Here is a 243,793-nt window from a genome sequence, read left to right as displayed (position 1 = left end):
ACTTGTGATTTATGGTAAAGCCACTAAAATACATACTGTCAATACCAAGTGTGGACGAGAATGTAGAGCACTGGAACTACTGTATGCTAGTGGGAGTGTAAGTTGCTATGAAGGGGGAAAGGATGGCACTGGCAACCGTACCTACAGAAGGGAGGACCTTGACCTCTAATTCAAGCCACACACAAAGATGTATTTCAGATGGATTGCAGCTCTAAACTTAAAGAAAAACAATAGTCCCTAAGACATAATACATGAGAATACTTTCATGATTCTGGTGTGAGCAAAGCACTAACAATAAAGTGGACTAGATTACACTTAAGATTTCTATTCCTCACATGACAGCAGTAGAACAGTAAAATGGTAAGCCACAGACCAGAAGAAAACACTTGCATTAGACATGTCTGTCAAGATACTCATACCCAGGATGTATAAAGAACTCACACCTGCATTTTCTCCATGGGAGAAACACAGACAACCCAAGAGAAAAATAGGTAACAGGCTCGAATGGGTATTTCGTAAAAGAAAATATCCAAATAGCCAAGAAACATATGAAAAGGCAGTCAACAAAATCAGTCACTGGGGAAATCTAAATCAAAACCATAATGAAGTACTAATATACACCCATCAGAATGGCTAAAGCTATTAAAAGATATACTGGCAACACCAAGTGTGGACAAGGATGTGGGGCAATGGAACTATCGTGCACTATCAGCGGGAGTGCGAATTGGTATGCCCACTTTGGAAAACTCACTGGTGCTATCTAATAAAGCTGAACAAATGCACATCCCGTGACCCAGCAATTACACTCCCAGGACTCAGTGGAAGTGACTGTCCAACAATGTAGAGAACAACGTTCCTAGCAGCATCACTTGTGTTGGTGAAACTACTCAAATGTCCATCAACAAAACAATAGATCCATAAATTAGGGCGTGCTCATATGATATAACTTATACAGCAACTCAAAAAAGAAAAGAAAAAACAAAACAAAACTGCTGCTCCATGCAATGGCGACATGGATAAATCTCACAAGAATAATTTTATGCAAAAGAAGCCAGATACAAAGTACTGTATGATTCCATTTATACGAGGTTCTAAACCAGGCAAAACTCATCGCCTTTCCTCAGAATGCAAGTTCTCTTGACCGTAATACATTTTCTTAGAGTCAGAGATCCTTCCCCTCAGTGCATCCCATTGGCCCACCCTAGTTCAGATCTAATCAAAAAAACAAACAAACAAAAAAACCCCCAAAAAACTACATTAGCTCCTTTCCTAGTCTTCTCTCTCCACTTACTTTCTAGCCAATTGATTGTGCAACGTTAACTCAGTGTAAGAGTTGGCCCCAGGGACAGTGCATACATACAGGAAACTATGACTCACAATTCAGTACCTATTGGTAAATGCTAAATTAGTGATACAGACGAAGGGGCAGGAGTTGAGAGGAAACATAGTAGGTGCCCAATAAATTCTCCCCCACTTACAAGGTAAGTTCCATGAGGACATGGCAGCAGCGTTTTGCTTTGTTTTGCTTTGTTTCGTCTGTTGCTGTGTTTCCAGTGCCTCCTAGCACAATACCTGAAACGTAGTAAGTGAACAATGACTTGTTGAATGAATACATTAACGACCTAATAGTGGCCATTATGATTATTTCCACTGCTCTGTAACACTTCAAAAGTTTCTCCAAAACAGAAGTTCATGTATACATTTGCTCATTAACTCAACCAACATCAGCGTCTATTGATGGAAAGCTAAGTATGCACAGGATATGATTTGTGCCCCAGGGAATTTGCAACCTGTCGGGTAAAACAAAAATAGCCATGACTACTGTGGTAGTGCCCAGAACAGTGGCCGCTGACCCACATTCTTTTTTTTTTTTTAATTGAAGTATAGTTGATTTACAATGTTGTGTTAGTTTCAGGTGTACAGCAAAGTGATTCAGTTATATATATGCATGTGTGTGTGTGTATTCCTTTTCAGATTCTTTTCCATTATAGGTTATTACCAGATATTGAATATAGTTCCTTGTGCTGTACCGCAGGTCCTTGTTTGTTTATTTTCTATATAGTAGTCTGTATCCGTTAATCCCAGACTCCTAATTTATCCCTCCCCCTACCCCTTTCCACTTTGGTCACCATTAGTTTGTTTTCTATGAGCTGACCCTCATTCTGATCTTCCTCTGCCCCATCTGGTTCAACTACAGATCCCAGGGAGGCCTCCTGGCCTCCATGCCTTGTTAAATAAAATAAATAAAAACCCTGTTAAAGAATATGATTTCATTTAACATTTCCCTATTTGAGGACCCTGGGGTTGTTCCCAGCTTTTCACTGGGATAAAGACACTTCTATGGGTTGCCTTGTGTACCTGGTTATTTCCTTAGGATAAAATCCTAGAAGAACAGAGATGGGTCAAAGAGTTTATACTTTTAAAGATTTTTTCATAGGTATTGCCAAACTTCAGAAATGTTACACAAGGGCGTGCCCAGCAGCTGTGTGTTCTCAGCACAGGGGCCAATGCTGGGTGTCGCTCTTTTCTGCCTTTGCCAATCTGATAGGTGGGAAAAGGTATCTCTGTGCTGTTTCCGTTTGCATTTCTTCGAGGTTGATAGGTGTGGTAGGTTGATAATGGCTCACTCCCAAAGACACGTCCATAAACTAACCCCTGGAAACTGTGAATGCTCCCTTATAAGGAAAAGGGGTCTTTGCAAGTGTGATTAAAGATCCTGATGGGGAGATTGTCCAAGATGATCTGGGTGGGCCCTAAGTGACATCATAGTGTCCTTCCCTGTAAGCAGAAGGCAGAGAGAGATTTGACAAAGACAAGCAAGAAGACAACGTGATGACGGAGGCAGAAATTGGAGTGATGCAATCACAAGAGCGCTGGCAGCTTCCAGAAGCTGGAAGAGACGAGGAGTTTATTCTCCCTGGAGCCTCGGAGGGAACAGGGCCCTGCCAACACCTTGATTTTGATTTAGTGAAACTCATTTCGGACTTCCGGCCTCCAGAACAGCGAGAGAATGCACTGTTGGTGTTTTAAGCCACCAAGTCTGCAGTGCTTTGTTACAGCAACCATGGGAAACTAATATGATAGGTTTTTCATATGTTTATGGACCACGTGAAAAACCTTTTGACTTTTAAATACTTATAAAAATGAAATATCCTGCAATCATATGAACAGTATAATTCTGTTTACGTGAAAGTAAATCTGAACATTTGTATCTGTGTTTACATGCGTATGTAACTGCCTAAAAAATGTCTGGGAGAATATATGCCAAACGAGTAACAGTAAGTACCTGGAGGGAGGTGTGGGAGGGAGGTGGGGAGAGAGGAGCTTCTACTTTTCACTCAAGATGCCACTCAAGATACATCTATATTATTTGAAGAAGTTTTATGAGACTATATTCCTATACTAATTGTGTGAAAATATAGATAAAGCATATCTGCTTGTTGTAAACAATAAAATATGTAGAAAGTAGGGGGAGGGTTTAGCTCAGTATAGAGTAGAGTGCATGTTTAGCATGCATGGGGTCTTGGGTTCAATCCCCAGTGCCTCCTCCAAAAATAAACAGATAAACCTAATTACCTCCCTCCCCCTCCAAAAAATTTAAAAAAAATTGTAGAAAGTAGAAAAGAAAACTGCCCCTCTCCTCTTACCTGTCCCTTTGCCCAGAAACATTTATTCATAATAATTTGGTGTGCGTCTTCTCAGACTTCCTTCCTAAGAAGAAACAAATGCAGGTATGTGACTTTTAGAGAACAAAAATGAAGAGCCAGCACCATATGCACTTTCGCTGAAAGGTGTGTTCCTCCAGAATTATTCTAGGATCTGTGTGTGCAGGGGCCTCATTCTGCTGAGCTGGTTGCTGCACAATCTGTCACTTTAAGAAAGACCCGGAATACCTTTTACCAACCTCCCATCTGCGTTCAGCTTTCTCATATCTGTGACTTTGACCACATGTGGACACATCGCTGTAGAAAACGTCTGCCAGCTGCGTTCAAAATAGTTTCCTAGTTCTGCCTTCCAGACTGCTTTTAAAACGGACGCACTCACCTACGGTTCTCCGCCGTGGATGACACAAGATGCATTTTTTCAAACTTTCCCGAACTGGTTGAAGAGATGATACCTTAATGTGATCACAGGAGGCATTTCTTTAAGCGTGAGGCAGGTTGGGCATTTTTCATACGCCCATCGGCTACCGAGGCAGCTTTGTGAAAGCTTCTGAGGTCACTGGGCTGACAATTTTCCTTTGCAACGAACCAAATCCGAATTCTTTTGAACCCAAGACCGTGAGTTACTCGCTTAAAAATCTATGCATCCGGAACTGTGGGGTGAAGGTGCTCTTTGGGATTTTGGCCGGGGTGACTCTCGACACCTGAGTAAAGTCGAAAACCTGGACTAGAGCGGGGTGCGCGTTGGAACCCCACGGGAAAGAGGGGTGGAAGGCCGCTTGGCATATTCCGGGGTGCCATACATTTCCCTAATTCTCTGCCTTACGCACCCGGCGAGGGCGACCAGGCCGGGCGGGATCCTCCGCTCGGAGAACTCCAGGCACCAAGTGGCCCGGGGGGTCTGTGGGTCCGAAACGTTCCCGCAGGGGGCAGTGCCGCCCGCCAGCGCGCGGATACGGTGGGAGGGGGTGCGGCCGCGGTGCGGAGTTCTGGGGGTTCTGGCGAAGAAAGTTAGGGGATGCCTGGGGTGGGGGCGGGACTCGAGCGGGCGGGCGGAGAGTGGGGGCAGGGCCGCCGGGGTGTGGGGCGGGGCGCGGGGAGGGGGTCGCGGCGAGTCCAGGGGCGAGGGCGGTGCGCGCTGCGGGGAGGCGCAGCCTCGGAAGGTGTGAGCGAGCGGCGTGCGAGTGTGAATGCGAGAGTGTGTGCGCGCCGGAGCGCTCCGGGTTCCGCGAGGCGCGCGGGTGTCAGCTTGCAGCCGGGGCTCCTCCCTCCAGCCCCCCTGCCCCGCGCGCCGGTCCCTCCTTCCTTCCCCGCTCGCCCCTCCCCGGCGGGCCAGGCTCTGGGACGCCCCGGCCGAGCAGGCGGTGGCGGCGAGTTGGGGAGCCCTGGGCTCCGCGCAGTCGGAGGGGCCCGAGCCGAGCCGCCCCCGCCCCGGCCCGGCCGCGCCAGCCCCGCTTCCCGCCGGGCCACGCCCTGTCAAACTTGGTTGCTGCGGCCGCCGCGGCGGCGAGCGGAGCGGGCCGGCGAGCGGGAGGGAAGGAGGGAGGGGCGCGCGCCGGGCCGGGCCGGGCCGGGCGCGGGCGGCGAGGGGCTCGAGAGCAGCGGCCCCGGCCCGCGGCCCCACCATGCCCCAGCTCGGCGGTGGCGGCGGCGGCGGCAGCGGGGGAGGCGGCGGCGGCGGCGGCGGCGGCTCGGGCGCCGGGGCGGCCGGCGGAGGGGACGACCTCGGGGCCAACGACGAGCTGATCCCCTTCCAGGATGAGGGGGGCGAGGAGCAGGAGCCGAGCAGCGACAGCGCCTCGGCGCAGCGGGACCTGGACGAGGTGAAGTCGTCCCTGGTCAACGAGTCGGAGAACCAGAGCAGCAGCTCGGACTCGGAGGTGAGGAGGCTCCCGCGGCCGATCCCCGGGGGCCCCGGCCCCGCGCTCGCTCACCGCCCTCCTCGCCTTTGTGTCTCCTCCGCAGGCGGAGAGGCGCCCGCAGCCCGCCCGGGACGCTTTCCAGAAGCCGCGGGACTATTTCGCCGAAGGTACGTGCCGGCTCGGGCAGCCCCCACTCCCGGCCCCGCGGCGTTCGGCGCCCCAGCCCGGCCCGCCCGCGGTCCCCGTCGCCCCCGTGGCCATGCCCCTGCTCCCTGCCCCTGTCTGCCGCAGTCGTCCTGGGGCGCGTTCGGGTCCCCTGCCGCGGCGCCGTCCCGGGGGCCTCAGCCTCACCCCCGCCTTGGTCTTGCCCGCAGTGAGAAGGCCCCAGGACGGCGCGTTCTTTAAGGGCCCCCCTTACCCTGGGTACCCGTTTCTGATGATCCCGGACCTGAGCAGCCCGTACCTCCCCAACGGACCCCTGTCTCCCGGAGGAGCGCGCACGGTGAGTGCCCGTCCGGCCGCTCCGGGGCGGGTGGGCGGCCGGGGCCGGCGAGATGCGCCCCCGGGCTCGGCGGCGAGGTGGGGGATGGGGCCGTCCCGTGCGGATCCTGGGCAAAACTTGCTTACGGAGTTGAACTACTCCGGCGGTCGAGCGTTAGGCTGCGCTGGGCAGTGCTTGGATGAAAGAAAGTTCCTTTACATTCTCCCCTTTTGCTGGGGAGCGGCTTTGGGGCCACTTCTGGAGTCTTCGTCGGTCTCCAAAATCCTTTGCTCGCACTAAAGGAAAACTTGGATTTGTGCCGGGTTTTTTTTGGGGGGGGGGGGAGGTGTTGCTTTCTTCCTGGAAATCGGTCAACTTTCCCTGGCAATTGGGCAGTGGGGCTGGGGGAGCTGGGTTGGCGACGTTGCCCCACGACTCCAATTTCGCTGGGCGGCTGCTAGTTGGTTCCTAAGAAACCCAGTATTCGTGGTGGGTTGTTCGCACACACACCCTCGCCACCCCCATCCCTCGCGCGGGGGCCTCAACTTTTCTGTAGAGCTCGGGATTTTAAACGCGCCGAATGATTTCGAGGGCGAATCGAGGCATTCTTCAAGTTGAGGAACTTGGCTTTTTCCCCCTTTGTTGCAGGCTTTTCTCATTTAAAGCAAGCGCTGCGACACTTTAAACCTGTTAATGGGCGCGCATTGTGTGCTGCGCGCTGGCATTTAGAGCCGTGATTAAGCAAATTGACCGGGCCCCAGACGACGTGCAAATGAGGGCGGATTCCATCGCCCCCCTTCCCGGCTCTAAACTCCCGTTCCCCCGCGTCGCGAAGGGCGCAACCCCGGGCTGGCCAGGCTTTTTTGTCCCCTGAGCTGCCACCCCACCCCAGGACCCCCTGTCCAGGTGCTAGATCGGATGGCAGATCTTGGATGAACGCCTACCTACTATGCGCCAGGCTCTTGCGCACTGCTGCTTGGGCGCCCCGCGCATCGGAGTAGTTCTCTGCTTCCTGCCCAGCTTCCCAGTGTCTGCCAGTTCCTGCTTGCTTCGAGGTAGGAGGTGTTTGGTGCCTTAGGAGCCGGCCCAACAAACTCAATTTATGCTCAAGCTGTCCTTAAATAATGATCATAATTAAAGTGCTGCCCGGGAAACCGGTGCTGAGTGCAGGATCCCCGCTGTCGCGGTACAGCGGTCGGTGGAGAGCCGAGGCCGCTGCTGCGGGTTCAGTGGGGGCGCTCCCCTGGCCAGCTGGGGTGTGGGAGTGAAGGTGTGACCAACCGAGAGGGGAGTAGGACCACACAGCCTTCACCATTCAATCAGGGCCGACGCTGCACCTTTGGCCCTGCTTTGGAGCATCTCAGGAAGTCCCAAATATAAGTCCTGAACAGGAGCTGGAGTTGGGCACCTGGCTGTTGCTTTTTCTCATTCATATTGAAAGAAAAAAGGTGTGAGTAGAAGTTGAGCAAACGAGTTGCAGCCACTTTGTTCAGATTTTCACAGATTCTCTTCCATGTCTGCAAATGCAGCTTAGTTCTGAAAGTTTTAGTAGGGTTCCTACAACTGTGTGTGAGACTGTTACACCATCAGAGTCCCCTTTTTCCATTTTACCTTTAGATGCCTGGGAAGAGGGGTTTGGCATTTCTGTGAGTCAGCACTGATCCATGTCCTGCTGCAGATAAAGTCACCAGAAATGTTCCAAATATGACCAGTTATTTCACCCAAGCTGGCTGTGCCTTTCCCCTGCCCGTTTCACATGAGGGCACTTTGATTCTTCCTCGTTGATAACAACTGCCTGTCTTCACATGCTGCTCTTCTTCCCCCTTCCCAGGAGCACACGTGGCACAGATTTTGTTTGTGTCAGTCCCCTCCCTCCTCCTGCCATCTTTCACCACCTTTTCTCCAATCACGTGTTCTTTAGCCTAAGGGCTTCCGAACGTTGATTTCTTGCTGGTACTGGGGATTCCTGATTACTAAATCCAGGCCTGCGTGGGGTGTTTGTAGCCCTCCTGGAGCAAGCTGACCTTTCCCCTCTGCATGCTTCTGACTATCCCTGCTCATCCCTGCAGCTGCTCCCTTCCCTGGGCCCTTGTCACCATCCTCCTTTTTGAGCCTCCAAGGACACTCACCCTCTCGCTGTCGATCCTTCGAACAGGACTTAGTATGTCCCGTCCCACTCTTACACTTCCATCTTATCCCCTTGGTGAACTGCCCTTGCCGAAGTCAGTTCAAGACCCACATTGTTCCTGCCCCTTATGTGCCTGTCATTGTGTTTTGACCTGCCTGGTTGCAAAGTTCAGTGAAGTTTCCTGCGGTTAGCTCGGCTCAGTGGAACCTGCTAATCTGACCCTTTCCTTGGGCGTCAGTGACTGTTAGGAAAGCGAGTGAGGAAACACTTAAGCACTTGATTGTCTGGACTGGAGGACTGAGATGGTGCTTTTCCTCTGGATGATTATATTGATGTAATTAATGTGATTCTCACTGTAGGCAAACTATAGGTGCAGATGACCTGGCCCTCTGTGGGGGTCCTGGCCTGCTAAAAATGAATGTAGATAGATATGGTTGTGGGGGGAGGAATGGGAGGAAGGTGACGGAAGGCTGAGAAGGGGTGGTGCCTGGAATATATGCTCTGGCCTCTCTTTGGCAGCCGAGGTATTTTTTTTTTTTCGTTTGACCTCTAAATTTCACAACCATAGGTCTTGCTGTTCTAAGGCCTGTAAGTGGTATAAAATTGGGTGACCTCAGTTCTCTTCTGCTAGAACACTTCCTGGAAATACCAAGCCAGAGGCAAAAGTGAGGTTTGGCTGGAGTGTTTTCAGGGTGTTAATTGACCCTAGGAATAGCACGCGGCAGGGTTGCAGCATCCTCACCCACTGGCAAAATTCCTCTGGGACAACTGGGGGCGGCCAGTCCTGCAGTCCGGCCGTCTCCTCCCCCCACTGGAATACCTTTGTCCTCCACTCTGCTTTGGCTGGGAGGCTGGGAAGTGGCCTCTTCCTGAAGCTCTTTAGAGAAGAGGTCCCCTTAACCTGGGGTGTGTGCCAAGCCTCCGAGCCATGATTCATTGTCAGCTGGAGCCCTGGGGACCCTGTGGCCAGTGAGGAGAGGACTGACCACCACAAGCCATCTTTCACTCCTCCCGAGGGTCACCCGAAATTCTGCCGTCATTCATGACCAGGCTGCGCCCGTGACCGAACCACCTCGGTGCTGTTGACTAGAATTTTGTTAGGAAAATGTCAGTTAACACAGAAGAAAGTGGATGTTGAAAAATAGTTGGACTAATCAGAGCCAGAAAGAAAATGTTGCCCGTGGCTCAGCGAGCGAGCTGCAGGGGTGACAGAGAGGTGTTCGCTGTGGCCGCAGCGTGAGTGCTGAGGACGGTCTGGAGGAAGATGCTTCCAGGCGGCGCTGCTGAGGGAATCTGTGGTTCTGGGGTCCAGCGAGTAGATTTGAGAGCTGCTGCTGTGCAGCTCAAACACCAAGCTAATCACATGTTTCTCAGCCCATCTTAACTCAGATTTCTGTCTGAAATTATTCTGTTCTCCAGACGTGGGCCGGTTTTTCCGTCCTTCGTGTCCCACTGCTTCCCGTGAGCATCTTGCCGGGCATGAAGGCCCCCGGCAGAAACCTTTGTACACGTGTCGAGGGGTTCCCCGTTTTTAGGGGTGGTGTATTAGAGCCAAGTAAAACCTTTGCTTCTGGCAGATCAGTAGAAACATGCTGCTTTTGGTAAAATTTTTTAAAGCCATTTCATCTAAATATAACTTCTGTTCCATTTTTTTCTAAATATAACTCAGGGTTTAATGAGGGCTTTTCGCATGGAACAAGCGTTTGCGAGGGCCCTGCCTGCCTGGCTGAAGTTTTGGTACTTAGACTGCTGAGGTGACAATGGGTGAAAAGCTCTGCGGAGGGACTCAAACCCTGTGAGTCCTTTTTCTGTGGGTGGGTGGATCTGGCAGGGAATACCTGCGTGCTCTGTTCTAATTTTGGGAAGTTGTAGGTTGGTCCCAGTCTTCATTGATCTCACCTCTAGGGATTCTTGATCAGAAAGCAGGCTAGTGCATTTACACACACACACACACACACACACACACACACACACACACACACACACACACACACACACACACACACACACACACACACACACACACACACACACACACACACACACACACACACACACACCCCTAACCTTTAATGTAGCGTGTTCCAGCCTCTACAGTGTTGTGCAAAGTTCCTCAAAGACTTCTGGCATAAATAAGAACTTAAACAGTTAACTCACTGGAAAATCCATAATGCAAAGATCCTACTTACATTCCACGTTAGAGTCAACTTTTTCTTGCTAAACTGGGGGAAATTCAGATTGGCATCTTCCAGATAAAGTCGTAGCCCCTCGACTTCATCTGCTATTTATTGAGGACCTATCCTGGGGAATGACTAAGGGGCTGTGAGGGTTAGGATGAATTAGACCCAGCTTTGCCCTGAAGGACTTAAAAATTGAGTTAGGAAGAAGTAATGTTAGTACAGACCACTGTAATAGAAGGTCCATGTAAAGAGTCAGTAAAGTTCAGAGCATTTTCAGAATAAAAAGAACAGAAAAACTGTCTTGGGCTGGCATGATCAAGGAAGGCAAGTAAAGGAAATTGTTTTAAACTAGTCCCTGAAACTCATCATTCTTTCATTCAAAGTAATTCTTATTGATTATAAAATATTTGAACAATACAAAGGTATTTAGAGTGAAAACTGGAAGTTCGTCGCCCGCATCTTGACGTAGAAGCCAGCGCAGGGAGAGCAAAGACGTGGAGGAGGGGAAAGTTCAGGGCTGTTTTGGGTAATGTAAGTTCTTCCATTTGCCTGGAAGGATAAGGGGCCAGACGTTGAATGCGGGTGAAGGAATCTGATCTCCTTCAAGGGGCGGCAGAGAACCACCCAAAGTTCTGCTGGGAAGAGGTGTGAGTCGTGCATGTGCTGAGAAAGGGAACAGTGACTGTGGGCAGAGGACCTGGGAGGACCTAGGTTGTTTAGGAGACTCACGGAAGTCCAGGGGTGAAGTGGAAGGGACTTAAGAGTGTCCTAATGGAGAGGAAGGGTAGGATGAGAGACTGGGTCGGTTGCTTGATTTTGTGCGGGGAGCGGTGGTACCGGAGGAAGAAAGTAGCTGATGTCCGCTCACGCCTGGTGTCTGAGCCGGGGCGACCTGGGGGATGACTTCCCGCAGGTGGGGCCCTGGCCTGCCGTCTGTGCCTTCCTAGTGCCGGACAGATGCTCATGAACTGCTTTGGCAATAACAGCCCATGCATTTTGCCAGAGGCTCTCACTCGGAGGAACCGATAAGGCTCATTGGAGACACATCGGGTTTGAGGGGATGTTAAGGGAATAGTTGAAACTACAGCAACTGGCTGATGCCAGGGAGGGAGAGAAGAAGGGGAGAGGGCTCTCAAAGCAGAGAAGCAGGTCCCTGAGGGAGGCTGGAAAGGAGCACTTGCCGTCCTGTGATGGTGCCGAAGCTGGAGGGAAGGCAAAGGGGTGGGGCGGTCCTCAGTGTCAGATGCCACAGAGGGAGGGGACAAGTGGATTGAGGAGTCAAAACGAGCTTTGGGAATTCACTAATTAGGAAGTAATTCGTGCCCACAGAGAGCAGTATTCCAGGCAGGCAGTGATGATAAAAGGTACAGAGGCCGAGACTGCTTCAGGCTTCTCAACTGGATGTCAAGGTTCCATCATGCTGACTGGTCCTGCGGTGTGGCCCACCCGTCACTCCTCAGCCAGAGCCCACACCAGACTCCCGCACTTGCGAGCAGCATGCTTTACGCATTGCACTTGCAGTCTGGGATATGTTGAAAAGCCAGACTCTGGACAACCCATTCAAGAAGATGGGCTATGCCAGGGACAGGGAGGGGAAGAGCTGCAGGCTCTGGAAGTCCGTTTGGGATGCTGGAGTGGGAGCTCGATTGTAGGGGCGGGAGGGTGGGGGAGGGTGAATGGGGGAGAAGCTCAGAGGAAGAGATGAGACTGAGAACTTGGGGAAGACGGCAGTCTTCTCCCTCCATAGATGGAGGGTGCTCCCCAGTCGGTGTTGTTCTCTGGACTTTGCAGATGAGCCCAAGTTGAAGAGGGGGATGTAGGAAAATGCAGACACAGAGCTGCAGAAATTGAGGAGGAGTGCACTGGGCAGCTGGATGGCTTTGAGATTCTCAGTAAAACCAAGGGCAAGTTGGCTGGAGTTTTGTTGGCAGGCCCTTCCTCTGTACCCAGTTATAAAGCCCAACTTGTTGGGAACCTTTGGCTCCATGTTAAAGAATGAAATGTTTGTGCGTTGATTGAAAGATATGACACACTTGGGAAATTTTTCCTCTTTTTATTGTCTGGAGCTGGCTGACTTTGAAGGGGAACAGAGGTGGGGATCGAAACACAACGCATTAGCATCCAGGGGCAGATGTTGGGGTGCGATAAGTGATTGGGGATAGGAAGGGACTGACTGACCGCTTAAAAGTTTGTCAAAAATGGCCCCACACTGGCTAATCTAATAGGGTATTTTTAGAGGAGGTTTTTATACAGCCCATGTTTTATTATCTTCCCCCAGACTGGATTGAAATGATTGCAGTTTCCAAAACCTTGGCATTTGGGAGTGAGAGAACATGAGGGGAGTGAGGGGGCTGACCTTTCCCTCTATACTGTGTGCGCTGCCCCGGGAACAGCTCTGGGGCACTGGACAGCTTCCTTCTGAGATGCTCTGAATTATCCCTCAATTAATAGATATCTTTAAGGTTCTGAAGATTTAGATTCAGAATCCTAAATCTTTCCTTTTCATTACGTGCATGACCTTCCAATTTTCATGGGAAAATGAACATTTAGTTTAGAAATACACTTAAGAGTTTGAAAATAAAATCATAAAAAAGTCTTCCTGAACATGGCCCTTTTCAAGAGTTTTGGTGAAAGTCATAAGGGACGGTAGCTCCAGGTACCTGGGGTCCTCGGGACAGGAAGTGAAGTCACACACATACTTTCAAACTGTGTGATAGCAATTTAGAAATCGATTTCATTCAAGAGGAGGAACAAGTGTTCACCCCACTTGCAGAAAATAAATACAAAATATAAACAAAAAATTCACGAAAGAAGAAACTACAAATGCATACTAAATATGTGAAATTATGTTCAGCCTCCCAAGTAGTCAGAAATGCAAATAAAAACAAGAACCTCTTTTTTTTTTTTTTTTGGTCACCAGAATAACAAAGATTTTGTCTACGACTGTTCAGGGCTGGCAAATGTGTGGTGAAGTGGGTGCTCTCAGCTGCCGTTCTTGAAGGGTGTCGATAGCCCCATCCCCCTGGAAAGCACTTGGCCCTGGTTACTAAAACCTGAATATTTATCACAGCTTCTCATCTGCTTGGAAGTACACGCTTATAATTCCCATCTTGCTGCCGGGCAGACAGACTTGCAGAGGTCAAGTATCTTGTTCAGGGTCACGCAGCTGGTAATTGACAGCACCCAGATTTGAACTTGGTTGGGTCCGAAGTCTAGGCCTTCCACCCTTGTGGCTTTCCACGCATGCCTGATACACTGGCCCCTCCTCCTCCTCTTGGGAGGAGGGCAGTGACCTTTGTTTCCCGGTTCAGAAATCCTGACGTGAGTTACCAGTTGGGGTGAAGGGCGGGCACATTTGTTCCTACTTGACAAATCGGACCTGGGAAGGTAGCTTCCCCAGTAAACAGTTGGATGGCTGTGGTTGAAGTTGTTCCTCCGGGGCTGTCTGTGCTCCAGAGGCTTTGAATAACCCTTAGTGGGCGGCCCCAGGAACTTCACCACCACGAGTTACCCTGCTTCAGAGGAAAGAGTGGCTATCTACTAACACAGACACGAACTTTTCTGCACTTGGGGACTGTTTTTCCTTGTTGAAATGGGTGGGTTGGAAGAATACACAAGTGTGTCTGGCGTGGAAGGAGGTGGGAGACACAGCCTCGCCCACTGCCCCTGCAACTGGATTACAACATAGTTTGGTTAACAAACCAAGCTCTGCTGAACCGAGCATGCAAATACTATTTCCTTCTTGCACATTTTATGACATATTTAATAAATTAATTGCTTTTTAAAAATTCTTTATAAGTTACAAATGCAGTTCCAATCGCCTATAACTCTCAGTAAATTGATGGCTACGTAAATACTAAACATTCACACAGAGAATGTATGAGTCCCCCTCTCACCTTTCCTGTGTGTGTGTGTAAGTGTGTGAGGTTGTTTGAAATGAGGACTCAGGTAATTTGGTACTTTTTACATTCACTTACCGAATTATCTTCCAGGTGATCTCTTTCTGAAGAAGAGTCACATGGTGGTAAGAGTAGTAAGAGGGGCTTCTGAGTTTGGTTGATAGACGTTGAGGGGGCACTGGGGTCCTTGGTAAGCCCTCCTGGAGATCTGCATATTACAAGGCACTAATCTTGGTGGGATAAACGTCATATATATCATAAAGTGAATGGGGCCATTATTTGTAAGAATGTCTATAAAAAGTGTGTGGAAAAACAGCGCCATAAATATGAACTAGTAACTGTGATTAAGAAATGGGTGGATCTACATTCAGTATCTTTTTTTTTTTTTTTTGAAGTACAGTCAGTTACAGTGTGTCCATTTCTGGTGCACAACACAATGTCCCAGTCATGCATAGACAGACATATATTCGTTTTCATATTCTTTTTCATTAAAGTTTATTACAAGATATTGAGCATAGTTCCCTGTGCTATACAGAAGAAACTTTTTTTTCCATTCAATATCTTGTAATTATGTATTATGAAAAAGAGTATACATGCATTTGTATAACTGAATCGCTGTGCTGTACACCAGAAACAAACACAACATTGTAAATCAACTAGACTTCAATAAAAACAAGTAAATAAAATAAAGGGGAGTTTGAGATTAGTGAATATCAGAAAAAATAAAAAGAGAAGCAGATGGATCTGATGATAAGAAGAAAAACAAAAGAAGCAGGAATGAGTGGTATGGAATGCTGATCGATTTCCAAGTCCAGCTCTGTTGGCAGTAGTGCTTTCTGATGTTTGGGGCTGAGCTCTTCTCCATAAATTCCAGAATGGATACACCAGAGTCACTAAAATCAGCTGGGTTTAGAACACATACGTCGTAGGGGTGGGTCGGGTGTTCCTCCCTTCTTATGGTTCTTATGCAAGAGCCCTGCGTGGGCACCCCGTAGGCCTCTGAGGTAGGAGGGACCCTCCAGCCCACCCCGTGGGGAAGGAACACAAGCCCAGGGAGACTGTGGGCTTGCCTGAATCAGACAGCCGGTGGAGATGCTCAGAGGCCCATGGCAGCCCCGGCAGAAGGAAATGCTATGGAAAAAACGCACCTCAAAATATTTCTGTATCAAACTAGAACCCCTGACCCAAGATAAATGATTCATAGACATCGGTTGAATGTTGACAGCGTGCGTATTTAAACATCAGAATTGGAAAAAACAGCCCTGTAGGCACCTGCTGTCTTCCGGGGCGCTACACCACACCATTTACAACTGTCACCACGTCTGTTGGTACGACCTCTGTTTCACCCGCGAGGGAGCTGAGACTGAGACTGAGAGTGAGCACAGGGCGCAGAGTCGCCTCTCCAGAAGAGGGTAAAGCCATCGTTCAGCCACGATGCTGCGATTTCCCTTCTACTGAAAGCGGACAGCCAAATTAATGTGGAACAAAATACAAAGAAATGGGGGTACAAGTGAAAAATGAGTCATGAGCAGAATCTCTGCACTCACTCTTTCCAGTGGCATTCCCAGCCCTTTACCAAGAGGCGCTTTTAATCACTGCGTCTGCCTGGGGTGGAGTCAGAGCCTTCATGACTGGTGTCTTTATAGTGTCAGCGAAGGTGTTCATTGCGGTCTTAATCTTTCTTTGCTTTTCTGTGCTCTGCAGCTTCATGTCATCTGTTTTTTCTCCCCCTTCAGTTTCCCTTGGGCTTTCTTCTGACATTTCGAGGTGGTAAACTTGGTTCCTTAGGGACCACAATATGTCGTGTTGTGGGGTGCATCTGTTGACTTGATTTTTTGCCTCCTTCCCACCCCTGACCAGCCCCACTTTCTTACACATGTGTGAATGTTACTTTGTATGTAAATTGGATACAGTCATTGCTTGTGAATCACATTATCTATTTAAGCGTTTCCAGGCGGGGTGCATAGAGGAGAGGTGTAGCAGGAGTCTTAGAGATGTGTCAGGTGAAAATGCTTTATACTTCTACTTTACAGCATAAGACTTTCTATGGATAAAATGCTTGTCAGGGAGAGAGACACTGGTGTGAAGCTTAGAGTGGGAAAGAGATCTTCCCAGGAGTGTTCCCAGGCCCTCCTAGGGAGAGTTAACACAGGAAGGGGGTGGGATGGTGAGAGAGTCTGGAGTTGGGGAGAGCCCCTTAGTAAGCTGGTCCTTTGACCTTGTACCAAAAGGAAGGAGCGAGGAATGCGTGGAAAGGAGCCTGAGGCTTGAGGGATAGAGGAGCATCCTCCACTGACCAGCAGGATAAGTGGCGACGGGGTCTGGGACTGGGGTTTGACCACAGTCGGCCAGGCCTTGGACCCCAGCCTGGCCATGGTCTGGCTCGGTGCGCCTGTGCCCCACGGTCCTCTTAGGCAAACTGAGGGTAGTGGTTGTGTTTGAGGGTCACTGAATTAACATTTTGGCTGAATGGACTGTGTTTTAAAACCAGGATTTGTCCAAGACTAAAACTAAATATCGCCATCGTAGAGTGAGTCTCTGGAATGTAAAAAGAAACGGGAAATGTCATCAAAATAATTTACAATATAACTTGATTAAGATGTTTAGTGGCCAAAATTTTTAACTAATATTTTAGTAAGTGGATATTTTCTTGTAATATTTAAAAATATTTTACAGGAAATGATTAAATGATACGGTCAGGGGAGAATCAGAAAATCTTAAACACAATTAGTACATCAGCTTCCGTACTTAGCGCAGGTTTTTTAAATGTACATGGTTATCAGTTCCCATTGTGAAGACTTACGTATCACTTTAAAAGAATGACCAGTTTGTGTGAGTTCTGAATCAAATAGCTTAATCAAACAGAATGACATACATACAACTTATCCACATATATATTCACATATATATATATGTGAATAAGTTAGTTGTATTTTGGGATAATTTTTTTATTTTGGGATAATTTCAGACACAGAAAAAAAAAGGAGCAAATGAGTACGGAGAATATCCGTGTACTTTTCCTCCAACTGTTAACATTTATTACATTTTATAAATCTTTCTGTCTTTCTGTGACTTTTTTTCTGAATCATTTGAGAGTCAGTTGCAGACACAGTGCCCCTTCACTCCTAGAGAGCTTCATGCATACATCCTGAAACCAAGGACATTCACCACGATATAATGATGAAAGTCAGGAAATTAGCAGAGAGACAGTCCTACTGTCTCAGCTGTAGACCTTACTCGGATTTTTACTGCTTGTCTTCCTAATGTCCTTTGTAGCAAAAGAAAACATTTAAAAATTTTGGTGGCGTTGGGGGTGTCCAGGATGGGTCCAGGACTGCGTCTTGTACTTAGTGGCCACATCTCTTTAGTCTCCTTGCGTCTAGAATGGGTTTTTGATCTGTGTCTCTTGTGTTGACTTTTGAAGAATACAAGCCATTTATTTTGCAGAAGGTCTTGGAAAATTTTTTTCCTGATGTTTCTTCGAGTAGATTCGGGTTATATATTTTGGGCAAGAACACTGTAACTGATGTGGTGTCCTTCTCAACGCTTCTCTTACGAGGGGCTGTCTCTTTTTCCACTTTCAGGTGATGTTAATTTTGATCACTTGTTAAAATTTAGTCTCCCCACTTCCTCCAAGAAAGTTACTATTTTTTCCTCTTTGTAATTAATAAGTATCTCATGGGGAGATACTTTGAGACTATGTACAGATTCTGTTTCTTATCAAACTTTCACCTACTGGTTTAACATCCATTGATGTTTCTTGCCAGAAACACTGTGGTTGTGGCCAGATTGGTGGTCAGATTTTTAAAGTTTGACATTGTAACACGGAAACAATAATTTCTTAGCTCTATAATTTGCTAGATTGTTTCTGTGCTTCTTTATAGCATACTTCTGAATACTGAATACGATGAAGGAACAAGATATGTTTGGTCCTTTTAAAAAATGGTTTCTTCATAATTTTTATAGTCTTTGTTATGTCTGGGTCAATCATACATCAATGATTTATCAAGAAATTATGATACATGATTTTGAAATCTTGTGAAATATTGAGGTAACAAAATTGACATTCTGCTCTGCATTCTTTGTAGAATGTCAGGAACTTCCTAATTAAGATTTTTAGGTTTTTATCTGATGACTCCTGTGGGGTTTCTCATGGTCTGGATTTTTATTTAATGCAACCCCTTGATGTCTTTAAACATGTTTTTTCTGTCCCCCCGCAGTTCTCGAAAATTGTTAGCTGGATTTAGATTCTTGATCAAGCTTCAAGGTTCATCTCTCTCTTGCTCCTTTTTAAATTTATTTTTGCAAGACTCTGTCGTAGATGTTGTCCTTACATCGTGAGACACTTAAGGTCTGGTGTTTCTCTGTGTGATATTAACAATCCCTGGTGATGCTGACCCACATCCAGAAAAGGCAAGAGTCTGTTGTATCATCGCTTCTCCATTTATCAGCCGTGATTCTTTTTAAAAAGAGAAACTGCCTCTCATCAGCTATTAGTTACCTTAGATCAGCGGTCAGCAGAGTAAGGCCCACAGACTAAATCCAAACCAGCGTTTGTGTTTTCTTGTCATGACTGTTGTATTAGAACACAGCCATGCCCACTCATTGCGTACTGCCTGGGATCGCTTTTGCATTGCAGGGGCTGAGGCGAGCCGTTGTCAGTGAGGCCCTAAGTGGCTCAGAGCTGAAAAGATCTGGCCCTATTACAGAAAAAGCTTGCCGACCCCTGCTCTCGATCGTATGCAAAAGGCGGTTTAAATGTTTGATTCCCTCCCCAGTTTTTGATTGGTTTCCTGTTGCCCTGCAAAGGTGACCAATGAAGTTACTTTTTCAAATACCGTTACAAACTCACAGACTTAAACCTATTGATGTAGTTCAATCGATTTGCAGTTATCCCTATTGAAACTCATGTTGCCTCATCTTTAGCCAGTGGGAGCCCCTTCAGTTGGCTTTTTGTGTGCACGATCCTAGTGGTCTTTGATGCTGCCCTGATTACCGGAGTGGCAGGATATTCCAAGGTCATCCAGGAGCATTTCCTGCCCCACACCTGGAGCCAGCCATTTCCAGGAGCTCTGATTCCTTCCAGTGAAACATGTTATTTAGAGTCGCATCTGAGGGTGTGTATACATAGTTCCTAAAGGTTATTCTGTTTAATGTTACGAGCATACCAAGCAATCCATGTAATTTATAGGTAGACTGTGATATGCCTATTGTAATTTTAAAACATTTAATCGCTGTTTTGTTTTATAAGTATGTAATGTTCTCTATTTATAATGTACTCTTAATATTAATGATGTTAATTAAGCCTCCTATTTATTTAGTAATTGTAGTTGAACTTTAGAATTGTTTTCTATGAAATGAACACTTTTCACGCTCATATTTTATTTTTTCAATAAAATATCTACATATACTTCTGCCAACTGTTAGCATTTCAACGGATAAAGTTCATAAGGAGATTTCTGCTCAAATTACATGTGGAATGATTCCCTGTGTTTGAAAGGGCATGTTCAGATAATGACAGCGAATCCAGACCTGCTTCATTTCCTTATTTTCCAACGTTGTGACACTAATTACGTCTGTTGGTCACCTCTGTGACCACGTGGTCACCCGTCATGCAGAAGTTCAGACCTTCTGAAGATTGAAGTCAAAACTGAACAACAGATTTCCGTTGAATGCTGAGGCTGAGGCCATATTTGGATATATTCCTAGGAGCTCCCTCATAGTTGCAAAGATGAAATAAAGTTGTACAGGAGCACGTGGGACACCGCCTGGGGCATAGTAAGGGCTTGGTTAAGGGAAACCATTATCAGCTTTGCAGGAACTGGGTGTTCAGGCCTCTCTTGCCCGTTTGAAATTTAGGCTCTCCCTTGTGCCCTTCCCTGGGTACACAGCTCAGTTTGGGATTGCTAGCTTTCTAGAATGCACGTTCTTAGTGACTGTCGTATTTCCCTTTTGATCGCCGTCGCCCCAGCACAGTGCCTTGTTCACAAAATCTGGACTGGATGAGTATTTGTTTATTTGCATTTCCCTCTTTTTAATGTATCCTGTATAACCAAGAGCAAAAAGTCTATCTTCCTTCTGGACCTTTTTAGGCTAACAAGGGAAATCATCGTTCACTTCTGAGCACTTTTGGGGTATAATCTCTTGTAAGTTGATCATCAGTGGTTGATCATTTTTATTTTACTTTTTATGAAGGTTTTCTCAATTCATCCCAGTATAGAGGCTTACATTCTTTTAAAAACAAAGCAGATGTCTGTGCTGGAGACAAGAGTGCCTACTGGTGTGTAGCGATGGACTTCCCCTCGTCTGTGATGCCGTGAGTGTGTTAGCAGTTGTGGAAGCCATATGTTTTTACAGGCCTTTGCCAAGGAAAATACTTTAGAATTACATTAGCAACTCCGACGTCTTTTGGCTGTTCTGAGAGGGCACGTGATAGTTTCCCAATTATACGAACAAGAGCTTTTGTTTTGTGCTGAAGTTTCTTATAGACTCTGGGAACAGCAGCGCCTCCATTAGCGTTTCTCAGGGTGACATCCTTGGGATGTTAGTGGCAGTCCTGTTGCTTCATTCCTGCAGGACTTCCGGCGCCTCTAACATGCCAGCGGGCACCAGGAGTCTCTTAGCGGGGAGTGCGTTGTGCAGGATGCCTCAGGCTTGTTTGACCAAGGCTTTCCTTGTGTTTGGAATACTAGCCTCCACCCTGTGTCCCCCACCCAGCGCGTAAGTCTCACCTCATACTCCCTGGCTACCAGCCTTAGATGCGGTCCCTGCGGCAGAAGCTCAGCTCGCTGTACATGAGGACGTTTCTCTGCTGGTAAATATGTGGCTTAACCGTGATCTGATACATGTTTGTCTTCTCTGGATCCTAAACTCACTAAAGAAGGCAGGGTGTGGGTCCGGCAGGTCTGATCTGTTCCCTGTGGGCTTCCCAGCACCTGGCGTTCGGAAGTCCCTCCGTGAATATTTGCTGGGTGAGTGGAGGTGCCGTAGACCGGCTCATTTCTAAGCAGCAGCTCATGGGACAAGTGCTCTGCCAAACCCACTTTGGGAACCAGGGCTTGGTCTTCATTTTTGAGTAACTGGAATTCTGTAGACCATCATACTACTACTCAACGTACTCCGTGCATCCAACTAGTGGGCATCTGTCAATATATTTAAAGATGAGGCTAAGTGCTTGTAATAACTCGTCTCAGTGGTGCATAGTGAATAATCAGCTAGGATTGGGACCTTCATTTCTTGATACCCGTCCCTGGGCGTTGCCCACAGGCCTCCTGCAGCCCACTCTAACGATGTTAGTTACATAAATGGGAGCTGGTGTTCAGACTGTCAGGGGAGGGAGAAATCAGATGCCCCTTTGTGTGCTCATTAACGCAGGCAGAACAAAAGGCCCAGCTTGGTTTTCAAGTTCAAGTTTGGCTCACATGTGGTCCTCAGTGAAGATTATGATCTTGGGTAAATTAGAAACAAATGTTAAAGAAGTCGGAATGAGGTAGAAAGGGAGTTCAGGGTTCTTATTTTTAAACACGGGGGTAAACAGACCTCTGTAAAGCAGACATTCGTCTCCCCTCTTCCATGTTACCTCTGCACCCTCTGCTAATTTACTTTAATTAGCAAGATGGGTAGGTGTGTACACGTGGTCTCACGTCAGTGTACCCAAGCTTTGTTCACCAAGACCCTCGCTCTTCTGAACTGGGAAGAGAGAAGTTTGGTCAAATCCGCGGTTGCATCGAGTGAAAACAGAATTGCACCTTTGGCAAAATGGCCCCTTCCTTTTGCGTGACACCCAAGGGCCTGCTGCCCCAGGCGGCTTCTTTTTCCTCAAGCAAGCGTGTTCAGGGCCAGGGAGCGCGGAGGGAGCACACAGGATCCCCCTGTGCTCCTGTCCCCTGGGCCGAGCTCCCGGGCACGTTCTCCACTAGCACCGGGGAGCCCCGGGGCCCGGCAAGTTTCCGCACTAAATGGGACTCTGTATGTCGAAGCCAAATGAAGTCTGCGGGCAGTCTTTATGAGCACAGTAACCGTTTTACAGATGTAAAGAAGCTCCAGAGTACTGTGTATGTTTGTAGTCTCAACCCCTGTAAAGTTTCCACGAGCACATGGCAAGGGCTCTGTACGTGGAAGTTGTGTTCCTCTGTTCTCACCCTGCCCACCACTTCACTCTGTCAAAATGTGCGTCATTATTGTGTGTGTGTGTGTGTGTGTGTGTGTGTGTCTGTACACATGACTACTTCTCCACTGGGGGCAATTTTACCCCCTGCGGACATTTGGCAATGTGGGGAGACATTTTTGGTTGTTACGACTGGGGAGGGGAGGGACACTATTAGCATCTAGTGGTTAGAAGCCAGGGGTGCTGCTAAGCATCTTAAAAAGCACGGGATAGTCCCTCACAACAAAATATTATCTTGCCCCTAAGATTCATAGTGCAGAGGTTGAAAAACCCTGGTGCGCAGACACACATATTATATCATACATGAATAAAGCCACGTGCATATGTGTATATGCATGTATACATAAAAGAATATATATTGCACATACACATATATATGTGACTGTATGTTTATATACATAATATACAGACATACTTTTTTTTTAAAGAAGGGATATTAGACAGACAGACAAATATGACATCGGCCCAGAGGCGCTGTCACCCTGTCCCCAGGCCCCCAGGCCCCAGGAGCTGACCAGTGAACGGACTGCGTTCTGCTGCCTTGTCTCTTCTGGCAAGGGTGCTTGAGAACAGGGGCAGTCCATTCCCCTCTGATGGGGACCTCTGTCCTTCTGGCTTTGGTGTCCACCTGCAGACACCGTGGGAAGCGCAGGCCCGCCCAGAGCTCAGGGGTCTGTTGCGGCACTTTTCGATGTTTTGTTGCGGGAAGATACGAACCTGTTTAAAAATAATGTCTGCCCAAGCCCGCTGCTGGGAGAGGTTGGGGGACGGAGAGGAAGCCCACGTTGCAAGTCCTGAGAAAAATGATCATGTCTGAATTGCCACAATCACTGTAGGTTAGGCTAGAATAGTTTGAGGAGATGATAAAGTTTCCTGTCTCCTTTTGGGGGAAAAAAAAATTCTGGAGTTTTCTGCTCTCCCCGTATCTTTCACTCTGATATAGTAAAATGTCACTAGGCCTCTCTGTAAGTGGGTAATTGAGCAGAGCAGCACGGTAACTTCTCTCAGTCAGGCCTGCAGTGAGGCCTGGTTCCTTGGAGAGGGTCCAAAACCAAATATCCGCAGCTCACCTGCCGCAGAGCCTCCTGGCACCGGAACCCCTGCCACGCCTTTCTGTCTGTCCTCGGAGGGCTGTTCCCCACCCCGATCTCCGTTATTGAAGGGCCGCGCCTTCAGATCTGACTGTGCCTCCGTCTCGGGTACACATTATCTTCCCTCGGGCGAGTCCCTGTCTCTGGCTTGGCTGTGAGGATGTGGACGCGCACTCGGGCTTCGTGGTGGAGGAGGCCTTTGCAGCGCCCTGGAAGGTGGGGTTCAGCCTTGTATAAGTAAACAACAGCAGGCCCTCGCTTCAGGAAGACGGGATTCCTGGAATGAGAGAGAGACTGGTGCCCAAGACCAAAAACTTCCTGGTGTTTCCGCAGCCTCTGCCCCTTCTCCCAGCCTCGCGGTCCTTCCGAAAGGCCGGCGGGCATCCCGGGAGCCAGTTCTCCTCCCAGAGCAGCTCTGACTACCCCAGCTCTTGGACCAACCACTGACCCTCAGGACCACGGTCTGTGCCCCTTTTGTGGTCCAGAGACACTCCTGGCCCCTCATAAGACTGAGCCTGCAGCTTCTCAGGGTTTCCCAGGAAGCAGCTGGGCAGACGCCCACCTGCCCTGCTTGGGCATTTCCGCCCTCCTTCCGCGGCGGTCACTGTCTGCAGGCCGAGTGATGCCCTCTGCGGAAAGCACCAAGAAGGGCACGGTTAGCTGCCTGCAATTCGGAGATCCTGCGGGGTGTGAAGGGAGGTAGGTTTGGATGTTCCAACTGCTTTCCATATCAGGGCCTGGCCTCTGACTGGTTTGGGAGAAGGCCCTTTGACATCAGAGATGGGAGCAGCCCTGAAGGAATTAAAGGTCTTATTCAGGCCTTCTTGGCCCAAGGCCCGTGGAAGCCTGGATGAAGGGGATGCTTAGGGAGAAGTGGGACATCTGGCTCTTCTCCAAGGCCGCTCACAGCAGGCCTGGGCCTGGACCGAGCGTCCCGCTGGCCGTGCTGCCTGGCAGCCGCCTCCTGCGCCCTCTCCCCCCGCCAGTTTCCTTCTGCCCTTCACAGTCCTTCTTTGCTTACTTTCTCCATCTGTGCAAGTGGCCAGCTTCCTCCCAGAGCATCTCTTGCTTCCCTGGTGTCTGGGTTCACCCCTCCCTGGGCGCGCTGAGTGTTGGTCACTCGGTTTCTGCGTTTCGGAGCCCGCCGACCCGAGCAGAGCTTTGCTGAGTAATCTCCAGCCAACACTTTTCTCCATCTGCCTGAAGACTGTGTTGTTCTGTATTTTCTTTTCAAATTAAAAAAAAAGTATTATGCATTTTAACACATAGAGACTTGTGTAATTCCACCATTACAGTTCCTAAAAACTCCTTGTGTTTGACCCCTTTGTAGCCATGCTCTCCCACCCACCTCTTTCCCCAGCCACCCCTGACCCCCAGCACACTCCCCAGAGATTTGTTGTCCACATTAACCACAGCTTCCCATAAATTTCACGGATACCTAGTGGTATAAATAAAAGCATGGAAACGAAGTGTGCTCTTCTGAAAGCCTTCCACGTTCCTTGGCACCTCACTGTGACTGCCGAGCCCTGACTCCCACCTGGCCCCCCCCCCCCGATATGGGCAAGTCGGTGTTAACCCAGCATTCTTCCTCCGCACCCTCAGCTGTGTCTGCACGTCAGCATTTTTTATCTATTGCATCCCTGTCTTTCTGCTCATCGTAAAAAATGCTTCTCGTAGCCCAGTGCTTCAAAATTATGTGTTAGAGGAGGAAGCAGATGAAGTCTAAGTTTAAAGGAATGCTGTCTGTAACAATAACCCTAAGCTGGAAATGGCCCGAGGGAGAAAGACGAGTTGGAAAAAAAGTGCACGGGAGACTCTTAACAGTGGATTTAAGCCCATCTTTTATTTTTGGAGTCTTGGTACATCTTTTTTTTTGAAAAAAAAAAAGTTAAGGGGCTTGATTTTATTCCAGAAGATCATTTGCAAATCATTTGTAGCAAGAACCCACAAATCATTCTTGTTTAATTAGAGTAAGGCAGGGCGTGGTTATCGAGGTCTGTCTGGGCTCCCCAAACCGGTGTGGGAGAATTAGGGCCACAGACGTGTTCCATCAGCTCACAGACGGCTGAATGCCCTTCCTGGGCTGGCTTTGGGGAGCTTGCCAGTATCCTTCTAGCTAAGGATTTACCCACCACCTTGTCCTCAGAAAAAACATCTCTTTCCTCTGCCCGTGTCCTTCTGAGTACTGTGACAGCCTTGACTCACAGAGAGATTTTTCTCATTTAATGAAGTGTTAACTCCAGAGTCTCCAGGATAAGTTGCAGTTGCCAAATTTCCTGGTAAATGTTTAGATTCTCTGCTGGTTTGGAGGCGTGAACGAGCTCTTAGAATAAATTAAAAAATCTATAAAATGTGATTTGGGTACTTGGTTTTGGGTGCCAGGACTTGCAGTGAGAAAGGAACAGAGGGCAGTCTGAAGACTGGTTTTCTTTAAGGTGGGTTCTGAGCTGTGCGCGGTGTTGGGGGGGGTGTGCCCGGGTGGATGGGGCTGGTTCCCTGAGCTCCGGCCTCTCGCTTCGGCCCAAGGCTTGCCCCCTTGCCTCCTGGGATCGGATGATTGGCCTCCGGGGGAGGGAATGACTCTGTGTGCAGAGAATGAATGCACCCCTCTTGTGGCTGTCTTTTGTGGGGAGCCAGGGTAACACGTGAGGCACAGGGGACATCAGGTCCCATTTGTACCTTGTGTAGAGCCAGTCTGTGTGAAAAGGAGAGAACGATTTCCTGCACTGTGGGCTGAGGGGGTGTGGTGATTAGCTCGGTGGGGGAGCTGCACTCTGGGGCAGCCCCTTGGGCAGATTTGGTGCCAGGACCCTGGCCTGAGAGCAGGGGTCAGAGCTGGAGGGGGATTGGGCCTGGGCGAGTCCTTACAGGGAAAACTCAGGCCACTGGTGGTCAGTCTTCCAGGGAGGGAGCCAGGGGAGCAGTCCCACATGCGAGACGGAGGTCGAGCTAGGCAGGCCCAGCAGGGCAAGCCAGTGCTGGGCCACAGCCTGGGGGACTATCCTCAGAGACAAGTTTGGAGATCAAAGCCACGAGTGCCCAAAAGGTGGAGAATTAGTGACCCATCAGAATTCTCTGGAGCCCGTGTTTTTTGGAAAGTCCATATGCCTGACCCCTGTGCCCAGAATTTCTAGGCTATGGGGCCCCAGGGCATGTATTTACTAAAAGCTGCCTTTTAACAGGTGGTACATAACCCACAGCTAACCTACTCAATGGTAAACAGCTGAAAGCATTCTCTCTAAGACCAGGAACAAGACAAGGATGCCCACTCTCACCACTTTTATTCAACATAGTTTCGAAGTCCTAGTCACAGCAGTCAGAGAAGAAAAAGAAATAAAAGGAATCCAAATTGGAAAAGAAGAAATAAAACTGTCACTGTTTGCAGACATGATACTGTACATAGAAAATCTTAAAGACGCTACCAGGAAACCATAGAGCTCATCAGGGAATTCAGTAAAGTTGCGGGATACAAAATTAATATAGAGAAACCTGTTGCATTTCTGTACACTGACAGTGAAGTACCAGAGAAAAAAATCAGGAAGCAATCCCATTTACTATTGCATCAAAAAGACTTAACATACCTTGGAATAAACCTACCCATGGAGGCAAAAGACCTGTTTTCCAAAAACTACTGTATGAAAGAGATGGAAAACCACACAAACAGAAAGATATACCATGTTCTTGGGTTGGAAGAATCAATATTGTTAAAATGACCACACTACTCAAGGCAATATGACCACACTACTCAAGGCAATATATAGATTCAATGCAATTCCTGGGCATTTTTCATCAATGGCATTTTTCACAGAACTGCAACAAAAAGTGTTAAAATCACATGGAAACACAGAAGACCGTGAATAGTCAAAACAATCTTGAGAAAGAAGAACGGAGCTGGGGAAGTCATGCTCCCTGACTTCAGGCTATACTACAGAGCTACAGTAATCAAAACAGTCTGGTACTGGTACAAAAACAGACACATAATGCAGTGGAACAGGGAAGAAAGCCTAGAAATAAACCCACGCACTTAGGGTCAGTTAATCTACAACAAAGGAGACGAGAATATGCAATGAAGAAAAGACAGTCTCTTCAGTAAGCGGTGCTGGGAAAACTGGACAGCTACCTGTAAAAGAATGAAATTAGAACATTCTCTAACACCATCTACAAAAATAAACTCATTTTATCAACTCATATCAAAGACCTAAATGCAAGACCAGATACTCTAAAACTCCTAGAGGAAAACATAGAACACTCTTTGACATAAGTTGCAGAAATATTTTTTTGGATCTATCTCTTAGAGTAATGGAAACAAAAGCAAAAATAAACAAATGGAAGCTCATTAAACTTAAAAGCTTTTGTATAGCAAAGGAAACCATAAACAGAACAAAACGACAACCTACGAAATGGGAGAAAATATTTGCAAACAATGCAACCGACAGGGGCTTAATTTCCAAAATATACAAACAGTTTATATAGCTTAATGTGAAAAAAACACAAAGAACCTAATCAAAAAACAAGCAGAAGTCCTATGTCTTCTCCAAGAAGACATACAGATGGCCAACAGGCACATGAAAAGATGCTCAACATCACTAATTATTAGAGAAATGCAAATCAAAAGTACAGTGAGGTACCACATCGTACTAATCAGTCAGAATGGCCATCATCAAAAGTCTACGAATAATAAATGCTGGAGAGGGTGTGGGGAAAAGGGAACCCTCCTACACTGTTGGTGGGAATGTAAATTGGTGCAGCCACTGTGGTGGACAGTATCAAGGTTCCTTAAAAAACTAAAAAGAGTTAACATATGATCCAGCAGTCCCACTCCTGGGCAAAGAAGAAAATTCCAGAAAAGAAGAAAACTCTAATTTGAAAAGATTAGATAAAGTGGGAATTTGGGATTAACAGATACACATTACTGTATATAAAATAGATAAATAACAGGGACCTACTGTATGGCACAGGGAGTGATATTCAATATCTTGTAATAACCTATAATGGAAAAGAATCTGAAAAAGAATGTATATATGTACAACTGAATCACTTTGCCGTACACCTGAATCATTGTAAATCAACTGTACTTCAATTACTTTTTTAAGCCAAAAAAAATTAAAAATAATATGAACAAAGAAGTTGGTGCATAGATCATGGTGAAACCCCCTGCCTCGGGCAGCAGGGGGGTCTGGGGGCTGCTCTGTGGATGCAGACAGAAGCCAGGCCCAGGTGGACAGTGAGAACAACAAAATGGGGCAGTGCCTCACCCAGCCCAGGTCACCCCATGTCAGATCCCCAGTTCACAGAGCAGTGGTCCTCACATTTTCTTACTCTCTGCAGATGTATCGTCTCCTCTATTTCTAGCTGAACAAAACCCTTTGAGCCCAGCACGGATTAAGCCTTCCCACGCTGTTTGTCCTCATGGAAGACATTCTTGTTTCTCCTTTGAGATCATCTCTGGAGTTGCCTTCTGTTGCCTTGGGGTGGTGGCTTGACCCCCTGCTCCCACACGCACCTCTGCTGTGGTACTCCTCACTTTAACAGCTGTCCACTTGTTTCTGGAATACGACTGGGCTTCTGGAGGTCTAGATACCGGCTTCTGGTTCATCTTAGAGTTCCTGGCACGTAGGAGCTTCATAACCAAAGCTTACTGAGTTGATGTTTCAATGAAAGGGCAAAAAGCATTTTAAACTCCCTCCCCTCTTTGCCACCGTCCGTCAGATGTCCCTAGATCATCAGAATTACTCATCCACTCCTACCCAGTAAAGGCGGCTGCAGCCTGGACCTGAGAAACCAGCCCCAGGCGGCCCCCAGCACGCTTCTGAGAACCACTAAGATAAACACAGAATGCACTCTCGCCGAATTCTGAGAAGGAAAAGGCTTCAAAGGTCGCAGGGTCCAGAGGCTCTCAACCCCGGCCGCACATTAGAATCATCTGGGGAGCTTTTAGAAAGTGCTCATGCCCAGCCCCCACCCCCAGAGATTTTCATTCAGCTGGTCTGGGGTGGGGCCCAGGCTCGGGTGGAATTTTCTTAAAGCTCCACAGGGGCTTCTAATGTGCAGCCAAGTTTGTGAACCACTGCTTTAGACCAGAGCTCCGTATGGAACATTTGAATGAAGGGATTAAAAAGAGCTCTGCCTGGCGAGGTGGGGGCCTCCACAAAAGACCACGGGCTGGTGGCAGAGTCACCACCGGTGACCCCTGGATTCTCTAAGCCCCTCTCTCCATTGTCCAGTCCTGTCATTTCTTGATGACAGACTTGGCTTGACCGTCGATCCTGTGAGGAACCAGAAGCCAACTCTGAACAAAATCTTGTTTCAAACTGAAGAGTGGCACGGAAGGGTGATGTCTGAAACCACGGTGTGGGCAGGGTTTCTCCTGGGGTCTGTGAGGGGAGGATCTGTCCCAGGCCTCTCTCCACAGCTCACAGGGGCCATCTCCTCCCTGCGTCTCTTCACATCTTCCCTCTGCACGTGTCTGTGTCTACAGCCCCCCCTTTTATAAGGACACAAGTCACATTGGGTCAGGATCCACCCTGATGACCTCCTTTTAACTTGACTTCCTCTGCCTCTGGGAAGACCCCGTCTCTAAATGAGATCGTATTCTGAGGTCCTGGGAGTGAGGACTTCAGCATATCTTTTGGAGGGATACACAATTCAACCTTTAACTAATGCTCTCCAAGCTTGCCACCTGAGCTGCAGCTTTTAATGGGTGGAGCCCCACAGTAGAGTTTCCTTTACCCCCAAATCACTCAGAGCACGGAGACCAGGGCCTGTCGCTTCTCAGCACCCCACACTAACTGGCCAGGGGACTGACATCTGTTCCCTGGTTCTGGGGACACTTGGAGGACGATGGTTTACGTTCAGGCTTCCCCAGGGATGGATTTATTTCCTCAACAGCGGCAGGAGCAGCCGAGAGGCTGGAGTAGAGGTGAGCCATGAGGGGTGGGCCTCCCCGCCCCAAGTAAAAGCCGGAGTCACGTGCTGGTGTTACCCATCAGTTTGAGTGGATGCGCGAAAACGCTTTGGATGGAGGGCCTGTGTTGGTGGAGGTCCTGCTTTGGAAAGTACAGACTTTATCGCTGGTAAACGGTGAGGGAGTTGACGAGGGTGTGGAGTGAAAGCAGGCTTTCTCAGCCGTGGAAGTCACACATCAGCTGCTTACTCCTAAGGTTCTTAACGTGAGTCTGTCCACAGCCAAAATTTGGCGGGGGCTCTGAAAACTTTGATGGGAAAAAAAGTTACAACTTATTTTCACAGCCTGAAAGTTTGCATTTCCTTCGATTATGAATGTAGACCGCAAACCAAAGCGATGTGAACAGCAGCTTAGACTGCCACCAGTAGGAACCGCTGAGATGATTTTTTAATGCTGGGGCCATCGTGGATATCCTGAAGTATTGTTATCTTCATCACTGCTTCAGAACTAAGGTGGCTCTGAGACTGACCACTAGATCTCATTTAAGGTGTTGATTAAATATTACTATACAAAAATTTAAAATATTCTGATAACTGCATGTTCCTGTAATTGGTTTCCTCTGCAACGCCATGTGTTTGTGCACTTTTTACCATTCTGAGGAGGGTCCCCAGGCTGCCAGCGGGGTCTGTGGCACTGAAGAGGTTAAGAAGCCTTGGTGTGTGACTGTCAAATGCCTTCCTATCCTCAGCGAGTGGGTAAATCCTACAAATGGAGATACGTCTAGATTACAGTCTTGACAATCACTGACGTAGCTAATATTTGTAGCTTTCATTTTTGGCTCCTTGGGCTAAGCCGTGTGTGCACATACACTCACATGGACTTGGACACCTCTTCTTCTTTTCAAAAACGTTAAGGGTTAGGTAGGCATTTTAGAACAAGCTCAGCCTTAAATCTGCTCTCCTGTCCTGTTGGGTCCTGCTTGGGAAAGCTGATCCCTGTCTCTGGCCAGTCCGCTCCAGTGTGTGGGGCAGAGAGTGGCTTTTGGCAAAATAACCATCTACTTTCCCAGGGCCAGATGCACCGGGAGGTGTTCTTGGTCACTGTGCAAATGTGCAAACCTTCCTTGCACTGGTGCCTGTGCTGCCTGTGTTGGAGGTGAAAGCTGGGCTCGGAGAACCCGTTCCAGGAAAAACATAAACGGTGGGCGTGAAAATGATCTGATTGAAGTTGATTAGGGTTATGGGTTGTTTTTGGAGTTTTGTTTGCTTTTTACTTTTCTTTCGAAATAATTAGACTCACAGGTAGGCAGAAATGGTACATTAGGGTCCCGGGAATTCTTCCAATGGTTTCCCCCTGGGTAACATCTTATTTATACAGCTCAAGTTCAATACCAAAATGAGGATATTGACACTGGTACATTACTGTTAACTAGATCATAGGCCTTATTCAGGGCTCACCATTTTTAACACGCCTTCACTCTGTGTGTGTGTGTGTGTGTGTGTGTGTGTTTATACAGTTCTATGCAGTTTGTTCCCATGTAGACATTTTTCTAACTCCTCCAACAACCATGATACAGAACAGGTTATAGGATGTATTTTTGAAGCTTGGTTTTTTGAGGCACATAGCCTGGTTGTTCCATTAACCAGAGCACGGTCCGTCAGCCTCAGGGCTGGAGGTAGTGATTTGACGCGTCCAGAGGCCTTTGTAACATTTGGACTCCAGTCCTAGGTGTGGTTGCCATTTACAAGGTCCCATCTGGACCTGGAGCCCCGCAGCAGGAGTCTTGGCTGACGAAGGGGCCCGCAGTCTGTAGGCACAGCACCCCGTGTTTCTCTGGGCTGGGGAGGGGGAGTAAGGCAAGAGAGAGGCAGGGAACTAGGGCAGCAGCCAACTCCCTGGGGTTCAGAGAAGGGCTCCAGGCCTCACAGGGGATGGGGGGCCAGGCAGGGACGAGAGGATGCCTGGACACACATGGGGTGGATTGTCGGGAAAGGTCATAACTTGGTGGGCTTGGGAGGACCCAGGGGCCCTGCCCATCCTTCCAGACACCCCTGATCTGACTGTGCTGAGTGCTTCCTCTGTTGATGTGGCCTCAAGATGCAGGATGGGAATGTTTGTTGCCTCGCTGCCCGTGCTCTTGTTGTGAGGTCATGGTACAAGAGAAGATACCTGATACAGATTGCAGAGAACACTCAGAACAAAGGTGGTAACTTTTCCCAAAGCCAGCCGTGTGTTTATTGTGCCTTTGGCGCTTCCCAGTTACAGGACGTCTGATTAAGTGGAACATCCATTCCCCAACCACACAGAGTAACAGGGCTCACCGCGTCTGGGATTTTAGCTAGCCATTTGGAGATGTTGGCACACAGGTGTCTATTTTATTTCCTGTTTGCTGGTTTTTCCAGTTTCTTTGGTTTAGGTTTTCAGCCAAGCACTTAACAGGACCTAACCTCTAATAGTCGGAGATGACACCCTGCTCCATCTCTGCAGACACACCCCGCTGCTGGATGATTCTTGCAACATGGGGCTGCCTGGTAAGAGCCAGTGCATGGTACAAGGCTAGCTCCCAGGAGCACATGCTGGGACATTGGATGGAAGATGCTGAGAAGGGGAGAGACGGAAGGCTGATTCAGACAGGCAGGCCCAACACAGGCCCTGAGGGGCTCCAGGAACCCAGGTGGAGGTGAAGGTGGGGCCAGCATGCAAATGAGGAGGCCAGCACGGTGCCAGGGAATTGGGGGAGGCCAGGTGCCGCCGGCGTGAGCACCAGCCACTGACTGGCAAAGCTGGGGTTCAGACGGAACCCGGGAGCTGCAGCCACAAGCAGGTGGTCAGAGGACAGCCTCGCAGGCATTTGTAAATAAAATTTTTGAAACCAAACTTGCAGCAGGAGGCCAAGGTTGCTACCATCCCAGAAAGAAAATCTGATTGAGATAATGTCCTGGCTCCATTTCCTTCATTCCGCTCACCTTCCCTTTCCGATCAGTTCCATCTTCCAAAACACCATCATCCTGTACCTTCATTTCTAAGAAAGCAGCAGTTACACCTTTTTGCTTTGTACACCTAGTTCCTGAGGCCTTCCGCACCTGACCTCAACCAGTCGGGCCAGCCTGACTTCTAATGAGTCCTGTCATTCAGCGTTTCCGAACGCGCCCGTTTCCCACACTTGGGGCGTTTCTGCTTCTCTTCCAGACTTCATCCTACAACCTTCTGTCCCTTTGCTAACAGCGCTGGCTTTGATGAGCTGAACTCCACATTAACCCACTGTCACGTTTCTCCCATGTGCCTCACAATCAAACACAATTGGTTTGTTATATAATGGTACCTTTATTGTCTTATAACTTCCATATGTTACCTATCTATGTGTGATAGTGAGTTAGGCAAAGCATGTTGTGTTGGCCCCTAATTGGTGGGTGGGCAGGGGCCCTGTGCTGTATATTTTGTCCACCTTGGGCACCAGGATGGCCATCTCCATGCCTCATCAGTGCTTGCTGAGTGATGGAAACAGCCAGCTCCCATCACGCAGCACCTGACAGCTCTGCTCTGGGTCCTTATTCCGCAGGCTCTTCCAGAGCAGACTGGAATTTGCAGGCTCCCTGTGTAGTAGTCATTAGCCTGGAATGCAAGGGACTAGCAATCAGGGTATTTTAGTGAATGGTCAGGTTTTATTTGAGTGTGTGATAATCAGTTAAACTCACTTTGAGTTAACTGTGAAAGATCAGAATTGGGGAAAAAAAACCAGAACAATATTTTCTTGTAATTACAACTTGAAGTAGTTAAAACTTACTTTCTGCAAACTCAAGTCTAGAGTGTGATGAGGTAGACTTGAAAGAGAAGAAATTTTGATGAGATCTCAGGGGCCAAGAGTTTTCTAACTCTCTGGAAGGGCTCCCTCAGCCCAGTGAGCAGGGATGTCTACACTGCCTTCCCTTCAGTGTGGAGAGAGGAGCCGACTTTGCTCCTTTGGGTCATCTTAGGCTTGGGGCAGAGGCCACGTGTTCCGTGGGTGGGCCTCATTTTCAGAAACATCGAGTCTAGCATTTTTAACAAAGTAAGCAATCTCTGACTATAGAATTAAGTCAGTTTGTTGGGGGGAAAGTCATATATAGTCATCAAAGGGAAATCAAACCATATGGAAAATCGAGATATTAAAAAATTTAAGGGGCAAATAACTCTGCCCCTGGTTTGGATTGCCAGATTGTGGGCTGTTCCAGCTACCATCACTCTGTTCTAAAACACGCCAGAGTTTCCAGTTATAGCCAGCAGCTCCTTCTTGCTTACTCTGCCACCGCCTTTCTGCTACTGTCTAAACTTCCCTTATTATGGGCGGAGAGAGTTCTGTGATTCCTCCTACCCCTCTGTCTGCTAATTGGAGCAGATGGATCTTTAGTGCTGAACGTCTCAGGAAAGAAAAATGGCGCCCGGGGAACTCCCCCAGAGTGGAGCTTTGAAAATCAGTTTTGCCTGCCCGCCCAGGAAGCCAGCGCACAGGAGATGTGAAGGTAGTGCCCTCCCTCCTGCAGGGAGCCTGTGGACAGAGAATTCACTCGGGTTTTCCTGTCTAGGAATATTTTGGAAAATGCACACCTCGAAGTTAGTTTTGTTTCCATTTGCCAAAAGAATAGTGAGGCAGTTGGGTTTTCAGACTTTTGGGGGAGGACCGTGTCAGAGTGATGTGGGGCAAGGGCTGGGGAGCAGGGATTCTGTTTTAAAATGCAGAGGCCTGGGCTTCGCCCCTGGATATTCTGATTCAGGTGGGCCAGGGCCGGGCGGCGGTAAGGACTCCTACGGTGATTGTGACAACAGCGAGGCCCGAAAACCTCATGGTGTGTGCTCCCGACTCACAGGGCTCGGCTGTAGACCTTGAAGAGAATGTCTGTCTCCTTTAAGGACCTTCAGTGCTTCTGTTGTGGGTCAGGATTGGGGGTGCCAGGCTACTCCGTATGGTCCGTATGAAACTGCCATTCTTGGAGTTTGCAAATAGCTGATGATCAGCGATTCTGTATGATCGAACTGATAGAAAGACCATGAAATCAGGCCCACCTGGGCTTGGAACCGAGCGTCTCCCGGCTGCCAGCCTCCCAGCTTTGGCCAAGTCCGTTTCGTCATCTGTAGGATGGGGATTGTAACTTCACCTTTGCCAGATTATCTTAAAGCAGAGCCATCATGCGTGTCGAGTGATTCAGTCGCACTGTTTTTACCGTATTGGGGTAACTTTTGCCACCTCCCCCACCCAACTTCTCACTCTAAAACACATCCTTTTTGTGCATGTGGGTCCTGGGGGTGCCTGGGGCTCCAGTTTCTCAGTTTCCACTGCTCCTGCGGGTTCTCCTGGACTGTCCTGTGAGTTGGGCTGTGCCGTCCTGTATCCGTCACCAGACGCCCCTGGCAATTCATGCCCCAAGTCACACTCAGCAGTGTGTCCAGCCAGGTGTGCCAACAGGGTTGTCAGCATCACAGAAAATGATGTCTAGGACCTGGGGCGACGTTGAGGGAATGACGGGGTGATAGTCCTCCTCCTCTCGCTCCAGGCAGAAGCCAGCATCCTCCCCCTCTGGCTCCGCGCCCTCACATCCTTTGTTCTGTCCATACTTCTTGTTTCCCTCCGGGCTGCTTTTTGTCTCAGAGCCTTTGGGCTTGCTGTGTGCCCCCCCCCCCCAGAACATTCTTCCCTCTAACTCTGTGGCTCACTCCCCCGCTTCTTTGTTGTGACTGGCGTCTCCTCGGTTTCCCGACCACCTTATTTCAGATTGCAGCCCTCGTTCTCCCCCTCCCCTGCTCTATTTCACTCCATGGCCCTTGTCACCACTGTTTGTCACTGTCCCTCCCCTCTTACTAGAACATCAGCCCCACAGGGGCTTGTCCACCGCTGTATCTTGGCACCAGAGCAGTGCTGAGCACACAGTAGGTGCCCAATAAACAATTTTTAATAAATAAATAAGCAGCCACAGTGTTTTAACTTTTTTTTTCTCTTTTGTTAGTGGAGGTACTGGGGACTGAACCCAGGACCTCGTGCATGCTAAGCATGCACTTTACCACTGTCCTATACCCTCCCCAACAACACAGTGTTTTAAAAGATCCAAATGTGCTGACTTTTCTTATCCAGACCTTGTTTCCAGAGGAAAATTCAACTCATCCAACAGGCCTTCCTTTCCAAAGGAACACGAAGACGACAAGGTGATCTTCTCCCCATGTTTTCCTGCTCAGTGTCAGCAGAGGGGCCTCACCCGGGGGCCTGATTGGGACGATCGGCTCTGAGCATCGGGACAAGCAGGGACCTACGCTTGTGCAGCTGAGGTGGGGGGAGGGGGTGGCAGCGATGAGACATCCTGACAGTGGCCCCATGTTGGCTGACAGCCTGCCAGCGAGCATCGAGCATCGGAGGCAGGAGACAGGAACACAAAAAAGGGCACCATGCGGGGATATTAAGGAGCACTTCGGGGGGGCACATTATTTTAATTATAGCACATGGTGCCCAGTCAGTGAGAATTGAAACAGTGACCTTGAATTGTTAGTAAAGATTACATTGAATCGAACATACCCTGTACATCGAGGAGAGTAGCAAACATATTTAGACTCCCGTCAAGCCAGTTTTTAAAATAACAGCTTTATTGAGACAATTCCCACACCATAAAATTCATCCTTTTAAAGGGTACAATTTAGTCATTTTTATTATATTCACAGAGTTGTGTAACCATCACCACTGTCTAAATTTAGGACATTTTCGTCACCCTATGAGCAGTCGCTCTGTGTTTTCCCTTACACCCAGCCCTTGCAACTTTCTTTCTCTATGTTCTGGATATTTTGTATAAATGGAATCATGCAACATATGATCTCTTGTGTCTTGCTTCTTTTTCTCAGCCTGATGTTTTCAAGGTTCATCTGTGTTGTAGCGTGTAACAACACTATTCCTTTTTATGGCTGAGTATTATTCCACTGTATGGATATACCACATTTTGTTTACCCATTCATCTGTCAGTGAACATTTGGATTCTTCCTACTGCCACTGAGCCATTTTGAAATGTGATGAAGGGCTTGATGCTAGTGGGGTTTTCTTGCTCCTAAACTGGAGGCTCACACCCTTCTGTGCTGGTGTACATTGTGTGAGATTATCAAAGTCTTCCTCTTTGACCTGCAAGTCAAATCTGAACTCAGTAGCCTCCCCACCTCTTCCCTCCAGTCTCCATTCCTGCCTGCCTGGTCTCTCCACAGTCAGCTCTGAGAGCATCCCGTTCTCCCCAGCTGTGCCCTCCCCTGCTGGGCATCCTGGGCCTCTTGCAGTCACTTCAGGTGCCTGTGAAACCCACTTCTCTGCCTCAGGACTTTTGTATTAGGCCAGCTCTGCGGGCCTTTTTGGCATGACTGCCTGAGACAGTTACTGATGTTTACATGTATGTTTTCTTGTTAAGTACACTTTTTTCCCCTTTGATGTCGTTGCCTTGCCTTATGGCCTCCACCAAACCATAAATGCGACACTGCCAGACAGTGTCTTGTAACGTCCTTGTCCCTGGGCCCGCCGGGGGCAGCTCACAGTGGGTTCTCTGAGTGCTGGCTGGTTTAGTGTCTGGGAGTTTGGAGCCCTTTGCCATGTAACTGGAGAGGATGGAGGGGTGAATGGAGCCACCTGCTCAGCTGCACAATGGTCTTTAGAGGGGGGAATCAGGTTTAAATCACTTCAAATTCTGTGTTGACCTCCCATTGTTAATTGCTAAGAGTGTGTGGCCGAACCAGCTGAAAAGGAACTGGAATTTTGGTTAAAACTTTAAACCATGGATTTTCTTGGTGACCATGCTCACCTGCGTGAATGCCACAGAATAGCAACAGGTGCCCAGCGCCCATTCGGGGGGACCTTTGATAACTCCTTTTCCCTTCCCTCCTGGTCACAGACCTAAGCATCAAGTTAGTGTAGGGGGCGGGGTGTGACTTGTGATAACCACATCGGGAGCAACGAGGTCTGCCCGGTCCTTTGTCCCCTCGCAGTCTCTGTTTTCCAGGTGGATCCGGTAATCCACATCAGCAGGTAACTTAGTTGAGTTTTTTCACTGCCTCCCTGTTGTCTGTGTTCACTGTCTGCTGAGATGATAGTGAACAGCAAAAGAAGAAAATTAAAATAGGAAGGTGGGAAGGGCAGGAAGAGAATCCGTAGGCTCGGTAAACAAAAGTTGGCTGTAACAGGAGCCAGGATGTGGAAGCGCGACCAAGGACTCCTGCCTCTCTCGGTGCAGGCCCTCCGCGTCTTTCGTTTTGCTTGGCTCATCTCCCCGTCTCATTCTTACCAGACATGTTTAGGTCAGCGTTTTTGTTTTTTGTTTTTTGGTGTTTTTTTTTTTCGGTCGGGGTGGTGTGGGCAGGGGCTGTTCCTGAAGAAAAGGAGAGATAATTAGATGGATCTCTTAAAGTCAGAGTTTGAGATTAGACGGCTGGGTGGGTTGGTTCCAATGAAGACAGACTTCCTTCTGACGCAACATTTCCTAGCTTTTGTAGGAAGCCATCTCTTCCTCTCTGCAGTGGTGACAGGCGCTCTCATCCTTTTCCCCCTGTGGCAAGGAGCTGATGATGACTTTTGTAGGGTGTACTGGGATGAGCAAAAAGGTGGGAGCTGGTCAACCCTGGAGGCTCAGTTGCCTTGGGCACACCCTGGCCCACTGTGAGGCCAAGAGCCACCAACTGGTTGGAAACTCTGGTGTATTGGTCCAGGCCCTGGGAGACCTGGCTTTGAGACTCTGATTTCCCACTGACCGTGTTTACCTCGAAGCAGATCGTGGTTGGAACTGATTTCTGGAAGCCCCTGAGCCCACCAGTTCCTGCAGGTAGCTTATTCAGTACCTTCCTCCCCACACCTCTGCGCGGTCAGGAGGGTTTGGCAGTTACTTCTGCTGTTGGACAGCTCCATTGGGGTGTGGAGGAGGGCATTTCCTCCTTAGATTTAGCTTCTGTCTTCTCCGTTCCTCACTCTGGAGTCCCCCAGGGTGACCTCCTCTGTATCCCTGGCTGCCAGGCTACGCTGTCTTAGAGTGACTGGTCCTCATGTGGGCTGTGCCCTTCTCGCCCCTCACCATCCTATCAAATATGGCTTTGTGCAAGTTACCTGTTCTTGTTCCAAAGGAAGATCAGTGGATCCTGAACACCTGCTATACATATATAAAATTATGTATAATATAATATACTACATTATAGATAATTGTCTATTTATTTTAAGGTCAGTATCTACCACATTATATAAAAAAGGTGGTAACTTCATCACCTAACAAACATTTTCATTTGAGTATTTCCTTTGTTTTTATTCTGATGAATCCAGTTATATGGTTATCATCAGAGTACAATATACAGAGTTGCAGTCATTTCCTCCACAGTTCTCGGCACCATAAAACAAAGACTAAAGAACACAAACATTTTGCGGCTACGGTGAGCGTTGGGGTGGCTGCACTTCGTTTAGTGGAGCAGACACAGAGTCGGAGTCAGACCCAGAGTCTAGTAAGAGACACTGACTAGAGAGCAGACCAGTGATGTCGGGGGCCCTCCCTGCCCCGGGAGGAAGCAGGGCACCTTGAGGGAAGGGGAAGGAGTCGGTGTGAGGTCAGGCCCCCTCCTGAGCTCCCGGGAACATCTCCGTACGTAGGACAGTGAGTACTTAGAGAGGAAAGGAGTAAGTTTGGGAACCGTTTTAATCTTTTAGAAAAGAAAAGAAAGCAGTGCCCTTTTAACACACTTTTCAGAATTTCCTGTGTTTCATGTTAGCGGTGCCTATCTTGGCTTCCTTTCATGGTAGTAAACACAGTCTGATTTGTTTAGCAGTTTCCTTCCCCCTCAAATACCATCGCTGATCAATTCTGCTGTTGCCGGACTCATACATGCATTCACCAGTCTCTTTCCTTCCACCTCTCTCCCCCTAACTCCTCCATTTATAGGCTCCCACTGTGCACTCAAGGCTCCAGGAGGGGCTGTGGTCGGGGGTGTTGAGGGGAAAAGGGGCAGCTGTGTAGGAGATGCTTCTACCCTCCGTCCCAGGCGGCTCGCTCTCTTGAGGCTCGGAGCACTGGTGTTTAATTACCCTCCGAGATAGTGATTTGCCCATTTTATAGAGAGGGAAATGGAGGCCTGCTTAGTCACTGGAATCGGAGGTCGGCATGGCCTCACTGCAGCCCTGGCTCTGCTGTGGTTGCCATCTGTCCTGTCTGAGCTTCGAGAGCCACCGAGACAGGTGGTCAGGGCTGCGTTTTTAAACACTGTTGTCTTAAGTGTCTCAAGCAAGGGTCACTGTGGTGCCTCAGCCGGCCCTGCCGGCGTCTCTTGGGGGCGAGTGGAGCTTGGGTGGAGGAGACAGTCAAGAAGAGGGTGCACAGGAGGAGACGGGGGCTGGTTGGCCCAAGGTGAGAGGGTGGGGCCTTTCAGAGGCCCTGCTGGGAGAGGACGGGGTCCCGCAGGCCAGGCCGATGCTACTCAGATAGGCCGAGCTGCGTTCCCTCCAAAGCCACCCGCGTTCTGCAGGCGTCATCCCCCTGGCCTGGAACAGCAAAAAGAGTAAGTTGCCTGTAACTGCCGTGGTAAAATCAGTAGAGCCACTCACCTTGAGCTCAAAATAAGGCTGGCCTTTCGAATGAAATTGGGAACACCTGGAGTTTGTTTCCTACCAGTTGGGCACAGAGCGGTTTCTGGTTTTTCTCGGAATGAAACACAGCCTGAGGGCCGGAGGACTTCACCGGGTCTCAGGTGCACCAGCTTCGTCTGCAGGGCTGGATGGTCAGCACTCATCAATTTCCGCCCCGGAAATTCGTGTTCAGGGGGTCTGGGTTGGGTGGGGGCCCTGGGAACATGCATTTCTGACAAAGTGTCCTGTGATGCGGCTGCTTCCCTGAGAACTTCTGTCCTAGGGCACCTCTCAGATCTGGGTCCTTGTTCCCGTCTTTGCCCTCCAAAACCAACACAGTGAGCGCGGTAGAGAGCCGTCGTCTAAAAGAGAATTTATCTCCTTTCAGCGTATGGAGTAGTCTAGAGACTCTGGCTGAGGCCCGAAGCTGAACTGCCCCCCCAGCCCTGCCCACAGCCCTTCCTCCCTCCCCCGGGGCTGGATCCTTCCGTTACCTGCCACCCTGCGAAGGGGTCAGAATAGGGCTTGAGTGAGGCTGACCTCGAAGAAGTGGACAAATCTCTAGAAACATACAGTCTTCCCAGACTGAATCAGGAAGAAATAGAAAATCTGAACAGATTGATCACCAGTAAAGAAAGTGAAGCAGTCATTAAAACAAAAAAAACTCCAGCACACAGAAGTCTAGGGACAGACAGCTTTACAGGGGCTGTCCGTCTAGTTCCTTTCAGCCTGTGAAATTTGACGAGCTAAGCGTTTTCCGTGGTAAGTGCATAAAAAAGATTTCTGATCCTTTTTTGAAAGAAAGAAATACAACCTTTCTCTTGAGTCATAACTGTTGTTAGATGCTGAATGAAAAAAAGACAGTGCTCTGCTCCTCTAAACAGTTTTCTCCGACTTCTTTTTTGCTCTCAGAAGGTCTTGAGAGTTAAATTTTAACGGCTTCAAGTGTGTGGGGGAGTCGCGCCCTCCTGTCGAGGATGTCACTGGTCAGGACGCAGCTCAGCAGGGCCTGGGAACAGCTCCAAGTGGGCCAGGAGGGGCACAGGGACACCAGCTGGGGAGAGGGTCAGGAGACCTCCGTGGGGGGCGGGAGGAGCGATGCAGAGCTGGGAGCCTGGTGTCGAGCCCTGAGGCTTCCGGTCTGCACAGCGCTCTTTTTGGTTGACTTTAGGACCTCGGTGTGCGAGCTGCCAGTTGGGTGTCTGCTTGCCTGGCCCTCGGCCATCTCAGCCTCAAGCTCAGACCTAGCTTGTTACCATCCCCCCTCAAATGTGCTTCGAATCCCCATCCTGGTGAACCTTCTCAGTTGTCCACACCGCCTTCTCCCTTGGCCCCCACACCAGTGACTCCCAGCCTCCCCGGATCACTGTGTGGTTCATGCCGCTGCCACCTCCTTAGATTGCGCTTGTGTCCAGTAGTTTGCAGCCAGTCTCCAATTTCTCCCCCACCCAACCTGCCCTTTCTACCACCGCCGTATCGCCATCCGCGCCCCTGCTGAGCCCGGCTGCTCCCCACCCCCTGGGACTGCAGAACCGTTGATGGCTTCCTATGGCCCAAGAGAAAAATCCCATTTCCTTGGTATCAGCACTTTCCTATCTGGACCTGTCCTGTGTGGCCAGAGTAAGGCCCTATGAGGGTCTTGGCCATCCGGATAGCTTCTGGGTATTCAGCCGCTAGAAGGGGTGTATTTGACAGGCTGATGGCTTGCCACAGGACGGCCAACAGCGAGATTTGCTGACCCCTGTGAAGGGGGTGGAGGAGGAGGGTGATGGTGAGGTGGGGGGCAGAAGCCGTGCCAGGGAGCAGTGGAGAGAGCTGGGGAGAAGGGCCCCGGCATAAAGAGCTGATTTGTCCGAGCCTGACTAAGAAACCCCATTCCGTGCAGACCACCCTCACTGGGAAGACAGCGCAAGAGGCCTGGCTTCTGATGGTGCTCATGCTGGGGCCGCTCGGAATTTTGAAGGATGTCACAGTATGCAAATTTGGCTCTTTATAAGGAAGAGCAACCCAAGGGTCAGACTGTCCAAAGGTGGGGTAATTGCCCAGCATCAATAATAACAGTAATAATAATAATAGCTTATTTTTTTCTGGGACACTTTACAGTTTGCAAAGCCTTTGCATGAGAGGTGGTGAGCCCTCCTTCTCTGGAGGGATGCAAATTCAGGAAGGGATGTTGTTGAGGTTATTCAGGCCCTTCTGAGAGTTAGACGGATCCAGATGGGTGTTTCCCAAATGTGTGTCAGAATAACGTGGGGGTGTTTACAGATACAGAGAACAAACTAGTGGTTACCAGTGGGGAACGGGACGTGGGGGAGGGACAAGATAGGGGTAGGGGATTAAGAGGTACAAGCTACTGCACATGAAATAAATAAGCTACTAGGATATATTGTGCAGCATGGGGAACATAGCCAATATTTCATACTAACTATAAATGAGCATAACCTTTAAAAATTGTGAATCACTATGTTGTACACTTGAAACTTATATAATATTGTACAGCGACTGTACCTCTAGAAGAAAGTTCACTGTGAAAAAGAAAATGAGTTATGTGGATGCTTTAAAAATATTCAGTATCTTGAGGCGGGGTGGGTATAGCTTAGTGGTAGAGCGCATGCTTAGCATGCATGATATAGATATATCTATGCGAATATATATGATTATATATACCCATACTTTTTTTCAAAATAGAGGAATCTGCAAAACTGAAATGTGTTTAATTAAATCACTTCTAAACGTGAGGTCATCGCTGCCAGCCTGTTCCGTTACTGCTGACTCAGCTCCCCTTAGGTACGGGATCAAAAGGATTGAGCTCTTCCCTGCACCATCCTTGTGAAGTTTTCCAGATGTTCTTCCTCGGAGGTCACGGGTGCTGGAGGGTTCTGTGGTCCAGAGCTCCCCCTTGGCCTTTATCCTCTGGCTCACAGGGGTCTCTGCTTCTTGCCTTGCACATTCTACAGAGGTGAGTGACCTCCCAAAGTGAGGCTTGAGGACATAATTACAGTAATAATAAGAGTAAGAGCTGGGCCCTGAGGAGTGTTTCCTCCACACCAGGCTCCGTTCCGAGTGTCTGCATTTATTCCCGCCTGGAATCTTTAGAGCAGCCCTGGGCTGTTAGTGCCTATTAGCCTTATCAGCCCTGTGTTGCAGGTGGGGAAACTGAGATGCTCTGAGGCTGCGTGATTTGCCCGACATCGTGCAGCCAGCAGATAACCAGCAGCTAGATTGCCTGTTTGCCTGCAGGTCTGAAGCATGTGGTTCCCAGACCCAGCCCAAGTCCCAGCTTGCTCAGGGCTTCTGACAGACAACGTCCCCTTCCGCTGGACTGGGGCAGTCAGCTGTTTCTCCTGATGGAAAAGGAGAAGAGGAGGCTGGTGGTTTCAGGTTTCATAAATTTCTGAGGCTGCCTGCCCTGTCGCCCCACTTGGCTTGGGGCTTCTTCGGGGGAATTGGGGATGAGGCTTGCAAAAGAGAGAGGTGCTGTGAGCAGGGGCACCTGAGGGAGGGCTGGATCCCTCGGTGAGCAGACCTGCCTAACAGGAGTGGCTGGCAGGCGTTCGGGGTGGGGGAAGGGTGGAGGGCGCACAGTTCTCGTCCAGTATGGTGTGTGGCCAAAAACCTACGTGTGAGAAGGTAAGCCACATCCTTTAACATTGCCCAGGAAAGGCCCTGCTTTGGGTGGTAGCGGAGGTATGGGAGGTTTGCAGGGGTATGTGTGCTTCTGTGCAAGGCCTGGGAAGTAAACAGCTCGTGGGAAAAAAAGGATGGGTGGTGGGGAGACAGTTCAGCACAGCAAGGGAACCTCAGGCAGCTCCCGAAGCATTCTTTCTTGCGACTGAATAATTACAGAGGAGCAAGAGGCCGCTTGGAGGGGCAAGTCTGGGGCCATAGTGTGCCCCCCGGGAAGAAGACTAGTCTGTGTCTCTGAATCTAAAATCTAGGTTCACTGGTCCCGCAGGCGCATGTACAGTACCACCAGGGCGCTCACCTGGGGTCACTGTTCCCCCAAAACCTCACTCATCAGTCACTAAGCAGGCATTCGGTGAGTGCCAATGTCGTGGTTGCTCCACGTCCGGTGCCAGGTCTAGGGGTACGTGCGAGGCATGCAAAACACAGCCCCCATCCTTAAGAACTGTGTCTTAAAGGGGAGACACAGACCTTCGTGTGAAGCAGTTAAATGGCTTGGGTGGACTCGGTGCCGTCTGAGGCCACTCTGAGAGCGTCAGACATAGAATATCTACGGACACAGGAGAAGGGAGAGCCAGCGGACTTGTAGGGGAGACCTCGAGGAGTAAGTGGGATTTCCTTTGGAGAGGAAAGGGAAAGGCGGCGAGCAGAGACCAGGTCCTCAAAACTGAACCCGCGTGGCATGGGCGGAAAGATGGCCATCCAGGCCCTTCAGGACGGCCTGGGACCTGGGACTGCAGAAACAGGGTCTCTGGTCCTCTGCAAACTCCGGCCCAGATGCAGGCTCTGGGCGCCCCTAACTGACAAGCAGGCAGGTGCTGGCCCGGGGTGCCAGGCCGGCAGGAGGGCTGGAGGGCGGCAGGAATGCGTTAACACTGGCAGCTGGCTGCTATCTGATCCTGGCCCGGCAGTGACTTCCGCTTCCCCCATTGTTAACATACCAGCCAGACTGTGACCGAATGAATGAGTGGGTAGAAAGGGGTCCTGTGCAGGCTTTCAGCGCCGCGATAAAATAACCCCAGCCTGCTTGCCCTGCCAGCCTTTGGCATTGGGAATCCCCGGGTGGGACATGGCCCCAGTGAGGAGATAGACCTGAAGCCCGGTGATTATTATTTCAACTGGGACAGAATACCTGCTTTGCAAAATAGCTCCGCAAATGGCTTAACACAATGCGGCTTTATTCCATCTCCAGTGCAAGCCCAGATCTTTCCCTCTAAGGGCTCTGCCATCTTCTGCAGCAGTGGTTTCCCACCTTGAATGTGTAGCTCAACCACCTGGGGGGCTTATTAAAACTCAGGTCGCTGAGCACTCCCCCAGGGGTGGGCCTGAGAATTTGCATTCCTAACCAGTTCCAGCTGCTGTTGCTGCTGCTGGTCCAAGGACCACACTCTGAAAACCACCTTTCTAGGGCTTCGTGGTTCTCCACTGAGGCTTGTGTATCCAGCCAGGAGATGGGGGACGAAAGAGAGCAGAGGTCAGTGCCAGTGGCTCCACTGAACTCCAAGAGAGCCTGAGAAATAGAGTCCTCTTGCCGGTCCCGGAGGAAGAGAAGGTGGCCTTGTTGCTGCCACAGTGAAAAAGGGCAGCCCAGGTCTTGACAGCACTGATCTCTGCCTGAATCACTAGGTTTCAAGTGCGCGGAGGAAGTCAGCCAAGGCTTGCATGGACTCGTGGCGCAGAGGAGGCAAAACCTTCATGGAGCTCATTATCGAGTGTCCAACTTGTCCCACACCACGTGAGTCACCTGAGACTCAGGTTCCTAGATTGGGTTCCTAGGTTGGGCACCCCTAGTCCAACTCTTACAGCTCAGCCCTAAGGGAGAATGCTGCAAACAGTACCAGATCGTCACATGCGATGGACTTTGTTCTGAATGTCCCCAGTTCTTTCTTGGTGTCTGTTTTCATTTTTGTTGCCCGATGACTTTCAGAGCCTATGACCCTGCTTGCTTGCATAGGGCAGTGGGTGTCTTTTGGTCAGAACCTTAACCATAGTGAATGGGTTCATATCATGTGGTTCAGGCCTGATTTGGGGTTAAATCAGTGGGTGAATCAGCAGGTCTTATATGCCTGCCTGTGCCAGAGGATTCAAGAGAACACGGCTCCAGGACATCTTCAGTGACCTTATCTGGCTGCAGAGGCCGGGGCAGCCCAAATACAGACATTCCTCATTTTATTGCCCTTTGCAGGTACCGTGTGGGTTTTTTGGTTTTTTTTTTTTTTTTTTTTTTTTTTTTTTTAATGAATTGAACGTTTGTGGCCACCCTGCCTCCAGCAGATCTATTGTTGCCATTTTTTTCCAACAGCATTTGCTCACTTCGGGTGTCTGTGTCACACTTTGGTAATTCTGGCAACATTTCAAGCCTTTTCATTATTATTATGCTTGTTATGGTGATCTGTGATCAGTGATCTTTGATGTTATACTGTAATTATTTTGGGGCACCAGGAACCATGCTCATAGAAGACAGTAAGCTTAACAGACAAATACGTGTATTCAGACTGCTCCATCAATCAGTTGTTCCCCCAGCTCTCTTCCTCTCCTTGGGCCTCCCTATTCCCTGAGACACAACAATATTGAAATTAGGCCAGTTAATAGCCCTACCGTGACCTCTGCACATTCAAGTGGGAAAAAAAAAATCACACATCTCTCACTTTAAATCAAAAAGTAGAAACGATGACATTTAGTGAGGAAGCCATGTCGAAAGCTGAGAGAGGCTGAAAACTAGACCCCTTGGACCAAACAGTTTGCCAGGTTGTGAATGCAAAGGAAAAGCTCTTGAAGGAAGTTGAAAGTGTTAACTGCAGTGAGCACGTGAATGATAAGAAAGTAAAACCGGCCTTATTGCTGATACGGAGAAAGTTTGCGTGGTCTGGATAGAAGATCAGACCAGCTACAACATTCCCTTGAGTCAGAGCTGGATCCAGAGTAAGACCCCAGCTCTCTTTAATTCTGTGAAAGTGGGGAGGTGAGGAAGCTGCCGAGTTTGAAGCTAGCAGAGAAGCCGTCCCCGTGACAGAAAAGTGCAAGGTGAAGCAGCAAGGGCTGGTGTACACGCTGCAGCAGGTTGACCAGAAGACCTAGCTGAGATCATCGATGGAAGTGGTTACGCTAAGTGACAGATTTTCAGTAGACAGAACAGCCTTATGTTGGAGGAAGATGCCATCTTGGCCTTTCATGGCTGGAGAGAAGTCAATGCCTGGCTTCAACACTTCGAAAGACAGGCTGACTCTCTTGCTAGGGGCGAATGCTGCTGCTGGCTTTAAGTTGAAGCCAGTGTTCATTTACCATCCTGAAAATCCTAGGGCCGTTCAGAATTATCCTCAACCTACTCTGCCTGTGCTCTGTAAGTGGAACAACGGAGCCTGGAGGACGGCACATCTGTTTGCAGCGTGGTTTACTGAATATCTGAAGCCCAGTGTTGAAATCTACTGCTTAGGAAAGAAAGATTCCTTTCAAAAATTCCTCCTCTTTACTATGTCAACTTTTTCTATAATACAGCTAAGCTTTAAGTATCAGTAAGATACCAATTTGGAAAAATACTTCATTATTTAATGCTCGTGTTTTTTAAGGATAAGCTAAGAGGTCCAACTTATTTTTATTTCAACAATCAACATATGTTCCTATATTAAGCAAAAGATTAACTTCATATTTTTCCAGTAGAGCTTTAGTTTTTATAAATCTTTAGTATTTTCTCCATCAAAATTCGAAGTGATTAAGAGAGAAGGGCTTACTTTCTTTTGGAGGTTTTTCTAATTTGCACCATGGCACCAGATAAGTAATGTCACTCTCTGGTTGATCAATAAGAGCCAAATTTGGAATGAGAAATTGTTCCTGCCATTCCTTATCTTTGGCCAAAGCTTTCCGAACTTCAGTTCGATGAACAAAATTGTCTATGGACAGAAAAGGAGTAAGAAAAATCAAAATGTTAAATTAAGAAAAAAAAATCCTCCTCATTGACAATGTGCCTGGTCACTCAGGAGCTCTGATGAAGAGGTACAGTCAGACTGTTGCCGATGGCTGCTAGCACAGCATCCAGTCTGCAGTCATTCTTAAGTCTTTATCCTTCAAGAAATACATGTCATTAAGGCTGTAGCTGCCATAGATAGTGATTCCCCTGGTGGACCTGGGCAAAGTCGATCCCTTCTGGAGGGGAGTCACCATTCTTTTATTTATTTATTTTTTTAATGGAGGTACTGGGGATTGAACCCAGGACCTCGTGCATGCTAGGCACATGCTCTACCCCTGAGCTATGTCCCTCACCCCTGGATTCACTATTTTAAATGCCATTAAGAACATTCATGATTCATGGGAAAAGGTCAAAATATCAACATGAACAGCAGATGAGAAGTGGACTCCAACCCTCATGGATGACTTTGAGGGGGTCAAGACTTCAGGGGAGAAAGTAGCTGCAGATGAGGTAGAAGGAGCAAGAGAACTAGCCTTCCAAGTGGAGCCTGAAGGTGGGGCTGAACTTCTGCATCTCACAGCAAGACTTGAATGAAGAGCTGGTTCTCATGGTTGAGCAAAGAAAGTTGTTCCTTGAGATATAACCTACTCCTGGTGAAGATGCTGTGAAGATTGTTCAAATGACAACAGAGGACTTGGAATATTTCATAAACATAGTTGATAAAGCAGTGGCAGGGTTTGAGAGGACTGACCTCAGGTTTTAAAAAATTTTTATTTATTTTTAATTTTTTTTGGAGGGGGCGAGGTAATTAGGTTTATTTATTTTATTTATTTATTTTTAAATGGAAGCCCTGGGGATTGAACCCAGGACCTCGTGCATGCTAAGCATGCAGTCTACCACTTGAGCTATACCCTCCCCCCGGATTGACCCCAGTTTTGAAAGAAGTTGTCCTGTGGGTAATGTCAAACAGCACTGCATGCTACAGAGAAATCATTTATGAAAGGAAGAGTCACTTGATGTGGCAAACTTCACTGTTGACTTATTTTAAGAAATTGCCACGGCCACCCCAGCCTTTAGCAGCCACCGCCCTGATCAGTCAGCCGCCATCAACATTAAGCCAAGACCCTCCACCAGCAAAAAGATAACAGCCTGCTGAAGGCTCAAATGACAGAGTTTTTCAGCAATAAAGCATTTTTGAATTAAGGTATATACTTTGGTTTTGGGGGGACATATGCTGTTACACACTTAGCAGACTACAGTATAGTAGAAACATAACTTTTATATGCACTGGGAAACGAAAAAATTCGTGTGACTTACTTTATTACAGTATTCGCTTTATTGCAGTGTTCTAGAACCAAACCCACAGTATCTCGGAGGTGTGCCTGGGAAACGAGTGAGGGCCCAGACAGGGCTGCGTGTGTCCAGTGTTCAAGCCAGGGAGCCCAGCTCAGGGCAGAGAATGGCCCCGACAACTTGGTCCTGCTCAGCCCACTTCTGGAGCTTTCGGCTTAGTTCTGGAAGCTGCAGTCTCAGTGGGCCTTAGACAAAGCAGTGATTTTGAAGGGTCTGTAGGAGGCCCTGGCCTGGGGAAGATGGAAGGTGATGGGCTGGTTGGCCATCATGATCGTTATAACTTTGGGCTGTGGTCGTGGGAACAGAGTGGACGTAACGGGCAGTTCCTGGGGAGAGTGAGGCAGAGTGAGGGGCATCTTTCGTTGACTCAGGGCGTGGAAGGGGAATTTTTGAACCATCGTGGTAGTCTGAAAGCAGAGCAGCACACTACTGCTTTGCGCTACACCAGGACTGCTCACACGGAGCTGGGCAAATCCCACGTTCAGGTGATGACTTTGGGAGAGCAGCTGGACTGGAAGAAAACAAAGTGTCTGTGGAAGCAAGAAACCTGAAAGAACCTTTTTTGGTGGAGCCGGTCTTCGGCCAGGCTGTGACGGTCAGGTAGGATCTGGGTGGACAGGAGAGGGCTTCGCAATGTGGACACGCATCAAACCGTCACCTTGTACCGCTTGTACCATATGTCAGTTGTATCTCAGCAAAGCTGGGGGAAATGAGGAGGGAAGGCCTTCCAGCCAGCAGACGTGCACCGAGGGTGGGGTCCGCAGGAGAGGGCGCGAGGCATGGGCTGGGCAGGCCTTGACAGCAGGGAAGAGGGGCTGGACCAGGCCTGGCGGGGACTGCGTTCTGGACAGCGGAGTCTGTCTGGCTGAGGATTGTGGGATCTTCCAGAGTGAAGGTGACCCGGAGGCGGCTTGAGAAGTTTGGTGACGAGTGTCCAGATGGGGTGTTGGGGGAGAATGAAAGGGACAGTGGGCGAATTTAAGAGCCAGCTTGTGCGGATGAGGTCTGTAGTCCTTGGTAGTTCTAGCATTTTCACGATGGTGATTATGAAGAGGCCTCCCTGCACCTCCAGCCCTGAGAGCGTGAAGGTGGGAGGCCGCGGTGCTTCCCTGCGGAGCCGGGTGCGGGATAATCTCATCAGCCCGCCCCCTTCGTGGCCCGTCCTTGCCGTGTGGAAGGTCAAGGCTGCAGGACTTGAACGCTCTCCCCGTGGATGCCGCTGTGCTTGGCCTGAGAGGGTGGCCCCCCGATGCTCCCTGCCCACGCTGGGGTGGGAGGGAGCCAGGCCGGCTCTCAGTGCCTACTTCCCTCTGAGCGCCCAGTCCCGACCTTTGCTGTTCGATTTGGCCACAAGCCCTGTTATGGCCAGGTGGCGGGGCAGAGGGGTGGGGGACTCTCCCGTGGGTCCTGCCTTCTGATCCCCACAGCACCTCTGCAGGGCAGGGACTCTGAGCATCTCAGAGAGGCCCATCCCAAGGTGTCACAGTGAAGTGGAGTGACAGGTCTGCCTGGGTCTCAGTTTTCTGACTTCACATCTGGAGTTTGTTCCAGCGTTGAGCATCTTTCAGGGCCCTGGATGAAGAATTTCACATTCCTTAAGAATGCGGCTGCCTGGGCGGGGACTGGGACTCCTGGGAAATCATCTGTAGGCGAGTGTGCACTCGGATGAGAAGGGAATTTGTAATAGCCAGCCTGCACTGAGGGCCAGGCCTGCCTGTTAACTCGTGAATTCGCATCACGGCATTTTGGAGACGAGGCCACTGAAGCACAGAAAGCCTCAGTGGGTTGCCCAGCCCCGAGCAGGAGCCGGACCTTAGAGCCCCCGCCCTTAAGCTCAGGGCAGCCAGTCCTCCCAGATGCTCGCTTGGCTCCGAGCGGCCTCTGAAGCTCTGCAGAGGGTTGGCCTGTCTGTGCCTGCGGGCTTTCTCCGGAGGCTGCCTTGAGTCAGGGAATGACTGGGTCTCAGCCTGAGATGCCACCTGCTCTGAGGTGGTGGCAGCTCGCTGCCCCCGGTGGGTTTCTGTGACTGGCTGGTGGAGAGGAAGATGATCAGAACAGGGAGGGCCCTCAATGTGCCGTGGCCCACGCTGGCTGCGGCCCTGACTCTGGGTCTCTCTGTGTGCTCTGCTGCCTCACTTAAACTTGAAGGGCATATGCTCCGAACAGCCTCCCCAGGAGATAAGGGTTTACCTGCGGGTCAGGAGAGAATACAGGGTCCCATTCAGAGTGGCCTGTTAAAGCGACGGTGGCTCCTCCTTGCCCTCAGGGGGCGCCGTTGAGACTTGAAGCCTCCTCTCTGAACATTCTTCCCACATGGATGGGAACAGTGAGCAGCGGCAGCCGCAGATCTCATGGACCACGTTCCCCGGATTAACTTTCTCATCACTGTTGTTTTTATATGCTTATTACTCAAGTTAGCTGTATGACACAAATTTACAGTTTGGTAAATATGATTACATGACCATATGGCTTTTATCGTGCCTTCTGACTTGGCCTAGGTGAAATTTTTGTTTCTACAAAGTATTAAGAGTTAAAAGCCCTTGATTGTTTTTGATTCTCTGGAAGTCAGTGATAATGCCCACTGTAGCTGTCACTAGAATTCTCCAAGAATAAGTTCCCAAAGAGGCATTTGCCTAAGCAGTTCCATTAAACATCCACGTAAAGAAATGATAAACTCAAGAAGGAAAATGCTGGATAGGTAATAAATATGTCTTCCGTACTGCCAATCCTGTTTGGAATATAAATTCTTTGTTTTGTGCTAGATTTGTGCTCTACTAATGAGGGAACCTTAGTTCCACACCTCCCCGCCTCCTCTTACACCCATACACATATTCTCCTCTTCTTGGCGTATAAGGTGGTGGGTACCGCGTGTGGCTGTCTGCTCGTGTTAGGTGGGTGTAGTTTGGTGAAAACCCATTATCAGCACCATAACCGCCAGTGATACTGAAACCAGATGGGGATCTTGGAAGAAGTGGCCATGGCTTTGTCAAGCAGGTGGAACTTGTCAGAACATTATCTTTTCCCTCTGACTCCTTTTCACCTTCCTCCATTCTCCTTAGTGCTCAGTGCCTATTTCATTTTACTTCCTTTTAGAGCCTCCTCTCAGCTGTGAGCTGGAGAGTTCGTGATATTCTAATTCACCCCAAGATTTAAAGTTCATATCTTATCTCCCAAAGGAATTTTGTGGATGAGCCTCTAAGCCAAAGGTATGACTGTGTAATAGTGGAATTTCAGTCATTTGGGACAGACCAGAGGAGAGGATGTAGTAAGAGGCACTTCCTGGTGTTCTGTGAATAACAGAGCTAAGATATCTCCATGTTCCCTGTTTTTTTCTAGAAGTTTAATAGTTTATGTTTTACATATAAGTCTGTGGTCCATTTCGAGTTACTTTTTGCATAAGGTGTGGAATTGAGGTTGATATTTATGTGTGTGTGTGTTTGTCCAATTGCTCCAGCAACATTTGTTGAAAAGTCTTCATCTTCACCCCTGAATTCATTGCACAGTATCAAAAATCACCTGGGTGTATCTGTGTGGGGCTAATTGCGAGTTCTCTGTTCTGTTCCGTTGGTCTGTCTTCAAGCAGAACCATGTTGTCATAATTACTGTAGCTATAAGAGTAATCCTGAACATTGGAAAGAGGGATAACTTCATTCTTTTTCGAAATTATTTGGGCTGTTTTAGGACCTTTCACTAATGTTTACGAAGAAACTTACACATGAATGCTTGTAGCACTGTTATTCAAGATAGCCACAAGTTAGAAGCTACCCAGATGTTCTTCAGTAGTGAGTGTTTGAACAAACCGTGATACCCCTACACATACATGGAACACTGCTCAGAAATAAAAAGGAATAAATGATCGATACATGCAGCAGCATGGATGAACTGCAAAAAAACTATGCTGTGTGAAAAAGCCAATCTCCAAAGGGTACCTACTGTCCTGTTCCATTTATAGAACACTCTTGAAATAATAAAATTGCAGAGATGGGGAACAGCTTAGTGGTGGTCAGGAATTAGGGGTGGGGGCAGGTGATTAGGTCCCTGTTAAGGGACAGCATGGGGGAGTCTGGGGAGGGTGCAGGTTAGTATCTTGATTGGTTACACAAAGCGACACATTCGTGATCAAGTTTTGTGCACACACACACACACTCACGAGTGCTTGTAGAATTCGTGAAATCTAAATGAGCCTTCTGGATTGTGCCAGCGCCATTCTCCTGGTTTTGATGCTGTGCTACAGCTGCTTGTACCAGACATCCACGTTGTGAGGGGCCTGGGGGGACAGTGCATGGAACCTCCCTGTTCATGTCAGTTCACTTTCCTGTGAATCTAGAACTATTTCAAAATGGGAAGTTAAAAAAACACACAACTTTTTTTTTTTACAAGCTTGCCATTATCGATGCGACACGTACAGACTTTAATGTTGTGTGTGTTTTTTTTACTTTTTTATTTATGCAGAAGGAGGGCCAAGTGACTTCTGGGGCCATAACATTTTATTTCTTAAAAAAAAAAACAAAACAAAAAACCAGAACCCGAAGCAAATACGACAAAATGTTAACATTTGTGAATTTGGGCTGATGAGTTCATTGGTGTTGTCTCGTTTTCTCCGTCCTTTTCTTTAAAAAAAAAAGTTTGAATTATTCCATCATTTAAAAATAAAGTAAACAAAACTAATAATGGTGCTTGGGTACGTGTCTGCCTCCATGTTATCTTGACCTGTTCACTGAATTGGTCTGGACATTTCGTATTTCCTCAGTATAACTGCTCAGTCACCAACTTCTCCCTTCTTCCTGCGAGTTACTAAGCCTGGGTCAGGAAGCCTGAGAACGCAATCCGTCTTTTTTATTATGACAAGCTAATTTAACTTTAATTGCTCATTATAGGATTGCAGTATGAGGAGGAACTATCTTTAATTATCTTCTCGGAGGTTTGTTTCCAAAGTAATGTGATCTCGGGAGCTGAGAATCATCCTTTCCGAAGTAGCCACCTGACGATGCGCTTAAAATATTTGTGCGCAACAGTGGAAGTAGACGTCTCTGCTCCTCTGACTGGCAGAGTCTGCCCTCCCCTTGAAGCAATTAAAAGAATTCCAGGTGGGTGGCTCTTCCCTTCCTGGTTCTATTTAAAAATACAAATGTCTTTTTGGAGAATTTTTCCCCCCCTAGGAGAACACCAAGTGAGTGACACAAGAATGGGACCCTGCCTCTCCAACCCTCATTTAAATATTGGCCGTGTCCTTTCGAGGTCATTTTTCTTGGTGACATGTTAAACAATCTCAGGTCAGCCGGAGCCCTTGAAGGTCACCGTGGGCGTCAGGAATGCAGCCCTAACCGATGTACAGGACAGGCACGCGGAGGCGCCCTGCCTCCCCTCTGGCCCAGAGCCCCATCTTGCTATGAATGGAAAGGGTATCCTGTGTATTTACTGTTTGTTGGATTTTCCTTGCTGCCTCCAGGCCTCTTAGCTGCCCCCATGTAGCCCCAGCCTCTGCTGCTGCTGCTGCGCACTGGGCGCCCAGAAGATGCCATTGAAAACGCAGAGGCGTCTTCACACTGCTCTTTGTGGAGGGGTGGCCTCCCTTCCCTTCCCGTGGGCAAACCCCGGGCCTGGAGCCCTCCCGGCTGCCCAGTGGCTTTTGTGTGTGTGCAGCTTTCAGCTCCTGTCCATCAGCCTGAATGGGCCCATTCAAGGGCATTCATGCGCCTCGGAGACCCCGGCCGCCTGGGCACAATCAGCTGAGCAGGGCGCTGCGGGCCCCGCACATGAGAACGCGCCGGCTCAGCCTGCCTCCGGGAGCCCCCAATTGTTCTGTGGAGCCCAGGGCCCAGGAGTGAGCCCAGAGGGGTGACGCTGGAGCCCGCTTTGGGGCTCATTTGTTCTGTGCACTTGGGGGCTGTGGCAGGCCGGGGGAGGAATACCTTGTAGCGAGGAGGAATGTGCAAGCTGGGGCCTGCTCCAGCTCATCGTTGGCTCTGACCTTCCGCTTTTATCTTTGTGTACCACCCACCTGACTCCCTGCTTAAGAATGGAGACCTTGTCTTTTTGATCTTCATGGCCCTACATACCCGAGGCGCTCAATAAGTGCTTGTTGGATGAGCGAACCAAGGTGGTGCTCCTTCCGTTCAGGCCCAGGGCACACGCATGATGTCCACGTACTCGGCTGTTGTTTGAAGAAGCTGCTCTGCCCCTGGGGGTGCAGGCAACCTACTGGAGGAACCGGCATCACCTCATATTTGGTAGATCTGAGACCCTGAAGGGACAAAGGACATTTTCAATGTGGGAAGTCACAGAGAAGGGCCCTTTGGCTGTCAGGGACCTGCATCTGGAGTTTGAGAAGCTGTGTAAGGTGTACCCCGAGGCGTCTGCAGAGATCAGCCTCAGGCCCTTTGCAGGAAGGGGTCGTGCCTTTGGCTGACTGGGAACCGGTTAGCGGCAGATGTGGATTCGGGGGCTTGGACTTAATTGACTCCCTCTGGCTTGTGCCATGTGGCAGCTAAAACCCTCAAAAGCTCTGGCTCTCAGCTCCAGCTTGTGCCCTCCCTGCGGCTCAGGCCCCCTAGGAGCAGGCTGAGAAATGGGCGGGATGAAAAGGACAGGCCGAAATGCCAAGGAGCCGTAGTGTTCCCAGCGTTACAAAACCATGTTGGGTGATCGCAGCAGCAAGTTGCAGCGATGGGCTAAGAAGTGGTAGAGTCTGCTAGTTACTGGGAACGTACTGGGCTGAGTGCTTTGTATGTAATACATGATTTGACTTAAGCCGTTAAGCTGTTGTGCACAGGCACACACGTTTGTAAAATATATACGTATGTGCATTTATAAGCGCTTTAGGTACTTGGAGGTAGGAAAGATGGTTATTCCCATTTACAGATGGAATGACTGAGGCTCAGAAATAGGAAGAGGCCTCCACAGATGAGTGGCAGAGCTGCAGTGGAGACGAGGGCTCGGGCTCTTAGCAGCGCAGGTGGTGGTGCTTGCAAGTATGACTCTGGTGCAGTGAACCAAGTTATCGTTCTAACTTTTATCCCAGTTTTAAGGGTTAAGAAAAAAGGAAGAAAAAGAAATGCACATTTTTGTTGGGGCCATGACAGTCAAAAAGGTAGGCATCTTAAGAAGTCTTAAGAGCCTCGCGATTTAGTTGGGAGAATGCAGCTCACAAACGTAGAAGCACTTTCCAAACCGCCAGCAGCCAGAGTGGCGGCAGTGTGGGTGCAGGGCACCGGAAGGGAGGAGCTTTCCCACGTGTCGCAGAACCTGGGGAGGTGGTCACAAACCCGCTGGGACAAACGCATGGGTTTTCCTCCTGAGAAAGGGGGGCGATTTGCTCCGTGGCTAATGGAGGGATGAGGATCCACTTACCACGATGCCAGCTTCCAAACATCTGGCCTCAGCAGCTTGTCCCAAAGGGCACAGCGCTCTGTGAGGTCTCGCAGAGCTGGGTCCAGTGCCAGCTCAGCTCGGGGCAGGTCACAGAACCCGGCGGTGAGATGGGATGCCTCCTACGGTTAGTCAGCGTTGGAGGCATGGTGTGTGCTCAGTACTCTTCCATTTAGTGCATTAGAAGTTGGTTTCTTCTGTGGATGTGGCCGGCTTCCCACGAAGGGATGGGATTTCGTATCCAGCTCCATAGGGAAAAGCTCTTCATAGGGAGGGGCCAAAAATTCAGCTCCAGGCCACTGAGAGAAATCGTCTGGCAACATGAAACTTGGTGTAGTTTTGTTTCTGCCGTGGTCCCAGAATCCCTTTGTCCTCTGCCCAGGGGACTCCGTGCTGCACTGCGTAGGACCAGAGTGCTCCCACAGTGGCCCGCTGCCCCCTTGGTGGTCTCTATTTCCTCTAATCTAGGGGACTTAGTTTAGTCTACAGAAAATCGGTCAGACTGCGAATGGCAAGGTGTGTTTTCTTCCCTCCTTGATTCTAACTCTGAGTTTAAGCCTTGAAAGACCTTGACCATAACCCCCTACAAACTCAAGTTTCTTCATCTGCAGAATGGGGTAACAGTGGGAACCACGGGGCTTAGATGAGATGGTGCATGTACAACAGGAGGGGTTCTGACACTAGTAATCTCTCAATAAAATGAGCTTCTCTTTTTCCAGCTGAGTGAATTGTGTCTATACCTGGGGAAGCTGAGGTCACGAGTTGCGACCCCGCGGGGCTCATCGCCTTTGTTACAGAGCACAATCACTAAAATGCCCATGGCTTCTCTTGCCCTTTTATGCTCATGGGTGATGGAGGGTGGAGCCCAGAGACGAAAGTGACTTGTCCAGTCTGGATGGACATGTCAAGAAGCTGCCAAGTGCGGTCCCAGCATTGTTCAGCTTGGACTGGATCCTGGACCATGGGTTTGTTCTACTTACCTATTTATTTTTCTTGCTCTAAAGGACATTATTGGGGCAATTGGCAACATCTGAATAAAAGTCTGAAGATTGGATGATAGTATTGTATCAATGTTAGTTTCCTGATTAAGTAATTAACCTGGTAATGTAAGAAAATGTCTCTTTAAGGAAATACACACTGAAGTATTTAGAGGTAAAGGGGTGTCTTGTGTGCATTTTAGTCTCAAGTAGTTCAGAAGAAAAAGCTGTCTGGTGAGACAGAGAAGGATAAATTAGATTAAATGTTAACATTTGGGTATTTAGGTGGAGGGAGCTCATTGTAACTATTCTTGCAACTTTTCTGTAGGTCTGAAATTATTTCAGAATAAAAAGTTAAAAATAACTCTCACGTGGTTAGGGCTCATGTGAAATAAAACCACTTGTGTGTCAGTTCTTCTAGAATAGACTAACCAGGGCAGTGTTTCTAGAAACACTTGCTGTGTGTGTGGCGGGGGGTCGGGAGCCCAGGACCGCGGCCCTTGGGAGTGGAGGGATGGAGACCATGTGAGTGATGAGAGAAGAGGGTGAATGAACTAAGAAAGAGAGAAGTGGTCCCTGAACACGGGACCTTTCCACCAAAAAAGGCGGGACTACCCTCTGAGATGATGTGGGCAGAGCCCAGGGGAAACCTAGGCTGCCACGACAAACAGCTCTGATTTGGGCCTTGGGGAGTGAAAATTGTGAGAGAACGAGGCAGCGGGGACGGACCGGGCAGTGGACGGACAGGTCAGAAGGTCCTGTGGGGATGCTGGGGCCATCTGCAGCTCTGAGACCCTCAAACTTGAATGTGTGCTGAACACGGCTTCCAGCCGCCCTGGAGCCCAGGGCCAACAACTTGTGTGGTTCACACAACTAGCAGAGTGTGTAACCCATCACAGTAGACACCCCGGGAGGGGCTTATCACAGAAGAACCAGGAGGAAAACCCTGGCATATCGAGGTGTGGGGCTGAATCCTCACGTCCTTGGCAGGAAGCTGCTGCCGGAGCATTGTAGGCGCCCCGGTTCAAGTGTGATCACCCCAAGTTTATCTGAGAGTAACACATGGGTGGTGCACGTGGTGAAAAATTCAGACCAAATAGAGGCGACACATCAGAGGCTTCCTCACCTCATCCCCGAGGCGAGGGGTGTGGACAGTGGGGCTCCCTGCGGTCCTTTTTCAGGGTATCTGCAGTATCCTGTTTGCGTGGTGGCTGGGATCGTGGGCTCTGGGCGCAGACCTGTGTTCACAGACCACCTCCACTGCCTACAAGCTGTGCATCTCTGGGCGAGTTACTTACCCTTTTCTCTGCCTCCATTTTCTCATCATTAAAGTGTGAGTAACAGTACAGGCCAAATAGGGTTGTTGTAAAGACTAAGTGAGTTGGTGCGTGGAAAAAGCCTGGAGCAGTGCCTGGCAAATGGTTAAGGAATGTTAGCTATCATTTCCTATTGACATGTAAGGACCTAATTTTCATTTTAATTTTTTTGGTTAAAAACCAGGCATTCCTACTCTGAATGTTTTTATCAGTAGGGTTCTTAGTTGCAAGCAACAGGTATCAACTGACGGATACCAGCAGAGAAGGAATTTCTTTAAGGGACGTCAGGAGGTTTCCCAGACTTGCTCGGAAGGCTGTGGACTCAAACTTGGAAACTAGGTGGCAGCCCAGACCAGGGCCACCGCTGTGCCACAAAACCAGAACGTTCAGGATCTGCAGCTTTCAGAGTGAGAGGCGGATTCTGTCCCCCACCAGGACTCATAAAGGGAGCAGGGATTCCTAACTACGGGAAGGGAGGCCCAAGCCAGGGGCCACATGTCTTCCCGAGTAGTGTATTATTTATCTGAGCCATCAGCGTTCTTTTTCGTGGTTGCATAGTATTCTCAGGACGGCCCTTGACTCACTGGACCACTGCCCTGGTGATGAACTCCCAGGTTGCTTATGCTTTTTGCAGCATGCCCCACTGAACATGCTTGCACACGTGTCTTTACACAGACGTGGCATTTCTGTTGGATGAATTCTTATAAGTGTAGAATTACAAATGTAGTCATTATTTTTCAAGTTAATGTTTCTTATATTCTGTGGACATTGAAAGACATTGTGAATATAAGTGAATAGTATTTTAAGCAGCTGTTTAAAAAGCTGTGGTGAAGTACACATCACATAAAGCTTGCCATCTTAACTGTTCGTAAGTGTACATACAGATCAGTGAAGTTATGTTCATGCTATTTGACTATCACCAGCATCCATCTCCAGGACTTTATCTTCCCAAACTGGAATCCAACACCCATTAAACAGTAACTCCCCGTTCCCCCTTCCCCAAGGGAACTCCCTTCCTACCTTGTGTCTCTATGAGTCTGGCTGCTAAACAGTTTTCCTAGGGTGGTCACGGAAGTCATCTGCACAGGAATGATGGTTGAAGGGCTAAGAGATATTTCTGATTGGGAGCTTGAGCATTTTTAAAGACGGGTGTGAGCGGGGACTGGAGACACGACCAGTGGTAACAGGTCGCATTTTTCCAGCACGTCCCTTAGGCCCATCTGCCCGTGCTGTGCGGGCTGTGGTTCTCACCCCAGCGGTGCCTTAGAATCACCTGGGAGCTTTGACAGGCAGAAACCCAGGCCAGGCGTGGCACAGGACCCAGGCATCAGGACTTTACAAGGCTCCAGATGATTCCAGCGTGGTAGGCAAGGTCAAGAACCGCTGCTTCTGGAGGACAGCTGCATTTCATCAGCACCCCATCTGGGGTAAGGATTATGATTATTCCTGACTGACAGACAGGAAGGCAAGTCACAGGGAGTGAGGCATTCTCACCGCCCAGCACACGCCCCTGCTGCAGTGATCTCACTGCTGCCTCCTGGGCGTGGGGCAGGGCGTGAAACAAGCCCCTCAGCGGAGGATGCCCCTGCCTCTTTCTCTGCCCCGTGTGCTCCCGGCCTCATGAGCCTGCTTTCCGATTGTCCAAACCCCCCGGTCCCTGGGTCTCACGCTTGGAGTTTGCTCTGCCTAGAACGTTGTTACCCTCCATCCTCACGTAACTCATTTCCACTTATCCACCTGCCGTCCCCCTCTCTAAAATGGGCCCCGTTCTTTTCCCTTGGTAACGATAGGAACAGCATGTGATCATGTACCTATCTGTTTTGATTTCCCAGTTGCCTGGTACTCAGTAGGCACTTGCTAAATAAGATGAATGAGTGGGAAGAAAGCAGTAATGAACAGGAGCACGTGAGCTCTGTGAGGACAGGTGGCAAGTCCGGAGAGCTGGCTCCCTTCTCCGACGGTGGTGAGGCGTAAGCGCAGACATGCGAGCGGCGTGTTTTTCAGGTTCGCATGAGAGGCTTGGACCAGCTGGGTGTGATCCTGCTCAGAACTGGGTTAAACTTCTGAAAATGGAGACAAGTAGGACCACAGAGCTGTCCCCTCCAGCCTGCCACACAGCTGAATCACCTGGGGAGCTTAGGAATGAGCGCGGCCTGGGTCTTTGGTGGGAGGCGAGGCTGAGGGACATGGACCCGGAGGTCAGAGGGGCCAGGGCAGGGATGCTGCGGCAGGGGCAGGTGGGAGCTTGCAGGAAGCCGGATCGAGGCCGTCCCAGCTTATGGGAGCAGCACCCTCGGTCAGACCAGAGAGCCCTGCGGGGTCATCGGGTGGTTCCTGTTCTCTGCTATGGGTCCCATGCTTTGGGGGTTTCTCAAATTTTGAACTTGATTTTTTTAATTTAAAAAAGTCTTTATTTTGTTTATTTATTTATTTTTTACCAAGTAACCAAAATAAAACATGCCTGATTAGATAGCCCGCATTTCAACAGGCTGGAGACCACCGGTGCCCTAATGGAGCTTCCAGGGTGGCTCACACTGGGGCGGGGGAGTCCGCTGCCACCTTCTGTCTATTGGAATTTCTTATAAATGTGGTATTGGTTAGAAGCTTGGAGTCCAGCACCCGTTTTGCTCAGTGTTCAGGCACAGTCTGCTGTCAGGCCACTACCCAGATGCTCACTCATGCCCTTCATGGGGTTGGCGGCTCTGTCTTCAAGGCCCAGTGGCCAGTTCGCTAATGTGGGATGTGTCGCCTGGTGGAACTGTCTCCTGATATTTCAGGCTTCTTGCAAGTTTTGGGTGCGTCTATGCTTGATTTTTATGTGTGATAAGGAAACGAGCAGTTGTTCAGTAGTGTGGGAAGCCTGCACGGCCTAGTGGTTCAAGTGTGGAGCCTGGACGTGAGTCCCAGCTCTGCCGTGTGCTGCCTGTGTGGCCTTGGGCAAGTCGGCTAACCTCTCTGTGCCTCATTTCTTCATCTTTTAAGTAAGGATCATGGTAATGGTGTTGCAAGGCTTACACAAGTAAAAATATAGGTAAGGTGCTGAGAATAATTACCATGTAAGAGTTTTCCATTGTTTCTAATATTATTTTAATGACTCTTTGCAACGAAAATTTTCTACCACTGTTTCAAATTTTGTATGTACTGAACTCATGCATTCTCAACCAGAAAGGTATTGCCCCCCAGGGGGCAGAAAAAAAAATCTAACTATGTGGTGATGGTTCATGGCTCTCCAAAGGGTCACCGTCCATGGAACCAAAGGGTCAGATGCATGGAGTATCTGTATTAAGATTCCTGGTGGGGGGGGAGCACAATGAGGCAAAATTGTCTAGCAAGTCTCCTCGTTCAGGGGCTGCGGGGGAAGGTGCTTCATAATGAAAGAAAGACCAAGAAACACTGGTTTTAACTAGGGATCATTTTAAGATCCGAAGGGAGTCTCCTAAAAGCCAGTTAGCATTTTCTACCACCTGTCTGTGGAAATCAAGATTTTTCTCAGCTCTGTGCAATTAAAAACAGGAATCAGAAATAAGCGGCTAGGTGATGTGGCTGGTTAGAGGACAGCTGTCGGCCATAACCGTGGGTGTCAGGGCACGGCGACACACCTCTGTCTGTCTCCCTGATGGATCTGGTTTTTATGTTGAGGATTGCAGCCTCCTTAACACAGAGGTTTCCTCCCCGGCGAGTTTCAGCAGCCAGCTTTGTGGCAGCGCTGCGGCTCCTGCCGGATGGGTGGCAGGTGAGAAGCAGAGCCCGCGCCGGGGCAGTGGGTCCCCCTGGCTCTCGAGGTGCGAGCAGAGCAGGGTGCCTCTGCCCAGAGCTCTGGCGGGCAGTGTGGCGGACGTGGAGAGGGCCGTGCGGTGTCCCGCATCTCTGTGAGGCTGTCTGTGGGGCTCCTCGGGGAGGCTCAGGCCCCACGTTCCGTGCAAGGAAAGGCAAAGACCTTCTTTACTGGTACAAAGGCGGGTGGGGTGGCTGAAGCCCCCAGGTGGTGTGCAAGCTTGAAAACCCAGTCAAGTTGACCAACAACCTTCGGTTACAGTCACGTGGCATCTCCATTACTCCCGAATTTCCCGTTTGGGGTTTTATTAGCTTTTAGTCAAAGGCGACATTGTGAAGAAACCCAGGTTAGAATTCAACTTTTGAAACAGCTCAGTGAGAAAGTGGGGAGGAAGAGCCAGGGAGCTGCACAGAAAATCTTGGAGAGGTTACTCAGCAAGCTCAGACCCAAACCAGCGCGGTGTGCGCGTTCCTTTCGAGGGAAGGGGCAGGAGCGCGGGGCAGGAGCGCGGGGCAGGAGCGCCGAGCAGCACCCCGGGGGAGGGGCAAGGGGCTCCCCGTTCCTGGTCTCCGGGGCCTGGTGGCTCTTCTGATCGGGGAGGAATTTCCAATGGGCAGGGGCTGGGTGGGGGCCCAGACAGCCTCCCACAAATGGACTAATGAGCAACACGCACTGGCCATGACTTTGCCAATTGGAAACAGCTTTGGGGCTCCGAAACCAACGTGGAGCCTAATGCAGACCCGACGTGGGTTTCACCAGCTTGGGGGAAAATCATGAAAATCAGAGAAGCAGTGTTCGAGGTCTGCGAGCTCCTGGACGGGAGCTTGCCTGAGATGAGGAGGTGGAATAGCCTCGTCTTCCCACCATCGTAAGAAAAACTGGTTTGTCATCAGGGTAGGGACAGGATGGTTCCGAAGGTGAAGCTGGTGGACTTGAGAGTTTGCAGTTTTTCCAGACAAGTTTCCATCCAGCCTTTCTGCCTCTTGTACTGACAATACTCAGGTTGAGTGGATGTTTCTAATGGTTCCTTCTGTTGGAGTAACTCGAAAAAGAAGTAAGTTCGGTTCCCAAGGACTCAGTTTTAATTCGATCCCCATTGCAGCTCACTATGGTGACCTCAGTGTGTGTCTTAGCCATTTTGTACCTCAGAGTCTCTGTCTGTAAAACGGCAACCTGCTGATCTTTAAAAAATGTATATATATACATAGAAGACACAGTAAAATAAAATCCCAGTTTTAACAACCAGAAACTGTGAGCCATTTAAACTCTTGTTTGTCTCATGTTTATGAGAAAGGATAAAATGACAGATATCTAAACCAACACCAGGGACTTTCTTGAAAGCTCAGATTCTAGGGCAGCCTGTTCTCAGTTTTGTCTGCACATTAGAATCAATTGGGGAACTTTCGAAAAACACTAGTCCCCAAGCTCCACCCCAGACCAATTAAATCACAGCCTCTGGGAAGGAGGTCCAAGTATCTGTGTGTTTTTAAAAGTTCCCCGGGTTATTCTAATGGGCAGCCAGGATTGGAGACCATTGTTTGGGGTATGCCAGTTGGATGTAAAGATTCAGGCTTATTTCCAGAAATATTGTACAAGATAATTTTTTCCTTCATTCCTTTAATGGCTTGAAAAGAAATCCTGTTTATTTATTTTACTGAGATATAATTTGCATACCATAGCATTCACCCTTTTATTAAAGTGAACAATTCAGTGGTTTTAGTATATTCACAGAATTGTGTAACCATCACCACAAATTCCAGACCATTTTCATCACACCAAAAAGAACCCCTAACCCATTAGTTATCACTCTCTCTATCTCCTCCCTCTAACCTCTGGCAACCACTAACCTACTTCTCCATGGAGTTGCCCATTCTGGACATTTTGTATAAATGGGATCATACAATATGTGGGCTTTTGTGATTGGCTTCTTTCACTTAGCATAGTGTTTTCAAGGTTTATTCATATTGCAGTGTGAATCCACATACAGTCCTTCTTTATGGCTGCATAATATTCCACTGGGGGATATACCACATTTTGTTCATCCATTCATAAGTTGATGGACCTTTGGATTGTTTCCACTCTGGGGCTATTATGAACAGTATTATGAGTACTTATATTTGTGTATAAGTTTTTGTGTGTATATTTTTAATTATCTTGGGCATATACCTAGGAGTGGAGTTGCTGGGTCGTAAGGTAACTCTCTGTTCAGACATTTGAAGAACTGCCAGTCTGTTTTCCAAGGTAGGTCCACCGTGGTACCACTAGCAGTGTACAAGGATTCCAATTTCTGTACATCCTTGCCAACACTTGACATTGCCTGGCCTTTTCATTATAGCCATCTTGGTGTGCAGTGGTATCTTGTTACAGTTTTTTTTTTAAACATTTTTTTATTGAGTTATAGTCATTTTACAATGTTGTGTCAAATTCTAGTGTAGAGCACACTTTTTTAAAGCTGTGCAGCATCTTTTTATGTGCTGATTGGCCACTGGCCTGTCTTCTTTAGAGAAATGGCCATTCAAATCTTTCACCTTTTAAAATTGGATTATTTGTCTCTTTATTAAATTATGAGTCTTTATGTATTCTGGACACTAGATCCTTATTAGACGTATGATTTGCAAATATTTTCTCCCATTCTGTTGGTTGTCTTTTCGTTTCCTTGATAGTATCCTTTGAGGCACAGAAGTTTTGAATGTTGGTGATTTATTTTTTCCTTTTGTCTTTTGTGCTTTATATGGAATATCTAAAAAAAACCATTGCCTAATCCTAGGTTATGAAAATTTATGTCTGTGCTCTCTTCTAAGACTTTTTAAATTTTAGCTCTTAGGGTTGAAGTCTTTGGTCAGTTTCGAGTTAATTTTCCTGTATTGTATGAGGTAGGTTTTATCACTCCAAAAGGTTAAGGGTCCAGCTTCATTCTGTGCAAGGTAGTTTGATAATCTTAGAACGGTAGAGCAGGGACTTGGGAACCCCAGCCCACTTACTGTAATGGCAAGGAACCTGAGGTACTGAATTATTTCAACTGAGGGGCAAATACTGACTGACTCTGGGATCCTATAGAAACCTGAAATACTTCCTGACTCTCATGAAAGGTTAGGGTATATTCTCCACTTTGAGTGAATTTTAGTAGCATTTCTAACATTTGAAACCTAGCACTTATCTCTGAGGTGTTACGTGCATCTTAACACCAGATTAACTAAAATGACCAGAGCACTGCATGTCCCTGCCACAGATGAAATGCCAACTCAGTATCATGTTTAAAGATGTTCATTCTTTTTTTTAATTGTTATAGTCGTTTTACAATGTTGTGTCAAATTCCAGTGTAGAGCACAATTTTTCAGTTATACATGAACATATATATATTCATTGTCACATTTTTTTTTCACTGTGAGCTACCACAAGATCTTGTATATATTTCCCTGTGCTATACAGTATAATCTTTTTAAAAGATGTTTATTCTTGAGTAGCTGGATAGCCGAGAGTAGCTGAAATGCAAGTTCAGATTATAGATACATCAGACTCAAACTAAGTGGAAAATTATATCACGAAAGAAAATTAATTCCCAATGGATTAGCATGTTAAGAGGTTAAAAAATTAAGACACTTAAAAAAGTTTTGAAAAAGATGTTAAAGTGTCTTGTAAAGCCACAACAAGGGATAATAGACCAAAGGAACATCAGGGAGAACTCAAACAGGTTCAAGCATGTATAAAGGAAGGGATGGCTTGGAATGGGCAGCTGGAGCCCTACCTCATACTGAAGTCAAATATATCGACTGGATTAAAGATTTCCTTCCATCATTCTTTTTACACTTAAGAGAGGAATGAATGCAAATTGCAGTAGAACAGTCAAACAGCACAAGTACAATGAAATTCTGTCTTGACCCTCTCCTTCCTCTCTCTCTGCCTCGCTCCAGTACACACCATACTCTCAGCTGTTTGGTGTGTGTCCTTCCAGGCTGGTTTGAACATGTACATACAGTGGACCCTCTGTGTCTGCAGGTGACTGGTTCCAGGATCCCCCGTTGTGGATTCCAAAATCCGAGGATGTCCAAGTCCCTTATATAAAATGGCATGGGGGCATACCTCGCTTTATTATGCTTTGCTTTATTGCACTTTGCAGATTTTTTACAAACTGGGTTTTTACAAATTGAAGGTTTGTGGCAACCCCGCTTTGAGCAAGTCTATCTCCGCCATTGTTCCAAGAGCATTTGTTCACTTTGTGACTCAGTGTCCCATTTTGGTAATTCTAGCAATATTTCAAACTTTCTCATTACTGTATTTGTTATGGTGATGTGTGACCAGTGATCTTTGATGTTTCTATGCAGAAAGATTATAACTCCCTGAAGTCTCAAATGATGGTTAGCAATTTTTAGCAATAAAGTATTTTTAATTAAGGTGCATACATTGTTTCAGACATAATGTTACTGCACACTTACTAGACTACAGTATAGTGTAAACACAGCTTTTATGTGCCCTGGGAAACAAAAAAAATTGTGTCACTGGCTTTATTGCCATATTTGCTTTATTTATTGGAACCAAACCTGCAGTATCTCTGAGGCACGCCTGTAGTATGTGCATATGAGCTATGTGCTGCCTCCCTCATACTTCACATCATCTAGGTTACTTCTAATACCTACTACAATGTAAATGCTATGCGAATAGCATTTGCCCAGTGTGTGGCAAGTTCAAGTTTAGCTTTTTGGAACTTTCTGGAATTTGTTTTTTCCCCGGAATACTTTTGATCTGTGGTGGGTTGAATCCAGAGATGTGGAACCCAAGGATATAGAAGGCCGACTGTATACAGCAACTGTGTATTATTTTGTGTAATTTTTTTTTAACACAAGGAGGATCATATTACTCATATTCAGTAACTTGTGTGTTATTTCCCACTCAGGGTATCTCAGAGACCTTTCCAGATCAAGTACATATGGGTCAACCTCATTCTTCTTAACTGCTGTGTTGCATTCTGTAGTAAGGATTACCTTGGAACCATTCCCATGTTGATAAACGTTAAAAACAAAATCCTTGTACTTGTCTCTGTGTGCCTACAAGTTAGTCTTTCTCTAGAATAGATTCCTAATGGCATATTTACTGGATCTAATGGTATGTATGCATCTTAAATTTTCATAAATTCTGCCAAAGTGCCATCTAAAAAAAAAAAAAAGCTTTCTGTAAATGGACATGCGAATAGAAATGACACTTCCATTAACAGTATGGGAATGATTTTCTGTACTCTCAACAGCTTCTTAAATTTAAACTAATTCAACAGGCAGAAATTATGCCTCATTTTTTGCATTTTCTTTATGAGCAGAAAAAAAAATCTTTGTTCAAGGTATTACTTAGTTTTTTTTTCTTTAATCTTTGCATAGAAAACCAGCTGGAAGTGAACAGGATTGGGAGAACTTTCCGCTTCCTAAATTTGAGTCCTGTTTCAGGTTGTCTGAAGGTAATATGTGTATATTGACTTTGTAAATTGAAAAACAAGGATATTTTAAAAGCCGATATCAAACAAAGCCGCCCTTAAAGGTGGTTTACTCTTTCTGTCTCCCTCTCAGGGCAGAGCTGGCCTGGAGCTGAGGGCAGCAGGAAAGATGTGTATTAAAAGCCTTTGTTTTTTCCTGCAGTAGAGGCTGCACACCTCTGTAGGGACCACTGTCAACCACAGGTTGAGTATTTCGAGTCTTGAAATGATGGATTCATGTAAGGACAGATTGTGTGTGCCTGTGCATCCGGGGCGCTGGATATATTGACAGAAGAGGTTGGGAGCAGCAGACAGGAGTGTATGGAGTGTATGTCAGCTCCTGTCCTTTTATTTTTTTCCCCGGTTTGTTTTGTTTTGCGGGGGAGAGGTAATTAGGTGTATTTATTTAGTTAGTTATTTTAGTGGAGGTACTGGGGATTGAACAAGGGACTGCATGCTAAGCATGCTCTGTACCACTGAGCTATACCCTCCCCCCAGCTCATGTCCTTTATTCCATTTTTTTCATATAATAATTTCCAAGTGGTTTTTCCAGCTCCTATGGGTTTTTAAAGCAGTAGACTTCATGTAAAAATTAAACGGTATCACTTTAGTTGGAGCCTGGGAATGATAAGTCATTGATAAGGACAGTCATCCGCTTGGATGCTTCCTTTTCTTGGTTTGAAGTGCACAGCCAGCCTTTTATTAATAATGACAAAGAAAGACAGTTCCAAGTGAAGGCACAGCCACCTGGGGGCATTAACTCGCTCCTGCCGGGCTCCTGTCCTCTGCCCAGAGGGTTTGGGGCAGAGGCCCTAGTGGAAAATGAGGGCATGTGGCCTGAGGGTGACTTGTCTGCTGGGATTGCTTCCACCTTGTGGGAAGGTTGGTGGCCTTTCTCACACCTGCACAATACTGACTTGCCTTGTTGGCGGCCCTTGTTATCACTGAGACCTTGTGAGTTAGTTTTTGACCAGACAGGCTCTGCATTCCTCCCTGGCCCTGCGGGGCTGTGTGACCACAGAATGTGTCAGTGGGTTAGCGGTTTTGTGCCAAGTAAAGACTCTGATAGAAAACACTGAAGATGACAATGCAAAAGTTACATGAACAATCATGATTCTATTTGCATTTTGGGGACCAAACAGGGATCCCCACCACTTATTGATCGACTGCCAAGTCCTGGGCTTCAGAATAGGTGCTCTTCATAAGGCATCATTTCATTTAATGTTCTGGAAAATCAGTTCCAGAGCCTGTAATCCCACAGCTAGCTTGAGGCAGGCACCGGACTGAGAGCAGGATTTGTGCTAAACCAGACCAGGCGAAGTCTTTAAACTGAGGTTCCTTCATCTCATTAAACTTGTTTTCAGGCTCTTGCCTGGGCCAGGCACTAATCGTAGTGCCGGGAATCCAGAGTTAATGCCTCCCTAGAAGGAGCTAATAGTTCAAGAAGGAGATCCTCTTTCATTTTATGCAAATTAAATTGTTGCATGTGTTGTAATTTTAGGTGGAGAAAGTAAACCCCAGGAAACAAAAAATAAGAAATATTTTGCTCTAGTGAAAAAGAAAATCCAGTCTTCTAAGGATTTGTCTTTGCTTACGCACATTGAATTCGATTCCCTGAACCTGAATGTTGACTCCACTCTCCAGCCAGAAACGTCGTTCTGAACAAGGATGGGAAAGGTGGGAGGGGGGTGGATTCTATGACCGAAAAATGTTTTAGCCACACTGATTCCTCATTCCAAGGTTTTCTCAGACATTTAAGAAGCACCTTCGCTGAGGCAGAAACAAATGGGGGGTTTCAGCCCATATTTTAATCATGAATTTTAGTCCTCTTTTATAATTGGTGTGAGAACAGACACTTCGAGTTGTTTATTCCCTGCTTCTATAAATCCTGTAAGCAGAGTCAACGCCTGACTGGCACTGATTGAATTCCAGGTCACCGCCCGTCTGTCTGCCAGATGTGGGCGGACGCCTTCTTGTCCTTCATGCCCGTGTCTTCCTCACTCACGTCCACCAAACTCCTCCCATCCTGGACCATCCTGAGTGCTTCCCTTTCACTCTGCTCTGCACCTGGGCAACCCCCTCGGCCTCCGGGTCTCAGCTTACGTGTCACCTTCTTTGGGGAACTTCCCTGATCCCCTAACCTGAAATCAGTCCTGCGCTTTTCATTCTCATAGCCCCTCGCCTGTCCTTTTTAGGCGCTTATCTCAAACATAGCTTTGTATTTTGTGCGCACACATCTGCCTGGGGTCTGTCCCTCCAGAAGCAAAAACCCACGTCTGTTTTGTGTCTGTCTCTCTCCCGTTACATAACATCCATCGTGGCGTCTAGATCATGTGGGTGGATGTTTGGGGAGGGCGATGGATGGACTGATGGGCAGATGATGGGGTCCTTCACTGGGTCCATTGACCTGGCAGGCACTTTTGAGGGACTGGGCATATAGCAATGAAGAAGAGGTTAGTTCTCAAGTTCTTCCGGCTGGGGAGAGTGACAGTGAGCACAGTGACACAGCGTGTCAGGTGTTGATGAGGAAAATAAAGCAGGGTGAGACACGTGGAGAGGAAAGACGGCGATGCTGTTGAACGGTGGTGGCAGGACAGGCCTCACAGAGGCCACACTTGAACAGAGACTTGGAGGAGGTGAGGGGGCAAGCCATATCGAATTCCTCGTTGAAGAGCTAAATTCTTACCATTCCGTGTTCTCCAGGTGGCTTCTAGGTATGTGTTTGTCCTGTCACACATGCAGCTTTAGTTTTCCATGTGTCTGGAGCTGAATATAGTTGGCCTTCCTCATCCGCAGGTTCCGAGCAGGGGATTTGACCAACCGCGGGTCGAAAATATCTGGGGGCAAAAAGAATTCCAGAAAGCTCCAAAAAGCAAAACTTGAATTCGCCGCACAGTGACAACTATTTGCATAGCATTGACATTGTATTAGGTGTTACAAGTCGTCTAGAGATGAATTAGAGTGTGCGAATACAACTCCGTTTCACGTAAGGGACTTGAGCATCCATGGATTTTGGTCCTAAAACCAATCCTCTGTGGATACCGAGGGAGGAGCGCACACAAAGTCCAGTGGACGGAGAGCCTTTGGAATGGTAGGATCTCCCTTTTTTGTGGAAGGGACAATTCCAGGAAGAAAAACAAAAAGATGTTTATGGGCCACATTTTTGCTATCTTCAGTTCATTTTTTATTATCTTGAGGAAGTGACGCATTATTAAAAAAAGTTGAACTTTTTTCTTCTTCCCCTTGGGAATCAACACGAAATCAGTAAGAAAGTGACTTTGTCCAAGTAATCTGGGCTTGCGGGTTCGGCCCCATGTGTAATGTCATTGATTTCTTTTTCCTCCACGTATTTTACAGATTTTACAGTAGTCATTGAAAAACAGGGGCAGATATTTCTCTGAATCTAAAATGTGCCACCGGGTGAACAGGTAAACAGGTGGTCTGGTTAGGAGAGTTTTTGCCAAGCGGGACAGGTGATGTGTGCGTCCAGGCCACCCAGGAGAGACCTGGGGCGTGAATAAGGAGGTCAGTCCCCAGGCAACAGCCCAAAGCAGGAGGGCGACTGGGGGCCCCAGTGTAGGGCCCACAAGGATATCTTCTCCTTCTTTTGCGTGAGTCCCTGTGAAGCCAATGGCGCTGTCCTCTCTGGGCACATGAATGAGACGAGAAGACTTACTTCGTGCATCCTCCGTGGTTGGGGGTGGGGGCTGCAGCGCCAGGAGTTGCTGGCCAGCCTGCTTCTTTTCCTGTGGTCTGTCCACTGCCTGTGCTCCCAAAGGGAGCTGCTCCAGCTCTGAATGTCCAGGTGGGTGTCTTGGGTCAGAGAAGGGAGCAGGGAGCTCCAGGGAAGATGCTCAGGGGCTTCAAAGCTGCAGACCCGTCAGGACAGTGATTCTCAAAGTGTGGTCTAGGGAACTCTGCTTCAGAATCATCCCAACTGCTTGTTGAAATGCAGATTCCTAGGTCATCCCAAGGGGCAGAAGGTGCGGCCTCGAGACGGAAGGGCTGTCTCCAGGGCCCACATAGGGAGTAGGTAATGGAAGCAACGCCTTTGCACGGAAACCTACTGCTGCAACTGTTGCATTTCCGAATTATGGATGATTTTTCCCCCCAAATGTGTCTGATAGGTCCGGTCCTGGGGAGGCTACTTAGCAGACCTGGGTGGGGGGTTCCAGACAGGAAATTCAACAATGTTAACGGGTTAGGAAACTCATTTGCCTTCTTTGAAGGGATCTCCATTTGAGACATGAATATCCCTTGTAAGAGAGGAAGCATTTCAGTCTCCATATACCTAAAATCCTGGAGAAGGCGAGAGTCTAGAAGGATCTGTCCTGGGTTGTGCCTGTGGAGACAGGACATAATCTTCACAGATCAGTGTTGATTCAACAGTACTTCTTGGATCCTAGCCCTGTGTCAGACCCGGTGGGGGACCCTCCCAGCCGTGTGACCATTACTGCTTCCTTATGGTGACGTCAGCTCTGCCCCTGCCCTTACCCCCTAGGAGGTCTCCCCTCCTGCCTGCCCCCTTCTCCACGCACACTGAGTGTCCCCATCTCCCTTCCGGCTTCTCCCAGGAGCTGCCTGCCCTGCTGGGGAGGCCTTGGACCTACCCAGGCTGAGCCCTACAGGGTCTCCCCTAGGCAGGCATCTCCAGTGGTGCCTCGGGGTCACTGCCAGGTAGACAAGACAGACGGGCCTTCTCCTTTGAGGAAATGACAAGTGCGGAGAGCTGGGGAGGGAGAGAAGGGTTACATGGGTGTGGCAGCCAAGACAGTAGATTGGAAGACAATCACGGTTTGCTGATTGCCTACGTGGAAGCCCAAGAGGGTCCAGGGAAACCCACCATAAACCATGAGCCACAGCCGAGACTCACCGGAGGAGTTTTCCCTGGGCCGTGGAAGGAAGCATCCGGTGGCAGCGTGGAGGGCTGGGTTCATCCCGGTCGGTCCCGACACCCTGTCCTTGTCTGCTGGGCCTCTTCCTTCCATGGGGGTGACAGAGACGCATCAACAGGGCTCTGAACACCACCACTCTGGAGGGGCTGCCACAGGCCAGACAGGGCCCTGAACACGCACAACAGCCCTGTGAAGCGGTGAGCACGGTCAGCACCGAGCTCATCACCCCCATCTGACAGGTGGGAGACTTGAGTGTGGAGAAGTGAGGAGACTGGCCCCGGGAGGCCACTCAAGGCTCCCCTCCGCCCTGCGCTGCCTTTGGCCACACAGCACGAGGGGCCTGTCCCCCGAGACACTTTGCTTTCCTACTCTGGGACCCCCACCCCTGGAAATTTAGCCAACATCACTGAACAAGCCTTTGTCTCCAGGGCAGTGTCCAGTCCTCAAGGCAGACGACGTAGCCCCGAGAGCTCTGAGAACTTAGGTGACCAGGGAGCCAAGTGCTTTATTATTTACTGAGAGCTTTTCAAACATAAACAGTTCCCTCATTCATTAATTTAAGAATTGATTTCCCTGCCTGGAACCACAGAGATAGAGCTCATCAACCAGGATTTACAACTGCTCCGTGAGCTGGAAGGAGCTGGAAGGAGCTGGAAGGAGCTGGAAGGAGCTGGAAGGAGCTGGAAGGAGCTGGAGGGAGTGGGCATGGGGCTGCCACCACTGCCTGAGACTTTTAGTAAGAGACTCAACGCCTCTTAACCCTTCACGGTCTGCCTTTGTTTAGAAAGAATAAGGATTACATAAGCCGATATATAGAAGAATCTAGAACAAGTGTTGGCACGTAGTAGGGTTTCTAGAAAGTCAGGCTCTCCCCTGTTCTTCCCAGGAGGGCGAGAGGCCGTGTAGGATTTCATGAAACGCGATGGACTGTAAGACCTGCTCTCTGTCCTCGCTTAGCTTGTGATTTAGGGAAGGAGGGCTCTCTGCAACCACAAACATCGGAACTCCAGGCCTGCAAGGAGAGACCCCACGGAGCGGTGCCGGCTCAGGGGTCGGAGGCGTTATTCCCGGCAGGCATGGCCTGTGCCCACTGGCCCAGTCCCATTTCAGACATGACTTGGGGCTGGTACGGTGATTTTGCAAAGTTTGAAATTGTCGGTGCTCGCTTTGGCAACACATATACTAAAATTGGAACGATACAGAGATTAGCGTGGCCCCTGCGCGAGGATGACACGCAAATGTGTGAAGCGCCCCATGTTTTCCTGTGTATAAAATAGATAAACAGCAAGGTCCTGCTGTAGAGCAAAGGGAACTGTATCCAATACCTTGTAATAGCCTGTAATGAAAAAGATTATGAAAAGGAATATATATGTATGACTGAATCACTCTACAGTACACCAGAAATTGACACAACGTTGTAAATCGACTGTACCTCAATGAAAAAAGAAAGAAACTAGACAATTGGAGAAACTTGAAAAACATAACCTAAAATAAACCAGCATTAAAAAAATAAATAAAATAAAAAATAAGAGTTCTGATCATCAGACAAGCAAAAAAAAAATCATATAAAAATCCCAACTTCAAGCTTCTCTTGAAAAATCAGAGGTGTAGCAAGGCTGGGCTCAAATTCCTGCGGGGTGAAGGTTGGCGGCCTCCCTCCCTCCCGGTTTCCACGCCCACTCCTCCTGCAGAGCTGTGTTTGGTTGGGGCCACAAGCAGGGCTGGGTTCAAACCCTGGCCCCACCACTTAGCATCGGCCATGACCTTAGGCAGGTTACCTGACCCCTCTGTACATCCTGGCAGTGACGGTGCCTGCCTCACGGGATGATTATTATCATGGTTTCTGTTTATTATCACGACTACTCTCCGCCTGGCCCTGAGAAGTGTTCTCGTGTTTGACCTCTGATTTCGAGGAAGGAAGGCTCATTGCAGTCTGAGGTCTTGATGTTTTTTTGAGTTGTCTTTTGAATCGAGTGTGAACTGGGAGAGGAAGGAGAGGATGCCGGGCCGGGGAACAGCAAGAGCCAAAGCTTGGAAGTAGGAATGTGCAGGCTGCTTTGAGTGGCTGCAAACCCATATACAGTCTTCCTTCCACTGCCACCGAGAGCTTTCTCACCTGCTCCTGTGTGACTTGCACAAGGTTTTGGGCCCAGGTGCTCCTCACGCCCTCAGCCCCTGAGCAAAGATGTGCTCACTCACAGGTTGGGTTACAGGCATTCCTCCTTTGGATCCGAACACCACCCGCTGAGCAGGCTGTGGTGTCAGGGTCACCGTGCGGTCCGAACAGGCTTACAGGAAGGATCTCCCGTGTCAGTTACCAGGTTAGGAAACAGACTGGCCTTTAGAAACCCCCAGGACTAGAACAGGACAAAACTTGTCTCCCAGCAGCAGAGAATGTTTGGCTCCAGGAGGAGTCCCAGAAGGGGCCGGGGTGGAAGGGAGGGTGTGTCTGCTGAGACTGGAGCGCCCAGGAGATGCCTTGAATGGGAAGCCTCCAGTCTCCCAGTGTGCCGGGAGTGGGGGAGGGCTTTGAGGGCCAGGTGTGTGGATGGGCCCCGGCTCCTTTTTGGACCCGAGCGGCAGTGACAGAAGACTGCACTGGGCTTGGAAACGCTGACCTTGAGAGTGGCCTGCATCTGTGTCAATTTCAAGTTCTGAAATTTCCTAGGGGTCCCCATCACAGATCAGCAGACACAGGCCTACTAACCAAGAACACGCCACACTTCCCCTAATCGTACCCCTTCGATCGTCTCTTGCGTCTAGAAGTCACACCCCAGAATACCCTCTGTGGAGTCCCATGCCCCGCTGTTTTATTTGGAAGGGAGCGTCACTGCATTTATGTGTCGGCCATAAATGCTTGGACCAGAGAATGAATTCCTGAGGATCCGCCACTTCCGGCTGGTAGCATTAGATCCCTTGGAGAGTCCTGTGTCCCAGTGTGCCAACAGATTTAGAATTTTAAAACAGTCATGGAAACAAACAGGTGCTGAGCGCAGCTAAAAATAACCACCCTGGGAAGGGAAGCTGGGGCGGCGCCAAGGAGTTAAGGTGAGCAGCAGTGCGCTTCTGGGGGAGGTCAAGACTGCGGCGGAGAAAGCCAAGAAAGGAAAACCCTGCCCCTCCCTCCCGGTGCTTTGCTCAGGACGTCTTCCTGTTGTGCTGGCCTCTTTACATCATCTCCACCGCAACTTCTTGCAACCCCATGCCCACCCCCAGGCCTGGTGGCTTTCCTGCCTAGACTTCTGAGTGAAAGTCCCAACCCTGCAGGGAGCCCGTGTGCGTGTGTGGTGAGTGGGCAGCCTCTTCATGTGCCGGTGGGAGGGCTCCTACTGGGGAGGTGAGAGGGTGAGGGACAGCCCGAACCCAGAGGGCACTCGGAGCCCAGACATTCCAGCCGGTGTCATCCTGCTCCTCCCATGAAGAGCCCCGGCCACATCCTCCGTGCCCCGCTGCACTTCCTGTGGAGTGAAAGATGGTGGCTGTCAGTGGGTGAAGGATGAGGGTGACAAGTGGGGTAAACACAGCTTGTTACTACCAGATTCAGTTACCAGCAGTGCTCGAAGACAGATGGCCAGGGGCTTGTCCGCCCCTTGAGGACAGGGCATCTTAGACGCCATGAGCAGGGTCCTGGGAAGAGGAATTGCAAATGCCACGGGATTGCCTTACAGAGCAAAGCTGGTGTAGCGGACAGGACTGTAATGCAATGTCAAGTTTTCATTCTTGGCAGTTTTGGTTTTAATTTTTTCATTGAAATATAGTTGATTTACAATGTTGTGTGAGTTTCTGGTGTACAGCGTTATGATTCAGTTACACATATATAAATATATATTCTTTTTCATATTCTTTTTCATCATGGGTTATTGGCATTGTTGGTAGTTTTTACTCGGGAGCGTGGGCTTCACCCTGAGAATAACCCAAACTGCTCAAAAGGTGTATCTTTACACCAGAGACACGCTCTGTGATTCCATTTGCTCAGACGGAGGCAAAAATGTCTATGACGATGAAGATCAGAATAGTGGCTACTTTAGAGGCAAAGGAGTAATGACTGGGAGGGGACACATGGGAAACTTCTAGAATGGGTTCTAGAATGTTCCGTATCTTGATCTACTGTTGGTTACACGGGTTTATACATATGTAAAAGTTAATCGGTCTGTACAGTGAAGATGTGTGCTCATCATTGTGTGTACGTTATCACAAAAAATTTAAAATGTGCATAAAAGGAGGGCTGTGAAGAAAAGCACCTTGGCAATATTTGAATAGTCTGGCTTTTCCTACCCTTGGAGTTTGCTGTCCCGTGGCCCCAGATCCTAACAATTTGACTTGGTTCAGTCCAGAAGTTTTAAACTACAGCCACTATGAAGGAATAAAGTAACGAATGCGAGTCTCTTCCAAGTCTTGACAGTCAAGAGAGTAATTTGGAAACTGCCAACCTAAATCCTGAATCAGAGTCTCCATTGCTCCATGATTTAACGAGATGACTGGGCATCAGTTTCAAGCTGATCCAGCTTTGAGTTGCTGCCCTGCTTCTTACTGGCCCTGGGACCTTCTCGAAAACTGTTGCCCTCTCCAGGGCTCAGTTTCTTGCTCTGTGACTTGGCTGATCTTTCAGGAGTGCTCTGCAGTGAGGGATGACCTGTGAAGTCCTCGCTGGATGCTCAGTGCTTCACAAGTGATAATGAATGCTAATGCTGCCGCTGCTGCTAATGGCCACAATCACCAAATTGTGCAAAGTCCGCGGGAAGTCCGGGAGCCACCGTGCTCACCAAGGAGAGTGCCGGGCATCTCTGTGGTCGCTCTACCAAACGGTTCCCACACGACCCAACTTTTCCTACAGTTGGGCCGGCTCCAGGGTGCAGAGGCCCCCTCTGGCTTGGCCGGATTCTCTGGCTGCAGCCTCTGCCGGTTCTCAGAGCAGGGGCATGGTCGAGTTGGACAGCAGTGTACCCGCGCTGAAGCAGCTGTGACGAACATCTGGCTCTGATTATCTGGCTGGGAATGGCTGGGGGTGGGAGCTCCGTGATTTATAGATTGCTCCTCTGGCTGTAAATCCCATCTGTAATTGTGACTTCTCTGTCCCTAATTGTTTGCAGAGAAGAGAGGAGCTGAATGGCTTACAATCCCTGGCAGGGCCAGAGGCTGCTGGGGGGTGAGGCTGGTTGCTAGGACACCACCGCCTTTGTTTTGGTCCCTGCTCAGCAGTGTTTTTAAGGCCCTGTATACATTTCTCTGTATTGTTAATGTAATTTGTTCAGGCAGTGAACAGCCAAGTTCAGCCGGAGGAATCCGATACTCATAACAGAAACACCAGAGGCCAGGTTTTTGTGGTCAAATTAGGGTTTTGAGGCCTAGGAAGAGAATGAAATGTTTGAGCTTGGCCAGGGGGACAATCTCCCTTTCTCTCCTGCGCTAACACTGGCCTGCGTTCAGCTTCCTTGCGGACCTCGGCTTCAGGGGCACGGAATCCACCGTGTTCAGGGCTGTGTTAGGTGGGGAGCGGGGCTGCCCTTCTGGGAGAAAAGGAATGCAGACTTTATTCAGAAGGGATGAAAGGAAACTGACAAACTACGGGCAAGGTTGAACCCTCTCTGCCCAGCCTTCCCCTCACCCCCTCCCCCACTCTGGGCACCATTTATCTACGCGCCACTCCCGCCCTTGAATTACTTGACTGGTGCGGAAATAATAGTTGGGATCTGCTGAGAAGGTATGTGACTGTGCAAAATGCAATTTGCCATTTCCGTTGCCCGTGAAGACCCGACAGCCCACTTGCCATCTGGGAACCTCGCATCCTGCTGTGCTGGGAGTTTTTGGAAACGGTGGATTCCAAACAACTTTCAGTGAGTGGTTAGTGATGTTAACTCCGCTCCTTTTACCCTCTTCGTTTTGCCTCAGAAAAGAAAACCAATCCAAACAAACACACCAGCCCACAGACATTTTCCATGCTTTCTTATGCTTCTAGGATGTGTGCATGTTGTGAAATTAATCAGAGCAGCAGTATCAACGCCCTCCCTGCCTGCTTTGGAAGAATGCCTGGGGTGCATGCATCCGTCCATCCATTTAACAATGACTGAACACCTTCTGTGGTTACCAAGTAGAACATGACAGGGTCCCAGCCTGTGGGAGCTTGAATTGCAGGGGAACAAACAGGAAAACCAGTCCTTACGATACTGACAAAGCAGAATAAAACGTCAGATGGAATACCTGTGAGAGGAGTGGCTCAGGCTCGGAGGGGTGAGGGGTGGCCCTGGCAAGGAGGTACGTGAGCCAAGCGCTGCGGGACAACACCCAGCAGCAGTTCTAGGAGTAGCCGGGGTCCCGCTAGCCTGCCTTCCGTTCCAGTGATGGGAAGCCCCCTGGAGAGTGGAGAGAGCCCCTTCGTCTCAGTGACCCTCTTGTCCCGAGAACGCTGGAGATTGGTCAGAAGTCTTCAGAGGCTAACCATCTTCATTCAGGAGGTGAATCTCATGACACATGGTGTAGGCACCCCCTGCTCTAAACACTTCCAGACACTGATGTCGTCTTAGAAGAAGCTGATGCTTTATGGGCGTATTCACGCCTCAGTACATGTTCACCAGTGACTGGACCAGATGAGCCCATCAGCTTCCTATTTTTTTTTAATTTTATTGAGTTATAGTCAGTTTACAATGTTGTGTCAATTTCTGGTGCACAGCATAATTTTTCAGTCATACATGAACATACATATATTCATTTTTGTATTCTTTTTCACCGTGAGCTACTACAAGATCTTGTGTGTGTGTATGTGTGTGTGTGTGTGTGTATATATACATATATATATATACACACACACATATATATATGTATGTATTTCCCTGTGCTACACAGTATAAGCTTGTTTATATATTCTATATATACCTGTCAGTATCTACAAATCTTGAACTCCCAGTCTGTCCCTTCCCACCCCACCTCCCCACTGGCAACCACATCAACTTCCTACTCTTGATCGTGATCGACTTCTGTCCCCTTCCCCCAACAGCCCATACTAGCATTAAATAGCACCAATCAGTTTATATTAAAACAATTGTTTTTCTCATCTATCTCCTCCATTAGATCATGAATTCCTTGGGATCAGAAATGGAGTTCCTCTCTCCCCATGCCTAGAAAGGGTACCTGAGAGTGTTCACTGTGTATTTATGGGGTAAAAATTTCATGTATCTGTGCCTTTTATCCCTTACGAAATTTGGTTCTCCAGACAGTAAATGCTCGTTTTTCAAAATGCTGAAATTAACTTTAGCCGTTTTTGATGGAACTGTTCTAAAATGCATCCTACGCTTTTCTGACTTCTTAAATAATGAAGATAGAAACTTTGTTTCTTGTTTTCCATTTCATTTTGTTTTTGATGATTCAGGATCAGCCTTATGAATCCCAGTTTTGTCTAGGGCTGAAGTAAAACGAATTTTTCACAGGTGTTTATGGTATCGTAGAACCATTGAGTGTTTGAGTTGAAAGAACAAAAATTTTAAGCAATCTAGTTTATCTCCTTGTACAGACTAGGAAAACGAACTGGAATCAGCAGCCGGGTCTGACTCGTAGCTGAGCGTATCTTCCGTCGTCACGTGCCTTCTGCCCGTCTCTCCTTTCTGCCATGTCCCCTCCTGAGTAACTGAAATGACGCTGCTTCCTTTCACTGGGCTGGGGGGGCTGCACACCTTTCTGTTAAGAGGAGGGGATAAGCTCTCTGACCTCTGTCTTGTCCTTTTTTTCACTACATCCCAGAGTTGGGAGTTTGCAGTACTTATCTAGATATTATACTTTCAGTGTTTCAAACAGCTGTATTAAAATCAAGAACGAGGAACTGTTCAGTTAAAACAGGCCCTCGTCCCACTGAAAAGTTGGTCATGTTGTTCTTTACTAGAGTTCTTGCTCTTTAATCCAGAGGTGGGGCCCCTGGACCTTTACCCAGGATTTTACGAAGTTGATTTAGGAGCACCGCTTGGTTACTGGATGGTCAGATTAAGTGGCAGCTGACCACCTAGTCAAAGGCAAAGAGGTGCAGCGATAATACAGCAGGGTGCTTGGTAACGGGGGGGTCACGGTGGTGCTACAGGATGACCAGAAGAGGTTAAATGCATTCTATGCTTTCTGTTTAAAAAGAGAAGCCGGATCGGGGAAATGATATTAAAACAATGAGATGGCAAAAATTAAAGTCCAAGAGCACAGGTGTTGACAAGGATGTTGGTTAACAAACGATGCTTAAATCAGTATACCTACTTGGAGGAGTGATTTGGTGACAGCTAGTAAAACGGAAGCTGCCCGTGTCTTGTGACTCAGCAGATCTCCTGCACGGGGCGCAAGGGCCGTGACCCAGAATAACTGTTGCTGCGTCGCATGCAGAAGCACCAACTGGGACGTTGCATAGCCATCAGCATATTAACTAAGTAAACAAATACAGCTGTATGGTAGAATGCAGTGAATTAACCAGAGCTACGGGCATAACATGAATGATTTCCAGAAGTCTAATGTTGATTGGGAAATGCAAGTTGCTAAAGGATACTCACAATGTAACAGCATTAATATGAACGTTTAAAACGCTCCCGAGAGTGATACTTTCACTGTGGTTACATAGAAGAGTGTCCTGGGGCTTAGGAGAGCCTTGCTGAGGGATTGGAGGGTGAGGCGTCAAAATAACTACAATTTACTTTCAAATGATTCAGCAAAATAAGTGTGTGTGTGTGCGCGTGCGTGTGTGCACCTGTATAGAGGGGAGGGAGGTAAACATAAAGCCAATTTGGGATCATGTTAATGACGATAAATCTGGTTGAAGGACAGATGGGTTTTCACTGTTCTTCTCCTACAATTTTCCCGTAAATGTTTTCTAAATAAAAAGTTGAAGAAAACACCCAGACTGAATCTGTAAACTGTGGCTAATACATATATGTATTAAATACATGTAAATAAAATTATAGACACATGCAGAGGCTTGATAAACAGCACTTTTGGACAATAGTTAACTTCTGGGGAGGGTGGGGAAATGAATGGCTGAGATTAGAAACTTTACCTGTGTATCAGAAACACTTCATTTCTATTTAAAAAAAAAAAGTCAGGTGAGCTCTGAGATCAGTGTGGGGAAGTGTTAAATTATTCAGTATGGGTAATGGGTACATTAGTGTTACCAGTTATTTCTTTACTTTAAAAAAATATGTACCTATAGTTTTATTTATAGGTAGTTTTATAACTAAAAGTAACGTTTTTTAAAACTACTGAGAAGTAGTTAAATGATTTGGTTTCATGTATTATTAGAAAGTATTTTGGTGCTTAAAGGATTATGGAATACCTCCTTCTCTCTGATAGATACCTGTCGGACAGCTAAGGATTAAAAGGCTCAAAAGAGAGAGGGAAAGACGTAGACTGACCCACAGCAATGTATGGACCACATCTGGGTCCTGATTGAAATACATCAACTGTAGGGGGGAAATGATTTTTAAAACAATCAGGAAAATATAAAAGATATTTTATAGTATTAGAGTACTGTTACATATAAAAACATCATAATCATTTTGTAGAAACTTTTAGAATTCCTGTCTTCTTGAGATACACAGTGAAATGATGTGCTACTTGGGGTCTGTTTCACAGACGTTTGGGGCTCAAGGTGGGGTGACCGTGGAGTGGACGGGAGTAGATGAACCGAGATTGGCCACGAGCTAGCGTGCCTGAGGGCTTAACCAGGCTCCTTATATTATTCTCGCTCCTTTTGTATATGTTTGAAATTTTCCAAAATAAAAAGCTTTATGTATATGTGTATATATTTTTTTCACCTGGAAGATCCAGTATAGGAGTTGAAATGCTTGCCATATAGTTGCGTGTTTGAGCCAGACCAGTAAACGGGAGGGAGGGAAGAGAGGGGCCAGCCTGGGCCAGGCCTGGTCAGGAGACCTGCAGGACAAGGGTCTGCAAGCAGTGATGTGTGGGTGTGGGCTTCCACAGGTGGACTGGATTTAGATGCGCCGAGAATGAGGAGGGAGAAACACGAAGCAAATGCCCAGGGAAGAGTGCACAAGGGACTGCTGACAGCAAAGTATGGGAGACTGTGCGATTTAACACTGTCTGGCAAATAAGAAATCCTTTAGTCCTTAAAGCCAAGCCCCCATAAGGACTACACTGTTCTTTCCTTTTTTTTTTAAAAAAAAAAACAGAAGTATAGTCAGTTACAGTGTGTTAATTCCTGGTGTAAGCATAATGTCCCAGTCATGCATATATGTACATATATTCATTTTCATTTTCTTTTTCATTAAAGGTTATTATAAGATGAGATTTTTCTTAATGTCACTTAATCCTGTCACCCAAATATAACCGTTTAAACACGTGGGTCCAGTTTCTGCCGGAACTTTCTCCTGGTGTGTAAATTACATACTTGTTTCTCTTTTCAAACATCAGTGTCTTCATACTATGAACTCATCTACAAAACAGAAACAGACTGGCAGACACAGTAAACAATCTTACGGTTACCGGGGAAAGGGGGTGGGAAGGGATAAATTTGGGAGTTTGAGATTGACAAGTGTTAGCCACTATATATAAAACTAGATTTTTAAAAAAGTTTCTTCTGTAGAGCACAGGGAACTATGTTCAATATCTTGTAATAACTTTTAATGAAAAAAATATGAAAATGGATATGTGTATGTATATGCATGACTGGGACATTGTGCTGTACACCAGAAACTGACACACTGTAACTGACTGTACTTCAATTAAAAAATAAATAGATAATTTTTTTTTAAAAAAGACCAAACAGATTATGAAGGGAAAAAAACACATCACTGTCTTTAGACTGATGTCTAATTTGGTATCTGGCTTCTTTCATGTAATACTTTACCACAAGCTTTATCTTCAGTGGACACATAACCGTCCCCCTATTTTTAGAAACTCAGGTTTTTCTGGAATCTTACGCTTACAAACAATAGAGCAGTGCATGTCTTTTATGAGTAAAGATTTTTCTGAATTTAGGATTATTACCCTAGAGTGGATTCCCAGACGTGGGCTCCTTGAGTGAAAGGTTAGAAACATTTTGAAGCTCTTGGTCATGTTGCCAAGTTTCCTTACGGTGGGCTGAGCCAGTTTGTTCCTGGGGCTACCGTAGGGTACCCATGTCTCCTGCACCCCTACGTGGCACTCTCTTCTGTAGGGTAGAGCCAGTAGGATTACAGGTCCTTAAAAAAAAAAGTAATGGCCTCGAGTTGTCAATATTTTTATTGGTTTTCCTAGACTGTACACCATATATAGTCGCCTTGATTGTGTTGCCCGAGGAAAAGCTTGACAGGGTAGGTGGATGTCTGTCGCCTTTTAATTTGCTGTTAGTTTGTCATAAAGGAACAAATATCGTAAACTTTCCAAAACTTAGTCTAAGCTTGGATAGACCCCTTGACTTTTGAAATCGGTTCTCAGGATTAATGCCCTATTTAGTTGGGGGGGAGAACATATAAATGTTCCCAGAAACATTATGGGGTGCATTGAAAATCCTTTGAAACACCTGCAGGAATCTTACTGATGGACGAGGTTGAAAGCAAGCCAGAAGGAACAGCCCGCCTCACCCCAGCTAGGTTTGACGGGGTCACCAGCCCTTGGGAAATGGGGTCGGTCAGGATGCTCTGGGCTGCAGGGTTCAACTCCGACCTGGCCGCACATGACATCTCCACGCAGCAGCCAGGTTTGCATTTCTTCTTTGAGCTGGAGCTGTGCCTTTCCATTCCTTACTTGCTCTCGGAGACCTGAGAATCACTTCGCATCTGAGAATAATTAATTGTTAGCTGAGATCACAGGGCTATCTGGTCCAACAATTTGTTGTCTGGCCTCTGCCTGGACACCTGCAGTGACGGGGGCAGCCCAGAGCAAACTGAATTCCTCCTCATCCACATGATGGCCTTTCACTTTCCGGAAGACAGCCTTCCCGTGTCGTCTTCTCTCCACCCTGACTGTCTGCAGATAACGTAGTTTTGAATGTCCCTGACTTGCCTCTCCACTCTGGACAGAACTCCATTCCCTGGTCCTGGGAGGAACATTAGACACTGAAGCAGTCTTTTGGGGGGGCACCAAAAGTTACTGTCACGTATGTAGCTGTCAGTTCAGCCATACCCCCTCCCATGCCCTTCCTGCCCTTAGTGGTGGGATGTCTGTGGGTGGAAGACTTGACCTCTGATAACCTTTGTCTTCATGGATTTATCCAATTTTCCGGTTGTGTAAGGGTTACACAGACCCTCGGGTCAGGGTAGGTTCAGATCCCACCCTGGGCTAGTCAGAAAGCTCCCTGCGCCTCGGTTTTCTCAATCTGTAAAATGGGACCCAACAGCTCCCACCTCAGATGGTTGTTGTGAAGATGAAGTGAGTTAATGCTAGTCAAGTTCTGACCACAGAGCCTGGACATTGTAAGACATGGAAGTGTTAGCCCTGTTGGGATGTTTTCGCTTTTCACTGTGTGTTCCCTCCAGGTCTGAGCAGGGAGCCTGTGAGATCAGAGGCCAGCTTGGCAAACAGGTCCGGGGTCAGTAGCTCAGGGCTGGAGAGTCAGGGCTCCCGTGCCATTCGTTCTGAGCCGTCTGCTTTCTGTCCTTCGCTTTGGAGGTTGATTTTGTGGGGTGTTTTTTTTTTTATGTTTTGCTTTATGTGTGTTCAGTTTTGTAATGTTATTTTAAATCTCTCTTGGCACACTTCCTAATACTCAGCTTGACCTGTGTGAATCTTCCATGTATTTCTTCTCCATTTTTCTCTAATCAAATTGTCTCCTCTGAGCTCCTGCCTCAGGGCTGTTCATTATTGGGCAAATACGGATTATGCATCTTGTCACATGCATGTGGGCGCCATGTTGTCCTGGCCACTGGGGCCACAGCAGGGATACGAGTGTCCTGGTGAAGCTGCCATTCCAGGGATCTGGATGACCTCTGTGAGGCCGCACTGACCTTCTGCACCAAGACCTTGAATTTATTCACCTCTGTTCAGCATATGGACATTAACCCACTTGAGATCATAAACTGCTTTTTTTTTTTTTTTAATTTGGGGGGGAGGTAATTAGGTTTATTTATTTATTTATTTATTTATTTAAATTATTATTTTTAAAATGGAGGTACTGGGGATTGAACCCAGGACCTCATGCATGCCAAGCACACGCTCTGCCACTGAGCTACACACCCTCCCCCCATGCACTGCTTTCTTTTCATCCTCTTCCCACTATTTCCTCTCCTACTTATTAAGGGATGTCTCCTCCACTATTAGTTTTTCTTCCCAAATCATACACAGAAAGAGCAAGACCGCAAAAAACAGAAACAGATGAGCTTCGGGTCTTGAATATATTCATCTTTACCTTCACCGGGTTAGAGAGAACAGAGTCAGGGACTGAAAAAAGTGCGCTGCGCTTGGAGCCGGGCAGGTGTAATTCGGGAGAATCGCACAGATTCTTCATTGTTTCATCCTGGCCTGAAGAGTCAGTACCCTGTTTCTAAAGGACTAAATTCAGAGATTTTTTTTCTTTTTGTGGCATACTATAAAATTCACTGTTTCTGGAGTACGGTTCTATGGGTTTTGACAAAGCTTACCACCAAAGTCACAGTACAGAACAAGTCCATCTGCCACCAGCTTGGCATCCTCTGAGAGGCAACCCACCCCTGTAACCAGTCCCAAATCCTGGAAACCATGGATCTGGTCTCCACGCCTATAGGTTTTGCCTTTTCCAGAATGACATAGAAGTGGATTCATGCAGTGTGTGGCCTTTTGAATCTGGCTTCATTCACTTAATAGAATGCATTTGAGATTTATTATTGCTGCTGCCTGTTTCAGCAGTTCTTTTTCACTCCTGAATAGTATTCCAGTGTGTGGATGAGCCAGTGTGTGCTGATTCATTCACCTGTCAGCAGACATTTGGATTACTTCCAGTCGGGGTGGTTATGGATAAAACATTCACCTAAAGTTTTTGTGTGAGAATAATTTTTTTTCCTAAGGCTTTTTACACTTCTAGTCATTTTACTTCTCATTTCATATTGTTCCGCTCTGATTGAAAGGCTGTGGGAATTTGCTGGTAGAAGCTATGTCTGATAAATTACAGGTGGCAGTGCATATTGTGAAGAAACTTTGCCCCCACTCTTTCAGAAAAACAAGATTTCAAGAATTCCCAGACAAATGCCAAAGAGTGTCTCCCCTCTAAGAAGTACTGGTTTTGAACCACACTCTCCATCCACTGGAACTTATTTGATGCCCCAAGTGAATCACCTACTTAAATTTTCATTCTTTGTCTTTGGGTCGATATTTTCCTAAATCACAAAAAATACAGCGATGCTGAGCAAATGATAAAGATGCCAGAGGTCCGGGAATCTCAGAACAAGGGTTTGTCCTCAACTTTGGACACATGGGAAGAAGGGTGAGGTGAGCCGGGGTGTGTAGATGCTGGCATTATCCTGGGTGCTGGGAATGGGATGAGGCTTGGGGATCTGACTTGTTTCTGAAGGGCATTCCCAAATCCTGCTCTGGGATAATTCCCCAACTACCATTTAATCAGCTCCATTAAACCCTGCCCTGTCTAGTGCACCGTGCTCCAGACACAGCTCTCCTGGGCTCTCAGTAATAGCTCAATTGTGTGTAAGTGGCTGTGAAGAGGCTCTGTGTGCTGGATGAATAGGCGCCATCTCCATGGAAACCAGCGCTGGCTGAGGGGCTGACCTTTGACCCACTTGTTGCCACCATACTGTTAACCACTGGTGCCTCTTGGGTGGAGAAAGAAAGCAAGGAAATGGCTGTCAAAGTTGTTTTCATTTTCCCTTAGTTTAAGCCTGAGTCCATACTAAGTAGAAGTAACACACCAATATTAATCCAGAGCGCTCGGATTTTATGAGTTTAATTTGATGATGGATTCTGCCTGTCCTCCCCTGCCCTCTCACAAGCCTCTTCCTCGTCCTACAATGCAGAAACCCAGCCCTGGGTGGCAGGACTGGTCTGTCATCCCCCCTCTGGAGACGCCCGGAGCGTAGCCCCTAAGGGGAGTGTCTGGTGTGACCAGGCGCTCACTCCCTCACCTGTGAGTGGGCCTGATGCTCTTCCTGTGACCCAGGACCTTGCGAAGCTCAGTGAGGAGGTGTGTACCTGTGAGGCTCTCCACTAACCCAGGCATTAGGATCTCAAGCGCAAGGATAAATCACGCACCTTTCTGGTGATGATCAAACCTTGGCCGTGTGACAGCCTTTCAGATCAGCCAGGGTGGCTTTAGCAGCTCTGCAGGGATTCCTGTGTGTGTCAGCATGTGCTTTAGTCCTGGTGGGCACTCTCTGAGTACAAGCAGATTTTTTTCCAAGCTCCATCCTTTGCTCTGAGCTGACTTGGGTTGTCCTGGACCCCATGAAGACATCACAGACAGAATCAGGGCTGTCATCCCCGTGTTTCCCTGCAGAGGGTCCCCCGGCCGGGGTCAGACCCCAGGGTCTCCTCTCCTAGGTGTGTGGCGGTGGCCTCTGGATGAGTTTGTGTAAACGTGCTGCTTGACCCTGAGGCCCAGAGTGTGAAAGTGTTTCAAAAGAAATCTGACTTGTCAGGTTTCTAGCTGTGGCCACCCCATCAGACAAATCAGGTAATCTGTTGAAAAGGAATATTTGTTAATCCCTAAGTAGAAAAGCAAAGTGACCCTTGGTGCCTGCAGTTCTGAGACCCCGGTGGCGGGGTGGGTGGGGGTTTGGGCAGGCTGTATGTATTTATCTGTCTGAGAATGTGTCACCCTGGGGGAGTGGACCACGGGAGGCAACAAAAGCCCCAGACTAGTTCCTTGGAGAAAGTTAGTCAGAAGGCAAAGTAATAATTCTTCTTTAGAGACAGAAACCTCAAAAGTTCCATGGCTTTCCAGGAGTCACTGTCTTGAGTTCTTTCATTTGTCCTCTGATCGGATTTAATCCAGGCCAGTCTGGGGTACTGCCGCCACTACCTACGCTAATGACGAGTGCTTTGAGACGCGTCTGGTGTGGTCTTCCCTCCTGGCTTGGAGTATGGTCACGGAGCTGATCGCTGGGGCACATCTTAGGTTTGGAGATGTCCAAAATGCTTTCCAAGTCTTTCGTTAGTTAATTTACTTAGTTTAGTTCTAAGATACTTGTTAGAACTGGACAGTTTGTCTAGTGGGGAGTGTTTTTTCCCCCTGCAACTTGCCCGCAACTTGCTCAAGCCTTGGATGCTGTGATCCTCAAACAAGGATGCCCACTGCAGTTGTCCCTGGCTGGAACCCTGGTCCCCTGGGGGTCTGCGGTGTGCCTACCTTTCCATTGCTTACATTCTGGGGCTCAGGTGGCGCGGAACAGCCGCTGGCCCCTTGGGCCGCGGAAAGGCAGCCTGCGTAGGCGTCCACGAGCTCATTTACTGTAAGCGGTTCAGCATGCGTTTCCAGTCCCCAGAAAGTGCCATTATCAGCGGATGGACTACTTACAGGAGGAGGGTTGGGGTAGCATTCCCACTGCCCCAAGTTGTGGGGAGCCGGAAATATACATATATTAACCCGGGGCTTGGGGAGGGGAGGGGAGAAATGAGCGTCGGTTCATTCTGCAGCTGTGTAAACAGTCCAGGGGGAGAGGGGCGAAGCTCAGGATAATGGGGGAGGAGGGGGGATGCCCGATAGAGGGGCCTCCCTGGGGGCCCTGGGAGGACTGTGAGCCCGGTGGGGGAGGGGCGGGTAAGAGTGTGACGCGTAAGGTGGGGGGGGGCGGGTACACAGGCTCCCAGGGTTTTCACAGGCGGAGGACACTTCCGCGCAAGTAGGGCTGATGCCAAGTGATGAGAAGCGTAAGTGATGAGAAGCATAAGTGATGAGAAGCATAAGTGATCTGGGCCTACTTGACCTAAGGAAAAGGAATGAGGGGAAAGTGATTGGAGCAGAAGGTGATGGGGGCGGGGGGGGGGGAACCCGCCAAGGAGGGGGCGTGGCAGATGACAGGCCCTGCGCCCTTGGGTCAAAGGCGAAAAGGCTCTCCTCCACTCAGTCGCTTGTTCCAGCAGCAAATGATTATTAGGTCCCTGCTGTATACCAAGAACAGTTATGCGCAGTGGCAGCAGGCAAGGGGTGGAGATTCCGATGTAGGACACACGGGCCCTATTCACAGAGAGTCCATAAGCCAGTGGGGAAGAAAGGGCAGCACACAGACGACTCCACTCGGAGCCCTTTGTGTCCCTGGAGGGGTGTTGGGGGGGGAGGGGTGTTGGGGGAGGGGCGGGGGCTGCAGGAGCACTTGCGGTGGGGGGAGGGTTAGAGCCTTAGCTGGGGTCTGTCTTCCAGGTCCTGGGGGAAGGGCTGGAGCAAAAAAGGCTAGAAACAGTGACAGGGCAAGCAGGAGCGTGGCTTTGGAGCCAGGTCAGGGTTTGAACCTCAGCCGCCACGGAATGAACTGGACTCTTCCATTTCCTCCGAAATGCAGATGACGGCAGCTCTGAGGGTGGGGGATTCAATGCAGCATTTTACCAAGAACGTCGCACGTGTGTGTTGTAGGAACTGGGTCCTCGCGCACGGCTGTGGGCACTGCTCCGGGGTCTTCTACATTCAGCACTAACTTATGGATTGCCTTCAAGAGCCAGCCCCTGTCCTAGGATCTGAGACAGGCTAGGTCTCCGCCCTCGGGGACATCACATTCTATTGGTGGAGACGGACATCGAACATATAAAACACCACCAGCAGTAAGGATGTGCTGGGCAGAGAACTGAAACAGTGCGGGGGGGGGGTGTTTGAGGTGCTACTTTGGGTTGGGCAGAAGGCGGTGGAGGGGAGAGGGGTTGAGGAGACATCAAAGCTGAGATGATGGGAATGACAAGGAGATCCAGGGAAGGGTGTCCCTGGCAGTGGGAACAGTCAAAAAAGCTGTGGGGAAGGGAGGGAGTAGGAGACAAAATCAGAGTGGACGGCGGAGGCCAGATCAAACTGTAGAGTGTGGGTTTGACTGCATGTGCACAGGGGTTGACTGGAGGGTTTTAAGCAGGGGGGGTATGACTTCATCTGATATAAATTTTTAAATCTCCAACGACTGTGTCAAAAAGGAACGGAAGGAAGGAACAGGTGTTGGGTCTACGGGGGTGCCTTTTTTGGAGGTATGTGCACCCCACCTCCTTTGCTGGACCCAGCTGCCAGGCTGAGGTCCCCCTGCCACCCCTGTGCAAACTCCCCCAGGCAGGCAGTCAGGGCTCGCCCTCCCTGAGGTCCATGTACCCTTTTCTCCCTGCTGCTGGGAGGGTTGAAGCCCTTGCACAGGATATAAATGGCCAGGCAGCATCCTTCACCTCTTTCCTGGGCACAGTGCAGACCATTTCCCATCTGTATGTCAGGCTCTCCCCCTAGTTCCTCAAGCGCTGGGAAACTATGCCAAAAAGCAGTAGGAGCAGTGGGATTAGCTCCGGTGTGCCCCTGGCCCGATAGGTGACTTTGCACTGACCCCTCTAGGGCAATGCTGTCCAATAAAAATAAAATATGAGCCCTGGAGATAATTTTAAATTTTCTAGTAACCACATTAAAAACAAATGAAAATGAAACAATGAAATTAGTTTTTTAATTGATGTATACTTGATTTACAGTGTTGTGTTAGTTTTAGATGTACAGCAAAGTGATTCAGTTGTACATACATACATCCTTTTTCAGATTGTTTTCCACTATAGGTTATTACAAGATATTGAATGAATATAGTTCCCTGGGCTGTCAGTAGTTCCTTGTTGCTTAACTGTTTTATATAATCCCAAACACCTAATTCATCTCTCCTTACCCTTTTCCCTTTGGTAACCATAAGTTTGTTTTCTATGTCTGAATCTATTTCTGTTTTGTAAATAAGTTCATTTGTATCATTTTTCTAGATTCCACATATAAGTGATATATGGTATTTGTCTTTGTCTGACCTACTTCACTTAGTATGATAATCTCTAGGTCCATCCCTGTTTGTGCAAATGGCATTATTTCATTCTTTTTTATGGTTGAGTAGTATTCCTGTGTGTGTGTGTGTGTGTGTGTGTGTGTGTGTGTGTGTGTGTGTGTGCGCGCGCGCGCGCACCACATCTTCTTTATCCAGTCACCTGTCGATGGACATTTAGATTGTTTCCATGTCTTGACTGTTGGTAAATAATGCTGCTGTGAACATTGGGGTGCATGTATCTTTCCAAAGTAGGATTTTTGTCTTTTCTAGATATATGCTCAGGAATGGGATTACTGGATCATATGGTAACTTTAATTTTAGTTTTTTAAGGAACCTCCATACTATTCTCTATAGTGGCTGCACCAATTTACATTCCCACCAGCAGTGCAGGAGGGCTCCCTTTTCTCCACACCCTCTCCAGCATTTATTACTTACAGACTTTTGGGTGCTGGCCATTCTCATTGTAGTTTTGATTTGCATTTCTCACTAATAATTAGTGATGTTGAGCATCTTTCCATGTGCCTGTTGGCCACCTGTATGTCTTCTTTGGAGAAATGTCTCAGGTCTTCTGCCCATTTTTTGATTGGCTTGTTTGTTTTTTTGATATTGAGCTGTATGAGCAGTTTGTGAATTTTGGAGGTTAATCCCTTGTCGTTCTCATTGTTTGCAAATATTTTCTCCCATTCCATAGGCTGTCTTTTCATTTTGTTTATGATTTCCTTTGCTATGCAAAAGGTTTTAAGTTTAATTAGGTCCCGTTTGTTTGTTTTTGCTTCTATTTCCATTACTGTAGGAGACAGATCCAAAGAAAATATTACTGCGATTTATGTCAAAGAGCATTTAAAGTAGTTTTAGTAATGAATTTTACTTAACCCAGTTTATCAGCAATATTATCATTTCAACATGCACTCAATATAAAAAGTTATTCTTGAGGTGCTTTATATTCTACTTCCGTGCTAAGTTTTTGATGTGTGTTTTACGCGTGCAGCACCGTCATTTCAGTGCTCAGAAATCACGCGTGGCGAGTGGCCACCGTGCTGCAGAGTGGCCCTGGGAGCCTCCCTTTCCTCATCTGCACAGTGGAGGGGATGGCGTCCCTGCACCTCCCTCACTCATGAGGCTGTTGTGAATACAGAGGAGAGGAAGCCGGAGATGGAGATTGAGGCTCTTGTAAAAGTTCGGTGGCTACCATCCCAGAAGGTGTTGATGGGAAAACCAGGGTGGGAGTAAAAGGGCTGATACGGGAATGTTCCTCCTGTTTCTAAGTCACTGTGCTACAAGCGAGAGATAACGGAAACACGCACAGACAATTAAATACCATAAATCTACAAAAATAGTGCCTAGACTGATGGACTAAATTATGCGGGGGCAGAATTTAGTGTCTCACTGAAATTTGAAAAAGTCATCTTTCAGCAAAAAAAAAAAAAGAGAGAAAGAGAAATGTATTTTTTCCTTAAGCCTCTGGTAACAGTAAACGCATGTGATGCTTTTTGTGAAGTGGCATTTTAATGGAAATATTAAATCTGTGGCTTTTGTTTTTGTTTTTAAGGAAATGGAGAAAGGAAGGAAGCTGGAGGGTTTAAATTCGTTCTGCTAGCTTTGGATTCTGCAGAATCAGGAAATCAGAAAGTACAAGTTCTCAGAGCAGTGACATTTAACTTGATTGGGAAGGGGCACGCCCAAGGTCACCCTTTTAAAGGGTTTGTCTTCCTTTTCAACAATTTTCACAGCATGTCTTTTGAAGCTCAGCATTTTTCGGTCTTTCTTTTTCAGTGTGGGAACAGAAGTTGGAAGGCTAGAGTTTGCTCACTTGACTCTGCTAGTGCCCTGTCCTCTGTGCCTTCTACATGATAGCACTCAGTGGAAGTTTGTTGATTGACTCACAGACCAAGTTTCAAGGATGGGGAGCAGTGGGGAGGATGCTTTTTCAGTGGAGAGGGAGCATTTTTTCTTTTTCTTTTTTTTTCTATTTTTTTTAATTGAAGTATAGTCAGTTTACAATGTGTCAATTTCTGGTGTACAGCATAATGTTTCATTTATACATGAACATACATATATTCCTTTTCATATTCTTTCTCATTATAGGTTACTACAAGAGAGCGAATATAGTTTGCTGTACTATAGAATAGAAACTTGTTGTTGATCTGTTTCATATATAGTAGTTAGTATCTGCAGATTTTGAATCCCAATTTATTCTTCCCACCCCTGGATGCATTTTTTAAGCAGTCCTTGTTCATGTGAAATCATTCAGGTCCCAGGTATATTTTTATTATGTTATTGGCTCCTTTAGAAACGTAAAAAGAAGTTAAATACGGTCACTGTTTATTTTTAGTATTTTAAATGAACTCTCCACAGTTTAGGAGCTGGACAACTACATGGATCTAGGAATAGTTTGTTTCTGTTTCTCCATAAATATTCCTTTCAGGTTTCTTTCTGCTTTCTTTCTCTTTTATAGCCAGGGAAGTTTTTTAATTACCCAGACTCTGAAAACATCTAGCTTTAGAAACTGATGGGAACTTCTTTCCCTGTCTGGATCACTCCAAATCAAACATTTGCCTACAGGACCCTGGGTGGGGGAGACTTAGGTGTCCCCCAGCAGGTCTTTTCCATCTCGTGACGTTTACGATCCCCTAGTTCTTCCATGGGTACCACGAGGCTTGGAAGCCTTGGCTACTGGCTTTCCCAGGGCACCCCTGCCAGCCCTGGGCTGCCAACTACCAACATGGAACCCACGTCACGAAATGCACACGCTCAGTATGGTGCCAGCATCTGGTCAAATCCACACTGGACTGTTCGTGAACGCATGACATGTCAGCATTTCTTTCCCTTGTGTTTCTGCGGGGAAAGAACGGTCCTACGTTGCCTTAGGTTTTGGTCAGCTTAACTTTCTCATCCAAACCTGACCGTGCTGTTATCACACCACAGACCCAAACCCCATCTCTCTGGACCTCGGAAGCTGCACTCTGCCTGCGTCTTCCTTCCTGAATGGGCTCCCTGCTGCGGTTCGCAATGAATGAGTACAGATGTCAAGTGTGAGGGCTTGTCCCCAGGCTCGTGCTTCTTGGAGACATTTCCCTTGAGCCCCCTGCTTGGAGCTCCCCTCCGTGCAGGCGTCTCCCTTCCATGTGGGGTGTGTTGCTGCCTCCCATTTCTTCTCTTTGCAAATCTCTAGTTTTCTGTCTCCTGCGAAAAATCTCCCCTGACACCTCTGTCTCCCTCTTTCTCAGCCTCCCTATTGTTGGAAGCAACTATTTTGCCTCTTTTTTTTCTCTTTTACATTCCTGGTATGCCGCTGCATTTTTTTTAAAGCTCTTGAATGAAAGGGCATGTTTTTCTTTCTCCTTTTAGATGACAGACCTCTCAAGGTGCAGCCTCCGACAAGCCTTAGACCTCAGTGCAGCCAAGTACCAGCCATAGTAGTTACTCGACAATAAGTAACTCGAATTGGCTTCTAGCTGAACATCACGTATCTTGGTTACCACGTGCAAAACTGGGATGCGTTCAGCTCCAGTTTTTCTACCCTCAGCCTATTTTTGAAGTTGATTCATCGTCCGTGGGCATACTATTTCAAAAAGGCTAATTCTGTAAAGTGCTGTGGCTGCTCCTCAGCGTCATTAAGGGCTTGAGATCCCCCTGCTGTCTGTCTGTGTTCTGATGAAGGAAGCATCTCCAAGCTCTGACCTCGAGGCGGGTACGGAAGACTGAGCTTTTGTAGCTTCGTGCCGGGAATGATGAAGCTGAGTGGAGGCTTTCAACCACTCACATGAGGCTCCCGCACTTTGTTTTGAGTTCCTCAAGGTCCATCTTGTCCCTCACTCACCAGGAGGCACATGTGACTTAGTGCCCATCTCTGCGCCGGGTCTGAGGAGAAAACGATGGTAGGGCCATGTGCAGGGACTCTGCACAGGGAAGCGGTGCTTATGTGGTATTCACAAGGGACCCAGTGGTTTGAAACGAAACAGAGGGATGACCCATTTCTCCTGTGAAACCACTGTCAATGTCTAAACAGCAGAAGAGGTACAGGTCTGTGGGGCTGAGAGGGCAGGGTTCTTGTCCTGTGAAGTGTGAGGCCGCCTTTGGATCATTCATTCATTCAGTAGATACACGCTGGGCCACCCACTCTGTGCCCTGCACCAAATATGCCTGTCATGACGCACAAGATGCACCGTCCCTGTTCTCGGGGGAGACAGGCCGGCAGAGTCGGCCTTCAGAGACAGACCCCTGCCAGGCACAGACCACACAGCATCCCCTGCATGTGTGAGATGTCGGGGGCCAAGGGTTCTGGATCCCGCCCTAGGGTAAGGACTAACAAGGACAAGGCACTCTGTCAGGGGTCCCTGCGCCCCAGGGGGCTTCCAGGCAGAGCCGCCAGTTAAACAACTATTTACTGAAGGTCTCCCTGGGGGATGACTTTTTAGTCAAGAGAGAAGGGAGCTGACTGTGTGGACACGTGGGAGGAAGAGCGTTCCAGGCACAGGGAGGGAAGAGCAAGTGCAAAGGTCCTCAGGCAGGATCACGACGGCTTGTCTGAGGAGGGGAGGGAGCCCGCGTGGCTCGAGCAGAGGACAGGTGCGAGCGGGCACAGTCAGGAGGGCAGCTGGGAGCCGGGCACAGAGGCTCCTTTTCCTCAAGACCCAGGTGAGAAGGGGAGTGTTGGAGGGTTTGAGCAGAGGGGTGACATGATCTGAGCTAGGTTTTAACAGAGCTCTAGGGCCACTGTGATAAAAATGGACCAAGGCGGGGTGAGGGTAGGAAACTTGGAGTCAAGTTGGGGCGGAGGTCAGTGTGGTTTGGACGGTGGAGAGGGAGAGTTGTTGGATCCTGGGTCCGTTTTGTTTGGTTCGGAGAGGGGGAGGTAATTAGGTTTATTATTTATTTATTTGTTGCCTTTTTTTTTTTTTCAATGGGGGTACTGGGGATTGAACCCAAGACCTCGTGCATGCTAAGCACATGCTCTGCTACTGAGCTCTACCCTCCCCACCCCCTCACCCCGATCCGTTTTGAAGGGGAAGTGGCAGAATTTGCTGGTGGGGTATAAGAAGAAGAAAAGAGTCAGGAATATCTCCTGAGCAACAGGAAGGAGGGAGGGAAGCGGTGCCGAAATGGGAAAGACTGTGAGACAAGCAGATCTGGGGGGGAAATCACCAGGAGCTCTGTTTGGGACATGTGGCATATGAGCTGCTTTTAGGACATCCAGTGCGGTAGTGATGGGCAGTAGGGCAACTGATATCAGGAAAGGGATCTGGATTAGAGAGAGAGACCTTAGAGTCATGGGCTCACCGGTGGTACCCAGACAGGAGATCCCTGCGGGATGAGGGCTGCGAAGAAGGAGGTGAAGGGCCGAGCCCTGACACTGCAGCTTTCACAGATGGAGAGAAGAGTAAGAACTGACGAAGGAGACCGAGAGGGGGAGAACCGGGAGGGTACATGGTCCCTGAAGCCGAGGAAGAGAGTGTATGAAGGGGCCACCCGAGTCAGGTGCTGCTGAAGGGCCAAGTAAGGTGACGGGTGAGCTAATGGGGGTCATCGCTGTCCTCAGAAGTGTGGTTGCCATGGAGCTGCCAAGACGGACGTGGCATTCTGCCAGAGAGCAGGGCAGATTCCAGAGTGGGGGGTCGAGGCAGGTACTGGGCAAACGGGGCTCCTCTCCAATATCCCGGGCACACCTGGCCCCCGAGGAGCCTCAGGAGAGCTCTTGGAATCTGTGCTGGACTCCTGATCTGGGGAGGTTGGTGGAATCAGTGGGTTGATGTTGGGAGTTGCAGGGTGAAAAGGACCGAAGCTCCCTATGGCTCAGGAATGGCTTCAGAGCATGGGACCTAAGGGGCTCCTTGGAGTTGAGGGCCTCCCCGCCAGGCCTCGGTCCCCATTCCTTCATCACCTTAGATGGAGTGAAGGGCTGAAGAGGCTGCCAGCTGGGCTCAGCGCAAACAAGGAGCCCTGGGTGGGCAACTAGAACCACGGGGGGGGGGGGGAGTCTTCGATCACCAGGATCAGGCCCAGGGCTTCTCTGAAGCAAACAAGCAGCTGTTTGTGCCCTGAAAGGAGTTTGCTGAATGGACATGTTAGAGGGCAGCCTCAGCCCTCCTGGGCAGCGCGGCACAGGCTTCAGTTCTTGAGTGACTGGCCAGCCGTCCTTGCCACAGGAGGATCTCCGTCTGAGTGGCAGCCAGGTGTTCCTTCAGACCAGTGGCTCAGGGCGGGACTGTCCGCACTGCGGACGCGATGCGGTGGTGGTGTTTATGCTCCCACGAGTCGTGGAGGCTGGCTGGGCCCTGGGCTCCAGATGTAGCAGAGCCATCCAGGGAGCTGAAGTCATCAGGAAGAAACCTGATGACGGACAGCTCAACCCGAGTGAGTTGGGTGGAGTGTCACCTTCCTATTACATGTAAGGTTCACAGGCTTAGAGGAGCCTTAAGCTGCCCTCAGAGGACACACTATTAAATCAGAACTGGATTTTGTTGCTTAATGAATTCTAAATGTGTTAAAATTTAAAGGCAAACTTACTTAGGGGCCTGGGAGGGGGAAGTATGAGTGTCACATGCCTCTTATGACATTGAAGAAGGAAGCTTACCCCAGACACACCCAGCCCCACCCACAGACGTCCCACATTATAGCCTATATGCCTGGGTTATTGGCTGATCGACACACTTAGGGACTCACATCCATTATCTCATTTGATCCTCAAAATAGTTCTAAGAATTAAGCGAAGCTGCTATAATCGCTCCTATTTAATAGACATGAGCTGAGGCTTATCGAGGTGATGGATTTGCCCCTGGCAGGGCCGGACTCTGAACCCAGGGCCCCCGATTTCCACGTCTGGCCGTTGCCGGGCGGGACAGGGAGGCGGGGAGGAAGCAGCCCCTCTGACAAGTGTACTCACGGATGTTGCCACCGGTGTTTATTAATAACAGATGGGCCAAGGAGTCCGCAGAGTTGCCGTCCTAAGGACTCCCACGCATTTAACTCTCAAGACATTTTTTTTTCTTATTTTGTGAAATCATGCCGTCTAGTCCTTATCTGATAGGTGCACCCCAAGGAGTGCGTGAACCACGTCTGCCGAGTCGATGGGGTGACTGACAACCTTCCTTCCCTCTTGGTCATCGCAGGGCCGGAGCGTTGCCCTGTGGCTGTGGTCCCTGTGGGTCCTGGCTCCCCACCGTTCTCTGTAAAGTGTGGATGCCAGCCGCTTTCCGTGAGGTCTGTGCTGTGTGGGTGGGAGGATTTTGTAGCTTTTTCCCTCCTAACTGAAACGGTGACTTGAAGATGCTCTTGCCAAGTTCTGCTTCTTTGCCCCACTGGGTTGGTGTCCCTCCAGGAGCCTCTTCTGTCTTTCTTCAGGTGTTTAATTAAGCAAGTCCACGTGCTGCTCCATGTTCCTGGAGAAACTAACACAGTGAGCAAAGTATCCCAGGACCTCGCTTCCTCCCAGGTGGCCAGGTTCCCACCCTGCCCGTTGTTACAACAGTGCGTCGCGTGTCACATGTGTCCCGGTGCAGGTGGTGTGTTACAGCACGTGACTGCAATATAGCAGTATGGCTGCTGTTATTAACAGCCTCTTCCCCTACGCACACGCATTCCCTCCTATACATCCTATTTCAGAAGACTTACCTTCTTAAAGGCCCATACACTGAAAGCAGCTCGAGGAGACCAGAAAGCAGCAACTAAGCTGGGTCCTAGTCTTAAGTCCCGGGGCCTTTTAAGAAGGTATCTCTCCCAATTTGACCTTTTTTTTTCTTCTTTCTTTACTATGCCAAGGTGAATGAACTGCATCACATCTATTTAGATATCTTGTATTTAACTTACAAAACTTAAATGGAGTTTTTTTCTATTTGCACTGTTTCAGGATTCACAGAAAATCAAATCCAGTCCAGCCTCCTTCTCAAGCAGCTAAATTTAAGTTTTAGGCAAAATCGTGAGGGGTTGAAAATCAGCTTTCAACCCAGAGCGTGTCCATGGGGAGGCTGTTGGTGAGTCCTGAGGCTCTGTGGAATTAAGCATTAGTGTGGCCGCCTGATTCTTTTCCTCTGTGGACTTGCAAATTAACATCTTCCGTGGCTGCCTCTGCCTGCGTACTTATATTCCAATCTCCAGATGCGTTGTTTGTTATCAAAATCACCACGTTTATGGGGTGAGGTGGGGAAGGTGTGGTGACTGCCCCAGATGCGCTGACCCTCATTGTAACCAAACATGTTATTCAGACATACTGGAATATATTCTTCCCCAACCTGGCTTGGCTCCGTCACTCCCTCCCTCCCTGGAGCCAGGGACTCCCCAAACTGGCAGGGAAGAGCAGGGCTGGGCAGGGACCTCTTTCAGAGGGGTCATGTCGAGGGCTCACACTGAGGCTGGGGTCAGGTGTAACAGCAGGCAGGTGGGCAGTGCACACTCATTTTGTGCGGTCAGCCTGGGGAGCTGTCTGCATGTTCTAACAAGGGTGGAACTGCCTGTAACCGTGTATGCGAGTTCTCTAGAAGTCCTACAACTGTACAGGGGCCAGTTTCTACAGCTGCCAATTCAGGCCCATGGCCGAGGCTTCAGGAGAAGGGAGTGTTTCTCAGCTGAGAACCACTGGAAACCAGAGGCGCAGGCTGACCTGCGGAGCGGGGAGGGCCAGCCCAGGGCTCCCTGTGTCCCTGGGTGATCGTTCCCCACTTCGGTCCTTCCATTGTGTTACGCTGCCATGGGTCTGGAGTGGAGCCAGAGACTGCATTTCTGACATCATCGCAAGTGGTACTGATGCTGCGGTCCGCGGAACACACTTTGAGTAGCAGGGAGCCACGTCAAAACGACCCAATGCTGGAAGGTCAGGCCCGCAGAAGTCTGTTTCCGTCAGCCCTAGATTTTCCTACCCTCTCCCCTTTAGCTTGTACACATTTCCATTTGCAGACAGAAAATAGTGAACATCTGACAACATTTGTTTAATTGTGATTGTTGTGGGGCCCTTCGGGAGTTGGGGGAGAAGAGCGTCTCAGCCAAGCTGCCAGTCCCCACCCCAAAACCATCAAGACTGTTAGCGTTGTGCCTGGATTTTTCCAAAAATGTGCATGATCGTGGCTGATCCACCCACTCTGGCCTTACGATAACAGAAACCGCTCCGCCAGAGGGGAGTGATTGGTCCGGAATAAACCCACCCAGGGTGGCAGTCAGTTCTTTACTGCCCTGTTTAGAGCTGGCCTGAGGATTGACATTTCCTTGTACTGTCTCAAGTGAGAACTCTCCTGGGCTTCTTCCAGCAACCCGTGTCTCCTCCCAGACTCTGCAATCCTGTGGTCACTCCATAAATAGTTGTTGACTGGCTTGACTCATTCCCTGGGCGAAAAAAAAAAAAAAAAAAAAAAGCAGGAGGAAGTAGGGAAGAGGGGAGTGGGCTTGGTTTTCTGTCTCTCTTAAGTGTCATGAGGAAAGGCCCAGCCTGCTGTCTGATTGTTTGCAGGATGTGGCTGTTTCCATCATATGAAGTAGCACGAAGAAACGCAATTTTTGTTATTCACGACCTGCAGTCTCTTTGGAGGCTTAAAGGCAGAAAGCAGTTCCCTCCAGAATTTCCAGCTGGGAACCCCAGCAGGAGAACCAGCCGCCGCCACCGCCGCCCTGACTGCTTGGAAAACACGGCCCCTCGTCGTCCTGTGAAGCTGTGGGCCCTGTTTCGTGTGCAGTTACCCTTGGAGGGGTGGGCAGAGGCCTTCGGGTGTTTGCTCTGGCGACAGCCAGGTTCTCGATGCTTTTAAGGCCTGGGGTTTTCCCTCGCGGTTCAGCTGTGAGACTCTTGAGGGTGTGTTTGTCCTCTCACGATTGTGTTCTGTGCCTCCTTCCATTTCTCTCCTTCAGAAATGGAAGGGGTTTCCCTGGCTTGACAAAGGGAGAAGGGGGCTGTGTTCCAAGGGGCCTGTTGTAGGCAAACACCCCTCTTCTCAAGCTGGCCTGAACTGCCACTCCACTGCCTTTCCTGGGGTCACTGGAACCTTCCTTACAGCTCACACAGATTTTGTCGCTTCCAAGAATGCTCTCTGGCCCTTCGCCTCCGTAAAATCATCTGCGTTGGGGTCTGAGCTCTGGTGGAGCATTGCTCTGGGTTTTTTTTTTTTTTAATTTGCACGTGGGCTATACCCAGGCCTTTCCATGGGTCGGTAGAAAACGCCTGGACTCCAGGAATGGGGAAGGGCCCCCAGTTTCCTTATCTGTGAAAAGGAGCTGGTAAGAAGATAAAGAGTCTGTACGCGCCATGTTGGCATGAGGGTTGAGTGAGTTTGCGTCTGCAAAGACTTAGGGCGGTGCTGGACGCAGAGTGAGTTCACTGCTGTTATCGTGTTTCTGTGTGGCATCCACATTGTGGGTTTTTTGGTTTTTTTGTTTTTCCCTGTATCATGAGCTTATTCAGCTCAACTTTGGGTTCCAGGGTCGAATGCAGGAGATTGTCCGCTCAATAAATGCTTCTTTTAAATTAATGGTGGGGGAATGGGGCGCAAGCATGTTGTGCGAGGAGACACTTAACAGCCTGCTCTGGGGGTGGGGGGTGCCCCGATTTGGGGTGCTTGTCCTTTTCCATGGTGTAAAGGCTCCCACCCACAACCGATTGCAAACTCCCGGTGGGGCCACAGTGACCGCCGGGTTCAGAAGAGACGCTCATAAACCAGGACCAGCTGGCCCGACTGCACCGCTGGGAGGCTTCTGTGATGGAAACCACAAGGCTGCGGCCACCCCCGGCCTCCTCCCCCTACCAAGCTTAAGAATTGGTGATTTGGCCTTTTTAAAAAGCACTCAATAATAAGATCTTAAATATAGCCTAGGTTAAAAGTGGGATTTTTAATAAGCCTGTGCAGCGCTGTATTACACTGCTTTGTGTTTTGCGCATGTTGAACGCGCTCGGGTTGTGCTGTCCCCTCCAAAGGAAGCCCTGAATGCAGGGAATGGGGCTCGTCTGGGGGACAGAGAGATGACCTTTAAAAGACCTTTCAGAGCCACTCAGAAAAGGGAAAGCAGAAACTAGAGGCCCTGGAGGATACTTAATGTTCTGTCTGAGCAGCGAAAGAAGGTGGTAAAGAAGTAATTAGCACGCTTCTAAACAGCAGCTAAGAGTCAGGGGCCAAATGCAGAGAACACGGCCTGAGGCCACCGTAGCGGGAGAGCGCCACCAGCCCTGCGCGGCGGGGAAACAGATGTTAGCACCAAGGTCTTACTTTGTACTTAGGAGGTTTGTGTGGTTTATTTGTTTTGGGCTTGAGTCTAATTTAACAGTTTGGGAGTGGAAAGAAAAATTAAGCAATTTATCGTGCCGTCTGAATAATGTTTTGGAATAACCAAGAATAGGTTCGTGTAACGAGGGGGTAGGTCATTGCCCCGCGTAATGACCCGTATCTGGATAGTGTTATTGTCCAGAGTGATGACCGGCCCTCCTTCTCATCACACACAAAGAGAAGCCTTACGGGGAAGAAATAAAAAGCCTCGGCCTTCTATTGTACACAGTATATAGTGTAAACAGTGGGTATTTAATATGTGTTTGTTTCAATAAAGGCTTTTTCTAGCATCTGTGCTTGGCGCGGGGTGGGACCTGCCTGAGGTCTCGCTGCTCAGTCAGACCCAGGTCTCTGGCCCCGGCCCGATGCTGTGGACTTCTCTCAGCGCCTTGGAAGGGACCAGCTGGACGTAAGAGCCAGTGGGGGAGAGGCCCTGACAACAGCTTCGTATTAGATGCCCGAGTTTTGTCTCTAGGGTCCCTCTGGCAAGTCTCTGCTTCTAGATTGTTCCCTGTGACTGACGTCTGTGTTGGCTTGCCCTTAAACTAGTGGACAGAGTGCAATTAAGAGAAATGTAGAAACTTTCCTGCTGGAGATGCTCTGTGTGTGTGTGTGTGTGTTGCAAGTGTGTTGCAGGGAGAGGGTAGTGACAGGAGGGCCAGAAGGCAATAGTATAACATAACCAAAGGACTGAAGGGGGAACTATCACCCAGGGACACAGGGGGCCCTGAGCTGGCCCTCCCCACTCTGCAGGGCAGCCTGCGCCTCTGGTTTCCAGTAGTTCTCAGCTGAGAAACACTCCCTTCTCCTGAAGCCTCGGCCATGGGCCTGAATTGGCAGCTGTAGAAACTGGCCCCTGTACAGTTGTAGGACTTCTAGAGAACTCGCATACACGGTTACAGGCAGTTCCACCCTTGTTAGAACATGCAGACAGCTCCCCAGGCTGACCGCACAAAATGAGTGTGCATTGCCCGCCTGCCTGCTGTTACACCTGACCCCAGCCTCAGTGTGAGCCCTCGACATGACCCCTCTGAAAGAGGTCCCTGCCCAGCCCTGCTCTTCCCTGCCAGTCTGGGGAGTCCCTGGCTCCAGGGAGGGAGCGATGGAGCAGAGCCAGGAGAGGGAAGAAAAAGGCCACGAGAGAGTATGTGTGTAACGGAGCCCCTACTCCCCACAGCCCGTTTTGAGGGGAGAGTTCCAGAAATGTCTGCACACAAACAGTGTCATCTGAATACACATGTGGTTCTGAGCAGCCCGCACCACGCGCTCCCCTAGGACCCTGGGCCTCCACCCACCTGGCCCTGCCCCTACCCACCAGCTGCGAGTACTCGGCTTTCCTTGGAGCTAATCCTGCCCCTCCTGGGGCCCAGAAGGGCAGGCTGAAACTTCTAGGCTGAATAGATGACAGCTCAAGCAAACGGAAGTGCTTACTGATGTGAAAACCTAAAAACTTCCATCTTTGTTGCCTACTGTCGGAAATTAAGGCTGGGGAAAACAGCACAGCAGTTTCTCTGAAGGCCTAAAATTAGACCAACACCACCCCAAAAGAGATGGTCCAGTCCAACCAAAGAATGCCACAGCCTGGGAGAAGGTGGCCCCTGACCTTGTGACCCATTTGTGTAAAAACAAGGTCGTTTATAGGGACAGGCCACTGAGACAGGCCACCGAGCAAGGCATTCTGAGCCTGCATCACATTGAATATAAACACTCAGCATCTGTGTTTCTGAAGAAGCAGCAGGCCTCTGAAACTGCAGACGTGTGTGATTACTTGTTGTGTGATGACATTATCGTTCAGTGTTTGATTTTTTTGAAAAATAGAGTGTTGGTGGTCATTTTCATGAAGTGTTTGGCACCAGATCAGGAGGTCCTGTTTTATGGTTTTTCCTAAGGACAGAAATATCACCTGCTTACGGTGGGAGGGAGGTCTGGTCTGCGCTGCCGCCGGACCCACCTGGTTACGGCATCCGTGCGTAGTTCTGTGTTGGCCGGTTCTTGCCGGAAAATCAGCGCAGCAAATACTGACCAGCTTCCTGCTGATCGCAAGCAAACACTGGGTTGAGCATCACAGGAAGGTCAAAGATGAGTAAGACCATCCCTTCCCACCTGCCCGTCTGTCAGGCCAACAGGACTAACAGCTGGACTGACATTATGGCAGAGAAAGCTCAGTGTCTTAACAGAATGATGTGCTTTGGAGCCTCAGAGAAGGAGGGATGTTAGACCATCTCCCTCGGTCTAAAAAAAGTTCCCATCTTTAAATTACCATTACAAGAGCTTACCTAGTCTAGACCCTATGCTTGTTACGTATTAACTCAGTTCAGCCTCAGCACAACCTTATGAACTGAGTTATACCTTTTGAACAAGTGGGAACCGAGGGTAACTTTAGACCAAGGTAATACAATTCATGTGGGTGCAGTCAGGATTCAGCCCTAGCTCAGCCAGACCCTGCCACGGTCTGTGGCTCGCAGCGGGGCCGAGAGGCAGCAAAAGTCCTGGGGTCTTTGGGACAATTTAGCCTGTAGAAGCTCCGGGCCGTCTTGCTGTGTGGAGCCTGGCAGATGAGTGGTGGCCTGGAGCAGGTGGAAAGGCAGGGAGCCCGGCAGAGCCCCGGGTGGCCGGATGAGCCCTTTCTTTGAGGTAGCTCTTACATCATCTCGTTTGGGATAATCATTTGTAGACTTGCTGCCGCTGCAGACCGTAAGCCCCGCTCAAATTTCCTCTGCGGCAATGGCCGTGAAGTGGTTCCCTTTGCAGGACACAGGGGCCCAGGCAGCACTGCCTGGAAACACGGTTGTTTCAGTCTCAGGGGGGATGTCGGTGTGAGTTAGGGAGTCTTCTGAATTATAAAAACCTTTCTAAAGGAGCACAGGTTTATTGCATCTGAGCTTCACCAGGAATTTCAACCAGAGTGGCAGAGAGATCCCAGAGCGAGGGTCAGCAGCGCTCCCCCTGCATCTGGGGGTGTCGAGGTGGTTTCACAGCCTTTTAAGTAGCCCCCATTGCAGTCTTGTTTGCAATTAATTTGTACTATCTGTAAAGGAAGGGGTTGCCCAGTCAAGGTAAACGCCACCACCCTGTCCCACACTAATGAGCTCTGCCTGTGTAAACCCTATTAATTGTGGCTGTTGGCTTTTTAATTGTCCTTAAATTTTTTGTACGTTAACTGCCCCGGGGCTGGAACTCTGGTTTCTGTTTCCGTTAGAGGCTCTCTTTCCATCCCAACCCCCAAAAGTCTCGCCAGTCTGCACCCCGCCCCCACCCATCCCCTGTCCGGTATTAGTAACTATGAGCAGAAGGAAGGTCAGAGAAATGGTCTCATTGGCCCAGACTAGGAGCCACGGGCGTGCGGGGAAAGGAGGAGCGGAAGCCAGATGGTTTTTTCATGAGGGCCCGGAACCTCAGGTCAAGAGAAGAGGGACTTGAGATTGTCATGGGGTCATCTCAGTGTGATGAAGGATTCCAGCAGGGCTGTGTGCAGCTGGGGCGGCCGCCTTAAGAAAAGGGCTCGAGCTGAGGCCAGGCAGCCTGTCCGTGCAGGGAGGGTTCAGCCTCCCCAATGAACGATGAACGGGGCAGACTGAGTGACCCTTGTACGCAAAGCGGGGTCCTTGGACAAGTATCTTTCAGGAGCTCGTTAGACATGCAACATCTCAGGTCCCACCTCAGACCTGTTGACCCAGAGTCTGCATTTAATGAGGTCCCAGGCCGATTCATAGGAACGGAGGCTCTGCTTTTTAGGACAGAACTGCATTGGAGTCACCTGGAGGAGAATTTTGACATGCTAACACCAAGGCGTTCATCCTGCAGCAGCAGCAGCAGCTGAGAAGCCACTGGTCTGGGTCGTGTAAGAGCCATTTCCACACCTGAGATTCTGGTTCTCTCGCCTTTCCCTCCCTCACCTGCTGCTGCTTTTCCAAGTCCACGCAAGTGTGCGCGCCTGCACACGAGAGAGAAAGAAAATAGCATTGCGTGGAGTAATGCCTACCCGTGGTGTGGGTCAGGCTTGCAGAGAGAACGGGCCACTTTGCCTGGCAGCCTCGAGGCGGGGGCCAGAGTCACCTGCTGCCTGTTGTATCCCCTGGGAAACCAATTTTGCCAGAAGAAAGGGGTGGGTGGGCCAGGCCTGCCCTAGTGCTCCCCAGCCCAGCGCACTGGTGCCTGGTTCCTGCAGGTCTCGCCTGGGACCTGTGGGTTCCTTTCGGGCCTGAACTCAGTCACCGTGAGGCCAGGACGTCCAGATTGGACTGGGTGGGGGTGGTTTCCAGTTCCTCAGGCCCCTGTGATGGGAGCACACCCAGCCCTCTGGAGCCCCACGCAGGGCCTGGGCTGGGAGCCCCACCCGTGCGTGCTGGCAGTGGTGACTGCGCAGTGACGGACAGCGCCCGGAGCCCGGGGCCTTTGTCTGAGCCCTTGTCTGAGCCTTTTGCGTCCCTCCCCTGGAGACCATTGTCTGGCTTGGGGGGTGTTAATCCACAGCCCCTGAGAAGCTGCCTGGCAAATGGAAGGTTAATGTGCAAACAGCAGGGAGTGTTGTCAGCGTGTGAGGCTGGACAGCAAGTGGGAGGGAAACAGTTAAACCTCCTATTCGTGGTCCAGGAGAGGAGGGAGGGGTGGGCTCAGGAGCAGGCCCGGGCCTTGTGCTAATCTGGCTGGAATGTAACCAGTTCGGGCAGTTTCTGGTTTAGGCGTGCCCCCACCTCTCAGAGGCTGGCGTCCCCCCAGGCCCCTCTACCTGGTGTAGACCCTGCAGCCCGGGCCGCTCTTTGTCTGCAGCAGCCGCACTTTAGCGGGGTCCGGGCCAAACGGCTCTAAGACGAGAGGATGGGGAGAGGTCCCCCCGCCTGGTCCTCACCGCGCCCCGCGCTACAGGAGGCAGCTGTGTTGTCCTGGGTGCAGGAATCACAGGCTCTCCGCCTGCTGCAGGAATTGGATGGGGGTGGGGCGGGCAGGAGCAAATGTTCTAGGAGAAAGACCCCAAACCTGTTTGGTCAGGCAGCTTTAATGCCTGAAGGCCTGGGAGCTCCGAGGGGGAAGGCCTGGCTTCCGGACACACTGAATTATAACAGTGGGGCCTTGTGTGTGTAGAGAGATGCTAGGAGGGGGGTCGTGGGGGGTCAGCTTGCATGTCCTGTGTGAATGCTTCACCAGGAGAATGTGTTCATGTGTTACTTCTGCAATTCTCAGTCCGTTTGCAAAACATTCTCTGTCTTGGTCTGGGTGGTGGTCACATAACGCGGGCATATTAAAAATTCATCGAGCTGCACAAAAATTTCGTGCACTTCCCGATGTAAAAATGTATGCCTTAGTTTAAAAAGTTTACAGAAACTCAATTTTGAAAAAAGAAAGAAACGAAAAAAAAAGTCCACCTTCTTGACCCCGCAGGGCCTTGCCCGGCTTTCACAGCTGTAGGGAGGGCGGGCAAGGGCTCTGGGCCTGGCGCGCGGGCATCTCTGAGCGCCCGGAGTGGCTTGGGCTCTGGGCTCCCACACCAACCCTTGGAGACAGAATGAAGCTGCACGGCACCCCAAATGCACCCCCCAAATGCATCCCGCCGCTTTGCTCTCGGGGTTTGGAGAAAGCATCAAAGCAGCGGTTTTCGGAAGGACTCCCAGGGTCCCGCTTGGAGGGAAGTCACCTTCCCACCTCACCAAGGGCCACGGGGATGGCTCTGGGCAGGACACGCCTGCCGGGCACCCCTGGCCACCTGCCTGGCCCCTGGTGGCGTCCCCTACCCCCCTGGGAGCCTGTTCCCACCGCGCAGAAGGGATGGTGGTCCGCAGGCAGGACCCTGGATTCCTCCCCTGCACAGCCCGCCAGCAGATCCACACTGGGAGGGTTGGACGTAATGAATTTCGTGGTTCCTTCTGGCTCTGATTCCATGATTCAGGACCAGGAAATGATTTTCCTCTGCGTTTTTTGCCGCGAGGCTCAGTCTTAACATTGGAACCGTGGCTCTGCCACCTCTAGTTGGGTGGCCTTGGTTACATTAAAATCTCTCTAATCGTAGTGTCCTCATATGTGAAGTGGGCAGACCAACGATCCAGAGCTCACAGGCTTGGCCGGGGGATTCGGTGCAAACTCACATTGTTGTATTCATTGTCTGGTATAAAGGTTAGCCGCCAGCATCATCGCCGCCATCCAGGCCACACAGCACTGTGTCTCATCACCCAGCAAATCGAATTCTTCCATGGACTCAGTGTCACCCCCAGGCTAAGCAGGAGGGCCCCCCGCCCCCGCCCCCCAACCAGGTTTAGGAGGCCCAGTCTGCCACCCTTGGTCCCTGCCTTCCTCCGACGATAGAGCACCCGTGGGCCCAGGAGCCAGGGAATGAATGGGGTTCTGAGTCCGAGGCTGGTGCTGATTTCTTCCTCCGTCCATCCTCCAGGCGTGGACGGAGCCCTGGTGTGCGCACCCCTAGAAGGGGCGGTCCAGGGGGCTGCTTGCTTGCCTGGAGCTGAGGTGTGTGGCCTGTTCCCATGTGTGGTCCTGAGACCTTGTGGTGCAGAATGGAACTGGGGATGGAAGAGAAAGGAGGGGTCCTGGGTCAGGCTCCCCCCCACCACATCTGGTCTGGAGCTCTGAAGTCTAGGAATTCTAAATTTGAACCCAGCCTTTTTGTACCAATTAGACAGGAGGGTAGAAGATTCAACAGTTTGTTAGTGTGCGTTTTAAGTTTTCAATATGTCAGCACGTGGACTTTTCATCTATACTCTTGTCCCAGGACCTGCAGATCTTAGGGGTGGGCCAGTCACAGCCACTGACCTCTGACACTTCCTCCCTAGCTGTCTTTAGGAACACATTGTCCCAGATCCCTTCTGTTCAGAACCTCTGCGTATTTATAATTGCACCGGTTCTGGACTAGAGCCCCGCTCCGTGTAAACTGTCCAGGTGGGCGACTGGGCTCTCAAGTTCTTCAAAGTCTAGGTCACATCCCACCTCTCTGCCTTCTCTACACACTCACATGCTCCGTGGCGTTTGTCACACGGGGCACAAGTCTGTCCTCATCAGGCAGAGGCCGCCTGGAGCCACCTTGCCGTTCTGTCCCCGGGCCACCGCACGCAGTGCTGGCGTGCGGGAGACGCACCGCGAGTACGCGTGGCAGGAAAGGTGAGCTCCCTGCGGACGAATTAGTGTTCTCAGCCTTTGCTGATTTTTCTTGAACTGCTATGTCAGTAGGCTCCCCCCGCCCCCTGTAAACACATTCAGACCCTAAAGAAAATCAGGCACCCAGCCTTTAACAAGCGCATAAACCCAGCCCTCCTTTCATTGTCTTCGGGGTGGGTTTGCTGGGGAATTTGTATCTGTCTAAAATCTTAGCGTTCGCTGCTGTGAGGCAAATTTTTTGCATTCATTTATTCTTTCAGCGGTTTGGCCCCAGAAAGCAGAGGGCCAGCCTGAGGGGAAATTGTGAAAGAATATCCCAGTTTGTCTTTGGTGGCAGGAGTTAAACAGCTTCGCTAGGCCTTGCCCTCAAACTTCAGCCCAGTTTACTATTGAAAATTGTGTCTCAAGGGGTAAAGAGAGCCGTGGGATAATGGAGCCTGAAAAATTTTGAGATGTAGCCATTTTGTTTTCTTTTTTCCTCGGAGAATAATCTTTGGGGAAAAACTTGGATGGAGACCCTTAGAATCACACAGTTTTTTTTTTTTTTTCAGTTGAATTCAAACCTCAAGTCATGGCTTGATTCATTTTTGTCTGAACAATGGACAATCAATGCTGGTGGAGAGCTGTGAAGTGCCGGGAAAAGAAGGGGCGGGGGTTGGCCAGAAGCGCCCCTGGGCACAGACATTGTGCATGTGTGAGGGAGGGTGTAGCCCCTGGAACTAAGACAGCCCTGTGGGCAGGACTTGCAAACTCACTCTTATTCATTAAGGCGAGAACGCTGCTCTGTCCACAGTGTGACAATAACACCAACAAGGAGAAATGATGGTGATTACTGAGTGCTTAAAAGAACCAGCACCTGAACTTGACATTTCCTTGTGGAATCCTCGATACAGCCTTATCAGCAGGGTGTTGCCCTGCCTTGTTTTACAGGTAGGGAGGCCGGAATTTAACCTGAAGAAGCGATATCATTGTTTCCAATTCATCATTTAAAGACACCTCATCTGTGAAGGGCCTGGCCGTTTGTCCACGCCTGTGTGGCAGCTGTCTCAGTGGTCACCTGATGGACACATGTTGAGCATCATGGCCTGACCTGCGACACAGATACTGGTACAACCAAGTAGTGAAACCCCAAAACAGCGGCCCTCCACTCTGGCATGTCCACAGGGTTCCGCGAGGGCCTGGGGGGTTTGTTACAGTGACTTAGCGTTTCTCACCCTCAGTCATCGTGTCTTCCTGCGACAGGCCCTGAACGTGTCTTCTGAGTTCCTTCTTGCCGATAACCTTTCTGCCATTTCTAACTAGTATCTTTGTGGTTTGCAGTTACTATATAGTAGCTGAATGTGACCTCAGGAGCGTTACGGTTCTTGACTACTTGACGGAATTACTGCTGGGGTGTGTGTGGTGGGGGGGCCTGTATTCCAAAGCCAAAGCAATAAAATTTACTTCTGATAGTATTAGTAGAATTATTCAATCCCCTCAAACCCACCATGAAAGTTAACTGTAAGACGAGAAGGCTCCCAGGCCTGGATGTGAAGGCATTTGGTTTCTTCTGAGATGCATCACACCGGCCAGACCTCTGGGTCCCACATCCCAGTGGCCGCTTGCAATGCAGGTGTTCAAGGAAAGGACGTTTTCAGTGGGTTTGAGGTTATGAAGCACATGAGCTCAGGCCCATGGAACCGACCTACCGAAGGGTCTGCCATCAACACCTCCCTACCGGCCTAGAGAAATGGGGACCGTATGTGACTCCACCAGCACCCGTGGAGTTAGGAAGGACAGGAAGATGTGCTTTAGCTGTGACTGAAAGCTAGCCCAGCAGCACTGTTTCCAACAGCCAAGACACAGAAACAACCTAAATGTCCATCGACAGGTGACTGGATAAGGACTTCGTGGTATATATATACAATGGAATACTCCTCAGCCATAAAAAAGAATAAAATAATGCCATCTGCAGCAACATGGATGGACCTGGAGATCGTCATTCTAAGTGAAGTAAGCCAGAAAGAGAACGAGAAACACCATATATCAGTCATATGTGGACTCTAGTAAAGGAACACAAATGAACCTATTTATAACATAGAAACAGACTCATGAACATAGAAGACAAACTTATGGTTACCAAAGAGGAAAAGGAGGGAGGGATAAATTGGGAGTTGGAGATTTGCAAATAAAACCTACTATATATAAAATAGATAAACAACATGTTTCTACTGTACAGCACAGGGAACTACATTCAGTATCTTATATAACCTATAATGACAAAGAATATGAAAAGGAATATGTGTATGTATACGTATGACCAAAACTTTCTGCTGTCCACCAGAAATTGACACAACGTTGTAAACTGACTACTTCAATTAAAAAAAAAAAAAAAAGCCAGCCTAAGCCATCAGGGTGAGTAGATGTCAAAGCTTTTAAAAAGAATATGCCGCAGGCCCAGGGCTTCCTCTCCAGAGGAAATCTCTCAGTTCCCTCGGGCCTCTGATAAGCCAAGCGGAGTAAGGGGGAAAGCAGCCTGCAGCCCTCAGAGACGCGGCTTGGAAGAAGTTGAGTGCCTCGAGCCCTCGGTCCAGATGTGGGCACTTTCATCAAGGCCTTGTGAGAGATTCAGGTTCAAAGACTCCTCGGGAGATTTCCCCCCAAGTTGCCAGAAGAGAATGGGAATAAAGTGCAAAAGAATGAGCCTTTATACACGCAGGGGATGCCTGGCAACCTTAGGCTCTCTTGGGACCCCTGAAGGCCATGAGGGAGCAAGGGTAAGGGTTGTGGTCTCAGAGCAGGTTCCCTTTGGATTCCTGCTGAGCATTACTCCCAAGGACAGGGACCTGGAGAGGAACGCTAGGATTCTGCAACTGATGGGATCTGTTCCCCTGTCCTTACCCCAAACTTGGAACTCCAGAAATAACAGAGAGGCCACTATGAGGCCTTGTTTGCTATGTAACAAGGGTCTCAGTCTCTCTCTCTCTCATGGACATTGTGATGGCTGGAGAGAGCTGAGGGGAGTGCCTGGTCAGCACTTAGGCCACTGACCAAAGGCGCCTACGGTGGTGGTCCAGCCCTGGCCCTGCCCAGAGCACGGGGGCATGAACAGCGGAACACCCAGAGAACAGAGTAGCGCGAGGAGGCTGGAACATGGAGGTGGTGTTGGAGGTTGGGGCAGTGTGGGCTGGGACCTTGATACCCACTGCACAGGCAGGTTTTATTCTGCTCGCATCAGGGAGCCACCAGGGCTCTCAGCAAGACAGTGACACAGTCAGTGGCATGCAGGGCGGGCTGACCTAAGGAGGGGCTGCAGGCGAGGGTCAGGCAGGAGTCTTTGCAGAGGTGCAGGTCAGTGATGGGGAGAAGAGACGAGAGGGAATGATTTGAGAGCCATTCCAGGGTTGGAATGATGGGACTTGGTCCCCCATCAGATGTAAGGGTCAGGGAAGGAGAGAAGGTTATCCTCAAGCTTGCAGAGCGGTCAGCGTCACCTTGTGTCCTGGGGTACATCTGTTGTCTGATGTAGTAGAGTTCTCCAGGGAAACAGAAATAGTAAGGGCTGTGTGTGTGTGTGTGTACACAATCAGGGAGGCTGGCAAGTCCCAAGATCTGCAGGGTGAATCAACAGGCTGGAGACCCAGGAGAGCCGATGGTTTAATTGCAGTCTGAGGCCAAACACCTAAGAACCAGGAATGCCAGGGGTGCAGTTTCCATCTGAAGGCTCAGAAGAGCTGGTGTCTCGGCTTGAGTCCAAGGTCAGGGAAGATGCTGATGTCCCAGTTCAAAGGTCATCAGAGGAAAAATCTTCTTATTCAGGAGAGGGTCAACTGTTTCCTTCAACTCAAGCCTTTAACTGATTGGACAGGGCCCACCTACCTTCCAGAGGGGGATCTGCTTTAGTCAGTCTACCGATTCAAATGTTAATCTCACCCCAAAACACCCAGACTGATGCTGACCAAATATCTGGGCACTCTGTGGTCCAGTCAAGTTGACCCAGAAAGTAACCGTCACAACTGGCCGAACTGTTAAAAGTGTTCCCCTTTGCTTTCAAAAGAGTCCTGGTTTGTAGGATGCTAGGGGTTTTGATGAGTAGTTGGGGGGTTGAGCTGCCTGTGCCAAGATGGAGAGGAGGCCATTGGAAGTGCGGGGTTCGGGGTTCGGGAGTGAGCTTGGGGCCAACCAGAGGGGTGCTCGCCATGTGGGCACTGACAGCCCTGGGGGCACGTGCTTGCACTGGGAGGACGGAGAAAGGCCTTGAGAAGTGGTGGGAGGGGAAGGGGGCAGCCAGCTGATAGGGGTGTCCCTGAGGTGAGGGCCCTCTTGGGGAAGAGACCTGGGAGATGACAGGGAACCCGGGAGGCAGGTGTCCACAGCAGCCATGCCGGAGCGGCGTCAGTGATAGGGAAGACAGGCTGCAGTGGGACGGGGTGTCAGGAGTGAAAGGGACGATGTGGGGTGTTTGGGGTTCTTGTAAAAAGACTACAAGGGGGAGAGGATGGCAGCAGCCCAGGGGCCCACCCAATTGTGGGGGGGGCTGGCCAGCTGCACTGGTTTTCCTTCTTCAGGAAGAAAAATGGAAATTGAGGAGGAAGAAATTAATGACCCATTCAAACCATGACTTCAAGTTTAATTCAGCATGTCTGAGTACCCTGACCTCAAGGAATTGATAAGTCGTGTGAGACGCTTAAGAATGTAACATAGAAAATTAAGGTGGATCGAATAGAGAATTTGGCTTGTAACTTGCCAGAAGCGTTCAGATGAGCCACACCTGGGACGTGGAGAGGGACTTGTCACTCAATTCAGTGATCGCCTTTCAGAGTCAGTGGATGGGAACCAGGGCCGCAGGAAGGAAGTGGCAGAAATGTGGAATCTCGCGGTCATCAGATGCAGGCCCTGAGCAAGGCCTGATCCCCTCCCATCCCTACTCCCCAAACAGCTGCTTGTGAAGATTCAGTTCTGTAACCGGCCTTGTGCGCGGGGCTGTGCCTGGAGTCGGTGTGCTACCGGGTCACGTGGGAGATGACATGAGATTCGAGACATGTTTTCAGGGCTTCTGTGCTCTGAAATGTTTCCCCCGTCCCAGCCCAACGAGCCTAGCCCAGATGCTTGAAATTCCATAAGGACTAAGCCCTGGACTTGGTTGGAGAGGCCCGGGAATGCGCTGCAGCCCCTCTCCCAGCCCCAGAAGTAAGGCGTGACCTGTGCTGACGCCAGTAGGAATGTTAAAGGAATACTGGTTGTGACGGTGAACTTGCCCAGGAGCGGCAGCAGGAGTCGCGGTGCAGGTCTTCCCTGTCTAACCTCCTGACGGTTCATTGGTGGACTCTGCCAAGGATGCTTTCAGGTTGTGGATTCTCCGTGTTTACTAGAAACTTCCACTTTGAGCCTTATCCATGTCATGATTCCTCTGTAATAAACATAGTATTCCAGGTAAGGATTCAGACAGGGGCGAGACGTGGTACTTGGCATACAGTAGGTGGCACTGAGAAAATGTTTAAAGGGTAAGTGGGTGGATGCTGGCTTTGGGGGATGAGACCATAAAAGGGACAGGACCATAGATCCACAGGGATCATTTTTGAACAAGAAGCCCAGTGGGTAGAAACTGCCGAACGTTATTAGGGGACAGGGCTTGTTATCTCACTTTAGCATCACTTGGGGAGCTTTTTTTAAAACAAGGACGCTCAAGCCCTCCTCTAGAGCAGTTAGATCCTGATCAGGAGTTGGGACAGGAGTCAGTGTCTTCAGGCTCCTCCCGGCAGTGCTGATGCCCAGGGAGGGCTGAGCTGCAGCAGACTGGGTTATCTCCACAGCCTATGCCTTCTGGTCGAAATGGCACCCCAACTTGCCCCCTTTAGGGCACCCTTCTGTGTCCAGCCTGGAAAGGAAAGGATCTGGAGGAGCGTGTCAAAGGGCAGGGTCTGCAGAGCGGACCTTCCTCAGCTGTCAGTCACCACACTGCAGGCCCAGCTCATCTTGCCCAGGGACAAGTGGAGATTCCCCATGGGGCTGTCACCCTTTTTCAGACCCTAATGGGGATGACTGGATAGAGTTGTCAGGGGCAGGACACTATTCAAGGAAAAATAGCACTTAGAAATTCAGAAATAGAAAACTGGAGGTTTGAATATAAATTTCACTGATTTTTTTTTCTAATTGGTTTTACCTGTCTTTAAAATTTCTGATTAAAAAGCGATTCCTTTTGCATATATTTGTTTTTACATTTTAAAAGCAATGTAAGTGTAGGGGGCTGGGGGCAGAGTTCAGGGGCAGAGCATGTATTTAGCATGCACAAGGTCCTGGGTTCAACCCCCAGCACTTCCATTTAAAAAAAAAAGGATAAAAAAATAATAAAATGAAAACAATATATGTGTAACTAAAAGAAGAAGATAAAAACACCTGTAATCGTGTCGTCCAGGGAAAAGTTCAGCTCGCCTCTCGATGTGTAGCGTTTCAGATCTCTCTTCAACAAAGACATAAAAATGTTTCAAAAGTGGGATGCTATACGAGTTTGTATCTTGCTTTCTCCCATTTTAACAGTTTATACGCTTCTCCACGTCTGTAAATATTCACCTGCTTTGTAAGTTCAGATATCATGTTTGTAGCATAAGGTACTTAATATCTTTTAGCTCTTAGAAACAGCTCTTCAGTGCGCATTCTTGAGCTATATTTTGCTCACATCCTTAATTATTTCCTTAGGATACATTCCTGGGAGTGGTAAGCCTTTGGAAGGCTTGATACATACCTCCAAATTGCACAAGAAAGCTTTTACTAATTTACTTTCCCACCAACAGGGTATGAAAAAGTGCCCGTGGTAATTAAAGAGGAGAAAGCCTCAGCCAGTTTGACAGGCTGAAAGTATTTAACTCATTACCGAGTTCATAACTTCTTTATCTCAAATTCTGCACACAAATGGAGGTGGAGCCCAGAGATTTCCCTTAACTGTCTGGGTAAGTACCTAGCCCAGAGGACCTTTACTGTCTGACCCTCCAGGTCACGGCGCCTGGGATTTCTGAGGCCTTTCCCTGATGTGGTTTCCAGCATCGATGGTCTCTACCCTCATCCGAAGCCTTTGTTCAGGCTCCTCGTTCGTCGGGCCTGCTCCCGTGTGTGCATAGGGACCACTAGGGGGCAGTGTGGAGCTATGGCCACGCTCGGGTCTTTTGGTTTCTCCATAACAAAATCTTGACTAATGCATTTCTTTATTATGTGTTATATGACTTCTGCTGATTGGCATTCGTAATATTGATTTGCTCAGAGTAATGTTTCATCCCCTTCCAGTTATTTTTATAATTTTTTCTATAGGTTATATGTTGGCTGAAAAAAAAAATAACCTGATCCTCTTCTGCCACTGGGGGCCGGGGTGCCCGGCTTGTTCCAATCCCAGCCCTGCCAGTGGCCTGAGGGCCCTTGTCTGAGAAACGCCAGGGTGGGCTGGAGGAGTGTGGCTTATTTCTCCTTCAACACTAGTATAAGGAAAGGGTTAAGAGTGTGGCCTTTGGGGGAGCAGGACTTGGGCAAGTTACTTAACCTCTCTGCTCTGTTCCTCTGTTAAATGGTGTGACAGCAGCATCGACTTGCAAGGCTGTGAGGGTTAAATGAAGCAACGCATGGAAACAGCTTGGTACAGTGCGTGTGTAAGGCGATTTAGTCAGTAAACGTTATCTGCAAAGACACCTGTTATTCGTCTGTGCAGTTTGCTGTCCTTGGCCTTTGCACCTGCTTCTCCGCTTACCTGAATGACAATATCAGACAGAACATGACTTTCAGAAATGCTGTATCTTATAGTAGCAACGAGTGGCACAATCATAGGGCCGTGCCCCCTAAACCCCCACTACAGGAGAACTAAGATAGATCAGGTTATTTTTTGTAATCAATATATAAACAATAGGGGGAGATACTAAAACCACTGGAAGCAGATACGACACCAGTGAGTGTTTGATTTGATCAGCCTTACTTTGTTAAGTAAACGGAGACTTTATCAGCTGGTGGACCACCCGTTGGCAGTGGACAGGCCACTGGCTCTATCCATTGCCTCCTCAAGGGCTGTGGTTGTCACTGCTCTCACCCTCGGCCAGTGAGATTAGGGTCTCTGGGGAGCATGGCCACTGATTGCCTTTGCCCTTTGGATGCATTTCCACCTAGAACTGGTTGGGAAGCAACACGCAGAGGGAGAAGCACTTGTGTCTCTGATTTGGTTTAAGTCTGACACACCCTGTGATAGTCATCAAGCACCTCTCAAATAATGTGCTGGGCCAGGGGCTGTGGGGACCCACGGCACGAGTAAGTTTTGGTTCCTGGGCCGTGGAGCTTCAGGGGAGATGACGGAGGATCTGTGAGTCTTGAGTGTGAGCAGGGATGTCCGTGGGGCAGCAGAGTGTGTGCATGACTTGCAGGAGGGACTGAGTCAAGGGTGGGAGGGGTTAGGAAGCCCTTGAAGGTCAGGGGTGGTAGAGATGGAAAAAATACTGGGGCAGCCCATGAACAGGATGTAGCCAGCAAACAGTGAGGAAGAGGGTGAAGCAAAATGTTTCTTGAGGTTTTGACCTGGGAGAACACAAGAGGATGGTGGGTCTGGGTGAGAAGCATTTGGAAAGAAAACAGTAGTGTGTCTTTGGACATGTTGACTTTAGGTTTTGTGTGTAGACCTCTTCTGGCTCCTGAGGATACGGCCCATAATTTGCTGTAGCCTCTGGGGGCCCCTCAAATGTCCCTTATTTATATAATCTTTGCCGCAGAGTACCTATGCTATTTGCTTAATAGTTTTCTTTGAATTGACTCACTTTATGTCTACTTTTAGAAAATGGAACTTTATTGAAAGCAGCCTTGTCTAAGAAACCAGTTTTATAAATATATAGATACACTAATGCCTATTAAAATGAATATTTTAAATACTAAAAAAAAGCTGTTATTTAATAGATGGGCATCTACTGAATGTTGTTTTAGAGATGGGAACTGGGGATGAGGTGCAACACCCGTTTATGAAGCAGGAGCCTGAGGCATGAATTCGGTGGTGTGATAATGCGTATAAAGTATCTACATGCAGTTCACGCACTGTCAGTGTTAATTTCTTAGCCCTTCCACCATCCTGTCCTGATTTCCCGCAGCCTCGCTTCCCTGTAAACGCACAGTCCTTTTGTGGTTCCCTCTGAGTGAGTAACCCAATGTGTGTGCACACGCATTTGCACACACACCAGGATACTAGGATGCAGGACCCTAGGCTTCCGGCTCCCCAGTCAGGAGTGATGGCCGCGTGTAGAGGTGGCTGGCGTGGCCTTATTCTCAGCACCCTCTCTCACCGGTGGGTCCGAGATCTCTCGCAGAACTGCCCACCGACTGAGGGACCTCCTCAGACGTTTCCCATTTCCTGGTGCCCGGGACTTGTTGATTTTGGCCAGCCGCAGAGGGGTCCTGGAGAGAGGCACGGGGAGGCAGCTCCAGGCCGCCTGGCTGTTCTTTTGTGTTGTGTGTTTCACTGGCCCGAGATAAGCACTTCCTGTTCCCCATTGATTATCCACAGATCCTGCTTCCTTTCTCCTCAATACCTGGGATGCCTTCCAGCTTCTCCTCCCACAGGGAAAATCCATCAGCTTCAGAGTTCCCAGGCCTGCTCCTGGTCAATGGGCTTTGCAGTCGTTACTGGTTTTGCTATGGAGTCGCGTTCTGTGTGGCTCCCTCCCCTCTGTCTAGGAACTTAGCTCCTCATTGTGTGCCAGCAGGAGGGAAATGTTCCTGAGGCCTGGCCTCACCTCTCTTTCTCACCAGCCGGAATTTCTGTATCTACCTGCAGGCTTTAGTCAGAGAGAACAAACAGACTGCACCTCACAGATCAGTGGTGACCTGCGTGGTGTACTGGGTTGAGGGTTCTGAAGTCTTAGCCAGCACTAATTGAGAATAGTGCCACGATCTATTAGCAGTGTCTGCCACGGGTCCATGAGGGGCAGCACCCAGGCACCGAATCTGCCATCCCAGGATTCCAAGATGAAACTGAAGCTTCTGGAAGGCAAAGAGCATCCCTTGGACCCTGTGGGTCATACCGTAAAAGTCCAAAGCCCCGTGTTCTCATGCCAACTGGAACATCAACTAGTTGAAGACCTTGGGCAAATCCAGGAGATTCCAGCAGGCTCAGTTTTCCCATTTTTAAAATGAGGATGGTAATAGCTGCTTTGTCCATAGCTAGGGGTCAGTAAGATCAAATGAGATCAGTAATTTAAGATGCTTTCAAAAGTAAAAATGACCACAGAAGTGGATGTTGCCTGTATGGCCCAGCTCAGAGGCCACCTCCTCTATGAAGTGTTCTAGTTTTCCCACGAGAATCCTGCCCACCACAGTCCCTCTCTTCTCTGGACCTGTCATTTGCTGACTTACATTCTACATTATTTATACACCTTAAAAAAAATATCCCCTGTGGCATATCATGCACATAAACAGCCACCTGATAGAGGAGATACCCATTAAACGTTTATGGCGTGCTCTGCACAGAGCTTTCGCTGCATCTTGGTTATTTTAGAAGTCTAAGTAGGCAGTTCTGTAAGAATGAGAAGCCACCTGCTAGCTTTCAATAGTGCAGTTTTATGTTTCAGAAAGATGTTTCTGGAGGTGAGTGAAGGGCAGCCTGGAAGAGATGGGGAGAGAGACAGAAGCAGTGGGGACACTGTGGAAGAGGATTTGGGACCCCGTAATCTCCTTCCACCACCCTGTTCTTTGATCTGGACAGCAGACATTTTGTCAGTCTGAGGCAAAATGACCTGCAGCCCATTCCCCAGCCCCTTCGACCGAGTTGCCATCCCCAGTGGCCTCCTGGATGGAGAGTCTGGAGCAGACACAGGAGCCAGGAGACCAGAGGCGGGTGCTGCAGTGGCCCAGCCTTGAAGTAGGGAGGGCCTGGATCGCTAGAGTTTAGAAAGATGCCGAGAATCCGTGGAACTTGGTGGCTCACAGGAGGGAGGGGAGGTGGCTAAAGACATTAAGCTGGTGCACTTTGAGGTTTCTAGTTGGGGAAACCGAAGGCACGGGTTTGGGAGATGAAAATAATGCATCTAGGGGTGATGTTATTTTATTTTATTTTTTAATTTTGTGCAGGAGAGGTAATTAGGCCTACTTACTTGTTTTTAGAGGCGGTACTGGGGATTGAACCCAGGGCCACGTGCATGCTAAGCACGCGCGCCACCACCTGAGCTATACGCTCCCCCACTTAGGGTTCCTATTATTTTAATAGCTTTGCCTTCTGTTGCGACAGTACGTTATACGGTCATTGTAAAAATTTCAAATGAAGAAGAAAAGCGCAAAGAAGTAAGAAAATTGCTCACACTCTGCCATCCACCAGAAACTAACACAGCACTGTAAATTGCCTAGACTTCAATTATCCCCCCCCAAAAAAAAAATTGCTCAAAATGCTGAAACCCAGGGTAAACATTTTGGTGACTAGCTTTCTGGGGTCCGTAACTGGCTTTTCTCACTGAACGGCTTGTCCAAGACATTTATGTGGGTCAGTAAATGTGGATCAACCAGAGGGCACGCAGAGCTGGAACCCAGGAGAGACGGTGTGGGGGAGGGCTTCTGGGCAGCAAATGTGTTTCCCCAGGGCCACCAAGGAAGATGAGGCCCATGAGATGCCCATAGGATTTGGCAGATAAAACGCCAGCTGCCTTTATTTTCTTTCCCAAGTCGTGGGAGGCAGCAGAGTGACTGGAACAGCAGCCAGGCTGTAAAGTGAGGAGGGGGCGGGTGGGAGGTGGGGAGGAAGAGCAAACCTGGACGCAGCGACCTGGGCAGGGAAGGAGGGGGAAGCAGAACGCGGTTATGCAGCAGCCCCCCTGCTCACCAGCCCTGAGCGGCAGCGTCCTGGGGTCCCCTCTGTCTCTGCCCGCAGGCGCACCCCGCAGCTCGTGCCCTCGGCTCCCACCAGATCGGCCCTCTCCTCACCCGGTGAAGGTGCCACAGAGGTTGCACAGTCCGCCATCACTGAGAGGATCCCCAGAGACCCCCTCCTGTGTCTCTCCCACACCTGCCTCTACACCTGCACACTTAAGACTCACTCCCACCCTTTCCCTGACCCCCGCCCCCACCCCAGATTGTAAGCCCACTCCCTCCTGACAACACACAGCTTTATTCTGTCCTTCCAATCAGTACCTGTGCATGTGACGTGTGTTCCCAGCCTCACTTCCACCTAGAAGACTGCGGACCAAAACTACAGTGAGTTACTGTTTCTCACATGTCTGTCTGGCAGAGGTCGTTAAGCTTAATAACACTGTGTGGACAAGGGTTTGGGGAAATGAGCTGTCTCGCGGGTTGCTGCCTCCAGTGTAGACCGAGAGGCAGTTGGTCACACTTCTCAGAAAACCTCAACGTGCGTACCTTTGACCTAACGATTCTGTCGCGACTGGAGATGGATCCCACAGCTGTATTCAGACATGAGCAAAGTGATGAGGGTGGATGTTCGTTGCAGCAAAAGACTGGAAGCACCTGTCCGTCTATGACCACGCTGCTTTATTTAACAGGCGGCGGCACCTCCAGGTTGCGGATCCTGAGGGGCCGTTACCGGGGGAGGCGGCTGTCTGGGTGCTGATGTGGGATGCGCTCGAACGCGTTGCTCGGGGAACAAGGTGGGAGGCGTGGGTGCGGCCAGAGCACTGCAGAAAGCTGTACATGGGCAGAGGCCACCGCGGGGCCAGGACAGATGCTCGGCCCCAACCGCGGGGGCACGTGGTCAGTATGCACTAGACGTGGCCACAGCAAGGCAGCAAGAGGAGTGGGGTCAGGTAGGGCTCTGCCCAGAGAAAGGGGGGCCAGGGTCCAAGGTCAGTTCCCGCAAAGAAGCTTCTCTGTGGTGTGTCCATTGTCGGGCAGCGAGCACAGAAACTGCCCGGGCCCAGCAAGCCCAAGGTCAAAGCCAGTGCAGGGCTCAGGAGGAGTGAAGCTCTGGGCTTCAAAAATGAGGACCCAAAAGCAGTTTGTTTGACTTTCTCGGCAAGCCCAGATCTCTGCCCCAGAGGTCCCCTTATCACAGAGTGGCTGTACCCAGAGCTCTGGGGACAGAGTTTCCCTGCCTCTTCTGAAAGCACATGGCGGCCAGTGCCCTGCCAGGTGTCTAGCTCTCCCTTAAGACCGCTTCAGCCAAGGACCCCGGGTGTCAGCCTCCCAGCCATCTGTGAACACAGCCAGCAGTCCCAGCGAGTCGGGGCAGACCTGAGACCCTGCGGGCTCCTGCCCCAGGCAGTGGTGTTGCCCCGGCCAGCTGCTCCCCAGCCGGTTAGAAGCATCTCTTTCCAGCACTGCCGTCGGCAACTCATTGTGGGAGCTTGTGGTCAGCCAGGGTGGGAATACCGGCAAACCCTGCAAAGCAGGGCTTATCTTTTTGTTTCTGCTTCGAGAGCCAGTTGTTGAACATTCATCCATAAGGGACGTCTCCCCACGAAGCACCCGGAGATGAGTGAGGGGCCCGACTCCGGTGATCAGCTCTTCCCTGTCCCTGGGTAAAGTTCAGGTGATGGGCGCATCGAACAAAAATAACTAATGACTAAAGACGTATTTCCCAAGAGCTGCCGGTCCTTTCCCAAGTGACTGACTGCCCCTCTAGGTAAAAAAGCCGTCCAAGTAGTAGGTGCTGTTAGTCCCCCATTACAGGTGAGAACGCAGGGGTTCCGAAAGGGGAGGCAACCCCCTCAAGTTCTCAGCTTGTGCGTGGTGATCAGCTGGGACTCCTGGTTCTGTTCACTGAGCACCTCGACCCAGTCTCCACTCCCAGGCACCCGCTGTGCCTTACACGGACCTGCACTGGATTTTCCTCCCATAGGAGGCCGTCTGGTCCAGGTCCCTGCCTTCAGGCTGATGAAGTCAAACAGCCCCATTTTAAAGGTGAGACAGAATCTCGTCCAGAGAGGTTAGGAAGAGCCTGGAACCCTGGCCTCTCGCATCTCGGGTGCTCTGTCTTTCCACCACTGGAAACTGGCCTCTGGGGGGAGCCAGTTTTTAAAAACAAGCCTTTCATCAAACCTGATGGGCAAAATGGCCAGATTCTCTGAATTGGGAGGGGAAGGGCACCGTTTGAGGCCAACCAGCATAGAATAGGGGTTACAGGGGAAAGGGCGGGAATAGGTGCTTGTGGGGGAGCTGAAGCCCGAGCGCCCACCCTTGCCGCAGGGCTTGCTCTTCTTCCGTCGGGACGTATCCTCGGAGCCCGTCTGCTCCCAGTGCTCGGACGGTCTGCAGAAATATCTGTTGACAAAACCGCTGTGGCAGGTGCTAGAGAGAGAAGGTTCACTTTGTTGGTTTAAAGCACTTCAGAAAGGTCGTTCTAAGCAACTTTTCCAAGGGAAACTGGGCCTGGCATATCGAGTGGAAAGCGTCGCTTACGTTAGGGCTTCCTGGGTTTATTAATTGGATGTCTTTGTCGCAACTCACCCTTCGGCAAAGCCTCGAGAAGGAACCGAACCAAACCTTGCACACTTGAGCAAAACAGAGAGGGCGTTTGTGTTTGCAATTTAGTGTCATTCATAAAACTAAGCAAATGCAGAAACTACTCATCTTTAGGAAAGGAAATAAGGGGTAAGAGTGGAAACCTGGTTGGGTTTGTTTGTTTTGGTGAGGGGAGGTAATTAGGTTTATTTATTTATCCTTGGAGGAGGTGCGGGGACTGAACCCAGGACCTCATGCATACCGAGCAGGCGCTCTACCACTGAGCTGTGCCCTCCCTCCTACACCTTGTTTTATACTTTTGCTCCTGGAATTTTGTCTGATCCATCGTGTTTGGGAACCAGCTCTTCTGGTACTTCCGTTTTCTCTTCTTCGGTGACTCCTGAAAACTAAACGTTTGTTTCCACTTGGGAAAGCTGTTCTGTCTCCTCACTAAGGAGTTCATTGCTCAGTTTTCAAATTTAGATCAACTTAGTGTCCATTTTGATAGGAAGTATCTGACCTTAAATAGGCCTTCAGGAACTGGCAGGGTCGGGTGACACAGCCTGCAGGCTGCATTTCCAGATTCTTGGCAATACTAAGCCAACTGATGTGAGAACCGATCGCTCAAGAGTGAAGGGGGCTCCGTTGCATTATGTGCGACTCGTGTTGCTAAAGGATCCAGGAAGAGGCTGGAGAGCCCAGTGTTCCAGATGTGGGAGCTGGGGCTTACGAGGTTGGCAGCTCGCGGAAGCTCGAGTTGGGCAGGGTCTGGACGCATCATGAAATGTGGCTTCTGGGCGAGGGACTGGGGCTGCAGACGTGACCATTGAGGAGTTTCCAGTCCAAAGGACAGACAGAATTTGCAAATGGCTGCCAACAGCAGCATGCTGAGTGCCAGAGGGGAGGTGACTGACTCTCGTGGGCACCTGGAGAAGGCTCGTGTGGGCAGAGGACCTTGATGCTGGGTTTTGAAGAAGAGGATAGAGATTCCCATGCGTAAAGGACACAGCAGGCTGGGGACCAGCTGAGCAATACGGCACTTTCAGAGTCTATCAAGAACTTTAGTGTGGCTGGCTTGGTGCGGGGGAAGAGTTGGGTGCGGGAACCCTGACGGTTGAAACCAGAAGGATAGTTGGCTCTAGATTGCTGGTGAGTGTCCCCTGACCCAGCAACCGACCAGGGAAGGCATTTCAGCAGGGACGGGATCTAATGGGTTGATTTTTAGACATCTAAACTCTTGTAGACTCTAGGAAACCATTGCAGTCATCCCGATAAATGATTTCGTTCCAGCTGTGGCGGAGTGGAGAGTAACGAAGAAATGATAGAGTGTTCACATTTTTCATTTATAGTATGACTCTTGATGTTAAAAAAATCACCTTTAAAAGGAGATGGAGAACGTTTGCACAGTGTCCTTGTCACTGTGTGGTGGCTGGTCTTCTGCCTGCAGGATCGGGTTTCTAGCCTGCGCTCCTGGGTGGCTGAGCCGTACCATCTCCTGGAAGGGAGGCCTGGGAAGGGCTCTTCTCTGTTAAAGGGGCCCCACCTCTGGCGTCCCAGAGTCTCTGTTCACCACTGGGGACCAGAAGGGCAAGAAAGACTGGTCACCTAAACTGGTAAGCTGCTTCTATGAAGCACAAACACCACAAGACAGGAAAGCCAGAGAAAGGAGCCCTTTCTTTCTGCACCAGGCTGTGCCTCCCGCCCAGAAGCAGCAGAAGGGATTCTGTGGAGTGCTGTGTTCTCACCTGCGAAGCTTCTGGAGAGAACTTGCTTCTTGGCTCCCAGCTGTAGGGCGCCCCCCTCTGGGGACACTGCGATTGGTTGTGTAACAGGAAGCTTTTTTGCTTCCTCTCTTGCTGGGCTTAAAGGGTCTTCTGTGAGAACGTGTGACTGGGGAGAATGTGGGCGTTCCCAAGAGTCCCGTGGAGTCCTGTCCACGCCAAAGCAAGCTTGGAACAGGAGGGCCTGGCTGGGGGAGGGGGCGCCCCGACCTCCTGGGAGGCGGAGGGTTAATCTCCGTAGCTCATTGGCAGTGGTGCCTCTGCACAGGGCATGCTGGGATTTCCTCCCAGCTGTTTTACATCATGAAGATTTGTATGTTGGGGAAATTCCAGGGCACAGCTGCAGTTAATCTGCTGCAGGCTCCAAGCTAAGCAGGATTCGGTGGGCCCCGGGCTCCGCCTCCCCGCAGGAAGGGAGCTCTGGCGCTCTGGGGGAGAGACCCTTCAGAGGGACCCTTCCCTGGGCCAGGCTGAGCGGAAACAGCCCACCTGGCCGAGTGACTCCCTCCCCCACCAAGGAGGGTGCTGGGGAGGGGCCCAAGATGCAGAAAGGGGCCTTAAACGGCAGCAGCACCCCTTGTAAGTAATAAGGCCAACATAACAGGGATGCAACATTTGATATAGACGTCACCCCAAAAAGAAAGCTTGCTCACTCTGACTTAGGGATGAGTGCAAATCTTAAAACACGCGTGGCTAGCATTCCACGACGTGGTACAAGCACGGACACGCCACCACACACCCGGCGAGCACAAGAGCGCGTCCGTGTAAGAAAACCCGTTACTGTGTCTACATTTCGTGACTGAGTCAAGTACGAGAAACCACAAGGCTGTTCTGATAGATTCTAAGAATTCGGCAACTACCCCAGTGATGACGATTTACAAAGAGGAACAGAACCCTCCTTCCTTAACAAGGTAAAGGCAGGGTCCAAGGCACAGCCTCACTCTACTTAACTGTGAACCACAATAGCAGAATTGCCCCAAGTGGGTTCCACGGAACCCCCCCAACAAAGAGTTCCCCAGATTCAGTAAGGTTGGGAAATTGCCTATCTGGCCCATCTCCAAGAGTCACCGCATGCAGCAGCAGGTTCAGTAGTGTTTGCACATCGTGGGTTAGCAGTAGTCACCATTTGAGTTTGGTTTTGTCTTTCTGAGTTTGGAATAGTGGAAGGGAGCGCTTGTCCCATAAGTGGTGGCTGTGGCTGTTGCGTGGCCGTCGGTGTGCTGCCGGCACACAGGCCCCACGCGGTCCATTCCGATGACCATCCCCCAGGAGGGAGGTGGCTGGACCAGCTTCTCTGTGTGCTGAAGTCTGGCCATGATACACTGGTCAGGAGCCAGTGTGGCCAGTTGGATGGAGCCTCGCCTGGGCTTGGAGAAAGCAGCAGTTTTCATTTGCCCACATGCCATTACTGTGCAGAAGTTTAGGCTCAGCCATACATCTCTTAATCCCCAAGAACACGCTCCCCACCAATGAGTGATTAGCCCCATGGGACTGGCCTCACAAGAGAATTACAGCCAGGAAAGATTTATTTCCACTCAACGCTGGGCCGAGCCTGACCTGGGAATTCAGAACTGCACAGCCACCTCCAAATTTCTGGTGATGAGGTTGGGCAGGGTGACAGGGGGTGTTGCTGGCTCCCTCTGCCCCAGGTCGTGGTTCTGAGAAGCTTAGCTGTCCCTTTAGAACGCTTTTTTCCTCCGAATTCCAGAGGCATCCCCTGGCTAAGCTGCAGGGGCTCTGACTCTTCCCCCACCCTCACCCCCACCACTTGTTTCAAAATTTTTTTTAAAAAGAGGCAGAAAAGTGGAAAGGGGAGAGTGACAGTCTTCCTTTTCCCTCCTCCTGGAATGAAGCCCCCTCTGAACACCCACATGTCACCACCCCCTAACCCCCATGATGGGTTGGAAGATGCAGGCTATTTCCAGAACCACCTCTCCACGCTTGTGTGACTTACCCGGAAGGAGCCAGACTCCGTGGTGGCCAGGGCTGAAGATTTTCACCCACCCTTCAAGCTCCCGGGTTTCAGTGAAAGTCAGTGAATGAGAGTGGATTCCAAGGAGAGCAGAGGCCAGTGCGGTTCCTCCCACAGAAGCCCAGACATCCTGGTAGCAGGTGAAACGCTAACCACACGACAGGCAGTCATGAATAGTGGCTACTGCCGACAGCCCTTACTGTGCGTGTGTGTGTGTTTCTAAGTATGTTTGTACCTTGATCGCCTCAGGACCAAAGCAGATGGACGACCCTCATGCATCTCATAGTGTAATGGGTACAAGCTCCTCAACCACGGAGCAGTGGTTCTCATGAAGGGGGCGGTTTTATCCCTCCAGGAGACATTTGGTAAAGTCTGGGGACCTTTTGGTTATCACAACTGGGCAGGAGAGTGAGGGCTATTGGCATTTAGTAGGTAGAAGCTAGGAATGCTGCTAAACATCCCAAAATACACAGGACGTCCCCACAACAAAGAATTATCTGGCCCATAAATGCTGGAGAGCGTGTGGAGAAGGGAACCCTCCTGCACTGCTGGTGGGAATGTAAAATTGGTGCAGCCACTATGGAGAACAGCATGGAGGTCCCTTAAAAAACTAAAAATGGACTTACCATGTGATCCAGCAATCCCACTCCTGGGCATATATCGGGAGGAAACTCTCAACAAGAGACATGCACCCCAGTGTTCACAGCAGCACTGTTTTCAATAGCCGAGACATGGACGCAACCTAAATGTCCATCGACAGATGACTGGATAAAGAAGTTGTGGGGGGTGTGTGTGTGTGTGTGTGTGTGTGTGTATATATATATATACATATATATATATATATATATATATATATATATATATATATATATATATATATATATATAAATGGAGTACTACTCAGCCATAAAAAGAAAGAAATAATACCATTTGCAGCAACATGCATCAACCTACAGATTCTCATTCTAAGTGTAGTAAAGCCAGAAAGAAAAAAGACAAATACCATATAATATCACTTATATGTGGAATCTTTAAAAAAAATGACACAAATGAACTTATTTACAAAACAGAAAAAGACTCACAGATGTAGGAAACGAACTTATGGTTACCAGGGGGGACAGGGGAGGGTGGAAAGATAAACTGGAAGTTCGGGATGTGCAGTTCCTGACCACTATGTATAAAATAGATCAACAACGAGGTCCTACTGTGCACAGCACAGGGAACTATCCTCTGTATCTTGTAGTAACCTGTAATGCAAAAGAACATGAAAAAGAACATGAAAAAGAAACAGACTTATCCAGACCCAAATATCAGTAGTGCCAGGGCGGAGAAGCCCTGTGCTGGAGTCCTGCGAGCCTGCTGTTCCTAACAACCTGGGGGTCGGCTGTGTATTCTTAAAGAGCCAAGCTCCACACTGTCCCAAACTAGGATTCAGGTAGATTCCTTTGGGTCACCCCAACATTGACCCAAGAACACCCCTGGTAAGCAAGAAGAGTCGAGTGTGTTCGGCATGGGTCTTTGTAACTCTAAAGAGGGAATCAGATGCGGGTAGAGTTGATGGATTTTAGGAACACTTATTGTGTTTCATGTTGGGGGGTGTAAATTTGGGCCAGTTCTCTTTGGCACTGGTTATTTGTGACTGCAGAGAAGCAACTTCCACTCGCGTGGACGCTCCGGCCACCTCCAGGGCCCCCCAGGAGAACGCTGCTGTGTGTGTATATTCATTCAGCTTCCGGGTGGCCAGCCCCGAGTGAGGCAGAAAAGGAGAGAGAAAAAGCCATCAGAGCAAAGAAAAGGCTGCGGGTGGGGGTGGGGTGGGGGGTGGCGTGGAATGTTCAGGAAGGCGATGCTATGAAAAGCTTTCTGACTCATATTGTGGTGAAGAGTGGGGTGTGAAGGCAGGAGGCCTCAGCTCCAGCTCCTCATAGAGTGGGCAGGTCATTTACCCTGAATCTACCTCCACTAGCGCCTCTGAAAATTGGGACGGTCACTCCAACTTGCCGTGGCAGCATTGCGCTGAAGCTTAAACTGGGTTTAACAATACCAGTGTTTGTCCAGTGCTGTTAACCTACCACAGGCGTTTAAATCCCAGTCAATTCATCTAGGAAGTGTGGGCTCTGGGAAGGGAAATGGATGAGTAGGAGGGTGAAGGAAGGAAGCAGAGTCAGCAGAGGACGGGGACAGAGGTGACACTCAGTTGAGGGGGAGGGGCAGGGTACCGGGGGCCCGGAGTGGAACTGTCCTTGTTCAAGGGCCCCCTCGAAGGCCCGCTGTCTTTCCCACCTCCCAGGCCTCCCACAGTCGGGCCAGCTTACCCCATCCCGCTGCTCTCTGTGCCCCTCGCTGGCCCTTGGGAGGTGTGCCCTCGGGTTACTATTCCTGCCTGTGGACACCTTTTTGAAAGCCCAGCTCCTGCCCTCTCAGTCAATTTTTGTGGCTGATGAAGAGCAAAGGGGCACCGCCCACCTTCCTTTTCTGATCCTGTGCACAGACCTCAAGGCCAAATCATGATTTCCACCACCCTTACCGCCCCCCCATCCCCACCCAAATTGAATGACCAGAGCAAGAGATTATTCAAAGACTTCTTTCTGTCTCCCTGTGAAATTCTTCCTGGAGCCACCACTTCCTCTGAGAGCGTTAATTTTCAGAGGAGCCTCAAAAATTCTGCAAAGAGGCTGCATCTCTGGTCTGCTGCCCCAGAAGCACCGTGTCAGTGCTGACAGAGCCGACACGGTGTGTTTTGCTCCTGGCAAAGACTCGTGGTTCACTTACGAAAATAAAAGCTGCTGTTTTTCAAGTGTCTTCCACCTGCAAAGCACTGTGTTCAATCCTTGATGTTGTCCCCAATCCTTCCAACAACCTGTAGAGTTAGTGATTAGAGTCTTGCTTTATGGATGAAGAAACGGAGACTCGGAGTTGTTAAGACACTTATCCAGGGTCACACAGCCTACCTTGGCAGAGTGAGGACCCGAACCCATGAGCGCTCGACCCCCAGGCGCAGGCGGCTCACCCGGGGCCTCTCACTGTCTCTCCACCCACTCTCTCCCAGCCTTTTGCCCGAAACTGGTTTGGGTTTTCTGCAGCAATACATGGGAGAGGGCAGGTACCAGATAATTTTTTTCAAGGTTTGAGAAACACTGTCACGAAGTAAAGATCCACAGCCTTGAATATGGACAGGTATTGCCCATGACCCTGCAAGTGTCAAGCAGGTGGTTTTTATTCATTCACTCACTAGAAATTTCTGGAGAGGCTGTTGCCTGGGGGCGGGCGCTGTGTGTGAAGCTATAAGAGATGTCAGTGAACAGGCGGGGTCACCATATGGGAGTCCTGGATCCCTGGATGAGCCCCGCTTGTAACGCAACCAGAGCAGGGGGACTTGGCCCTCCCCAGCAGGGTCTTTGAACACTTTGATCGGCTCTGCTGTCATGTGTGTCCCCAAAGTGACGAAGGGGCTGGTGGCGGTAGAGGTCATAGATGCACGCCCTACCCTGTTCTGATCACTTGGGCGTTGACCCCATAAGGACCATGCAGTTAAAACGAACTGCGTGTTCCCACCTGCGGAGCACCCCCCTGTGCACTTGGGGTGTCGCGAGGCCTCCTCTCACTGGCCGCTTTGTTTTCTGTCCCCGTGCAGTACCTGCAGATGAAATGGCCCCTCCTCGATGTCCCCGCCAGTGCCACAGTCAAGGACACCAGATCGCCGTCCCCCGCACACTTGGTAAGTCTGTTTCGCCTGAAGGCGCCGCAGCGGCACCCTCGCCGGCCTCGTCCCACGTCATGCCTCCCCTCACCTTCCCAGAGGCCTAGCGGTGTTGCCGCAGGTGTGTGAGCTGTACGGCCTGGAGTGAGGCATGCAGCTGCTGCCTGTGCACGGCCCACCACTGCCACCTCAGCACACACCGCCCAGGATGCTGTGGATGGGAGATGCCAGCCCTGACCCTGGCTGGTGACCCTGGTCCTTCCCCGCCGTCCATCCGCCCCGGGCAGCCGTGTTCTCCTTTCTCTCCTGTTGGAGCTCGCTCAGCGTGGCCTCTGCTTCCCCCTCGTAGCTGCAAGGCAGCAGTTGAAGAGGCTCTTCTGTACAGGATGTTACAGGAGTGGATTAATTAAAACACGTGCAAACAGAAACCCCAACGGGCAACATGCCGCCAAGGAAGGTCTGGAGGGTCCTGGGAAGAGGGGCAGTGGGATCTGACAGGTCTCCTCGCCTCCGGGGCTTACAATGGACTGAAATTGGGCTGAAATTGATATGACAGGAGACGTGCCCGGGACCCCGCGTTCCTCCATCCTGGACTTTTCTTAGGAGCTTGGGGCCAGCTCCCCACAAGTGCGCATCCCACCAGCTAACTGGTATTGTCCTTTGCGCAGTGGGTCTCAGAACCAAAGAGGGTGCTGCCAGAAGGAACCCCAGCTGGCGTGACCTATCCATCTCACAGACAGGGAGCTCCTGGGAGACCTGATGCTTCTTAAACATTATGGAAAATTACGGTGGTTCCCTTCACACACATTCCCCTTTCCACCACACTGGGTTGTTTGAAAGCAAATCCCAGACATTATTTCCTCTCATTTCAGGACATTTTAAGATATCCAATAGTCCTTTTCAATACAAGTTTAGAGTCTAGGTGAGGAGAAGGAAGTTCTGCGCAGATAAGTAATGGCGCAGTGAGCCTGCAGGATTTCCAGTCATGAGAGCAGCTTACGGTGACAGAGCCCTCGATGGTTGTCAAAGCAATGCCACGTGTAGTTCTCAGGTGACCGGCACAGCCATCTGCTGGGGAGACAGGTGGGGACTGAGTGAGCAGCAGGGCCAGCCATCCAGTGCAGGCTGCCCTGAGGGGTTCTGTGGTGAGCATCCTGTTGAACAAGCACCCCAGGGGGCAGGCGGGGGCGGTACCTCTGGCCCTCCCGACTCCAGAATGGCCGTGGATGGCCGGGTGCGAGGCACTGGTGCCCTCTAGTGGTCAGTCACGGTGGAGGACTTGGCCACCCTGCCACAAAGCTGGCTTGTCCCCTCCCAGCACAGCTGTCTCTCTTTAACTGTTTCAAGTCTTTGCTTGCCCCCCACCCATCCTGTAGCGTCCCCTAGCCCACCCCAGCAGACCCTGCATCTCTTCTTGCTTCCTTCCACATACTGTCTCTCTACGTATCATCCAAAATCTCCATCTACATTTCGAGGAAGTGAGTTCCCTTTAAAACTAGCACATATACTCTGAGTTTCCCATCCTTCCTGTTGCACAGAGCCATCCATCTCTGAAAAACCAAATAAAAAGACTTCGTCCCGCCCTCCTCCTCCTGTGATACATTACCCTATTTCCCTTCCAACATTCCCCACCCAATTTCACACAAGGACTAGAACTTCCACCCACCCATCCCTGAATCATTTATTCTTCCAGTTCATTCGCCATCTAATACCTGAGCCCAGTCATTTGCCCTACTTCTTCTCAACCCTCTGGTTCTTAGAATTCTCCTTTCCTTGGCTCTGGGAGACCGTATTAATATACATTATCAAGTTCTTCTTTTCCTCAAATAAATCAGCTACTCATCCTCATTTATGATCTCAGTGGAAATGACATAAAACATACACAAAAGCCCTGAGCTGTCCACAAGGTTCTGTGCCCATAGCTCCCACTGCCAAGCAAACCCCCAGCTGTTGCAGGTGTGTGTGGTGTGGATGCTGGCCCAGCACCGTGATGGAGCAGGGACTCCTTGTTTGTCCGAGAGTGAAGGAGCAGGAACAGTGGATACACTACATTGTAGAAAGCACAATGGATGCTTGTCTAGTAAGTTGTACATTATCATACTCTGTACTGTAGTTTAATGGAAAAGCAGACACTGGCCTCAGAAGCTTTAAGAACATTTATGGGAGAAAACGTTAAGTAACTTGAAATTCTGTACACCATCTTCAGTTTTTGAGTCAGAGCTTCTCATTCTGACTTCTGAGAGAAATAACACGTATTGTGGGAGCCAAACCTCAGATGCCTGGTGAGGATGCTCCGCGTGCGGGAGGTTGCGTCTTACAGCGGGTTTCAGCCCCAGCTCCACCTCTTCCCACTTATGCGGCTTCAGGAGATGGCGTCGTCTCTCCTTGCCTCAGTTTCCTCACCTATAAAACGGGAATTAGAAGAGGACTTGGCCTCCGAGTTGTGAGAAAACGGGCCCGTGCATTGTGATGCGTCTAGAACAGTGCTCACTTGCCCGAAGTGAGCCTCCGTAACTGTTAGCTTGCTCCAACCTTCCCGCCATCACCACCCCTAGCACTGCTATCATTATTAAGAGACGGAAAGAACAATTAAAGTACTGTTTAATCAGCAGGCGAAGAGGTGATGAGGGCCTGATTTAGGTGCCAGGTCAAACAGGCGCATTGCAAGGTAATAGAGATAATGAGCTATAAAATCTGGCATCTAATCTGCCCAGGATATGATTTAACTGGTCTGGGGCAGGGCTGTTTGTTTTTCAAGCACCCCAGGAGATTCTAAGGGGCAGCCAGAGCTGAGAATCACTGCCCTCATTGCAAATCAGAGGCAGAAGCGAGGGAGCCAGGGACCATCCCGGTTTCCTAGATGCCGGGTTCTCTAGGCTGGAGGCAGGAGCAGGTAAGCAGGTGACTGGAAGTAGTCAGAGGTTTGGACACTGGCTTTTTTCTTAGAAAAATGGAAACACTTGATTATGAAATTCCTTTTGGGCATCATAAGCAAACTATTTTAAGATGAGGTTTGCCCTGGGAGAAGGGCAAATGAAGGAAACAGCCTGCATGCTTGCAGAGACGTGAGTCATGTCGAAGCTGCCTGTCAGGGAAATGTGTATAAACAAGCCGTAACTGGGCCGGGGCGGGGATGGAGTTAAGTGTTATTACCGCTTGGATTTTTATGCCTTCAAAACAAGCTCTAAAAAGTAAGTAGCAGTGATGTTTCTCATGTCGGTATCTGTAGTGTCTGATCACTGCACGGAGTCTGCGATTCAGATGCCTCCCCCTGGCGCCTGTCATTCCCCACATCCACCCCCTGGAAGGCTGTGCCCAACCACACAAAACAAATACATGTACTTCCAGAGTTTAACTGGCTTGAAGATAGGAATCTCATCTGTTTTGTTCACCTTTGTTTATTTCACACCTGTCAGAGTGCCCGGCCCAGAACAGGCTCAAAGGAGCATTTGTGAATGGATGGAGAATCAGTGATCTGGGGATCCGCTTCTGAGCCCCTCTCTGCCCCCGAGTCAAGTTCCTCTCCTCATTCAGGAGCTTTAATTAAATGAAATCATTTTTTGAAATCAGAAAAGAAATGCGTGTGTGTAGAACGCTTGGGAAAATGCCAAAGCACACAGAAGAAACCCTGTACTCCCACAGCCGCCAAACGTTTTGTTGCGTAGCATTTTGGTCTCATTTCTGTGTGTGTCCCCCAGTAACTTGCTTTCTAGGTGATGGCTGAAGTGCTTCCTTTGATCAGGTGAACACCCTGTTTTAGCCTTAAGCTTTGGGCTGCGCTCGGAGCTTCGTGTCCAAACCAGGGCCTGGAAGCCCTCCTAGAGGGTGGCGGTCTCACCGCTGCGGCTTAGAGCTGAGAAGCCTGACTTTCCCAACATGCCAGTTCCCGAGTAAAAACATTCATAGAGGTTTCCTTTTTTAAATGGTAGTTTCTCCATCTTTCCACCAGTGGTCCCGTGTAGACCCCAAAACCCATTACGCAGTCTGTGGCTGCTCTGTCCTGACTTCCAGTACTGGTTCCAATTCTTATTACACAGTATTCACTTTGTATTTGGATGTGAGTTTAAACTTCTAGAAAAATTGCAAGACTGATACAAGGAACTCCCATATACCCTTTATCCAGATTCAGAAAATTTGCCCCAGTCTTTGTCTCTCTCTCTCTCACTGTATGTGTGTATATACACACACGTATATATGAGGGTTTTTTTTTAACAATTTGTCAGTAAGTTGGAGACATTGTGACCCTATACCCCTAAATGCTTTAGATGTATTTCTTATATTTTTTTTCTTTTTTTAATGGAAGTGCTGGGGATTGAACCTAGGACTTCATGCATACTAAGCATGCGCTCTACCACTGAGCTGTACCCTCCCCTCCAGATGTATTTCTTAAGATCAAAGGTAATATCTTACAATGACTGCAGTACAGGTATCAAAATCAATTATTATCTAAATCCACATATATGTTCAAATTTTGGTAATTGTCCCAGTAATGTCTGTTAAGCGGGGTGTGTTTCCTTGGCCCAGAGTGCAACCCAGGATCACACGTTACATTTAGTTGTCATGTCCTTTAGTCTCCTTCAGTCTCACGGACTTCCTCAGCCTTTGTCTTTTCCTGACCGTGACATCTTTGGCAAAGTACAGACCAGCTGTTTTGTAGAATGTCCCTCAGTTTGGGTTTGTCCGAGGTTTCCTCGTGACTGGATTCGGGTTGTGTGTTTTTGGCAAGGACACCACCACACTGATGGGTCCCTCTCCCCGCATCACGTCGGGGGACAGGCCTGCGATGTCCATTTGTCCCAGTGTCGGTGATGCTGGCCTTTGGTCATTTGGTTCAGGGGGTGTCTGACGTGTTTCCTCTGAAGTTACCCCTTCCCTTTGTAAGTAATCAGCACTCTGTAGGGAGAGGCTTTGAAGCTGCGTAAATGCCCTGTTTCTCATCAAACTTTCGCCCACTCTCCATGGCAGGCAATGACGGTCATGTCATTCATTCATTAGTTTCTGCTACTGAGATTTAGCTTTGGGGAATCCTTCCTCGTATCTCCCAGCTCATTAATCTGAGTTAAGAGCAGAGTGCACATCGTGACAAGTCAAGTCTGTGCATTGAAGACACAGATGGAAAGGATGATGATGGAGAGAGGAGAGAAACTGAAAAACCAGCCCACAGACAGTGTTCCTGAAGAGACCACAGCCAATGGAAAGAAAGACAATGGACAGTAAGAGAGGAGAGTGGAACTGGGCTTTGAAAACAAACACTTGCGTGTGCAGCTTGAAAGAGCTCGCTTGGATTCTACACAGTAAGTGAAAGTTGACATTCACCTAAACATGTCCTGGCAACAATCTGAATTGCGAGGGCTAAAAACATTTTTTTCCTACAAGCATCTAATGCAGGGGCAGGGGCAAGACTGGTGTCAAAGGAACAAAAATAAAAATAATCTCAGGGCTCTCTTTTCTGTCTTTCATGCCAGCAAACAGTAGAAAAGGGGGCATTTTGATAAAGGAAGATATATCCCAAGAGGTTTGTGCCTCGTCCAGTCTGCAAAGACCTCAGAAATGGGCCACTGCTTCCAAGAAGGACCTGGGCATTTTCTCTTGCCGCTGCCCTCTAGAGACCCTGGATTTACCGTGTCATCTTTCAGAGCCTACAGCGCCCAGCTTTTTAGGATGACAGAACTGGCAAAGAGCTTACACTTTAAGTGATATTGGTTAGAGAGGGGTGTGCGTGGGCACACACAGAGAGAGACTTGGGTTTTTCCCCCGGCTTTAATTAAGTTCCTATTTGCCCCTGCTTCTGTTCCATGTAAACCCACCGCTGTGAGGGGACTCACATTTTAGGAACAATTTCAGTTTCCTTTTCCCCCCAAGTCCTGCATTTAAGTATAGTCTCTTGAAAACAGTTCTGGGCCCCAAAAGAGAAGGTTTCTTCAGTCAGTAAGCAGTGACTAGAGGATATTTCTTAAATACTTAAAATCAGGTATGCTTAGCGACCCAGTGCAACTCTGAGGATCTTTCCTGGGTAGCCCTTGGCTGCTCAGTGACTGCTTTGTGTGTGATAAGCACAGAGTTTAGGCTTCTCTTTGCCTGAAACCTTACTATCCTTCCTATCTCTGAAGTTGGGATCAGGAGGAGAAGATAGTGAGTGAACACGAGGAGGCAGGGGGCTCAGTGAAGGCCTCAAACCAGCTACTGAGAGAAGCAGCCGGACAGGAGCGGCAGGGCCATGTGGAGGAACGGTTTGCAGAGAACTGGCTGGTCTGTCTGGGGTGGAGCTCTGTGATGTTGGCTTTACTTAGAGCTTGGAAGTAAGTCATGAACAGTAAGAGAGAGGATACACTGCTTCCTTGGGACCAGAAGTTTCAAGGAGAACTTTGGTTTGGCCCAACTCTACAAACAGAGTGAAATAGATGAGAGACACTTGAGCTAGGAAGGGGTCGGGTCTGTGTGACTGGATGGAAGGATTCAGGTCCAAAATGGCTCCGAGATGCTCTTCTTTGGGTAAAGCTGGACGCGGCTACTTTGCCAAGGGAACACCTGTGCCCTGGTTTGCGATGCCCTGTGTACCGAACAGTGGGTTATCCGCTGAGAGGTGTTCAGTGGTTCCCAGCATGCCTACCCCTGGCCTGGGTTTATGTTCTGGACATCCTGCCCCCATGGGCAGCTAAGGAGCCAAGAAGCGGGAACTTTTCTTGAGACGCCACCTCCAAGGAGAGCTTTCCCTGGGTCAGCCCCAGGGGCCAGATCTTCCCAGCCTGACCAAGGAAACGTTCACCTTCCTGTCTCTTTCTGTGAACCCGCCACCTTCCCATCCATCTTCTGGACAATGATGCCTCCTAATGGGAACCAGTAATGCCTCACAGAATGTTTAAGTGAGGACACCTGCATTTTCAAATATACCTCACATTTCCCTTCTTTGTGCTTAACTCTGCCACCCGTTCGGTGCTGTTTGCCAGTTTCTGATGAAGCCAAACCCAACAGCACATGACCAGTCATGGTTTCATAACGCTAGTATTTTAAGATGACTGTATGTGAACGTACCAAACCATCACACAGGACACGTGAAATATATTACAGTCTTACTTGTTGATTATACCTCAACAAAGCCAAAAGAAGTTAATTTTTAAAAGATGGTTCTAAATGATGTAAATAAAAAACAGATGCACAAGAGGCCTGAATGAATGGAGATGTGCCAAATGATGGTAACGACTGGGTTGGGCTGGTGTGATTGTTTTTTCCTAAATGTTTTAAAATATAATTTGTATTTCTTTCTTAGGGAATTTGTGTTTATCATAAGTATATTTTATACTTATTATAAATAAATTTTATATTTATCGTATGCACATTTTTAAGTAGGTAATAATTAAAGTTGGAAAATGCAGAAAGGGGAACAAGAAAAACAAAAAGCACCCATAGTTCCACCACTCAGACATACCTACTGTTTACATTTTGGTGTGCTTCTGGTCTTTTTTTTAAATCATAGAGTTTATGTGTTTTTTAAAAATTATAATCATTCTGTATAATTCTTTTGTCACTTACCATTACTTTAGTAATGATTCTATGGCTTTTATGGTACTAAAAATCACCCTTTAGACAAAGCTGTTTCTAAGAAACCTTGATACATCAAGATCCTAGAAATCTGACCCTAAAATAATTTTTTAATACTCTTATTTGTGTATGTGCATGCACGTAGAGACCTCTTCAAAAGCCAGTTAAGAGAACAGGTGAAAACAGTAAGAAGAAAATAGTTTTAGAATTTCTCATGCAACTTCAGATGAGCCCACTGAGGGAGGTGATAGGAAGTTGTACAGTGGGAGGTACCAGCAGGGCTCGGCCAAGTGCCAGTGCCACCTAGTGGTCGTGGTCAATTCTAAGTTCTTTTTTTTTTAACATTTTTTATTGATTTATAATCATTTTACAATGTTGTGTCAAATTCCAGTGTAGAGCACAAATTTTCAGTTATACATGAACATATATATATTCATTGTCACATTTTTTTCTCTGAGCTACCATAAGATTTTGTGTATATTTCCCCGTGCTATACAGTAGAATCTTGTTTATTCTACAATTTTGAAATCCCGTCTATCCCTTCCCACCCTCCGCCCCCTTGGCAACCACAAGTTTGTATTCTATGTCTATGAGTCTATTTCAGTTTTGTATTTATGCCTTGTTGTTTTGTTTTTGTTTTTGTTTTTGTTTTTTAGATTCCACATATGAGCAATCTCATACGGTATTTTTCTTTCTCTCTCTGGCTTACTTCACTTAGAATGACATTCTCCAGGAACATCCATGTTGCTGCAAATGGCGTTATGTTGTCGGTTTTTGTGGCTGCATAGTATTCCATTGTATAAATATACCACATCTTCTTTATCCAGTCATCTGTTGATGGACATTTAGGCTGTCTCCACGTCTTGGCTATTGTAAATAGTGCTGCTATGTACATTGGGGTGCAGGTGTCATCCTGAAGTAGGGTTCCTTCTGGATATAAGCGCAGGAGTGGGATGACTGGGTCATATGGTAAGTCTATTCCTAGTCTTTTGAGGAATCTCCATACTGTTTTCCATCAATTCTAAGTTCTTAAACATCTGAATTCTTGACCTCACTTCTGCGGGTCTGGTTTCTGGACCCCTGGGCTCTGGACGCCTGGGCTCGTCGCCTGCTCCAATACTCTGCCTCTCATTTCTGCTTAGCCTGCTAAAACGGAGCCAGGCTACCGTCAGCACACGAATACCTAGGAGATGTGCAGACTGTAGCTTGCATGATGAGCACCAAAGGGGCAAATGAGTAAAAGGCAAAAAGGGCTCAGGGAATCAATGCAATTAAACATTCAGCCAGGAAGACAGCAGTTAGGAATTCTGGCCCCTGACATGCCTCCAAAACATTGTTCTTCTTACAAATTTCTTTTTGAATAAATCTCTTCTCCACTTGTAACTCATTTACCTCATTATCCACCCCCCCCCCCCAAAGTATCTTCAGTCCTTTCTCTGACAGATATGTTGTGATTAGACTGTTGGGAAGGGCGCCAGTGCTGGGAAAACACTATGGAAGGGCTGATATGAATCCATGTCTGCCACTTACTGGCTCTGTGTCCCAGGCTGTCATGTAATCGTCCCAAGCTCAGTTTCCTTGTTCGTCAAATGAAGCTAATCGTAGCTTCTTTGCTAGGTTATAATAAGGATTGTAGCCATTTTTTTAAAATAATAAAAAGCCTTGTTGTTAAGTCAGAATAGGTTAAAACAGTTAAAACATTAATTCAGTTCACTAATTTCTAGGACACGCAGGTTTTCCCCATTTTTAACGTTTGTGAAATCAGGAAGGGTCAATGACCTGCTAGTGTTTTTTGCTTTCTTAACAGTTATATAAAATAATGGCATTCCTTAGGCTTAGGGGTATTTTAAATGAAATGTGGTCGTTAGGTCAGCAGAGCGTTTGAAACACTCCAGGGAGAACTGTTTCAGGTGCTCTTGGTGCTGTCTGCAAAGCCTGAAGGTGACAGCTGGTCACGTGAGGTCTGATGGTGACCGTTCCCTCGCTGCTCTGGTCCCAGTCTCAGACCTGCACCTGGGAGCTGCTGTGTCTGTGAAGCTTATCTGGAGAGCGTGTGTTGGACCTTTCGCTGGGGTTACCCAGAGCACGGTTTACAATTCGGCAGCCCGCAGCACCCCGCAGTATACATGCAGTCAATAGTGGTGGGTCGTTTCTGAAGCAGGTATGTAGGAGGGTGGGTGGAATCCCTCCTCTGATCCTGCTGTTCTTTCCCTGCTGTGTAGACGGCTGCTTTCTTGCAAGTACTCTGTGAGGACTGAACGGGATGCTGCGTGGAAAATACTTGGCACGCACGCGACTCAGTAAACAACCGCAGGTTTTACAGGCAGACCTCGTTCTACCGCACTTCGCTTTACTGCATTTCTCCGATAATTGCATTTTTTTACGGATTGAAGGGTTATGGCAACTCTGTGTCGACCAAGTCTGTCGGCCCCATTTTTCCAACAGCATTTGCTCAGTTTGCATCCCTGTGTCACATTTTGGCAATTCTTACAGTATTTCAAACTTTTTCGTGATTATTACGTTTGTTGTGGTGATCTGTGGTCCCGTGATCTTTGATGATACTATTGCAAAAAGATTACAACGCGCTGAAGGCTCAGGTGATGGTTACCACCTTTTAACAATAAAGTATTTTTTTAATTAGGGTATGTAGATTGCTTTAGGCAGAATGTCAGTGCACCCTTAACAGACGACAGTGTAGTGTCAATATAACTTTTTTTTTAACATAACTTTTATATGCGCTGGGGAGCCAAAAAATTCATGCGATTTGTTCGCGCTACTGCTGTGCCCTGGACCCGAGCCCGCAGTGTCTCCAGGCTCTGCCGGCACTTTCCATCTCCTTGGCAACTGTCCTTAGCCTTTCTCTCTGTCTTCCAGTCGAACAAAGTCCCTGTTGTTCAGCACCCGCATCACATGCACCCGTTGACGCCTCTCATCACCTACAGCAACGACCACTTCTCCCCCGGCTCCCCTCCCGCACACCTGTCCCCAGAGATCGATCCAAAGACAGGTGAGTCGGCTGTGGCCCAGGCCAGGCCTGGGCCAGAGCTCGAGTCGGGGCAGGCTTCCTTCTCCATCTCAGCCCTGGAATCAGGCAGACCTGGGTTCAAACCATGTCTCTGACTCACAAGAGTCTGTAACCTTGCCCACTAACTTTAGCCTTTTCAGTTTTCTCAGCTGTCCCTTACCTGTCCCCTCTACATAGGGTCACTGTGAGGATAAGGAAGAGAAATGAGATAACCCCTGGGGCCTGGTCCCACAGCACACATCTGGTGCTGCTCGGCCGCTGTTTCTCTCACTTTAGGTTCTCAGTGCTTTAGGAGTGGGATGAGCTGGAAGGGAAAAAACATCTCCTTTTTCATTGACTTTGAAGTCCAGGCCAGCTGCAGGCTGAGCCTCCCTAAACCCAGACCTGTGCCCTAAACCGAACATCCTCAAGTACAATCGGTCCAGCCAGGTGCATATGTATAGCTATAAAGCAGTAAGGCTGAGCTGGCTTTTTTTTTTTTTCACTTGCCCAAACTGTCCATCCCAGAGGGAGCCACAGTGTTTATCAAATTCCCATCAAATTGCCATGGCTCAAAGCATTTTCGGAGCCCCTCTTTAGAGAAAGCATAGTTCCTACCAGTTACAGATAATGAGGAGGACAAATGTGGACGGGAGATCCAAAGTCTATTTTTCCATGAACGAGTTGGGTTTTCTAGCTGACGACTCTGGGGATATCTTGGTCTCTCAGTCCAAGATTGCTGCCTGCCTCTTAAACGACTCCTGTATAAGTAGCTGGGAGTTGCAGGTGTAAGGTGTTCAGGTAGAGCCAGGGAACCATCTGACACATCTCTCTTTGGAAGCAGGAATCCCTCGGCCCCCTCACCCATCTGAGCTGTCTCCGTATTACCCACTGTCTCCCGGAGCTGTCGGACAAATCCCCCATCCCCTCGGCTGGCTCGTCCCACAGTAAGGAAACTTACAGCCTTTCTTAGCCTCCCTCCTTCCCTATGCTGAGCTCTGCCTTCCGGACCTCCAGCCTGCTCTGGGGTCCCACAGGCGCCCTTTCACCAAAGCCGGGGACGGACCTCCCTGCCCTCCCCAGGGCAGCTTCCTCCCAACTCCTACTTCCTGCCTTTTACTTAATCATCCTTTCTTCCCAACCCCCCTCCTTCCCTGTCTTGGATGTTCCCATTTTAGCCAATCTGCTGACCGGATTTCCTTGCTCCTGGTCCCTGTAGGCAAGGACAGCCCATGTACTCCCTTCCTCCCGGTGGCTTCCGGCACCCCTACCCTGCCCTCGCCATGAACGCCTCGATGTCCAGGTGAGTCCTGGGGCTGGGGCTGTGAGCATGAAATGGCAGCATGGGGGATGGTCGTCTATTAGCATCCGTGCCAGTTCTGACCATTACACAGCCTTCTCTGGGCAGGGGCTCACCTTCTCTCCTTCCCTACCTCTCTGATGAGGCACTTCCTTGAGCCCCTGGTGGGGACGGAGACCACAGGCTCAGCTCGGTCGTGCCCACCTCTCTGAGAGAAGAATGGCAAAGCCCTCGCACCCAGCCCTTCTGCACCGAGTCCCCCCATGGGCTGGGCTTTGTGGCCCTGAGCATTTTGTGTACATCACACTGAAGCCAGAGACTGGGAGAGGATTAACTGTTCCTGAAATGATGTCAGCACAGGGGACAGTGTGGGGCTTCTGTCTCAGGGGCCGATCTACCTGACAATAGCACCTCCAGTGACAAAGGCCATGCATCGCACAGCACAGGCCCTTCCTTCCCCTCTGTGTACCCTGGCCGCTGACCCGCTGCACCTTTTTTTTTTTTTTTTTCTAGGAGGGGGAAGTATTAGGTTTGTTTGTTTGTTTAATGGAGGTACTGGGGGTTGAACCAAAGGACCTCATGCATGCTAAGCACCCCTGAGCTACACCCTCCCACCTCCGCCACACCTTTTTTCTGTTTTTCGTCCTACCTGCTTTCAGCACCAGATAGAAGAAACTTGTGCGTTTGTGGGGGCGGGGAGGCTAGTCGGTGTGTCCCAAACTGGGTTCTGCCGAGGTCAGTGCGTGGCCTTCCATGCCCCCACTCCGCCCCAGCGGGGGTGTTTACTGGTGGGTGACAGGCCTGCAGCCTGACTCCGTCTGTTGTCTTTGTTTCCACCTGGCACGCAGCCTGGTTTCCAGTCGGTTCTCCCCTCACATGGTGGCTCCGGCCCATCCTGGTCTGCCCACCTCAGGGATCCCCCACCCCGCCATCGTCTCCCCCATCGTGAAGCAGGAACCGGCGCCCCCCAGCCTGAGCCCGGCAGTGAGCGCGTGAGTCCCGGGCAGCTGGGATGGGGGTGAGGGGGAATTCAGCAGGGGGCCTGGCAGCCTCCCTCGGCCACATCCTCTCCCTGGGACTTGTTCCCTTTGACCCTTGGGGTTCCCCTCCTCTGAGACACCGCGCAGCCTTTCCAATGTTAAGGAATGTTTTACGATCAGGATTTTGAGACTGAAAGGGAACCTAAGGGAATGTGTAGCTTCCTCCCCTACCCCCCATATACTTGACAGCTGCAAGGCCCAGAAAGGAACAGTTTCCCAGGGCCGCGTGGCTGACCAGTGGCAGAGCCGAGACCAGCGCTGAGGCCTGTGCTTTGTCCGCTAGGCCGTAAGACGGCAGAAAGCCAGTCAGTGCCTCGTGGCCGAGGAGACCCCCGTCTTGTTTCTGCCTGAAGTGCCCTGCCCCCTTCCTCCTTCCCACCTGGGGCCAGTGCATCCCAGATCTCACCACCCTGTTCTCCTTTGTCAGGAGATTGTCCTTTCCTAGAACGGGGCCTGAGGTCAGTCAGCTGCTGGGAACCGGATGCTCAGGCCCTGAAATCCCGGGGCCACCTGAATCGCATCCAAGCGGCTCATCTCCCTCCCCCTCCCCCCAGCCATCCCCTCCGCCTCCGTGGAAGGTGCCAGCCAACCCACGCTAACCCCAGCCTTGTGACTTCCCAGGAAATCGCCAGTTCCAGTGAAAAAAGAGGAAGAAAAGAAACCCCACGTGAAGAAGCCTCTTAATGCCTTCATGTTGTACATGAAGGAGATGAGGGCCAAGGTGGTGGCCGAGTGCACCCTGAAGGAGAGTGCGGCCATTAACCAGATCCTGGGGAGAAAGGTAAGGTCCGTCCTTGCGCTCCGGGCCGTGCAGCTCGGCGTCCCCCGCGCTCACCGCTCCCGGCCGTCCCCGGCCCTCTCTCCCGCAGTGGCACAACCTGTCCCGAGAAGAGCAGGCCAAGTACTACGAACTGGCCCGGAAGGAGCGGCAGCTTCACTCGCAGCTCTACCCGACCTGGTCAGCCCGGGACAACTATGTACGTGATGCCCACTCGGACCCCAGGATCGGCTTCTGCCGGAGGAAGAGGGGAGAAGGATGTTGACCCTGTTTGTAGAGGACCCAGGGAGAAATCTGTTTCCCTAGACGGAAGGAAGTCACTTTAATTCTCAGGAGATCAACAAGGTCTTGGTTTTGGTGTCCTGAGGACAGACTTAAATTTGTGCCCGTCCCATTGGAAGCGGACTCAACCTTTCGTTCTGTAATTCAGGGTGCCGTGTGAGCTGTGTGCTAGCTCTGCTGGTCACAGTGTCTCTGGCCAAGGCTTCCCACCCTGGGGCTCAAAGACCAGCGTGCGAGCCGCTGCTGGCACTTCTAACAAACGCCCTGAAACTGGGCAGGTTGTTCAATGTACGTTCTTGCTTGCTTTTCTTCTGTGAAGAGTCTTCATAGCTGTGTTAGATTTTCAGTGAGACTTGGGACCCTGTCCAAGAAGATCAGGAACCCCACACAGTTCTAGGGAGAGAAACAGATGATAAGCCTGGCGGGCAAGGAAAGAAAGAGGCCTTCCAAGAAAGCCAGGACCCCCGAGCAGGAAGGCGGGACGGAGTGAGGACAGGACGCAGTGAGGGCAGGAGGCGGCCTTCCGGGACGTCTCACTCTGCCTCCCCCTGGGGCCGCCACGGGGAGTGCCTGGGGTGGGCAGCTCCCATCTGCCTGCTTCGTAGCTGGGAGTCCCCCGGAAAAGCCAGGCATTCTGTCTCTGCTCACCTCTCCCTTTGGCTGTTATCTTCCAGGGTAAGAAAAAGAAGAGGAAGCGAGAAAAGCAGCTGTCGCAGACCCAGTCCCAGCCGCAAGCCCAGGAAGCAGAAGGTAGGTCTTAAGGAGGCGCCGCATCTTGACTTCTCCTTCCCGCCATGCAGCTACACCTGCCAGGGCCCTGCCCTGGTCTCTGATGGACATGGAGACAATGCTGTATGGTACTAACCGCCATTTCCAAGGCCTCCGCCCCAGGCCCACTCGGGTGGGTGTTGCCATCACCCCCTTTTTGGAGATGATCACTTCCAAGGCTCAGAGACGTGAAGGGATTTTCCCAGTCACGCCCCTTGTTGAAGGTGGCGGTGGGACTCGATCCCAGCACTCTCCCACCTGGAAGACGAGGAGCTTTTCAGTGCAGCTGAGTTGCATCTCATTTGAGGGTTAGGTTCTGAAGTCAGTGTGCAAGGTAAAAACTGAATACAGCTGGAAGGATCCTTGAAATTGCCTTAGAAAACCGGCCCGTTAAAAGAGATTGACGCACCTCCTACCAGTGAATCCAATAGAATCAGATTTTCCTCCAGTGTCTGGGTGGTCGAATACCAGGAATAGTTGGCTGGGGGCCCCTTTGTACCCCGAGTATGTACTGTATCTTTTCACACCAGAATCACCCAGCACAGAGAGGCTCACACGGTGACCCATATTTTGATCACACTTCCCACATCCCAGGACACATACGGAACTGCTGGGTCCATCTGCTTTTTATTCCTCCTCCTTTCCTTTCTTTGTCTCTGTATCCTTCGTGTATTCATCTAAGTCTGGGTACATGTAAGTAAACTTGTGTGATGCAAAGCCCACTGTGTACCATGCTGCTTGGCAGGTGCTACACTGTCTCCAGCAGTACCGTGAACCAAAGATTTTAGCGCAAATTGAGTGGAGACCCAGCCCGAGTGACGAGATTTTAGGCAGAGGAGACGACCTGACAGGCTGAGCTGTCCTCCCTCCAGGCAGACGCTGAATAGGCTTTGGCATTTGGGCCTTGCCCCTTCCCTGTGCTCTCAGTGTCTGGGTCTTGAAAGCCTCAGTCATGATTTCAGATTCTCACTTCCCTCCTGGTAGGCATTCTTTTTTGTGGGCGGTGCAGCGGGGTAATTAAGTTTATTTTTCAACGGACCCAAGACCTTGTGAACGCTAAGCGTTCCTCCTCACACCCTGGATAGCTGGGCCTCTCCTCCAGCCCCCACCTCACCCAACGCCACTAGCTGCTGGCTCTTTCATTTGTTTTTGTTTGTTTTTTTTTCCCTAGGTGCTCTGGCCTCCAAAAGCAAGAAGCCATGTGTTCAGTACCTGCCGCCTGAGAAGCCCTGTGACAGCCCCGCCTCCTCCCACGGCAGCATGCTGGACTCCCCGGCCACCCCCTCCGCGGCCCTGGCCTCGCCGGCCGCCCCGGCCGCCACCCACTCGGAGCAAGCGCAGCCCCTCTCCCTCACCACCAAGCCAGAGACCCGGGCCCAGCTGGCGCTCCACTCGGCGGCCTTCCTGTCAGGGAAGGCGGCGGCCACCTCCTCTGGCCAGATGGGCAGCCAGCCCCCACTCCTGTCCCGGCCCCTGCCCCTGGGGTCCATGCCCACAGCTCTGCTGACGTCCCCCCCCTCCTTCCCAGCCACGCTCCATGCCCACCAGGCCCTCCCCGTTCTCCAGGCCCAGCCTCTTTCCTTGGTCACCAAGTCTGCCCACTGAGCTGCCCCCTGACCCATGCAGGCTGTCACGTGACTCATCGAGTAGTAATGATGCAGAAGAAAAAAAACAAAAAGGAAACTTTATTGGTCAATATTTGACCACTCTGGACTGTTCTGTAAAGTGACTGCTTAACGGCAGCACTTTACGTTTTGTAGATGTAACCAGTAGCTGAACTTAAGGCTTTTTTTAAAAAACAAAACAAAACAAACAAAAAAAACTTAAAAAAAAAAAGAGAACTGAAAACTGAAAAGTAGTGTTCCTCTTCCTGTATGTGCAGCGGTGGATGGACCTGGGCAGAAGACGCCTCTCTCTCTACCTCTTGGACTTTCTGCCCTCCTCCCTCTCCTCATCGTCCCCAGTGTGTCCCGGCTTCCCCCACCCAGTCTGCATGTTGGCCAGCGCTGCCATTTCCAGCCCGCCGCCTCTCCATCTCCATCCCATTCCTGGGCATCATTCCCCTTTACCTGGCCCACGTGTCTCTCCTTTGCTGAACTCCATCGGTTCTTGCCTTCATCTTCTTCATCCTCTGCCCAGTGTAAGGCTGTGACCGTGTCAGAAGACACCTTGGCCTGGTTTGTCTCCACCAGCGTCCTTTCCATCAGTGGCCCTGACCCCGCCAGCCTCCAGCTCTCGGCAGGGGAAGAGGTCCTCTGAAATGGTTCTTCCCTGCATTTAAAGGGCCTCAAGGTGCCTGCCACTTCCTCAGTGAAGAAGCCTGTGTTCCATCCCCTCATCAGTCAAGATGTCCCCTCACAGCCCCAGAGTGGCAGAAAGGACCTGGCTCCGAGGTCTGGCTTCTGTCACCTGGGCCAGTGCTAGCACAATCTGCCAAAGCTCTACAGACCCTCCTCCCTCCCCCATCACCTCACAAGCTTCTTCTGTGTGTATTTCTTTTTGTTTTTATGGGGTTTTTTTGGAGCAGTTTAAACTCCCAGTTGTTTATTTTCACAAAAGAAAATAAAATTGCAGTCGCAAGACCTCCTCTGAGTATTTTAGTCCTTTTGTTGAATTAAGCCCCCTTCCTCACACCGAGCCCGGGGTGAGGGTTTTGCAGACACACAGAAGATTACTGCTAATTGGAGGGGGATATAAATCTTGCCTGATTCAACTAGAAAAATCCAGCCGAGCTTCCAGTCTCGAATGTGCACAGACCAGTCTGCATCGATAACTGAGATCCAGAGAGAGGGGTCTTTTTATTTCCATTTGTCCTGTAATTACCAAGAAGGGTGTCCTTGGATTGCTTTGCATGTATCTTGCCCCACAGCTAATTTTTCATTGTTGTTACAGCCGTATTGAGATAGAATTCACATAACACAATTCACCCATTTAAAGTGTACAGTTTGATGGTTTTGAGTATGTTCAAAGCTGTGTACCCATCATCACAGTCGATTTTAGAACATGTTCAAAATTCTCAAAAAGAAACCCTATACTCTTTAATACCCTCCACTTCCTCCTTCTCACCCCACTCCCACCCCAGCCCAGCCCAGCCCTTGGCAAACATGAATCTCCTTTCTGTCTCTGGATGTGTCTTTTCTGGCTATTTCATTTAAATGGAATCATACATACAGTGTGGTCCTTTCTCACTGACTTCTTTCAGCATAATACTTTCAAGATTCATCCATGTTGTATGTAACAGCACTTCATTTGGTTTTTTTTTTTTTTTAGGATGGTAAAACAGATAGAACAAAATTTGTCCTTTTAAACAATGTACAATTCAGTGGCATTAATTACATCCGTGGTATTGTACAACCATCATCACCGTCTATTTCCAAAACTTGTCATCACTCTAAACAGAATCTCTGTAACCATTAAGCAGTAACTCCCTTAGTTCCCTCCCCCTAGCCCCTGGTAACTCCTAATCTACTTTCTCTTTCTAAATATTTCATATAAATGGACTCATAAAACACTTGTCCTCTTGTGCCTGACTGACTTAGCTTAGCATAATGTTTTCCAGGTTAATCTACGTTGTAACATATATCAGAGTTGTGTTTTTTAAGTCTTGATAAAATAATTTAGTTTCTTTTACCTTTTTCTGAGTACTTGCCAGGTTTTTCACCCTACTCAGACACACAGCTTTTTAAATTGTGGTAAAATATGTAATATAACATATATATGTATGATATGTATAAGTTGACAGTTTAGTGGCATCAAGTACATTCATGATGTTGTGCAACCATAATTTCCAGAATTTTTTCATCATCCAAACAAAAACTGTACCCATTAAACATTGACTCCCCATTCCCCCCTTCCCTCAGACTTAAGGAACCTCTAATCTACTTTCTATCTTTATAAATTTGCCTCTTTTAGGTAACTCATGTAAGAAGAATCATACAGTCCTTGTCCTTTTGTGCCTGGCTTATTTCACTCAGCGTAATGTTTCCGAGGTTCATCCATGTTGTAGTGTGAGTCAGCGTTTCATCCCTTTTTATACCTGAGTAATATTCTATCGTACGTATAAATGACATTCTATTTATTCATTCATCCATTCAGGAATACATGGGCTGTTTCCACATTTTGACTCTTGTGAATAATGCTGCTATCAACATTCACATACAAATGTAAGTTTGAGTCCCTGTTTTCAATTCTTTGGGGTTTATACCTGGAAGCAGAACTGCTGGGTCATACGGTAATTCCGTGTTTTAACTTTTTGAGGAATTGCCAAACTGTTTTCCAAAGCTCTGCAACATTTTACATTGCAATCAGCAAAGTGAGGGTTCTAATTTCCCCACATCCTTACCAACGTATTATTTTGTTTTTTTTGATTACAGCCATCCTGCTAGGTGTGAAGTGGCATCTCACTGTGACTTTGATTTGCATTTACTCAACTAATACTAATGGCGCTGACCATAAAAGTATAGGCTTAATTCCAGACTCTCAGTTCTATTCCATTTACCTCTGTCTTTATGCCTGTACCACACTGTCCTAATTACCATCATTCTGTAGTAAATTTTAAAATTGGGAAGTGAGAGTCTTCCAGTTTCGTTCTTTTTCAAAACTGTTTTGGCTATTACGGGTCTCCTGCATTTTCATGTGAATTTTAGGATCAGCTTGTCAACTTCTTCCAAGATGCCCGCTGGGACTGTAATAGGCATTGGGGAGCACAGCTATTCTAACAATCAAGTCTTCCAGTCCATGCACATGGGATGTCTTTTCATCTATTCAGGGCTTCTTCAGTTCCTTTCAATAATCTCTCATAAATTTTCACAGTGTCAGTTTTGCACTTCATTTGTTAACTTTACACCTAAGGATTGCATTCTTTTTCATACAATGGTAAATGAAATTGTTTTTTAATTTCATTGTTAGGTTGTCCATTGCAAGTGTACAGAAATACAACCGACTTTTGTAGAATGCTCTTACAGCTTACAACCGTGCTGAACTCATCCTAATAAATTTTTAGAAAATCCTCAGGACTTTATACAAGGTCATGTTATCTGCAAATAGCAATAGTTTTATTTCTTCCTTTCCAATCTGGATGCTTTTTGTTCTGTTTTCTTGCTGAGCTGTCTCGGCTACTTCCAGTACAAAGCTGAACAGAAGTGGGGAGAGCATACATCGTTGTTCCTTATCCCAGCGGGAAAGCACCCAGTCTTTACCATTAAGTATGACCTTAGTTGTAAGGTTTCTGCACATGCCCCCTTCAGACTGAGGAAGTTCCCTTCTTTTCTGAGTTTGTTGAGTGTTTTCATCATGAAGAAGTGCAAGGCAATTTTAAGACTTATTCAAGTTACACCCTACCGTTCCCTTAAACCGAAATTGGTGTGAGTTAGGAGTTAGTGCTAAGATCTGCTTCTTAGAAAAAAAAAAAACCACACAACTGAAGCAGGTGCCACAGTAGATCTGTGGTGCCTAACATAACGCAGGCCCTCAGCACCGCTCATCGATTATTACACGTACCCTGGGTCAGCTTCCTCTCTTAGTCCCCTCAACAACGTTTCTCTCCACCATCAAGCCCCCAGTTTAATCCCCACCCTCTTACTCTCAAAGACTGCCTTACCTCTTAGAGTATCAAGAAAATTGAGGCCAGCTCTCGTTTGATCTCCAACAGCCCTACCTAAACATCCTCTCACCCCCGGCCGTTCTAACCGCCTTTCTGCAGGTCTTACGTGTCAACCCCGGGTTCAACCCAGTGGGAACTGCACTACTGCTCTCCAGACCTCGGCCCTTCATCTTGGGTACCTTGTTCCACCAGTCGTCCAGCCACTGTATCTGTCCTGTAATCTTGGTCTAATACTGTCTTCCTCTCAGTCAATAAAAAAACTTAATCTTCTCCCACATTAGAAACCCTCTGTTTCTCATTCACACTTCCAGGAAACGGTGGTTTCTACTTACCTTCCATTCACCACTTGCCCCACTGCCACCGGGGTTTGCTCCCACTAGTCTGCTGAAATATCTAAGTCCTTATCTTACTTCAGCTCTGTGCTGGGTTTAAGACTGTTGATTCCATTTTCCTTCTGGAAACACTTGCTCCTATGACAACTGTGAACCCTCAAAGGATGCTGAGTAAACAAATAGTGGAAAACAAGGAGAGGTTAGTGTCCTAAAAGACAAGTGACAAGACTAGTAGCACTAAAGCTACAAAGAGGTCTGCAAGGTAAGAACTGCATGAGTGGTTTTGTAACTTGCTCTGTTTCCAGCTGATACCATATGCACACAGATGCCTATAAAAAAGGGAGAACCAACAAAATATTCATGATCATAGCTCTGGATTACAGGATAGTTCTATTTTCTTACTTTAGCTTATCTTTGTTTTTTTAACTTTTCTATAATGAACACATTAATTATAATAACAACAATTTGGGGGAACCTTAATTATATGCTAGATACTGTGTTAAATACTCTGTATGAATTATCTAACCCTCAACACTTTGATTCCCATTTCATAATGAAGAACTTGATACTTAAAGCAATTAAGTAAATTCCCCCAAGTCATGTGAATTACTTGTTCAAAAACTATTCAAGAATAATAGTTAGTGACTATTTTTTTTTCTTATCAAATTAGCAGGTTAAGAATATTCACTGCTGTCCAAGGATGGGTAAGATAATAGGACAACCTTAAGCAAGTTGCTTCATTTTTTTGAGGGTCTGTCTCATGCCCTTAACCAGTCCCTGATTACAAATAATAGTTACTAACAGTAGAAAACTGAAAATAATTCAGATCTCCAATAATAAGGGAACTGTCACAAAAATTATGATAAACTCAAATTACTTTTTCTGAAACTATTAAGTCATATTTTCTAAACAATATTTTAGTTAGGGAAACAGTTCCTATATTTACCTTCGAACTCCATGCTCACATTTCCAACTACCTCCCTGACACCTCCACTTGACTGTCCCACAGGCATCTTAAACAAGAGCAGGATGAATTCATTTTCTATGCCCTACCCTTATTAAATCTGGTTTTCTACACCTTCCTCACCATCCCCCTCCCTCCCAAGTCCAGTCCACCTCCACGGTCTGTTGGTGTTGCCTCCCAAGTTTATCTCAAGTCCAACCACTTCCCTCCGTTCTCACCGTCCCTGTGTTGGTCCTGTTTGGACTACAGCAAGTCTCCTTAATGATTAACTCCTAAATCCACTCTTCTCCCCTCACCACCCTGACGACAGATTCTTCACCTGACAAGCAGACTAACCTTCAAAACTTCCCGTCTCTGATTATATCTTTCCCCTACCTACACCTCTTTAATGGCTTCTCGTTTATGTTAGGATAAAATATAAAACTTTGGACATGGCCCACGAACTCTGCATGATTTGGACCCTTATTTTCTCTCCTGCCTAATAATGGGTCAGGCTTAATAATATGCCATTCTCCTATCTACACACACAAACACAAATGTGCGCACATATGAGTGTGCTAAGCCAATATCCTTTTTTTTTAATTGAAATATAGTTGACGGACGATATTATGTTAGTTTCACGTGTACTACATAGTGATCTGACATTTGCATGTATTACAAAATGATCACCACGTAAGTTTAGTAACCATTTGTCCTAGGCCGGTATTCTCTAAGGTTACTCAAGTATTTATTTAGGGGAGGTGGAGACAATTTTAGAAACATTCACTTACCAATTCACTTCCTCTAGCCAGAGTCATGGTTCTGAAATAATTTGGTAAACAATTTCTCACTTCACTCTGATTCTTATTCTCGCCTTAGTGATGAGAGTGTGTGTGAGATTTTCTTACAACAGAAAAACACTGAGACGCATATTAAAGAGGTTTTAAATGACAAGGCACTTGTTCTTGAAAATTGTATCTATGCCATGTACTAGTCCTTAAAACCCTTTAGAATTTGGACTAACTAGTACTGAATGCCATGGAACCCGAATATTGTACTCAGACTGCAGGGGAGTGTTTATCTCCTGACAGCTGTAGTCCTTTTCAGTGGGATTACATTTCAACCTGCGTTAACTGGCATAGTTTTTGATGTACTTTTGTGCCCCAAAGAGATTTATGTTCGGGACAACTCTCAGATTATTTACTCCTTAATCCAGATCTGCTCCAGCCTCATCCCCTGCCATTCTTCTTCTTCTCTGTTATCTGACAATGCTATCATCATCTTTTTTCTTACACAAAATACCGAGTTCCCACCTGTCTCCAGGCCTCTGCACACCCTGTACACTCAGCCAGGAAAGCTCACCCTCCTCTTCCCTTCAATCTCACCAGAGAAATACCTACAGTCTACACCTGGTCCTCAGCTCAAAGTGCCTTTCTCAACAAAGCTCATGTTTTCTGTACTTTTCTTTCTTAGCATTTCTTGGAATGTGTGTGCACATGCACACACACACACATCTGTGTAAATATTTGATTAATGTTTGTGGTCCACTAAATTACATGTTCCATTAAGTTAGCGCCTACCATTTTTTAAACCTTAGTCCACAAAGCACATACTCTGGCCAGTGTTCATAAAACGATTTCATTATAAACAACAATAACTATAAACGTAATTTTAAACAGTGTAATGCAAAACTGCCCAATGGTTCCAATTTGGGAGAAAATTAATATGCATAGAAAAAAGACAACGAAAATACACTAATTAAGAAGGAAAGGAAAATATGTCTATTTGTATTTGTTAAAAAAAAAAAAAAACTAGATGTAAAGTTGCGGAGTAGAGAGCAAGAATTTTCTACCTGTACTTAAAAAAAAATCCCGTTCTGATTTTTGAACCATTAAATGTATTACGTAATCAAAAACATTAAGTATTTGCCGGACAGAAATACACTAAAACATTAACACTGATTACCCTGGAAGAGTGGGACAAAAATTTTGTTTTCTACTTCTACACATTCAGTGGATTTTCTGCAGGAAACACGAAGACCTTCTAAGATCAGGAAAAGGATGGACTTTTTAGAAAACATCTCTGGCGACCTCAGAGGGCAGTTCCCATGGAGTCGGGAGAGAGGGCAGCAAGGTTGCGCAGGCTCCCGCCACAGATTTCCACACGTTCGTGTGCAGCAGGGCAGGAACCACGAGACACGGGGAAAGATACGCAGGAAGGCGATGCTGCGAAGTGACGCGCGGCCCAGCGACGTCACACTCCCGTGGGACCCCGCGGGCCAGAGAGCTCGTGCTCGGCCTGGATAGTCCCATAAGTATGAGAGGAAAAGGAGAGTGACACGTCCGTTGCGACAGCCACGGAGCAAAAGAGCCAGGGAAAGGTGGATACGCCCTTCACAGAGGACAGCACGACACCGCCACCGACAAAATCCGCCACAACCAGAAAGAAGCTGCGGAACTACTCACCCCGCAGGCCTTTCCCCAAGCCCCGCCCTGGGCTCCCGGCGGGGCTGCGGAGGACGCGCGCAGGAAGGGGCGGGGCTTCGAGAGCTGAGCCCGCGCGCCGATCTCGCGATAGCAGTAGAGGGCGGAAGCGCAATCTGCAGGATGCGGTTCCTGGTTGCGTTTGTCTTGCTGAGCGTCGCCGTGGCGGGTGAGACCCCCCCATTTCTGCCAGCCCCCAATAATCCCACTCTCGACCCCGGGCCCACCATCCTCGCCGAGGCCGATCCCCACCTGACCTCACTTCCCTGCCCTGCCCCTCACCACCCCTCCGCTCGCCATCACCCCTCCTCCCCTGTTTGTCCGTTGCAGGGATCTGCGGGTTCCTTTCTCCCCGCTTGCCTCTGTTCAGCTACCTGGTTTCTGTTTTTCAGAGGCCTTGCAGCCCACTTCTCCGCCAACCACCAGCCTCGCTCCGAAGGAAACTCAGCCTTCTACAGGACCTCTCACCTCGAGCCAACCGTCTAAGCAAAAAGATACTGGCAAAACCACTCTGAAACAGCACTCCACGAATGACAGCTCTAGCCGGCCGGCATCGGAGCTGCACACCACGAAAGCCGGCCCTGGAGAGTCGACATCGGAGCAACAGCCCTCTGGAGACTCCAACCAGCAGGTCCCCAGCGCCTCCTCTGATAACAAGGAGGTCACAAAGCCTGACTTCAACACACTAGCTGACAAAACTCTACAAGCTTCCAGAACTGAAGCTGGGGGAAACGTATTACCGGGCTCCGAACCCCCTTCTCCCCAGCAGGAGGGAGAAGATAAGTCTTTAGCGCCAAGTGAAGATGTGGAGCCCAAGGACACTGAGGAAGAGGATACAGAGCCTGAAGAGGATTCACCACCCAAAGAAGAGAAAGAAATGCCTGACCCTGTCTCCAGTAAGAACCGTGAAGAGACGTCTTTGAACCCCTTGAATAAGCAAGATGACCCTGATAAGGATAATTTTGGAAGTGCCGGTGCGGAGAGCAGCCACTTCTTTGCGTATCTGGTGACAGCAGCCATCCTCGTTGCTGTCCTCTACATTGCCTACCACAACAAGCGGAAGGTAAGTTGAGAGCCACCCTAAGAAGAGCAATGGGGTTTCCTCCACCCAGAAAGCGTGGTGTGAGTGTTCATCACTCATCTGCCTGTAAGCACTGGGAATTTAAAACAGACTTCAGTTTTCTTCTCAGACCCTGCTAGGGCTCTTTACTCCTGTTGTAGAAACCATTTGTTTTCATGTCTGTTTCCTCTGCGGGCCCTCTGCTGTTGCATCAGGTGCCGAGTTTAGGACATTATTATGACCTGACCTGAGTTGAGGCCTCCTCCCATAATATTGAACTTCGATCCTTCACAGCCTGAGAGGACCCGAGTAGCTGTCAGTTTGTTAGTTAGAGCACTTCTCTTGCTGCTTCCACTCTCAAAAAAGACAATGCTTCCTGTCTTATTATTATCTCTAGCTTAGTAACCACTCTAACTACAAAATGATTGCATTTCTTATTGAGCCCTAAGAACTTCGTAGTTTCTATAGGCTGTTTAAAATTGAAGGATTCAGTTCATGATAGCCATGAGGCCTAGGGCTGTGAGAAATGAGGGGAGACATTTAGTAAAATGTCCTTGTTCTACATCCAAGTATTCATCATGGCATGAGATGAGAGTGATAAGGTTAAGATGAAGTGAACTGGGGGGTGAAAGAATATATTGGCAGATAAGTAAATATTGCTTATGATTAAAAAAAAAAAAAAGGGATCGCTTAGCCTGGAGGAGGCTAAGTTGGGGAGGAGCTGGCAGTTCTTTTCACCAAGTGCTCTTGAGTAAATGACTCCCACAAGCTAGAGCCTAGAACTGCCCTCCTGCATCTGACATTTCCTGTTTAGCAGCATGAAGGATTCTGATGTAACGAGGCCCTGACCTTTCTGTGGACATACTGCTTTTTTTGCTGTCAGGGTCATTAACAAATGGGCCACCAGGTGATTACCTCTGATTTCAGAGACTGAAACGTGTCATTATAGAGTGACTTGTTAATCACTTTCTTTTTCCTTGCCCTAGATTATTGCTTTTGTCCTGGAAGGGAAAAGATCCAAGGTCACTCGGCGGCCAAAGGCCAGTGACTACCAGCGTTTGGACCAGAAGGTAAGGAAGGAAGAGCCGGGTCCATGGGAGGGATATGCACTTTCAGATGGGCCCAGCAGTGCGCTTGCGTCTGGCATGGTGGCTGCAGCTGATTCTGGGGCGGGGTGGGGGGCTACCATTGCCCCTGCCCTTTTGAGACTTAAAGACATCCATATAAACATATCTGCAGTGTTGGAGCTAGAAGAAATTCTCAAGTACTCAACAGCTTCTTCCTTCAACAAATGAGGAAACTCAGGCCCAGAAACACTAGGTTTTTTTCCCCTAATTTCCCACTACAAGTTTATGGCAAAATCTAGGTCTGAGGGCAGCTCTCTAGGCTTTCGTCCTGTACTTTTTGCCCTCCACTAGCACTTCCTAAATTTTAATCGGCGTATGACTCACCCTAGGAATTGTGATAAAAAGCACAATGAAATATATATATAAAAAAAAACAACACAGTGTGTCTGGGGTGAGCCAATGTGTCTTCATTTCTAGGGAGTTCCCAGGTGCCATTCTTCATGCTGCTGGAACGGCACTTTGGATGGTAAAGCACTAGTGTACACTCCCTGAAAACAAACACACCCAGAAACGGAGGATCTGGGAGCCTCCAGCCCCCCGCTCAGCCCTGCAAATAGGCTTCCTGAGTGCGGCCAGCTCAGGCCCCTGCCAGGGACCGGCTGTTGCCTCTGCCTCGCTGCCAGCACACGCCCTTCCTCCCTCTGTGCAGTTCACTGAGGGCATTGGGCAAGAGTAGTTGGTGCCCAGCTGTGCGTTGTTCCCAGACTTACAAGGAACACAGCTCACATGTACAGCTCAGACCAGGCCACTCAGCTCAGAACCCCTTTGTCAGCTGACCCAGTGGGTCAGCTTCACAGTTTAACCCTAGCCTAGTACCCTCCCAGATAATTGACTCCAGGGATTTTTTTTTCCCCTTCATTATAATTTTTTTTAATAAAGCCTTATTTTATTTTAGTTTTTGGGGTTTTTTTGGGGGGGGTAATTAGCTTTTTTATTATTTATTTTTAGAGGAGGTGCTAGGGGTTGAACCCAGGACCTCGTGCATGCCAGTCATGCACTCTACCACTTGAGCTATACCCTCCCCACCATAATTTTGTTCTGATTAAGAAAAATGCACGTGTAAACAATTCAAAACAATACAGAATGGTACAAGGTGGAAGCCATGATTCCCATATGCCCTCCACCAAGTCTGGCTCTTTCTAGTGTATGTTTTACCACAAACCAACTTTTAAAATAATTTTATGGGGCGGGGAGAAGGATAGCTCAGTGGTAGAGAGCATGCTTAGCATGCACAAGGTCCTGGGTTTGATCCCCAGTACCTCCACTGAAATAAATACATAAATAAATAAACCTCATAAGCACCCATCACCAAGAAAAAGCTTTAAAATGTTTTTCCATAATTGTAAAAAAATAATAATAATTTGATGTGCTTTTATTGCTGGTTCTATGGTGGAGGGTCAGTTTGTCTTAATTCTGAATTTTTTCCCCGAATTGCGACTCCTGTTTGATTCCCCCTCCACCCCGACCCCTCCTCCAATCACAGTAGTAAGGCATGTTCCTCTGAAAAAAGTGACCGTTACCAATGGGTTGTGTTGCTCCCGTTTCAGATTTGATTTTTCTGTTCTCAAGAACCTTGTCCTCCCTGCTGATGTGTTTCTAAATCAAGAAAAATGAAGAGAAGAATACTGTGACATAAGAGACAGCCCCCCCTCTAGGGCTCGGCGGCAAGTCCCGGCCGGCAGAGGCGGGGGGCATTGCTTTGGTTTTTGCACCTGCACTTTGGTGACCCTGTCCTCCTGTGTTCCTGTTATTTATGCTGGTGTCTTCCAGCCTTTCCCCCTCTAAGTGTGAGTTGAGGAACATGCGGGCTCCCAGCCGTGACCAAAGGGAGCTCCCAGCCTAGGCAGGTGACTGCTGTTGACTGCCCTCCCTGGGGCCTTGGCTCTGTGCTAAAGTTAGCCCCTGAAGGTAGCAGCGCACTCACCACTATTTACCTTCGCGGACCTAGGAGGAAGCTGTAGGTTGAGGTGCGTTTCTAGTAAGTCCTCTCCCTGAGCAGCGGGGCTGGCGGTGGGGGGGTGCCCTACAGAAGATGGAGAAGATGGTAAATGTCGATGAGCAGAGAGCTCCTTTGCACCCACAGTTCTCCTCCAAGGCTTCAGCCACAAACCCAAACAGCCACTAAAAAAGCACTCTGGCGCCTGTGGATCCAGCCTGTCTCGCAACCTCTTCACGTTCTTCTGGTGTCTTCATGTCACTGAGGACAAAGTGAATCCACCTCCATTCGGTTGTCCTGAGCAGGAAGCTCAACTTGGCGGTTCTGGGAGCAAAGCCGTAGCGCCACTGTCCTATCGCAGGTTCTTTTGAGAATAACAGTTGCAGTTACTGAATCTCTGTGCTCGTCCCTGCCCCCACCGGTCGTTACAGATGCTCTCAGACGCTCTCGGGAGTACGGTGAACTCGTGCTCCGGGCGGGGGAGCATGTGGGAGGGCTGGTTTGGGTCTGCGTGTTTTTCCCAAGGGCTTTCGTGAACCAGGTTTCCCACCAACTCTGTTCTGCCTTTGTTGCCTAGAACAGACAAAACAGACTTCTATTTACAAACTGACTATACGCCCTCTTCCACCTAATCTAGTTAATGGTCCTCTTATCTGATACAAAATGCCAAGGGTAATGAGTAAAAATTCCCCTTCTGTCCCACGTCAGGGGTTTTTAAAATGGAAGAAATTTGGAGAGTCCCCCGGGGTGACCGGGGCTAGTGGCTTGGGTCATGCTGTGGTTTGAAGTTTGACTTAAATCTGTCCTTGTGGGGCTGCCCGATTGCAGAGAGCCTAGAGAGAGTCGTTTCTGCAAAGAGAAAACTGAGAGAGAACAGCTGGTGTCAGGGAAACGCAGAGAAGGGGGGAAGTGAGAGGATGGGATGCGTTCTGTGCTGTCGAAGACGTCTGGCCGAAGAAGGGACCGGCCTGTCTGTCACGCTGTCTTCTACCTTGCTTAAAACAGCCCACGACTTCGAGTTGAGGTTTTCATTCTTTGCAGGTGACATCTGTGCAAGTAAGAAGGGAACGTCCCTACCTTCCTTCCTCCCCTCTTGTTTCTTCTTTCTGCCCATCTCCACTAGCCCCTTGTGTCTGCCTTCGTGCCTGCCCGGATCCCTCTGCTCCCAGCCAGTCTATGTGGTTCCTTCTGCCATTCACCCTCTCCAGAAAGTGTCGCTTCCATCCCCTTGCCCTGCATCCTCTTCATAACCTTTACAAACTCACTTTGGTCCCTGTCTTTCCACTGATGATGTTTTCCCAGAGGTTCAGGTCACCCAGTCCAATGGCTTGTTCTCAAAGCTTAGTCTTGGCCCTGATAGAATTGGACACTATGGACCGTCCAAACTGACCTCCCCTCTTTGGGGCCTGTGTCCTGGCTTCTGAGAACTCCTTTGCCTTATCCTGTGCTGATGGGGGAGAAGGCCCTCGAAGACACGTCTGTCTATTCCTCTCTTGTCGGGTGCGCACCCAGGCCCCTGTGCCACCTTGTCCTTGCTGTGGCCTCTGTTCCCTGGCTCCCTGCAGGGTGCTCCCCCTTCTCTTCTTTCCCCAGACTCCCCCACCTCCACGCTTGGCTCTTTCCATTTCACTCCAGTAGCTCTTAATAATGCCGGTCACAAATGGTGCAACGCCAGCAGAGCAGGGCATCCAGTATCCGACGTCTCTGTCTGATCTCCCCAAGAAAAGTAAGCTCCTTGTGGGACATTCCCCCCCCCCCATGGCGCCGTCTGTGGATCTGCCTAACACGGGACAGGCCCCGGGGACGTCAGGAATTGGGTGTCTTCTTACAGAGGAGACGTGTTCTCTGTGCAGGACATCTGGATGTGACCTGACTGGGGTCTCACCCAGCTCTTTCTGGCTACTGGTTGCTGTCCCTTACTGATGGACTTTGCAGTAAGGAGGAGAGCAGAGAAAGGTTGGTTCCAGGCACCAGGAGGGTGGGCCCCAAGTGGGTGCACAAGTCATGTGGCGTCCACATAGCTTTTTGAGCCTCCAAGAAGTACCGTTCCTTGTGTGAGTTATGATAGAACTGAAGTTTCACTCTAGAGATCGCCCTGGGAGAAGTCTCCCACACCACAGGGAAGGTCGTTCTCTGGCTAATTGTCTTTTTGAAAATAGACTCTTTGAAGCGTGTTTTCCTGTAGATTGTGTAGATGAAGGTGGGCTGGTGGAGGCATCTGTCCCGCCAGGGAGGGGCAGGGAGCAGGCGTGAGAGGCCCCGCATCCCTGTTTTCAGGAGCCACCTTAAGTGGCTTCCTGTGCATCTCCTCTCGCGTGTAAAGGGACCAGCGTGATCTTGGGGCAGCACAGCTCTGTGCTCCCCTTCCCGCCCCCCGCTTTCGCTTGCAGGATGTTTGTTTGGATGGATCTGTGCTTCAGTCACGGATGCTAACAGAGGAGCTTGCTTCCCTGCTTCAGATCACCGGGCAGAGTTATCTGATGAGTCCCCCTCTGGACTGAGGGAGTAGAAGGCATCTAACTAGACAGGCTCAGAGACCTCAGAAAGACCTGACAGCCGGCGATGCGCACGCTGACATCTCTCTTCCCATGACGACTCTTAACGGAACACTGGGTGATGGGACTCCGAGCCTCGGAAATTCCCCGGATGAGCATTCACATCTTCTTCTGCCATTTCGTGTCATTTGATTCAAAAGCCTGCCCCTTGTTTTCACAGGGTAACTTGATAAGTAATGCTGCATGTGTGATGAAAACTAGCACGCTTTGCCCGTGTTCTGAATCATTTGAACAGCAAGGAGAGCGTGCCATCCACCAGCCCCAGTAGCCCTGCCAGCCATTTTTCTAAAAACTCTTCCTGGAATGGTTGTGTTTGGCTTGGCTTTGCTTAAGACAGAATCCTGGGAAGAGATTTTCAAATTTAATTTAACTGTGCATCCAGAACCAGGACTAACTCAACTCCACTCCCCAAGTCCCAGGTGAATTTCCTAAATATCCCAATTTAGAAACTGCTCGGTAAAGTTACGGGGTCTGAGCTGTAGAGTGTTTCAAGCTGCCAGCAAAGCCAGCTTCCTCACACTCTGATGCTCCTTTAATGCAGCAGTCTGACGTGTTACATAAATGAGTGATTGTTGAAATTTTCCCTTCTTTTTTGTTTACCCAATTAGTAGAACACCACTGTTTTGCAATGTTTTATATTTCCAGCTTGTAACTTAATGATAATTACTTAATTTTATTTCTTTAAAGCTTCTTCGGTCTGATGATAAGTATTTTTCAGTGTATGTTTTACTGAGCTTCTGTGAGGGCCATTGCAATGAAGTTTTGTATCTGCACAGAAACCAAAATAAATTTCAAATATTAAAGCTATCAAATCATTACATTTATTTTTTTTTTCCTTTCTTTTAAAAAAGGAGAGTTGATAGGGTTAGTACTATATTGTATTCATTTCAGGTGTAGAACAGCGATTCGGCATTTATCTACAAGTTAATCACATTAAGGCAAGTAACCATCTGTCCCCGCGCGACGTCACTACGCTATTGCCGGTTACAGTGCACTTCTTCATCCCCCTCGTAATATCAAATTTATTAAAACTGCATAAAAATGAACTGAAACAAGGTCTAACACAAGTAAAAGGTCATTTTTTTTTTACCCTTTGGCCTTCATTCACCTTCCCACCTGCTCTCCACGTACGTACTGATAAACTGAAATGCCACTCCCAGACTTGGCACACTTTCTGTAGCCTTTCAGGTTCTGATCCTGACTGATTTCCAAACCCAGAAATCATGCAGCCGGTGTTCTAGGTCTGGGAGGTAGCTGGGCTGTTAGTCATAATGTGTCTGACTGCTAACACCCCTACCTTGCTGTGTATTTTTGGAAGATAAGCTTTGAGGCTCAGGCCCGGAGCTCTGGGAGGGTATCTCGGTGCCGGCACGTGAGACCCTGATGTCACCTGGATCAGAAAGAAGACGAGCCTTGGGCCTGGCTACATACGAACTAGATGTGCTCGCCTACCGCATATCTTGCCTTCTAACGTGTCCTGTCTGACCCCCAGCTCCCACATCCACACGGAGCCTATCAATCACACGGGTTTCCCCACCCTCTCAAAGAGCCACTGGAACCAGAAAAATGGGATCTGGAGCCTCTGACCCTGTGGAACTACAACCACAACCTTGCTCATCAGGCACCCTCTCCTCCACAGTGCAGACCTGCAGCACAGCACAGAGTGAACGGGAGGAGAAGCCTCGGGCCCACAGGACCCACCGGCCCACCAGGCTTCAGCTCACCCATGCTCGAGGGTTCTAGCCATGTGGCCAAAAGAACACTCCGTCCAAGGGCTCAGAGTCTGGAAGTGTGGGTGTGGAATGCAGAGCACTGTTAACGAGCCATTAAAGCTGCCCAAATCAGTAGCCCACACTGGGCCTTTTTTGGGATGGCGTGTTACAAAAGGTGTGGACGAGCACCGCCTGCCCTGGGTGGAAGAAGCTGTATGCTAGCCCTGTGTGTTGGACATCTACTCAAAAAACAGCAACAAATTAGAGTTATTTACGTGATCAAGGAAGTAATGCAGAAAGACATGGGTAAGTCAGGGCAGTGCCACAGCACCAGCCAAATTCCTCTGATTCATCCCCAACTGAACTAATTCTTTTTCTTCTGTGCCTGGATCCTTGAGCCAAGCTTCTGAAGGTCTGAGTACACGTTCCGCTTCAGGATGGCGCTGCTGCAAAGCAGGGCCCCTTGCAGGGCTCCCATCAACCCACAGGTGAAGATGTCCTGGCCTAGGAGACGTGAACAGAGGCCTGTGAGCACTGCTGCCTGCCCCCATCACGTCGGGGAGAGGGGAGGACAAGGGAGGACAAAGATTCTTGGTTCATCCCCCTGAGCTGGGGCCACTGAGTGCTGGCTTCAGACCAGGACCAGGGCCCACGGCTGCCGAGGCAGCACAGCCAGGGTGTGGGTGGCTGCAGGGGACAGACAGCAGGATCTGAGGACAGGGACAGGGGATGTGGGGTGTCAGGGAGGCCCAGGGCCTCAGGTTTTGGCCGAATGGGGTACCTGTCAGGTAGAGGTTGGGGATGGGGCTCTGGGCCCTCACGGAGGCCATCGCATGAGGATGCAGGCGGCTCAGATCATGGTCAGCCCCATAGCAGGCACCCTGGGGAGTCGCCAGGTAGAACTGAGCCGTCAGCGGGGATCCTCCCGTCACACTGTCCACCTGAGGAGATGAGAGATGGGGAGTGGGACCCTGTGAGATCCTCGCCTCTTCCCTTCCTGCCCTTCCTGGAGCTCAGTCACCCGGCCCTCATTCCCCTGCCCTACCTTCCCCTCCAGCTGTGGGAACAGCTTCAGGGCGACTGACAGAGAGGCTTCCACGAAGGAGCTTTTGAGGGCCTCGTAGTCGCTGCTCCGCTTTCCCTTGGGCTCGCCCTGCCACTCCTCGAACCACTTGTAGGAGGTGGGCACCAGCATGACCAGGGTGGACCGGTCTGGGGACGCAGAGCCGGGTCACTACAGCCGCCCCTTCCCCAGCCAGCTCCCCTCCCCCTGGGACCTGTAGCCCCACCTGGGTACCGGTCCTCCCAGGTCGGGTCCTTGGCCGAAGGGGAAGCAAAGAAGAGGATGGGCATGTGGGCTGCAGCCTCGTCCCTGGGCTTAGAGAGGTAGCGCTCCATCCTGGGGGAGGAGGGGGCTGTTGGTCTCTGGCCTTGGTCCTCCTGGCAGCCACCAGCACCACCCCAAGGGCAGTTCATCCCCAGGGACCCCTCCAAAGGGATGAAGCTGAGGGGCAGCCTGGGTGGGAGAAAGCCCTATCGGGAGTGGATTCTGCCCACCTCCTCCCATCCCATCGCCTGCTGCCTCTCCCGGGGCTCAGCCTCCCCGACGTGCACATAGATGCCTTACGCCTTGTCCATGTCTGTGTCAAAATAAATGTAGTAGTTGGTGGACTGCAAACCCAGTTCCTTCTTGGTGCCTCGGAGACAGACGAAGACCAAGAAAATGCTCAAGCTGGGCCGCACCATCCCCAGCTGCCGCTTCACGCCTGCAGAGAGTCCGGAGGGCTGTGTGAGCCGTCGCCACAGATGGCCACTGATGGCCACCAACGGCCACCGCCGCCCTGGAGAGGCCTGCAGATGCCTGCTCCCTTCATCTGCAGCCTCAGCCCTTCGGACAACGCATTTCAACATCGACTTGGCGGGGGCCTGCTCTTCTGTCTCCCACCTGCAAAGGCCACAGCCCCAGACTTCTGCTCTGCGCTCCTTCAGAAGCAGGTGACACTCAGCCTCCCCGAGCCGGCTCACCGCGCCTGCAGGACGGTCTCAAGCTCACTGCCTCCAACTGTCCCCTTAATGTTTTTCAGTGATGAGCCATGACTGGGCTCCAAACTGCCAAGAACACCGATGTGAACAGTAGTTTGTTATAAGCCTTGCCTTCAGTATTAAGTTTAATACAAGCTTATCTAATGAATAAATGCGCCTAATTCCTACTGTGCTGGACAGTCAGCACAAGGCCTCAAAGCCATGAGCCATGCCGGTGAAGAGATGTGAACAGCATCACAGGCACCTGGCACCTGGCATTTCAGGGTTCAGCTGGGGAGGAGGGAGGAACAGCACTGGAGTGGAAAGGTGACAGCCATTGGATGTCCCCTGGACGGAAGCTGCTGGGCAGCCCCACCTCTCAGCCGATGCTCCCAGACCAGTTTTCTGGAAATTGCTCCCCCAAACTAGCCCTTGTTCTTGTTCCCAGGACACTTTCAGCCCCTGCCTGAGGGATAGCTCACCACTGGCTGCTCTGCTTAATTCATGTAACAAATATTTGTTGAGGACCTAAAACGTGCTGAGTGAGGAGGAGTCAGATAAGATGCCCACCTCCTGCAAAAGAGAGCTTCCAGAAGAAGCCCGCCACCCTCTTAGAGGCTGCAGAGAACTGAGTGCAGTGGGTAGGATGACCACAGAATGTGTCATCCAGAAAAAGCCACTTTTGAGAGTGAAAGCGGGCGTTGTAACAGTGGAAGTAGGGCAATGGCCTTAAGGTTTCCAGGCACTGAGGCGGGAAGGGGAGGTGGTAAGGAGCAGGAACTGCCCAGGGCCGCAGGTGCACCTTCCCACCTGGGCCCCAGCGTTGCCAAGTGACCACACCCCATCTCCAGGTGGGGTGGGGTGGGTGCGGAGAGGACCAGGGGCCCGGGAGTGAAACCCGCTAGGTCTTCAGAGGCCTGTTAGAACAGCAACCACCTCCGCGCAGCCCCGCCTTTCCCTTTCTCCACCTGGAAGGAGGGGGTCCAGGAGCCACACACCTGGCAGCAAAATATAACCTCGGGCCTTAAATCAGGCACACAGTGATTACACCAAGCCCTAATTCTCAACCCCAGCCTTAGCTTCCCTTACTGATTGTCAAACCAGCCCTGGAATTTAAGAAAAGCACTCTTGTCACAAAGGCCCCTCTGCCTGACCACCCCACCTCCACCCGCCACCTGACCCAGAACCGCCTGTCCCCATGGCGCCCAGATACCCAGTTCCCATCTCTGAAAGGGAGACAGAACTGTGAGACTCTCTACCCTGCAACAGCTGGAAACAAAGGAGTCCCAGCGCCTGGGGTCTCTGAGTTAAGCGTCATTAGCACCACTGCCTGAAATGTTCTCAAACTGAGATTCACCTGGGGCAGCATCTAACTTTGCACCCAAGAGGGACAAGTGGCCCTTCAGCCAGGTCGGGGCTGGCACCCCAGCCCGTCTTCCAGGCTGAGACAGGTGGAGGCTGTGGCCGGCAGTGAAGGGAGGGCAGGGCAGCGGCAACTCTGAAGCGTGGCTGCCCGGAGGGGAGGCGGGCCTGGCGGGAAGTGGGCTGTCGGGGACAGTGGCAGGGTTCAGAGGTCCGGGGAGAGAGGGAAGCAGGAAGTGCCAACAGCCAGTGGGCGGTCTCTGCCTCACCCCATTCGGCTCACCCAGTCTGAGAGAGGGCTGGCCTCTGCTGGCAGTCATGCTGGCCGAGGCCCAGCCAAGTGGGGCAAAGGACTGAGGAGGCCAGTTTCTGGGAGGACACGTCCTGTCTCTTGGAGACAATCACAGCTGCCACCCACCCTCTCCCCACAGGGAAACCCAAGACCTCACTCTCCCACTGAAGCCACCTGGCCCGGCTCCCTCGGGGATGGAGAGTTCCTTCCACTGCTCTCAGGGCCCCCACTCCGGGGCCCACTGAAGTCCATGGTTTCCACCCCACCCGCACCTTGAGCTGCTCCTTACTCTCCACCTCCCGCCCCAGCCAGAGGCCTCCACCCAGACCCCTCTCTCCTACCCCCCGGGTTACTGGTCCCCTCCAGCCCAGCGGCCCCCTTCCCTCAAGCATGTCGGGAGCTTCCGGCTACACTCCAAAATGGTGGCGTCCCAGCTAACCTTGGCTCAGCCACTGTTTCTTGTGGGCTGACCTGCTCTCCTGCCCCTTCTAGTGAGGCCTTCTCTCTGGAGGCCCCACTCTTCCCAGCCCAGAGAGGGCCAAGAGCTCAGGCTTTCGAGTCAGACACCCCAGCAGCCTGTCTTGGCTTGAGCACCTCCAGCTGGTTGGCCCTGGGAAGTTCCTCACTTACACACCTGTTTCCCCAGCCATGAACATTAGGGCGACGCTCTCTCCCTAGTGGCTGAGCATCCAGTGCAAGGACAAAGCTATAGCTCGCACACAGACAGGCCCCCCACCCCGACCAAAATACATAGGCTTTCATTTTTAGACTATCAGGAGATGGCCAGACTGAGGCATATTTCCATCTGGGTCCCAGGTTTCGAGTGCTGGGCTCAAGGAACAGAAGAAAGCCAGCAGGGTACTCCTGTAGCCTGCACACCGATCCGGAGCTGGTTCCCAAAGAAACAGGAAAATATAACCTTGGGCCCCAGGAGAGGCCCGCAGCGATCACGCCAGGCCTTTCTCCTCCACGACAGCCTTAGTTCCTTTACCGATAATGTCAGACCAGGCTTCCCCACTCAGTAAGTGAGGAATTAAGAAAGGAAGCAGAATTCATGAGGCAACCTAAGTGAAAACCCCAGAAATGTCCCTTTAGGACTCAACCCACCGTCATTAACTATCAGAGAGAGGATCTAAGATCTAGGGAAACCAGAAATGGGCAACTTGGACTAGAGACTCGAACAGAGGAGAGGGAACTGTGGTTGAGGTTACAAGGGGAACGGGAGTAAATATGCCAAGAATGAAATGAGAGAGAAGGACCAAGGGGTCTTTGAGGAGGATGCAATACAAAGGAAGTTGACCCCAACCCCTGAACAGAGGCCTGCTGGGAATGGACATTAGGGACCAGTGTGTTCCTCTTTCTGTCTAAGGCGGGTCAAAGGGCAGCCCTGATTCAAGGAGGAGCCAGGCTGAGTAAGCTGCCTGCAGAGGGGCCAGGCTGGGGAACTTGGAGAGCGACGCAGCCCGGCGTTTACCTGGCAGAGAGCGGGCCTTCTCGGGCAGCAAGTGCTTGTAGGTGTTGAACAGTCCCACGTCAGAGATCACGACAGGGCAGTGGATGTCCACCAGCTCCTGACCTTTCTTCACGGTGACACCTGCAGGCACAAGAGCTTGGCTGGGGCTCTGTGTGTTCCAGGAGGACGAGAAAGGCCCCTATCCCCGCCAGATCTCTCCCCCGGGCAGGCGGGCAAAACTGCGAAGTGAGGGGAACATCCTCAAGCACCCCCAGGGCATCCCACAGTCACCCCCACTTGCTTCCAACCCCCCCACCCCTGCGTGGGCTCTCCTCTCTTCACACGAACCCCAACGAAGCTGGTGGGCTGAAGGCCTTTGCTGGAATCCCAGGCCCCTCCTCACCGCTGCCGGAGCTCTGGTTCCAACACTCTCCTTAACATCCTCCAGTGACACCTCAACCTCTATCAAACCCCAAAGCCTTGTATCGGCCTTCCATGACGTGGCCCCTCCTGGGCACCCAGCCTCGTCTCTGGCCATTCTCACCCAACTATTAGGTGGAACTACATGAAACAGCTGGTAGTCGACCATGTTTTTGACCTATAAATACGGCAGTTTCTTATGATTCAACCTAACATTTTCAGCTCTTTCCTACCTCTGTGCCTCTGCACATTCTATTCCCCCGGCCTGGAATAAACCTACCCGCCTCTCTGGCTTCTCCTCCCTCTTTGTGGCCTCCCTCTGAGGCCTTCCCTGCCACCATCCTCTGTCACCTCCACCCTCAGCACGTGCCCCTACGGGGCATGTCAATTATCTTCCCCATGAGCTGGAAACTTCTTAAATGAGAGATTAGGATTTACGTATCTTTTATCTCCACCTTTTATCACTTAGCACATGAAAAACACAAATAAATATATTCGGAACTGAATTTACTGAACCGATAAACCCACCTTGATTCATAAGCCCCTTCCGGCTGGAAAAACTTGCTCATGAAAAGGAGAGAGAGTCTCACACAGCTGCCAGCTGCCTCTCCTCCCCCTGGCAACTTCCCGGACTCCTCTACAAACGCGTCCTCAGAGATCTCCCTTGATTTTTTCATGCACTGGGCCACCCACTCACCCCCTCCTCCCTAACAGATTTCTCTGGCAAATTCACGGTCACACCAGTCCTCTTTTCCTAGGGCCTCCTCCGTCCCTGTCCCCAATGCTTCTTAAGCACCACCCCCTCCCCGTTCTATTTACTGGAGTCCATCCTTGCATAGCGCCTCCCCTCACGGAGTTCACCCACAGGGGGATTCTGACTCCCTGCAGGTGACCTCAAATGCCTGAGCTGGGACAGTGAGTGTCATTTATAGATCGAGGGCAGGGCAGCCTGCCGGCCCGCACATGCCCTACGGAGTGCCCAGGTACGGACCCACTCCACTGAACGTTTACTGGGCTCTGTTATCTAGAATCTACAGACATAAAGATTAAAAAGACACAGCCCCTACACTCAAGAAGGCCCTGGGTTACTGGATAACTATTTTTATCTATTGAAAAAATGATGAAATACTGTTCTCTGGGAACCACGCAATCCTTTACCCTTCCTGTGTCCTTTTTACCTCTGAACCAATCACTATTTCTCCACCCGTTTGGAGGCAGATTCCAGCTTTTAAGCTCCCACGAGGAGGTCAGTTCTGCACCTTCTGCCCTCACTGCTTTCTTTTCTCTGGGGTCTCCCCTCCACTCCAGCCCAAGGACCATGAAGCCCCATGCAGGCCTCTCACCACAGGCTCTCCCAGCTGAGTCCAGCAAGATGCTCTGCACAGGAGCCCTCGTCAGGACGGCGCCCCCAGCCTGCTGAATCACACGGATGGTGTGGAAGGCGATTTCACTGGAGCCCCCTCGGGGGTAAAAGGCCCCTTCCAGGTAGTGGTTAACCAGCAGAGCATGCATGGAAAAGGCCGTATAGCTGGGGGTCACACCTACAAAATGAAGGAAGGGGTGACGAGGCAGGAGCAGGCAGCAACACCATTCAGGAAGGGACACGGTTCCCATCAGAAAACACGTGGCCTGAGGCTCTCCACCCCAGGATCCAAGTGATCCCCAGAGAAGCCAGAGGGCCTGTTTCCATCAAAACGTGGGGAACCACCCTGGGGCCAGGGGGAGTGTCCTCCCTGCCAACTGCCAGGCTGCCGGGGAGGGCAGTGGTGGTTGGGAAGGAAGGTCATCCAGAGCATGGATGAATGGCCTTTTCTCCAGAGCATCCAGCAGGGAGGTGGACAGACGTCTCCTCCCTAAGCTCCCTAAGCTCCCTGGGGTGAATGCTGCTCCATTTCAGTCAGTCCAGCAGGTGCAGGAAGGAAGATCGAGGGAACCGCCCAGGGCCCCAGGCTGGTACCCACCGTATGTGGGGAAGATGTAGCTGAGCACCGCCTGGAGCTCCCGGGAGGCTGGGAGCTGCTGCAGGACCTCGGCCAGGCTCTGGGTGGACGCGCGAAGGAACGGAGAGAATCGGGTGAGCAGCCTGCACTTGCTGAGCACCTGAGCCACAGGCAGCGGGAGGATCTTCAACAACATGGCATGAAGGACTCCGCGGGATACCACCTGGGGAGGAAACCGGTAGGGAGGAACCGCCTGGCCCCCAGCAGCGCTGTAACAGCATCTCTCCGAGAGCCTGCACTGGCCGAGGGCCCTGAAACACTTACCCGGCTGAACATGGATTTTTAAAACTCTGTACTCTGAATTTTTTTCCATCCTCCCCTCATATGATTCCTTTTTGGCTTTTCAGTTTCCTGCCCAAATTCCTTTTGAAAAATCGCAATCTGGTCTCAGAGGAAGTGGAAAAGGGCGCCTATGTGAACACAGCCTGGTGAGCGAGGAGAACAGGGCGCCCCCAGAGGCCGGAGTGAGCATTGCAGCTGTTGAGCCCAGGCTGCAGAGACAGAGGGGCCAGCTGCGCACAGAGGCCAACCCGGGTTGGGGGCTGAGTTCCAGACAGACATGCCTGCTCCTCCTTCCTGCTTCCCTCACCACTCACTCCTCTAATGCGGAAGGTCAGCCTTGTCGGGACTAGGCGGGGGTCCTCAGCGTGTCCAGCTTACCTTCACCAGCTTTATGTACTTGTCGATGGCAGCTTCTTCCTGGGGAAACTTGTCCTTGAGGCCCTGAATGTACGCTTTCTTCCCACTGTACATGGGAAACTCCTTTCGGCCGCTGGGCCCTTCTAGTACCATGATGTCAAAGGGTGAGGGCAAGGCAGCCCAGTCCAGCTGCCCCTCAGTGATCTGGTCCAAGGTAAAACGGCCAAAGCTGCCCTCATGCATGCGACCAACATAATGGATTCCTGTTGGGAGACAGAAAAACAAGGCATCGTAGAGAGAAGGCGACTGAGCCCTGAAAGGCTCCAACAAGGAAGCAACGTGAAAGAGGTTGTTCTGGGGGAGGGCACAGCCTGGTGGTAGAGTGCATGCCTAGCATGCACAAGGTCCTGGGTGGAATCCCCACTCCACTAAAAAAATGAGTAAAAAGCTAATTATCTCTTTCCCCAAAATAAAAAAATAAAAACAACAACAACAACAACAAAAGAAAGAGTTTGTCCTGCAGGGCCAAGTCCACGCCTGGGGGGGCTACCCACCCTTTCTGTAGAGGGTAGTTGCAGCAGAAACCACCAAATCCCTGCCCAGTTCAGCTCCCAGCAGGTACGGCTGTCAGACAAGGAAAGTGGTGCCCAGGGAGAAGACGTGGTCCCCCAAATCACAGAAATGCCCATTATCCCACACCCTTTTCCACAGAAGCCTTACCCGTGTCAAATTCAAGGCCATCCTGTCTAAAGGTATGACAACAGCCTCCTGCCTTGGTGTGTTGTTCCAGCACCAGAACTCGCTTGCCAGCTTTGGCCAGGATCGCAGCGGCAGCCAGGCCCCCAAAGCCGCTGCCAATCACCACCACATCTAGCTTCTCTGGCACCAGTCTGGCTGAGAAAGCTGCAGCACAGGGGAAGAGATAGAGGGTGGGCTGCTCAGGCGGGACAGCGAAAGAGCAAAGATGTGGAAACCAAGGCAGAACCCTCTAGCTTGTACAATGCAGGAAAACTCTAGAGCAGCTTGGCTCGGAACTCCCGGCTAGAATATCACCAACACTTTGCTGGGAAATGCTCAAGGCCAGCCAGGCAGATTAAACAGAGTGATTTGGTTTGATCAGAACTGATTTAACCAAAAACTAACAAAATAAAAAAGAACTGATTTAACCAAAGCCACCTATGTACCTGGGGATTTTCCCTACTTTCAAAGAAAGTAAGACTCGAGAAATTATTATAAGAAAAACAAGCAACAAAAAAATCTGACAACAGTGGGGGGAGGGTATAGCTCAAGTGGTAGAGTGCATGCTTAGCATGCATGAGGTCCTAGGTTCAATCCCCAGTACCTCCTCTAAAAATAAATAAACCTAATTACCTCCCCCCACCAAAAAAAAGGGAAAAATTCTGACAACATAAGCTGAGAAACCAAAAACCAGACAGAGAGTGAGCTAGGGAAGAAACAATACAAGGAGGTGGGGGAAGAGGGAGTGTCGTGGGGCAGGCTGCTGGCTCAAGGAACTACCCCATTCACAAGCAGGTTATCTTGGGAAAATGTAAAGTCTGCAGGGAGAGGTGGGCCAGCCCGGTCATATGATGGTTCTTCAAGATCCTGATGCAGAGGCGTGGGCAGCACAGAGCTGCTTGGAGGCTGCTGCTCTGAGACGTCACAGCACCACCCCCCTCACACTGGGGAAGCCTGGAGGCAGGGTTGAAAGGGCAGTACCTAAACAAGACAAAACTGGACAGCCCGTGGTGCTTGATGGGCACTCCCCACACAAGGTCTGTTCTTTAAAGATCACTCCTGAAGAACTGAGATTTGCAATCTTTCAAGCTGCTAGAGAACTTGGGAAACTTTTAACTTTTCAAATGTTTTTTAAAAAAGACTTAGAGTGAAAAACTGCATAGCCGTTTAGCACACTGTCACTAATTTCCTGCATGGCCATTAACAAGTCACTCCAAGGTGCAAGGTACAGTTCAGTGGTAGAGTGCATGTCTAGCATGCACAAGGTCCTGGGTTCAATTCCTAGCACCTGTTTAAAAAAATTTTTTTAATAAATAAATCTAAAATTACTTCCCCTCCATAAAATTTTTTTAAAAGGAAAGGAAAGAAAAAAAGGAAAAATTTTAAAAAGGAAATTTAAAGAAGGGAAAAAAGTCACTCCATTATCTGGGTTGGTCTAAAAATTGATAATTAGTTTAACTGTTTTTCTTAACTGTAATCACTTGAGGGACCAAATGCAATTTCCTATAAAGGTTTCTGTGTAGCTCTTCTATGTACCTGAACCCCTGTGGGAAGACAAATTAAAAAGTTAAAGTCTTAAAACCAGTAAGAGAAAGGTCTCTTTATCACGTGAGCATGAGCCATACTAAGGGGCGGGGCCTGGACCAGGCTATGCCCAGACCTTTGCTCACCAAAGTCCTTGCCCAAGATGGTGGGGCCATAATTCGCTGGGTCCCAGTGGGCAGCAGCTCACCCTGCCAGAATGGGAATACTAGAGTGAAAAATACATTTCATATTACATCCCAGAATATATGTTAGTATATAACATAAATACCTGAAACAGAAGTTTCACAATACTTACCAGAACTATATATGATGCACTCTGATGTTTTCAACTCTACTTCACTTTAAAATGCTAGTCCCAACCCACTCAGTAGATTTCATGACCCACTAAGAGATCACAACCTGGTGTGAAATACAGTTAAAGTAGTTATCTCATTTTTAGACCAACCCAGATAATGGAGTGATTCGTTAATGGTCATGCAGGAAATTTGTGACAGTGTGCTTAATGGTTATGCAGGAAATTAGTGACAAGTCCAATTAAAACTGATCTCAGCAGTTCCGACTAATAGTCCATTCACTCAGAACAGTACCATCTCCAACTGTGAAGCAAGGCTTGTCACACAAAATACTAGTGAGGGACCCAGGAGATCAAACAGGGTAAACTTTTTTTTTTTTAAAGCGGCATAACTCTTTCTTTAAACTTTAGAAAGAAGCCCCAAATACTTTTTAAAGATGACAGAGAACGTCCTTTGGTCAAAGAGCAGACTCTGTTGGGCGTCTCCCTAAGTTTTCAAGCCATGGTCCAACCAGTCAAGTCGCTCGATGGACCAAATGCAATTTCCTATAAAGGTTTCTGTGCAGCAATCCCACGGGGGTCTCTGAACCCATGTGGGAAAATAAGTGAAAAAGTTAAGGTCTTAAAACCAAGTGGGGGAAAGGTCTCCAAGTAGGGGGAAAGCCAGTGCCCGCGCCGGGGGAGCCACGATTCCCTGAGCCTGTGGGGGTGAAGGCTCTCGCCGGTGGAGGACTCTAAAGCGGGCGTCTCCACCTGCAAGGAAGCCTTTTACGTCTGGGGACCCTGAGGCCTGGGTCCGGCAGCAGCTCGCCCTGCGGGGATGGGAACGCCAGCCCGCGAGGATGCCCGGGCGCAGCCTCGGACCCCGGGGTCTCTCCCGCTGACCTTGCCTGAGAACCTTCTTCCTGGCCTCCTTGTCGGTCACCAGGGGCGCGGGTGGTCGCCTGACATCCTCGAGGAAGGGATTCGGGGAGCCGCCTGCAAACAGCGCCTTGTAAACTTTGCGAAGGACCGCCAGCAGCAGCACGGCCAGCAGCAGCAGCGACAGCCACATCGCGCCGGCGCCGGACGCGGGCAGCTCGTCCGCTTGGACTGCGCCCGCGGCGCCCCAGAGGTAGCCTGGCCTCCCAGCCGGGAGGTGGAGGCAGCTTGGACCGCTGACCAACCAGCACTCTTCGGGTGGGACGCCAAGCCTCCGACGCAGATTGACCCTCCCGGCTCCTCGTACTTCCTTCTCCCGCTGCGCGGGGGGGTTGGGGGCAGATAGCGGCGTGCGCATGCGCGGAGGAGGCCCGGAGGTGATGAGGGACCCCAGTCCGGACAGAGCTGGGAACTCGGGGACGCGTCCGGGGAGTTCTGGGAGTCCTAGAAGGAGGAATGCGGGGTGGAAGTCATCGCCCTAGGGCCAGACGAGGCTGAGAGTTGCAGGACAGAGAGACTCCCGACTGGCAGACGGGAGATCTGGGTTATGGTCCGCGCTCTGCCGCGGACTCGCTGGGTGACCTGAGGCAAGATGCTTTCCTGTTTCCCCAACGAGCAGTGAGAAAGTTTCTATCTGGAGTCCCCGCGCAGCCCCTGTCTGGCTGGGTGTCTCGATAGATTGAGATCTCTGTTGAGATTCGCACATCTCAGCCGGCGAGTACTCGGCTCTGTGCCGGCAAAGTGGCCAGTAGTTTCGGCCGTGGCGCCCCACAGCCCGCCGACGATGCCTGCGGTGGGGGCCTGATGGGGGCCAGAGAGAGCAGGGAGCTGGCCGGTGACAAGCCCAATGAGAGGACAGCCCTGCCTGTGTGCGTATTTGTATTTAAGGTGTGGAGCCAGTTTCTAGATTCAATACTTATTCCAAGAGTGTAAGCTTCAGCAAGCTTAAACTTAAAATCATTCCCCTTAATGCAGCTCCTTGCCTAAAGTGGATGCATCTTAAAAATAGATAAACAACAAGGCCTAGCTTTAGCACAGGTAACTATATTCAATATCTTGTAGTAACCTACAAGATTAGTAATCTGAAAGTAATGGAAAGTAATCTGAAAAAATCCATGTATATAGCATAACTGAATCACTGCTGTACACCTGAAACTAACAACATTGTAAATCAACTATACTTCAATTTTTAAAAAGTGGGTACACCATAAATACTTAATTTGGAAAGCATCTATCCTTAAAGACGGCCATTTCCTCAGGCCCAGCTATAAGGAACCAGTAGGAGTGACTCTGTAACTTGTACTTGCTGTTTGACAGTTTCTGCTCTTTTCTTCCTCTGATACAGGTAGTAACTATTTCTTTTGGAGCCCCCAGCAGCGCTCTAGCCACAGCTGAGATTTGCAGGTGTGTAAAGCTGGTCATGCTTCTACGCTACTTGATTCATTTCGTGCCCAGTAACAGAAGAGCCTTCTTGAGATTGCTGCTACCATACCTGCCTCTCACCTTCCCAAGGGTGGGTGATACGTGTTTTGTCATATGCTGTCATGGAAGTCAAGGGGGAGGGAAAGGAAAAGGAGGCAGATACCGGGACCCCAGAGGACATGGAGAGAGCTAGATCCTGGGATGCCATGACTGAACCGCACTGCCCTGCTCCCTCAGTTACCCTGGGCCAAATGTCCAGCCCAAAAGCCAGGAGATATTCCTGCTCCTGGTGTTAGGAATCAGTGTGTCCTGCCTCCTGATAAAGATTCCAGTTTGTCACCTGCAGCCAGAATCCAGATCGTTTGCCCACAATGGAGGGCTGACCTCAGAGCCGTGCCACCCTCCTTCTTCAGTCACCCAAGTCTGTGAGGTGTGCCTGTCAGTTGTAGGTGGGCCATCTGCCTGTTTATCCGGATTTTTGTTGTGACGGGCATCCATGGTGTCCGGTTCCCCGCGGTGAGGTACGGGCCTGTCCAGACCTCTTCCTAAGGTCACGTCATAGGAGGAAAGACTTAATGTTGACCAGACTGTCTAGGCAGCTGTCACATGCACGATACTGGTGAGAACTGAGGAAGGGTAGGCATTGCGTTGCTTTTTGAGTTTCTACCATCAAAGGAACCAAATCAAATGTCAGGTCCAACCTGTGCTGAGACCTAAGCAAAGCCTGAGAGCTTCAGCTAAGACCATTCAACAGCGTGCCACCCATTAGCCTCACCCCTCTGATAGGCTGCCCCAGATCCCAGTAACTTCATGTTGGAAACAGACCCCACCACTTACACTGGGGCCCTCTCTCCTGGGCACTGAGATTCCAGCCCTCAGAATCCTGCAGGGACCTCTTCTTTCTGTTCAGTGACAGGGCAAGTAAGAGAACGGCATTTGACTAAAGCAGCCTGTTTATTCAGAATATGTTTACAGCTGCCTAAACATTTTTAAAGTCAATTTTTCCCAACAGAGCATAACTAAATGATGAAACCAGTTTTCTTCTTTAATTTTTTTCCAGGGCTGAGGCTCCAGAGACCTCGGGGACTTCTTTCAATACTCACAGAAACCTACACCCTGGTGATGGCACAAAGGGACTGTTTTCTTGCTCTTAGTCTGAATGCTGCCAAGAAGGAAGGCAAAGATAGGACAACCAGATCTCAGGCTGTCCCCATAGCTTCTAATCTCAGACCTCATTCAACTCCTTTCTGAGCCCAAGGACAAAGCTCTCTTGAACAAATGGTTTTGAGTCATGAATGAAAACTCTTGCTCTTTCCAAAATGAGAAAGAATTAAGAGATGGAGAGGTAAGCAAGCGCTTCTCTTCGGGAAATAAGGTGTTGGTTTGGGATATGCTGTTAATGGTCGTAAGACAGAGCATCTATGAAGACAGTGTGGAGCTTTAGAAATGTTTAGGGAAAATCCTCATGTAGTTCTCTTTGTTCGCTTCTCGTCACTTCTGGATCAGTTCCCTTTCCTGATACCTTTTCTTCTAAGTGGGTTATGGGATTTTGGTTTGGATTTGCTTGGGTGGGAGGAGAATTCCAACCCAGGATTCCCCAGGACATTTGTATTTCATCGATTTGGATTGTTTACCTTATCGGCCCTTTCTCTCTCAAACACCTACTTTGACCTGATTATCCTCAGGACCCTTGGTTCACTGTGCTGTGTCTTGTGTGAGCCTGGCAGGTACCTCTACATCCTTACCTTTCTCACTACCTTGCCCAGAAACAGTCTTAAATGGAGCCTGTGGGATTCAGTGGACAGAATGGGGACAAAGTCTTTGCTTTGAAAACCCAGGAAGGTTTTCTTCACTGTACTAAGACAGGTGAACTGTTCTTCCAGAGGGGAGTCTTTGGACACTGGAGGGGACTGAGTCGGAGAGGGAAAGAGGGGATGTGATGAGTCCTGAGCACACAGGCCATGCAGGAAGTTGTTCAGCACGATGAATCACTGGATATTTGAGACCGTACCTTGTGCCTCGTGCTGTGCAGATGGGTGTGAGAAATATAAAACGTATCTGAGGAGGTCCCTGCGCTCAAAGCAGCCGAGTCAGATTCGGGAGGCGGGTCTTTTGCAGAAGACCTGTGCTTCATACAGAAGGGCTGTAGGACTTAGAGAAGTGAGGGCCCATTTTACCCCCAGTTGGTAACGTCACCCCCCTTGAGAAGATGGAACTGACCTTGATGGGACTAGAGGACACAGAAAGTTGGGGCGGGGGGGGGGGGTAATTCTGGAGGAAAACCACGTGAACCAAGGGATGGATGGCAGAGGAACTGCAGGAAGTGTGTTCGTTGGGTTGAAGTGGGAAAGAATAGTATTCAGGCATCGTGAGCCAGTTGTAGAGGAGTTTGCTCAGCTGTGGTGTGTTTGGGTGTCCATTCTTGTGTCCCAAGCATAAAGAAATTTTAAAAAATCAAGGCTGTGTTTAAGGAGTGTTAATTGGCGAAAACATGTAGGAGGGTTTAGAGTAATGGGACAATCTGGGATTCCAAGGCTTTGACATAAATGATGATTCCTTTATTAGTTATTTTCTTTTAATAATTATTTTTTCTTTTGTTTATTTTGGAGAAAATAGTGCATTCACATGGTGCAAAATCCAAAAAGTGCAGAGGATGCACATATAGTGAAAAAATGACCTTCCTTTCGTGTTCCCCCAGTCACCTCTTTTTTCCTTCCAGAGACAAAGTTACTACTTCCTTGGATATAATTCTGGAAATAGTCTCTGCAAAGGCAGGAAAATATATTTATGTGTTTTTAAAAAATACAAATGGCTGGTATTGTTTTGTTTTATGAGGGGGATGTTATTAGGTTTCTTCACTGATTTCCGTTTGGAGGAGGTGCCCGGGATTGAACCCGGGACCTCTTGTGTGCTGAGCATGCGCTCTGCCACTTGAGCTATACCCTTCCCCCTGGCAATACAAACAGTAAAATAGTATATATACTCTGCCCTTTGCTTTTTTACTTAATGTAGCATGAAGATTGTTTCATATTGTCTATAAAGCACTTTCTTATTCTTCTTTATGGCTCTATAGGATCTCACTGAGTGGATATGCTTTAATTTGTTTACAATTAGTCCATTAATGACAACTAGAACTGTCATGGTGATCATTTTGAAATATATAGAAATACCGGGTCGCTATGTTGTATACCAGGAGATAACTTAGTGTTGTATGCCAACTATACTTCAAAAACAAGCAAACAAACTCATAGAAAAAGAGATCAGATTTGTGGCTACCAGAGGTAGGGAAGTGGGGGAGGCGGAACTAGGTAACGGCAGGCAGAAGGTACAAACTTCCAGTTGTAAGAGAAGTTCTAGGGATGTAATGTACAACATGATAAAGATAATCAACACTGCTGTATGTTATAAATGAAAGTTGTTAAGAGTGTAAATCCCAAGAGTTCTCACCACAAGGAAAAAAAAAATTTTCTATTCACCGATGTTGTATTATGTGAAATGATGGATGGTCACTAAGCCTATTATGGTGATCATTTCATGGTGCGTGCAAGTCGAATCATGATGCTATGCACTTTAAACTTACACAGCGCTGTGTGTCAATGACATCTCAGTAAATCGGGGGGAAAAATTAAGTCTATTAGCGGGCATTTAGGGTTTTCCTAGCCTTCTGCTATTCTAAACAGCACTGCTAGTCAATCACACTGTACATTGTTTTGCACAAGGATGAGTCTGTCTGTTAGCTACATTTCTGGAGTGTAATTGTAGGCCCAACATATAAACAGCATGTATGATTCCATCAGGTATTATCGAGCTGTGGAGGTCGTAACAGTTTGCTCTCCAGTGACTTATAACTCTTGGCCATCTATCCAGCGCCGCGTTACCACACTTTTTGATCTTTGATAACAGGATAAGTGAAAAATATTTTCTCAGAGTAGTAGCATTTGACATTTCTCTTGTCATGAGTAAGGCTGAGCATTTTCCCATAGGTTTAAGAACGATTTCTGTTTCCTTGCGTGTAAACTGCCCACATCCATGCCCATTTTTCTACTGGGTTGGTTTTCGCCCTTACTGATTTGTAGGATCTTTTTTTTTTTTTTTAACATACTGGGAAAATTAGCCTTGTATTGGTTATAAGAGTTGCAAAATGTTGGTCAGGCAGTTTTTTAAGTTCCAGTAGAGGAAAGGCTTGGCTGAGCAGAGAGGCCAAAAATGAAGAAACTGCCTCTCTGAATGTTACTTACTTAGAGCTCTGAGACCTTTAATGGAGCCAAGACATCTATATAAGATTTTTGCAGTTTTTCTTAAGACTAGATTACACAAAAATTTTCCGTTGCAGTATTTCTTGTAGTTGACTTTTTGGGGGTTCATCCGTCGTGCGTGTGTGTGTGTGTTAGTGTTACTGGAAAAGGTGCGACATTTTAGCTCTCACCTTTGGGGGACTGCTGCGTGCCCGGGAGACTGACTCTGGTTTGTCTTGCAGGTTGAAAGTGTGTCTGCTCCACCCTGTGACAAGGACAGCAGTGCCCTTCTGGCTTTCAGAGGAATTCCTGTACGTGTCACCCACACCTCGATACCTCCTGCCAGTAGCAGCTGATGTTGTGTGCTGCTGTGTGGTGCACAGACCCCACCCTCCAGTAGCCCACACTCCCGGGGTGGAGGGTGCTGGGGTGCAGGGGGCACAGACAGGCAAAACAACCTCCATCCAATAAGATAATTGTTATAATGCAGCAGAATATCAAGTGCGGTGGAATGCCGAAGGCGCACCACCGTCTCGTTGAGTTGAGTGAATTTTTGTCTGTTTACTGTTCAAGGAGGGCACAAACTTGCCCCCACATCGCCCACCTTCTACACCTTCGTTGGAGTTTTCCAGGTTCCTCTCTTTAAGATCGGCTTTAATCAGTCCATCAGGGAAGACTAGATCCTTCTGGCCTTAAGTTTCAGGAACACTCAGTATAGCGGGTGGGATGGGTTGCTGTGGACGGGGGACCATGGATTCTGCCCTCACACTAAAGTCAGCTGCCCCTGCAGATCTCGGAGTTGAAGAACCACGGCATCCTCCGGGCCCTGACAACAGAAGCTAATGGCTGGGAGCTAGGTGGTAAGGTCGCCCTTCAGGGTCCTCGGGGCCTGGGTGGGATACAAGGCAGAGCTCCCCAAGGGTCTGCTTTTTATCGTTTGAACATCTCTCACTACTTTGCCTACAGAATTTTATAGATTTATCATTCTTCAAGGAGAATGAGAGCCAACACTGGATCAGGAGTCAAAAGCCATGAGTTCTGATTTGACCCCACAAGCCCTGCTAGTGGCTTACTGTGTGCCTTTGAGCAAATCATGTGATCTCTGTGTCTGGAGTGGAAACATTAGTACCTCCTTTATCCTCAAAGGGATGTTGTGATAATGCAATGAGACAGAGTGTGTGAAGAGGCTTTGAAAAGTTATCTATTTCATCTGACTTGCATGATTCTTCCCGTACTATACTTAAAGCTCATTCGCCTTGCTAATTTTTTTGGTGTGTGTGTGTTTTTTAAATTGAGTTATAGTCAGTTTCCAATGTTGTGTCAATTTCTGGTGTACAGCACAATGCTTCAGTCATGCACAAACATACATATATTCCTTTTCATATCCTTTTTCACCATGAGCCACTACAAGATGTTGAATATATTTCCCTGTGCTGTACAACTACTTGCTAATTTATTACACCAAAAAGCACACCCACCAGTTCACAAGAGTCAGGTATCTCTGGCTTTAGTCCTAGCTCTCTCATCCACCAGCGGCATGACCTTGAGTAATTAACTCAATCTTTCTAACCCTCATTGTCCTCATCTATAACACAGGAATTATCTCAGAATCTGTATGGTGGGAATCTGATAAGGATTAAATGCTTAGCACATAGATTGTAAGCCATGCTGAGTGCTCACGAGTACGCATCGTTATCTTTAAATTCTGCAAATTGAAATGTAATCTCCAAGAATATGGGCCTATTAAAAATATTCTAAATTTGTAGGTCTGTGAAGTTTCTTTTAGTTTTGTCTTGACCGTGTAGTGACAAACCTAACGTTTATCTGAGATTTTGCCTTAAATGCTAAAAATCTCTATTTCAGTACAGCTGGCATTTATGTGCCAGACATTTTTAATCATATTAAACGTTAGAATTTTTTTCCAGATGGCTCTCAGCTACTTTAAATTAATAGGCTGACTACATCAGCAGTGCTGTGTACTCTGTGAATAAGTAGAAGAAACCCTGAGTAAAGGAGGCAGCTGAAAAAAGGGAAAAGGAGCCGTACTCGTGTGAGCTGGGTTGGTTATCCTGGAGATTTGGCTCCGCCATCTTCTGTTCGTATGAGGGGGTGGGAAAGTAGTATTTACGTCAGGATCATCTTCAGAGGTGGGGGCTGTGTACCTGGTTCCTAAAGGAAAGGAAAGATGCTCTTACACAGGCTGGATGTTTGTCTCTAATTTGGGTACCAGATTGCGATTGTTCCTTGAGACCTTGTCCGTCCCGTTGACTACGCTGCTATCACGGCCAACTGGCCACACCCTTGCCTGCGAGGTTGGCCTCCTGGCTCACAATCTTTGATCAGCTTGTTTGTAGGTGAAAGTGTGCAGGGTGAAAGATTGATAAAGTAGCTCGTAACCATCTGAAGCGTGCCGAGTCAGCAAAGTCGGATGGACTCTAGCTGACGTGCACTGAGCCCTCACCTTTGGACCACATACACACACCCCTAGAACTGAAGAGTTACAGTCCTGAGAGGGATTACGGATGGTTGACCGACTTGGCTGGAAAAGTCCAGCAAGCGAGTGATGGGGATGAAAAGCGGACGAGCCGTGGGCTCTGCCTTGTGAGTTCCAGGTCTCCTCTCCTGCTTCCCCGCTGCCTTCTCGTCCCCATCAACCATTCATGTTTCAAGGTTTCGGTAGCATTTTATTTAATTTGCAAGTATATTTTCAAAACGATTCAATGTCATGTGAGGCTCTCGGCCAGGATTGGGCTGGAGAGTGACAGCTGTGGTGTGGAGAGAAGGGCTGCGCGGTGGTTATAGAGCGCCTGCCCTGCTCCTGTTCTCCATCCCCCACCGCCCCATTCGTCATGCTTTCACTTGTTCATCAAACATTCATTGAGCACCTGTCACGTGTCAAGCACTGTGCCAGGCTCAGGAGAACCCTGCCTTCCTGTAGCTCCCTGTGCAGCGGGAGAGACAGTCACAGCACTGAGACAAGCACGGGGGGTCAGGGTCTCCCAGCGGAGCGGCTCCGAGTGCAGACTGCTGAGGTTAAACAGGCACCCGGGGGAGGTGAGACCAGGAGCTGCACCAGAAGGGGCCGGAACTGAAGGTGGGAGAGCGGTGTGTGCAGAGGCACCGAAGTGGGTGATGAGAGACTTCAGGTAGTTCTGGATGCCTTAGAACAGAGCCGGAGAGGCAAGAAGGGTCCAGATTGTGAAAAGTTATGGAGAACCCGTAGAGGGTTCTGGGGGCGGTAAGACCCAAGGCTGGCAGGTAAAGCTGGGGGCTGCGTCAGTGATCTGGACACACCTGGATCTCAGAGGGTCTCCTTTTCTCACTGTTGCAGCTGTGAATACAGAGGTGCTCAGAGCCCAGGAAGAATGGGAAGCCGTGGAGAGCATCCAGCCAGAGACAGGTAACCGCAGGAATGGCGCCATCTGCGCACAGCCCCGCGGCTGCTCAGGGCACCGTCCACCTGGGTGGCCAGTGCTTCTGTGACTCTGGGAGGAGGACACAGAATTCCTGAGTGTTCTCATTTTAGCTGCATGACAGAGAATAACGTCTCTATTCCCAATCCAAAGGTGATGCCATCCAACCTCTGGAAGGAAGGGGGGTGAACACCACGGGGAACGGGCCACCAGCTCTCCTGCCCTGGGAGAAGACAGGGAGGCCCTTGGTCAGGGTCAGCTCTTGCAGGGTGATGAGGTCGGGCAGGAGGGTGGAGGCAGGCAGCCAGGACCCCTGTGTAAGGTTGAACAGGTTGTTCACTGTACAAGGAAGTCCCCAGGCATGAGGACTAAAGGCACCTTCTGGCAGCTCTGAGGGCTGGGTCAAGACCGTCTCTCGTGCCTTTCTGAGAGGTTTGGATGGAGCTGTGGGAGAGCAGAACAGTGACCCATATCGAGCCTGAGCCCCACTTGAGCTCCTGGAGAGATGGTGCAGTGGACTGTATCAGCCATCACCTGTATGCTGACTGATAAGCTAGTTCCCCGTAACAAAGGACAGAGAGGGGATCATTCATACCCAGGGTGTGGGAAGGGGCAAAGTAGAAAGGCCCCTAAACAAACCTGTAGCACGCTCCTGCCTAGGCACCTGCTCCAGGCAGTGACTTGCCCCCTCACAGATGAGTGGGCTTCAGAAGCTCCCTGCAGATCGGTCCCTGTTCGCTTGCAGTGTTGCCCTAGCCCGCCCCTGAACAGCCCAGTCTGAAAAGGGAGTCGGCCCAGCACGTCAAGCCAGCCCCCTGACAGAGGACTGATTGTAGCTGTAGGTGTTTGGTGTTTACAGCTGGAGGCCAGTGCTGGGCTTAGAGATGGTGACCAGAAGGCCCTCGGCAAGTGCTTGCTGACAATGACTGCTGCTGCACACCCTGAGGTTTTTTCCTTTTGGCCGCAGGGAGCCAGGCCCGCTCAGACCAGCCGGGGCAGCTTATCTCCTTCGGTGAGGCTCTGCAGCATTTCCAGACCGTGGACCTCTCCTCCTTCAAGGTATGACAGTGAGGAGGTTTGGGGTGTCAAGCAAAGCACTTTCTTCCCAGGAGCCAGGATTCTGTCCCACCAAGATAAGGCACTGGGCAAGCATGATGGAAGCTTCCAGTTGAGGGACCTGTCCCAGCTAAGAAATTTTGGGCCACAGGCTCACGGGGAGCCAAAGACCCACGTTTATCCACGTTTCATGCGGGGCCACGGCGGCTTTTTGGAGACTATGCCCCTGGAGCTTTTGTGGTCCCATCATTCAGGGGTTTGTGTGGCTGCTCCCTGCTCTTCCCTCTTGGGGATGGGGAGGTCTGGAATCAGATACTAGGTTCCTTAGGGAAGCAGGGTAGCCTGTCCAGAGAGCTGAGTAATTCACGGTCAGCGTAGGAAAATCTTCCATTCTCTCGAGGAACAGGAAGCTCTTTGGGAATTTAAAAACTAAGTGGGGTTGGAAAAAGAAAGAATATTGAGGAGAATAAAAGCTGGCAAGCTTTCTGGGGCATCTTGAGTGGCCCGTAGTAAATTTAGAGGACTGTGATTTCAGATCTTCAGCCTAAAACCTGGCTCAAGGAGAGAGGATGAAAAGACAGGGGTCAGATTGGTTTGTAGGACCCAGAGAGCCAGGAGCTGCTGAAATCAGGGTGTGCTAAGACCCACAGCAATGGCTCTGAACAAGAAGTCAGCGTGAGCTGGTTTAGTGCTGTTGTGTGGACAGAGGCTCCAGCTACCCCTCAGGGGGATCTAGGTCCAAAAAAGCCTCCACTGAACCCCCCTTCCCGCTGACCATCTTGTCCGGGAAGCTGAGGGGGCCGTTAGACTTTCTGTTTATGTCCTTTACAGAGAGAGGCAGAGGCAGACATACAAAGGGTAGAAATCGTCCTGCTGGGAACCTCTAGCTTCCTGGCAGTCAGTGACATATTTAGTTCCAAACGCAGGTGACTGGCTGATCATGCCTGTGCGTGGGGACATCTCTTTCTGCCTACGAAGAGCCTGGGAGCTAGAAGAGCCTGTCTCCAGATTCAGCAGGTGCTTCCTAGCTCCTGCCCGCTTTCCCTGGTCCAGAGGCCAGCCAGTTAGTTGGGGGAACCACTCCTCTCTGCAAGAACAGTCCTGTACCGAGCCTGATGGTGAGTTCGTGAAAGCAAGTGAACCTAGCACTCTGCCCACTGCCTGCAACTTCCTCCCCAGAAAAGAATCCAGCCAACGATTCGAAGGACCGGGCTCGCTGCCCTCCGGCACCGTCTGTTTGGGCCTCCAAAGCTCCACCAGGGCCTCCGTGAAGAAAGAGACTTGGTCCTGACCATCGCTCAGTGTGAGTGGTCAAGCAGAGAGCACAGGCCGCCCACCCTGTTGCCGAGACTAAGCCAGGGGTCTTGCCTTTACCATGTCAGGGGGAGAGCGGGGTGTCTGGAGCACAGGCCAGGTCTCTCCTGGCTGTCCTACTCTCTGGGAGGCACTCAGTCCTCCCCTGAGGGCAGTGCAACAGAGCTTGGGGGCTTTGGGGTGTGTTTTGGGGCAGGTGGCCTGGATAGCCAAGATCCGATGCACGGCCGAGTCCTCCAGACCATCTACAAGAAGCTGACCGGCTCCAAGTTTGACTGTGCCCTCCTTGGAGACCACTGGGAAGATCTGGGCTTTCAGGGTAAGAAAGGGATGGATCGTCGTCCTCTCCTTGACTCCCTCTTCCAGGCTAGAGTGAGAGCCCACGGTCCTCCTGCTGTCATGCCAGCACCGTAGACAGGGTACCTGGGGCAAGTTCGTACAGCAAACACAAAGGCCCCGAGGTGAAACATGCATAAGTCTTTCTGAGAAACAGCAAGGAGGGTGGCTGAAGTGGAGAAGAGTGACAGAAGTGTTCACGGTGGCCTTGCAGGCCACGACAAAGCATTCACTCTACGGGAGATGGTTAAAAAAACAAACAACGTTTACTCTAAGTGAGGTGGAAAGCGTTGGAGTGATAGGATTTAGAATCCAATTTTTCCTTTTTCTTCTTTTCTTTTAATATTGATGAAAATTTTGTTTTATATTATTATTCTTTTTTTTAATGGAGGTCCTGGGGGTTGAACCTAGGACCTCCTGCATGCTAAGCATGCACGCTACCACTGAGCTATGCCCAACCTCTGTTACTTTATTTTTTGAGTGAAACAAAATGATTGCACCTGTTTTGGGCTTGTACTATTTTTGCAAAATCATATCAAATTACGTTTGTCTAGAACAGGAAGATACCTTAATTTTAAAAGGAATCTTTATATACCCATAATTAATCGGTGCCCTGTTGGGATTGACAGTGTGTTTAAGTCCCTTTTCCCACCCTCATGTTTAACATAATTGTCTTAAATATTCCGTCTGTATAACTGGGAAGCACATCAGGGGTATGATTTTTGTTTCAACCATCAAACAATTTAAAAAACTCAAGAGAAGCAAAGCCTGTCGGATTTACTCACGTATGTACCCTCCTTCTGTTCTCTCTCTATTTCTAATAGTTTGAGATTCCTTCTTTTGTCATTTCCTTTCCTTTAGCCGTTTTCTAAGGTAGGTCTGCTGGCAACGAACAGAGCAGGGATTTCTAAGCCTTGCCCACCGTCACCCTCGCTGTCTTCTTGGTTTCTGTTACAGGAGCAAATCCAGCCACAGACCTGAGAGGAGCAGGCTTTCTTGCCCTCCTGCATCTCCTGTACCTGGTGATGGACTCAAAGACCTTGCTGATGGCCCAGGAGATTCTCCGCCTGTCCCGTCACCATATCCAGGTGGGGCTTTGGCGGGGAGCCAGCAGACAGGGCTGGCAGAGCTGGGACGTGGGCACAGCGCTCTCCTGAGTTGCCAGGGTGGCTTCGCGGGCAGATATCTCCAGTTGCTGAGGACTCGCAGGACAGCTGAGGCAACCCAGGCCTGGCTTGCCCTGCCGCCCTGACCTGGCTGGAGTCTGAGCTCCGCCGCTCATTGGTGTGCGTCTCCAGCAAGAGCCACAGCTCCTCAGAGCCTTGGTTTCCTCGTCTGTACGATGGAAATCATGGAAACTGCAGCTGGATAGTTGAGAAAATTAAATGGGCTAATGTACAAAAGCAGTAGACACAACTGTGGTGTCACGCTTCAGCCCACTGCCCTCCCAGAACTGGCAGGGTCCCCGGACCCTGGAGGAAGGGGGCAGCCTTTACATGCCCAGAGGACGGAGTTTGCCTCCGACGGTCAGGTGACAAGGCCAGAAATGGCCCCTGTGGCACTCAGTCTCTGTCCAGGCCTGCTGTCTGGGGTTAGGTGTGATGGCTTTCCCAGGTAGTAAGAGGTGGTGGCCCCTCCATTTTAAAAAACAAACTCGACTTGTCTCCTGCCGTTCGTCTGCCGCAGGTTCATGGGGCCTGGAATTCTTCATTCACTGAACAGTTACTCACTGAGCATGCCCTGTGCGAGCTGTTGTTGGGACTAGCTGTTGTTCTTGGTGCCTGGGGTGTGTCAGTGAGCAAGACGACGATCCTCCTAGCAGAGAGGACAAGACAGTAAGCCCGATACGTGCATGAATGGCAGGGTATGTAAAGGTGCTGAGCAGGCAAGCTTAGGAGAATACGGGAGGGTTACAGTTTGTCGTGGGGTGTTAGCGTAGCTCTCGTGAGAGGGTGAGACTTAAACCAAGCCTCGAACGGGGTGAGGATGTTGGCCAAGCTGGTATTTGGGGGAAAAGCATTCCACGCAGGGGGAGCAGCTAGAGCAAAGGTCCCAAGGAAGGAGTGTGTCTGGCAGGCAAAGGGACCGCAGGGAAGCTGGCTGGAGAGAAGGAGTGGGGGGTGCGGGAGGAGAGGAGCTCACAGGGTACCAGGGACCAGGCGGCGGAGGGCCTGGTAGGCTGTGATGAGGTCGTTTACTTTTACTCTGAGTAAAGTGAGGTTTTTAAACAGCCTGGGGTGACATGATCCAACTTACATATATATATTATTTTTTTTTTTCGGAGGCAGGGACTTAGGTTTATTTATTTATTTACTTGCTTAATGGAAGTGCTGGGGATTGAACCCAGAACCTCATGCATGCTAAGCACACACTCTACCGATTGAACTATACCCTCCCCCTCAACTCACATTCTTAAATGGATCCTACCAGCTGCAAGCCTGAGAGTGGTCTCTGGTGAGGTTCTTTTTTTTTTTTTTTTTTTTTTTAATTGAAGCCTCGTTGATTTACTATGTTGTGTTAGTTTCTGGTGTACAGCATAGTGATTCCGTTTTATATATGCATATATTCTTTTTCACATTCTTTTTCATTCTAGGTTACTACAAGCTATTGAATATAGTTCCCTGTGCTCTACAGTAGGACTTGTTGTTTATCTGTTTTATATATAGTAGTTAGTATCCACAAATCCCAAACTCCCGATTTATCCCTTCTCCTCTCCTTCCCCTTTGGTAACCATAAGTTTATTTTCTACGTCTGTGAGTCTGTTTCTGGTCTGTAAATAAGTTCGTTTATGTCATTCATTTTTCAGATTCCACATGTAAGTGATGCCATGTATTTGTCTCTCTCTGACTGACTGACTTAGTATGATGGTCTCCAGGTCTATCACATTGCTGCAAATAGCATCATTTTATTCTTTTTTCTGGCTGAGTCCATTGTATATCTGTGCCATGACGTTTTTTATCCAGTCATCTGTCAGTGGAAAGTTGGGTTGCTTCCATGTCTTGGCTGTTGTAACTAGTGCTGCTGTGAACATTGGGGTGCATGTATCTTTTTGAATTAGAGTTTCCTCCAGGTACATGCCTAGCAGTGAGATCGCTGGATCATACGGTAACTCTGTTTTCAGTTTTTTAAGGAATCCGTGAGGGCTTTTATAATCAAGTTAGAAATGGTGGTTTGGATCAGGGTATTTTCAGAGGAGATGTTATGAAGTGATCGGATTCTGGATAAAGAATCTTGAGTGTATGGGCTTTAGAGAGGAAAGCCAGCGTATTTTTCTGATGGATTGGGTATGGGTGTAGGAAAAAGAGAGGCATCAAAATGGTGATTTTTAGTCTGAAAGACAGAGTGGCCATCAACAGAAATGGAGAAGAAAGCGCCAGTGTTGGCTTAGTATTTTGCACGTGTGATCTGAATTACTCCTCAGAGCAGCTCTGTGAGGTAGGCTGTGGGACAACAGACTGTGTAGACCGTAGGTAATAAAAGGTCTCATGGAGTTTCTGTAATGATTAGTGACTTGACTCTGCCCAGCATGGTGCTCGTGTCGGGGTCCCCAGGACCACCGCTAGGTTCAACAGTTCATTGGGAGGACTCACCGGACTTGGCATATAGTCAGACTCTCTGCTATGACTGACTCCAGCAAAAGCAAAATCAGCGAAGGGAAGAAGAGCGTGGGACAGAATCCACAGGGAACCGGGTGCAAGCTTCCAGGAGTCCTCTCCCAGCGGAGCCACAAGGGATGCACTTAGCTCCTCTGGCGTCGAGTTGTGCAGCACGTGGACTGTTGCCAACCAGGGGGCTCATTAGCAATTCAGTATCTGAGCTTTTCACCGGGGGCTGGTCACGCAGGCACCATCTGTCTGGCACGCACCAAGATTCCAGCATCACAGAGGGAAACCGGGCATTCAGCAGAAATCATCGCATTGTTTGCACAGACAGTTTAGGTGCAGTGAGTCAGTCTGAGGGAATGATGGGAACCCTCTCAAAATCCACGTTCCCAGACGCCAGCCAAGCTACCCTGGTAAGCAGCACTTTCTGTGGGTGGCGGTGTCAGGCCTGCTGGCCTAACTCTTTTCTGCACAGCACTCAAACTTCATCTCCTTTTTGACTTGGAGAGACAGGAGAGCTGAGGCTCACAGAATTGGGGTGGCCTTCCTACGGACACACAGCTAGCAGGTGGCCAGGCTGAGATTTGGGATCGAGGTTTCATGGAAGAAAAAACCCTGAGAAAATTCTTCCTGGGGCCAGAAGACCCTCTACAGTACAGTGCTGTCAACTAGAGCTTTCTGCAGTGATGGAAACATTCTGTATCTGCACTGTCCAATATGTGTCTATCGAGCACTTGAAATATGGCTGGGATGACTAAGGAGTGATTTTGAATTTTACTTAATTTTCAACTAATTGAGATTTAAAACACTTCACGTGGCTAGTTGCTGTCGTGCTGGACAGCACAGTCCTATATCCTAACGTAATGGAGTTTTCTTCTCGGGGGAAGCAGATGAGATAAATAGACCTTGGCTTGTGTTCTAAGCTCCGGAGTGCGCTGGCCTGCGCGTCCCTTTCAGCGGACGTCCTCATGTGGGCGCAGCAGTGGAAACTAACATGTAGTATTTGCAAATTCCCCAGAAAAAGCCCCTTTTTGTTTGCTTGGCTTTCTGTTACTAAAGAATAGGAAGGGGCTTGCCCCTTTAAAAATAAAGCATTCAGGCAGACCCCCTGGAGGGGATTCTGAAGCCCTTCCTGGTGAAGCAGCCCTGCTGGACCCAGGCTGCCCCCTCTCGGGAGTGTGACCTGCACAGCCAGTCCGCAGGCCTCAGTGTCACTGAAGAGCAGGGTGTGCTCCAAGTCAAGGTTGACTTTCTACCTACTTGTACCTTCTCTGTCTGCTTTTGGGTGAAGAGCTTATGAGCAGTCAAATAACCAGAAGCCTAGAGAATGGAAGAGATTTTTAAGAACCTATAGTTGGTTAGATAACTGAGCCTCACTCCTCTTGGGTCCATCCAACCCCAGGGGACGATATGGTCCATGGGGGGGGCACACTGGCTGGGTCTGGTGAAGGCCAAGGAGAGCTGATCGGTGGGGATGTTGAAGAAGCTGGAGGAAGTGGCACAGACGTTTGCACAGTAGCTTTGGAGTGAATTAACCTCAGTAGGAATCCTGATCCCAGTGCCTCAGGAAAGTGATTTAAGGTCCCTGAGCCTCAGTCTCTTCCTCTGTAAGATGGGGAGATTATCGTGAAAACTAAGTGTAAGCCTCAGTCATACTGGCTGCTTGCCTCCGGGCTGTGACTGCCCTGGTCGCCTGCAGGCCAGGATAGGTTGTGGATGGTGGAAGCACAGAAAGCAGAGGCTGGGTTGCCAGTGACCCGTACCCCACCCATTCCAGCAATTTCCCTTCTGCCTGATGTCCGTGAATATCACCCGCATCGCCATCCAAGCCTTGAGGGAGGAGTGTCTGTCCAGGTGAGTCCCCACGCTGCTCACCACCCACCCTGTCCCCAGCCCCTGGCCAGCAGAGCCTGGTGCCCTCCCACCCCTGCCTCATCCTCCCCAGCTCTCTTCCTCACTCATCTGCTGGCTCCTGGGGACCTGGATGAAGTCCCCATGCATGAGGGTCCCAGACCATCTCTCCTCCCTGACTCTGACCTGAGATGTGAAGGCTGCCTGGGGAAGGGCTCCCCTAGGGAAACAGGGAGAGAGGAACCCCCCCCAGGTGTCAGCCTTTGTCCACTGCTGAGCAGGTGACCCCCCCCCATCCTTCAGGGAGTGTAACCGGCGGCAGCAGGTAATCCCGGTGGTGAACAGCTTCTACGCCGCCACCTTCCTCCACCTGGCGCACGTCTGGAGGACGCAGCACAAGACCATCTCAGACTCGGGCTTTGTCCTTAAAGGTATGCTCGCTCTTCCCGGGAGGCCTCGCTCCTGCACTCCTAGTGGGCCCAGGTTCAGGGACTGGTTTTGGCCACATCCCTGTTCACACAGTGTCAAGTTCAGCTTCCCTGAGTCTCCATCAGCACCCTCTCGGGAGCCCACTCTTCTCCTCTGACGCCATCACCTCCCTCTCTGGCCTCATACCCCCGGCCATCATATTTTCTGATTCAAAAGCTGGGCCCGACACCTGGGCTGACTATTCAGAGTTGAGATTGTGCCGGACAAGTAGAGTGTGTGGTCCCTGTGGCCGTATCTGGTTCTTTGGCCTCTCTGGGGAGCTCTCCCTCTTAGAAGATGCCTTCTTCCTTCTCTCCAGAGGCTCTTGGTTGGGCGTGTGCCCCAGAGTTGCTAGGCCCTGATGGTTGTGCAAGCCAGAGCCCCCGCAAGCCTTCTGTTCCCCAATCCTCTGTTCCAGACTTGGAAATGTGGGCCAAGAAGAGCCCCCGGCGGCTGCTCAAGACCCTGGAGATCTACTTAGCCGGTGTGTCAAAGGGACAGGCCTCCTTGTTGGGAGCACAGAAGTGCTCTGGGCCACAAGCCCCTCCATCCAAGGACCTGACTTTCACAGGCGTGTGTGACTTGCCACCGCCCTCATCCAAAGAGAGGTGGCTGATCTGACCCACCCCCACAGCTGACTGACGGGGAGCCTTGAAGGGGCTTTCGGCGGGTGCCCCGTGGCTGGGCCAGTCCCTTCCCGCCCTAGCAGAAGGGATGTAGGAAGCCTGTGAGCCTGGTCAGGGGAGCCAAGGACCCTCACCTGCATGAGGTACTAGGGGCTGTTCTATTTGACCCACTCCCTGCAGACCTGCCCCCAGAGCAAGGAGGCCATTGCCTAATCGTAGCTGGGCCGCAGCTTCCAGAGTCGAGTTCCAGGTAGTCTCAGTGCGAGTGACTGGTTGTGAGGTGGGAAGCCCTCGGGATGTTCCACACAGCCCCACGTGGAGGATGTTCCCAAGCAGAGGTGCTGAAATTCTGACTCCCCACGGGCTTTCAGGCCCCAGGGGTCCACGGGACAGGGACCAGCCAGGGACTGAGTCAGAATGTGAAGGGAGAGGGTAGCAGTGGCGGCTGACGGGGGGAGGCGGGGGGAGCGGCAGCGTGAACCAGAGCTGCCCCAGAGTGCAGCTGGGCCTGCTGTCCTCCTCCGTCCCCCAGGCCAGTTAGAGGGAGAGGGGGCCCCAGAGGGGGCGTCTCTGGCCTTGCACTCTTCCCCCCCACTCACCACTCCCCATCCCTCCCCCTCCCCGCCGTTTGGGATACACAGCCAGGCACAGGGGCGAGGTGTCTCTGCTGCCACCCACCCTGTCGTCTCATCTAGCTGGGCTCCCGGCGGAGGCTGTGCGGGTCCCATCAGGGAGGGGTTTCTGGCCTGGCTGAGGGAAGGAGGAAGTTCACAAACCAGCAGTTTCCGAATAAAAGAGTTGTTCTGGGTTAAGGGTCTCAAGTTTTGTCCTTCCTAACAAGCTTCGCACCTTCCTGTGGCCCTTTTATCCCAGGGTCCCCATTAGAACCAGGCACTCGGCCCAGCGACAGCCTAGTTGTCTCTTGCACTGGTCACAGGCCCCCGAGAGAAGGCTGCTCTGCCCTGGCCAAACTCCCGCCGAGTTCATAGGCTTTCCGGCCGCACCCTGCTGCAATCGCAGGCCCCGAGGGTGGGCCAGGACAGCTGCAGTCCCACCAGGCCTCGCAGACTCCCATCCCTCTGGTCCAGGCTTACACAGCTCTCACCTTGTTCCTGCCCCCCCGGTTCACACTCTCCAGGGTAAGACTGCTTTGGGGCCACTCCATTCTCCCCGTTTAGCTCTCTAACCTCTTTGATAGTCCAGCCACCACCCCGCTACACAAGAGGATGAACTAGAGCCTGGACAAGGAAGAGCTACTTGCCCGGGAGCAAACAGGCAGGTGAGAACCAGAACCTATGACCCTTGACGCTAGTCTGATGCTTTTCCCCACGTGGCCCTGAGCTCATCAGCTGAATACACGATGCAATGTGCTTATGACGTGGCAAGCTGGACTCCTGCACAGAGGACTTGCCTTTTGCTTGGCAAACATACATCATTTGGAAGCTGCCTCGCAGTGGTTTATTAGGGCATCTGAGTTAATAACTGACTTGAATGGAGATGCATCCCATGCCTGCCGCCACAGCCTCGTCCCCATTGGGAACGTGAGACCAAACTGAGCCCTGGGCTGAAAGTGCCCTGAGGCCTGGCCCTGCGCCACCGCCCTCCTGGGTTCACGGCAGTGCCTGCCAGGCCCGCTGGACTCCTGGCCCCGCTGTCTGAACCCTGCAAAGCCAGCTCTGGCCCCTCAGAGGCTGTGGAATTGTCATCTGGGTCCCGCCCCGCCCAGCATGGGAATGAGCCAGGTGAACAGGCAGGGCAGGGAGAGTGAGCCTGGAGGCAGGCAATGCAGGCAGAGAGCAGGAAGGGCACTGGTCTCCTTTATTGAACATCCGCGGGGGCACCTCAGCACTGATCGGGAAGGCAGAGTAGCCAACAGGCAGGCAGTGGGGCAGGGAGACACCTGCCTTCATTTCCAGTCCTTGAAGAATTGCTTGAAGATGGGACTCTCGCGGCCCTGGGGCAGAATCTCCACCTGCAGGGACAGCAGAGGATGTCTCGCTCACAAGGGGGCCACCTCTGCCTCTGCGGAGGGCCAGGGCCATGGAGGAGGGTGCCGGGTACCAGGCCTGAGCCGACACACCACCCAGGCCAGGGATGCTCCTCCAGATAAGCCAAGAGATGAGAAAGATTACAGGGACGCAGGCTGAGAAAACAGACTGCTTCAAGGACTCGGGTGCAGGTTGAGAGGGGCACCAATTACACACGGGCTTTACCAGCTCTCCTCAGAATGACCTGTGGTGTCGCTGGGCTGGGGCAAGAAGGGGCGGTACCAGCTAGGGACCACAGCCCAGAGGAGGCGCACGTGCTGTCCAGAGGCACACAGGCTCGCTGGGCTCCCGAGGGGGTGGTGCCCAACACCCCCTTAGAAAATAACACATATTGTAAATCTCTGAAGGGCTGAGAGGGGTTTTCCCACTGGGCAGGTCTGGGAGGGAGGCCTGGCTGCTCCTGACTGTGCCCCAGGCCTTCCTGCCTTCCTTGTCCCATCCACGAGGTGGGAGGCCACGGGGAGGGCCCCAGGAGGAGGGCACAGGGGCGCGGGGATCGCATCACCTGAGTGTTTGCGGGGTACCGCATGCGGGAGATGAAGTCCTCGGCCACCTGCAGGGCCGCCTGCCGCTCCTTCTCGTTAGCTTTTCGTCCTGGATCATAGGGAGGAGAGTTTTCCAAAGAGCAGGGCCCCCTCTCTTGCCCACATCCCATTTCTCTTGAGATTTAAGGGGGTCAACAGAATAGCTGGCACCTTTGAAAATAAATGGACCGGGGTATCTCAGTGGCAGAGTGTGTGCTTAGCATGTGCAAGGTCCTGGGTTCAATCCCTAGTACCTCCATAAAATAAAATAAAATAAATCAAATCAAATCAAATCAAATCAAATCAAATAACATAAAATAACATAAAATAAGATAAAATAAAAAATAAAATAAAATAAAAAATTAAACCAAATTAAGTAAAATAATCAAATTAAATAAAATAATAAAATAAAATAAAAGGACCAGGAGGTGCTAAGAATGCTGAAGGGCTCTCTGGAGGCGGGAGGTCAGCCCCTCCCAACCTGGCAGCTCCAGATGAAAACTGCCCTCTGCCCGCTCTAATCGTCAAAGCCTTCTGCTCAGACCAGGGCCCCAGGGAAATTCCAGGAGAACCAGTGTCTCCCTGGCATCAGACTCCAAGGCCCCTCGCCTCTTGAGTCTGTCAACTACACTGTTGTCAAGCCTTTTTCGTAACACTAAATAGGACCAAAGGGTGTGATTTACTATCCATCTTACTCCCTCAAGGCCAGATGCCAACACCGGCCTAATCGTTACGCCAGCGAAGAGCAATTACAGGGAACAGCCCGGTCCTCCCTCCCGGCCTGCAGCCGGTCCCTTTAACCAAACTATGCTCCCCTGGTTTTCCCAAGGAAGCAAGGCTCTGTGGCTGGCTCTCCAGCCAGGCTGTAAAAATCTACTTAGTGAAAATGTATCTGAAATGAATGTGCTGTATCCTGCTTCTGTGATTGCAAGACACTTCTCTTCCTGGCTCCCAAGCTTCCTGTTTCTCCTCTGGGTTCTCGCTTCTTCTTTGGGATTAAATACACTCCCGTGGGCATCTGGGAACATCACCCCCCCGCCCCCCATGCGCAGAACTGGTTCCACGGGAAAGGTACCCAGAGGCAGGAGCAGCCCCAGTAGCACTACTCCCCCCTCCCCCACCCGCTTACCTCTTAGGAACCCGCCTGGCCTCGTGCCACTCCTGACCCGTCCCTGAGGCAACAGTGTTACTGCCCCGTAGCTGCCAGGCTAGAACACCTCATACTCACCCTCCTGGCTGAGACTTTCTCTTGGTTTTGCTTGACCCCACAAATATTTACTGAGCAAATGCTATCTCCTCAAGACAGCAGAGATAATGTGTTTCCTGCTTTCAAGAGGTTTCTAATCTGGGCAGGGTGGTGAGACATCCAAGAAAAGACAGCACAGAGAAGTGGCCCCCTGTATCACTCAGAGACCCAGAGCTTTGTTTCAACATTTTCAGAGTGGGATCTAGCCAACAGGCTTCCGCACAACAGTGTCTTATTTCCAGCTGGTGCAATCTCCCGGGAAAACGAGTTCTGCTGGTTTACTATCCACTGCGTAAAGGGAGATGTAATATCTAAAGTCTGTCTGTCACACCGCAAGGCAGAATGGTAGGAACAGGGGTCCCAGCAGCCCTGAAGGCCCAGGAGAGCTCTGTGCCAGTGGTCCTCTGGACTGGCGGCACGGCCTGGGAACCGGTTAGATGGTTAGACGTGCAAATTCTCAGGCTCCACCCGACACCTTGTGAATCAGAATCTCATGGGGTGGGGTCCAGCTATGGGTTTTAACAGGCCCTCGGGTGCTTCTGAGGCAGGCTAAAGGTTCAGAACCTTTGCCTGGAATTAAGGAGCCAGGAACTGCAAAGAGAAACGCCTCAGCCATGGAGGCGCCCTGAGGCTGCCTCTGAAAGCCGTTGGCTGGCTGAGCCCTGCCGTGGGGAGCCCCCCAGGTCAGAGCGGCCGCAGGGGTCTCAGGCTGGGGTGGAGAAGCCACACGTACCCTTCCAGATGTAGATCTTGCCACAGAGCCCATTGTCCAGCACAAAGCAGTCGTCGGGGATCAGCAGCTCGAGGGCAAAGGGGCTGGAGCCGGCCACCTTGGTCAGGTTCATCTGCCCAGTGGCATCAGAGACCTGGGGGAGAGTGGGCAGCGCTGGATCACCCTCCTCCCTGCAGCACACGGAGCAGGCCGCCTCGCCACCCACGGCCCCAGGCCAGAGCAGCAGACCTCACCAGAGGAATCACTGCAGGCAAATCCTGGGCCCCACCCCACCCTCACTTCATGCTCAGTCACTGCCTCCCAGAGCCCCCAAGTTCCTTTGGAAATTGAGGAGACTCCAAATTAACAAACAAGTGCAAAGCATTCAAAACAGTAAAGCTCGGCTTGTTTCAAACCTCCTTCTCCAGAAGGGCGGAAGTGACTGGCGCGCCTCTCCTCGGGGACCCGGCCTCCGCCCACTTCCCATCCTCCTCTCCCTCCAAGCCCTGGGTAAACCAGCCCGGTGCTGGGCCCAGCCTGCCCACTGCTTTCTCCTCTCCCTTCAGCCCCACGCACACCAGACTTACACCCCCTGCCGGGTCCCAGGGCAGGCCTGGAGCTCCCACCTTATACAGGGCCGCAGCCTGGGCGTTTGTCCGGTCGGCTGTGAGGTCTTCCTCGGGGTTGCCCTCCTTCAGAGCCGGCTTGGGGCCCAGGACCTGCAGGGGCCAGGGCAGGCTATGTTTCCAGGAAATCCCGGGCACCTGGCCTGGACCTTCCCACCCCATCAGGCCCAGGGCCACCGCCTCTGCTGGGACAAACTGCGTCTGCAGCACAAGGGTGCCAGGCAGAGGTGGGGAGGGCTAGGTCCACCTGCCCGGCCACCGGTCTCTCCACCCCCAGGGAGACTTGACTCTGAGTCCCACCAAGGTAGCCACTGAGCTAGCCAAGCCCTGAGCAGCGCCCCACCCACCACCTCCGGGGTAGCCCCCCAGCTGATCACTGCCTCTCTCAGGAGCTTCCAAGCAGAGGCCACCCGCCAAGTCTTCTCAACCTGGATCATGTCGGCAGGCTCCTCCCCGTCAGTGACGATCTCCACCTGGGCCTTGCCCTGCCGCTCACTGTCCCGGATGGCCAGGGCCAGGTCCCGCGCCTTGTTACGCTCCAAGATATTGGACTTTGCACCACACCAGGTGAAGATGTTCTGGAGGGGAGTAGGGAGGATCAGGTTAGAGCCAGCTGCCTGCGTCCACAGAACTAACTGTCCTCTGAGGCAAGACGATCAAAGACAAGCAAGGACCACGGCCTCTCTGGGAACGGGAATGACAGTGTGCAAGAGGGTTTCCCCATCTCCCTCCGGCTTTATGTTTCTCTACATCACGTATGTCATACATTTAAACATCTTTATCTTGTTTATAATCTATCTTCCCTGACTAGAAAGCAAAACTCAAGAGGGCATGAGTGTTTTGTTTTGCTTAGCCTGGCCCACTGCTGTGTGCCCCCTGCCAAAACAGAAACTGGTACGTATTTAGGCCCAGAATAAACATTTATTGTCTGTTTATTGAATATTATTTGTTGAGTGAATAAATGGCATCCCTGGGCCCAGAATCTCACAGGCCTCTGCACCCCTACCAGGCATGGCCCTCATCACCTCTCCTGAGACTTCCTTCCTCTTCCAGACTTGCTTCCAAACAGCACCTGGGTTCATCTTCCTGTCCCAAATCTTCAGCACCACAAGATGAGGTCCAGACCCCTAGATAGTCAACCTCCTCCTCACCTGGGTCTCGGCCTCCTTAGCAATTTCCACTCCCACCGCTCCTGACCCCACCCTGGGTCCCAGCCAGGCTAGATCCCTCTGTGCTGATGACATGCATGTCTGCACCCTCCTCCCCTTCAGTGCCTTGGCTCACCTGTCCCTTCCTGGAATGGCATTTCCCCTCTGGGAAGGTCCAGTCAAACGGCGCCTTCCTGGGGCAGTGACTGTGGCTTAGGCCAGAGGGCCCCTCCCTGCCCCAAGCCTCCCCCCAGCACAGCCACTCCCTCTCTTAGGACCTTCATCACATCCAGTCATGAGGTTACAGCCAGTGATGGACCCGCAATTTGTGGTCCCCGTGCCGGCTGAGAGCAGGATCATCAATTCACTGAGTGAAGGGATGAGTGGACTGATGAGCGCACGGGCTGGTGGGCAGCTAACTCAGACCCACAGAGGCTCCAGAAGGAGAGAGTAGCTTCTAGTACTAGAGGCAATGGCTAGACAGCGGAGGGAGGCTTCTGTCCTTACAAATAGGAGGCTGTCTCTAATGGCTGCAGTGGTCCGCTCGCAGTGCGCTTACACCTTCTCAGCCTCTCTCCCTCTGCCTTTGCCTCTGGGTCCCCGCCCTTTCAAAACGCAGTGCCAGCCCGGCGGGTGCTCGGTCGGCCCTGCCCCCCACCTGGCCCAGGTCGAGGATGAAGCAGTCCCCTGTGTTGAAGCTGTCCCAGCTCAGCGGCCGCTCGGTGGCCCGGATGTTCTTCTTCCCCTTCACCTGGTACAGCTTCCTGATGGCAGCTGGGGCGGCCCCTGGGGAGGTCTTGTGAAACGCTGACTCCACGCCACCATCCTGCAGCCCAAATGGCCAGCCTGAGTGGGCTGACCCAAGGCCCGAGCATCCCACACCCCATCCCACTGGGAGGCGGGCAGAGAGGTGGGGAGGACCCTGCCCCAAGGGGGCAGAGGCCTTTCGCAGGGTAAGGACCAGCTGGAAGTGGGGCCGGCTCTGAGAGAACCGCAGGAGGCGGGCTCTGACCTGGTACTTGAGGCCGTGCGGGAAGTAGCTCATGAAGAGGTCGGACTCGTTGCCCTGCACCTCCCGGTGCTGCACAGGCCGCTCCCCGAGCAGGGTGTTGAGGTGCACGGCCAGCACGGCGCAGGCCCCCTGCTCATCGCGGGATGACTGCTGGCCTGGGGCAGGTGGGAGGTGGCAGGGCACGGCCCATGAGACCCATGCCAGCCCCGGGCCCTGCCCGAGCCAGTCTCCCAACCAGTCCTCCCAGCGCCCTTACCTACCTATCCACAGGTGCAGGTGGGAGAGCTCTTCCAGGCCATTGTACAGCACTAGGTAGGAGTCCCCAGAGAAGAAGATGCCCTGGTTCTCTCGGGCCACTGGCACTGGCTTCAGCTTCTCCACCCGCCATACGTGCAGGCCGGGGTGCCGCACCGAGGCTGGGAACGGAGAGCTGCTGCGGGAGGGGAGAGGGTCAGCGGGGGACAAGGCCCCTGAGGAATAGGCCCAAGCAGAGAGACCTGGGCAGGCCGGGGGACCGGGAGGTGGGGGCGAGGAGGGGCAGCCCTTGGAAGTGAAGAAGGGGAGGGGTGAAACGGGATGGGGCGCACAGCCTACCTCTGAGGGCCGGGTGTGTACATGCTGTTTCCAGATCTGAAAAGACAGAAGAAGCCATTATTATTACAAATGCTGTTCCAACCACCATTCACGTTAGTCTGGGGAGATCCTTCCAGGTGGCCAAGTGCCTTCATACTCATCAACTAAGTCACCTGCAAGAACTCAAGAGGAGATTATCTTTGGCTCCATCATGCAGGGAAAGAAACTGAGGCAAAGAGAGTCTAAATCCCAAGTCACACACTTGAGTGACTAGTGAGTGGCTGGCGATAACCAGGTTTCTGGCTCCTGGACCAGTATCTTCCCCTTGCTGTGACCCCTCGGCCACACCTCTCTTCTGCTTCCAGACTCCTAACTCGGCATCACACGAGGCAATAACTGCTTACATTTGAAAAGTCTAAAAGTCAATGACTTAATAAATAAATAGAAAACAACAAAAAAGAGAAAATCAATGAAGCTGATTTTGGGAAAAATCATTAAAATTGATGATCTTTTAGGGAGGTGGGTATAGCTCAGGGGCAGAGGGCATGCATAGCATGTATGAGGTCCTGGGTTCAACCCCCAGTACTTCCATTAAGAAAAGAAGAAGAAAAAAATGATGACCCTTTAGACAAACTGACTAAGAAAAAGAAAAGACACAAATTTCCAATACAAGGCTATGACCATCACTTCAGATTCTACAAGCATTAAAAGGATAAAGAGAATATTCCAAAAACTGTATGCCAATATATTCAACAACTTGTGTGAAATGGGGAAAAAGTCCTTAAAGGGCACAAATTATGAACGTTCACTCAAAAAGAAATAGATTACCTGAATAGTTCTAATATCTATTAAAGAAATTGAAACTGTACTTAAAAACTAACTCCCCTCCAAAACATTCCATGTCCAGATGAATTCTACCAAAAACTTAAGGAAGAGATGATACCAGATCTACACTCTTCCAGAAAACGGGAGAGAGCCCCTCCCAATTCATCCTCTGCTGCCACCATTATCCTGAGATGACAAAACCAGAAAAGAAGATTCAACCAAGATACCCCAGGAACACAGAAACAAAAAAAAATTAACAAAATTTTAGCACACACAATTTAGAAATATATAAAAAGATAAAACATCATGACTAAATGAGGTTTATCCCAGGAACGCAAAGTCGGTCTAGCATCTGAAAATAAATCAATAGAATCCACTCTATTAACCAACCACATCAACAATTATAAAATCATCTCAACAGAAGCAGAAAGGGGATTAAGAAAAAATCTACCTCCATTCTTGATTAAAAAAAACAAAAGCTTTCAGCAAACTAGGAATAGAAGGGCACCTACCAAAACCACCCACCCAACCGAACAAAAAACCTCAGGGGAAAAAAACCCTACAGCTAACATCAGACTTCCTGCTGTCTCTAATGCTAAGCTCCCTCCCCGGGGAATTTCCCCCAGTCCCAGGTCTCAGTTATCACTTCTGGATGCCCAGCTCCCCTCCAATGCCAGGATGATGAACATCACCTTTATTCTGTAGGTCAGTAAGAGCAACTTTTTTGGGACAAAAGTTATTTAGGGAGAAAAAAAGTGCTCAAGGCAAGGAATTAAAAAAAATGTATTATCTTTGAAAAAATTCCGCAAATGCGGTAGCTATTGCTTCACTCGCTGTCTTTTTCATGTATTCCCATCAATAGAGGGTTTCTTTCGTTGGCTGAAACGCGGAACCCACCCCAGCAAGCACTGCAGCACAATTCATGCTGTGCAGCTGAGCAGCAAGCCCCTGTGGTGCCAGGGCAGGGCCGGGGGATTGCAGCGTTAAAAGGCAAATCGGCACCATAGGAGACTCTTGGGGGCTGCGGAAGCAGGAAGGGCAAAGAGTAATCTTTGGTGGGTGGATGGGAGAGCAGAGGGTGTTAAGTCTGAGTAGGAAACAGAGGGAGAAACAGGAGCAGTGGTCATGGGTGTAAAACACCACGTGAATTAAGACTTTCCTTTTCCTTCCTAACATCCAACATAGCTGAAGGCGTTTTTTGGAACCACACCTTCCCAAAGGGCGGAGGCAGTGAGGGGGAGGTTTGGGGGAGGGAAACTTTAGTGGTTCTCCATCCCACAGAGGGTCACATGCTGTCCCCACATCCCATGGGCAGCTCAGCCTATGACTCAGGCCCAAAGTGGTGAGGTGGCCGCCCACAAGCCCAAGCCACTGGGGAGAGACTGGGGACAGCGGTGGCAGAACAAAAGAGGCCGAGTGTCGGCTGTTTGTTTTTTGTGCTGCATTACCGACCTGAGAGCTCAGGCCACAACTCAAAAGCAGGCAGGCCTCCCAGAGCCACTGCAGGGTTTTAATGAGAGAGGCTGGCCGCCTGCCCCAAGGCTCTCCACCCTGGCCACCCGTTAGAATTATCTCGGGATCTCACAAAAACACAGAGGCCCAGGCCTGGAGATTTGGATTCCATGGGGCCTGTGCATCTGCATTTTGAACTGTGTTCCAGATGGTTCTGAAGCTGCCAGTTAACTCTGTCCAGAACAGCATCTCACAGTTCCTTGCACATTAGAGTCATCTGGGGGCTTTAAAAACATCCCAGTGCCCAGGCCAGTTAAAACCAGACTCTCTGGTGTGGAACCCAGGTATCAGCATGGGAGAAGTTCTAACGCTGCCCCCCGGCCTTCTGCTCCAGGTTCCCGCAGGCAGGCGTCCACCCGACTTCAGTCCGGCCTGTCACTCCTCTCCCTCCACCCCCTCCGCTCAAGACCACAGCTCCTTTGCTTCCTCTGCAAAGGAGCTCCACCCTCACGTCCATCAAAGCCCTACCACCCCTCCAGGCCCATTTCAAGCCCCATCTGTCTGAGGAGGCTTCCACAACGTTCCGTAGCCTCTGCCTTCTTTGGGAGTTCTCCCAGACCTCTCACCTAGGAGCATACCCTTCAGTTCCTGCTTACAAGCTGAGAGTGACCTGACAGCTCTGTGTCTCAACCATAGCAGGGGACACGCCTGGCACTCCTGCACTCCTCAAGCAGCCCGTGACAGGGGCTGCGTAACTCCATTCAAGGTCTATGCTGGGAGCTCGACACTGGGCAGAATGGGTGGGGAGGGGCACACAAATGAAGAAAGAGACATGCATGTCTCATGGTCTAGCTAATGGGGCGGTGAAGCAGGAAACCATCACACCGCAGACAACCCTCCCTAGACTGTCACAGAATCACAGATGTCAGCATTAGAAGGTGAATCCTATTCCACATCTGCCTCCCAAAACCTAGCACAGAAATCCCTTCTATACACCCCTCGTTATCCTCTTCTTGGACACTTCCGGTGACGGGGAACTCACCACCTCACAAGGCAGCTGCTTCTATACCTCTTACATTAAAGCCGTTATTTCTTCCCACTCTACCACAATGTGCTGAGTTATGGCCATGGCCATCTCCCCCACTAGATTAGAAGGGCTTTGGGGGCAAGAACTGTATTTTGCCTCTTTTGATCTGGCTGGAACCTCACACTGTGCCTGGCACCATGCAGGGGCTCAGAGAAGGAGTTGATTAACTGGACTTGCTGGGCTCCAATTACTATACCAAACGGAACCTAAGTGTCTACAAGATAGCACAGGATTTCAACAGGCAGGGGCAGCCCTGGAGGCAGAAAGCAGGGCTTAGGGGTCAAGTCAGATCGTCAAGGGGCTGGGGGAGGATGTGTGCCCTGCTGGCTGTCCCACGGTCCTGACTTAGGAAGGAACCGGCCTTTGAGGACACACAGGGGTGGGAGGTCGGTCATGCTGGACAGCTGTCAGAATGGCCAGTCCTCCCCAGACCCCGATTCCACTGATTCCCAGCAGGTCCCTTCACCTCACCCTCCCTGTCTGCCCTTCCACGTGAAATGCAACAGCCCCTACCCCTCTCCCCAATAATGAGTGAGGGGTGGGTGTCAGCACTTCTAGAAAGGAGGCCAGATCCCCCCAGCCCGGAACGTGGGCGTTCGCAGAAGCTGGGTCCAGAGGCCCGGCCTGGGGACTCCTCAGCCAGTGCCCTTGCCCCTGACACCAAGAAGGACTCCTGCCCTTTCCCCAGCTCCACCTTCACCTCCCTTCCTCCACCCTCCCCCAGCCAGACCCTCAGCTGGAGTCTTGCTGAATCTGCAAAATAATGGACTGGGCCACACAGTTAGATCAAACGCTCGGCCTGCCCCACCCCAGCCAACCACTCCGACCCACCCACCCACAGTCACACCACAGCCCTAACTTAGAAACAGGCATCCTCTAATCTGAATGCCCCTCCGGGCTGGCCAAGGGCCTTCAGGTGTCTGGACACTTGGCGTGGTGGTCTCTGTCCGGAAGCCCCGACCCAGGAGCTCCTTATCAATATTGTGAACCCAACCCACCTGTGCAGCTAGGAGGCTCCCGTCGGATAATGTATCTGTCCAGACAGGGCAGTGAGCTGAGCGCACCAGCCCTGGGCAAAGAGGCTTCCAGGAATGTGAGTCGGCTTCCAGCCCCTGCAGCCAGCCCTCACCTGCCCACCTAGGAAGGTCCCGGCCAGCGCAGCCAGGTCCTCCCTCGGCCACCCTCCACTGTCACCTCTCTTAGTTGCTCCTCTTCCTCCTGCTTCTGCTTTTCAGGCTCCGTTTCCTCCCAGCCTGCCCTACCCCACCTTTCCACTTCCCTCGCCTTCTTTCTGGGCGGCCACTCCATCGGCCCCACCCTTGGGCTCCTCCCCCAGCCTGTGCCGAGGCCCTGTCCTAGGACAGGAAGGGGTAAACTGTGCTGGGGCTCTGATGGAGAGCTGACACTGTGGGCTGCCAGGAAGGATGGCAGGGCTGGCTCCTCAGAGGCCCCCACGGCGAGGCGGGAGGCCCACCCCAGCTCGCAGCGCCCCCGCAGTGGCCTCAGCCAGCTGCAGGCAGGGGCTGGCAGCTCTGAGTCTGGGACCCGCGAGGGAAACCACAGGAAAGCTGGGACTGGCCACATTCCCCACGTGCCAGCCTTGTGGGGCAAGCACGTCTGCCGGCCCGGCCTCTGCGGGGTTAGTCACTTTTCCTGGGTGGGGTCACTGCCTCTGCACCATGTTCTCCTCCTCCCCGGACCTGTCTTTCTCCTTGCCCTGAATGCAGACATTTGAATTTTTTTTTTAAAGTTCAGTTCTGAGGGTGTAGCTGAGGCCCGTGAAACACTTTTGCAGGGTCCTGCACCCTGGAAGCCTCTGAAGTCCACCCCTGCTCAGCTTCTCCTTCACCAGGGTTGACTGTCACAGTCTTGGCTCTGGGAGCTCCGAGGGACAGCACCGAGAATAAGCGTGCCAGAGCAAGTCACTTGTGCTTTTAGGGCCTCCATATCTCCTTGGGAGAGTAAGCAAGCGAGTTGGACCAGAGTAGCTCTAGGCCCTTACGATGTGATGGAGGCAAGATGGCCCCTGAAAGCACAAGTGACTTGCTCTGTGATCACACAGGGAGCAGGAGGCAGAGCAAGGGAGCTTCCATTCCCTCCAGAGCCTGCTGCGGAGGAGGCAACAGAGTGCGTGTGTGCGCCAGGAGAAAGTGATGCCGCCACACACACAGGGCCCCTCAGCCCAGGACACTGGCCCACCTGTCCTGGACACAGGCCTGGCCTGGACCCAGGCTAGTCAGCAGGCTGGTTAGAGTTAAGACTTAGCCTTCAAGTGGCCCCACCCAGGGGGCAGTGAAACTGACTCAATCCCTTTGTTAAAATTTCTGGACCGGAGCAAGTTAAGAAGTTAAATAATTTCTTCAAAGAACACAAACTCTAGCTGGCACCTGAGTGTCTCCATGGCCTTAAAAAGAGGGTAGTCTGGGTTGGAATCCCAGCAGGGTCTTGTCTCCATGAGACCAGAGGCTGGGCAGATAACCTGGTAGAATGGAAGGTTGGAAAGTTTGGCTACTTACTGGTGATGCTTCCTCCAGCAAGTGACTTAACTTGCTGGAGCCTCCCTGTGCCCTGTCTGTAAAATGGGCATGAAGATAACTGTGAAGATTTAATTAGATGGTATAATTAATTAGCAAATAGTAGATGCTCAATAAGCTTAGATGGCTTTCTTTTCTTAACACAGTTTACCATGGAACCTCAGTAACAAATACCCAGCTCCTCAGGATGCAACATCTCTGCCCCTTCCCCCAGCTCACGGTTTAGCAAGAGGATGGAAAGTTAAACCACAGATCACCCCTCCTGGCCCTGCCACCACCCTGCCCCAGTGAGATTCACTGATTCTGGTCTGCACTGGTGCAGAACCCGGGTGGCTTTTTAGCTCCGGACTCCGCAGCGACCAAAGTCACAAGGATGAACGAGTGTCTGCTCTCTCCCCACACTGGAGCCTCACCTGGCTAAAGAGGTGGCTCCATCACCACAGGGAAAAAAGAGGTTTGCAAATTAACAGAGAAACAAAAGAGCAGGACACTCCGCCCGAGCACCGGGGAACTCTTACAAAGCACGCATTAATGATATTTTCTGGTAACCAGACTCTTACATTTGTTTTTTATCAGACTCACAGTTTTCCTCTCCCGCCGGTCTCCCCAGCAGGAATGACCAGTTTGTCCCAAATGGAGTCAAAGAAAGCATTACTTTAGCACGGACCCGCCCCCTCCCGCCCCTCCTTACGGGAAGCCAGGAGACGTGAATAGACACGTGGGTGCGGCCTTAAGAGAGGATTGGGGAGCGGGCCACCCGAGGAGGCGGCCCCGAGCCAGCTGAGCCCCTGCGTCCGGCACTGAGGAGCCCGGACACCGGGTGGTTAGAGCCCAAAGCGCTACTTGCCTGCCACCGCCTCGCTGGGTTGTTCCGGCCGCGGTCTCCCCCGGCCCTCGACATCCAGAAGCCGCCCCGAGTGAGTCAGAGGGAGGGGCCGAGCGGGCCTGGGCCGGCTGGGGGCGCTGCTGAGCCCGCCCCTCGCAGCACCCCCTCCCAGGAGACTAGGGCGCCTAAAGGGACCTAGACTGGGGGCGGATGCTGGGAAACTAACAACCGTACCATGCGCAAAACTTGTTGAGACCGTGGCAGTGTTCGTGGCCCATCCAACTGATCGAGCCTTGGCCTCCATCAAAATGGCACAGCTACTGTTCCTTGAGTGCCTACTGTGTACTCAGTGATCTTGTTCAGTCCTCACAACTGTCCTCATCATAATGAAGTCTCCGGGAGGCTCAGACAGGGTAAGTAACTTGTCCAGGGTCACACTGCCAGTTCAGTAGCAGAACCAGGATTCTAATTCAGGCTGGTCGGGCGTCAAAGCCGGTGCTGGAGCTGCGAAACCTCACCCTTCTCTTTATTCAGAGGAAAACACGCCAGCCAGTAGTGTCTGCACCTGGAGCCTGGGCCTTCAGAAGTGAGTGCATAGCAGGTGGTCCACAATTCCATATTGGTTTCTGAATGGAGCCATGCCAGCAGGAGAACCCGCCAAGAGGTCAGCTAACAAAAGGCATTAGGATTAGGGTGTGGTCCCGGACACAGTGGTAAGAGGACTTTATCCTTTCTTGGAAATCGGCTTGAAAATTTTCCAACAGCAGGACTTTCTCTAAGGCCCTCTGATGGGGCCTGAGGTAAGGGAAGCCGTTCAAAGCCTTGTTCTATCCCCTTGCATCTGGGCAACACTGGGCAGCCACACTCCGCTCCTGAGGAATGCTTTGAAACTACCCTCTTCTGACCAACTGGTCACCTACAGATTCAGCCTAAATATCCCTCTTCTGAAACATTCAGTGACCTTGACTCCCTCCTCAGTTCTCCTAGGTGCTCCGGGCATCAGGCCACTGGGCCATTAAGGTCTACAGACTCCATGGGAAAACTTTTCAGCCACACCCCAGGAGCAAAGATGAAATTGCATCCACGAACAACCTAGTCAGCCCTTGGCTTCTGGACAGCTGAACCCTGCCAAGACCCTGCTAGGCGTAATCCTCCCAGAGCATTCCCATGTCCTACATTTTTCTCTCTCTCTCTTTTTTTTTTTTTGGTAGGGGAAGGTAATAAGGTTTATTTATTTATTTTTAGAGGAGGTACTGGGGAATGAACCCAGGACCTTGTGCATGCTAAGCATGCGCTCTGCCACTTGAGCTATACCCTCCCCCTCCCATCTCCTACATTTTAAAGGTAAAATTTACAGTGAAATGCACGCATCATAAGCGTACACGTGGATGAGTTCTGACATATGCAAACACCCATATAACCCACAGGATATAAAACACTTCCACCACCAGAAATTTCCCTCACCACCACTTTTATTATCTGCCGCTTTTGCCTTCCCCATCACACTGTTAGCTCCTCCATCCCAGAGACCATAACAGGTCATTCCCTGCGATCCCTGCACCCACCAGAGCACCCAGCAGGTAACAGACACTCAAAATAATTTTGTTTTTACCTGAATGTATTAACAGATTAGAGAGCAATGTCCCCAAATTCTAGTACTGCCCTTAGCCTCATCACCTTGGGAAAGTCACTTAAATCTTCCGAACTACAGGTTCCTCCCATGTGAAGTGAGGACATTTACCCCAGACCTCCTAACCCGAGGGATAGTGGGGCTCCAATGAGTTGACCTACGGGAGGCACTTTGAGAAGAACGAAGTCCTAGACACGTGGAGGATGCCATGGTCTTTATTATTAATGGAGTCCTAAGACAAACATCTGGCTGAAAGAAACCAGGACAGGGAGGCTTCGGAGACTGGCTTCCGGCCTTTGGCTACTTGGGCTCTGGCCAAGGTCTGGGACCTCCCAAGGTGGCAGCCTGTGTCTGTGGACCCAGGCTATGGACTGATTTCCCGAGCTAAGAATTTCCTGAAGTTGCAAAGGATCCTCCCCAAGTGAGTTTCCCAGCCTGGCTTCTAACTACCTGCCACGTGGCCGTCTGTCCGAGCCTGTTTCCCATCTGTAACATGCAGGCACTAGACGAGGAGTCCCTTCTGGGTCCTCTGACTCCAATCCTGAGGGCAGATCAGGCTAAGCTGTTGTACTTCCTCAGCCTGGGGGGATGACAAGGGCCTGTCACAATACCTAGAACTTCCAATATCACTACTCTGCCAGAATATCCCTTGAAGGCATTGACTCAGGATGCCACTAGCCTTTACATTTGACTTGCAATGAATTTTTCTAGATCATTTCAGCTGCTCTGAGGAATAGCCAGGGGTCTGGATGGCCATATTTTCTGAATAAAGCTCATGACTAGGAAGTTTGTTTTCAATCACTGCTGGGTGCTCAGAGGCATCCTGGACAGTGACACCCTGGAATTCCTTGGTGATCTGTAGGGAAAATGGGACTGTCCAGTACAGCATGAACAGGCAGGCCAGGAGAAGCTCGGGTGGAGCATCATGGTGGCGGGGAGGGGACTGAGTGATTGGGGCAGGAGGGGTTGTCCCCAAGGAGGACACGAGAGGACAGGTTTACTCCCTCAAGGCCTGTGTCACACTGGGTCCTCAACACCACTGTACGGTCATAAGAGCTAACACTCTTGAGACTTGGCACTATATGCCAGGCGCTGCCTTCATACGATTTTCTCATTTAATCCTCCCATTCACCCTCTAAAAGTAGATCCTCTCATTATCCTCATCTTACAGATGGAGGCATCTTACAGAAATGGAGGCAAAGTGGGATCAAAATAACTTGCTCCAGGACTCCCTTAGTAAGTGGCAGAGCCAGGTAGGACACCACGCCTCCCCTCCCAAACACTGCACCCAGCCTCCTGCGGTGGAGCGGGGCTGAGACAGCCGCCCCTCCTCCCTGCCAGACCCTGCTCTCCCCCCCACCAAGGCCTGTCCTGCTCTTAGTGTTGAATGCTACTGCCAGCTCAGAGTCCTTTGCAGATAAGAGACTATTTCTGCTCACCCTCCAGATACTGTACTTAAAAAAAAAAAATTTCAAAATAATTATAGACTCTCAAGAAGTTACAAAAGTAGTGCAGAGTACTGATACCTGCTACTACCCGGAAGAATTTTTTAAAACATCGTAAGAGAAGGGGAGGGGATATAGCACAAGGTCCTGGGTTAAATCCCCAGCACCTCCTCTAAAAATAAAGCAAGCAAGTAAACCTAGTTACCTTCCCCCTCTAAATAAATAAATAATAAAACTAAACAAGACTTAAAAAAACATCATGAAAGAAACATTGTGAAAGAAGCCAGTCACAAAAGATCACATATTATATGATTTCATTAAAATGAACTGTTCAGAATAGGCAAATCTTTAGAAACAGGAAATAGATTAGTGGTTGCCTAGGTCTGGAGGGGTTAGGGAATTTTGGGGGTGACTGCTAATGGGTATAGGTTTCTTTTGGCGGGGTGATGAAAATGTTCTAAAATTAGATTGGGGTGATGGTCACACAACTCTGAGAATATACTAGAAAACATTGGATTGTATACTCAATAAAGCTGTGAACAAATGGAAAAACAAAACAGTTTTGTATGTTTGAGTGGTAAGGCCAGCCTTGATTCATTTGCACCCCACGTTAAAAAAAAAAAAACTGTAGAGAGAGGTTCCACGTACCTATCACCCAGCTTCTCCTAATGGGGACACAGCGAGTGTACCTTCCCCTTTAACCTGTTGCTCCTGAAGACCCAGCGCCTTTTCTCCAGGGCTTAAGAGTTCGGATCCTGACAATAACACCTCACCCGTGCCCCAGGCTTTACAGTTTACAAACCTCCTAAACACACACACACACACACACACCCTGCCACATGATCCTCAAAGCAAACACGTGGGCAGGGTCGCCCCATTTCTTGGCTTTCAGGGTCACAAGAGTCTTCCTCCCTCCCAGGGCTCCTTCTGTAGGTTTGTTAAATTTGGCAAATAAAACTTCTGTCTGACAACCCTGAAAGGTAATCAGCTGTCAAGTGCTCAGCCAGCCCTGGGCGGGTCTGGTCATCATTACGGGACACCACTGATCGCAGACCCTTAAGACCTGAAAAGGTCCTGGACCATCGCCTAGCCCAGCCTTGCCCACCGGGGCCTGGAGTCCTCGGCCCGGTCTGGCTTTCTCCCCCGCCTTTCTCTCCCGGCTTTCCACTCTGGCCTGGCTCGGCCGGAGACCAGGGCGCGCCCGGGCCAGAGCGCACCCGTCTTCGTGCCTCTTTTGCGCGTCTACCGATTGGTCCTGCCGGCACCGGCAGACACATCGCGGGGTCGACCGGTAGGCAGCAAGGGCCAGAGGGAGCCCGGCTGGAGTTGCGACCCCGCGCCAGGCCTAGTGGCCAGATCCAGAGCCCTCGGGAAAAAGTGGAAATAAGGATCGCACCACGCGGGGTCCAGGTGGGACTCCCAGCCCCAGCCCGAACTACAAATCCCAGCAGGAGCGGGCCGCGAGGTGGGGCCTCGGGAGCGAGGGCCGGCGATCCCCGCGCCACGCCCGGGTCCTGGGGGCCCTTGGGGGCGAGGTCAGGAGGACCGGGAGGCTACAGCGGACCTCGGGACACACTCACACTCGCGCACACACACAGGCGCGCGCGCGCACTGGCTGTGTTGGCCCTGCCTCCACGAACTACAAACCCCAACAGGCCGTGGGCCGCGGGGCGGGGCCTCCGGGAGGGAGGCGCTCCCGGCCGGAAGCAAGAGTCCCGCGCGGTGGGATTCCCCAGCTCCGGATGGGGCTCGGGTCTCCCCTGCCGCCGGGAGGCGGCCCTGCACTCCCAGCAGCCCGGCTCCCTGCCCCGCACACAGTACTCCACCGTGAGGCCGCTGGCCCCAGTCCTACTCCCCGATCCTGAGTGCCGCCCCGTCTTCCCGACCGAGCTGGGGCTGTCGGAGAAGGGGATGGCAGGTGGGCGCTTGGGCCAGTCTCCTTGCAGGGGCGCAGTGTGCCTCCTTAACCTTCTTCTCCATCGCCTGGAGCGAACTCCCTTTTCCTGGAGGGAGGAGCAGCCCAAACCCTGAGGCAGGACTAAGCCTGTTAGGGTATCTGTATGGCCTGCAGGTCTCCTGGAGAAGCCCAGGGAAGGCCAGGGTCCTCCTGAGTCCTGGGGTGTAGGTTCGGATGCTCGATCCTCGGTGTCTGACGGCTCTTAGCGCCCTGCACCCAGCCATCAGCTATACATGGCAGAGCCAGGTAAGGCTCAGGGGCTGCCACGAAGTAATAACCCTGGCACTCTTCTTCAGTATGCTCCCTCTCAAAGTGCTCTGTTCACACCTCAGCGTCAAGCACCAGGACTCTTGTCCTAAGTTTGCATAAGGATCCACTGAGATACTACAGAAGGGACTTACCCAACCCCTTCTGTGCCAGTCAGGAACTGCTTGGTGGGGTGAGCCGTGCTGAGGTCTCTCTCCCTAGGCCTCTTCTCAGCTGATTTCTGGCTCCCAAGTGAGGATTCAGGTTACACCTGTATCGGGAGCAGTGACACCACAGTGGCCAGCAACACATTGGACTTTCTGTCTCCAACTCCATTTTCAGCGTTTACACTTCCTGATCTGACCATATACTGCTGTGTCCCTGACCATCAAGGCAGATAGGAAAATACCTGGCTTTTGAAGGTCTAGCCATGACCCTGTAATGTCAGTGAGATTTTATTCTTCTGTAAGTTAGATTAAGACCAGCTATTTCCTGGAAATAGTCCATTTAATCTTGAAATAATTAGAAACGACTCCAGAAAGGATGTTCAAAGTAGAACACGCAGATTCCTTTTGGTAACAGGAGTAGGAGTCACATTAACTAGTCAGGTGGTCTCTAAGCATGTCCATTGCTGCCTGGGAAGTTACCAAAGTCTTGGTTTTCCAAGTATTTCTGTTAAGACAACCAGCCTTTTGTTGAGTATCCCCTCTGCCCCTAGATACCAGAGATAGGTACCATAGAAACTTGGAGACAGCCCATGCCCCAGTCCCTGTGCTCTTTGTAAGAGCCCATTCTCTCCTGCTTTCCAGGGCTTAGCACCAGACTCTTGAATCAGTAAGAGCCTATGTGACTTACCCACAATGTGCCAAAGCCATTAATGCCTATCCCTGCTTCCTGAAGATCTGTTATCGACCCAAATTTGGGTCTGCTTGCCAGTGGGAAGCAAAGCCAATCTACTGACAGCCGGGTGTGGTGAAGGAAAGTACAGTGTTTATTGCAGGGTGCCTAGCAAGGAGCTCAGGACAGCTAGTGCTCAAAAACCTGAACTCTCAGATGGTTTTGAGCAAAGCATTTTTAATTTTTAAAGGCAAGTCAAGGGAGGGGTGTCCCAGGGTCTGTGATCAGCTCGTGCATGATTCTCTGATTGGTTGATGGTGAGGTAACAGGGCGGTGTCACAGGGGTTAACATTATCAGTCCTTTGGCGCCAGTAGGTCTGGGGGCCACATGCTCAGAATCAGCAAGTAGTTAATTTCTTCCATTTGGTGGTGGATTTAGCAGCTGTAAAACAACTCAGGAAATGTGCATCAGAGACCATTATCTGGGTACTTCAGAGAGGAGCTGCAACAGATGATATGGGGGAGGGGTCTGTCCTGAGAAGGCCCCATAGGGTCCTCCTGGGTTACAGATCCAGCCAGCAGGGTGCAGTTAAAGTTACAGGGCAGTGTTAATATGTCCTTAATAGGGAATATGGCGGAGGGGAAGGTGCTCCCAAAGTTGGGTTCTTTCCCCTCAGGGCCTTGGGAGTGGCTCAGAAACGTACATATTCTATGCATGGAAGTACCTGCACATACACAGATACCTGATTTTTCCAAGGAAGGGCCTTGCATCAGTAACTGGATAAAGCCGTGTGTCGGTGGTCCTGCAGACCACGCCCATTTCTCTCAGCCAGTCTTGGGATGAGGGACAGGCCGCCATGCTTCTCTTCTCCACCAGGAGTCGCGCTTTCCCGGGGAACAACTGCCCAGGTCCCTATAGCGGCAGGGATGCGGTGAGGGGGGCACTGAGGGCTTTGGTCCTGTGTACGTAATTAGATGACTTTGGCCCAAGGCCCAGCATCCATCTCCGTTCTGGTCTCAGCTTTTCCGTTGGTAAAGCTGGGGAGGGTGATAGGGCCCGCCACACCCACCGAGGAAGGATGTGTGGATGGAATCCGCGAAGGACATCCGCGAAGCGGCACTGCCCGGTCTTTCCTAAGGGGCAGGCAGGAGGCCAGGCTGGTTTTCCATACTTCTGCTCACCAGTCCTGGGAGAAAGGAACAAGGAAGCAACGGGAACAGGAGATGCCTGGCTTTCAGGCTCTAAGCTGAAGACGGAAGCCTAAGCAGGGCCTTGTTACATCTGGAGAGGGAGGGGGAGCGGGGCAGGATGGGGGGATGGGGGATGGAGAGTAGGAAGAGTAGGGGGAGGATAGATGCCCCTCCTCCACTTTTCAAGGTAAATAGAGGAAAGGACCCCGGTGGTTGAAAGCGAGGTCAAAGGTCCTTGGTAACCATTTGCATTTAGAGAAGCTGATAAACAGGGAAAGGGCCTCAGGACGTTTGTGCTCTGCCAGGGCCTGGTGATTGGTGTCCACTGACAGGAAAGGAACAAGCCCTGGGCCTTCCAGAGTGAGACCAAGGCTGTTTGCAGGGAAGCAGGGGCTCTGAGCAGGTGGGGGAGAGGAGTAAGATTTGAATGTGCAGCTACAACAAATATTTTTTGAGAGCCTGTTACGCGCCAAGCTGCAGGCCGGGCACCTGGGATTTGGCAATGAACTGGACGGACACAGTTGCTACCCACTTAGAGCTCTTGCAGTGGAGTGAGAGTCTACAGTCTAGCCCTGAAATACACCCATAGATTTAATTATGGTGGGAGCCACAACTAAATTTAATTATTAGATAATTGAATATAATTATATATTATAAAATTGTATTTAAATATAATAATTTAAAAACAAATAATAAATAAAATTCGTTAAAATATATAATTAAGTATAATGATAATAAAATACAAATATAAGTAAATTTAATTATGTAGGGGGGACTGACTGCCCTGGTCTGGGACCCCTGCGGAGAGTCACTTAAACTGGCCTGAAGGAAGAGGGAGGCAAAAGACCGGAGTTTCTAGCAGAAGAAAGGCAAGTGTGCAGCTCCCAGGTAAGGAGGAGCCTGTCTGAGACTAGAGAGGGATGAAAGAAGTCAGGTACCACTAGAAGTGTTTGCAGCCGCCCTGCCCCCACCTCACCCAGGCTTCCCGCTACTGGGACACCTGCTGGGCTGTCCTTAGGGTAGAATCTGGGCAGTGTGCTAATGCATCAAGTTCACAGGCAGCTCAAGGCACTCTGGTGATCTGCATAATAAGGAGCTGAGGTGGAGGAAGAGGCCTGGGGTCCAGGGGAGGACAGGGTGCTTGCACCATCTGTGAAGACTGCCAGTTGCAGATGACCAGAGCGGCTTTTGAGGGGGATGGTAAAAAAAAAAATTTTTGAAGTATAATATCTATGCAGGAGAGTCCTTTTTTCTTCCTTTTATTTTAACATTTATTTATTTATTTATTTATTTATTTATTTATTTATTTATTTATTTTGCTTTGTTCTTCTATCCTTGAAAGCCCTCCCTCTTTTTCATATTCTGTAAGGACAGTAAAAATCTCAATTTCTTCCAACTGAAATTTCCTTAAGTCAACAAAGGGTGCAGAATGGGCCACCTGGGGCCCCATCACCGTGGAACCACAGGCAAAAAGGTGGGTGTGAGTGAGTCTGTGGGCAAAGGCAGGGGATGGGGCTGGAGAGGTAGGTAGGACTGACTTGCTCGGCGACAAGAAGCGATTGTCTCCACTCAAGGGGGGTCAGTCAAGGGTTCCAGGCAGAGCTGCATCATGGTCAAATCTATCACGGGCACAAGTTCCAGAAGAGGGAGGGGCAGGGTGTGTGGGACCGAGGCACAGCACCGGGCGGCGGGGGCAGAGGCAGAGGCAAGCAGGGTGGTGTGAGCTCGTGCACTTCACCCTGGAGGCCAGAGAAAGCCAACTCAACTTTCCGCCCCAACCCTCAACCTTGGAGAATCTGCAGAAGGCTGGTGTGCTGCCCTCCAGAAAAACACAAACCACACACCAAGCTTTGCACCTGTGTTTGGGGAGATGGAGGGACTGTCACAAAGCTCGGAAGCTGCAGCAATAAACGGTGGTGCAGCAGAGACCCTCTTAGGAGGGTCTGTGTGTCATCCGACTGCCCTCCATCACCTGCCACAGCTGCCACCGGACTGAGCTGAGTCAGTGGGCCTGGGCGGGCAGCAGGCCAAGGAAGCAGGGCTCTGCTTGTGCTCAGCCAGCCCCAACATCCTCCATCCATCAGCCCAGGAGGACCCCTTCTCTCCCTCCTGCCAGCCACCTTCCTTCAGGATTGCCCCGGGGAGAGGGGCAGGGTGTAGCTCGAGTGGTGGAGCGCAGGCTTAGCATGCACAAGGTCCTGGGCTCATTCCTTAGTACCGCCTCCAAAAATAAATATAAATAACCTCCCCCAAAATAAATAATAATACAATTAAAAAAAAAAAGATTGCCCTGACTTTACCTTTAACCCAACCACAGACATTCAGTTGGCCTCAGGCCCCTCCCCTAGGAGCTTTGTGGGCCTCTTAACTTGACCACCTGCTCGGATGAAAATATCCTGAGGACCCCTTCGTTCTCCCTTACCCCTCACAGGACTTGTTCCCCACTCTCCGCTCTCCCCTCCCCGTCCCCTCCTGCCCATGTGGCCCTAAGTCAGGGTCAGAAAGTTCTCCCTTCCCTCTTCCTCCCCAACCCCTTCCACTTGCCACGATGGATTCCCATTCTCTCTGGAGCAGAAGCCTTGTCTTCTCAGAGTGCTCCTGGTTTTTCCCCCCTTTCCCCCTATCTCCCTGGCTTAGGGGCCCTGGCTGTCCTGTGGCGACCCCATACCACTCCCCACTTCTTTGCTTTCCTTCTTTTTATCTGTATTGACAGATTTTTTTTTAACTTTAAAAATAATGAATGCTTGTCATGTAAAAGTCCCAAAAGTATAGAAATGAAAAGCTACACTGCTTCTTTCTGCCTGGTCTCACCTTCCCGTGAGACCCCTCGTGGTTTGGGCCTCTTGGTGGCCATGTGGTGAACCCCCTGATGTTGCGGTTTCATCTCTAAATCAGAGTTCCTCACTGAAAGGAAGAGAAACCAACCCTAGGTACTTTAGGCTGAAAAATAATTTCTTCAGAATCGCCCTGTAGCTTACCACAATTCCCGGAGGACCAGAGAACCAACCAGGAGCAACGTCCCAAAGGCCACAGCCAACCTGGCCCAGTTGGAGGCACCTCTGGGCTGATCCCGGCTCTGGGTGGTACCGCTGGGCTTTCCACCTTCCTGGCCTCTGGAAGCAGGATTTAGCTGTCACCCCCTCCCCAGGGTGGATTCCTCTTGGTGCCTGCTTTGGATACAAAGCCCAGCATGGGGGCATCCTACTGGCAGAATGCCTGCACACCAGCTGCCAGGAAGGCTGGGTGGGCCTCATCTGGCTTCTGGATGGAGGCAAGGATTCATATGGTGGAGATGGCCCCAAACACAGGAAGTGCTCGACGCCAGCAGAAGTGGGTGACATCCCCTCCTGCCTTGAGGGGTCCAGCCCCACCTCAGCAGCTCTGGCTCCACGGTCCACAATCTCCCCCCTCTGAGACCTCTAGCCACAGCCTGCTTCCCTGCTTCCCTGCTTCCCTGTCCTCCTTCAGGTCCTCAGAAACCACCCACCTCCTGCTCACAAGGCTTCCCACTTCACTCACACCAGGGACCGCAGCCAGCCTTCGCCACCTTCCCCATCCGCTGGCAACAGCTCTACCAACAGGGGTCCCGCCTCCTCAGGAAGAGCTGCAATTTACTGTGCACGCACTGTGTTTCCTGGGTATCATCCCATTCAGCCCTCAGAAGCGCCTCCACCACGGGGAATGCCTTGTTCGCATCCCTGTTTACACAGGAGGAAACTGCAGCCCAGAGGGACTGAACATCTCCTTGGGTCTGCCCTCTCCATCGCTAGGAGCGGCCCCCTGGGGGCAGGGTGTGGGTCACAGTTTTTTTTCTCTGCTGGCGACCCCTGTGTTCCTCATGAACTAAAGACTATGTGATTCTAAAGATGTCCTGGGGGTTGCATCTTCTCAGACTTTCTCAAACTTGGCTGATCAAAAGATGATTCAGGATGCTGGTTTAAAATAACATAGAGCCCCAGTTGCCTCCTGGAACATTCAATTCTTGAGATCTCAGGGAAGGTCTGGGAATCTAAGACATCCACAAGCCCTCCAGGGATTTTTGTGATCAGCAAATGGGGTGGGGGGGCACTGCTCTAGGGAGCTGTTTGTTTTCTCTGGGTGGGTTTAGACTATGCTGGGCCCGAAAATTTTGGCCTGTTCTCATTGGAGAGCTGAGATCCGGAAAATGTGGAGAATGGCTGTCGGTTGTAGAAGGACCGCAAAACTGGCCCTCAGTTGCTGCCAGACTGTGGGGCCCGGGGAACCTTCAAAGTGTGAGTTTCTAGCAGTTCCATTTCTAGGAATTCATCCCAAGGGAATAGCTATGGTTGTGCACAAAACAACCCCGTGCCAGAGATGGAGCAACAGGTTGTCCGAATCTGCCTGTGCGATCAGGAAGAAGCAGAGTGCTGCAGGGCTGGCTGGGCTGAAACAAGCCACGGGGCAGACTCCTTCCATCTCCTCCTCCCTTGTGTGCCCGGAGCAGTGCCCCCACCCAGAAGGCATGGATCCCCTCCTCTGCCCGGGGCTCTTCCCCCACCACCACCCCAGGCCCTGGCATTTGCCTATGCAAAGCCCTGAACAGAAGGAGGAGGTGGCAGAGGCAAGGGCAGTATGACTGGGAGCCTACTCAGTTTGGGGTTTGCTGTGGGGTGGTGTCAGAGCTTCCCGCTGTCTCTCACCTGCGGACTCTGTTCCCACAGGAGGTCCCCTTGGTGGGGGAACTTGCTCCTGCCTTATGGTTCAAATGTGGAACAAAGGTCACCTGGGGAGTGGAAGTCAGGAAGGGGACCCTTGTCCCTGACTCCAGGCTTCCCGGATTGTTCCTTTGCTTTTGTTTACACAGTTTTTCCCACTATACCAAATGGGCCCCCCTCAAGCCACCCCAGTGACTTTTCAGAGCATCTTAAGTGCCGTTTTGCCTGCCAGTCCCAGGAATCATCTGGTCTTCCTCTCTGAAGTCCGTGGCCAGCTCCAACCCGGGGCTCTCCCTCCCAGTGCCCCAAGTCCCATGGCCTCCAAAGATGCAAGCACTTGGCCTTCATTTCTCCTTTGTGCCGACTGCCAGGACATCACCAAAGTAATAACCACAGGAAAATTACAGTGCCCTTGAAAGTTCCATAAATTCATGATCGTTATCTGTGTTCCCTCATTCCCTGGTCTGAACAGAGTCAGATACCAGATACCAGTTAGACACCCTACTTTTCGCCTCAATACCTCTCAGAAGTCAGAGTTCCAAAATTCACTCGGGTAGCAGAGCACCAGGAAGCCGAGGGCTCCTGAGGAAGCCTGTGATTACTGCTGTTCTAACTCCATCACAGGAAAGGAGGGTCAGGACCCAATCCTCAGTGAGGTACAGGATGCTTAGTGTTTAGAGCGAAGGCTCTGGGTTGGGCAAACCTTTGATTGAATCCCACCTCCAACACTTAACTAATTGTATGACCTTGGGAAGGTCACTCAGTTTCTCAGCGCCTCAGTGCTATGGACTGAGTTACATACCCCGCCATCCGCCAGATTGACACGTTGAAGCCCTAACCCCGCAATGTGACCATATTTGGAGACAGGGCCTTTAGGGAGGTAATTAGGGTTAAATGAGGTCATAAGGGTGGGGCCCTGATTCAATAGGGCTGGTGTCCTTATAAGAAGAGATCAGAGATCTCTCTCTCTCTCTCCCCAGAATGCTCTCTCTCTCTGCATGCACAGAGGAAAGGTTGTGTGAGGACACAGCGGGAAGCTGACTGCAAGCCAGCAAGAGAGCCCTCGCCAGAAGCCAGCCCTGACAGCACCTTGATCTCGGCTTCTAGTCTCCAGAACAGTGAGAAAATAAATTTCTGTTGTTGAAGCCACCCAGTCTGTGGAATTCTGTGACGGCTGCCCGAGGTGACTAATACGCTCATTTTCCTCATCTGAAAAGCAGGGATAAAATTAGGACTTGCATCATGAGGCTATTGTGAGAATCCAGTGAGGAAATGCGTGTGTAATGCCTGCCTGTTTAGTTTTCCTACAGCATCTTCAGCACCTGGAACAGTGCCTGGTGGATAGTGGATGTTCAATTAATACCTACTGAATGAAGAGCTACATCCATCACGAAGCGAGCTGTCAAACCGCATGCAAGTGCATCTGTCTGAGCTTTTCACCAGCCTCCACCTCCTTGATCATCGATCACCACTCACCAGCAAATGACAGCAGGCACAAAGGGTTTAAGAAAAGTGTCTGCAGGGATAGTCTCCTGGTTTTAAAGTGTCTGCAGGGATAGTCTCCTGGTTTTAATGGGATGTGCCAGGAATGCCATGTCTTCTGTGAACCGGGAAAGGGGCTTGGTCTGGCTGATCCCCAGTAGAGAGTCTGAGTCTCTGGGAGGAGAGGGTATTAATCAGGAAGCTTTGGAGCCCTGGTCCAGCTTTGCGGGCCTGGGCAGGGAAGAGAGAGCTCTTCTTCCCATGGGGTGGGGGTGTGCGCCGTGGGGCAGATTCAGCTGTGGGAGGCGATGTGGGGGAGGCTGGGGGGAGCTGCGGCTGGGTCCTGGGAGTGGCACAGGTGCAGCTGGTCTGGGGTTGGAGGCCACAGCAGGCCCACCTTCCTGGTGCTTGTGAGATGCAAATGATGAGAACAATAGGGCCCTGTCCCCAGGCCATTTGTGGCAGAACCTGGACTCCGAGGAGGCACCGCTCTCTCACCTTGGCCATGGTGAGACTTGGTTCTAGGGCAGCCCCAGGTGCACATACCGGCCCACCCCTGGGGGCCTGGGACTCTGGGCAGGGAGGGTCATTCCCGCTTCACTAACCAGACCCTTACTCCCCTCCCTGACTCTTCCCAGGAAAAGCTCAGCAGAAGCAAGCCCAGGTGAGTCCTCGGTCTCCTCCCTTACCTCGCCCTCCTATCTTGTTCCCATCTCACTGCCCCTTTCCAGGGCACAGCCATCCTTAGAGCAGGCCTTCCACACCCAGTGAGGCCATCCATGGACCTCCACCCCCTGGGAACACTAGGGCTCTCCCACTGCCAGCTTCCCTGGGGCACCAACTCTGCTGGCCGTGCACCCCGGGGCACTAGCTCTGCCCGCAGACGCTTCCTCCTGCCGCCCTGGTCCCCGGCTGCTATCACACAACTCCAGGGGGGCGCTATTCACACTGCCATGGATGCGAGTGTCCTAGGGCTGTGCAGGGTCTGGAGGACACAAACTCACAGCCCCCTGGGCGAGCTGATTAGAGTCTGATTGCAGGTTGGGGCCACCCCTTCCACCCCCGAGGTGTGCAGGTAAGTGTCCCAGAGAGCAAGGGGGGCCCCTGCAAGTTGAGTCTCCCCTGAGGGCTCTGGACACCTCCTGCCCATCATTGACCAGCACTGCTAAGTCCCTGGAGCTCTTCTACCTGTCTTGGTCAGAATTAGGGATGCCTGGGGTGGGGGACTGGCATGGGTGGGACAGGCTGCGAGGCCCCCTTATTTCCAAAATGCCTACCTCACTGGCCCTGCTGCAGTGTTGGAAGGGCCCATTATGAATGGTTCCTTTGAGTTGAATGAAGCATTGAGGCCACTGCAAAAGTGCAGGTGGTTTTTTATATTGGGGGGAGAGAGAAAGTCATTGTGCTAGGCAGGGGCTGGGCTGGGAAGAGGTGAGGCAGTCTTACCAGTCTCCTGTCCAGACTCCCCACCTTGGAGAAGAGACGCCCCCCGCCCAGCTCCTCTGCCTGCCCCAGGGACCTGGAGACGCCAGGTAAGTCCAGCTGCTGAGCTGGGCGTGGGGTCGGGGGAGGCAGCGCCACCACTGCTCCTTCACCTCCTCCATCCTCCCTATGCTCAGCATCCCTTCCCGGAAGCCCAGGAGGAGGAGGACGAGGAGGAGCATAAATACGAGCTGCCCCCCTGTGAGGCTCTGCCCCTGCGCCTAGCTCCCGCACACCTTCCTGGCACTGAGGAGGAATCTTTGTACTTGGGTGAGGGCTGGGAGGTTGAGGCAAGGAGGCTGGGTGGTCAGGCAGGACAGGAGGGTCCGCACAAGGGAAGAGGGCCAGGCCTCGCCTATTTGTCTGTCTGGCCTGGGGCGGCGAGGGGAGGCCTCAGCTGGCAGTCACTGAGGCCTCTTGGCTGGGCAGAGAGAGAGGGATGGCGGGAGGGAGGGAGGAGGGGAGAAAGGAAGGAGGAAGAGTGGGAAGGAGAGGGGCCTGGAGGGGCAGTGTAACCAAGGCAACAGCAGGGAAAGCAGGAGACCTGACAGGATCCCCTGGGCCTGGCATTCCCCCTCTGAGGTCCCAGCACATCCTGGAGCAAGGGTAGGGGTGCCGAGAGAGCCCCAGCTGCTGCTGGCACCCCACCCCCACAGCTCGGGGCTGGGCCAGGTGGGGGCAGGGAAGCTGTCCGCCTCCAGTTGCCATGGATACAGGGCTGTCGGGAAGCCAGAGAGCAGGAAGGGGAATGAGGGAGGGAGGAGGGAATAGAGGCGGGGGGGGGGGGGGGGGGAATGGGAACCCAACCTACGTGGGAGGAACCCACCGAGTCACAATGCTTGGGGTCTTTTCCAGATCACTCTGGCCCCCTGGGTCCATCCACGTCATCAGCACCACCACCACCGCAGCCCCAGCCTGAGATGGTGAACAGCCTCCCCACCCACCCCACCCCAGGCTCCCACTTCCCAGTGAGTAAATCTAAGAGGCATCTCATTTGCGAGATTCCCCCACGTCTGCACTCAAGAGGCCCCTGAAAAATTAGCTGCGTCAGAAGCCGGTTAACAGTCGCTCCTCCCACCTGCCTGGCCTGGTCCTTCCCCCCCCACACCATCAGCTTCGCCCTGGACTCGCCCTTCTCGCCTGAGCCAGGAGAAGGGAGTGCGGGGTGGGGGGTGAGGGGGTGAAGCTCAGCCACCCCTCCAGGCCCCTGAGGCCCCAGGAAACCCTCTCAGCCTACGGACTGAAGAAATCCTTCACTCAGCTGCCAATCACTGCCAGCGCTCATCCCTGCCGTGAGCCCACTGTGGGCTTTGAAAGCTACCACTTTCAACATATATTTTATGGGAATAAAAAGAAAAACCAGGGGAGATGCATAACAACAACAGAAAAAGAGCCACAGCATAGAAGCAAAGGAGAGAATCACCTCCTTTGTGCGTTAATGCTTGTCATAGTGTTTTTAAAGCTGCACAGATCCCACCCCACCGTCCTTGCCCTCCCAATGTCACAGTGTCCCTCAGCATCCCCCCACCCAATTCTCCTGCTTCGTGCCCACAGCTGAAGGCAGCGCCGTGCCTGCAGGAGGTGGGGAAGCAGGGCCAGCCCTTTGGGAGGCGAGGTAATGGGGATGTTCTGGCCCACTCAGGCCTCGCCCTGAGAAAGGGAATCCTGGCCCCCATGGTGGGAGGCGGGGAGAGTGGAGCTGGCCTTACGCTGGTCTCATGCTTTGCCTGGTGACTGTGTCCCCCACCCCCAGCTGTTCCTCATTTTTACCTGCCGGTCCCCCGAAGGCAGGCAGTTCAGGAGGAGACTGAGGCCCAGATGCATTCAGTGCTTTGCCTGAGATCACAGAGTCCCTGACTCCCAGGCCAGTTCTGCACCTGCTGTGGTCTCTGGGTCGGGAGACGGGCACCCTGGGGATGTGACGTAAGGCCACTGAGGGTGAGAATGGTTTTCACCTGGGACTTATAAGCTGGCTCCGAGGAGCCCCTCAGAGAAGTTCCAAGGACCCACCGCCCTTCCAGCCGAGGTTTCACTGAACCCCTCTCCCTGCTGCTCCTGACTGGTGGGTCTTTTCCTTCCAGAGCTGGACGCACGGACCCACGCGGTGAGTGCCCCTCACGCTAGGATGCTGGCTAGGAAGTTGGCAGGGATGGGTGGGAGGTGTGGGAGGGCCAGGAAATATCCCTAAAACCCAGGGAAAAGGCCCAGAGCAGAGCCCCTCCCCCTCTGTCACAGGCCCCTGGCTGGGCGTCCCCCAGTGTCTCCTGGGGGAGGGCCTCACGCTGGAGGAGGGGGTGCTCACAGGCGCCCCCTTCCCGGTAAAGGAGCAATTTCAATCATTCCACGTCCACCTTGTGTGGGGGTGAGATGCCAACAGCTCCCCCAAGTGATGGCTCCGTCCTTCCTCCCCTTCACCGGTCAAACACTGGGTCCCCTCCATCCCTCCATCCCTTAGGTTCCCGGCCCTCCACAGAAGCCCGATGAGGGCATCTACCTGGAGTGTGAGCCCAGTCCAGGTGAACACCTCCCTCCACCCTGTTCCATCCTGCCCTGAGGCCCTGGGCTGCTCCCCCGCAGCACAGCACACTCTCCTGGATCCATCTTCTCCCCTGTCCTCTCTCAGCATCCCCACAACACGCATCTGCCTTCAGACACCCACATGGACACCCACGCTGCTGCCTCTGGTCCAGGTTGACCCACACTGTGCCCCAGAGGGAGGGGGCCCCCTCAGAGCAAGGGCTGTGGGGAGCTTCCTAGCTGTTGCAGCCAGGCCAGCACTCTCCCTGGTTGGGAGGACTCCCCAAAGGCCGAGCTGCAGAGGAGCAGAGGCCAGCAGCTGTCCCCAGCCCCACCCTGGATTTCCCTGCCTGGTGCCCAGCCCAGCCTAACCACTCTGTTTTAGTCCTGGCTTTGACTCAGACTCTGAACTCCCAAGCCCTGACGCCCCCAGTCCCTCTACCAAGGACATCAGTGGGGCCCAGGTGAGCACCCCACCAGGTGTGTGTATGTGTATGTGTATGTGGGGATGATGGCCAATCCAAGCTTCTCCAGTCCTGACCCTGGGATCTCCAAGTTCACTGGGCTCTTTCTTTTGAAGGAGGTAAAGACCCTGATGTCTGTTCCCCAATTTGCTCCCCACAGGCCCACCATAGCCCCCCAGGAAGCTCAGAATGTAAGAGGCTGGGCATAGAGGCAGGGGAGGTGAGCTGGGAGGGAGGGAGAGAGCAAGGGAGGCTCAGGGTAGGGCTTCTGGCCCAAAGGAGCAGGCTGGCAGGGCCAGGCTCTTCTGACTCCACATCCTGTGTCCCAGGGAGCGTTGGATGCCACCTCTAAAGGTGAGTACAGCACAAACCCAGACAGTCACACAGGGCCCTCCCAGCCACGGCCCTGCAGGCCACAGACTGACTCCCAGCCTCCACCCTGCGTCCCAGTTTGCTGAGGGGTGGGGGGGGTCCCTGCAGCTGACTCCAGCTGAGAGCAGGCCTGAGGGGACCCCCTTGGGCATTTTCTAGGGTCTTCACCAAAGCAGGAAGCTCCCAGCCTGTACCTTAAGGTCATTCCTCATTCGGAGGCCACACACGGCCTAGCCGGTGGGTCCTACCGGAGCCCTTGGAGAGGAGGGGGGGAGGTACTGGGTGTCCCGCTATGGGCTTTAGACCTTTGGGCACCCCCCTGGGACCTCGCCACCCTCACAGCTGGCCCCGAAGCCTCCTTGGCCTGATCCCCTCCTAGCCCCAGCACTATAATCTGCTTCTTCCCGCAGGAAGGAGAGCCTCTTTTTCCTCTGGAGCTGTCACCCAGAACACCTCAGCTGCTGAGGTGAGGAGGGGCTAGGAAAGGGCTGGTGGGGGAGGCCCGGGGAGCCCTCCTGGGCTGGGGTCACCGTTGGACGCACTGGGCACCAGGTAGGGGAAGGTCGACATGAGCACAAATGACTGCAGCCCAGCGTTCTCCGTCCTCCCCCCTCCGGTGCCCTGGCACATCTGGGAGTGGCTGTGCGTGTTTGTACAGACAGGCAGTCTGCTGGGCCAGCCTTGGTACTCAGAGAACTGTGACCGCCATGCAGTTGAGAGCGCCCTGCTCCGACTCCAAAAGGTGGGCAACCACAGACCCCCTGGGCCTTGTTGGAAACCCCTCCTGCTCCTGGGCTGTGGCCGGCTGAGCCGGCGGGAGCAGCCGTGCAGGGGTGGAGTCGGGGCCGCCGCTGGAGGAGGAGGTTGACGGAAGGGCTCTTCTCTACAGGACGGGGCCTACACCGTGCGCCCCAGCTCAGGCCCTCATGGCTCCCAGCCCTTCACCCTGGCTGTGCTTCTCCACGGCCGGGTCTTCAACATTCCCATCCGGCGGCTGGATGGTGGGCGCCACTATGCCCTGGGCCGGGAAGGCAGGAACCGAGAGGAGGTGGGTGATGGAGGAGGTAGTGGGTTAAAGGGCGAGGAACAGCAGAGCAGTCCCTGGGCCCAGCCAGGAGCATTTGCCTAGGGGAAAACTCCACGTTTTGTGTTTTTCTGGAGTGGGTGGAAATCTCAGTGGCCAGTGCCCTGAGTTCCTTCCCAGAAGCCTGCACTTTGAGAAGAGGCCCATCCTGCTCTGGGGGGAATCACCCCCCCAACCCCCCAGCGTGGCTCAGTCTGCACAGGGCCCTGCTGGGGGCATGTGTACCTGTAATGGACCTAGCTGGGAGGAGGGCAGGGTCCAGGTACTCCAGTCTCCTATTTGTACCAAGGACTCAACTTTGCACCCAACGCTTGCTAGGCTGCCAGCTAGAGACGGTCACCATGCAGCTCCCCACAGTGCAGGACCAGGGCAGAGGCACGGGCCCAAAGTTATTGCATCTGACCTGGGCCATAGGAGTCTGGCCAAGAACATGCCTATGGAGGAAGTCCCAGGAAAGGCCTGGAACTGAGCAGCAAAAAGGCAGTGGAACTTCGTGGGGGCAAACAGGAAGGAAAATATTTAGAAAAATGTCAACAAGCCCCTTCGCCACAGCCCCTCGGTTCCCTCGGGAGGTGTCTCCCAGCATGAGGCTCAAGGGACTCACTGACGCCCTGCCTCCCTGTCCAGCTCTTCTCCTCCGTGGCCGCCGTGGTCCAGCACTACGCAGAGCACCCCCTGCCGCTCGTGGACAGACACAGCGGCAGCCGGCAGCTCACCTGCCTGCTCTTCCCCACTAAGCCGTGATGCCACAGTGGATGTGCACACCCACCTCTGGCCCGAGTTTGCTCCTTGGGCTGTCTGCCTCTCTCCTCTCCCAGGTCTCCACCCCTCCAGCCCAACCCCCATCCTGTGCCCCAGTCCCTGCAGGGCCCCCTGAGAGGCACTGGGAAAGATTGCCCAGAGACAGAAAGGGTCCCCAAGACCACACACCCCATGCTCACGCAGACCCTGGCACTGCCACCTCTTGCTGCATCTCCAAGACTGGGAGGGAGGGGACAGGCAGGACCCCCAGTCCTGGCCCCCAGACATGGCCTCCCCAGCTGCTCAGAATGATGGCTCCTGTGGGAAGCTGAGCCTCAGGGGGCTAGCACAGGCACTGCTTGGACGCAGAGAGAATCTTCTCACATTCCGCGGGGGGCTTAACACAGGGCTGGCATCCGGGAGGGACTCGGTCACCCTGCACATCGCTTGCTTTCAATAAATATTTGTTGAGTGCATCCTTGAATTCTGCTGAGCAAAGGAGAGATGGCCTCTATGAGGTGCCAAGGTTCTCGAATGTCCCAGGGCACAGCCTGGGCCTGGGAGTGATAGAGGTCAGGCCAGGCCAGGCCAGAAGGGCGGCCCCATTTTGGCCCCTGGGCTGGGGCTTTGGCCCTTAGATGGCCTGTGCGGGCCCCCTGGGTGGCTGAGTTTTGTTTCATTGTTTTGTTGGGGGGTGGGTTCAGGGAGGGGGAGGAGAGAGGTTCAGTGCTGCTCAACCACCCCATTAAATGATCAGAATAAAGTTCAGGACTTGTCTACCACCCATTTACCGCACAGCGTTCCACCGGGGAGGGATGAGCCTGATTTTGCGTGCTTGGGTGTGGTCTGGGGTAGGGGAGACGGGCGGACTCCAGGAAAGATCTGGGTATTGGACACGCCAGTTCCGGGATCAAAAGCCCCACGTGGAGTTCAGAGAAGACCATCGGAGTAGAGCCGCCTGGGAGGCCCCAGGCCTGGGGGCTCCGAGATGGGCCGGCGGCCCGCGGGCGGGCGGGGCGGGCGGGGAGCGGAGGAGGGTGGCCCCGCGAGGGCTGGGCGAGGGGCGGGGGCGTCCCCGGGGCCCTGGCGCGGCGCCCGGAACACCCCGTGCCGGAAGCGCATGTGACTGTGACTCCACAGAAGCCGGGAGCGCCGCGAAACAAAGGGCAGCTCAGCGGCCGCCGGCGCTCGGGCTGGCACGGGGGGCGCGGACCCCTGCCCCCAGCCGGGGACTCGGCTCTGCCCCGACCCACCCTGCACGCCCAGGCCGGGCGGGGAGCCGCCCGATCCTTATGAGGCCCGGGCGGGAGTCCCGGGGAGGTGGGGAGGGAGGGCAGCCCCGAGGACACGCGGGTGAGAAGTCAGCGCGAGGCTGGGAGGGCGTTATGGGGTCCTGGCTGGGCTGGAGAGCGTTGACCGGTGCTTCTCCGGCAAATGACCCTCTCCGAGCCTTAGTTCCTGTGACAGAGGCGAAGATAACCGTCCCTACCAGTTGTCCTAGTGTTGGGAGGCTCAAGCGGGGCGGTCCACGTGAGACGGCGAGCACGGCCCAGGGCCTGATGGGTGCTCTCTGGCCCTTCTTTCCGATCAATGTCACGTGAATTCCGGTCAATGAACTGCCACTTTCAGCGTTCACTACTGGAGGGAAGTAATTTCTGGCTGTGGCACCAGGAAGAGGAACCGGATGAAGCGGCTGGCTCAGGGTGGGGTGAGGGTGGGCACTGCTGTTTGTATATGTGTGTTGCGGGGGGTGATTAGCAGCTGAGAACTCTAGCCCAGGCAGGGAGATGCGACCCCAAGCCAGCCTCCCTCTGCTCTGTTAGTCAGCCCTGGCTCCCTCCAGGCCCTGGCTGGGAGTGGCCACTGTACACTGTCCCCAGGCTGACCCAGGCAGGGACTCAGGGCTGGAGAGGGTGGGTCTCAGGGTGGAGTCAGACTCCTGCATGCCCCACCAGCTGTGCAGGTTTGACTTCTTTTGAGGAATCCTCCACCCTATGGCCACAAAGGCCTTAGGACCTAATTTTACCAAGCGGTGAATTTACCTAGCCCTGAAGCCATGTGGCCTGTAGGGGGTGGAGTAGAGGCCACAGCACAGAGCTCATGAGTTTGTGGCTCAACAGGGCCTCTGCTTGGTCCCAGCTGGGGGACTGACTAAGGAACTAGCCTCATCCCTGCCCTCCCTGGGGAAAAAGAGGAGGAGCAGTCCAGGCAGCGGGGACAGTCTGTGATAAGGGACCCAGAGGACCAAACAGAAACATGGTCTGGAGAACAACTCGGCCTAGCTAGCACTTCCTCAGCCTGCAGGTCTGTGCTTAAAAGCCCCCTTCTCCAGGAAGCCTTCCTGGCTGCGCTAGCCTGGGCTCGGGCACTTAGCAATTGCCTTTTCACTCCCAGGAAAGGACCAACTGCTACTACTGCCCGGAATATAGTAGGTGCCAAATATTTGTTGAAAGAGTCACTGAATAGGTGAAGTCAACTCTGGATCCCTCTACAGCTGATAACATTCCTTGATCAGGGCTTCCTTTGTAAGAGAAAAATCCAACCCAGTGCGGTCCAACAGAACTTTCTGTAATGATAGGAACATTCTGTATCTGCATTGTCCAGTACAGTAGCCATGAGCTACAGGAACACTTGAAATGTGACTAGTGTGATGGAGAAACTGAATTTTTAATGGTAATTGAATTAATTTTAATTCAAATAGCCACATAGAGTTCATAGCTATCCTGTTGTTCCAAGTCTCTTGTCTTCCCAAGTGTGAGGGGCAGTGGTGAGAGAGAAAGCTGGAGAAGTTGGGGGTGGGGGCTGGGTCCAGAGGACACCAGGGGTCCTCCGTAATGAATGTGAGCCCAAGCGGGCCGCTGATGCTCTGAGCGGGGGCGGCTGCAGAAAGGATGATATTTTAGGAGGATCAGTCTAGCTGTGCGGTGCTGAGTGGGTCGGAGGGCAGCACAGGGGCAGGGAGAACAGTGAGGGGCTGCAGCTATTGCTGGGATCCAGATGAGAGATGACACCCCTTGTTTTTCACCACTGCCCCTTCAAACACCCCTTTTCCATTTCCTCTCACCCGGCAAGCTAGACTCTAGAAAATTCTAAGCAGGATCACCAACTAGGCGATCAGGTCTTGGAAAAATGCCACTGGGTGAGGAAACTCATGGATTACCAAGCGGCCTGGAAGCGTTTATAGGACAGGGTAACCGAGGAGGTGTGCCGGTGGGAAGGGCGTGAAAGAGTGGCTAACCCTAGACAAGACTGCACCTGTGGGGCTCAGGATGTGTTCTGTGCAACCGTCCAAGCTACTTTCAGCCTTCGTTTCTAAAGAGGTAGCTGCTCCCGGGACAAAAACATGGGTTCTGGGGCCAAAGGACCTAGCTTTGACTCTGGCTCAGTCACTCACTTCCTGGATGACTTTAACTTCAGTCTCTGCACTTTTAAATCGGGGCAAACAATATCTGCTTCTTAGGATTGTTGTGAGAACCTGACATGTGGTAAAGCCAAATGGCTGGTACTTGGTAACAGTCCTAAGTCCTAGCCTTGACTGTGGGCCTGCCTGTGGGCTATCCTGCACTCCAGTTTCCCCAACACACACACACACACACAGACCTTTAGGCATTGTTAGCACTGTAATGATTGTTTTCTCTGCCCACCTGGCTTTCCTGTCGCCTCCTCTTGGTAACACGACCCACTGCCCCCACCACAGGACTAGGCATGTGACCTGGGTCTGGCTGGGACCAAAGGCCAATCAAAACTTTCTCTGAGATGGATATACTGATGTTGAGGAGAGAAGCCCTCTCTCCAAACCTGAGCTTGGGCACCAAATGGTCACCTTCCCTACCACGTGGCAGAGCCTGTCTGCAGAAGTCAGGCAATGACATGGAGAAAAATAGGACATTGGATCCTGTCCCAAGGTCCCCACTTTTGCTGCAATGCCCCTCCCAACTGTGTGAGCTAGAAATTTCCCTTTTGATTTAAGCTAGTGGCGGGGGAGAGAGTATAGCTCAGTGGTAGAGTGTGTGTTTAACATGCATGAGGTCCTGGGTTCAGTCCCCAGTACCTCCATTTAAACAAACAACCTAATTACCTCCCCTCAAAAAATTAAAAAAAAAAAAAAAGCTAGTGGAGGTTTGGCCTCTGATATTTGTGAAGATTTCTTGTGTCCTTGAAGTTTGACATCAAGGGAAGGGATTCGTCTGAAGCACAGAGCAGTGAGTGGTAGAACCACAATTCTGCACACCTGCTGAAAGACTCTCTCTCCTCACCTTCACTTGCAGCCTCCAAGGACCCTTGAGTCAGGGGTCATAGGAAACAGCCCTTCTCCACTGGGACAGGGCTCAGCAAACTCACTGCCTTCCCAGAGCAACACTCCCAGCATCCTCCTCATGTGTCAAGGATGTGAGAGGAGCCAGACGGCTGTCTAACCCCTACCTACCTAAGGTGGCCTGCTCAGCAGAGAGGAGGTCCTCGCCCCCACCCACACCACTCTGAGTGCCTGCGATTCTACGCCCTTGTGGCTTCAGTGACCATTTATGGGGATACTGAGGTCAGTTTAGAAGTGTTTTAGACCTAAATTCTCGCAGATGTTTCTTTACTTTGCAATTCTGGTTAAGGAGAGAGGGGGAGTTGGGAGCCAAAGGACTTCAGGAAAGTGGTTTTCACATCTGGTCTCCAGACACCTATGGACCACGATGACAATGTCACCAGTCAGTGACGAAAAAGGAGAAAAACCACAACCTGAGAAGTGAGCTCTTCCTGAAGCAAAATTACTCCACTTACTGGACCATCCTTTAAGGAGAAATCAAGTTCCTCCTTTTTTGGTATTAGGTTATATTTTCTTTAGCTACATCTTTTTTCTGGTTTTTTTTTTTTTCTTTCTGGGTGGTGGGGGTAATTAGGTTTAGTTACTATTTATTGGAGGTGCTGGAGATTGAACACAGGGCCTTGTGCATGCTAAGCGTGCACTCTGCCACAGAGCTATACCCTCCCCCCATGTTTTCTTTTAGATTTTGCTGGGCGCTATCTTTAAAATGGGGTAGGAGGGGCAGGGTGGTTGGCCTAGATAACCTGCAAGGGCTTTTCCAACTCCGATATTCCAAGCTCCTTGGGACCCAGGGCCGAGTACACGCTGCCTGGGATTGGGTCCCCGTCACAGCCTGGCCTGCCTCCTCCGTTCTCTCTACTTCCCCCCATGCATGTCCCCACCAGCCCCCCCCACTCTGTCCCACAACTCCTTATGCCTCTCAGGGAGAAGCACTCTGTCTGCAGTGAACTCTGGATCAAGTGATAACCCAGGAGATACAGTTTATAAAAGGCAAACATGGGTTTTGAAGAGCCAAACATTTGTCCTGAGAAAATGAGTGGATGGAGCCCTGCCTCTTTGCAGGCCTGGAAGTTAGAAGGACAGAAAGTCACTGACAAGGAGCAGAAACCCAAGAATACACATCAAGGCCAGGGCTGGGTGGAGGGAGCCCATCAAAAGAGACACAAGTTCTGGATGTCATTGACTCCCCCAACACCTGTTCTGGGGAGCCATGTGCTATCTTGTCCTGTGTCCTTGTGCTGTAGATGAGGAGATGAAGGCCTGGGGTTGGGAGTCTCTGATTGGGGGGTAGGGGATGGCAGAGGGACCCATGTACATTTTTTCCCTCTGACACTACCTCAGCTGGGGATAAGGCCTGGAGATGGAAAGGAATTGAGGGAGAGACACCTGGAAACCAAGTCCGGAAGAGGCCAAGCGCTAAGTGAGGGCTGATCCAGGCCCCCCCACGAGCCCTCCATTCCTGCCCCCAAGCCTGGTCACTGCTCTAGCCCCTTGTGTCCCTTTTCCTGTGCCCACAGCCCTCAGCTCAGCCCTCTGGACATCCCAGATCGTGGCCCGCAATCGACTTGGAGCAGGAGGCTGGTAAGAGAGCCGGAGAGTGAGGAGGGCTGTGGGTTCCCTTCAGGGTACCCCTAAACTCCACATGCCCTGTTGAGAAGCTCCAGGAAGCAGGGAGGTGGAGGGGAGCTGTCACTGCACTTAGAGCAGACTCCTGTCCCCCATGTAGTACACTTCTGTACCCCAAGAGGATCCAGGGACAGAGGAAGTCTCATGGATGCTATGAGTCCCAAACACTGGGGCTGGGCCCGAGGGAAAACAACAGAACCAGGAGTCTCTCTGGGGACCTCCTGTCACCTTTGACCTGAGATGAGTCATCAGTAAATCAAGCGTGAGATGGAAGGCCACATTGGAATACACAACCTGCCCACGTCTCTGGCACCTGCTGCTGTGGGCAGCAGGTCATTTTTAAAGCAGCAATATCAGAGGCCAGAGAGGAACCAGCCCCAAAGTCCCCGTATCTACCTGGGAGATGCCACCAGCTCTAGGAAGGCTTCCAGCAAGGAGACATTGGGCGGGCGGGGTGAGCCCTCGGGGCCCTCAGCTGTGCCCAGTGAAGCTGGGAGCTGGGGCAGCTGGGTGACCTGGCAGTGGAGGCGCAAGGAACCCCAGGCTGCCTGCTGCTCCTGGCCACCCTCTCCCTGAGAGCAAGAGGCAAGGCCATGAGACTCCTGGGACCCATCTGTCTAATTCCCAGGGCCTGGCAGCCAGCTCTGCAGCTGACGCAAGGCCAGGGGTGGGTGAGCTCAGCCTGTCCCTGGCACCCGGAGCTCCCTGAGCCCCACCCCACCCTAGAAAATACGCCCATTCTCCTCCGCTTTTGGCCCTCCTAGGTCTCAAGCTCCCCTCCTCTGCAGGCAGAGTGGGGCCACCTAAGGATCGGGGAGCGGGCCCTGCTCGGGGCTGGGGTAGCGCTGAGCACTTCTGGATCAGCCATGAGTTGTGCTGGGACCCTAGCCCTGGGCAGGTGGGCCTGTCCAGTGGGGAGGGAGGAGCTGGGCACCCCTAGGTCCTCAGGCTCTGTCCACGCCAGCCCATGTCTTCTTTAAGGAGTTGTCTCCAGACCTCCTTATTCCTTTAGAAGGGTGGGCTTTCCTCCACCGGCCCGCACCTCTCACTTTCAGTGCCCAGGCCCCCGGGAGGAGTGGCAGGGCCCGGCCCCCCTGCCAGGGACTCTCGAGGCACCATCAGCTCAGGATGACAATTCATTCAGCATCCGTTTACAACGAGCGCAGCAGCAGTAGCCTAACATGTAATAACGCAGCACAGCTAATGGGTAGGTCTCATTTTACAAAGTGCTTTCGGGATTAGTTAGTGCTTCAAGGGATCCTGGTGACAATGCTGTGATGTAGGGAGGCCCGAGGTGAAGAAGCTGAGACCCAGAGAGTTTCAGGGGCAGAACCGGGAGTCATGCCCACAGGGTCTTCCCACATCCTCGTGTTGCCTTCGTCCTGCCCCCCAAGCAGGGGGGCACATACCCAAGCAGGAAGCAGGCGTGCTTGTCACTGGAGACCCAGTTTGGACAAGGGAGCTTTTCTTGGGAAGGAGGAATGGGGGGAGGAGGCTGGGAGAACAGGACTGTGGACCTGGGGTAGAGGCATGCTGGGGCCAGCCTGGGAAGGCCTGGGGACCTTCTGGGGAGCACGGAGATCTGGGGAGGGTACTTGGGGCACTAGAGGTGCAACTCCTGCATCTCAGCTGCTCACTCTGACCGAGGCTTACTGGCCATGCTGACCTCGGGGTGGCACCTGCCGGGCTGGGGCTGCAGGACTGACTGGCCCTCGGGTCTGGCCCAGGACAAGTGGCAGTGGCCATCACTGGCTTCCCAGGTGATGCCATGGTTGAATGAAGCTGTTCTCGGCATCTGCCCCACTCCACCTTGTCCTGCCTCTTCTCTCAGCCATGTCTGACCTCCCTGGGTGGCCATGCGCACATCTTCATGACCTTCCCCGCCCTTCCAGTATCTCTGGTTGCTGATGTAACTTCTGGAGCTGGTGCACTTAGGCTGCCCGGACTCACGGGCAGGTGAGCACACAGTCCCCTGTGCTGGAGGGTATGACCTGTGCCAACTACACCTGCCTCTCCCCAACTCTGGCTCTCAGGCTTGGCGGGAAGGTCTGATGGGGCTGGAGGGGAGCAGGGAGGCTGGTGTGTCCTTCTCATTGGAAGGATTCAGCTCCAGGGACCACCCAAAGCCTGGTCTGCACTCTCACCCTTCACCCACCCTGTCATGGTCAGAGAAGGGGGATCTAAAGGACGAAATCCAATGCAAAGGCAGCTCCAGGCTCCGCCCCAACCTTGAACCAATCCCTGGAACCTCTACAATCACGTTCGAGTTGGAAGTATATTTATTTTTTTATTAGATATTGCAATCACCTGACATTACATTAAAATAGCAAAAAAGGGTATAATCCAGAGAAAAACAAGTGTCCCTCCCACCCCTTTCGCTCAGCTGCCTTGTTCTCCTCCCTAGAGAAAAGCAGTGTTGCCAGTTTCTTGTGTATCTTTCCAGAGATAGGGTGGATTACCCATTGGATTTTTGATGATCAGAGCTCACGCAGCAAGGTCGCATTTTGCTGAATTTTCCTGCTTGGGATGAGGCAGGAGCAACTCCCCTGCTTTGAACAGTCCTTGAGAACGGGCAGGAGGTGACCAGAGAGAAACTTCCACAATGGCCCAAGTTCCACTTGTCTCTCCCCTGCCCCACCCTCCACCCGTACTTCGTGGATGTCCAAAGCAGAGGTGAGGACAGATGGCTTTGGCTTTATTTCCCAGACAGGGAAGCTGAGGAGCCAAGATGCTAAGGACACTCAAGGTCACAAGGCCACAGAGCAAAGCTGGGGCACCCCAGTTTTCCTCTCCCATCATCCCACCTCCCTGATGTCTTCCTTTTGTCTTCCAAATGACCTTGAGTTCCTGAATACCTCGTGGCCACAACTAGCCTATGGACATCCCAAGGGCAGGGGCACAGACTCTTCTTCAGCTGCCCTTTCCGAGCTGGACTCCGTGCTGGGCCCTGAGCGGCCCCTCGGCAGCGGCCAACGATGCCCCCTGAATCAAGTGAGAGAGGCCGAGGGTGTGCTTTTCTTCCAGGGACACCCCAAAGCCCTGAAATCTGCATCTGGACACACGCACATCCCTGCCCACCAAACTCCCTGACCCAGAGGCCCTGTGCCTCATCAGTTTCCTTCTTATGCGGTTGGCTCAGTTAATGCCCCTGCCTGGGAGGCCAAGGCCATGGGCTGGCTCCCCAGGGGTGGAATCACGCTGAGGCGAAACGTTCTGTTCCTCGCCCGTGAACTGTACAGAGTGTTACAAATTACAACTGGATGACAACGAGACTGTTCCTCCACGAAATGCACGGTGCATGGTTCTCCAGCTGAAGACAGGTGACTTCCTTGGTGATCCTCTCTCCCAGTTCCTCCCCGCCCCACCTCTGTGATCCTGGGGGTTTCTCTGGGATGAGCCCTGGTCCCTCCTCCCGTCTGTCTTTTACGTAAAGGCTCACTTTGGCAAAGTGGTTCTCTCTCTAAAGGTCATCGAGTGCCCGCCTGATTTGGTTCTCAGAAAACAGGGTAGTAAGAAGGGACAGTGGCTTCCGAAGGTCTGAGCTGTGCCTGTTTAGTGATGCAGCAGGAACAAGGGGAGACAATTTATTCCAGAGAACAGAAAGTACCTGCCGTGGCTGGTCTGTGAATTCAGACTCAGTTCTAAGGTGGGTGTGAGGACGTCGTGTGAGGATGTCAGTGGAATGAGGGACTCCGGGGAGGGAGGGGTGGCCGAGAGGCCCGTGGACCAGAGGGGCTGCTGACTTGGGAGACGATTGGAAGTCCGGGCTGCTGGAGGAAAAACAGGTTGGGAGGTCAGTGGGGCTGGAATCAGAGAGGGGATTCCTGATGGTGGAGGAGGGTGAGGAAATGTTAAATCTAAGGTACGGCAGGTCAGGGGTCACAGAAAAGGAATCTGGAGGCTCAGCTTAAAAATCAACATCCTCCTGAAAGCTCATCTGCTCCGACAACTGGCTCCCCTTCCTGCTTCCTCATTCTGCTCAAGGTGTGACCATCCTGATGGGTCAGGGCACCTGGTCTGGGCCCAGATCTCACCTGATGCTCACCAGGCTCCCCAGGGATCAAAGCTCTATCGTAGGATCTCAGGTCCCAGCTGCCTTCCTAGAATTCCGACCATGACCTCCCACCATCTGTGTTCCCCACCACCGTCCGGTGCCTTGCTCCCTCTGGATTTCCACCATGGTGGGTGGGGGAGGTCAGGGGGAACCTAACTGGGAGTCAGGTGTGACTGCTGAATTAAACTGAATGCAATGGGTTTGTTCAACCTTTGACCATTAAAATGGTGGCCTTTCTTTCATATGGCCGTAATGATACCGTTCTTCCAGAGAAACTGTTGACAAACTGCCAACAGAATCATTCAGGTATAGTTGGACTTTGTCAATAAAATGAGCAACAGCAACACAAGGGTTCACGGCTGGTGGACACACCCCTCCCCGCTTGGCCTCTGGGTCTTCGCTCTTTCTTGGTTTTCCGTCTGTATCGCTGGCCCCTCCATCTCTGTCTGTTTGTCTGGTTCCTCTCCATCTCCCTGTAGACAGTGGAGGGCCGCTCAGTCCTACCATTCTCTGTCCTTGCTCACACGCAGATGACCTCACCCACCTTCACAGATTTAAGACTCATCTCTCTCTATGCTGCCATCTCCTAAATCTATGTCTTTATCCCTGGCCGGTCCCTCAAACTCCAGGCTTGAATACCCAACTTCCTACTCAAGGCCTTGATCTCATGTCACAGACATGACCATGATAGATATGGCCAACAAATTCTCCAAAACCAAACCTTTATTTAACCCCAAACCTGCTCCTTGCACAGCCTTCTCTAGCTCAGTGAATGGCTATATGACACCTTCATTCTTTCAGTGCTCAGAACAAAACCAGTTTAAAACTCTTGCTGGATGTGTTGTTTCTTTTGCTCACACTCCACAGTCAATATATTAGTAAATCCCCTTGGCTCTTCGTTCAAAATATATCCACCTGCCCCTGCTGCCAATATTTTTGCCCAATGACATTTTATTATTATTGTTTTTTTGGCATATAACTTGCTTTCTTTTAAAATTGAAGTATAGTTGATTTACGACGTTGTGTTAGTTTCTGGTGTACAGCAAAGTGATTCAGTTACACACACACATATATATGATATATTCTTTTTCAGATTCTTTTCCATTATAGGTTATTACAAGATATAGACTATAGTTCCCTGTGCTGTACAGTAGGACTTTGCTGTTTATCTATTTTGTAGGAGTTTGTATTTGCTAATCCCAGACTCCCAATTTATCACCCACCCCTTTCCCCTTTGGTAACTGTAAGTTTTTTTTCTATGTCTGTGAGTCTATTTCCGGTGTGTAAATAAATTCATTTGTTTCATTTTTTTAGATTCCACATATAAGTGATATCATACGTTATTTGTCTTTCTCCGTCTGACTTACTTCACTTAGTACAACAATCTCCAAGTCCATCCATGTTCCTGCAAATGGCATTATTTTAGTCTTGTTTATGGCTGAGTACTATTCTGTTATATATGCATACCACATCTTCTTCATCCAGTCATCTGTTGATGGACATTTAGGTTGCTTCCATATCTTAGTTATTGTAAATTGTGCTGCTATGAACACTGGGGAGCATGTATCTTTTTGACTTGGAGTTTTCTGTGGATATATGCCTAGGAGTGGGATTGCTGGCTTATAGGGTAAGTCTATTTTCAGTTTTTTAAGGAATCTCCATACTGTTACCCATAGTGGCTGCACCAAACTGCATTACCACCAATAGTGTAGGAGAGTTCCCTTTTCTCCACAACCTCTCCAGCATTTATCATTTGTGAACTGTTTAATGGTGGTCGTTCTGACTGGTGTGAGGTGATCCTTCACTGTAGTTTGGATTTGCATTTCTCTGAGCACTCCCCAGAGCTCGCTCTCTCTCACTACCTTCTGGTCTCTGCTCAGATGTGACCTTCTCAGTGAGACCTCCCCGGACTACCTGAGTTAAGACAGAAAACCCTCCTACACTCCACACTTTAGATCTTATTTGCATTTTTTTTCATAGCCCTTATCACCACCTGGCATATTGTGTGTGTGTGTACACATGTAAAAATAAAATAGTATGTATTTCTTGGTTGTTTATTACCTACCTCTCTCCTCCAGACTATAAAACTCCATGAAAGTGGAGAGTTTGAGCTGTGTACTGCCAGACTGCAGCATCTAGAACAGTGCCTGGCACAGAGTTCCACCGCTGTTAAAGCTGTTGAATGAATCAGGCTTCCAGACTGTAAATTAGTTGCCCAAGGCCACACAACTAGCAAATGTGGAAACTCAGATGGTTACCCAATTTGCACAAGGTCACAGAGTTGGGGGCAAGGCTGGGACTCCAGCCTGGGCCTGGATTAATCACAACATACAACAACTGCACTTTCCACCTCTCCATCCTCCTGAGACCGATCACCAGGATTCGTCCAACTGCACGCAGCCTTCCTGAACAGCCCTCCTGCCCTTCAACCTCTTCCGAGTTTCAGTCCGTTCTTTAGAAAACATAATAAAGTTTATGTTCTTTGTATAATTATAGCATAATTTATACCCAGCCGACAAAATAGGAAAATATTTTTTTTAAGCAGGGGAAAGAAAGGTATCCATTGTCCTGTATCCAGAAACCATCATTGGTTACTAGGTTGTTACTTTATTCCAGTCTTTTCTATGACGTTCGTGCGTAATAGAGATTATCATTATCATCGGGGCCTCTGGTCACAAGTCCTTGGTTCTAAGCCGAACAAAAGAGAAACGAAGGCATATAATGACCATGGAAAGGGAGGCAGGTTTTGGATAGAAGATACAGACAGGAGGTCGCCCCAGGTGGGAACCGACACATAGAAATGGACAAGAAGGATCTGAGGAGGGGAGGGAAAGGTGGGGTGGGGGGAGGTTGTCTCAACAGGAACCCTGGGGAAAGTGAGGGGTACGGTCAGGCAGGAGGAAGGTGTGGAGAGTGATAAACAGTGGATGAGGCTGCAGAACTTGGGCTCAACAAAGGAAACCTCCAAGACTCCCATGTGTAGGGTGGAGATCCCGGAGGTAAGGAAACCATTTACGGATAAGGGTTCTTACCAGAGAGAATTCAGAGGCAGAGGCAACTGAACAGAGTGTAAGCTTCGTAAGAAAGGGAGGAGTCTGCGATCACTCCCAAGGGGAGTGGCTGAGTGACTGGGTGAATAGTGTTGGTTTTATTGAGACTCAGAAGGAGGGAAGGAGGCATGTAAACACAGATGTTTCTCTGAGCAGGGGAGCTGGGCCAGAAGGAATAGGGTGGAGAAATGAGCAAGAAATTCTCCAGCCAAGACCCTCCAAAGATACTGCCCACTGGACCGGACCTGCACTGGTTTGCCTGGTCTAAAGGGCTCCACTCCCAGACCTGGTTGCTTCCTGCCTTTCTTCTGCCTCTGCTCAGGAAGACCCTCCACTCCAGATGGACCGGCGCCTTCTCCAGCACTAATCACCCACATGCCACTTAACTCGCCTCATGTGCTGGGGCTGCCATCTCCCCTGATGGAGTCCCACGTCTTGCTCCCCAATCACACTCAGCTCCGGGACCTCCTTGCTCTGTGTGCCTCCTGGAGCCACAGCCACAGGCGCCCAGCAGAACCTCCACAAATGCCCCTCGACTTGACTTTCCTCTTCCCCTCTTCTCTCACCTTCCAATCCCCAACTCGGTCAGTTTCACTCCCCGCCGATAGCCAAGCTTGACCCAGAGGGTTGCAAGAGGGGTATTTGCATCAGACATTGCTGACTGGGGCCGACCTAGCCAGGTAGGATTTTCTCCACCAGCCACTCAGGCCAGTGAACCCCCGGGAACCTGATATACTATAGTTGGAATAACGAAGACTTGGGTGCCATCGGGTTGTCAGTGTAACCCGTCTTTCCTGGCCCCAGTTTTCTCATCTGCCAAACAGGCTTTTGACCACCTC

General features: G+C 50.4%; 6 protein-coding genes, 1 long non-coding RNA gene and 1 other non-coding gene across 43 annotated transcripts; 5 read left to right on the top strand and 3 right to left on the bottom strand.

Annotated features, from left to right (window-relative positions):
* Window positions 1-4,948: 4,948 nt before the first annotated feature.
* TCF7L1 (transcription factor 7 like 1) lies at window positions 4,949-149,237 on the top strand. Its single transcript, XM_032469821.1, has 12 exons — window positions 4,949-5,542; window positions 5,628-5,691; window positions 5,899-6,026; window positions 132,639-132,722; window positions 143,118-143,250; window positions 144,092-144,194; window positions 144,467-144,550; window positions 145,396-145,539; window positions 146,209-146,368; window positions 146,457-146,564; window positions 147,322-147,397; window positions 148,587-149,237. Exons 1-12 carry the CDS (start codon window positions 5,288-5,290, stop codon window positions 149,018-149,020), a joined length of 1,773 nt encoding a protein of 590 aa, XP_032325712.1. The 5' UTR covers window positions 4,949-5,287; the 3' UTR covers window positions 149,021-149,237.
* On the top strand, window positions 74,848-74,951 carry LOC116660404. Its single transcript, XR_004315912.1, has one exon. It is a non-coding gene; the product is annotated as a U6 spliceosomal RNA (small nuclear RNA).
* A 1,402-nt stretch (window positions 149,238-150,639) lies between the features above and the next one.
* Window positions 150,640-156,806, bottom strand: LOC116660399. The gene is made up of 2 exons (XR_004315906.1): window positions 156,758-156,806; window positions 150,640-153,516 (listed from the first exon to the last, which is right to left on the bottom strand). It is a non-coding gene; the product is annotated as an uncharacterized LOC116660399 (long non-coding RNA).
* Window positions 156,510-164,260, top strand: TGOLN2 (trans-golgi network protein 2). The gene is made up of 4 exons (XM_014558316.2): window positions 156,510-156,944; window positions 157,168-157,838; window positions 158,822-158,905; window positions 160,510-164,260. Exons 1-4 carry the CDS (start codon window positions 156,899-156,901, stop codon window positions 160,513-160,515), a joined length of 807 nt encoding a protein of 268 aa, XP_014413802.1. The 5' UTR covers window positions 156,510-156,898; the 3' UTR covers window positions 160,516-164,260.
* On the bottom strand, window positions 164,254-177,130 carry RETSAT (retinol saturase). The gene is made up of 11 exons (XM_006183613.3): window positions 176,814-177,130; window positions 174,074-174,256; window positions 173,375-173,616; window positions 172,676-172,877; window positions 172,058-172,255; window positions 170,316-170,435; window positions 166,793-166,931; window positions 166,455-166,564; window positions 166,211-166,377; window positions 165,947-166,106; window positions 164,254-165,669 (listed from the first exon to the last, which is right to left on the bottom strand). Exons 1-11 carry the CDS (start codon window positions 176,980-176,982, stop codon window positions 165,530-165,532), a joined length of 1,830 nt encoding a protein of 609 aa, XP_006183675.1. The 5' UTR covers window positions 176,983-177,130; the 3' UTR covers window positions 164,254-165,529.
* A 43-nt stretch (window positions 177,131-177,173) lies between these two features.
* On the top strand, window positions 177,174-195,984 carry ELMOD3 (ELMO domain containing 3). 7 transcript variants are annotated; one of them, XM_006183647.3, is made up of 13 exons: window positions 177,174-177,226; window positions 178,195-178,362; window positions 179,332-179,616; window positions 182,749-182,817; window positions 183,297-183,366; window positions 185,838-185,906; window positions 186,887-186,978; window positions 188,155-188,278; window positions 188,486-188,608; window positions 189,583-189,713; window positions 194,005-194,081; window positions 194,382-194,509; window positions 194,965-195,984. In XM_006183647.3, the coding sequence occupies exons 3-13, from the start codon at window positions 179,563-179,565 to the stop codon at window positions 195,165-195,167; spliced, it is 1,140 nt and encodes a 379-aa protein (XP_006183709.2). In that variant the 5' UTR covers window positions 177,174-177,226; window positions 178,195-178,362; window positions 179,332-179,562; the 3' UTR covers window positions 195,168-195,984. The 7 variants fall into 7 exon arrangements, with proteins under 7 accessions (XP_006183709.2, XP_014413793.2, XP_032325714.1 ...); XM_014558307.2 differs by having other exon boundaries at window positions 177,210-177,226; window positions 178,195-178,253; XM_032469823.1 differs by having other exon boundaries at window positions 177,214-177,718; window positions 178,195-178,253.
* A 972-nt stretch (window positions 195,985-196,956) lies between these two features.
* On the bottom strand, window positions 196,957-209,903 carry CAPG (capping actin protein, gelsolin like). 10 transcript variants are annotated; one of them, XM_032469829.1, is made up of 10 exons: window positions 209,807-209,903; window positions 203,083-203,118; window positions 202,749-202,921; window positions 202,489-202,643; window positions 202,135-202,302; window positions 200,757-200,906; window positions 200,329-200,421; window positions 199,724-199,856; window positions 197,726-197,814; window positions 196,957-197,144 (listed from the first exon to the last, which is right to left on the bottom strand). In XM_032469829.1, exons 2-10 carry the CDS (start codon window positions 203,103-203,105, stop codon window positions 197,079-197,081), a joined length of 1,050 nt encoding a protein of 349 aa, XP_032325720.1. In that variant the 5' UTR covers window positions 203,106-203,118; window positions 209,807-209,903; the 3' UTR covers window positions 196,957-197,078. The 10 variants fall into 10 exon arrangements, with proteins under 10 accessions (XP_032325720.1, XP_032325726.1, XP_032325719.1 ...); XM_032469835.1 differs by having other exon boundaries at window positions 202,749-202,918; window positions 209,807-209,885; XM_032469828.1 differs by lacking the exon at window positions 209,807-209,903 and adding an exon at window positions 209,542-209,632.
* A 12,810-nt stretch (window positions 209,904-222,713) lies between these two features.
* On the top strand, window positions 222,714-230,388 carry SH2D6 (SH2 domain containing 6). 21 transcript variants are annotated; one of them, XM_032469558.1, is made up of 19 exons: window positions 222,719-222,950; window positions 223,067-223,757; window positions 223,888-223,913; window positions 224,290-224,324; window positions 224,699-224,781; window positions 224,869-225,001; window positions 225,587-225,699; window positions 226,286-226,346; window positions 226,813-226,835; window positions 227,187-227,247; window positions 227,355-227,421; window positions 227,634-227,712; window positions 227,873-227,932; window positions 228,042-228,066; window positions 228,244-228,321; window positions 228,495-228,550; window positions 228,678-228,826; window positions 228,974-229,132; window positions 229,796-230,388. In XM_032469558.1, the coding sequence occupies exons 2-19, from the start codon at window positions 223,665-223,667 to the stop codon at window positions 230,043-230,045; spliced, it is 1,551 nt and encodes a 516-aa protein (XP_032325449.1). In that variant the 5' UTR covers window positions 222,719-222,950; window positions 223,067-223,664; the 3' UTR covers window positions 230,046-230,388. The 21 variants fall into 21 exon arrangements, 20 of the variants coding, with proteins under 20 accessions (XP_032325464.1, XP_032325449.1, XP_032325450.1 ...); XM_032469561.1 differs by having other exon boundaries at window positions 222,720-222,950; window positions 224,711-224,781; XM_032469562.1 differs by having other exon boundaries at window positions 222,720-222,950; window positions 228,747-228,826.
* Window positions 230,389-243,793: the final 13,405 nt, after the last annotated feature.

This window comes from Camelus ferus, chromosome 28 (genome assembly GCF_009834535.1).
Source record: "Camelus ferus isolate YT-003-E chromosome 28, BCGSAC_Cfer_1.0, whole genome shotgun sequence".
NCBI classification, from domain to species: domain Eukaryota; kingdom Metazoa; phylum Chordata; class Mammalia; order Artiodactyla; family Camelidae; genus Camelus; species Camelus ferus.
This window is presented reverse-complemented; position numbering and strand designations above follow the sequence as displayed.

Coding starts and splice junctions, on each gene's coding strand:
- TCF7L1 (XM_032469821.1), top strand. CDS start 5,288: ATGCCCCAGCTCGGCGGTGGCGGCGGCGGCGGCAGCGGGGGAGGCGGC. Junction 144,551..145,395: donor ATGAACGCCTCGATGTCCAG/GTGAGTCCTGGG, acceptor CCTGGCACGCAG/CCTGGTTTCCAGTCGGTTCT. Junction 147,398..148,586: donor GCAAGCCCAGGAAGCAGAAG/GTAGGTCTTAAG, acceptor TTTTTTCCCTAG/GTGCTCTGGCCTCCAAAAGC.
- TGOLN2 (XM_014558316.2), top strand. CDS start 156,899: ATGCGGTTCCTGGTTGCGTTTGTCTTGCTGAGCGTCGCCGTGGCGG. Junction 156,945..157,167: donor GCTGAGCGTCGCCGTGGCGG/GTGAGACCCCCC, acceptor TCTGTTTTTCAG/AGGCCTTGCAGCCCACTTCT. Junction 157,839..158,821: donor CCTACCACAACAAGCGGAAG/GTAAGTTGAGAG, acceptor TCCTTGCCCTAG/ATTATTGCTTTTGTCCTGGA.
- RETSAT (XM_006183613.3), bottom strand. CDS start 176,982: ATGTGGCTGTCGCTGCTGCTGCTGGCCGTGCTGCTGCTGGCGGTCCTT. Junction 170,436..172,057: donor CTCAGCTGGGAGAGCCTGTG/GTGAGAGGCCTG, acceptor TTGTGCCTGCAG/GTGTCACCGTGAAGAAAGGT. Junction 165,670..165,946: donor CCCCAACCTCTACCTGACAG/GTACCCCATTCG, acceptor CACGTCTCCTAG/GCCAGGACATCTTCACCTGT.
- ELMOD3 (XM_006183647.3), top strand. CDS start 179,563: ATGAATGAAAACTCTTGCTCTTTCCAAAATGAGAAAGAATTAAGAGAT. Junction 182,818..183,296: donor TGGCTTTCAGAGGAATTCCT/GTACGTGTCACC, acceptor CTGCCCCTGCAG/ATCTCGGAGTTGAAGAACCA. Junction 188,609..189,582: donor GGAAGATCTGGGCTTTCAGG/GTAAGAAAGGGA, acceptor TTTCTGTTACAG/GAGCAAATCCAGCCACAGAC.
- CAPG (XM_032469829.1), bottom strand. CDS start 203,105: ATGTACACACCCGGCCCTCAGAG. Junction 202,922..203,082: donor TACACACCCGGCCCTCAGAG/GTAGGCTGTGCG, acceptor CCCCTCCCGCAG/CAGCTCTCCGTTCCCAGCCT. Junction 199,857..200,328: donor AGGCTGCGGCCCTGTATAAG/GTGGGAGCTCCA, acceptor ACTCTCCCCCAG/GTCTCTGATGCCACTGGGCA.
- SH2D6 (XM_032469558.1), top strand. CDS start 223,665: ATGCAAATGATGAGAACAATAGGGCCCTGTCCCCAGGCCATTTGTGGC. Junction 228,067..228,243: donor GTTGGATGCCACCTCTAAAG/GTGAGTACAGCA, acceptor GGCATTTTCTAG/GGTCTTCACCAAAGCAGGAA. Junction 229,133..229,795: donor AAGGCAGGAACCGAGAGGAG/GTGGGTGATGGA, acceptor CTCCCTGTCCAG/CTCTTCTCCTCCGTGGCCGC.